Source organism: Colossoma macropomum, unplaced genomic scaffold (assembly GCF_904425465.1).
Source record: "Colossoma macropomum unplaced genomic scaffold, Colossoma_macropomum, whole genome shotgun sequence".
Lineage (NCBI taxonomy): Eukaryota > Metazoa > Chordata > Actinopteri > Characiformes > Serrasalmidae > Colossoma > Colossoma macropomum.
The window spans coordinates 31,036,153-31,324,510 of NW_023494785.1; the positions used below are offsets into that span (position 1 = coordinate 31,036,153).

Sequence of the window (288,358 nt, forward strand, 5' to 3'; positions counted from 1 at the left end):
AAAACATTCCCATCTCCTCTTCGGAGTCTCTCCAGACTGAGTGCTGCATCCTTCTCCTCTGCACAGCGGAACTCCTCGCAGCTCGCAGTGTCAGTTCTTACACTAAGGGGGCAGTGACAACAGCAGCAATGCTCCCTCGGCCACACTCCCTTTCCTCTGACGTGCATCGTACCATAGACAACAATGTTGGTGCTGCTCATGTGTCCAGGAGACCCAACTCTCAGTCTTGGACATCCATGCCACAGGTCCTTGCCGGCTGCCATCCTCTGGCCGGGCTCCGCTACACGGCTTCTGTCATCTTCGCTGCCCATCTTGGCCGTGCTGCTTCTTCTTCTGTAGTCCTCAGCCAGGCTCAGTTTTATGCGCTGTTTACCTTGAGTTTGTGAAACCACCCTTCCTCTCAAGTCCGCTGGGGGGCGCTATCCCCCTTTGACCAAATGGCCGTGACAGCAGGCAGGTTACTTCTAGCTATGCACTTTCTCCTGCTGACACTAACAAATGTACACATCTTTAAGCTTACCACAACAACTTATGTAAACATTAAAGTCTCTCCTGCTGCGGGCGTAGCACTTCCCAAGAGCCTCCTCACGTGGCCGCTTTGCATGGCCATGCCTCCCATGGTAATGCAGACCAATAGCGGTACACTACAATATGTTGGGTTTGAATACTGATATGCAGGTTAAGCAGCATGACCATGATGGGTGACCAGCTAAACCAGCACCAGTCGAGGTTCGTAGGATGTACATTTTCAATTCAAATGAAGATGCTGCCAAAATGCAAATCATGCTTTTATAAGCACCAGGAAAAAAAAAAAGAAGAAGAACAGCAAAAGCACAGAAGACAGTATCACCCAGTTTTTTAGAGGTAAGACTGGGTTATGAAGATGTGCTGGAGCTGTTAGGAAGCTTATGCAATAACTGCAGTTGTCAAATGGAAATAATGCAACAAGCTGTTTGGAAAACCTATCATATCCTACTGCAAATTTTCAGTGTTTTCAAGTCTTTCCCTCATAATTCAGCTTTGATAAAGTACGAATTAAAACCAGAGTATCTCCATTATTCCACCACCAAAGTTATAATCTACAGTTGGATAAATAAGTATGTTTGTGGAGATTTTAGTGGGTTTAGTGGGGAATGATGTGTCTGTCCTATACTAGACAAAAACAACTCATTATGGAGTTTTGCTTTGCTTTTGAGAATAACATTACAATTTTGGCAAGCTGAATACAGTATTGTGGCTTCAGTGTAGAAGGAGATGTCAGGAGAGGCCATTATTACTGCCTCAAGAAGTGCTTTTTTATGTACGCAAGCAGAAAAGCACATGTAAACACAGCCGGGGAGCTGGAAGGTCACTTCTAGCCATACATTTCCTGGTAATGCTAGATACACCAACCTTCTATCTCACCCAAGCCCAAAACAAAATAACACAATCAGCACATACCACTATTAAATTAAATAACCACACAAAAACAACAATAACAGCAACAACTGTCTCTGTTAAGGGGGGCTGCAAAGCATGCAGCGCAGCCCCTTGAGGAGCATGTGGTAGACGCCACATGCCTCCCCCAAAACGTCAGCTGCCCCAGCAACCTGTATGGTCCGGACCAAGTTCTTAGGGCACGCAGAAGCTCGCTTGCTCCTCAGCAGCAAGAGCACCAGGTCCTCGCACCGGGCTGCTTCCTTGCCAACACGTCTCCTCTGTGCACCCTGCTCTGGGTGTCGTCCTCTTCTGACCCTGGTGGGCAGCCAAACTGCAGCTATCTGGGCATCCTCTCCATTGGTATGCTGGAAAAAAGAGACAAGATAACTCGGTGTCCTCCTCCTGAGCAGGGCGGGACTCCTTGCAGCTCACCACATCAAGTTCAGTGCTACTGGTTAAGACGACAGCAGCAACGGCACTCCTCTGCCGGCCATCTTATGCACTGTTGACGCTGGTGAGAGTGCTGCTTGTGAATGTTGCCCCAACTCTCTGCTTTGGATGTGCCACTAGCCGACGTGATTTGCTTCCTGAGATTGAGCAAGGCCTCAGCCACCACTAAGCCGAGTATGCACGTATCCCATATAAGTGCGAGTCAAAACTCATGTACTCGGCTCAGAGCCCAAACAGCGGCCGATAGCTGCTTTTTCCCCCCAGGTGGACCTGGCCACCGGTGACTGACCTGAGCTGGATGTTGGTCGCCTCCCAGTCATCTGATGTGCTTCTCTCGGTGTGTAAGAGCATGCTTGGTCATAGCAAGGACATTAACAAGCCCATGTTGATAAGTATTGATCTGTCTGCCGTTTATGCTACACTTCACTCAAAGCCCACTGTGACCATTGATTCTCCCGGCTGGCTTCTGTTTCCCTACTGGCTCAGGTTTGTGAGCACACCAATTGCGGCGCCGCCGCTGTTCACTCAGTGACCATGTGGCACGTATGCTCCTCCTAAAGCTCCTCCACCAGCTACTGTAGCGCGGTAGGTGGTGGTACGCCATCTCTCTCTCACCAGGCCTCATCCAGGCTCCGTCTCTGGCTGCCGTGCCATGCCGTCTTCTGCCACCGGACCGTCCACCGGCTTCTCTTTCAGCATCTTTTTCTTTGCAATCCACCTGTAAGTTCACTGAAGTGCCTTTCCACCTTTTGTCACTTGGAGGTGCTGTCCCACTTCTGACACCACTGTGGCATTGGCATAGAAGGAGGTGAGGGAGAGACCATTACTTTTGCCACAAGAACTGCTCTTTTATTTACAAAAGTAGAAAATGCACATACAAACACAGCCAGAGAGCGGGCAAGTCACTTCTAGCCATACGCTAAACCCCACTATCTTATCCAAGCCCAACTAACTAAACAACGACAATAACTGCAACCATTGACCCTTTCATCAAGGTGGGGGTATTGGATTGTAGGGTGTAGCCTTGCATACCACGCCTCTAAAGCCCCTTTTGAAATGTGAAGCGTGTGGCAGCACAGTATATTGATATGCTATCTAAATGCTAGTATTCATGACTTGTTGCATGCTAAAGACGACAGCTGGGAGAAAGTAAGAGTTTATACTATGGAGTTATAACAAAATAAGGTTTTTAGGAAAATTTGAGCCCTTTTAATGTTGTGGCGGGTTCCGTTAAGGCAAAGCAGGTGAGGCAAGGGGCCCAAAATTACTACTGGCCCAGTAGTACATGCAGGAGGGCCGAAGCATTGGCCTGTAATTATGTTTATCCTTTACTTCTGTGTTTCCAATTGCCGTCCTTGCATCTCTTTTAGAGTTTACCTGCTCTAACACACCTGACTCAAATAATCAGCTCTTTCCCAAACCAATAATTAGGTTAAAAGAGCAGAAAACTTTAAAAACATGCTGAGCATGGGGCTCCAGGAGAACTGAGACACTGCTGAAGTTATGGGTGATTAGAGACTAGTGAACTGAACAAGGCTATACATAATAATAAATGAATTATACTGAACTCTGAACACTGATACTTGTTCTGTTTTCTTCCAGTATGAAACATCATGAATATATGAGTAATTTGTTTGCATGTAAAGACACAATCTAAACTTAATCCATGTCATTTTCTGCAGATTTCTGTGAAATTGTAACTTCATTGGCACAAAGAGACAATGTAATATTATACCGTTGGACTAAATCTCTTTAGATCTTGGCGCCCCCTGGCGGTGCAATTCAGCATGTACAGGGTTGAAGTTGCTCCACTAGTCAAAACAATCCAGAAGGCAGCAGTGGTGGGAACAAATACAGTTTCTATTGCATTTTCTCTCCTACAGGCAAATATGCTGAAAAAGATAATGTTTTGCTCACAAATAGTTGCCTCAGAGTGAATTCATGCATTGCATTTTTTATTTGCTGGCCATCTCATCAATATTGCAGGTTTGTTAGTAAAAGCATAATTACAATAATTAAAAGGTCAGAATTCAATTTGATCGACTCCTTAAAATCCCAGGCTTACTGTATACTAAGGCATATTATTCAGTAACTACAGAGAGTTCAATGCAAACTATTGGAGCTATTATTAGGTTAAAGAAGTGTATGATAAAATTTTGGGCCTGCTGGTGGGCCCTGGCCATTTAAGGGGTTATAGAGGTTGCACAAGCAGTTTTATTCTAAATGTAGCTTTCTTTATTGCAGGTTATACCCAATTCATGATGAATACAGTGGATAATTATTTTCTTAGTGTAGAAGCAACTAGAAAATCCCTGGTTAAAACCAACCATATAATATGAATTACACATCACTAACTATTATTTAACCATTTAGCCCTTTTGCTTTTATTTTCAGTTCTTAAGTTGATTTAAGATTAGATGGACCTACTTTTATGCTTTCACTGTTATTTGTTTGGCATTTTTCTATCAGTATCTTCTATTAGTATCTACTGTACACTGTATAAAAACTCAAGTACACACACACACACACACACACATATATATATATATATATATATATATATATATATACACACACACACACATATATATACATATGTAGGTATATTTGTGGGCCACAGTCCGATTTATATTACCATTCCCTACCACAAGATGGTGCCATTTTACTACAACATGTAAACAATACAACTGAAGACCTTCCTGTATTTATTTTTAACAGTGTTTCTCAGTCCTGGTTCTAGTGTCTTGCTGCACCAGCACCAACATCTGTACCATCATGAAGGGATCTGGTAATGAGCTGATGAGTTGAATCAGGTGTGTTGTAGCAGGATAAACATTACAAAGCCCGTCTTACTACTCAGTCAATACAGCTGATATATGGAAATCATGCAACCTGTTTTGAATTCATTGTTTCTGTGATGCTGTGAGAACCAACTTGTTTGCATATATCCACATTTTCAGCCTACAGCAGTTTAGATCCACCCATTCACACTGATGTTCTAAGGAGTGTTTCAGCTCTGAGTGCTCTTTGAATGAGGTGCAATACTGGGCAGCCAATCAGAACAGAGCTCATTTACATATATTACACATATATCAGTCATAGACAAAAACATGCTGTTAAATTATAAGGTATGAAGAGAGGTTGGAAAACGGTGATGAAAAAAGGAAAACGCAAGAAAAATCTAAGATATGGACCCTTTAAATGTGCTGCAGGACAGGACAGGAAAACACACAGATTTAGAATGCAGTGAAAAGAAATTCTGGGATACACTAGATTGGTTAGGGCACAAGTCCCCTACGTTATGAGGTGCACTGTGTGTCATTTGTCTTATGATTAAGAATGAAATTCATAGCTCAGTGTTTCCCACCTTAGTAATTTCCATAAATTCTATAAAAATGATTTCCTCATTACATCCCGACAATATTGTGCCTCTGTAAATGGGTTTTAATTAAAGTGGGACTAAAGTAATTGGCTATTTAGCACAATGAGACCTCTTTTTTTTTTACAGGTGTAGCAGCAGCAATCAAATACAGCACGAGTGCACTCTGCCGATTTTTTAAACCTTCTTCATAATTAAATGATTAAGATGTGAAACAAAGTCTTCCTGAATGGCTTGATGTGAAATGCTCTGTCACATGGAAACTTAAGTCAGAATTGTTCACAGTGGTGGTGGTAGGAACCAGACGTCTGAATAGTTTAAAGCCTCTTAAAAGCTCCCTCACAGAAAGTTATTACTTGAAATGGTTATGAATATGCTGCCTTATGCCAGAGACATCATTTTACTAGTTTTGAGGTTTTGGCCTTTTTTAAAGCATTCATGATGAAGTGGTACATGCAGAGTGTTGAAAGGCAAAAAAGTCCCAAAAGAAAACCTGTTTTTCCATAATCAGCATTACATATAAAGACTCAGAAGACACGTGTAGGTTTACTAGTCATTTTGGATAGTTAATAAAATGCCTATATTTGTGTTGTAGACATTGTGACTCCGGGTTCCTATCAGCCCGCTTTAAAGAAATCTAAGTTTGTAAGTTTCTCTACAGTGAACCATTTCATATCAAACTACTCTGAAGGACTTACATCTCATTAAATTATGCAGAAATTTTGAAAATTTGGAATTCCTCTTTAATATTGCAACAAAGATTGGCCAAAATAATAATAAAATAATAATAAATACAATTGACCAGTATACATGTACAAACTATATCCCATGAATTCCCAGTCCTGTGCCTTTCCAAGCCATTACTTACCTGCCCCTGTTCCTGTGCTAGTAATGGGGAAAGTGATTAAGTCCTGTCTTGATCCTGGTCCCTGTACCAGTCTCTGTCTTTATACCACTTCAGTCATTAACCCAGTCCCTTGGTTCTTAAGTCCCTGCCCAGTAGGCATGCAACAGTACAATGGGCCCACGATTCGTTATGTATCACAGTTTTCGGGCCACGGTAATGGTACGGTTTCGGGATCTTTAGCGAAAACCATATATTTCAGAAAAAAAAACAAAAAAAACACATCGACCCTTTGAACAATAAACTCTTTGTCTATAAACATAGAGTACACTTACATAGCGCCTTTCACAAAAATGCTTCTTGGCTTTAACAATCTGTTGGTGTTTTGCTCTCTCTATTTTAAATTATTAAAGAGCTAGATATGGAGTGTGTCTGTATGTGTCTGTGTGTGTGTCAATTTGTGATGTTTCATAGAATTCGAGAATTAATTTCCTGCTGAAATGTGTGCGGGAAGGAACACTGTAAAGGCCACCGTGCACCAGACAGCCACATCATACAGTGTAGCGCCACGTGGCAGAGCGCTGCTATAGAACGCCAGCAGGGAGAGCTGATAACATCCAGGTTCAGATCATTTTTACACTGTACTCATCTAACTTAAATAAAACAAAGCGTTTTGCAACACTCATCATGCTTCGCATCTGTTTACAACCTCTATACAAACTCGCTGAAAGATACGAGCAGAAAAGGCTAGTAGCATTAACTGAGGTAACTTATCAGTAGCTGTTTACCTAAAAGACTGGCTTTGGACACTGCACAACACGATGCAGTGCGTCCGGTGTGCAGTGGCTATAACTTCTCTCTGTTTTGCTAGCGCTTGCCGTTGATACATTGGAGCCAAGGGATTAGTTTTTAGTTCCCCCTTTCTTCTCCGGCTCCTATTTGCATACAGAAAGCTGATTGGCTCAAATGAATTTCTGACTGGCTCCAGAGATGTTCTGTGGATCTGAACGTAAAACATGCGTGTAATCTGCAGCGTGATAAGAAGTTCTGGAAATCATAGGAAATTAAAAGGCATATCGTACACGTTCACGTGTGTGTTTTGAACAGTAGGGGGTGTACTGAACATTTCGATAATATACCGTGTACTGCTGCATCCCTACTGCCCAGTCATCTGTCCTGTCTCCCATCCAGCCATCTGTCCAGTGTAGTTTCCCTTCTTCTGTTCCATTCCATGTCCAATCTCCTATTTGTTCAGTCTTGTCCCCTGTCCAGTTGTTGGTCCAGTTACATGTCATGTCTCCTGTTCAGGCTCCTGTTCCCTCTCTCTAGTCTCCTGTTTGTCCTGTCCAGTCACCAGTTCCCTCTGTCTAGTTTCCTGTTTGTACTGTCCAGTTCCCTCTATCGTTTGTCCAGTCACCTGTCCAATTTTATGCCCATGTCCCTGTTCAGTCACTTGTCTTCTCATCTGTCTAGTGTCCTGTCCAGTCATTAGTCCAGTCACCAGTTCAGAGTCCTGTCCTGTTGTTATTCCAGTCCTCAGCACAGTCGCTGGTCTAGTCCCTTGTCCGGCCTCCTTTCCTGTTCTCTGTCCATTGTCTTGTCTGGTCATTTCTCCAATCCTTGTCGTTAGTCAATTTCCCGGCCTTTTCTCCACCCAGCTCTGCCCACTCATCACAACTCTCACCCGGTTTCAGTTTATAGACCTGTTTGTAAACATTCCCAGCTGTTCTTTGTGTGTGTATCTTCCCACCTTTGCCGATCCTTGCCCTTTGTTGTGTATTGTGTTTGTTCATCCTTGTTTGACTTCCTGTTTCTAGCTTATTCCGTGTTTGATTTTCCAAGTAAGTCTCTTGCTTATTTGTTAACTTGGGTCCCAGTTCTATCTGTTCTAGTCATTTTGCTTTTAATTTGTTTTTCTGTTTTTTTTTTTATTGTAATCTGTGGAGATCTCCAACTTTCTTGCCACAGCGTCACAATTGGTTACAGCGGTCAACTTGGACTTGAACAATGAAAACTGGTTACAGAATGCATGACCCCTAATTGATCTAGTGAGTTTAGTGGTGGAGTGGCAGAAGATCATTGAGCCAGAGAAAGCCAGATTGCAGGACGGTGCTCTGTTCCAGCAATAGCACAAAGCCCTCCTGCCAATTGGCTACACAGACATTAACAGTTCTCCTGATGTTGTTACTCATCGTGGCCAATGATGCTCCTGTCATCCCAGCCTCCACTGCTGCCTCCAGCCTCCACCACTATCCAGGGCTCAGTTCAAGGCCCTGCCACTGAGGTCGTCAAAGGAGGTGCATAATGGTGCAGCCCTGATGCCTCCCAGTGCCCTGGACAGCACTAGTGAGCCAGTGCCAGGTCCCACAGTGCCTCCTAGTGCCACAAACAGATCGCTTTTGAGCTCCACAGCACTGCCTTTTGTCCTGGAGTGTACCAACATGCCAGCACTGAGCTATGGAGTGCTGAGTGCTGTCCAGTGCTCTGGAGACCAAGACACGCAGCTCAGTGCCCTGCCAGGGGCCCAACATATGGCCGTTACCCTTCCAGCGGCCCAGAATGCGGCTTTGCTTGCTGCCCAGGAAATGGCAGCTGACCCATCAGCTGCCCAGTCTCAGGCTCAGCTGACCATCCGGTCACCTGAGTCAACTGTGCAGTGTCCTGTCTAGGTTCCCTCTGTACAGTCTCCTGTTTGTCCTGTCCAGTTACCTGTCCAATGTCTTGCCCAGGTCCCTGTCCAGTCACCTGTCTTGTCATCTGTCTAGTGTCTTGTCCATTCACCTTTCTAATCCTCAGCAGTCATTGGTCTAATTCCTTGTCCAGCCTCCTTTCCTGTTCTCTGTCCGTTGTCTTGTCATTAGTCAATTTCCTGGCCTCTTCTCCATCCTGGCTCCTGTAGTGAGATCTTTTTCGCACCTCAGGTGCTGCACTTTCGGAGGAGGGCCTCCTGTAATGCCCCCCCCCGATTCTTCATCTCCTTGTTCTTCTCCTTTTGTTTCTGTTTTCCTAGCTGGTTACTCCTTCCATGTCTTTTTCTTCTTCGCTCCTCCCTGTCTCCACCCACTCACCACACCCCTCACCTGGTTTCATGACTTTTGAGGAGACGAAAAAAACATTCTTAACTGTGAATGGAAAAACATGCTTTTTCTAAGTAATTTTGTATCAATTATACTGGTCCATTTATCCTTAAATTTTAACGAAATACGAAAAGCAACTGGCAATTTCAAATTCCCGACAGCGACAATATATAGAGCCATGCCCAGACGTTTGTGATATTTCTATCTTGATTTTTTTCATTGAAACTTTAATGCAACACTCAATTTTAGTATTTTACACTGTGTCCCCAGGGATTTCAGGGCCTAGTTTTCACGTGCATTTCACGTATGACGCAGTGTCTTAAGATGTCAACCTCCACTCCAATCAAGATGAATCGTGCCAGTAGTAATGAAAGCTCCCAGGACACTTTCATTAGCTCTTTAGCGCTCATTGAGAAGACACACACTGAAAGCCAAACAGGCTATTAGCGTATTAGCTTTAGTGAATTAGCTGCCTTTTGGGACTATGAGAGCAGCATATCATTTAAATCATGGAAACCTGCATAAATGTATGACAGGGTGTGACTATGCAACATCATTCACAATCTGCCTCACCCGCACTGCATGTATTCATATGTGCTGCAAGGTCTGGAGCCCTAGCACATGTACATGGTGTAATTGGTTGGGGCTGAACTGGAAATAATTGAATCACAGGCCACAGGAGACTCTGAATATGCAGGGACAGAACAGTACAGGTCAGGAAAACAGCAGCATTCTGTACAAGCCAATGACTGCTTATGTTTCTCACCATCCAATGTATTGCAACATATGTCCACTCTCTGACCATTTTATGAGCTCCACCTACCTTGGGTTATACACAATATGGACAAAAGTATTGGGACACCTACACATTACCCCTACAGGAGATTTTATGACACCCCATTCTAAATCCATAGGCATTAATATGGAGTTAGTTTCCCCTTTGCAGCTATAACAGCTTCCACTCTTCTGGGAAGCTTTCTACCAGATTTTCATGTTAGATGGGGTTGAGGGCAGGACTCTGTGTGGGCCAGTCAAGTCCTTCCACACCAAACTCACCCAGTCGTGCCTTTATGGACCTTGCTTTATACACTGGGGCTCAGTCATGCTGGAACAAAAAAGGGTCTTCTCCAAACTGTTCCCACGAAGATAGAAGCATAGAATTGTCCAAAATGTCTTGGTATGCTGAAAAATTCAGATTTCCCTTCACTGGAACTAAGGGTTCTAGGACAACATCTGAAAAACAACCCCATAGCATTATCCTTCCTCCACCAAACTCTACACTTGGCACAACGCAGTCAGGCAGGTAATGTTCTCCAAACCCAGACTCGTCCATCAGACTGCCAGATAGTGAAGAGAGTCCAGTGGCGGTGTGCTTTACACCACTCCCAGTGCCTGTTAGCTACGGGTGTGACTGAAACACCTGAAGTCAATAATTCAGAGTGGTGTCCCAATACTTTTGTCCATATAGTGTACGTCCACCCTCTGGCCATTTTATGAGCTCCACCTTCCTTAGGTTACATGTCTATATGATCGCTATCAGTTTGTTAATGTAAACGCTGAATCATCTGTCCTCGCAAAAGTAAAGTATGGTGTTCCACAAGACTCTCTTTTAGGACCTATATTATTCACAATATATATGCTACCACAGGGCACCATTATCAGTAAACACGGCATAAATTTGCACTGCTATGCTGATGACACTCAGTTATATATATCAAGCGAACTGGATGATAAAATTGAACTTAGCAAGATTGAGAACTCTATAAAAGACATAAAAGACTGAATGTTGAGTAACTTTCTCCTACTTAACTCTGATAAAACAGAAGTTCTGTTTCTTGGTCCAAAAGCTGCTAGAAACAAACTGTCTAATTTAACACTTAAACTTAACAATTTCTCAGTTGCAACAGGTTCATCTGTAAAAAACCTTGGTGTCACGATAGATCCCGATCTGTCCTTCGACACACATATAACAAATATTCTCAGTACCTGGGTGAACTTCTCTCATACTATGAACCATCACGCCTACTTAGATCACAAGGTGCCGGCTTACTATTAGTACCTAGAATTAATAAAGATACACCAGGGGGGAGAGCCTCCTCATACAAAGCCCCCCAGCTTTGGAATAATTTTCCAGTCAGTGTTCGGGACACAGACACAGCCTTCAAGTCTAGGCTAAAAACTTACTTGTTTAGTCAAGCCTTTGGTTAATAGTTCTCCTTGTTAGATAAAAGGTGCAGATCTGGGGGTTCATGGTCATAGAGTATTATGGTAAACTGGGAGTGCTGGTGCTGTCATCTCGCTGCTCATGCGTTCACTCAAGTTTGCTGACGGTGGAGCGGAGGGGTGCCGACATCTCAGGGAGCTTCATGTCTCTGTTACCTTCTGGTTTCTCCCTTTTAGTAAAAGGCTGTAATAACTACACCTGCCGGAGTCTCTGCTGCTCTGTTAACACTGTAATCTGTGATCAGTCACTCTTTACAGAACTAAGTCTCTGTGGGTTTTCTTTTCTTTGCCGAGTTGAACAGCTGCCCATCCTGTGCGTCTGAAGCTTCTTCTGCCTTGATCGGATGCCCACTGCTCGCAAGCCTTCTGGACCGGCTTGACCACCATTGAGCTTCATGCTGTACAACACTGTGTAAACCTCACCCTCATGAACTGACCCTCCTGATGATGCTGCTGCTGCTGCATAAACTAAAACTAATCCAATGAACTATTGCTCCACCTGTTTTCCCCATTTTGTACTATAACACTTTATACTAACACTGTTTGCTATCCAGTGTCGACCAGAGGAGGATGGGTTCCCCTTTTTGAGTCTTGGTTCCTTTCAAAGTTTCTTCCTCTTGCTCTTAGGGAGTTTTTCCTTGCCACTGTCGCCATTGTCTTGCTCATGGGGGCTTGGACCTCGATTTTTCTGTAAAGCTGCTTTGTGACAACACCTGTTGTTTGCGCTATATAAATAAACTTTGCTTGCTTGCTTGCTTGCTATATATGTCTATAGTTATGGACTGTACACTAGAAAGGCTAACAATGTTGGTGTTCCATGGTAGATAAAAGGGGTTTGCAAGGTAGGTGTTTCTAATGAAGTGGCCGATGAGTGTAGATCAGCGCTCTATACCAGGCCGTGGTATAAGCCTTCACTTAGGAGCATTGAGTAACAAGGAACGCCCAAAACATGTAGTTTTTCTTTTTTTTTTTTATAGCATTTGTCAGTCATGATATTGGCAGAAATATACAGTGGGGCCCAAAAGTCTGAGAACAATTTTTGGTTATGTGTAATCTTTGAATTTTAATGACTTTTGTCTGCCTCTAAAACATCTCCCTTATATACTTGGACATATTTGGTATCAGGGAGGGTCTCTGAGCCAGCTGAGCATTTTCTCTCAATGATAGGTGGAAGTAGTGGGAGGTGAAACATTATATTACTGGTTACTATGATTCTTCCCTGCGTGCTGGTGCGTGGTTATGTCATCAAAACTCAGAAAAGGCACTTCAATGAAAGGACAAAATTTGGTCCCAGATTTCTCCAGGTATCACATAGATTTGTTAATCCACCACTGGCACATTTAATTTAATGAAGTATTGATAAGCCAGACCAGGTATTTATGATAACTACAATTACTGGGCTGCCTTGAAGAAAGATTTTGAAATGGTGAAAGGAACACATTACCATACATAAACCACTACTTATTGTACTGTTATGTGGAATTATCCTAATATTAGTGTTTTTCTGAGCAGATAAACTCTAACCGCCTAGATCAACAGCTTTTTATTTTTTTTCAGACCTTTGTACAAAAAGGTCTGGTTTTCTAAGTTTACTTTTCCATTTAAGCTCATGTTCAGACGACACTTATCTACAGGGTGTCCCAAAAAAATTGACATAATTTCATAGTCTAATAACAGCCAATTCTCCCTCAAATGATCCCAAATTTTAACAAAATGTGTAAAAACTAACCAAGTTTAATTTTGAAGGTTTTTTCAGGTTGAAGAATGGCGTTCACTAGAAATGAAAAAGCATTTTGTGTTAGAATATGCTCAAACACAGTCAAACGAGAGTGTGCAGCGTGCATTTTCGAGAAAATTCAATAAAAATGCACCAACTGGAAAGCAGATTTGGACATGGCACAAAAAATTCAAAGAGGAAGGCTGTCTGTGCAGGACAAAGGGATCTGGACGATTACCAGTATCGGAAGATATTACATTTGTGAAGCTTTGTGAAATCAGTTATAAAATCTACATCCCTCTGAATTTCTTTTTCAAATTTTGATAAATAAATCTTGTATTGTTCAACATGAAGCCTATTTAATTTCTTTGCCAGGACATGTAGTTACTCAGATAGTCACATCTCAAATGATGTCAATTTTTCTGGGACACCCTGCACTCATCAGAAGCTTCTGCACAAACTTGTGGAGTTCATGCCAGCTCAAGTACATGCCGTCATCAAACCAAAAAGGGGGCCTTCCAAATACTAAGAAACTCTGAAATTCATGTAAATATTTCAAACATTCAGAAACACAAGTTTCACCCAAATTGTTAGGCTGCTTATATGACTTATTACTAAAAATGTATTAAATTAGCAAAGAATACAAAATGGAAGCATTTTCACTAGTGATCCCACTGGATGCACTGCTGGTATGATTGCTTCAGTTGTGTGTCCTGTAATATGTACATCTATGTTTTTTCCAGTTCCATTTCAGGCTGTTCTGTTCCACAATGAAAAAAGAAAAAAGTCTCTTCTAGGTTTTTTAGATTTACATCTGAAAAGGTCATGTTATGGAAAGTGACTGTTATGTGTCAGAAGTATAAGGTGGCATGGCTTTTATGCATATTTTATGTGATTCTACCTGCTTCATAGCTAATTTACATTCCTTAATCTTAGTAAGACTTACTATGCAATTATAAAGTCTATGCTTGTATAAAGTCTGTGCATGTAATATACATAAAATATACATACAGGATGATTAAAAAAGATGCCATATTATCTGATTTCAAAGTGCCATATTATTACAATCGTGAGGCACCTAGGAACCAAATCACACACCAACTGAAAGAGGGGGTCATAGAGTTTCTGACTGTCTCCAGAAGATGGCTTCCTTCAGTCTGCGAGGAGATGGAGACCCCTGAGCAGAAAGCGTTTTGCGTTCTCCACATCAATAAGAGTGAATCCATCATAACCGTGCAATGTGATTTTCGTCAACAGCATGTAAAGACTTACTCTAAAGAAGAACCAGAAAAACTGATTTCTTTACACTGATAAATCACTGTGATGAGACAGTTATTCATCTCAGCATTAACCAACTCTTTTGAGGGATGACTGAACTGAGTAGTGGATGTTCATAAGTGATAAGCTTAGCTTTGGTATTGTACTGTGCCTGCATTCTGTAGCAAGTTACATATCATCACCTGAAAATCACATAACTACCCATGTTATTATCATATTTGTGAGATTTTGTTATTGGCATTTGGTGAATTGTTGGCTTAGGGCATGAAATGGCAGTGGGATTATGGAGCAGCTGGACTGAAGCAGGTGATCAGAGTCAAAATAATGTTGAGAAGTTTGTATTCATTTCTGTATTCAATTGACTAATTGAATTTTTCATGAAACATATTATCATATCACATACAAGAACAAAACTGCCCATCAATAACAGTAAGAAACAGCGTGAAATAAACAAAAATTCAAAGTTTTTCCCAATGGACTTTATCAATATGTACTCTAAACATATTCTTAATGGATTCTAAATAATATTTTTTTTTATTATTTTAATGGAATACTTTACTGAATGTACACTATATTGCCAAAAGTATTCACTCACCCATCCAAATCATTGGATTCAGGTGTTCCAATCACTTCCATGGCCACAGGTGTATAAAACCAAGCACCTAGGCATGCGGACTGCTTCTACAAACATTTGTGAAAGAATGGGTCACTCTCAGGAGCTCAGTGAATTCCAGCATGGTACCGTGATAGGATACCACTTGTGCAACAAGTCCAGTCGTGAAATTTCCTCGCTACTAAATATTCCACAGTCAACTGTCAGTGGTATTGTAGCAAAGTGGAATCGATTGGGAACGACAGCAACTCAGTGGTAGGCCACGTAAAATGACAGAGCGGGGTCAGCGGATGCTGAGGCGCATAGTGCACAGAGGTCGCCAACTTTCTGCAGAGTCAATCGCTACAGACCTCCAAACTTCATGTGGCCTTCAGAATAACTCAAGAACAGCATAGAGAGCTTCATGAAATGGGTTTCCATGGCCGAGCAGCTGCATCCAAGCCTTACATCACCAAGCGCAATGCGAAGTGTCGAATGCAGTGGTGTAAAGCGCCCCCACTGGACTCTGGAGCAGTGGAGACGTGTTCTCTGGAGTGACGAATCACGCTTCTCCATCTGGCAATCCGATGGACGAGTCTGGGTTTGGTGGTTGCCAGGAGAACAGTACTTGTTTGACTGCATTGTGCCAAGTGTAAAGTTTGGTGGAGGAGGATTATAGTGTGGGGTTGTTTTTTAGGAGTTGGGCTCGGCCCCTTAGTTCCAGTGAATGGAACTCTTAATGCTTCAGCAGACCAAGAGATTTTGGACAATTTCATGCTCCCAACTTTGTGGGAACAGTTTGGGGACGGCCCCTTCCTGTTCCAACATGATTGCACACCAATGCACAAAGCAAGGTCCATAAAGACATGGATGAGCGAGTTTGGTGTGAAAGAACTTGACTGTCCTGACCTCAACCCGATAGAACGCCTTTGAGATGAATTAGAGCGGAGACTGCGAGCCAGGCCTTCTCGTCCAACATCAATGTCTGACCTCACAAATGCGCTTCTGGAAGAATGGTCAAAAATTCCCCTAAACACACTTCTAAACCTTGTGGAAAGCCTTCCCTGAAGAGTTGAAGCTGTTATAGCTGCAAAGGGTGGGCCGACATCATATTAAACCCTATGGATTAAGAATGTGATGTCACTCAACTTCATATGCGTGTGAAGGCAGATGAGCGAATACCTTTGGCAATGTAGTGTATTAAGGACAGTGTTCAGTCACTTTTTCAAAGTATTTTGCCCAACACTGATCATGACTTAGTATCACGTAACTGTGACCTAGCATATCATAATTATGACACAGTGTCTCATAATTATGACTTATTTTCCCATAATTTGGACTAGCTTATTATATATATATATATATATATATATATATATATATATATATATATATATATACATATAATCTTATTATAGTGACTTACTACATCATAATCACGACTTACTATCTATTATGATCATCATTTAGCATCTCGTAATAGTGACTTACTATGACATAGTATCTCATAATTATGACTTTTCATCTCATAATTATGACTTATTATGACATAGTATCTCATGATTATGAACTAACATCTCATAATTTTGACTTATTATGACAGTATCTCATAATAGTGACATGACATCTCATGAGAACGACTTAGCGTCTCATAATTATGAGAAAATGTTCTTATTATTATGAGATAGTAAGTCATTATTATGACATACTACATGGCCCCTTTTTCCAAGTGGCAGAAACAGGCTTTCAGGTGAGTCAGAAAAAAAATCTCATCAGTTAAATCTTCTTCTGCTGCAAAAGTTTCAGTGGTCTTTTGCGTGGGCTGCAAGCTGCAAAAGGTTGGGAACCCCGGAGATACAGTATGTAATTGAACACCTGAAAAGTGGACCTAAAATCTAGGTGCAGCTCATAAAGTGGCCTGTCAGTGGAAGTACAGGGTAGGTGTTTCTAGGGTCAGAACTCTTAAAGTTCAGATTTTGCCTTTTTGATCTACATCAAATTACACAGACACATGGGAGCTGAATCTGAATCAGTATGTTGATCTCAACACTGAGCCACTAGTTTCTCTGCTAATATGAAATGAGGAGATAAACAAGCACTTGACTGACCAGAAAAAAATGGACACCTATGCATATTGATATCATAGTTCCACTCCACAAACATGTCAGCAGATCATGTCGAGGCCGAAAATAGAACACCACAGCGGATTCAGAGAAGCAATTCGTCTCGTACAGTAGATTTCCAGCCCAATCTCTGAGCAGAATTGGCTTCACCTCTCCCTCCTGCAGATATATTGGGGTGCAAATTGCAAATTGGAAACCAATCTGTTGTTTCAATTCCCTCCAAAGTTTGCGAAGATGCCTGCTGATTCAAAAATTCAATCAGGCACCGTTTTCCCAGAGAGAGGATAAGTTATGTCGTCTGTTTCTGCCTTTTCCACCCTGCCTGAACAAGCCCACCTTCACCACACGCTCACCTGCTGCCTTTCTCATTTAGACAGTACGTCCATCCATTACAATCTCTGGACAGGTTTCTATGGATACGAAACCTTAGAACGCTGAGTCACAAAAGTACTTTTCTTTCTTCTCCGTCCTTCGCATTCTTTTTTTTTCTCTGGCATGGACATTCATCCATGCTTCTATTAAAGAACAGCATGATATTACTGTGAGTGTTAACAGGATGAACATGAGAACGTTACATCATGGGCAAAATTAAACTCCTCGCTGGGTAATTTTGTTGATAATGTATCAACAAGTAAGTGATGATTCATTCAGGTCGCTGCCTTATCAATATTAATAAGCCTGGAACATGTGGAACAAAACGAAAAGCACAAACAGCCTCTTCACACGCATACAAACACCAGTATTACAGAGAAAACACCTGGGACACGACTAGGCCGTGACTCCATGCTCTAAACAAACACAGTGCTGTGTATTCCTGTCCTTGTGGGGTGTTTCTGTGTTCTGTATTTAACTGCTGTTGCACTACACCTAACCCAACCCCAACAATAAAGGGGAATTCCACCCATTTTTTTTTCAAATATTCTGGACAATTAAATGGTTGAGATGTTAACAAAGTCATTCAGAGTGGTTTGCCTTAAAATGTATTTTTTCAAATTCTTCAGTGATGGAGAGGTACCTGCAAGGTGTTGTCAGGCAAAACAGTACCCAATGAAAACATATGTTGTCAGATTTACCACTATTTTACCATCAACATTACATATAAAAACATATGATAAAATAGAAGACTAGTGTTATATTTGGGCTGCAGACATTTCAACCCCTGTAAAAAAAATCCAAGTCGACAGGTTTTGCTACATTGAGAATTTTAGTGAATAAATATTTTATCGGTGTCTAAAATGTTGTGAAAACCTCTTTGAAAACATTTTTTTATTTATTTATGTAGTGTTGTGACAGACTTCCCTTGTGTGCCTTATACAAAAAAACACAAACAGCATGGTGGAGAGGTGGACTGAGGAGGGGACGAGAGTCGCCTTAAAATGAATGCTGCACTTTACAGTACTTACAAACAGATATGTCCAGAAAAGGCTACAGGCTTTCTAAATAAAAGTGCCCAAACTGCCCTATACAGTACAGTTATGGGGACGTTAGGAAGGCCAAAGGTACACGAGTTGCGACATATATGAAGTTCAAGATGGAAAGATGTCAAATCTACGTTTTTTTTTATCGATAAACCAAACCCTCCTTTTTTTGCAATGACTTTACAAAAAGCATTGTTATCTCCAGAACTCTGTGGATGAAAAGCTGAAACACAGTTTTTTTAAAGCACATTTCCATTTTATCCCTTGCAATTTGCACAGAAAGTAGATAAAAACATAGCTAATGATCCATTTCACACCAAAACTCTCTGAATGAATTTTAACATCTCAGCAATTAAAGGTCCCATATCATGGAAAACCAAACGTCCCTATTTATTTATTTTTTTTTAAGTGTGTTAAGTAAAGTGTAATAGTCAAAGTTTCAAAACATACAATTCACTCTCCAGTTCATACAGTCCATATATGGAAACTAAGCTGCAAAAAAGCTTGTTCTGAATTCATTGTTTCTGTGATGTCACAACAATTAACTCATTTACATGTATCCACCTAATCAGCGTACAGCAGTTTAGCCTTGCCTATTCATATTAAAGCGTTAGGTAGTGTTTCAGCTCTGAGTACTTTTTGAAGTAGGCATAAAACAGGACAGCCAATCAGAGTTCATTTATCTTATATCTGTCTTAAGGGCACAGTAACAGCCTGTTTAAAGGTAAAAGAGAGGTTGGAAAATGGTCATGTAAAAATGAATTATGACCATTTTTGGTATAATACACTTCACAAATGTTATAAGTGGACTGCAAAGAAAAAATAAAATACAAGAAAAATGTATGATATTGGCTTTTTAAGTTCTGGAGAAATTTTGAACAATTGGTGGATTTCCCCTTTAAATCTAGCAAACAAAAGCTTTATTTTCTTTCCTTTTTAGTACTGAAAGCTGCCTTTTTTTATAAAGTGGCTGCCAAATGTTTTATGTTCATGTTCTTCATCATCCTGCAGACATTTGGTCTCCACAAAGTGCTTGACACGAACATACACACGCACACGTGCACACACACACACACACACACACACACACACACACACACACACACAAGATGGTCTTGCTTTGTGTATCTGTTTGCCTTGGGGCAGGTGCTCCACTATATGAGCACTAAAGGCCACAGAAAGACACTGTAAACAACCCCACAGACACAAAACGCTTCTTTTGTCAGTCTGACAGGTGGTGCGGAGCGGCTTACACACACTCACACCAACACCCCCATTAGGTGCGTGGGTGTATCCTATCAGTAATGCACGGTTTCCCCGTCTCTCTTAGCTAATATGCACTAATATGCTGCGGTTTCCAGGCACTGGAGGAAAGACAACACATCATTAGAGGGAAAGCCCGGCTCTGTGGCGTGTTTTTCTCCGTTGCTGGTTTGCGCTGAGGCACCATGGAGGCTGGAAAGTTCTTTAGGTCAGCTTTGTAATTCAATCTTTTACTTACAAGACACTGTGTGCTGCATCCAGCTGGATTTAAAACAGTCACCTTAAACCAGTGTTTGCATCTTTAATCCACACACACATCACTATATCAAAATCACGTCAAAACAGGGTCACATGCAGAAAATCAGATGCGTTCACATAACCTACATTGTGAAAATATGAAGTACCAATCCATGGTTACACTCAGTCATTCAGGAGATTTATTACAGGCTTCTAAATTTTCAGGCATATGATAAAGGAATAGTTTATTATGGGAATAGTGAAAAATCAGGCTTACACAATTTCCCTTTACCATAAATGTATCAATCAGCCAAGACATGTTTACTGTTTGAAGATTGCTCTTTTCATTTTGGAATGGAGCTACGAGAATAATAAAGCTAACAGGTAATCGGAGCTCATACCTCACTCAATAGCATGTTGCCTAGCTAAAACAGTCATAGCAGTAAACTCAAAGGCTGAATTGTGACTATTTTTGTCTATTTTTAAGGCAGGTGTGACCATGTAGGGGTTCCTGAGTGGCGCATATGTCTAAGTGTTGGTCCTGTCATTGGGAGACTGAGTTTGATTCTCGGTCATGCCACAACCATCCATGGCCAGGACTTCAAGAGCACATCATAATAAAGCAGATATCTTTTGGCCGATGCCAAGAAGTTAGCATTCTCCTCCAAGCGTGTTGAGCTGGCCAGTGCCGTTACATTAGTGACAGCTGGCTTCACCCTCAAAGTTTGGTAGTAAAGTGTGATAGGTGAACAGTGAGTAGAACTGGACATGAGTAAACTAAGCATTAAATTAAATTTAAAAAGTAAGAATTAAGGCGTGTATGATGCTAAATGGGTGGGGTATAAACTTCCATCTCATGCAGGTGTGGTCTGCACTAGGCAAAGGTAGGCAGCTGCCTAGGGCCCTAATGAGCCAGGGGGCTCATCGCAATACAAATTAGCTGTCTGTGTCAATGTTAAATAACCAATTCTGAGATATATATGCACATTATAAACAGCTGTTGCATTTGTAGCAGTTTTTATCAGTAATTTCAGCTACAATCATGGTTAGAATGGACTTTGAAAATTTAACCTGTTGAAATTTGCAGGCAAAAATGTAGGTCACTTATAGCCTTCATGACTTCTGCACGGTTTAAACCACAGACATGATGCACGTGTCAGGACATTCAGCAGACCCAGCCCAAACTAGCTTGTGTCATCAAGCTGCTTTTAGCCTTCATATTGTAAACAAAGGGTCAAAACAGCACCATGATTCACACATCAGATCACTCATCAGTTTCTGCCCTCACCATCCAGAGTGATTTCATTCACAGAGTAATTTCATCACCCAAAACCCACTCGCTCTGTTATATTACATCTCTGCTTTTAGCGACATGATTTACAAGCCAGAACACTCAGAGGAACCTGCCATCTCTAGTCAGAGTGAGAGAAACCAGCTCTAACATCCCAAAACCCAGAAATATAGCACAAAGACACAGCCAGATCATGGTAAAAACCTGCTGTCAGCTCTCTGCTTTAGCCTTCATACGGCAACAAAAGGGTTAAGCGATAATCTACATTATGGGTGTGCTGAGTGCTGGCTCAGCAGATTGTACCTAATGCTAGTGTTAATGTTAGTATAGATTAGCTCCAGTGTTTGAGGGAATTACTCAAAAAAGTAATCCAATTCAAGCTGCTTCTCTCAAACTGTGATGATTGTTACTCCCTGGAAAAAGTAACCTCACTACTTGTTACTTTACTTCCACACTACTCAGTAACAAAGCTCTCTAAATTGGGAGATCATTTTGCTTCTTTCAAGCATATTTCCTCAAAACAAGCAAAATTATCTGCCAAGATAGTGAAATGATTTCACTTAATAAACTTACATAAGTCAAAAAAATCTAAAAATACGTTAGTCTTATAATACTCTTACAACATTCTCAAAATGAGAAACATTAGATATATTGATTACATTTAAGATGACTTAATTAGACAACGTATTTTTTTTGGCTGTGTAGATGGTAGCTCAGAGCCGCAGCTAATTTAAAAAGGTGCCTCTAGGTGGCTCCATTCCTGTCTTTTGCACAGAGCCCGAGAATCACTAAATCCATCCCTGATCCCATGTTGGCTACATTAGCCTCAAAGCTCCAGGGCAAAACTAATGAAGCAAACCTCAGATATCAAACATGTCTCGGCTGATTGGGTACATTTCGGGTGAGAGGAAAATTGTGTAAATTTGATTTTTTTGCCAAAGTATGGCTTCAAGCCTAACCAATCTGAATCATACAGACTAAATCCTTTCTGTTTTGAACAGTCGTGAGCAAAAGTTTGAACACCCCTGGTCAAAAGACATTGATTTTCTAAGTGAAAATCAGTTTACACATCAACACAGAACACACTTCTGCACATTCGAATACACAATCACTGTTATTTGCAGATTTTTACTTATTGGGGGACAAAATAAAACATAAAATGTGGCCTGTGCAAAAGTTATGGCACCAGTTATACTGTATATTTTATTTTTTGCCAATATGTTAAATTAATGGAAAATGTGCAGTAAAATTTGAAAAGAATTTTCCTTGTAGACGACATGTTAACTTATTTTCACTCAGAAAATAAACAAATCGTGCAATTGGACTGGGGGTGTTGATATTTTTGCTTACAAGTGTACATTAGTCTGCTATGTCATATCCCAAACCTATGCTACAACTACATAGTGATTCATATAGCAGTGTCTATATACATTAGATTGCAAACATTCATGTCCATGTACCACCACATGCGATATCTCTACACATGCAGTATGAATCTGTAAGTGGACTGAAGCTAGGGCTTCATCCCTAAACAAAGGGCCAGCTCATTCTTCTGGATCTTTCCATCTTTATTTATGTCGCAGTGGCGCAACAGCAGAACACGGAACTGATCCAGCTCCGATCCACTGATGCTGGGCTGTAAGAGAGAGAGGGGGTGGGAAAGAGAGAGGGGGGCAGGAAGGAGTTAAATGAAAAGCTAAATTAAATTCAGGTGGAGCACCTGTACTACTGTTCAGCATTCACAAGCTCACTCTATTAGCATGACTGGAGGATTAGTGTGATTGTACTCGACCTACACTGGCTTATCTGATATCAGCACTATAATGATTAACGCACTGTTAGACTCAAACATGTGGTAGCGTGTCCACTCACCCTGACCAGCTCCATCATGTCTTTGACAAAGCCGTCCACCTCTGGTCCCTCAAGAGCTCCCGTCTTACTCTGGAAGAGAAATGATAAAGCAATACAGTGTAAACAGTTTAACCTTTACAAGTCACAGATATCAATGACGACAAAAAAGCACATTGTAATGTGTATTTAATGTGTAATGGGTAGCTCACTGAAACAGTGGGGATGGCACGATACCACTCTGATATTTCTTTTTAAAAACGTTTTTAAAGCTTTAAGATGCGTTTAAGATGAGTTATTTTACTTCACTTAAAGCAGAAGATTCAACCTAATGAAATGACAATGACATCTGAAGAATTAAGACCCGTAAAGGCTCTCTTACAGAGAGATATTACATGAAATGGTTCTGAATACGCTGCCTGATGCTGGAACACTGTTTTACGATTTTGGTCGTAAACATATTGTTTAAAATCTATTCAATGTGGAGTGGTACATGCAGGGTGTTGTAAGGCAAAATAGTCTATTTTATTATGATCAACACTGCATATAAAAACTCAGAAGACGTGTATGTTCACTGGTTATTTTGGATAGTAAATAAAAAATGGCTACATTTGCATTGTAGACATTGTGACTCCTGGTTCCTATCGCCACCACTGTAAAGAAATTAGTCAATAAGTTTCTCTACAGTGAACCATTTCACATCAAACCACTCAGAATGTCTTTGTTTACATCAAATTTTGAAAAATAAGTGGAATTACCCTTTAAGATGATCATCTAAAGGTAGGCTATCATAATCAAACTACTCAAACACTCAACGACTGCACAGGAAGAAATAGGAGATGTTTTATTATAATTTGCATTTGAGGAAAAGTTATTGTTGCGTCTACACAATCAGAGAGTAAATCGTTCTTTATGTTTTTGCCACATTTTTGTTTTAGCATTTTTCTTGTTTTTTGTTTTTGTTGGAGATTTAAAGTGCAGTAACCTGAACTGAACAGTAACAAAAATATTTAATTCATTCTGTAATTATGTAAATATTATCACTCAATATTAACCTTTGTGTTAATTGTTATGCATATAGGAAAGAAAAAAATCTTTACTTTTCTTTTTTCTTGCCATTTTCTGTCATTGAAAAATGGCAGAAGTGCAGAATCAAGCAAAATTGACAATAACAGTAATTCAGCGCTAACTATATAATTCATTTTGCAACTGCATTTTAATAATTGTGTAATGTACATTAAATGTACACCCTTTAAAAAAGACCCACAAAGTGTTCTTTGAACAATGCCGTAGAAGAACCACTTTTGGTTCCCTAAAGAACCATGTAGATATATGAAATGTGTGAATTTGAAGAACGCTTTAAGGATTTAAACCTTCATATATGATGAAAAGGCCCTATATATTTAAGCCTTCTTCCTAGAACCTCTACATTATGTGGATGTTCATTAAACACATCTTATTTACGAAAAATGCTTCTCGAAAGAACAATCCATTGAAAGTTCCTTAGGTAAGGTTCTTCTATGGCATTGTGCACCTCTGTTTCTATTTTCAACTGTTTTCTACCCTCTCTTTATCTCGTAATATGGGTCCTTTAAGAAGTTAAACACCCTCCCAAGTCGCTCTTTTCATTTTGAATGTGGCTTTTCACATAAAAAAAAAAACACACTGGCATATCACTTCTAGCCTCACCCGCAGTCACGCAATAGAGACTGTCTGCGCTGAATGTGTTCAAAATCAACGAGAGAGGAAGCGTCTCCGCTGTGAAGAAAACATAAAGGGCTCTGATTAGGCAACCCGCAACATCTCTGTACTTACCACATCGTAGTGTGTGAATATTTTCTTGAAGTCGCGCCTTCTTTCTTCCAGACTGTTCGCCTGGGGGACACAGAGGACACTTTCTGAGATGAGCGCATTTGTCAAATTAGACAATCTCTGAGATGTGCACTGCACATGATATCAAACAGATACTGACATCTATCTTGAACTGCAACAGGAAGTTCTCCTGCAGGGCCAGGATTCTATTGGAGAAGGAACACCATAACCAAGTTAATGTCATTCAACCTAAAAAATATATGAACACAAGCATCAGGCCAAGAGTCCACTAACAAAATCAGGGGCTGGTCAGCTAAATTGAATAATGCTCTATCACAATAAAACAGACCTCAATGCTCTTCTTACATTACCTGAAAAAAGAAGAGCAATCAATTTAGGAATTAAACTTAGTCAACCACTTTTATTGATTTGGGTATGTTTCATATCTATCTAATGGATCTTGATTGATCTTAATGGACTGGACATGATGTTTATGTAGCACAGAACCTTCCTCATCTTTTTTTGTGGTCACTCCACTGATTGTTTCTACATCTCACAAGAAGGGGAAGCAACTCTTAACACTGTCACAATGCCAACCACAAAACTCTTCCAGTAAGAAAAAGCACAGAGAAATTCTGTTGAAAGTGTGTATGAGAGCCTTGATGAGCTCGTAATGCGTCGAAGTTGACATCCTATTTAGATTTGCATCTTACCACTTGTGCTTTCCTTGTGAGACACAGGATTTAAAGGAGATGGCAACTTATTTCATTACTCTGTTTATGCTTTTAGCTATAGGGTTGAGATGTAACAGAACACTAGTGTTGGCAGTGGAGGCAGAATCTGTAAAAGTAGCAGGTGCTGAACACGTTACCTCGCCAAGTCGTTTAGATCCAACCGGCCGTCTTTGTTCTTGTCAAATATATTCATCTGAAAATAAATAAACATAGCAAACATGTTAGACAACCAACATACTCTTTCATTAAAATCTTGAGGCCTTGCCTTCTTATGAAATTTGAATTTTCTCACTGTTATTTTGTAAATTACTATCACTTTATAACAGGAAGCAGGTATTGTATATTATGTATTATGTATTATTACTAATACACATATATTCTGCAACACAGTTCATTTTCATCAAACTGTCTTCCTTAGTATGAAGGGTAGGTTTTGCCTAAATTATGTTTTAACAATTTTCTTTTCCAAACTATTGTTCAAAGCACATACTGAAAATCTTTTGGCACAAATGTGGGTTAAACCGCTGAAAGTTTTGGTGCTGCCATCACAACAAAGGGATAAAACTCTATCTATTCACATTTTAAATTCATAACTTTTTAAGACACAGAGAAATGGATTGGGATAACTGTAGCTCCATTTACTAAGGCAATGTTATATGTCCCAAATCTATAATTGTGCACTCATACTGCACTCAAGCATAATGTTATAAACCAGTGTTTCTTAACCTGGAATCATGAGAAGGCCTGTTTTTACATATTCCTCAGAATGACTTAAGGCAAAAATGCAGCTCTTAGCCAAGCAGCTAAGCCAGCAGCTCACCTTCTGAATCTGAATCAATAGCATTTAGAACCCCTTGTCCTGGGCTGAAATGAACTAGGAGCCACAGCAGAGGCCCTAAGTTTTGAATCAACATTCAGTGAATATTTGAATTCACATTCAAATACATTACATCATTTAATTTTGACATCCCTGGTGTACTACTGTTTTCCTCGAAATGAACCTGGTGAGTCTTTAATAGGTCACAATAATGCAAACAATAAACAAGCAAATAAAACATGCTAATTTTTATTAAAGACAGCTTAAATAGCCAGATGTAGGCTAACCAAACATCTAATGGGCAGTGGATCAGTCAAATCCATCTAGTCTTCTTGCCTAGCATCAGTGAGCAGGGACCACTCGAGAGTGAGGGGTAGTAATTGTGAGTTTGAGGCCTGGGTGAAGGGCAGATTGTGTATTAAGTGGCTGTCTGTGTACGCTGGCTCTGGGGGATGGAGCCGGGCGCCGGCTGTTGGGCTCTGGAGATGAGTGATCAGGTGCTGTCAGCTGCCGCCCAATCTAACCCTGCTCTGCCTGCGCCATCCCAGCCAAGATTGAGCCATCTCCAGCTAAACAGGGTCATGGGCAAAACACTCAAGCCAGACGCCAAACACTGAGGGTTTCATGTCCGCATACACACGCAAGCAGTCATTTCGGGGTGAGGCAGACTGTCAGTTAACTGGAAAGTAAAACAACTGCTGTTGTCATGGTTCTGTACTCCAGCACATTGAATTTAAAATGAAACAATGACTGTGATGTTAAAGGTACAGTTTATTATTTGTCATGTTATGCAGTATTCCTCACCCTAATCAGTTTGACAGAACTTATACTTTTATACTGGTTTTATGTCTTTGTGCAGCAAAGTTCTCTCACTACACTAATCCGCATGCATTAAGTAAGATTCCACTGGGAATCCCTACGGTGTCAACCAATTCTAACCTCTACCCTATAGACCAATTTGGAGTTGACGTCACGGATACATCACTGGCAGTTGTGTGTGCCTTGAGGTGGCAGAAAAACAGCAGAAATAAGTGGACAGAACAAGTGAGATCCATGGAATAATGACCAAAAATGTCTTGTTGGATGCCAAAAAAGGCCTGGGAAAACAAATGACCTTCATTTTCATAGAATACCACCATCAAATACGCCCTTTGAGGCAAAATGCAGACGTTTATGGTTGTCCCTGATGTGCGTGCACCGTCTGCCCTTTCCACCCTGAATACAGCTCAACCTTAAAAAGCAGTGCAGCTGCATGGCATGACTAGCCTACATTAGAGCATGAATTTGATGGATACAGTAGATCTAGATAATATTCAATTATGCAGTTCATAAAGGGCAAACTGTATTAGCCCTACATTAGCCTTACAGCATGAAATAGTATTTAGATCTATAACTAGAAATAACATTTTCCTGTAAGCATAGATAATGGTAGCAGCAGTAGTTCCAGTGATTTATGTTGTTCTAACATACATTAAACAATGAAAAAAAGTCATGCAAGTGCAGTTTGCTGTCAGTATATAGTTGTTTGACTTGTTTATAATAGCCCATATCTTTTTTTATAGCTGTGTTTTATGTCCTTGTCACTGGCTAGATAGTACGTTGGTCCATAATACACAAAAACCATTCAACAATTCTCGGTATTCAAGGTCCTGGACATGACCGCTAAGTATGAAATTGTATGCATCAAGAGATTTGTATGTCTTAAATTTTTCCTTTGTGTAGGTGCTGGGTTTTACCACAAGGTATATAAAAATGCCTGGCCACTGTAAATCTGGCCATTTAGTTGGATTCTTGACCCTTGACCCAACATCGAGTACAGGTCAGAAAATCTAATTGTATTGCTAAGGGTTAGCTCATTAGTGTATGCCAACCTGTCTTCTGCTGGAAACCCCTAAAAGAACTGGAGAAGGTGTCCGCATGACCCATATTCCTAATTCCTACACCTGACACCGCTGTCACTTTCTGACACCAGTTAAGCCCCGCCCACACAACACATCATCTCTGTTAACAAACACGAAAAATGGTCAATAGCTACTGATCTATAGGCCCAGTACAACCTAGCATTAGTGTAACTTACCTCAGCTGTCCCTCAAAATCATAAGGAAAACAGTGATGCTATCTTTGTTCTGCACAAAATGGACACCAGAGACAAGTTTTACCCTTTCAGATGGAGAAAAGGAGCCAAGGTAAAGAAATATAGATAGCTAGGTAGCTACTTTGCTAACTGTAGCTTTTAGCTTGTTGTAGTCACGATTTGACGAGGCATTACTGTCGTTTGAGCAATCCAATCTCTCTTTTGGAATAATGTTTTAAAGATCGAGACTACAGTTTTACAGCTGCATACATATTTGGCTTCATAGCAGTAACGTTAGCTATCTGCCTTCCTTCTGAATTTGCTAGCTAAAAGGGAAAACAATGACTCAGAACAGAAATCCATACCAAAAATTGTTTCAAAATCAGTTGCAATTTTTCAAAAGTTCCTCCTTCATGATACATCAACACTTCCAAGTCTTTAAAACTGGAAAATTTCACTCTAGAGATACTGTGGCTTGGCAAAGTAGCCATGTTTCCCTTTAAAGCACAGAATTTAGAGTAGATGGTAGACGTGCCTTTGCATCTACAGCCTGTTGCTATTGTCTCTCAACATGAGAACTAAAGAAGTGTCAAAGGCATCATGATGCTAGAAAATCAGAATGAATTAATGTGATACAGAGCCAAATTGGTACATAGTTAAGAACCAAGAGTGCACTGGGAGGTTTAACACTGGAAAAAGCTCTGCAGTGTTTTCATCAGGATAAAGGAATGTTTTGCGTGGTGTGTTTTTGATTTGATGATTTAACTATAGACTTTATAGTAGTAGATTTTTTAATGTTAATGGATCAGTCAAAGTGCAATTATAGCACATAGAGAACAATGCAAGCTCAAATTCAAACTCATCTCAGGATAAGTTGTACTATGTACTCACATAGTTTTCATACAAATTTTGTGAACATCATTTAGTGAGTTTATCACGTTTGGTATCAGTTAACTCTTCAAAATTGTTGTTTTCCATCTTAAAGAAATGAGATGAAATGCTGAGGGGGAAAAAGATGATTAGCACTCCAGATTAATTGCTTACTCTGTGTAAATTTCAAATCACATGTGACCTGCTATGGCATTTTGTGGTTCGGGTCTGTATTTAATTTAATGCATTAAAAGATGATGAGTGGTGCTCAGAGACAGTGAGCAGCACTTTCATTAAAAACTTCCATGCTTCTTTAAAAACAATGGTTTGGGGTTTTTTTGAATGCAACATGTCGTCAAGTGTGCCTTAATGTAAGCCGGGCCTGGCAAATACCGAAGCGCATAGGAAAAAATAGTAAAAATGGCCTATTCTCCATTGCATCCCTCACTACAAAATTCCAAACTGTCTCTGAAAGCAACATCAGCACAGGATCTGTGTACTGGGAGCTTCATCAAATGGGTTTCCATGGCCGAGCAGCTGCACACAAGCCTAAGATCACTATGCGCAATGCCAAGCATCGGCTGGAGTGCTGTAAAGCATTGTACCACTGGATTCTGGATCAGTGGAAAGGTTTTCTGTGAAGTGACAAATCATGTTTCACTATCTGGCAGTCTGATGAATGAACCTGGGTTTGGTGGAAGCCGGGATAACGATACATACCGGGATGCGTAGTGCCAACAGTCTAGGGCTGTTTTTCAGGGTTTGGGCTCAGCCCTTTAGTTCCAGTGAAGGATAATGTTATGCTACAACATACAAAGACATATTACACAATTATATGCCTCCAACTTTGTGGCAACAGCTTGGGGTAGGCCCTATCCTGTTCCAGCGTGATTGTACCCCGTGCACAAAATAAGGGCCATGGTTTAATGACTTTGTTGTGGAGGACCTCCAGGGGAGTCCTGACCTCAAACCCCACTGAACACCTCCAACATCAGTGCCTAACATCACAAGTGCTCTTTTGACTGCATGCCCCCACCCCTGCACCTCTTTATATTTGTACTGAAAAATTGCAACCATAACAGCCATATGTAAAGCACCCCATTTAAATGTTTCAGCAATCCTGTAAAAACAAATCTGGCACCACCTCTGGCACCAACCTTATTGGTTCCCTGAAAATGGGAGACTATAAATAAAAAGGCTATATGGACCTATGTGGTCCATCCAATATAGATGTAATTACCCTGTAATTAACGTCATAATCATTGTTTCACATTGTGTCTATGTCTGGTTACTTACTGACCGAAGTGTATGTTCTTTATCATATGTCGTGAGCTGCTCGGAAAGAGTAGCCAAAGCTGACAGTTTAATGACTGAAATAAGCGGCTGGCCTTTGAGCAAGTCTCCTGTAGTGAATTAGAAAAGGCTACAGGCTGATGTGACTCATAAGTGTGTTCAAGTACCTATCCAATAGTTCAAGTACATATTCAATACTTGTAAATGGCAGAACAAAATGTAAATGTTCCACAATCAATAGACACAAATGTCAATCACCAAGCAGCATCTGGGGTACGTAATTTCTACTTTACCTCTTCCTGCAAATGCAGGAACATTTCAGTTGAAATGCTTTACTTCCGTTAATAATTAGTAGTAAATAGTAATTTTTTTAGTAGTAAATAGTAATTTTCTGCAGGAAGAGGCTCTGAGAATGTGTTTTTAAAAGCCTGACGTTCATGGAAGTTGGATTTATCCTGCTTTATTTACGAATTTGAAACTCCTTTTTGTTAATCCTCTGATAACATCAGGCAGGAGAGATGCTCTCCAACGCAAATCTTATCTCACTGATTAGTTTTAAGAGCTTGATTTCCTGGAGTCCATCGATAAATGACTCACGTAGAAACAATTAAAGAAATGTTACCATGGCATCTGTGTATTCGTCCAGCTTGTCGGAGGACACGTCTTTTTTGTGGTGTTTAAACAGATCATGGAGGAAACCCTGTAAGAGAAGGCAGGAAAGAAGCCAGAAAGTCAGGAGAATCAAACAACATTTTTTAGTACATAAGAGAAGTTAGACATCTCTACTTTAGAAAGGCCTCGCATTGGTTAAGAAAATCTGTGAAGTTAAAGTCATTTCTTACACTTTAAATGAACTATGCTTGACCACTGTGGTGACTGAACACAATCAAACCCATAAAAATCCCCATCGCTTAAGCAGAACAGTCATTCAAAGTGTATTAAAATGAACAATGAAGCAGCCTAAAGGAGAATCCGCCTGAATAAGAAGAATGGAAGGCTTAAAGCAGTCTGTTACAGCTGAGATGAGATACGCTGAGAATTGGCAGAAGAATCAGTGTTCAACCTCTAAGGCAGTAGGAGATAAAAACAGCCTCAAAGGGCCTTGACTGACTTCACTCGCACAACCCACATTGTGTATTTTTCTTGTGAGTACATGTACAGGATCAAAAGGCATCAGGCTGTGACTAAGCGTCCCTTGGAAAGATGTGGCGCGGCATAACTTACTAGAGGGTAACTAAAATGAATAGCCAGAGTACCACAGCACAGAGTGTTCCCACCTGTTCAGTGAACAGATAACTGACTTGGTGCTATAAACTCCTTTTGAGGGCAGCTGTGAGTAATGTTTTTCTGATTGAGAGTATGTAATGTCCTCACACTGCCATGCAGCACACTTTTGAAGAAGATGGACGAAATAGTTGTCTGTCTTAGTGCCTTTGTTAAGGTGTATCATTGTAGCGTTCTCTCAAAAAGTGTCTGTTGTCAGTTGGGACCTACTAAGTATCAACAATTAGAAGCAATTTGGCCAATTTAGGCTTGTACTTTAATAAATGCATGCAGTTCATGAAAAAGACAAGTTGTTAATTATTTATCTGGCAATTAGGTAAAATGATCGTGACAGGCCTAAGTGTTATTATAAAAAATGAAATATTGACAATGTTGTATACACAGAATGGTCATTACTTAACTATTTTTAGTAGCATAATTCACCTACTACATAGTTACTATGTCTTGTTTTGTTTGTTTTTGCTAAATGTTTTGTCCTTCCTGTCCTTATTCTTGTAAATTTCCACATAATGGTTTTGAAAGCCCATCCCCCTTTTAGCACTTTATGCTACAGAGCGGCATGGTAGTGTATGTGGTGCTTAGGCCTGTCATGATCATGAAATTTTAGATGACGATTAATTACTATACAAACAATTGCAATGTACAATGTAATTGTCATCTTGTTCACCATAAGCAACTATTAAAGCAGAAGCCTGAAGTGGACAAACTGGCTGATGAGCTATTTTGCTTTCTGGTTGTTTATACTTAGTAGCTCCTGGAAGAAAACAGGAACAGCTTGAGCGCAAATAAACATTATTCACAGCAACTTTGGTTGTGTCCCGATAAAAGTGTTTGCCACGCAAACATTCAAAACTGTTTCAAATAACTGCAATTGGATCAACTAGTTGCGATTAGGCAGTTGTGTAACTGCCTGGACTGGTACGAGTGTACTAGGTTTTGTTGGTAAAGATTGGTCCACCACGCTAAATATCTAGTCTTTGTGTTGTCAGAAACAACAGATGACCGGTCTCAAATTACACAGTACAAGATATGGGTTTCTAATAAAGTGGCCAGAAATTTTGTTGTGAAGTCTCATCTGTATTAATTCATTAACTGCTGCTGTGCTACCTTCAGCTCTGCTGCTGATATGTATCCACTGCTGTCCGCATCGTACTTCCTCCAGATCTGCATAGAGAAAGAGGAAACAACTTCACCCACATGCTGTACCAATCTAACAGACAGCACCACGCAGACCTCAAAGGGAGAGAAGCTCTTATCAGCTCTTTTTACACGCTAGTTTCAGTGTACGCTAGGGTTAGCATTAGCATTGCTAATAAGAACAGGTAAGAAGAAAAAGGATAAGGTGAAGGATGATGTGATGGTGCGGGACCTCACCTTCATAAACTCCACACTGTTGTCCAGCGGAGCCTCACGGCGGAATATCAACAGGAAGTTCTCATCCTCTGGCAGGATCATATTAGCGAGCTAGCAGACACACCATAAACACACAAAGGAAACAATATGAAGAGCAATAAGGTCACAATAGCACACGACTGCCTGGTTAGCTTCAATGAAATCGATTCAAGTTCCAGCCTTGAGGCCCCATGGTTTCTTTGAGTGGTCTTCTGGCTAGCGTTGTACATGCCAGATGATTTCTACTTAGATTAAAAAAGCCTCTTAATAGTCCAACAGCAAGTCATGCACTGCTCTATTCTTCCCAAAGGACATTTCAGTAATTTAACAAAAGACGGCCACATGGCAGGAATCCATTCCCCCAAAGTTTGATATATGCAATGCAACAAATACATTTGAAAGAAAAGGCCCAAGATACACTACACTCAAACATCTTTGCATCTCACATGCTCATACTTTCAAGTGGCTTGGCACCAACACTTCAGTAATAGGCCACTAACCCTGAAATATCCACCACCTTCTACCACCTGCGTCTCTTCTTTAGATTGCTCTCCTACACGATGACTCACTCCTTGCTTATCAAACTATATAGCTTTATCCTCTTTTGCGTCAAGGACAATATGGAAATGGATTTTTGTAGCTGCCTGATGGCTTGGCATGAAACTCAGAGAGAGAGAGAGAACTTGAGGCCTCCAGAATCCACCGCCCCTAATTACATTGCTTTCCATTAGACTTGGACCGTGATCAACACTCCTGTTAACAAGGTGCCAGCAGATACAGGCCGTAAATCATAAGCACAGCAAAGTCCACAATACGGCATGAATACATAACGACTACTCTCTAGAACGTCCCCTGAATCCTCCCTTTAGATTCTTCGATAATATCTGGACGCTCCTAAAACCACTTTAAAACCTTTCTTTCAGCAAACATAGGCCAATGAGCAGTCGCATGGCAGTCACAGATTATTTATAATATTAATAAGCATTGCTGGGATGATTACTTAAAGAGCTAATCTGTTATTTTTTTCAAACTGTAATGGGATTACTCACAGGAACGTGGAAAGTGATATCAGGATTGTTTAATTACAACTGCTAAAAGTAATAAAACAACAAAACTATAATATAATTTGAGCATAGTAAAGACCTACATGCTCATTTTGTACAATTAAGTTTGTATTCATAAGTTTTATTCATGTATTTTTTTTAAATCTGCAGTAGCCGTGCACTGTTTAATACTGCTTTTTCATTGCAGTGACTCAAACTATGTGCATGACAATCAATGACTGTCACATATCAACAATCAGATTGGTCATAGCTCAGCTCATTTGCATAAAGTTTCTCAGAATAAGCCAGAACAGGGCTTGCATCAGCAGTTTCTGTGCTGGGTATATATGTAGAGCTACACTGTCCTCATTATAGCATATTATGGCACATTCTGGTTGATTAAATTCTGAAAACTATTAAAATGAAAAAAAAGGCACAGCATTGATGTACACACTGTGTATCACTGTGTGTATATTCTGCTTAAATTTCAGAAACACCCCCCACAAACACCTTCCATTGTTTCTCTTTACTGATTACTTTCTGGAAAAATGACCGCACTACTCATTACTTTACGTCTAAGTTACTCTCTAAAATCCACACACCTCTGAGAAAAACACATTCTCCATCGATCTGAAGAATGCTTTCACACTGCAAAGAACCTTTTAATCATGCAAAGGGTTCTTTCAGTGTTCATGGTTCTATATAGAGCCATTTTCTTTACTAAACAACCCTTGAAGAACCATTCTTTTTAAGTGTGTACTAATTATTCGAAAGCTGTTAAGTTGTACAGGGCTAACATATTACAATCATTTTATAGACTTGTCTGCAACCAAATTGGTTTTGTATTACTGAAAACATTGATTTCACACTTCTCAGATTTCTCAGAGGATCTGGTATCAGGCATCTTTAAGAAAATAAAGACCCACCATTTTTATGATGCGCTTAGATGTAAATCACAAAGCTGCTCTTAGCTAGATACGTTTCAGTGGTGGACCACGCCCAAACTAGCAGTGATACTGATGTGTACAAAAACTCCAGAAACATCCATGCCAGCACCACACACAATGCCATACCACTACCATGTCACATGTTGAGAATGGTCCACTGCCAAAATAATAGCAGTCATGTGGTCAGAAATGGACCAATGATCGATGGGGTAGAGGGGTGTCCATGTCAACAGATGGGCTAAACCACATCTATATAGTGGACCTACAAGGTAGGTGGATCTTAAAAGTCACCAAGAGAGTTTTAATAAAGTGGATGGTATTACTTTGGTGGGCTTTGGGAAGGTGTAACTGCTGTGTCTTTTGGTGCTTATGGTTAAATATCATTAATAATGTGTTAGTGGTACATCATCTGGTTCAAGCCTGCTGTTTATAAGACATTTGGAATGGAAGAAACTAGGTTAATTAGGATGCTGCGACAAAAGCCTGTAATGCTCAATCCGAAGCTAGAGGTGCTTCCGTGCTGGTTGCCACTGATCACAGCCACAGAGTGTAGGGGATTGATTTTTCCTTCTGTAGAATCTTTCAAGAGACTTTCAAAGCTGCCCAGATAAATGATTCCATGTTGCGTTCTTTTAGCACGTAATTCACATAATGCCATTTCTTAGAAATGTGGTTTCAAATGTGCAGCTTTTTAAACTGTACATATAAAATCAGACCATTTTTCTGTTTGCAACTTTCAGCACATCAGAGTGCTTAGTGTGGTTGAGGGAAGTACCATGGTGATGCTAATCTTCTCATCTAGTCATAGTGCCAGCAAATTATCAGCTAACTCAGCGGCATTAAAACCTTTAACTTTCTTTAAAACCTTTACCCTTCATAGCCACCAGAACCTTCATTTCTGGTAGAGCTGAATGATATTTGGAGGGGAGTCACATTGTGATATTGTGATAAATAATGAGATTTTTAAAAGAAAAAAAAAACTGTTCTCATATAAGCTGCATGCTATCACCATACCTGTTCAGCTTGTATGCTGAGCATATAAAAAGAGAAGAAGGACTGAAGGAAGATGATCCAAGATTCAAAATCGGTGGAAGAAACATCAATAACCTTTGATACAGGGATGACATGACACCAGAAAGTCTAGAAGACCTAATAGTTTCTTATAAGGAAAGCTATAGAAGCGCTGAAAAGATTTTGGCTCAATATGAAGAACACAAAGGTTACATTGCAGTATTTTCAAACTGCATTGTGCCTTCTACTATACTGAAAACACATTAGGGAACCGTTGATGTGACACAGTTAAGAATTGGCCTCCATTATTATTGACCAACATTGTTGATTCACATGTTTACTGCTCAACATATTGTGCACTCTTGATTTCGTCAAGATGCTCACAGCACACAATAAAAACATTTTCAGCGACTGGTTAGAGGCTTCTTTGCATTGCGCAGCCTTATGCAATATTAGCCGATATTGTGAGGCCTGATGTCTCAACAATGATTAACAAATGACATACTGTGACGCTCTAGATGATGTGAGTGTGGGACTCAGCACTGAGCAGAACTTTTGAGGTATATTTTGGCTTAAATGTAACTAAAGCACTGTTCAGAAGATGGAGAGAATGTAAAAAGGGGGGGTACCTCCTGAATTTGCAGGCGGCCATCAGCGGTGACATCATAGGCAGACATAAACCTCGTCTTCAGCTGCTGGACTTTCTCCTCAGTTATGTTGTCCTGAAGAACCAAGGACAGTAAGGCTGTTACCATGACCACTCTAAATCTGTTTACCCAGCCCTCCCTCCCACTCACACACAAATACATTAAGGTACGTGAACATGCGCATCAACGTGGCTTTCCTTACAGGAAAAGTTCAACAATTCTCCTCAAAAAAACTGGTTTTTGGCCCAAACTTTTATTTTTATTGCTTCTAAAGTAAATATAGTGCAAAAATGAGCTTCCACAGGGCACAGAACTACATCCTGTTTCAGGCTCAAAAAATGATGTGCAGGTATTATTATGTGAATAATGAAAATAAAAGTAAAGGTACCACAAAGTGTTCTTTGAACGATGCTACAGAAGGAGAACTTTTGGTTCCCCAGAGAACCATGTTAGAAAAACGTATTTGTGAGTGTGAACAATAAGAGCTTTCAAATATATACTGGATAAAAAATAACATTACGTAAATGTGCTATACCAATTTAAGGTTTCTTCCTAGAAACTTTGCATTATGTGGAGTTTCTTTAAACTTTAAAACTCGTGCATCTCACTAACAAACATGGTACTCTAGAGAACCGTTTCTTTATGCTGTTGCTTCTACAGAATTGTAAATGTAAATGTGCTATACCAATTTAAGGTTTCTTCCTAGAAACTTTGCATTATGTGGAGTTTCTTTAAACTTTAAAACTCGTGCATCTCACTAACAAACATGGTACTCTAGAGAACCGTTTCTTTATGCTGTTTGCTTCTACAGAATTGTACAAAGAACCTTTATTTTTAAGAGTATAATTCAACATACTCAGCTATTTCAGCAAAGTGCTGTTTCCTTATTAGTTTGATAACTAGTATTGTAGCTGTAGTAGCTTCAGTTAGCTGTGTTCCTCCAAAAGTGGAAAGTGGGGAGCGATGCCGTACAGAGACACAGCACTACTTACAATATTCAAACCACTCCAGAGCAGTAAGATAGTCCCGGGTCATTAAGATACTGTACGTTAAAAGATTGCAACAATACTATTGCGTCACCACATTAATGGTTCATGAGAGTTTTCATTTCTCTATGTTATTCTATATTAGCCCATTTCACCAAAAGCTGCACTACAATCTTCTCCAGCATGCACTGCAGCATAATGTGCACTCCCACCCCTCCCCCAACAACAATCTATGGGACAGAGATTACACCACATCACATACGGCCACATCAGTCATACCACCGAACACACTAGCTGCGTTTCAGCTGCAGTTCCACCAACATAAACACTATAAACACTTAGGCAGCTCAGAAACTGATATTGATGAACTTGCAGCAAAGAAAAGATGTCAGGTGACTAGTTCAAGGAAATAGGTAGGTTTAAAAGACTCACTTCCTGTGGACATTTAAAGAGGTTTAACAGCTAGCTAATGTAGCCTATAGATACATATATACAGATATTACAGATAACCATTAAACCTCTTCAAATGTCCACAGGAAGTGGGTTTTTTTAACCTACCCATTTGCTTAAACTAGTCATCTAGCATCTTTTTCTTGGCTGCAAGTTCATTAAGTCTTGATATATACACAATTTTTAAAAAAGATTTTGAATAAACACTGGCCAGTTTGAGTTATAGCAAAATGTTATATAAAATGAAACAAGAACGTAGGCATTCTCTGACCCATAGATTCGTTGAGCTTTTTTAATACGGCCCTTTTAGCGGTTGAGTTCGACATCCTTTCTCTAGTCCTTCACCAGTGGGCACAGGATGCTGGGCACAGGATGTTTTTGGCTTGATATTTTTGGTTGGTGGACAATTCTCAGTCCAGCAGCGACACTGAGGTGTTTAAAAACTCCAGCAGCACTGCTGTGGAGTTAACACTAACACACCACCACCACCATGTCAGTGTCACTGCAGTGCTGAGAATGATCCACCACCCAAATAATACCTGCTCTGTGGTGGTCCTGTGGGGGTCCTGACCACTGAAGAACAGGATAAAAGGGGGTTAACAAGGTATGCAGAGAAACAGATGGACTACAGTCTGTAATTGTAACTATAAAATGCACCTATATGGTAAGTGGAGCTGATAAAATGAACAATGAGTGTAGATACAAGGAGGTACTTAATGAAGTGGCTGGTTGGTGTATATGTATTACCATAAATAAGCACAAGCACACAGCCCAGCTATAAAGAACGTGGGCCAACACGCAAGTGTGATTGGTATCGTTCAATACGCTTAACCTCAGCTTCCTGAAGACCTACAGTGTGATTTCCTGTGAAGATGCATGTTTAAGTGATGCGTAGTTTTCAGTGCTCTGCCATGCAGCAAGGCCGGCTATAAGAGGCTCAGAGATGTACATCTCTGCATCTCTCCAACAGAGCTCTATAAATGTCTGCTATTATAATGCAGTTTAACTCGTCAGCCCAGGATTCATAGCCAAAGGGAGAGCAAACAGATGTTAAAATGAGACAAAACAGCTGCAGTATTTTACGGGAAAGAGAACTTTTATCAAAACAGTATCCCTGTTACATTAGACATGACTTCATGCAGGACTGCACCTGTGCACTAAGAAAGGTTCTGCATTTGAAAATACGTCATCATCCAGTTAACCAATATCTTTTGTGATCAACTTATCTGCTCTTCCTGCCTCTGTGCCAACCTGCCCCATGTCCTTAACTGGCAGCAAATAATAAAAATATGATTCAAGAAGTACTTTTCAAACCTATCTCTATATTTTCTTCTGTAAGTTGAACTTAGGAAAAACTGTTGACTCAAAAGACACTTTTAATAGAAGTCAAATGAGCTGAAAAGACTTCCCGTTGGCTTCTACGATAAACAGGTTTTCTACTTTTCTAACCACATTAAGAAATGCCGGGCAGCACGGTGGCGCAGTGGGTAGTGCTGTTGCCTCACAGCAAGAATGGCCTGGGTTCAATTCCCAGCTGGGTGACCAAGGTCATGTCTGTGTGGAGTTTGCCTGTTCTCCCCGTGTCTGCGTGGGTTTCCTCCCACAGTCCAAAGACATGCAGTCAGGCTGATTGGACATGCTAAAATTGCCCCTAGGTGTGAATGTGTATGTCTGTCTATGTCTGTTTGTCTGCCCTGCGATGGACTGGCGACCTGTCCAGGGTGTATCCTGCCTTCTGCCCAATGACAGCTGGGATAGGCTCCAGCACCCCACTGCGACCCTGAAGGATAAGCGGTTTAGATGATGTATGTATGTATTAAGAAATGCCTGTCTCTGGTAAAGGAGAAATTAGGTTAAAGAAATGCTTGAATGCTCCTTTCAAGAGCCCATATCGTGGAAAACCAAATTTTCCTTGCTTTTTTGGAGTAAACAAGTTTGATGTAGAATGTAAACACTGTTACAGTTTCAAAAATACCATTCATACTGCCATCCACACAGTCCATATATGGGAACTTCATGAAAAAACAAATAATTTCCATTTATCCACCTATTCAGCCTATAGCAGTTTAGCTGCGCCCCTTCATGCTGAAGTTATCACAACAGAGCTCATTGTCTTTAAGGAATAGTAACAAAAACAACCTGTTTAATTCTAAAAGAGGTGGGAAAATAATTAAGAAAAAATTAATTATGACTTTTTTTGGTACATAAAATCACACAAATGTCAAAAGTGGAGCTCAGCGAAAGAATAAAATGCAAGAAAAATAACTATTAGTCTGCATGTCTCATACCGCGGGTCCCAGTTTGGTCATCATGTGACGAAAAAAGGCGTCCAGCTCTTTTCCCTCGATGTAGCCATTATCTGAAACACAGTTTCAAAGCATTTCTCAAGTGCCGGCATGTATCACACAGTACACACACTACACCTTCACAAGCAGTGAAGACACACTTAACTATCTTGTTTAAATGACACTTCTCAGCTGAATAAAGCAAACAGAACCAAACTGCTGCATGAATGTCATGAACACTCACCGTCTGCATCAAAGTGTTGCCAAATCTGCAGAAATCCTGCCGCGTCCAGGTTGTCCAGAGCACAGTCCATTGCAGCAGGTTAGAAAGAGCTGATACTCTAATAGACAGAAAGGTGTGCTGAACAGAGCTAATAGTGAACACAGAGTCAGAGTAACGCAGCAGCTGTGCAGCAGCTTCACTGAGAGACTGTGTGGAAGTGCCTGACTGACTGCTGCTGCTGCTGCACGATGGCAACCAAAACTCCTCCTCTTTTTTTCTTTTTCTCTTTTTTTTCTTTCACAGCAGGATCTGGCTGACAGTTCCCTGATCAAAGTAGTAACCCATGAACAGTTACCATAATTGATTATTATTTTTACCTTATTTTGTTATTTTAATGCTATTTTCTCCTAAATGTATTATATTTTTACTACACACTTCCATTCAGAATGTGATGTCCTACTAAACTATTAACCAAAACCTTAGTAGCACTTTAAACTATTATTTAATTGGTTAATATAAAGTACTTCCAAGTCATTTTTTCACTTTGTGTGTATAGACTGTAAAAATGGTTAAAAAAAAAAAAAAACACTTCATGTGGTAACAAGCACTTTGCTGCTGCCGTAACAAAACCTTGTATCTCCATTTTTCAGTTTTTGACATAATTTGAAAATGCCAGTTGCTCTTTATACAGGGTGTCCCAAAAAATTGACATCATTTCGTAGTCTAATAACGTAGCCAATTCTCCCTCAAATGATCTCAAATTTTAACAAAATGTGTAAAAACTAACCAAGTTTAATTTTGAAGGTTTTTTCAGGTTGAAGAATGGCGTTCACTAGAAATGAAAAGGCACTTTTGTGTGTTAGAATATGCTCAAACACAGTCAAACAAGAGTGTGCAGTGTGCATTTTCGAGAAAATTCAATAAAAATGCACCAACTGGAAAGCAGATTTGGACATGGCACAAACAATTCAAAGAGGAAGGCTGTCTGTGCAGGACAAAGGGATCTGGACGATTACCAGTATCGGAAGATATTACATTTGTGAAGTTTTGTGAAATCGGCTATAAAATCTACATCCCTCTGAATTTCTTATTTGAATTCTGAGAAATAAATCTTGTATTGTTCAACATGAAGCCTATTTAATTTCATTTGCCAGGACATGTAGTTACTCAGATATTCACATCTCAAATGATGTCAGTTTTTTGGGACACCCTGTACTGTGTGTAAATTTCATGACAAATGAAATTTCATGATAAATATTTAGTAATACTTAGTGGTACTTTGCAAGTTCAATATGCAAGTACTGAGTAACTCATGCGACAAAGCAGATATATTTCATCATTAATGCTAAGAAGTTACAAAATAGTAATAAGTACTATAAACTGCTTCAGTAAATACATGCAAATACATGCTTTAGGTCACTGTGGATTCAGCTGTTCACTGAAGATTCTGTAGATTCAGATTAACTTTTTTCTCCACAGAATGGGATGAACAGAACTGCTCCCCTACCAAAACACTGATCATAGTTCAGACACACGTTGCTGCCACTTTCTCCAGTTCGCAGAAAGGTCTTCAAAGGCAGTGTACGCAAAACTGCGCTCCACTCGTGTTAGGGTTGATCGTCTACCCTAGAGAGGAAGTACAGGGCCCATGGTGACCTCACCTCCCATTGTCTCAGCTTATTTTGTGCATTTTCTGCTTGATTTCAATAAAAGAGCACTTATTCATAGCAGAAACAACGGCCTCTCCTGCGTCCCCTTCTACACCATAATGTATCTATTATTAAATTAAACTGCACAATCAGAAATGCAACAACAATAACAGAAACTGGCTAAAGTGGCTTTTAGGTCGCTAGGGGTCACTTGCTTTCAGCTTTCTTTCAGTTTCTCAAAGAAATCCGCAGATTTTTTTTTTCCACGCTTCTTGTAAACACCCTCAAAGATCAGTCTTAGACACCGGCTGCATTTTCCTTTCATAATCCAATTATTCCAAATTACAAATTTAGTCTAATCAGTCCAAAAAACCTTAATGCAGTTTCACTGTTCTACACAAATACTCTTCTTTTTGTCTGTTTCCTTTTCTCAGTAACAGCTTCTTGAGAGCTACACATCTATATCTATATATATATATCTATATATATATATATATATATATATATATATATATATATATATATATATATATAGTGAGAGTGTGCGTGTGTGTGTGTGTGCGTGTGCGTGTGTGTGTGTGTGAGAGAGAGAGAGAGAGAGAGAGAGAGAGAGAGAGAGAGAGAGAGAGAGAGAGAGAGAGAGAGAGAGTTTAGGTTTATTTTAATGTACTACTGGCTGTGACATGACTGCCATCTTGTGGTGAAATATGGAATTTGAACACAGAAACTGTTGTTCTCACACAAACCAGAGAACGCTTCAGTAAATATCATGTTATTAGATAATGCCCAGAATAACTTGAACAAATACATTAGATCCCAGTTATCTGTATCACACCAGTCAGACAACTAGACAACCGTAGGAAAGGACTTGACGTTTCCTGCAGGTATGACTGTAGAGTCTGAAATGAACTGAAACAGACCAGGCTTAATAAACGTGTAAAATCAGTTTTAATCAGCTTGGTAGAAATATACCCAAAAAGATGTCCACAGTCTACAGAACACATGAGTGAAAGATGTTAGAGTTTGATTATCACCAAAACCAGATTCAAAATACTGCATGATGAAAACACGATGAGCAAATCAAACACGCCTGCAGCTTTTAAAATAATACAAAATCTCATTATATATTAACACTGAAGTACCACACTCATTTTACACAGATGCCTTTCTCCTCCGAGAATAAAAATAACACTAAATCATTGTGCCAAGCAGTGTGCAATAACAAAATTAATAGAAATTCTTTTTGCACCGTATCCACAAAATGTACATCCTAAGTAAAGAGGAAGAGCCAGTTGTATTGGATTAAAAAAAGCACCAACCACCATTTATCCATCTTAATAAATTATGTAGCTGTACAACTCCCAGTCTGTCTTTTTTCCCTTTTTTAGTGTGCTTAGTACCTTATCAGTATACGATCTGTGTACACATACGTATGTGTGCATATATATTACGTGTTAATATTTGAAGCCTGTATATATTAAACGTATGCATATATACACACATACATGTATGAAAGCACATTACTTATATACACAAGTGGACATCACATGCATGTGGGACAGGGACTGTCCGTTTAGGAGCTGACGTAAAGTTTTACTGCAAAAACGGAAAAAACAATGTTGGGCATCAGAAGAGGAAAAAGCCAGCTGCTTAAGTTACGCTAAACAGAGAAAGAGAATGGACAAGAAGAGGCTGGACTGTGCTCAGAAAGAAGTCCAGTGCTGAGGAATCTGCTCTCTGATCACTGCTGTTCTTCATGAACACAAACCCTGATGATTTAGACAGGCAGGGAAATAACAGGTACACATCTCCTGCATTCAAATACATTTGGACTTGTACAAGTGGCATGAACAGATGAAGTCTGATCTCTCCTGCATTAAAGGAATACGCCAACATTTCTCAACCTCTGTTTGCTGCATCTGTATCATACAGCTGATTACCACAGCCAGTAATTTGACAAGAACAGAAAAACTTACAATGTAAGCAAACTGGCAGGTGCTGAATTTGGTCAGTAAATGTTTATGAAAAACATTTTTGTACTTCTATGAATTCTTCCATTTAAAAATATCAGATTTTTTTTCTATGTGATTTTAACCAACATTTTTCCTCTGCTTCAGTTGTACCCAATTCCCACCTAGAGAGGTCTTCCCTTAAAAATGACGCTACCAAGCTACGAGGTTGAGGTGACCACATGCATCCTCTGAGAATCATATTGGCAGGTGCTGAAATCTGTCAGTAAATGTTTATGAGAAACACATATTTTTGTGGTTAAAAATTCTACCAAATTTTTCACTCCAATTTAGATGTAGCTGATTCCCACCTTCTACATAGGCATTTAACATAATGCTACCAAGCTGGGAGATTGAATGTGAGCACATGCTTCCTTCGAAGCCTGTAAAGTCAGTCACTGCATCTTCTTAAACTGCCGTTAATGCAGTGTGAATGGACAGCTCAACACGCCTGAAGGAGAATGCTAACTGCCATTTCTGTTACATCAGGTAACAGACATCTGCCTTGGCTAAGATCATGCTGAGGGATAGGGGGAGAGAGAGGACCATCCTACCCACCCAGATAGAGTGAGGCCCATTATGCTCTCTTGGACGGGTGGCTATGGCATCGCCAAAGATCGAGCTCATGATCTCCGGATGATAGGACTAACGCTTAGGCGGCTGCGCTACTTGAAAACCCCCGAGATATTTGTGAACAAAGCGGTAAATCTTTATCATTTGTTCTTTCAGAGACTGCACGAGTTTTCCTGAGGGAAGAATTTTTGGTAATATGTTACCAGCATAGTGGTGAGAGTGGAGTTTTCACACGCCCCTGTGTGATCGCATATGGACACCTGAAAACCTTGGAAAAAGCAAAAGTAACCGGAACTACTTTTTTTTTTTTTTTCAACACTGCACTGCTACAGTGTTGGAAAGTTGGATAAAACTTTCCAACAAAGATAAAAGAACAGCCTTGGCAAGACATTCCCTCACCTGTTAGAATGTAATGGTAGCTTCATGTTTGCGTTATACAGTGACCTTTCAAACAGAACTGCCCAACGGGCTTTTATTGTGAGTCAGGAGCTTTTCAGTTCTTTTCTAATTACAGGGAAGCATGCTGAAAATTATTATCCATGTTAACTGACAATTGACACACATGCAGCAGACAGAGATGAGGTTGAAGAACGCAGGAGTATTCTTTTGAGTCTGATCTCACACATGAGATGTCTAATCACAGCTATTTGAAGTCTGATCTTAGATATGTGGTCCATCCATTACTGATTATAAACTGTCTCTAAAAATGTGACATTGACAAATCTGACGTGCACACTAAAGAAATCCTTCCCCGTATCTTTTGTTTAAATGCATACATGGGGGTTGTACAGTCAACCAACATACGTACACACATACAGTGTCTAAGACGCCATCAGTGTCCTGCTTTGAGTGGTCACAGTACAGTAGTAGAGTGGAGCTCTAAGGCACAAGGGCAGACAGTGACACGTCCTGGTTACACTTTACTGCAGGGCAGTGTTCATCAGGCTACCTGACACCTACAGAAGCTTGTCATGGCAACTGAACTGAACCTACAAACATTAACAAAGGCTTATTTCAAAAGGCGTCGTCTGTCATAAAAATGCTTTTGTCAAATTTGATGTGAAGTTGACTTCATAATGTCAGGCGGCATCAGTTTCTTCTGACACTGGGTTGTCATGATACTTTTTTGGGTTACATGACATAGCATGTTATAACAACTGAGTTTGGTGTTTATTACAGGGACATAAAACTAATGATGTTTCCTAGCTTAAATCTTATAAATAGTATAATAAGACTCACTTTATCTAGGAGCCACAGAAAACACTCACATCTCTTCAACCAGCCAGACATGGCAAGCCGTGTCGGAACATCAGCATTATATCACTGTGACAAGCACAAAGCTACAAAGTCAGTCATTTCACCCCAGAAAGTGTCATGAAGCAAGAAATGTCCAGAAAAACAGGAGCCCTTATTCAACAAAGTTGTGCAAAAATAGCACAGATTTCACCTCATTTACATATCCCTGTCATAAAGAAACTCCATTTCATGCAGATGTTTTGGTAGGGCGCCAATAAAATGACAGCATTCAGCAGCTTGGGTGCCAATGACCATGCTTGTAGGTGGAGTTTGAGGTCGAGCAGTAAATGCACTGCTCCCCCTACTGACCAAACGTGAGAATGCTAAAATGATCATAACTGGAAAGAATAAAATATGAAATAAACAAAACATCTTAGTTTTTTTGGATGGTAGAACGATGTGATTTTGTTAAACTATTGTGCTCAAATATTTTTACACACTCCTACCAGAAGTGAGTTTGATCGTACAGATATGGCAAAGATAAAATTGCTAAATCACAAAACTGATCTGTCGCATTTGCATGTGCTCAATTTGACGGTACACAACTTTCATAAGATCCTATGTCACCTAACACAGATGTTATATCAACTTGCAACTGAAAAATGCAACTTTTATTAAAAACTGTGTGATAAGTGTTTAAAAATGTTTACGTAGGTCTTTGTTCTTTGTCATGAAGGGCTTATGCAGGTTTAATAAAGCCTCATGAACACTGACCTACAGTGAAGTGTTACCCACTTCCTCTAGTGTCAGTGCATCCCCTGCTTTCAGAGAGTGAGTGTGGTTTTGCTACGGTGAGAAAACACCCACCTTATTTGGACATTTTTTTAACAGTGCTTTAGCCCTAGTTATACAAATGAGGATATTAAAATTTCATAAAGCAAGACACTTCATACAGCGCATACACATGCATTCTGTGTCAGAGAGACAGAATCAGACACACACCACAGGAAACATGCATGTAGTAACGACACACATACGTGCAATCGCACAAACACACACACACACACACACACACACACACACACACACTATATGTGTATTCTGTGTTGTTGGAAATGCAGCATTACGTCTAACAGTCTTGGGGAAGATTCCTGAAACAGGTTGAAATGAACACAAAGTGATCCGGTCTCTCTCTCTCACTCTCTCTCTCTCTCTCTCTCTCTCTCTCTCTCTCTCTCTCTCTCTCCCTTTCTCTTCCCGCAATTATATAAAAATAAAATCTTTATCCGTCTCTTCCCCAGAGTCAGCCGACTTGCTGCCCTGGCTCGAGTCCTTATCTTTCTCGCCATTGGCTGCTTTGTCCTTGGCCCTCGAGCCGTTCTCGTCCGAGTTCTGCTGGTTCGCGCTCGAGCGCTGAGGGCCGTCCGATGAAGAGGACGTCCTCGCTGTAGAAGAGAGCGCAAACAAGTAAAGAAATAAGTCAACGTACTTTAAAAGAGCGCCCCCTATTTCTCTCCTCTATTACCACAAAAGAAACTTCACAGCCTTTTCAAAACATCTGCATTATTAAACAGATACAATGTAAACAAAGTCATTCAGAGTGGTTTCATGTGAAATGCTCTGCTCTACAGAAACTCAATAAGTCAGAATTATTCTGGTGATAGGAACCAGATGTCTAATGGCTGTAAAAGCTCCCTCACAGAAAGTTATTGCATGAAACAGTTACGAATTCACTGCCTGATGTCTGAGGTCTATTTTTAAAATGCACTCCAGCAAAGAGTTACATTCAGGGTGAACATAAGAAAAAATAGTCCCCATGGAAAACTTATTTTTTCAGATATTCCACTGTGTTACCATCATCAACATTACATATAAAAACTCCGATCATTCAGAAGGTCATTTTGCATCATAAATTAAATGGCTATATTTGTGCTGCACACCACTGTCTCCTACCAAAACCACCACGCAAGAAATTAGAGTACGTTTCTGTACAGTGACCATTTCCAATCAAACCAATCTGAATGACTGTTTACATCCAAACGACCGAATTTTGATAAAGACGAAAGAGTGAAGGCTAAATGACAGCCACTCTCCAGCTGCTGCCACTGAACCAATCATTCAAAATGTCAGCACTATTTGTAGCAAGGAATTCGGGATGAGGACCAAATAAGAGCCTTTTGTGTTGGTTTTGTTAGTGGTTCAACAGCACAGAGTTACCGTGGCAACATCCCCCATTGAGGATAACAAAAGTTGGTGCTTATTCGTTGTTTATTAAATGATTTATTTCATGCAAGCCAGAGCAAGACATTAGTAATCTAACACAGAAACATAACTGAACTTTTAAACATGTTGTATGATGTCATATCCTGCATTAAGGCCATTTTCAGTGTGCCTAGCTTAGAAGATTATTATAGGAGAGTATTCATTTGCATGTAAAATGTGTGTATACACTATTGCATGCATCCTTCAAATTTAAAGTCAGTCCACATAGCTTGCTTTGTCGCACTGTACCATTAAAGCCCACCAGCCAAAAATGGCATTTGAATGGTTATACTTAAAGCAATTTATGGCATATTTATGAGTAAAATAGCAAATACATCAGAAAAAATGTGCAGTTTGTATGAGTGATATGACATTTAGTGTTTTATTAATACCATTATTATTATCATTATTATTATTATTATTGTTGTTATTACTATTTACAATTACTTACTGTTTCTCCAAGGACAACTCAAATTTATGTTTTTAGTGTTTTTTTTTCACATCAAAAATTAAGATTAACATTAATGGTGGTGTAACTGTTCAGCAGTCATGCTTATGGAGAAAAGGCAGGCACTCTGTGCTGTGGTGCAGACATAACTGCGGCTATACATTCTCATCTAGCTGTTCTTTTGTTACTGTTGAGGTCTTCTTACTCTTTTTTTTATTTATTCTTAACAAATTCTTATTAAAACCTGACTGCTCTGTTGAGTACCTGATAAGTACCACAACAATGTTCAGAAGCAAAATCATTTAGTAAGACTTTTAAACTTTGGCTCTGGTAACAAGACGTCACAGTGAAAGAATGTGCGGTTATTGTTGCGATGGCAGATGTAGTGCGTTTTCAAAGATGTGTGTATACTGCAGGCTCATATGCTGAAGGTATGCACTTCTTTAATGGTTGAATAGTATGTACTGGATCAAATTTAGAACAGACTGTTTAAAGTATGCCATTTTGGACGCAACCAATGTTCTAGAAACATGACTGTTGAGCTGCACTGGTTGAACATGCTTGGGGGATGGGGCAGTGTAAAGCAGATAACATCCCTAAACAAAAAGCTGCCTATGGTAGCATGTACATTTTAGGACATTCCTTAGATCACAGTGTCAGGTTTCAGACATCAGACAAAACAGTCTTGGGAAAAACAGTGGTGTCAGCGTTCATACAACTGGATATCAGTAGGAATGGCCTCAAGCCATCAAGCGGCCAAATTTAAGACAACAAAAAACTAACCACAGCTTTTACTAAATTTAACTAAAATTAAGCTTAAACCTACATGTTGTATCTCCTAAAAATAAAAACAAAAACCCCATCCCCAATTTTCAATGGAGCAATCAAACATTAGCACATGGAGCACATACAGACAAAAAAAAGAATAAAATAAAATTCAGAGAATAGAAATGTAGACATTTACCAGCCAACACTGAGGCCAGTGATCTCACATGACTATTTTCGATTAAAGTGGGCTTTTGAATTGCACCAAATGTTTATTATATTTCAATTTGATCTAGTTCGAGTGAGTAAATAGCCATGGGGCAAACCACTGTCCTCTGTGTTGGAAAACGGCCAGAAGAAGCATGATTAACCATTGCAATGCTTTTGTGCAAACTGCACTGATAAATCAGACTTCGCTCTGGCCTGTAATGAGCAATGAGCTGCACGATGAGGAAGAACTGAAAGCTGATTGGTGAGATGTGTGAGTGTGAGGTCTGACCAGGCCGTGCGAGAGAGGTCTTGGGCTCTTGCTCGCCCTCCTCCTCCTCGGAGCGCTGTGGAGAGCCTTGCACTTTGGAGGGTGCTGCTGGTCTATCCAGCTCAGGGTCGGCTTTAAAAACGCATGAGTCTCCTGCCGCGTCCGCTGCAGAGAGGAGCAGCACGCTCTTTAGCTGGACTTCAGGCTGATTTGTTTGCATGCAAGCCTCATGTTGTGCTGCTCCTTCTTGTGGTGGTGTGAAGGGGGGGCAATTTTTAACCCACATGTAGTCAGATCAGTCAAGACATTTCTGTTGTCTGAAGTTTGCTTCTTTAGTTTTGCACTCAAGCCACGAGGCTAACGTAGCTAACACGCTTATACCTCAGCAATTGGCACCGCTCAAACTGTGTGCCTAAAACACTTGTTTCAAACCACGTTGCATAAAGGAGACATATTTTATTCTTTTTTAAAGACATATATTTCGCTGTGCTATCTGAACAACAACTGTGAACAATGTAAACCAATGAACACCTTCAATCAGCCTTTATACGTTTGTGTTTTATCACATTGTGCCATGTTGGAGGGCTGCAGCAGAACACAGAATAGGGACGATACACATTTGACTTTTTAAGCTCATGTTGAGAGCCAGTTGTGTTGTGCCAAGAAGTCATGCCATTACACAGCAGTGTTTAATGTACAAACCCCTGTAATTTGCTTTCTTTGTAGCTTCTGCCACCTCTAACTTAACGCTCATTTGTGCTAGTCTGCTAATGGGGTTTTCAATGCTATGTTAGCACCAATCTAATGGTGATGAAATGAAAATTTTAAAACAGCTTTGTGCTATAATGGCTGTGAGTGAAACTGCAGCTCTGACAGTGAAAGTATGAAGGCTGGGTAAGTGGTAGTGTTAATTCGAGTAAGAGGGGACTCTTGTTTGACGTGATGCAGCATTGAGCAACAAAACCTAACAGCCTGTAAAATGCAATTTCTGCCTGGTTTTTGGGGCGTTCCTCAGTTGAAAAATGCATTTTTTTTCCTTCAATATCATGAAATATTTTTCGAAGAAGGCAAACCCTGAATTTTTATCTTTGTAGGTGAGCAAGCAATGTGTTTTTATTTTCTTGCTATTTTTGAAGAAAAAAAAAACCACGAAAGCTTGAGCTGTGCTGTCTGATTTATTTCACCACAGCCGTCTTTTGGAGAAGTGTGAAGTGTTTTCACTGCAGGTGGTTCTCTCTCCTCCCCCTTCACCCTTTATTGCTCACTAGCAGCTCAACATAGTGAACCAACAGCATCCTAGTTAATGTGATGACAGAGCTGTGGGGGGAAATAGTTTATCTGATTACATTAATTCAAAATATACAAATAGGGCTGGGCGATAAAGCGTTAATGATAATTATCATGATATAACTTTCCTCGACAGAAATATAAGAAATGTTTGATAAATGTTCGATATATTAGACTTTTCTCACACTTCCACATTCTAGTGACAGCCCTGGTGGCGTTTTCTAGTGCAAAGAAAGCAACACTACTCTGCTGTCGCCACAGGAGGGCACACTTCCGCCAAATACACTTTAGCAACGCCAAAAACATGGAGTTTTTTATATTCCCTGTTTGAGAGAACGCTAGCTTCCCAGGCTAGTTGTTTTTAGCAGCTGGCTAACTTGAAGCAGCGCTCTGTTACTTGCGCAGCTCGATCAAACTGATGTTACTGTAGCTCAAACAGGACAAACCAGCACTGATTTCGGTTTAAATGTATCTAAAAGGAAGACTCTGTTTCTCTGGGAGAGAATCACACTGCAGTTAATGCTTTTACACAGCGAGCGCCAGATACTTTAAACTGCTATGATAGAACCTAGAAACCCAGATGTCTGCCAGCTTGTGTTTGAATACTGTGATATAACGTTACTCTGACATGGATGTGGTAGGAGTGATGGCAGTAAGGCGGTGTGTTCCATCATTGATGTACTGAGTCAGCTAATGTTTGCGGTTCGTACTAAGCTGATGTTGTTAAGAAACTAAACAGTTTAGCTCTTGTAACCAGGCAGCCTAGGACTCGTCACCAGACAGCTAAAAATAATAATCTGTTTTCTTTCTTTAATTATGACTATTACAAAAATTGCAGCTATGTTTTTCAGCTGGTAAAAACAGCTAACCAGAAACTTTCTTCCACCGTCCCATGACAGATTTGTGAAATGTTCCACTGTTTAGCGAGTGTGTGTCATGTTCTGACCATAAAGGATAGTTTAAAACAGCAATTAAGCACTCAGCAGCAAAAATCAGCCTTCAAACTTTTATAGCGATATGTATCGATATTGACTGATATGATTTTTTTTATCATGGTAACACTTTTGGTCACATCGCCCAGCCCTATATACAAATTGATTTCCATTCTGCTGGTGGAACGGCCACTAGGGGGCCTGCAGAAAGAGAAAAGATGTCTCCTTTAAGCAATCTGAAATAGTCTTGCTTATGTGGTTTCTAACACTGTGTGAAAAATGTTATCTATAAGAATCAACGGCAGTATGTTGCATACCTAAACAAAACAGTAGTAGCAGCCATACTGAAGCCTGAATTTGGCCCTACAGGATTAAAGCTTCTATTACTTGTTAGCTACATTAGCCTCGTAGCACCAAAATAAAACTATTAAAGTGAAGTTTACCAAACATATTCCATTGCCCACATGTGGGTAAGAGGACAATTGTATAAATCTGATTTCCATTAAACTGTTCCTTTGAGGTGGTTCCAATTTTGGGACTACTGCGATTCACTGGGGATTAAAATGCTCCAAGGATGCTGTGGCTATTCTTAAAGGGACATTCTGTAGTGCGAAAACACTGAGTCATGGCTTTAAACTAGATCAACATGAACATCACTGATACAAAAGGACAGGAAGTAAATGAGTTGTGACCTCATTCTGTCCCCCAGTGATTGGCCAAACCCCATATGGGGTGACTAGAGCAGAGGAATCTAAGCCTAATAGGTGTCTGCATGGCACACAGGGAATGGATGGAGGCAACAATCAGCATTGTGAAGATGGAGAAAAAACTAAAACACACACCAACACACAGGAGCAGGCAAACAACATGACAATTCTTTTGGCAAAACATTTCCAAAAGAAATTGCATGAGACTGACAACATACAAGCTTTAAATGACATGACATGACATGACATGACTAGACAAACATTTTTCTTCTCAGGGCCCTACTAGAACAATAAAAAACAGGTATACAGAAATGAATAGTCATACAAAACCGCTTGATACCAAAGCTCAACCATACAATCACGGCTGATTCCTAAAACTGCCTTGCATGTGTAGAAAAGTACCTTGTTGGGAGCCTACCTTCCTGAGCGGAGTTCTTGGTGGCTGAGCTGCTCTGTAGAGGACTGGGTGTTCCCTCCTTGTCTGTGGGAGCTTTCCTCAGTGTTGATACCAGGCCTGGAGTCTTGGGACCTCCAACAGGGGAATCTGAGCTCTCCTCTGGGGAAAGAACACAGCGAGAAAGAATATACAGTCACAGGCCACATCTACCTTGTGATGTACAGGGCTGAGCAAAATACCACAGTGTGATTACATTGCTAGACACTGCATGTGATATGATTTACAAACACACTGGTGAAGCCTTGATAGAGTAAACACCTACAGAGACATTCATCAGGAAGGCCTGGGCTTGGTCAGGATGCATACAGCACACAACAAAATACTGAGAATTATATTGCATGCTTATTGCAGCCTTCTGCAATATCAATACTGCAAAAATCAATATTGCAATAAAGGTTTACAACTGATATCAGGGAGGCCTGGGTAGAGACTGTAGCTCATCTTTAGCACAATTTGTGTTAGCCATCCTACAGCCTTTCATCAGTACTCAGTTTCTGACCACAGATCCACTCTTGGATGGATACTTTCAGATGGTGGACCACTTATCAAGCTCAAGATCTTCCAACAACGCTGTACCTAATACAGCTGTACAAGTTCAACACACACTACTACACCACCACCACCACCATGTCAGTGTCACTGCTGTGCTGAGAATGGTTCAACAGTGGTCAGAAAGTAGGGTAAAAGGTGACTAAATCTGAAGGACAACAGGAAGGCTACAGTCTGTAACAGTACAAGTGGATAGTACTGTTAATGGTAGATGAATCAATATTCATTTCTTTACTCATCCTTTCATTTATTACTATCCATTTTCCTCATTGTAATCTAAATAAGAAAACATGTTTTCTTTCAGTAACAATTGAAACATGTTAATAACATGTGATGCCAAATGAGCCCTTGCAACAAAAACCAGTATATGAGACAGTTTTTGTAAAAATCATATAAGCATAGTATGGCATTATTTGATGCCCTGTATTTAAAATAAAGGGGGCCCTAAACATAAATAAAACATAGTTTTATTTAAATTATATTTAAAACAATCAATAAAAGGGGTGAATGGTAACATTGGAGAGGCTTAAGTATTACGAGCCCATAGTCAGCATATGCTTATATTGCGGCTACTGCAGTACCCTACCTATACTGCGGCTACTGCTGGTACGGGGCTTCTGTGGGATGGCAGGACGAGCAGCCAGGGTGGGCTTGGTGCCCTGCGGAGGGGGTTTGGGGCTTGTAGGCGTTGGGCCAGAACCTCTAGGTTTGGGCGCTGTCTCCGGTTTGCCTTCACTGCCGGCACGCAACACTCTTTCTGGGGAACTCACACTGCTGCTGACCTCAGGCTTGGTCAGCCCTAGAGAGAGAGAGAGAGAGAGAGAGAGAGAGAGAGAGAGAGAGAGAGAGACAGAGACAGAGACAGAGAGACATGTAAGGTTTTGTACTGAGAGTGATGATGCAGTTCAGTCAAACAGAGCAGAAGCACAGTACTTTTTACAAGTCTGTACCAGAGCTTCACTGCTAGAATGATTTTAGGGATCTGTGGGAAAAGGGACGCTTACTAAGAACTTCATTTTTTCATGTACTGGGTGACTTTTGTCTCACATATAATGAAATAGGTTTGCCAATAGATGGTTTGCACACTGCATGTGACACTCAGCCTCAGCGCTGGAAAGGTCTGGATAATCTACAGAGCAGAGCACTCTTACCTGATGGAGGTAAGTCTGGCTTATCTGGACTAGATGAAGAGTCTGATATCTGCAAGAGATCACCACAGTTAATTAGCCGCACAATCAGCAATCAAGTCTTAAAAACAAGCCAGGTAAGGCAAGGCAAGTTTATTTATAGAGCACCTTTCATACACTGCGCTCATTCAAAGTGCTTTACAAATGATGAAATACAAAGATAATTCAAATTATAACTTAAAAAGTAACAAAGAAAAGGAAAATAGAAATTAAAAACACAAAACATGATTTAAACAACAGTTTTTAAAAGAATCACTAAAATTAAAAATCAAAATAAAAATGAAATTGGAATAATAAACTGCCATTACAGGAGAGAAGTGCAGTAGAGCTAAGAGTGTTTTAGACTGAGCTGAAAGCTGCTCAAATAGGAACAATTTCAGCCTGGATTCAAAAGTGTGTTGGGACTCTTCTAATGCTTTCTATCAACTGGTGTCATCTTAAAGGGCTTTCTAGGAATTCTAATGCTTCTGATGATGAATAAAAGCACACAGGAATCAGGACATGCTATCTGCTTTCCATAAACCTGTTTACTGGTCATTACTGTGTTCCAGAAATGCTGTATTTTTCAGAGTCTACAAGATGAATTATAGGGTGGGCCAGTGATGCTCAATCCTTGTCCTGGAGATCTACCTGGAGTTCATCTCAACCCTTAATACCAGGTAATGATCCAGTTAACGAAGGCCTTCATGGGCATCTGAATATTAAAGCCAGGTGTGTTGGTTCAAAACACTCCAGGGTGGTAGATCTCAAAGGCCAGGGTTGGGAATTCTAGGGCTCGGCTACAATATAATATATAATTATAATATATAACAATTGGTGCAATAAAAGGATGCAGGGCATTAGCTCCCTATAAGAGTACACTTATTTTTTTGCTGACTGAAACTAACCAATGATGAATGGTGTACAGAGTGACAAATTGTGAATCACAACAGATGGGCTCCAGTTTATAATCGTACACCAATACAGTGGACTGACCGGATAGGTGGAGCTCATAAAATGTCCAGTGGATGGTGGGTGTTTCTAATAAAGTGGCCAATTAGTGGAAGTGCACAGTAAGATCTCCTAATAAAGTAGGTGAATGTAAACCTAGAATTACTACCAAATAACAAACACCTGGGAATGAAATAAGACCAATAAACCACTCAAACCCACTTGGTAATGCATGGGCAATGTGCACCACAGCCAAGCCAGTCAGGGAACTAGGCCAAACTGTGGGATCTTAATGGCAGCTATAAAAGAGAACACAGGCAGAAGGAGAGAAGCTCTTTCAGCAGCCCGTTATGCGCCTCATTCCACCTCAAAACAGAAAATGCCAATGCAGTATGTTAACGCTAACAGCCTAACAGGCTGAACAGGGCCGAACAGCTACCACTTTCAATAAAGCTCCAGTGCCGTCATGCCTAATATGAATCATTCATGTTTCATTACAACGTGTCAGTCATTGATCAAGGTACACTGAGCAAGACCGAGTGAAATATGTTGACTGGACTTCCAAAGACAAAGGCCAGTATAGATATGTGACCAGTAGGGTCACTCTAGAGTTCACTCATATTTATACAGAACTTTTTTAACAGACATTGGCTCTTATTCATCAGTTGCGAACGGTCAAATCTGAACATGAACTCAGCGCTTGGAAATTTCACTGACAGTTTTATTATTCAACACAAATGCTGGCGTTTTATTGGCTCCCTATTGAAACATCTACATGACCTTGGACTCACTTTAAATAAATGATATGTAAATGAGGTGCTGGTAGGCTAGCGTCTGATTTCACGCACTGAATCTGATTCATTATTTGGTGCATTTTTTCCATGTTGTACGAAGCTTTCATGAATCAGACACAGAGTAGTTTGTATGCCCTTAAAGGTGGTTAAATTAGCACTCTTTTTATGCAACTCGATAAATAAGGGCCATCATCCCAAAGAACTTTTACAGAAATGTGGGTTTGGACCCCTAAAGATCCAGCCGAGGAAGACAGCGTCAGATAAAAGTCCTTGAAAGAACGAGGAAGAAATAGTGAAAGGAACCCATCCTCCTCCGGACTGCACTGGACAGTGAAGTTATGTGAGAAGTAAACAAGTTTACAAGGAAGATGGCACTGAAAAACAAGGATCATTCAACAGAAAGAGACATGAGATCAACCACTGATGATGTAAAAATGTCTCTAAGAACAATCCACTGACAAACAACAGACACGACACATGGCAATACACGAAAACAACACCCTGTTGTCTGTTTGCCAAAGTTTACTTTCGATGGAACATCCTGGACCATCATAACTATGTGTCAGCCAATACGGGACGCAGGGCATCACTCATGCCAGTGACAAAGAGAAACAGAGAAAGACAGTGGAGAAACACATTGCTTCCAATTCTTTCTTCTGTGAAGAAGAACATCAACAGCCAGCAGGACTTACTTACAAGCATTCATATGTAATGAGTTTCCTGCTCACATGGTTCTTGGTCACATACCAAAATGTCCTTGTGAATGTAGCCTATGTTTACAACTCCAAGAGACATGGGCCAGAGGAGACATGAGATTAGCATGGTTTAGTCTCAGTGTGACACAGATTTAGCTAAACTGGCCAGTTCAGGGGCTTAATGTGCACCTGGGCATTAACTTAAACCTGATACCTGCTAAAACTTTTAAATTCTTCTGTTAAACTACTTTGGTGAAGACTTGTCTGTTATGATTAATATTAGTAATAAACTAAAAAAAACTTTTTTGAACGTTGTATTTTTTAATTGTAGAGCCTACAATATTTTGTCATCATTATATAAAAGTAATAACCCAATTGCTCCATGTACAGCAGTGACTTTCAAACAGTTAATGACTGTCAGGAAAAATGTGAAGTGGAGGTCCATATGCTGTCTTGGATAATGCACGGCCTTCTGTGGTTTATTGCTTTGATAAATCTTAAAATAATACCAAGAAATAAAGTAAGCTGTGAGATTTTCAGAAAATAGGAAGTAATTTATATTATTCTCTGCATGATACAGGGACTATGAGTTCTTTTCATTTCCCTTATACTTTGTATAAAGTGTATACGTGTAGATCTGTGTCACTTCAAATTGTAACATTCAGAGTGTCGGTGATTAAAGTATGAAAAGTTATATTGACGCATCAATTTAAGAGACTCCTGCCTAGTAGCATTAGTAAAAGTACAGGGGTAAACCTCACAAAAATATACTGTGAAAACAGGATGCATCAATGCATAGGTCACCTCAGAGTCGGTCCACCAGCAGACTTTCCCCAAGACCTCTGCCACAATTCAAACCCTGCTTCTGTGTCATTTTTCCACACTATATTAATGGTGAATTGCCACAGCCCACAGCCATTTTTAAAACAAATGAATCACTAACCAAACAGCTCATTAATTCCACTGTAAACACTTTAAGATCCTTTTATATGCACACAGCAGCCAAACAAGAGCTAGCTTGCTGTGGATAGGGAGCAACCATTTTTTCCGACCTCAAACAGCTGAAGTTGCATGAATGCTTTTAGGTGGGAATTAGGAGGTTCCCAGTTGGAAAATTCCAAGCGTCCAGTTGTCATAAACACAACATGAGAACCCATGTGGCTCATTCAGGTTTAAACTCTGCTAAACTCTAAACTGCAGCTGGGCTAAATACAGTGCAATTAGCCCTAGAGGCTTCCACTGCTGACAATGCACGATAACTCCTTTAGCTTTAATATTAGCACCAATATTTACTGTTAACACAAACTAATACCATCACGTTTAATATATAAAAAACAATAATACAGAATGGCGGCCCAACCCTGTTCCTGGGGAACTACTGTCTGACTATTAGAACCAGCTGTGAAACTGTGTGCACACACCTTTCATAAAGACCCCTTTAACGCAGTGCTGGGAAGCAATAAAGGTGAGATCGTTTTTGCACAGTAGATGTGAGGAAGTTGAGTTTAACCGCGTATCGATCACATTTCACATCTCGCTCCTGCTGTTCTCCTGTCCACAGCTCAGAGAGCAGCGTACCCCTGACAGGCGCAAACACCCTGAGATTTCCACAGAATCTGAGACGCCGCATACAAATGATGCACATTATCCCCGGAGCAGTGACTAATCATGTTGAACAGGTTCCATTATCAACTGCGTTCCCACAAGCTGATAACTGTGTTCAGCGTCAGTGAGCATGTAACGACCGCTGCACTCAGATCAACAATACAGTTCCACCGGTAAGCAGTAGAGCTCATATTTTGACACTGATCTGCCTGGAAGGTATGAAAATAGCCTGTTTTTCTTCTCTCTGAGGGTGACGAGAAACTAGTAGGTAAAAAGTGGTGGTGGGGTCATTTACACAGATTTACTAACGTTCTAGGGAGGACACTGTTTCTGACACTGTACTGACATACTCTGATGTCTAGAACCCAGCACAGGTGCTTTTTAAGTTTCATTATATAAAGATTTCTGCAAACTACTTCATACATTTCACCTTCCAATCTTCCTGAGCGTGCTACTAAAACAAGTGTTGTACACTTTCCATTTTCTCTCTCAACTATTTCCACGTCACGCATGCAGTCGCACCGCAGTTCATTTGAAACTAGCCAGTTACAATATCAGTGCACTCATTTACATTGGCATACAAGTGGTTCAGTCTTCTAGGCGTGGTGACCTGGAAAACATTTACAACGTGCTATTACATTTGAAACAGCCCATTAATGTACATGAACAGGGACACTTCATTCTGATATAGTCAGTGAAAATGCATTTGAGACCCATGGAAAGGCCAGGTATAGACACCTATGCCTCTCAATGACCACGTGATCAGATCACTTGTGTTAATACTAGGTATAAGCAGGGCCTGTAATTCATGTAGTACGGCGTCTAAGACCCTTTTTACACCTAGTGCTTTCATGCGTCTTGAGTATCAGGAATAAAGATTATTCACATAGAAACACAGGTGTAAACGCACCAAAGACACATTTAAAATGGATTCAAATCTAAACACTCACACCACTTCTGGAGGTGGTGAGATGCATTTTAGCCACATGATATACAAGTGCAAACACATCCGTTCAGCACTTAATATGAGCACTTTCCACAGTTGTTAGATTGCTGCACCTAACAAAATGTGAGTTGGGAATGTAGGGCTGAGGTAAACATATATAAATAAATAAATAAAAAAGTTTATTAATTGACACAGTTCATAGTGCGCATGGAAAAAAGTTCTCATTTTGTTGTAACATGTTTAGAGGGCAGCAGGAGTAATGTTTATTTATTTGTTAGCTATGGAGCTAATTCTAAGATTTGTAGCATATATGATGGCAGATATATTTGGCTTATATTTGGCTTATATTTTCTCTCTCCTATGTGTAATGTCAATTACTTGACTCACATTACACATACTTTTGTGTAACTGTAGACATTTGTGAGAGTGTGCATGTACAACAGTGCGGGCGCAGCATTGCTAAACAAACAAAGCTAGCAGGTAATTAGCCATTTATTTAATTTGGCCACTTTAGGTTAGTTTTTAAATAGTTGCAAACAAAAAGCAAGAAGAGACCATTAAATCAGTAACTACAATTTTCTACGTGACAATTATTAGCTAAAATGTCATGATTGTGGCTGCCCTGTCTCTGAGTTTAACTCGGTAGCCTTTAGCGGGCTGAGCTACTTAGTGTTAGTTTGGTTGATCTTCACTTCACCCTGTCGTTATTTACCAGTGTAAGAAAATGAATGATGGCATGAAAAACTGATTTCTAAGGGGGTAACCTTCTTTCTGAATACAACAGGAAAGACAACTAACAACACAGGCAACCGTTTGTTGTATATGAGTTGATTTGCATATTGTAAACCATTAAGCAATCGGACTTCAATCTGACTGGAGACGCAATTGGTTATCAAGTGTAAATGCATGTGGTTAAACTCTTACCAGGTTACAATCCTGATATACATCACATTAAATGACCAGGTGTAAACGGAGACTACGACTGTCAAATAAAGTGTAATTCCAAAAAGGTGGCTAGGGGGCAGTAGAAAAATGTTATCATTCTTTAGACACCAGGTGCTGTGCTCAAACAAAAGTATGCAGATAATCAGATTTGCTACTGAGTTAAGATTTTGAGTAAGAGAGGAAAATGCTTAGTTGGGCCTTTGACAGTGGACAAAAGTACAATGTACAGGAGTTTTCATTAGACATCATGACACCCTTTGTCTGGACATTTTTCTGTTTTACACATATTCAGTGTGCCTTAAAGTGCAGGCTGCTGCTGAGGAGGGAGAGGTCTTCCTAGCACTGCTATATAAAGGCTCCTCTTTAGTTCTCACTCATGCACATTCGAGATGGCCTGAGCAGACTGTAACCACGTCAGTGCTTACTAATGTAACATAACTTGCTTAAATCTGGACCCACAGCATCGCGCCATTCATGCTGCATACATCAGTATCTTTCAGCATAATTTTGTCTAAAATGAAGGATGCATTTCTCTGCCGCATATGAAGGATCCTCCAGCATTCAGTGACATGAGAAATGCAGTGTCAAACAATAGAGCCCCATTAAGTAAGAACCACATATTAAACATTCTATCAGCTATTTTGTTGTGTTTTTTTTTCTACAGCCTTTTATGTATATTAAAAAAATATACATACACACACACACACACACATATATATATATATATATATATATATATACTTTGTGTTTTAGTGGCTCCTTTATTTTAACATTTTTACAGGGCATCAAACAATGCCGTACCATGCTTAAAAGATTTTAGGTCCATTAGCCTCTAGTTTTGGTTGAAAGACTACATTTGGGGTAAAAGAAAAAATATGCAAATTTGGTTTTTTTTTGCCAATTTTTTGTACTAAAAAAAAACAAACAAAAAACAAACAAAAAAACTAGAATGGTGAAAGCCAGCAGGGGGCAGTGAGTGCTAATCGCTCCTCATCTGGTCCCCAATGTTTTTCAGTCACTGTTAGCAATAGCAAGAGCATCTGTGGGTAAAGTAACCAATCACAAACAAACAGAACAGCACACACGCATATGACAGATAGAAGAAAGGAGCAGACTACAACCACCACGCTCCCAGGTTTCAGAAAAGTTATCCACAGCATAATGGCTCAGCAACCCCCAACACAGGCAAGTTTCTACAAAGGTCATTCGTTCAAATTTGGCCAGAGTGTAAAAATCCCAAATGGGCTTCTGAAATGCTGCCAAATCAAAATGGAGAGTTTTAGTTGAGCTATGTGAAATACTTTAGCTGATTCAGGCCAGTTGGCTAGTCTTACTGCCTTAAATTTACTGCCAGACATTGATTTTTATATTAAATACATCTTTAATTTCTCAAAAGTGCTTAGGTGTTATGAGGCTTTAAGGGGCTTTTCCAGTTTCTCTGAAACAGCTTTAGCAATGAGCCAACGTGGTATATGATGACTAAGGCATACCCCGTGTCTAATTTGATTTGGCGTCCAGAATAAGAGAATCCTATGTTATTAAATGGGATAGGATTAAACTGCTGAGAAGGATAGACTGCACTGTCACACAATGACCACTTGATGGCAACATTTTATCACCATTGTCATGCTCTCAGTTGACTGAATACTCTAAAAACCACCACACTAGCTTGTAAGTTTCAGTACCAGTCAATAGTTTGGACAAAACTAATTAAATGTATGTTTTTTCCTTTTATAATCTTAAAGACAATTTGATCTAAACGTTTGTGTGGAAATGCTTCAAATGTGTTTCTCAGATGAATATTCAGTTAAAGAACATTAAGCACAACAGCAGAAAACAGAGAAGAGTGAAAATCATAATGATAATAACTAACTATGCGCACCTTATGCGTCCCGAATGTGGCTCTCTTCTCCTGTTTGGCCTTCATCTCGGCCAGCAGGCCACATCCCATCACCTGGACACCGTAGCGGCGGCTACCCTGAGGGCTTCCTTCCGAGGGCTCTGAGTCCACCGAGTCCGGGGTCTTCAGCTCTTCTGAGCGGTCAGAGCTGCTACTGCGCTCTGTGGGCATAGACTGGGACTTGGCTTTAGCTTCAGCCGCAGGACTGCGCACAGACGCCTTGGGGGATGACGGATCCTCTGAGGCCTGTGGGGTGGCCTGGGCTGGGACAGGGGAGGGGGACAGGGTGGAAGTCTGGAGCTTCTCTTTCTCCTCTTCTCTTTTTCCCTCTCTTTCTCTCTCTTTCTCCTTCTCCCTCTCCTTCTCCTTCTCCCTCTCCTTCTCCTTCTCCCTCTCCTTCTCCTTCTCCCTTTCTTTCTCCCTCTCCTTCTCCCTCTCTCTCTCCTTCTCTTTATCTTTGTCAGACTTGTTGGAGCGAGACTTTATGAGGTTGAGGAAGCCGCCCTTGCGGGAGTCGCGCTTCTTCTCGCCATCCTGAGAGTCGGAGCTCTTCAGGGACGGCCGTCTGACGGAAGGATAGAGAAAGAAGTGACAAATAGAAATCAGAACAGAGCTTCCAGGCAGTTTGTGTATTTGACAGCACTGAACTGCAGGCAGACTACATACCAAACAAAACAAGAGCTTCAGGCTTGAAATTGTTAAACCTCATTTTCTGACACTGAGGAGCACTGAACACATATTAAGCCTCTCATGTCCTCCATGACATTTATATATTAACAGGCTAATTTTACATTTATTTACATTTTTTACTCGTAAATCATTGAAACACGGGAACAGTCTATAAAAAGTGCAGATGAAAACATTTTTTTCCAGAAAATAAACCCACTCTTTACATTTTGCAAGTTTTTTTTTTTTTAAACATCAAAACTAGTCAGAGACTTGAAATCTGTTGTTACAGAATTTAAACTAAATGTAAATATAACTAATTACATAATTAATTGCATAGTTCATGGTATAATTGCATATGAACAATGCCCTGAAAGCATAGCACAGCAAAATGACAACAATAACTCTAAGGGTTAATAACATCACTCAACCATGCTGATAGGATAAGCAGACGCTTGGACTCACTTGTCATCAATTTTGGTGACTTTCTTGGAGAAGAACTCATCCACGCCCTCATCCACCCTTCCCATGAGGCCATTCTGCTCTCCGTCTTGAGAGGGCACACTGCTGATCTGCTGTAAGAGCACATTAGAGTGTGCAAGGCAAACAATAGGAAAACAATAGTGTTTACATAATGTCCACATAATTAAATGGTTAAGATGACAAAGTCATTCAGAGTGGTTTGGTGTGAAATGCTCCATTTTAGAGAAACATACTGAGTCAGAACTGTTCCAGTGGTGGTGACAGGAATCAGACGTCTGAAGAGTTTAATGGACATGCTACTATTTTTCCTGCATCAACACTGCATTTAAACACTCAGAAGACATGTGCAGGCAATTTTTGTTAATAAATAAAAAGGCTATATTTGTGCCACTCTGAATGGCTTTGTTTACACCACAACCACTGAACTGTGCAGAAATTTTGACATTCCTGACATTTTGGAAATTCTTCACAGTTCCCTCTTTGTCTTGATGCAGCCTTGCAGTCTCTGATATTCTCTCAAGCAGCTTCATAAGGAAAGCCAATTTTTCTAAGCAAAGATTTTCTAACTGAAGGAGACAGTAGAAGCTGAGCCCTTGCTGACGCCTTTTTGCTCTATCTATAGCCATTTTTTTTTCTTTTTTTTGGGGATTTTAACCCAATTATCTCCCCAATTCAGTCGTCGCCAGTGCCACCCGCTAGTTAGGACTCCCCCGATCACACGATACTATCAACGCTAGGAGGGCGAGGCTAACACAGGCTTCCTCCGAGACCTGTGAAGCGCCACCGCTTCTTTTCGAACTGCTCCCTCACGCAACGTCATTGGACAGCTGACATTAACAGCCATTTTTAATTTATATATACAAATATGCAGAGGCAGTGGCCTTATTCATCAAAGTTGTGTTAAAAAGGGCACATTTGACCACCATTAATGATGTACAAACTACTCTGCGTCTGATTCATGAACCTTTCGTATGATGTGGAAACGAAGGGGAGATTTGAATGCAAATGATGAATCAGCTTCAGTGTGTGAAATCAAATGTCAGCCTATCAGCACCTCATTTACATATCATTGACATAAGGCACGCTTTAATTCATGCAGACGTTTTGGTAGGGAGTCAATAAAACAACCACAGTCAGCGGCTCATAAGCCAACGGCTACACTTGTAGGGCAGTCATGTCAAGCTGGGGATCTTCCAGGCCAAAGTGCTACTAGACATTAGTATTTACCATCATCTAACACTCTGAATTCAGTTCATGAAGTCCTTGCTAATTAGCTGATGAGCTGAATCAGGTGTGTTTATTGAGGCAGTGTGCTGAAGTCTGCAGTGTTTTGGCCCGCGAGGACTGGAGCCTGACATGTATTGTAGGGAGTGAGTGCACTACTTGACCAAACTTTTCAGTGTTAAAATTACAACTACTAAAAAGAATAAAATGTGAAATAAACAAACGCATCTCGGTTTTTAAGACAGCAGAATGATGTGATTCTGTGATTATTACCCAAAAACAACCGATTTAAATGCTGTTCTACTGCAGTGTATATAATATGTCTACACTAGCTGTGTTTTGTGTTGTTTGTGTTGTTGGGTGGTGTCAGTAGTATAAAACAAAAGAACAGTGTAATATTTCTTTAAATGGAACAAAGAATAGTTGCAGCATGTGTTTTGCAAAAATGTGCATGTAAAATAAGTACAACCCCTTTAAACTGGATTGCCACGTGCATAAATGATTAGTATTATTGTTATTTTCTATGTTTATTATTGGTGTGACAGATGATACTGACAATACTTTTGGTTAATTAACCGCAAATCAAGCATTTTTTTCAGGTTGTTGAACTATTACACTCAAATTCACAAACAAAAAATGAATAATAAAACTGTGTGAAATTCGCATGCGCTCATTTTATGATCAGATTTCACTGTACGCAACTGATGAATAATGGCCATAAAAAATCAATAATAAAATTGTGTGAAATCTGCATGCAATCACATTTGACCGTACACAAAATTGACGAATAATGGCCAATAAGACCCCTTCCTGAGACCCACAAAGTCTTCAAAAAAGGCCTTAAGTCCTTAAGTTTTCAATATACTTTATTATACGCTCGGAAATGTGAAGTGTTAAATAACATACTTTACCCATTTAACACTTTTTGTGTCATAATGTTATCTAATTTAAAACATTCAGTGTTAAAAGTAACAAAATGTGTTGTCTTCAACTGAACACACTGATATGAAGTTTCAATGCTGAAGCTTTGAGCACTGTGACTGTGTGAAAAACCAAAGAAAATCAACGGATGTGGCTTCCTGGCTGTGTGTCACGAGCCCCAGTTTGAAAACCGCTGCTATACAAGACTATTAACATACAACATAAAACTCTGGACACTTACAGGGACTCTGCTGGAGTGGGTCTTCTTGTTCCTCTTGGGCCGCAGTTTGGTGTAATGCTGAAGTTTCTTGGCCTCTTCAGACGGTAGCTCACCCATGCCTCCTGATGCCTTCTTCTCCAGTTTAGGAGGAGGTGTAGGGTCCTCCACGTGGATGGGTACATCCTCTAGAGCCCTATCCAGGTCAAACTCCATCTCTGATGCACAGGAAAACCAGTCAGGAACATGAGCAACCAGTCAAACTGATGGGTAAGACTGACCAGTTTCTCCAAACACAGATAAGACGATCCATGTTCTTTTTAGTCATTCTATTTTCAGAATTCTTCATTTCAGAAACAGAAATTAAATGAAATAGAAATGGATTTGATTCTCATCAAATATCATATCATTTGATTCTCAAATATCATAAAGAATATCAAGCGTGGTGGTCCTGCTCACCAAAAGCTCTGGAAACAGGCCTCAGCATCCGGCTGTGAATGCTCTTCCTTTTGGACTTTGGGTGTCATCTACAAAAAAATGATCAAAACATGAATGATCAGTGGTCATTAATCCTACATGTTCTGCATATGCTCATAAGGCTACATCACACCTGCATAAGCGCTTCATGATAACCACCACCGACCCGTATCAATATTCATAAACATGTATTCTAAAAGACTGCATATGTTGTGTGGTGACAAGCAGACATGACATCTGTGTCAGGTGATTTTTTCCTGATATTAGGTTGTTACATTACACTTTCATGAAATGACAGACTTTGTAGCTGCGTGCTTGTCACGCTGATATAATGCTGATATGACATGGCTTGCCAAGTCAGACTGGTTGAACGAAACTGAACATTTTCTGTGGCTTGTAGGTAAAGTGAGTCTCATTTTACTATTTATAAGATTTAAGCTAGGACACATCAGCATCATGTCACTATGATAAACACTGAGCTACAAAGTCAGCTGTTATAATGCGCTGTCATTTCACCCAACAAATGTCATGACAACCCAGTGTCAGAAGCCACCTGACACTAGTGTATGTCAGCTTGACCTCAATATTGACAAAAGCAGCCTTTATGACAGATGACATGTACTGGAATAAGCCATTATAAATGTTTAATGTCTAAATCAATTGCCATAATGAACTCATGTAGGTGTCGTGCCTTGTGAATACAGCCCTGCAGTGAAGTGCTACTGATTATTCTTAGAAAGGACCTTATTTTCCATGACCTTCCACACAGAAACGATCGCACTGTTCGAAATATCTACCACCGTCAACCTCACTCTGAAATCACTCTTACCCACTTTAGTCTTCTGCACTGTTTGAGTGTCCAGTATTAGTTGCCACTATTACATTTACAGTTCCTCATTATAAGCAGCATGTTCCTTCATTGTTCCCCAACAACCATATACTGTAAGTACATTCCACATCAGTGAAAGGTCTGCACTGACCTAAGACAGCTTCAGACACAGCTCTAGCTGTAACAATAACAAAATTCTAACAATTATACAGTGCTTTTCCTGAGCTCAAGGTCATAAAATCTTTTCCTTTGCTTTTTTGCTACTGAAGCACAATACCTCTGACTTCATCACACACAGACACACATAAAGAACTGTACCTTAGCAAGGATTCAAAAGTTCTCTTTCAGACTGTTAGAAGCCTTTCTGAATCGATACACCTTAGATCACATTTCAAACACCCACCAGTGAACATAACAAGGAAACACTGAATCCTAAACGCAGCAGCTGCTGAATGAATAGAAGAAAGAGTACTGAGTCTGGCTGCACTCAAAATCTGGACAATTTTCGCTTCAAACAACTCTTTATTTATATCTGGGGTCATCAACTGGTAAACCGTGGTCCGGATGTGGATCCAGCAAAGTATTACAGGGGACCAAACCAAGGACGTAAAAAAATTTATATTTGTAAATAAATGGTCGTATTTCAGTGACGTACATGAACATGAACCAGTGTGGCTTCTGCAGCCGTCCTGAGTTACAGTCTGTCCAATCACATACAATTTTTGTAAATAACTTTAGCTGAAGCAGCTCATTAGAACAGAGGCTAGCTGTAAGACGAGATATCAGTTCAGCAAATGGTGTCACATGTTTTTATGGGGTTTTTTCATAGATTTTATTGATTTCTGGTTTGAGTGGTGAAGCGACAGCATGACTTGTGATGAAGTAATGAAAATGTGTTTAAATACAAATAAACCGAGAACTCTCCCCATTTTTCTCTCCGTTTCAAATTCAAAATTGATGTGTCTCATCTGTTTAGAGTCTGTAGTACTGGTCAAAATTGGAAATATTAAGTGTCAGCACCAGTGCAAAAGACATCTTAAATAAACCCAAAGCTCCACATTAAAGATTCACCAGAGTGCCTGGTCCCTGCAAGAGTGTAAAATGTTTATTATGAACAGCGTTTATTATTATTTATTGCTAAATTAATTTAAAAATTTTTTTCTTTCAAGAAGTTTTCCACTATTTTTTTTTTCATTTCTGTTGTAGTGCCAAACTATTAAACTAATGGTGATGTGTCCACACTGGGCTTGATATCGCTGAACAAGCTCAACTGACTCATCTGGTATATCAGATAGCATCCGTGCATCTGTTAGGAAGTGTCTATCTCAACAGCTGCGTAACAGGACCCCCCTTGTTATGCAGCCGATTAAGCAGATCATTGTTGTTCTGTGTTATTCTTTCTAATTCAGTTACATATGATCAGCTCTGGGTATGTAGAATGTAATTTACATTAACCTGTAGTGTATCAAGTGGAAAAGCTACTTTAATTTTTGGGTGAAAGAAAACAGTGTCACATATAGACAAACAGATGCTGGTATGAGCCTCGACAGTGCTACAGTCAGTCAAAAGCCACACACATCGACTAAAGGCAGCAAAACTGTTCCGCCTCAGGACCCCCACTATCTCCCGTATCGACAGGCAGAGATGAAGACTGCCACATTGAGTCAGAAGATGTGAAGTGAAATCATCTCTCCATTTTCATCGATGAAGAAGAGAGATAAGCCCTGAGCGCTTAGACTCACACTGAGCCTCATAATCACCACTCATCAGGCAGAGGGAGACAGAGAGGGAGGGAGAGGGAGGGAGAGGGAGAGAGAGAGAAAGAAGGACAGAGAGAGAAAGTGAGAGAGATGTGAATGTGTGATAGTGTGGGGGGCTGAACAACAGTGCTCTTTGTCCAAGTGTTTATGCACAGGGTAGCAGAGAAAAGAGAAGAGAGAGCAAGAAAGAAAGGGAGAGAGACAGATAGACAGATAGAAAGACAGACTAAAACAGCCTGTACTTACACTGGTGCAGCACAGAGTCTCCATGAAGCAAATGATGGGAAAAAGAGGGGGAAAAGGAAGAAGAAAAGGAAGAAAGAGAAGAAAGATAAGAAGCTCAGTGGTTCCAGAAACGAGAAGAAAAAGCGAGAGAAGGAGAGAAAAGAAACAAAGTAGAAAAGAAGCAAAGCAGAACGAAGAGAGAGCAGGTCATGCACACCAGCTCAACCAGGAGGTCATTGAAAACGAACGTTCCTTTTCAATGACTTGCACTTCCCTGTATGTCAATTCATGAACTCAGACAAAGAAACAGACACCAATGTACATACTGGGCTATACACGACACATTAACATTACAATGAACTCTTCATACAATGGATATACAATTATACATTGGCAGCCTGAAACTCCACTAATGAATAGCAGCCATCTCTTATAGAGAGCTGCAGAACAAGCAGAGCATTGTACACTTCCATCCAAAGGTCTTACAGCACATGGCACGTCACTTAAAGACCAAAACCTGCAGAGAGAGTGAACCTGATGCTTCAGGAATGATACAAAACCCAGGCTTAAATCCTCGCTGTGGGCCTGCAGTCTAAAAAACTGTCCTGGTTATTTTCCCCCACTGTCAGGCCTGATAACCACTACCTCCTTCACCGTGTTAAAATTCCAGCCAGATGCTAAAACTCAAACTGGTTAAGGGCACACTCATTTTTCCAGTGTAGAAAAACATTATAGGAAGGTTAAAAACAGCTAAGTTTCATCTGAGTGTATATTAGCATGCTAGCTCTGCCGCCTCAGGCTTTTGCCAGTTAGTGCTTGGTTGTTGTGATCGTGTTATCAAACGTCATGAGTTGGCTAAAATGAACTAATCAACCTAGCTATGTGGAGTTTTCTCTGAACAGTTAGCTACAGCTATGAGGATCGAGTGGTGCTGATTTGTAACTAGCTAGCTACATGGCCAACAGTCTTCACTAAGGCTTCCACACAGACACTCAAGTTTGCCTGCACACCCCTGTATTCACGGGGAATGTGAGATATTCTGCTGTCACTTTCTATATAGCATGTTTAAAACCCCCAGCTGGTCCTCGTTTTTGCTCTAAAGCAGCTCTAGTTCATAATTGTAATCAAATATAACTGTTTTGACTGTTTTGTTAAATGATATATAGTTAAAGTTATAGCTGAATTAAAGTTTAAAGTTTAGAGTAGTAAGACTATGGTATACGGTATACCCATACGGTATACCCACTACTATTTGAGAGAAGTAATTTTTAATTTATACTAGATTTATCTTTTCAAGTAACTTGAAGATGACAAGGATATGAAATGAAAACAAAGCTGAGCTGTGGGAGATATAGCCAATGTGCTCCCAACAGACTACGACATGAACCAATCGAATGTCAACATGCAGAAAGAACATACAATAATCACGGTGCAGGTTTGATCTCAGAGCGTCAAAAACCCAAAATCATGAGTCTCACGCCAAAACCGTAAGAGTTGGCAACCCTGCAAATTGGCTACAATCAAACTACACTGTCAGTACCAAAACATACCCACCTGAAGGAGGTGACAAAGGAGAATCAGGGACTTGCCCAGCCCTTGTTAGACAACAAAGTAAATTAAGCTATTGTTAGCTCTTCAAATTTGCTTGCTAAAGTCAAATATAATTCGTTTTGTACTCTTTATTTTTGCCAGATGTCCTTCTCTGTCTTGGTGCTTTGAATTGCGATTATTGTATGGAATAGACTTCATCGATTCCAGCCACTTGGAATTGGAATTGGAGTTGACTACAAAACTTCTGAAATCGAACAGCCAGAGTCTCCACAAATATAAACGTTTGTCAAACACTGTTTGGACACTGAGGTGAAAAGGTGATCAAATGCTGGAGGAACTGTCTACACAGGAACCAGCTACACAGCTCTCCAAGTTGATGGTCTCGGTTAGCTGTTTTTCAGTTTGCCTGTCTACACAGCAGAGGGGAGCATGGCAGCTCAATAGGTACTCAAACACATCTAATGTGTCTTAACAGAAACAAAGTTATGAGCCACCCAACACATATGGGTCTTTAAGACAAAATACAGTTGCACCCTCTAAACAGTTTTACAGCAAGTAGCGACCGTTGTATCCACACTGTACTGTGGCAATGTAACTGCGTGAAAAGTGTAATTTTAACTAAATGTGAATGGTGCAGGGAATGGCAAGTAGGCATGAGTAAGTGCAACTGTTTGTAGGGGCAGAAACACTGAGGTGGGTTAATACTACCATAGATTTGTAGATCTAAATACCAAGAAATACCGTCTGAATCCCATAAAGAGGCAAAAAGTCCACTGGGCCAAGCACTCTATGAATCTATTAAATGTACACCAGTCACTGGAGAGAGACAAGCCAACACTAACACTGACTCTGTTTCCCCTCAGGCCTGTCAGCGTATCTCATCTCTAATCAGTAGTACAAGAACATATCACACGCAAAACTTGTGGACCTTCACCAAAAGCGTTAATCTAGGAAAATTGAATGAATCTAGGTTGCCTTTAGAGATTGTGTAGAGTATATTCAGAAAGATAACTACTACAAGCCTATATACACATTTGTGATTTTCACTGTGTGCAGTCAGTTACATACTCAGTTCAGGAACTGATCAAGTCAAGACTTCTCAAAGAACTCAACAAACGTCAGTAATCGCTTCACTGAATTAAAACAGTCCCCTGATGGTATCAGATGAGCAGCGGCTCACCATGCAGGTCTCCAGGTCGTCCAGCCTCTCACCCTCCAGCAGCTCCATGGTTCCCCGTTTGGGAGCTCTCACCTCCGGGACGTCCAAATCCAGAGACTCCTGCTGCACCAGGGGGCGCCCTTTACTCACCAAGTGCTCCGCCTGGGGCCAAACAGACAATTGACAGAAATCTATGTTATTTAATACGACATATCAGGGCTGAACAATATTATTGTTTGCATAGAAATACTGATACATGAGCATGTGTCATTAATACCACAAGAGACTGTGATATGGGCACTAACAACGTTCATGTTTTCATGTTCCTTTTTTTGTTACTGCTTATGAGAAGACAGTTTGTTTGAATTATTTCATATGATTACAGTCATGTGCATCGATATTTAGATGTTGACAAAGTTATTTAAACTTTAAGCTTTAATTTGAAAGGTGTACGAATTACAACCATTTTTATACACAGCCTTCCATTTTTAGGGGCTCAAAAGTAATTGGACATTTGGCTGGTACTTGATTTCAGGTGTGGCATTTGCTTTTGGAAACTATTGTTGTTAAAAATGAAAACAAACCCGTAAGAGAGATAAAAAAACATTCAGTGTGGCCAGACCAACTATTTGGTACATTCTTAAAGACCTGAATGTACTGGTGAGCTCAGAAGCATCAAAAGGCCTGGAAGACCATGGAAAACAACTTTGGTGGATGACAGATGAATTCTTTCCCTAGAATAGAAAATCCCCTTCACAACAGTCGGCCAGATCAAGAGCCCCCTCCAAGAGGTCAACATATCAGTCTCACAGTGAGCAAGCAAAAGATAACTTGGACTAGAATGATGGGAAGAGAAATGTATGGAGAAGAGAAAGAACTGCTCAAGATGCAAAGCACACCACCTCATCTGTTAAGCATGGTGGAGGTAGTGTTAAGGCATTGGCATGTATGGCTGCCAATGGAAATGGTTCCCTTTTATTTACTGAGGAGGATTGCTGACAAAAGCAACAGGATGTATTCTGAAGTGTATACGGCTATATTATTTGCTCAAATTCAGCCAAATGCTTCAAAACTCAATGGATGGCGCCTCACAGTGCAAGTGGATGATGACCCACAGCATAATGCAAAAGCAACTCAAGACTTTTTTTAGGCAAAGTCTTGATCACCTGACCTCAAACCAACTGAGCATGTATTTCACATAATGGGGGCAAAACTAAAGATAAAACGCTCTAACAACAAGGAGGAACTGAAGACAGCTGCAGTAAAGGCCTGGTAGAGCATCACCAGGGAAAAACCCAGTGTCTGGTATGTCTATGGGTTTCATACTTCAGACAGTTATTAAGTATTTTTTGCAAAGGATTTGCAACAAAATACTTAAAATTACAATTACATTTATGATTGTTAGATAGATTGTGCTCCTTTTGAACCACTAAAAATGACAGATTGTAATTGCTACACCGTTCACCTACTGTGAATGTAAACACCCTCAAATTAAATCTAAAATTCTGCTCTCTGAGCTCATATTCATTATTGCATTTCAAATTCAATATGCTGTAGGACCTAAAATGACTATAACTTTGCTGATGTCCAAGTATTTATGAACCTAACTGTACATTACTATCTTACTATTGCATAATTGCATTACAAGCACTAAATAAAATATGCAGGTAAAATAATGTGTGTCCAAAAATTTCATGTCACAAAAGCACATTTGGCAATAATATCAAAACATTAACATTTTGGATTACATAAGAATGAAACACAATTACAAAAGGACTAATTTATATATATATGTATGTATGTCTGTATGTATGTATGTATGTATGTATGTGTATATATATATATATATATATATATATATATATATATATATATTTCTTGTGTCACAAGCTGAACACTAATTGAAGTATATCGGGTTAGCCAGGCCTGCATTTACACCCTGTTGGATTCAGATGAGTGTCTTGTCAGAGAGGGCTTTCATGTCTTGTCAGGCTTGAATAATAGGTCACGGATGGATCTTTGTAAGCAGACAATACAAATCAAACTCCCATAAACACTGATGCTTTATAGTTGAATATAGTGCTTGGGAATGGCTGTTGCCATTCAGACACGTCTCTTTGTTTTAGATATTAAGCAATTTTAGTTTATAAATATTTACAAAACAAGAAAAACAAGAACAAGAGAAGACTCACCAGTGTATTCTGTGAGCTTGAAAGTGCTTCCAAAATCTCATCGACTATTCGATCGGAGAGGAAGGAGGCTAGACTCAACTTTACTTCACTAGAGGAAGAAAACAGAAGATAGAAAGATGGAAAAACAGATGGAGGTGGGAGTGAGTGAATAGTTCTTCTCTTGTAGCAAGATCACCACAATAAAAAAAAACACACAGCTCCAGACATCAAGCATCAGAAGAGAAACAGATAAACAGGTCATCAGTGAGCACCAGAGGGAAGCTTCTATCAGTCCTCTATCCACAAGGCAGGTAGCGTAAGCCCCCTGCAGCGAGCAGAATGGCTCACTTCCCTGTGGACTGAAGCCAGAGATGAGAGAAAAAGCACAAAGGTGTGAGCCTGAGGTTTACTGCTGTGTTGTTAACTCGTAAAAATGAACCATGGTGGGCAACAAAAGCCCATGGCTATCTTAAAATGAGCTTAATTTCTGTATCACTCTGTATCATTCCTCTATTCCTGGTCAGTTACTGTAAGGATGATGGCAGCCCAGAGGCCAGACGACATGACTCTTGAAGTTATTACTGAGGCCACTGATGCTGTGCTCTTGAGTACCCCTGTACATTCAGGCAAGCTGATTTCAACTGTGACTGTAAATAATGTAAACCATTAGACTGTGTTCAGACTAGGCCTGTCACAATTATTACATAATCGCATAATCACAATTATTTCAGTTAATCTCAATTACTCAAGCTGGCTGCAATCATTTTCACAGCTATTAGATCTCATAAACATATTAAGTTGCAACAAACAAATGGGTGCCCTGAGTTGAGGTAAATAAATATACGTTAAAGAAAGCAGTAATTGCATGCATGCAATTTTTTGCTTGAGATTTCCTCTCAGAAAAAGTACAAGCTTTGCTTGACTCCACCTGATTCTGTGCATGACTAGTTGAGACAGGTAAAACTGGCCCAGATCCGATTCTGATGTTGATTCTGAAAATCTGATGTTGTATAGTAGTTCACTAGGGTGGATGGTATAACGATAATAAGATATACCGCAGTATTTAAAAATAATGCCGGTATTTAAAAAATTAAGGGCGTAATTCAAGATTATGACAAACGTCTACTCTATGTCCACCCTTTTATATCTTAGAGTTCACTTGGTGAACTCTCGCTGATGGAAAGAGGGAAAAAATCAGAGCCAGGAAAAATCTCTGAAAAACTAAGCACAAAAGTAGCTCAGTGAGGGCTTAGAGCTACACACCACAGACCATGTTCGATGACTTTCACTCTCCAGTCACTTAACGTTGCACTCTCAGTTGTCCTCTAAATAGGTGCAGTTTTAGCATCAGTTACAGCTGGAACAAAGCCAGCGCTGCGTGGCAGGTTTGGCCTGCTAACTAAGCTCAGGTTAGCTTAGCCAAAAACTCTACAGTCCCAGTCACAGAACACACTTTGTCACTCCAACACCAATCACTCCACTCTGCGCTTGCAGAGTATTGGTTAGTCAAAATCAAACCTGTATTGTATTGTGTAGCACTGTTTGTGTATGTAGCCTCCTCGCTAAGCTAACATTAAGTTAGCTGATCAGGCCAAATATCCAAACAGCACTGAACAGGTTTAATTTTACCGTTCTTTGGTGCGCAGAGCTGTTATCATGCTAGCTAAGCTAATGCTCACCAGCTCCTATCTGCTATTAACAGCACTGTTTTACATTAATCAATTGTTAGATGGTTTGACATTTACTGAACAATGTTTTTAAGGTACTGAAAAAAGGGACACCGCCCAACCTTATGGTTCACATTATATTTTTAATGTGACCTATATGTGGCCCAAGACTGCCCAGAGATAGAACGCAAACATAGAGACCTTAAACTCAGCGCCAAAACAGGAACATAACTAATACCACATAAAGACATTTGATATGTGTGCTCAAGTTAACAAATTAGTCAACACGTCCTAGATGTTGGCCATGGAAGTGACCTGTCAGCAACATGTTTCTATGACACCTTTAGTCATTCTGACAGACAGCAATTCACTACATGAACTGTTGAGGGCAATACAACTTCTATTGTTTCACTGCACCATAAAAGAAGAGGTGCAAAATGAGAGTAAACAGCAGAAGGCAAAATGCTTCCATTAGTCTATTAACTGACCAGTAGTTCATAGATCAATCAGTTCCAATAATAATCATTAGCTGCAGTCCTAATAAACAATAAAAGAAACACAGAGGCTGGTATCTGGACACCAGTAATACGGCAGTCATTAAGATATTTTAAAGACTTTTTTAAGGAATTCTAGAGAGAGAGAGTGTTTAACCTGATCTTGTTGATGATGTCGACGCCGGACTGCTCGAGCAGTGTGTTCTTCACGAAGCTGCGTGGGACAACCACTTTGCCCATGCTGGCCTTGATCAGGTCCTGCCTCAGGTTGCTCTTCCGCATCACGTGAGGACAGAGATTCTCCGCTGCGTCCACCATTGACTCCAGCAGCGTCTATAAGACAAGACAGAAAAGAATACTTTATAAGTGTAGACAGTCTACTAGCACAAGACCTGAAACCTTCTCTTTACACTCATGATGAAGCACATTTTTAAGATCAAAAGTCAAGCAAAGGTTTCGACATATCAACTCATTACTACAAATAAAAAAGTTGGCATTTTTCGAACTAGTTAATTGGCTAAAACACACACTACACTCATTAACTTTTATGAGGTAACACACAGTAACTAGGATGATATTAGAATTGTGGTCCAACTTGCAATTTCACAAATCATCTAAATGCTACCAACTTCTAGGTCTTGGGGGACAGAATTTATTCTGATATGTCATCTGGATAAGCGCATTCCTGGAATTCACTGACCCAACAACTTTTTAGTGTCTGTTGATTTTTTTTTAATAAAATATAGATTTATTTATTTTTATAAACACTATATGACACATAATTACTGAGTTCAGGTGTTTCAGGGACTCCTAAAAACCATCAAGCACATAGCCATGCAATCTCCATAGAAAAACAGTGGCAGTAGAATGGCTCATACTGAAGAGCTCATGACTTCAAACATGGTATGCACAGGGCATAGGATGCCGCCTCTGCCACAAGTCAGTTTGTGAAATTTCTGCCTTGCTAGACCTGCCCCGGTCAACTGTAAGTGCTTTTATTGTGAAATGGTCTAGGAGTGTCTAGGAGCAAAATTAGTTCAGCAACAAAGCAGCAGACCAAGAAAACTCACAGAGCAGGGCTACTGACTGCGGAAGCACTTGTGAACTTGTGTGTAGAAATTATGTTTTTTTGCCTCACTCACTGCAAAAATCCAAACTGCCTCTGGAAGCAACATCAGCACAGGAACTGTGTGTCCGGAACTTCATGGAAAGGCTTTCCATGGCCGAGCAGCTGCATACTAAACAGGTAAGTGCTTCCAATTTTGGGGCAACAGTTTGGGGAAGGTCTTTTCCTGTTCCAGCATGACTGTGCCTCAGTGCACAAAGCGAGCTCCTTAAAGACATGGTTTGTTTGGTTTGGTGTGGAGGAACTCCAGTAGCCAGTAGAAAGCCTTCCTGAAAGAGTGGACGCTGGATTTGGAATGGGATGTCCTACTAGCTTGTTTAGGTGTAATGGTCAAGTGTCTGCACACTTTTGGCCATATAGCGTATATGTGATCTTATTAGGAGGGGGTGGCAATACATTTTGTATTATTACCCCAAAAATTATTGAGTTTGATTTTCATCAGAAAGCTATAAAGCTGTTCACTGGAGTTTCACTGGCTATCTAGCATTAGCAGATATTTGTCTTTTATCATAGCTTATTACAATGAAGTGGAATAAATAACACAAATTGATGAGGCTTCAATTTCACTTCAAGATATAATATTTTTAGTGTTGTACTTTGATAAATAACTTTTTGGCAAGTGGGGCAAGACGTACTTTTACAAGATTTCTTTGTCTGCTTTTCCAGTTTATTTCCTTTAACTGTTTGTACGTTTATTTACCATCATCCTGTACATGATAACCTCAGGTATAGATATCGTTCAGCCTGTAGCCTGAACAGGCAGTGCTTGTACTGAGTTGTGTAGCTGTGGGTCTTCTTGAGCCAAACTGCTTGTACAGCAGGAGATCTTACAGTTCAAAGCCAGTTCTGTGCAGAATAAGGAGGGAGTTTCTTTAAAAAAACATTAAATCCACTAATATGATTTATGTTCTCGTATCAGGTGCAGATCTTTTATAGACTAATATGGCTCAGGATCTTTTCAGTTCCAAGTTGGAGAGCAGCCGGCAAATGATCACAAGCCAGCACACAAATAAATCCAGACTAAACTCTAAAAATGGACATGAAACACAGTCTGCAGTGGCTGACCAGTCGTACGACAGAGACCAAACAAAGCTAAACACAGCACGGTGTGCTTTCATATCAGCCTCTGATAAGGACTAAATATATCAGTGTGGGTCACTCACACACAAAGTTCAGTGTCCACTGACCACAAACAGTTAGTCAAATGCTCAAACAGGAAAACAAAAGAGGGCAGAGAAATTTCCTCAGCATGACTAAGATGTTATACAACGTCCTGAACCACGGAAAGACGACTGAGTCATTTATTAGATCAGCGTAGACTGGACAGAGAAAACATCATGAGTATACTGAACATATACATTCTCTATATATGGACCATTCTACTGAAATAGTTTGAACTGTAGTCTCACAGTAAAAAATCAATTGTATTAAAAAGTAAGTATTCAGACGTTTTTATGTTGCTTTTTAAAGATCTTTTTGATTTCTTTTAAAGTTGAACAATTTTGATTTATCATCAGTTTAATTACAAAAACGTAAAAAATGCAGTCCCACATTTTCACATTCACTGAAACACAGAGTTTTAGCCTTATTTTAGCCGCACCCCTGCATTTTAGACCAGGAAGTGAGACTGCATCCCTGTCCCTCATGGCCACATGGTGAGTAGTTCGATCTCACTGGAATGGTCACTACTGAAACATGTATTTTCTTCAATTATGTAAACTTTTGTGTTTAAATGGAAAATATTATGATGTTATGTATGTGTGTTTGCAAGTCATGTGCTGGATAGCATTGTTGAATTCTGCATTAAATTAGCTAAAATTGTCACTACTGAAACAGTCACTACTGAAACAGTCACTACTGAAACATTTGGTAACCTTTCGGTAGTGTAAGATTGGTTTGTTAGCGATAAAATGGAATGTTCAATCATTTGCTTTAATAAAATAAACATTAAGGTATAAGGTCACTCAAGGTGAAATCATCTACTTTGTCTATGTACGAGCCATTTTATGAAGTCAACCTACCTTATAGGTTCACTACATACAGTGGGCCCAAAAAGTATTTGGACATTTGCACCATATGTAAATTTGTATTAAGATCCTTGGGACCATTCCAACACATCCAAGATGTCATTTTCTTTCAGAAACTTGCAAATAGATACAATGATTTTTATTTAATGTTCTTCATGCTTCAGTGCACTAAATTCAGCTAAACGGGACTAATTATATTCTCTTTGTAATGAAACTCATTGGTCAATGTCTTTACTGAGGATATCCACAATACGCTTAAAAACACACACTGTGGCAGCATTTATTATGATTGTTTCATTTTTTTATTTCGAAAGGTAATTTTTGTGGGGTAGTGGGATGGTTTGCAAAAAAAAAATTACATAGCTTACATTATTTATATTATATTATATATTATACATTATATTACATAATATTTTCCATTAAAATTCCCACACAAGTCATATTGTGCACACAACAAGTTGTCCCAAAAGAGTTTCAGTTTGTAGTACAACTAAACTAAGATACACAGGTAACCTAACAGCTAACTTTACTACCTTTTATTTGTATCAACACTATGCATGTCCTGTAACTACTAACAATGCTATCTAATATCTAATACAAAGGATTAGTTATCATGAATACAGTAAATCAGTGTTCTCTGTTTACCTAATACTATGTATGAAATTTGTAACTTCTATGAGGCTGTATGTATGCTACAGCCTCTCAACGCTGGTCCCCCCCAAACTTCAAGATCAAATTCGCACCCCCGACGATAACAAAAGAATATTGTCATATTTCCCAGCCTTAATTCATGATCCAGTCAGACTTTCTCCACATGAAGAGCCTACCATTAGTTTAATGTTGTGCTAAAAGAGTTTTTCTCCGAAACAAACACTTTGTTCATTAAGTGCACCAACGGTTAGTGTCCAAATATTTGTGGGGCCACTGTAGGTGTACAATTACAGACTGCAGCCTGAATCTGCTGTCACATACAATTTATTATTCACCTTCTACCTCATTCATTACTGTTCAGTTTCTTATCAGATACTATTTTCATTCTCAGCACTGCAGTGACACTAATATGGTAATGCGTGCGCTGCTGGCGGTGTTGCTGGCATTTTTACACACGTCAGTGTCACTGCAAGGTTGAGATTGGACCACCCCTTAAAAATATCCAGCCAAGAGCAGCTCTATTCTCAGAAACTTTCCACTGATGAAGGATTAGAGGATGTCTAACACAAATTTTGCATCAAAACATGAGCCACAGCCTCTTGGGTTACATGCATATCACAAGCCTAATTACTCAATTCTGATGCTTTGGCTCAGATCCAGTGTTTCTGTATTCATGGTTCTCATTTATGTGGGCAAGTGACTCAAATCTGTCATCAAGGTGAAGGAAACTGCGTCCCGAAACGACCCGTATGTGCACAACCAACTCAATCCAAATTCAACTCGTGAATGAACCATGTGCCATGAACAATGAACCAACTAACTAGTAGAACAAGCAAAGTTAATTAGCCTCAAACAGCTCTCAGTTGTTCATTACTACATCAAGACAAAGGCAAAAAGGGCAGATGCTTTGCTTTTGCAGCTTTACTGGCACTGACTTCAGGTTCGGCATGATTGCCAGTGAAAGAAAACACATGAATTCCAATCTGGCCATTCTCATTCAGGTCACAAGGCCACGAATTAGATATTAATCAGATACAGGACCACATATGAAAGTGGCTCAGATCTGATCTGAAAGAAATAAGGGTTCAGTCAAAAACTAGAAAACATTTTTTTTGGTGACTGTTGTGCCTTGGAATGCCCTGCATGTTCCACTCCACCATGAATGTATTTAATAAAATGTATTTGTGTAAAAATCAAATTTAGACCGATAACCTGTCCTAAAACAATCATAGAACTATTTCAGACATCAGGCAGCGTATCTGTAGCCATTTCATGTCATTTCTGTGAGGGAGCATTTAGAGGCATTCAACTCTTCAGACGTCTGGTTCCCACCACTGTGATTCTCTGTCAGTTTCTCTACTCAGTTTCTTTTTAATATTTTAGGATATGTGTGTATGTATTTGGCATTTATATAGCACTTCAAAGTCCTATCTGTCATCTATTTATATTTATGTGTGTGTGTGTCATATTAATTGCTCCTGCTACTTAGCTCTGCCGCAAACTTTCCTCTTCAGCGGAGTCTCCTTAATGAAAGACCTCTTGTGTGGTCAGCTAGACCAGCCAGACCTTACACACAGTAGCCTGTTTGTATTCAGTGCAGGCCTGTGGTGTCAGTGCAGTAAATAAGCTGAAAATGAGACTGGAAAAGCCCCGCTCAGTCCACTCTGTCGCTTTGGAGTCTGCCTGACCACTCTTACTTCCTCAGACGCAAGATTAACAGAAACTTGATGAAAGATGACAGCCTCTCAGCCTTCACAGCAACAGCCCGGCCAAGTAGCATGCCTCTGACTCATGACTATTTACTAGCCGTGTTGGAGGTCCATGCTTGACAGCACACCCTGAGACTTCCTGAAAAGACTTCAAACCATATGATGCAGTGTGGGAGGGAATATGTACATATAAAACAGCAAACTGGCAGAAATAAAAGGGGACAAACATCTAGTATTAGTCAAATCCTACGCTACACTAAAATTATGGGGGGCTGTTTAATGTCCTTTTTTGTACTTTATTTTTTCAGCATTTCAAGCTTAACAAAAAAACTATGTGGTGATAAACACAAGGTCTCGCTTGGTATGAGCGTTCAGAGACAAGTAGACAGGTACACAGGGGTTTCAGCATTAATGTCTAATGTAAGAGAGAAAGGGGGGGTACCCTGATCTGCATCTGTTTCCTGAATGTAACAGTCTCATTTCTTAGAGTATTTTCTCCTTGTCTTTCTGTAGATGAACGGTGTAAGTCGTCTTTTACATAAAGCGTATATAATTGGAAATTCTTATAAATAATTCCAGAGTGGGGGGAACTCCTCTGAAGCCAGCATTTGGTGAAAATCTTCAGTAGGTAGGCATGACTTTTACATAAACCTTTAGAAGTAACTGAAAGATAATATTAAGGCCCAGAATCCTAGACATTAAATGTCAACCTTTTCCTCAAAAAAGCTGAATGGGCCTGTTTAGTGTCTTGAGAGAACATGGGCATTTAGGGTAAAGCTAGTGATGCCATAAATACTCCAGATCAGAGGTTTTCAAACCTCAGCCTTAGATAAGACCTGAAAACAATCTGCCAATTGGATTCTACTGCAAATGCGTGTCAAATCAAAAGGTTTTCTATTTCTTTAGAAGTACAGGGAAACGTGCCAAAATAACTGTTCTTAGCACTCAGCCGCACACTACAGATGCAAGAGATTAGGATGAACAACTGGGGAACTGGTCGTGTTACGCAGTGTTCCACAGCGCAGCATTATACCTCTCAGCCACACCGGTTTTTACTTTTCATATTTTCATTCGTCCATGTTCTCTTACTACAATACCCAGCATGCATCAGGCAGATACGTCATAAAACCACTGGGAATCAGTTTTACAGATTTAGCCTACAAGCAACAATAAATGATTTTTATGGACATATTAATGAAATCATCAGTGAGATGAGGTTACCTGGAGCTGCTCGTCCATGACCTGAGCCACTTCTCCAGCCATGGAGTCCAGCTTCTCCTGGATGGGGCCAACAGATGAGCCATTCAGCTCCTCACGGGATGCAGCTCCCAGGTGGTACAGGTTGGGCAAGAGCTGTGGACGGAGCACAGAGTGTTAGAAGTGGCAACATCCTTCACATAACTTTGATGCTGAATGAAATTCTTTTACTTTTTATATTAATAAAACTGTACCAGAAGTACTGGCCAGTGGTTTGTAAGCATTTAAGTAAGAGACAATACACAAGGACTGCACAAAGGAAGACACAGAAATCCTAAATTTGTGATAGTATAGATCTTAACCCTACATGTCTAGAGTTACTACTGCAGTTCTGCCAACATTAACGTTTCAAGGCATTCGTATTATCATAAATAGGGCTGTTGTGTTACAATGAGGATTCCAAGACAAGCCCAGCACAGACAGCAAGTCAAGACTGAGACGGAGTCAAGAGTCCAAATGAGAGCAAGACCAAGTCTAGGTTTAAAACAATCTAGCTCTAAATCAAGCCTTGACTTGGCTTTAACTGCTTCCAGTCCACATTTCTTGATCTTTTCTTCACATTTCTTGACTGTTTGGTGAGTCACTTGATTCATATGGGACTCAAATAATCTTTAGAATTAGACCTCATGAAATTATATAATTCCATAACTAATTACATAATTATTACAATAAATTATGTATGCACTTAATTTACATTCTGTAAAGAGTTTCAAGACAGCACGTTTCCACTTGCTTCAGTGCCAGAATTTGGCATAAAAGTCAAGGAATGTTTTCTTTACACAAAGCAAGACTACACACAATAATTTTTCATCAAATTCAAATCACATGAAAACATTTCTTTAATTAACAAATGTGGTATAGATTGAAAATTTAGATAACGGCTCCAACAATGCATTTCTACATGTAATCAGAGGTGAGGAAGATTCTCAGTTTTTCAGAAGACTATAGTGCATCTTGACCTGCACAAGATTGGACTCGGATGCAACAGCAGTGATAATAAAACTTCCACTAACAAAGAAGAATGTATTGATTGAAAGTTTAGAATCTGCACTTTGAACAGAATTTCTCTGCTCGTTTTAATGTCCTATGAATGAGAAATTATTAATATTACAATAATATTACAACTTTGAAAGGCCCATATCCTACATTTTTGTAGTCACTTATGACATTGGTGCATTAATATACATTTTTACCATTTTACATTTTTTTCTCTTCATCCTTTAAAATTAAACAGGCTGTTTTTGTTACTGTGCCTTTAAGACCAATGCATGTAAATGAGCTCTGTTCTGATAAGCTGCCCTTTATTTTTAACAAGCAGCCTGGGCTGAAACATTGTATATAACTTTAATGTGAATGGGCGGAGCTAACCTGCTCTAGGCTGAACAGGCAGATTTATGTAAGTGTTTGTTGTGACATCACAAAAACAGTGAATTCAAAACAGGCTGCTTTGCAGTGCAGTTTCCATGTATGGACTAAATGGACTGGGGTTTGAACGGTATGGTTTGATTAGCCAATGTTTATGTATTGCATCAAACTCATTTTAAAAAGTGGTGAAAATATAGTTTTCCACAATATGGACCCTTTAAAATAAGCTTAATTTCAGGACCACTATGCCTGTCCACTGCTGTTTTATTATATCAGAGGAGGACAGCAGCTGGAGAACATGGTTTAATAAAAACAGAAGGTAAAATACATATGAACTATGTATGCATTTTCAGATTTACATGATGGGTCATGTGGAAAAGTTTTGATACTGTTTTGATAGTTTTGGCTGGTCCTGAAGGGTCAGTGCTTTCTCCCTCAAACTCAGCAACTGGACCTGGCCATTAAATGAGTTGAATCAGGTGTGCTTGTGCAGGGAAATCACCAAACTGAGCTGAAAGCTGTTCCCCCAGGACCAGAGTCGAACACCCTTTTTTCTTTATTGCATTCTTTTACCGTTTTGGAGTTTCTCGCGTCCTTTATGAGGTTCTCAGCTTTTTTGACATCTTCCAGGATGGCGTCTTTCTCAGAGTTCTTCAGAGAGTTGAGGTGGTCCTGGACTTTCACACATATTCGGTCGATCATCTGGAGAGGGAGAGGCGTGATTACACAGTCAGCTGGGCCCGCTCTCCCTGAGCAGGCCTCTTAACGAGAAGAAACCGCTTCAAAATCACATTTTCCATCCGCTTAGGGATCATAAGCCAGCATAAATTGTGCAGCTGGACTTCAAAGAGGAACGGAAAAAACTACTTATTAAACCAAGAGAAATCTTGACTTCACAGCTCCAGCAGTGACACGAGGGGTTTATTCCTCCAATTATTCATTAGCATTTGTAATCGCCCATTAGCCAACAAGTGCATCATCATCCCTTTACATCTCTGTTTTAGACATGCTAATACAACTATTCATGAAAAACAAGCAGATATTAGCTGCAGATAAGACTGTAGATAGAGCCCAGAAGACTAGAAGACTCCAGATATTTTAAAATCTGACCAAGGCAAGCAGGAGAGACTTTTCTGTGTATTATATAGTATCTGTGGTTGATATACTGTCTCTAACAAAAAATCTGCCAAATGAAAAGCCAACTTTAGCCTTGTAGAAAGTCATATGTGACACACTGTTAATGTTATATTATAAAATATTTATGTACTGTGATATATACCGAATGCATCAAAATTTTTATGATACCATCATATAAATTTGTGGCCATACTGCCCACTGCTATCATTTACAGTCAGGTTCATAAGTATTTAGAGAGTGACACAACTGTCATTTTGCCTCTATATACCACTGCAATGGATCTGAAATGAAGCCGTCAAGATCTGACTGAAGTGTAGATGTTCAGCTTTAATTCAAGGGGTTTAACAAAACTACTGCATTAACTGTAAGAATTAGTCATTTTTTACACAGTCCCTCCATTTTCACAGAAGCAAAATGACAAATATCACTGTCCAAATACTTGTGCACCCGACTGCAGGTCTGTTTGTTACTTATTATTATATCGCCCCTTGCAATTCTGATATTGCAGAAGGCTGCAAAATGCAAATAAGGTCTATAAACAACCATTTAATTGTGGACATCCTGACACACCCCCAGACAATCCATATGTAGGTGCTTGGATAATTTAAGGCGCATGATACAACAAACATAAACCACTCTGATCAAACATAATGTGGGCCAGTCTTTAACTATGTCACAATTTCCCAAGTTTGAAAAATTTACCTCATTTAACGAATGTCCATGTCATGCATGTCTAGTATGAAACTGCAGAGATAAACGTTCTCACCTGCTGTGTGGTGGTGGTGACGATGCCCTGCTGAAGCCGGTACGCCTGCTCCTGCACATACTTGCGGGTTTCGTGGTTCCTAAACAGGTAGTTCTCCATCTGGAAGGAAAAAAAGAGAAACTCAGCGAGCTCATCTCTCAGCCTACTGTTGTGTGCAAAAGTTTGGGTACCCCATCCAAATTTGAGATGAAAAACAGTAATCACAACCTCTTTAGCAAATTACTTTAAAAAATAACATTTTTTTGCTGATGTTACTGCACAGTTACTTTATATTTGATTAACTTACAGGTGCCAGAATGTAACTGCTGCTCCATTTATAGTGAAACAGAAATATTTCTAGTACAGCTATTCACATGAAGTTTAGACCATACACAGCCATTAACCCAACACTGCACAGCTAATGAAACAGACACTCACTGAGCTCTTTATTAGGTACACTTACCTTGTATCTACCCTCATTGTCCATTTTATCAGCTCTGCTTACCATATAGGTGGACTTTGTAGTTCTACAATTACAGACTGTAGTCCATCTGTTTCTCTGCATACTTTGTTAACCCCCTTTTACCCTGTTCTTCAGTGGTCAGGACCCCCACAAGGCCACCAAAGAGCAGGTATTATTTGGGTGGTGGATCATTCTCAGTACTGCAGTAACACTGATGTGGTTGTGGTGTGTTAGTGTGTGTTGTGCTGGTACAAGTGGATCAGATACAGGAGTGCCGCTTTTTAAACACTGTCCACTCACTTTCTTCTCTATTAGACACACCTACCTTGTTGGTCCACCTTGTAGATGTAAAGTCAGAGACAGTAGCTGATCTGTTGCTGCACAGTTTGTGTTGGTCATCCTCTAGCTCTACATCAGTGGTCACAGAATGCTGCCCACAGGACGCTGTTGGCTGGATATTTTTGGTTGGTGGACTATTGTCAGAACAGCAGTGACACTCAGGTGTTTAAAAACTCCAGCTGCACTGCTGTGTCTGATCCACTCAGACCAGCGTAACACACACTAACACACCACCACCACATCAGTGTTACTGCAGTGCTGAGAATGATCCACCACCCAAATAGTACCTGCTCTTTGGTGGCCCTGTGTGAGTGCTGACCATTGAATAACAGGGTAAAAGGGGGCTAACAGAAAACAGATGGACTACAGTCTGTAATTGTAGGACTACAAAGTGCACCTGTATGGTAAGTGGAGCTGATAAAATGGACAAAGAGTGTAGATACAAGGTGGGTGTACCTAATAAAGAGCTCAGTGAGTGACTTTTTCATTAAAAAAAAACAAAACAAAACAAAACAGTAGACATGTTGAATACGTATTTCCCCCACCATATATACCACAATATTTTATGTTTAATTATACCGTGATATAAATTTTTGGCCATACCAACCACTACTGCGTGAATGTATACTGATGATAGGACTCATAATTAAGTTAATTAGTTCACTAATACATATAGCAGTAAACTTAGGATCTGTATGAGATTTCATTAGGTTGCCAACATTTTCCAACCCAACACAATAAACATTTAACTTGTGGACTGGTTACAGTGATTACATCTTAAATGGCCCACAGATTTACACGCGTTCTCACCCTCAGCAAGGCGTCCTCAGTTTTCTCTGGACTGGCTTTCAGCGCCTGCGATGCATCTATTATGGGGATGGGCATGAAGCGGATGGTGAAGTTCCTGAAGGAAAAAATTGAGAGTTAACACAAACACAAACACACACACACACACACACACACACACACAAACACACACACACACACAGGGATGTGAATATTTAAACAGTCACAGGCTACTCCTCATTTCATCCAGCCAAAACATCCAATTAAGGTGTAACCAAGGAGAAAATAGGTGAGAATTAAAGGCCTGAAAACACAAATGACTAAAGAAAACACACCTGCGCTCATGTGGCTCTGCTCCGCTATTAGAAAGGGGTTTGCAAGGATTCATGACAAGCTATTTGAGAAGGAATCAAAAATACACACCTAAAATATCCTGAAAGGAACAATAAGGCCTGTTAAACAACAATATGCACTTCAGGAGGGATTTATATACAGATGGCTGGTTCCCAACCCACGTGGAGAGGCTGTCTAGCTAAGCCAAACACTTTCTTTAAAAATGTCTATGACGGGGAGCAGATTAGTCATTCAGTGCCAAACAGCCCAGAGAACAAAAGCACATGACGACAGATCAGCCTCTGAAAAGGCTAATTGATTGAGACTTGACATCATTACTGAGGTTACTGATCCTGTCGAAATGGCGGAATAGACCCTCAGACAGGCACAGACCATCAATATTCATGAGCCAGGAGTTGAGGGGAGAGAAAGAGAGAGAGAGATTTGAGCTCACTCCTATACAGGCACACTAACACAACATCACCAGAAGGTAAAATTCACCCTAATTACATTGTTGGATGTCTAGACTTGTTACTATCATTCTACTGTAGGATTTAAATGTATATCTCATTTCTGTCATTCTTAAAAAAATTCTCTTACCCTAGAGGCTGAGACCTGAGCTCAGACATGCATGGTGTCCATATTTAGTTTTTTTAGTTTAGCACTGGGACTACGAGGCTAATATCTCTGAAAGACCCTGATTCTCATTACAAATGACTTCAATACACCAAGTAATGATTTTGTGCATGTCAATGTTTTAAAATCTCTCCTATTTTAAAATCTCTCCTCAGTGGTAGCCCAGTATTAATTGTAGTTACCATCCAATACCTTGCTTGGCTCAATAAATGCTTCATTAAGATAAATCAAGTGTGTTATTGAGCGTCCTTGGAATTAAACTTTGTTCTTCAAACTAGCTCACAAGATATCAACTATGTTTTTAAAAACAACAAATTATTGTTACTTTTACTGTTCATATTTATTGATTTATGTTTATTTGCATTTATTCTAATAATATACAATGTTTTTTACAAGCATTCTAATGGCCAAGATAAATGGCTTTAAATAATACACTTAGTTTTTTTTTGCACAGTACTGTATTTACGGAAAAGATTTGGGTGACTATTGACTTCTATTGTTTGTTAGCAACGTTAGCCTTGTAGCTCCAGTTCTCCACTAAAGAAGCAACATTTAGAGGCCAAACATATCTTGAGTAATCAGCTACATCTGGAGTCTGTGGAAAATTGTGTAATTTTGAATTATCAACAACTCCTTTAAATAAAAGTATGTTTTTTTTGTTGTTGTGTTTTTTTTTTAATGAAGCTCAAGCTACCTGATGGGACAAAGTTTCAGTCATAATAAGAATTGAGGATCAGGGCACCAGGTCTCATCAGCTCCCTTAGAAAATGTTGAACGGTGGCCTTGAGGGACCAGACCTGGCACAATGATCTACACACACTCTCTCTCTGTGTAACACTCTCAGTGGTGATGAGGGGGAGGGGCGTGCTTTCACCAGCGCTTTGATCCCAGCTACAGTCAATCTGGGGGAAATTATGCACAATTACATGGGCAAACAGTGCAGAGGGGGAGGCTGTTTTAGAGTGGAGAGTGAGGATTCTAGCAGTCCATCAAAGGTCTGAGTGACCGTGGATTGTGTGTGTGTGTGTGTGTGTGTGTATGCATGTGGTGGGGTAAATATGTGTTATCTAAAAAACGCAAACCTTCTTCCTCTGTCGGCTCCTAGCTTCACTGAACAGCTGTTCAGGTCAAGGTCAGGTCAGTCGGACACACACAGCCACAACATCGCAGCACACACAATAGGCTATTAGACCCACATTCACGGATTTAACCTGACACTGCTGAGTTATCTACAAAGCCAGGCTAGAGTCCTCTTACTGGGACAGTCTAAGGGTCCTGACGAATGAGGGTCCCCTGATGTGCAATGGAAAATGATGACATTTGCCAAATTATGATTCATATAAACATCACACAAAGCACTGGACCACTTTCATATTAGAGTGCAGTGTAGGAGGGGTCTTAAAGGAACAGTCAGGTAAAAAAAAACAAAAACAAAAATAAAACATGCACGCACTTTTCCCCTCATCCCAAATATAATCAATCAGCGAAGATATGATTAGTGTCCAAAGCATTGTTTCTGACAGTATGATATACATTCCTCTATAACAATGGACAAAAAAACAGACAGAATTCAGCTGTCCAGGTGGCCGACACTACTGTTTTTTTTTAGCTATGAAACATATTTTTCTCCATACGGTCATTAAGCTCAGCTTCCCTAATTGAACACTGAATTTAATGTTTATTAATATTGTAAACAGCTGCAAAGCTATTTAGGTTTAAACATGTGTCATAAACATAGGTTTTAAAGGGGCCGGTTTGGTCTTCTAGGTTAACCATTCAAAGTGGTTTGAGGCAAGTGTCTGACCATTTAGACATGCAGTTAATGCTAATTAGTGGGTGTAAGCTTCCATTTCTCGCTAGCGACATCTCGTAGCTACCCAAACTAAATTCTTATACCAAACGTCTTGGCTGATCCACTCCATTTGGGTTAAGGGGACAATAGTGCAGACATGATTTTTCACCAAACTATTCCTTTAAATCAAGAATTCAGGAGGGTTTCAGAGACAGAAGCCCAAGATGATCCCTCTTTCTGCCAAAGGAAACCCCACCCCCATCCCCAATTTCTTCATCTTCTGCCTTTTCTCTCATCCATCCTCTCCTGCGTTTGCCACCGCGGGCGAGCTTGCTAGCCACTGCCAAATCGTGTCTCAGAGGAGTGCCGTTTGGCGGGAAGTAGGCAGCCAATACCAGTGCTCTGGTGGTCATTATGCAAATGATATTCAAATGAGGATGATGCAAGGAGAGAGATGCCAGCCCATAACATGAAGCCATCGCATGCTTATACCCAGATATAGTATTAAATAACTTACACACATTCCTTTGAAAGCACTCCAAACTCTGCTTCCCATACCTCTCTCTCTCTCTCTCTCTCTCCCTCTCACATCAGTGTAGAAAGGAAAGGAGACATGAAAGGGCTAGACGAAAGGTCTGGATTCCCAGAGGAGAGGAGGTGCAGCACAAGACTTCATTATTTTATCGTCTCTCTCTCTCTGTCTGTCTCTCTCTCTCTCTCTCTCTCTCTCTCCAACTAGGGTCTGTCAGTATATCAGTTGGCAGAGAAAACGGCTTGATAGTATGGCTCCACATATTCATCAGATTTAGATTTAGAGCAAAGTCACTTATTTCTTTAAAATCTTCTCATTGATGGCTCTTTTGATGTTATTTTCAGCTACTCCAGAGTTGTGAATCACTGTACATCGAGTCTGAAGCAACATTTAAAAGCAAAACACAGTGCTGATGCAGCAATATCAGGAAGATGCCTCCTGCAGATTACACTCACGGGACAACTATGAGTAAATCAACAGCCCACAGATTAGCAAAGCAATAGCATAGTGAAATATAATGTCACGGTATGAAAGCAGGAGGGTTACAATAATGGTGGAGTTGGAACATGCAGCTACTGCTGCTCTCACTGGATGTCAATATGCATTCACCTTATTTTCCCATTTACCCTGCGGCCACTTTGTTTATTTTTGTTAATATTAATTATTAAGAGTAATAAGTACATTTTGATGAAGCTAATTTAGTCCACTTATGTGGCTACAACAATGCAAAAAAATCTCCATTTAGGGTGAAATTTGAGCAACTAAGTCAAATATGGTTCATCACAATTAACTGCACTGACAAATGCGACAAATCATGATTAATTACTTTAAACGTTTGACAGCCCAATAAATATTATTGTTTGGAAAGGTGATTTTGAGAATGAGTATATGGGTGGTCTGGAAGCCTGGAGAATGCTGTTCAGGTCAGCACTACTAAAACTACTGGGGTTTTGTTTCATTTTTGACCATATTAAATAATACCAGCCAATATTATGAGTTAATGGAATTTGTAGTTCCTTAATAACAATATCAGTGACATCATTTTCTTCTTGGTTCAACTGGTTGAGCTCTAATACAAACACCTTAATGTTGGATGCAGCATCTGTAATGCCCACACTAGAACTTTCTCTCACACACACACACACACACACACACACACACACACAACACACACACACACACACACACACACACACACACACACAGATTAATAGTCATACATACTTCTCCAGTGCTGCTGCTACGTCCTGAAGACCTTGTGGGCTAACATTGTTTCTGTCCCAGATGACCGTCCTGGAGAAACGAACAGACATTCAGCCAGAAAAGAAAAGAGCAGATGAAGCAACCGCACACATTACAGATCAATAAAATAACTCCCTCTCTTTCTTTCTCTCACACACATACAAACACACAGAGACAGCCCCATAGACATAAACACAGCCAGAGAGCAGGTGCTGAAGGCCACAATAAACACCTCAGTCCAATAATGACCTGTACACTTCATGAAAATGTTTCACAATGAACATTTTGATTTTGATTATCTTTAAAGGGGCCCATATTCTACATGTTTTGTATTTTAGTTTTCCCATAAGTACATTTATGATATTTGAACTGCTTTATATACATTAATTTGTTTTTACATGACCAGTATGCTTCTGTTACTGTGTGATTAACACTTATATATGTAAATGGACTCTGTTCTGATTGGCTGCCCTGTATTATGCCTCAATCACTATACAGTTCGGGCCCTGTAACTAACTTATTTCACATTATTTCACATTTTATTTTTCAGTTTTAAAACTAATCTCTTCCCTAAAATGCACTCATCAAGGGTATAGAATTCTGACATCACAACCCCACACCACTATGCTCTTCTCACAGTGGACCGTGAACTATGACACTTTGCTGGTCCTGATCTCTCACCTCAGCTTGCTGTTGATCTGCAGGGCTTTGGCCAGCATCTTGGCCCCCATATCTCCCATACCGTTACCACTGATGTCCACTCGGGTCAGAGAGCTGTTACTGCCTAGAGCGTTCAGGACGATGGTCAGATCACCCTTCAGCTTGGAATCCGCCAAAGAGAGAGACGTCAGCGGCTGAAGGAAGAAGAGAAAAAGGCTGCGTCTCAGTACCCAGTGAGATTTTTACATCAGCAACATTCAGCCTAGACAAGCCACTCCTAATTCTTCAATGATCATTAAACATGCGGCAGACTAAAGCATCAAGGAGGGTCTCTGAGCTCTGTTTTCTCTCAGGTGGGAGTTGTACTTTTAATGTAAATTTATGCAACAACATTTTATTTCAGTGACGTCTGAAGCATTTCCATTTGTTCATTCATGTTCACACAGTGTAAAAGACAGCTGATGTACACAAATGATGTAGAAAAATAAATAAAAATAGAAAAAAATGGCAACACAGCATCAATATGTTGATATCCATCTACCGGCCTGAATGAATGAACAGCAAGTTTGACGAGCAAGCAGCGAAGTAAAACACAAAGCCATTTTAAAAGCCATTTTAAAGCCATTTTAACCACCGCATGGTCATTTACTTTTTTTTGTCGCAAAATTGTAAAAACAACATTATTTGCATTTATTTATCACAATGCTTGTAAATTCTACTTTTATCTTTAAACTTAAAGACATGATTTGTTACTATTAGAACAAAAGCAAACCCTTTGAAACAGCTGAGAAGTTGTTTATTCCTGCTGACAAATTCTATATTCAAAAGGAGATATTTTTACATTAAAATATAGATGAACCAGCTCTGTCCCTCTGTATTATTTCAAATGGCCAGGTAGCTATACAATTCCAAACAGCTAGCCTTAGTGCCTTAGCAGTACCTTAGCTAGCTAGAGCCAGGTTGCTATAATCCTGTTGCCAAATATTACAAGCTAGGTAAGCTGTTTTACAGTACTCAACCTCTCAAGAAGAGCACATACAGCTACCTCAAGTAAAGAAAAATGCCTTAAATTTCGTAAAAAAAGGGGTCTCAATCTTAAATTACAGGAGGGCCACTAGCCAGCTAGTCTCATAAAAGTGTCCCATATGTAACATACGCACCATTTAAGTGCATCCGAGTCAATGCTTATTACTACTATTACTAATATAATTATTGTATTACTTTTATTATCAGTCTTTTTAGTATTAAAAAACTAAAAGGTGACTAATGAATATTTTAATGTTCAATTAAAGCAAGTAAACTAATATTTAACAGTCGATTATGTGGGACTCTTACTGCAATATTTGTGTTTTGCCCAATGCGGGTGAAGCTGTGAGTGAAGTGGCAGTAAAGTGGTTAATTCTGTGTTCTCTGTGGATTTCTCTTATAATTCCACTCATTCCTTAATTCTAACCTCCTGTATCTACTGCTATGAGAATGAAACTATAAATGTAGATTTAAATCAACTACAGGTCTAACTTAGAGTAATAGTTATGTCAATTAACTAAACTTAACAGCTAAATTAAAGGCATGCACGCTCAGTGTACAGCATTCATGCTAAGACAGGTTTTCTTTTGAATGGTTCATTTTTGGCGTTTTTCAGTTTTTGACAGAGTTTGAAAACGCCTGTGGTCCTTTATGATGTGTGTAAATTTCATGAAGAATGGACCAACAGAAACAGCCTAAAATGATGTGGAAAAAAAGTCTGGTTACATTGACTTACATTAAAAGTAAAGTAGGTTTTTTGCTTCTTCTGTAAAGTTACCATTTTGCAGATACAAGGTTTTCTTCCGCCAACAGCGATATATATATATACATATATATATATATTTACATATATATATATACATATATATATATAGTCAAAAAAGAATGAAGAATGAAAATGGCCAGTCATGACTGTGGTAGCTGTCTTACACTCAGCCTCTACAGGAACCAACCCAGCAGGCTGGACAGTTTATTAGCTGCACAGTTACTATTCATATTGAAATGAATAGATCTTTTTGAAACAGCCATCATTGCTTGTTATTCCAATCCTGCATGACGCTGATTCCTCTGCCTCTCAGGAGCATTCACATGCTTCTCTATAGCACTGCATTTATCAAAGAAACTCAGCACTTCACAATAAAAGCCTTAATCTGATGTAATGGACCAACAGCAGGGGTCCACAACAAACCATCACAAAGACTTTAACCTATTAAAAGGTTTTACTATTCATCTCCTGTTTAGCCTTTAACGACTGCAACCTGCTCCTTGGATCACATCACTCAAAACCTCTCTCTCTCTCTCTCTCTCTCTCTCACTCTTTCTCTCTCTCTCTCTCTGATAGGATTATTTTTGTCAAGCATTTGACATAACGGGGCTTTTCTGGATATCAGAAAATGACTGCTGCTTCACAGTCAGAAGAGTGCAGAAGTCGATCAGTTAAAGAGTGTGGAGATTATTTTTGGTGGGGGAGAGAGCGTAAGAGGGATGAGGATTCAGTAGATTTGGAGAAGTCTGTTAAAGCGGGAGGAAATACAAGGCTTGACCTGAGGATTAGTCTGTCTCGAAGTGGCAAAAAATTCCACCACCAGCCGGCCAGAGCAGTTTAACCCAAAGAAGGTGAAAGAGTTACTTCCTTTTACACGGCCTTCAGATACACTGACAAGTGAATGGTCATAACAGGCTTTGTTAAATTAGGGTCATCAGGCCCATCAGGGTTATAAAGCCTGAAAAGTCTAGACTTACTATTGTCATTTTGCCATTTAAATGGAATATACACGATGAATTACAGAGTGAGCTACATTTACATTTGATTTACATTCTGTACTGACAGGTACAGAGTCTGCACTTATAACTTTTTTTCATAAAAAACAGGGAAGAAATGTAAAGGATGACTTTTCTTTCTGGACCATAAAATAATACCGTCATCAAATTCAAATAATAAGAAAAAAATCTCCTTCTCAACTTATGAAGGCACATGTGGCATGTTTAGAATCTGCTCTTTTAACAGAATTTCTCTGCTCGTCTCGGTTAGCTATGATTTTATAAATAATTAATATAAAATTACAGGAGCCTCGTTTGTCATTATCATGGCCATTCACGAATATTCACCTGTTAAAAAGAAAAATAGTTTTACAAGGTAAAAGTGCAGAGGTTTTTTCAGAAACTGAACAATGCGGTTCAACAGCTTCAAAGGAGAGACAAAATCCAGAGACTATGCCTGATCGAGTCATGGCGAACTGGAATGCAGACTCTATGTGTGTCTACTACTGCCGCCATTACAACCACCCACAGAGAGAGAGAGAGAGAGAGAGAGAGAGAGAGAGAGAGAGAGACACCCACTCTTTTCTCATGGGGAGACTCAGACAGAAACCCAGACTTTAGGACAAAGGGTCAGCACACAATATTTCCAGATATTTTCATAACAACTGACACACATCCTGAAATACTATGCATTTTTCACTAGATATGAGTTAAATCAGTGGACACAGGCCACTGTCCTACGTGAAGACACTGAAATGGGCTGTAATTAACTGTAGTGCCACTGAATTTGTGATGACCAGTTAAAATGTTTGTACTGGCAACTCAGTGTGTTGATGCTACAGGAATAAATGGTGTGCTTTTATCATCTCAAACATTCTGAATAATAAAAAATGTACAAAACAACAAGAATTCTGATTTATCCTGCTCATTTGAATAAGACGCACCATGTACAATTACCACCATGCATTAAAATGCAAACAGTGATTTGCTCTAAGATGTTTTCATTTCTACATAATTAGATTATTAAGACGTTTACAAAAATGAATAAAGTCATTAAGGGTGGTTCAAAGTGAAATGCTCCGTTCTAGAGAAACTGAGTGAGAGTGGACAGTGGAGACATTGTTTTACTGTAGCTTTACAATCAGTTTTTGACCTCTTTTAAAATACATTCATGACAAAAAGATACATGCAATGTGTACCAGCCCTGAAGGTATTTATTTATTTAAATATATATAGGATTTACCACCATTAAAAACTCAGATAATGTGGTTCACTGGCAGTTTTGAAAAAGTAAATAAAATGGCTACATTTATGTTGTAGACATCATGACCTCTGGTTCCCATCACCAGCACTGTAAAGAAATATGAATCAGCACATTTCTCTACAATGAACCACTTCACATCAAACCACTCTGAATAACAATTAATCTCAACCACTGAATTATGCAGAATTTTTGAAAAATGGGAGGAATTCCCCTTTTATGTATTGAGTTACTAATATACAATAATATACTGAGAATCAGTTATTATTAAAATTTCTTGTTATGGGCCACTTGTGACGGTGGCTAATAGAATAGCTTCTGTATAAATTATATACTATTATAAGTAAACCTTCTCTTGTTGTTCAGAGAGTCTGACTCTCCGTCTCAGCTGCCCTGTGAGAGTTAAGCTTGCAGTGGAGATATCGGCCTGGCTTTTGCTTTAAGAAACGCATTCACCCATCTATCTCTATCTCTCTCGCTCTTGCCTGCCGACTGATTTCTTTGCTCTAATCTGTGCGTTGGAACTGTGCCTCACCACATAATAGGACAAGCTAAATTCTGTGGCTGAAGCTTCTGCACTAGGGCTGTGCAGTGGACACACAGACGGCCAGGGGTCAGGGCTAAGAGCACCGGCCCTGTCTGCAGGTTTAAAACTATTTTATACACATTATAGCCATGTGATTTTTCACAGCATCAAGCAAAATGATGACTGTGTCCATGTTCTTGCACAATCTGTTAACGGTACTAGAGCTGGAAGGCAGGAGCAGCGCTGGAGTCAGTGGAGCCCAATACACTTCCTACAGACTAGACTGCTAATGCTAGCATGTTTTTGAGAATAAGTGAGAATGAACGAGAGTGTGCAGTCTAGCTAGCCGTTCAGAGCTGTAGGAAAATTACGCAGACTGCTCTGGGTGATAAAGCAGATGGGGCTGTGTTTAGCACATGCTCTGGGGTACGGTCATTTTGAACAGCCTTAAAAAAAAATCATCACTTTGATAAGAGCTGACCAAAAAGTTCTTTTCAGTTTAATGTGATGGTTAAAAAGATGCTGTTTCCTCCACTTTCTTGCAGTGATCACTGCTGCTCAAATAGACAATCCTTGTCAAGGTTGCCAGATAGGGTAGGATCCCTGGTTTACAATTTTAATGCAATGTGATATAAACATATTTATATATCAGTGATGTTTTCCTTTATCTTTTAGTACTAGGATGAATTATTGAACAACAAATTAAATAAATATATTGGCCAATAATAATAATAATAATAGAATTAATAATATTTAAAAAATAGTAATAAAAAAACAACAGCAATAATTATACTGTTCTATCCAGTTATTAAAGTGAAACATATACTGAGCTTTTTCCAATTTTCACAGAAAATTCATTTGATATAATATTCAAAAGAATATGTGAAAATGAAAACATTGTATAGTTGCAGGCCTCCTATTTTCATTATATTCAAACAGTAATTTCAGTATTTTAATACTGGCATCTGAAATTGATAACAGAGTACCTGTCCACACACCCAGTTTAGGAGTCTCGTCATGTTTCATTGCAAAAACTGAAGAAGCAACTAATAGCAGCACTAGAGATTAACAGATCCTTTACAGAGAACAATGTGCTACAAAATACACACACAAACACAAGCACAAGCTCAGGGTCCCATCCTTATTGGTCCATCAGCTACAAGCAGAGAGATCTGCTATTACGGAAAGCAAAGAAATCCCTCCAGCAGACTAACGGCTCACTCACACACGCACGCGCGCACCACACACCATGCAGGCCTCCCAATCCCTCCTGAACTTTAAAGAGCTGCAGTGCTCTTATCACAGTGGTTCCACAATCAGCTCATCTGTCTTCCTTCTACAGGATGGCTAAGCCACACAAACACACACACACACACACACCTCAAATCCCCGACAGACTGAAGCCCCTGAATCTGGGGTGAGAAAGAGTGTGACTAAGATTGCTGTATGTGAAAGACTGACAATCAGAAAGCTGTAGAACTGTAGAACTGAACTGTAGTTACTAAAAATCATTTTCACACAGTTTATAACAGCTAACATGATTAAAAACCTCCACATCTGCCTGATTTCAGTCCCATCACTAACTTTTTATGGACCCTGCCTCTGAACTGTGACAACATAAGCTATATCAATCCTGTGTAAACTGACATTGTTGGTGAACATTCCACCATATCCTTAAAAAAAGATTTATTTCTAATCCATAAAGCCCAAATCAAGCTGGTAAGTACAGGCCTGAATCGTATGCGGGCCAGGTGAAGTATGGAATATTTGCGATATATTTACAATTATTTGCTGGAGTTACAAAATTAGGCAACACTGAATACTGCAGTTATCTTTTCACACATTTTATGCATGCAGCTGAGTTTCCTGAAGACTGCAGCAGTCCTGCAATTCCTCTTTGTCTCACAAGTATGAGTTCTTTAGTCTCATGAGCAAAATGAAACAAGCAATAATATAATGCATGTAAAGTGGTCAGATAGTGGGGTGTATAACACGGCCAACCTGCACACTGGACAGCAGCGTTTAGATCCCCATTCAGGTGGGAATACAGGCAGGACTCCTATCGCTGCATTTGTCTCCCTCATTAAGCTGCTCTAAATAAGAATGTCTGCTAAAAGCATACTGAGAGAGGTACGGACTGGGTAAAGATTTAGTACCAAAATCCCTCTTTCACTACCTCAAATATCACTGCTCTGATATAGTGACAAACAAAATCTTAGTTGTTGGTAACACTTTATTTGGAGCGGTCCTTTGTAGATGATTAATAAACTCTTAACAGAGTATCAGTAACACATTAACAACATATCAGTGAAGTAGCAGTAGTGAAGCATCTGAATACATTGAAGTAAATATCTTGTAGATGTACTATTGATACATTACTTACATTTAGTAGATATACTGTTAATATGTTACTTCCATTATGCAAAACATTACCCAACCTAACCCAAACCCAAAACCTAATCCTAAATATGTTTTTGACATGTTACTAAGAGTCTATTTAAGAATCTACTTGGTAACAATTTGCTGACTTGGATGTCTCATTAAATTTAACACAGTCTGTTTATTCCAATTTAGCATTCTTTAAACAAACTGGCCACTTTTTTTAGGTACTTGTATCTACACTCATTGTCCATTTTATCAGGTCCCATAATAATAGTATCATAGATGAAGTGACTTTTACTGCCACGTTTTGCAAAATAAAATGGAAGGAATAGTCATTCATCTGCAAAGGTGAAGTCTTTCCATGTATTTTCACCGCTCTACATTCAAACATATAGGGACTTGTTGAATCTCAGTACTACTGCAGCCATTGCTCACCGATTCTTCCTCCTGGATCATGTGGACCAGGTTATCCAGGACAGGAGCCAAGTTTCTGCGAAAACACGATAAAACAACATGGTCCTTTCAGAATACCACAACACACTGCATTTTAAATCAGCCTTCATCAAAGACTCGTCTCAAAGCACAGTAGAAAGAGCAGTGGACGTGCGTCCAGCTACGGCAGGCTGAAAAACAAAGCACGTCAACGTTCAAAAATACTTAAAAACAAAGGTAAACATACGCTCAGATATCAGACACATTAATATTTTACGGTGCAGTGCATTCAGAAACAAACATCAAAACCACCTCTCATCTGAACCTTCTCTCCACACGCTCCCCATCTCTCCCGCCCTCCAGTACTCACTTTGATTTGATGTTGTTGAAGTTCTTCCCCAGGGAAAGGTGACGGATGGAGCGGTTCTTGGCCAGCCACACCAGCAGAGTGCTCATGTCCGAGTCCAGACCTGAACAGAAGATGACAGAAAATGTCTGACCCTTGAAATAACCTAACATGGACACCAACCTGCTTTTGTTTCCTCCCACACCGACTCCCTCGGTCAGCTGCAGCAAGTGAAAAGGCAGTTAGAGACTGTAGTCCACATACTGATGAAGAACTGTTAACCATTCTCCAGTCCAGTGGCTATCAAAAGCCTCCTCCTGGAGGGTTACTACTGGTTAGTCTAAATACTTCTGTCTAGTGAAGGGCTTATATTCATTGTCAATTCTTTACTCTTTATTCATATTGCTCTTGATTTATTATTGTTTTGCTATATAATGTCATCTAGAAGATGATGGGTTCCCCTCTTGTGTCCTGTTTCATCTCAAAGTTTCTTCCTCTTGCTATTAGGTAGCTTTCCTTGCCACTGTGGAGGAGGATTGGATTCAGTTTTCTGCAAAGCTGCTTTGTGACAATGTCGTTGTAAAAATAGCGATTTAGATCAAATCTTAAACTGAATCTTGAGACATGTGGTTGGTTTAGCGCAGACAGAAAGGGGATCGATTTCTCACCCAGACAAGCCCACCACACTACACCAATAAGAGTTGGTGGACAAGACTTACAACACAAAATTTGCCAAATGCCATGAATGTAAATGTGCTTTTCTGCAGTGTTTAATTCTGACCTGCATTCATAATGCTGCTCCTCCTCCCCCTTACCCAACTCTAATGTATTTGATCCAGCCAATCAGCGACTTCTGAAGAAGTCAATTTGCTGGAACAGGTGTGACAGACTCTGGCTGGAACTACACGTCGCATGAAGATAGATCTCCAGGACCTGGGCTGGTGACCATTGCTCAAGTCCTTATTCAGTGTTCAGTTTATACCAACAAAGACACACCTGGTTGCAAAATTTTCATCGGTGGATGTCTCCTTAAAAACAAAAGCACTCTATAATAATCTTATGATAGAGAGTCACTGCAACGGGAAGTGTAATGGGACAATATGGCTTCTTTTGTTGCATTTCAGTATGACAGAAGAAACAACAGAACTTTGGCTGTGACCAAAACAGACCCCTACCTATGTTTAAGGGGACTATTATGTGTCTTGTTCTGTGTCCTAATTCCAGAGTGTTTTTCAGGGCATTACAATCTCCCATAGTGCTTGAAATATAATGCTACTTGTAACCAACAACACAGATCACTATACAAGCTAAATGTATACCACATTATGACTTACTAAGCAGTGGAAAGAGGAACAATAGCTAATGTTAACAGTGGCTGCTGAGCTCTTGAAAATTAAAACAGACTCTCGCGACTCTCTGGAGAAGCATTGTAAAAAACAGCAGCTCTGTGCAGCTAAAAACAAAGACTCTGTCTGGTGTCAAGTCAACCTAGTCTTTGTGAATGGGGTTCAGGGTGGATGACAAATTGCAAATCAACAGATAAGCTACAGTCTGTAATTGTACAACTATACAGTAGAACCATTAGGCAGGTGGAGCTCATGAAGCGGTCAGTGAGCGGAAGAGAAGTCTTTACTGAGTGCAGATCTAAGGTTCTAGAGCAATCAAGAGCTTTTCTTACGATGTCATATGAAATTATTAAAATAACAGCTTTTCTTCTACCACACATTTACATTTGATAGCTGCACAATTCATATTTTAAGTCTACTATATGAAATATTGCATATCAAAATATCAAAATATTGCAACAGAAACTGTCAATCAGCAGATTAATTAGAACCAGGCGGCTTATCGAGAGGTTTAAATCTGTGAGTAACAGCTGAAATCTGTGAGCGGAGTCCACAGGGGAGAACCCAATCTCTCCAGCTCGCAGAGTTTGACATGATGGGCAGAGGAATCCTCTCAAAACAAAGGATGGCGATGATTCACAGCCTAACAGCATCTTCTTATCTTCAACCGCAGTAATGAAACGGTGGATTACAAGCACAATGAGAAAATGCAAATTAGAACAGCTGACTCCCACCACACACTGAATCACATTACAGCGTAATGTGACCATCACAAAGAAAGTTATTTAGGCAGACAGTAACTTAAGCAAGTATTTGTGGATGTGGATGCCAATCATTCGGTTATTAGTTAAAGAAACAATTTAGTGAAAAATTTAATTCACACATTTTACCCCTTACCCCAAATATAACCAGCCATGTTTGGTATGAAGTTTGCTTCTTTAGTTATGCATTGGAGCCGTGAGGCTAATGTGGCTAACAAATACTGAAAGCCTAAACCCCTGCCTTCCTAAATCATGACACATTCAACCTGCATCAAGCTGTTAAGAAATCTCAAATACACTTGCTTATGAGGTTTCTGACACTGTGTGATACTGTTATCTATAAACATAGATAAAAGTATGGACTAAATTCAGGTTTTAAGATGGCTGCTGCCACTGTTCTTAGCTATGTGATGTACTTTTGTCCATTTTTACAACCTGATGCAGACTGAGGAAAGTGTGTGAATGTGTTAATGTGGGTAATGAAAATATTCAGCAAAAAGCTGGCAAACTGAGAGACAATCTGAGTCTTTAGCAACGACAGCCTTTTAGCCCAAAGTACTCCTTTAAAGAGGAACTCATCACTACATTTACAATAAACATGTTTACTCGCCTCCTGCACTGCTGCAGCAGTCTCTAAAATGATTTTCCTGGTATAAAGACTAGCATTATCGCCTACTGATGCATCTTGAAGGTAGAAGGAGTTTTGAAATAAGTGGTTTGGGGTGGATTTTTGGGAGTGGGCTGGTAGATTTTTTCTCTAGCTGGTGAGTGCAGAAGAAAGCCATTTTTACACCAACTCGACTCGACTCTACTCGCTTTTTTAGGTTTTTCATTCAGCAAACCTGGTACCTGGTACTATTTTTGGTATCACCTCTGTCGAGGTTCCAAGCGAGCTCCGGCCAATACCAAAGGGTGACGTGAAAAAGTGCAGACTACCAGGTTAGCGCACCCTCTTGTGTCGCCTTTGAGCAACCAGAGTCGTCTAATCCGAACTGTAGCATTTCCAAACTCTCCTGTTTTTTTTTACGGCTGTTTTACGTAGCATCGCTATGTTGACCAGCTACATTGAACGGGTGCTGTATCTGCAGTGGAACAGAAGTAGTTGGTACCAAAACAGAGTAGAGGCTAGTAGAGTCGAGTTGAGCTGTACCATATGGTGGATAAGCACCAAACTTTTACTGCTTAGAAGCCAAATATCTAATTGCAGCCACATGACTGTTGTAACAGTCTTAAAATCTCTACTACAATGGAGAGAATAGATTACTCAAACGGCACAAATGATTCATCAGATGAAGAGGACAACAAACTAAGAGCTAAAGCTAATGATGAGGCAGCAACCTGGCTATCTAGATACCCCTCCGTCAGTTTGGCTTCTTTTCTCTGGCTGAAAGGGTAAAAAAAACCTGTCTCTGGTGTCCAGTTTGCGCTGAACTGCAACTGAATTCATGCTGGGTACTGCAGTGAAAGAACTTTGGTGAACGAAAACATAAAAACAATACAAAACTATGAAATCTGTCAAAACGATGAGACTGACAGATGATACAATCATACAAAGTACTGCAATAATGGGACAAGTAACACATTAAACTCAAGTTTAAGTCCAGAATGCCCATTTAACTCACCGTTGTCAGAGATGTCTAGGCTGGAAATGTTGGGGATCTCTGCGATGCAGCCCTCCAGAATCTGCGAGCCTCCAGACCGTAGCTGAAGGAGAGATGGAAGGAAGAAATGCAAGAACAATGCTACTATAAATGTAGCCTTCTTTCTGATATTCTGACAAGGACAGTTGTATGACATGAGTTACTATGCATGCATGAAGTCTACTATCTACGAAATGTGGTAAAATGGTGAGAGGTTTAGTGGCGTTATGAAATGGAGCGTGTGTCTATTAGGGCTGTCAAATGAGTAATTGCATTATTTTGTGTAGTAAATTGTGATTAATCACATTTCTTATTTTATATGATTATTTGCCCTAAAGAAAGATTTCTTTCCGTTTAAAAAGAGTGCATTTTGTAATAGCTGTAACAGCATACATGTCAGCAGCTGGACTTCAGCTTGCAGGACTACAGGTTTGAAAGGTCAGTCTAGGAAAATGCATTAATAACATTAAAAAAAACTGTGCTGTTAATAATTTATCGCTTTAATGTGTTATAAACAAGATAATGTGTTAACATTGACAGTGCTTATATATCTGAGTGTAGAGTGAGAAATGTTCAGTGAGTGATGGTGAATGACATGCAGACAGCAGCAGCAGCAGCAGCAGCAGCAAAGAGTGGTTAGTGGTAGCTGTACTTACACAGTGGCCAAGCTAAGGGGTGCATTAGGGGAAAGGGAGGGGGTATATATTAGTGGCTTGTAAATGCTTTTTTTATTGTGCAACATAAAAGTAAATTAAAGAAAAAGCATCATGCCAGGAGGAGAGTGCAAAAATAAGCAGCCAAGCTCATAAGTGCACTTACATTAATTAATCAATCAACAAATAAATGTCAATAATGCACTGGTACACCCAACAATGAGAATCTAATTGTTATACATTACAGGCCAAAAGTCTGGAAGTAACACTTTTATAGCCATTTTATTTTCTTTTAAATATAAAGGATCTAGAAGATCTGGGGGGATCTAAGGGAAATAAATGTTTATTAACACAGTACTAAAAGATTTGACTAAGTGTTTGCAGCAACGGTGTCCTATAGGGTTACATGATTAATTATATTTTATTCTTACTGTGTTATGAGTTTCTGTAATGAATGCAACATCAATGGTTGCAATAAAACGGAACAAATCAGAATCAGCCTGAGGGAAAGGTAGTTTTAGGAGCAGAGTCTAATATTAGAGGTGTGCTTTGCTGAGCTGGGAGTTGAACCCTGCTCTCCCACATGCGAGTGACTTAACCACTCTGCTATCTACTACTAACAAAGCACTCACACATGCACAGCTTAAAAGCTAATTAATCCTTAACTACTAGCCTGTAAAAACAGTTCAATTGCGATGACTATACTCACTTCCAGAGTTGTGTGTAAAATGTGTAAAGCAGTAATGGCTACTGTTACAACAAACCTGCATCACCATAAGGAGCATTTTAAGGAATTAGATATATATTCATTCATTTTTGTAGGCCTATATAGAAAAAAAGCTTAATATAATTATATATATATAATAGCTTAATTAGAATATAGAAAATACTGACTGTTTTTCTAAGAGCCTTACAAAAATCTGCTTGCAGTTGTTTTGTAAGTAGCTGTATGCCCAATAACAAATGATGCTTTGGTGCTTTAGTGACTATTTTTTGCAGTTGACTAAATTGTATGGTTAGATTTCTGTTTAATTACACAGCAAAAGAAGTATCTATAATCAGAGTCGCACTACATTAATCATAATTATAAAATATCATTTCTCATGACATCACTGCAATATCCAACTTTATCGCGCATTGCATTTTATGTCCAGATCTCGCAGCCCTAATTTACAACTAACTGATTGTTAATTTGGTTTGCTCCTGGTGGTTATCCTGCAGAGTTTTATTGCAGCTATAATTATTCACACATTTAGCTGCTCCTGAAGGTTGATGAGCTGAATCAGGTTTGTTAAATGAGACGTTTTTGTATATAATGAAAAACTGTGCAATGTAAAGGGGTATTATCAACAAAGGAAAGGCTTTTTCTGTATAATATGCTATAGTAAGGGTGCATCACTGCAAAGCAAAACATTATTTTGGAAAAGAAAAGCATCTTTAGTCAACCTAGATGTCAATAAATGTGTTTTGTTGGCTATTAATGTAATTGTAATTTTTTTAAAACACCCCATCTGCTTCCATATTTTTGGCCAATAGTACAAACTGGTATATCTGCTAGGCCTGTCATGATCATGAAATTTGAGCTGACAATAAAGTGCCATATAAGTAACTGGAATAAACATTTCATTGTTCATTGTAAGCAACCATTAAATTACAAAGCTAAAATGACCAAATTGGCTGACCATCTTCGATATTCGATTTCGATATTCAGAACCTCCTGACTGATATCACAAACAGCTCAAGCTCAAATAAGCAAATATTACTCACTGCTGCTTTGACTGAAGCTTTGACTTTGTCTTTTATTGTTTCAATAAATGTGTTTTTTGCTGTCTTTATACATTTACGTCAACCATTGCACCTAATCCAGTCTGCTGCAACGTAAATATTCAATTGTGAAAGCTAACAACTGTAGAAAGTTACTTTGATCAGCTCAAATAACTGCAATCAAGTGATTACGTAACAATCGTGACAGGCCTAGTATCTACATCAGGGGTCTCTGGAAAGCTCCCTTCCTGCAGAGCCTAGTTCTAACCACAATTTGCCAAACCTCCTCCAACCTCTTCCCAAGTCCCTGATTAGCTGGATCAGATGTATCAGATTGAGTAAGGAGCAGAGCAGCTTATTGGATACATGTTCAAACCCTTCTCTGCTGGAAGGCAGATCTCCAGACCAGAGTTCACTGATCTACATATACAGCCACACTACATACAGACACACACAGAAACAAAACCCCAAAACAGGTACATACTAAATCAAGAGGCATCAACTCTGAGCTTAACTCTAAAACCAAATGCCCACCAAGTGTGCTCAGTCAAACCCGAGAGTGAGATCTTATCACCAGCGCCTTAATTAGGTTTCCTGACCCTGCTTGTGGACATGCATTATCTTTAGCACCTCAGAATGGAATCTGCTCCGAGCCAGGGCCATCAGAAAGCATGTGCATGTGTGCATGTGCCCATACACATTAGCGAGGCTGTGTCTGTTTGTTTATATGCTCGAACACGCACAGTCCAACACTCACACAAACCCATTATTAGCATTGTAAATGCCATTTCTCTCTGCTGCTTCTGTCCACCATCACATTATGCAGATATCTGCAGAGGAACGTCTGACATGTACTGTGAAGGAGTGAGAATTTAGCGCTGAGGGTTTGTGGAATGCTCTGCTTGCGGCCACAGTGCTGTTTAGTAAAGTATGTGCTCAGCTTCTCATCAACAGAACTACTGCATCTAACAGCCGAACCCCAAAGCACAGTTTTTAAAGGAACATTTCAGCAAAAAAATCTCATTTAAATAGTCTTCCTCTTACCCCAAACTGTAGTTTATCAGCCTAGACTTGTTTATGTGCTTTCAGACAGTGTATGACACACCAGCTCAGTTTCTAGTCGTGTATTTTTTATAATAATTTCGACACTTCTGCTAAAAAAGCCTGATAGGAAAGGAAAATATTGAGTAAAATGGGCATAAAAGTTTGCACACTGACATAAAAAGAGTACATTTTTTTGGCCATAAAATGGAAAATAAATACCTTAAATAATAAAGAAAATGCAAATAAAGTCATGTAAGTGCTCAACTGTTTACATATCTTATCAAAGAACAAACATGAAGGTGATATTAGACAGTAAGCAGACATATAATGTATTTTTGTCTGTTTTTGTATAGATTACCGTATCATAGTGTCAGAAACCGTATTTCAGATGACTATGTAAGATTCTTTTGTTAAAATCGGAAGAAGCAGTGCTGCTGAATCAGGAAAAAAAACACTAAAATATGGTGTGCGTGCTGTTGCTGTTCATTTCTCTGTAAGGCCTGAAATAATATTTTACAAGTCAGAGGTGTCACGGGAGTTTTTCGGACCAAGTCACACTTACTGGCTCAAAAAGAAGCTCCGGCTCGATGTTTAGGTTTCAAATGCAAAATAAACATTATACTGATGAAGAAAGTATGAAATTAGTACATCATTCACTTGCATATTTGGAAAACGCATTCTTCACCAAGTTTTGTTCTCCTTAAATAATCTCAACGCACTCAAAATCATCCAAGGAACTGCCAGTGTTCTTCTGCATGTTAGGTGAAACTACACATTACCACCAGAAAGGAGGACTTTTCTGGTGGAAATTTTAACTACTCGGAGCCCAGGAATGATGAATGAAGCAAACTTCAGACATCAAACATTCCTTGGCTGAATGACTACATTCGGGGTAATGGGAAATTGTGTACCTTTGAATTTTGCTAAAGTATTGCTTTAACACTCCATTTCCTCCACAGTGATTTGGATAACATCTATTTCACATTTAACAATAAATACAAAAATATTAATTTTAATGTCCCAATGATAAAAAATGATGATAAGAAATCCAAAGTATTGCCTAAGCATTAACTTCAGACTCAGCCTCTGCTCAGCTCTAATGGAGGATGATTAACTCTGACTGAAGCTCATTTGGCAGCTGAGCCTGGAACGTTTCCTCCATTCATTGAGAAAGAGAGACAGGCAGGACGTGAGCGGCTGCAGCATTGCTATGCAGAGCCACAGTCTCAGAACTGGCACATGGTTTCAATCTGAGTGAAATGAATATTGGGGTCTGACTGACAGTGGGGGACTCAGTGGTACAGAACAAGCTGGCTGCCATATGGTACTTAATCTCATCAATTCCACACTGACTGAATGTCATCAGGCTCAAGAACAATCAAGAACTCCAATGCCAAAACAGTACTTAGAGCTTGATTCACACACTCGCCACTTTATTAGAAACCCCTACCTTATCGTTTCACCTTAGAGTTAGAAACTGTAGCTCATCTGTTGATGCTAGATGTCCTCTAGTGCTACATCAATGGTCAGTTTCGGACCACAGAACTGCTCTGGGCTGGGCCTTTCTGGGTCACTGTCATGTTAAGAATGGACCACCACCCAAATAATATCTGGTCAACAGTCCTGTGGTCAGAAACTAGCTAATCTAGCTCATACACCTACAGTGGCAAGAAAAAGTATGTGAACCCTTTGGAATTACCTACATTTATGTAAGCTGTCTTACAGTGATCATCATTAAAGTTACGAGAAAGAAAAAACACAATCTGTTTCAAATGATAACACAAAAAATCTATTGCTCTTGTCCATATTGATCACATCATTGCAATATTTACAGTGTAGGTTGGAAAAAGTATGTGAACCTCTAGGCTAATGACCCCAACAAAAGCTAAGTGCAGTGAGGAGTTGGAGTCCAATCAATGAGACTGGAGGTGTGGGTTACTCTGACTTATAAAAACCACTCAAATATTCTGAGAAGCATCTGCTGATGTTAACAATGCCTCGCAAAAAAGAGATCTCAGAAGACCTACAATCAATAATTGTTGACTTGCTTCAGGCTTGAAAGGATTACAAAGTAATCTAAAAGAGTTGAGGTATTCATCAGTCTACAGTTAGACAAACTGCTTACAAATGGAGATGATTGACTACTGTGTCTACTCTCTGTTCAGTGTCTAAAAAACACTGAACAGGCATGGTGTTCTTGGCACCAAGGAGCACCTTGACACTCCAGAACACCTCTGGGAAAATGTTTTGTGGATTAACTAAGGCTGAGTGGAAGTACATCTACTACACAGAATGGCTTCAAACCAATAAAATCCGCCTTTTGGAGTAGCCCGGTTAGAGCCCAGACCTCAACCCAATAAAGATGCCGTGGGATGACCTCAAGAGAGCCATTCACACCAGACATCTGAAGAATATGGCTGAGCTGAAGCAGTTCTGTAAGGAGGAACGGTCCAGTATTCCTCTTTAATGTGTGCTTACTTGAGGTCATTGCTGTCAAAGGAGGTTCAATCAGTTCTTAAAGCCAAGGGTTCACTTACTTTTGCACTGTGAACATTTAATCAGTGTGCACAGAGAAGACACACACATCACATACTATTTCTTGCCACTGTATAGTATATAGCACCAAAAAGGCTTTGCTATATAGTTACTAAGGATGGTGGAGCTCAAAGTGAGTGTGTATAAAAGGCAGGAGTTTCTAATAAAGTGGACAGTGTATGTACAACCAGGCTTGTCAAAACAAACAAAAAAAAACAAAGATGCAACCTGTTTGAAAGGAAGATGAACAAACTGAGCCACTACTTTTGTTATCAAGGTTTCATATTGCAAGCTCACCTTCACAGCAGGTGTCTTACCTCACAGCAGCTGAGGTCCAGCGCCACCTCTTTGAGGCTGGGGTTACTGGCCAGACCAAGCAGAAGGGCTCTAAAAGAGAAACAAATGTGATGTTGTAGTTGTTTAAATTGCTGACCTCACCACAATTTGCTTTGTTTACAATTCTTTAGGATATTCAGATTCAGTGCACATGAAAAATCAAATTTATCCACAATTCAATTCTTTCGGTACAATTCAGAATTATTATTATAATATACTGAATACACAGATATAACTGAAATGAGTGCATACTTGTTTCAGTTTTATTACAATCGACCATACACTCCATTTGATTCTCCATGTTGACTTCACGATTCGGTATTCACATGATACTTTGGATAAAGTTCAAATAAAGAAAAATGATGATGATAATCATGCTGTTGCACAACTTCGACTTCTATGTCTAACTACAGCTGAGAAGTAGGAGCTGTTGATTAATTAAATGTGACTAACTTTGGTGTTCAAACAATGCAAATGCATTAGATGGTATAATTAATATTCTAATATTGTGCTGTAATATCAATGTCATAATGCATTACACTCGTATAGTCAATTATAAGACATCTATATGCATACATCTATACTTACAGCCTTATGACTGTTTATACTATGTACACTGACGTATTAGATACGCCCAGATGGCACAATAGGTTCAGTATCTGGTGATTTTGCTGGAAAAGGCCAGAAACAGTAACTGGCAATCATTGAGCAATCAAATGTGACTGAAAGACTATGTGAGAAAGAGAGAGAAAGAGAGAAAGCGAAAGAGAGAGAGAGAGAGAGTAAGAGACAAAGAGAGAGAAAGACAGACAGACAAAGAGGAAAGAGAAAACAGAGAAGAGAGAAAAATGAAGAGAATAAGAGCAAAAGTATCTTACTTCAAAGCTTCAGGCGGCAGTTTGGTTCCTGACACGTTGATGGTGTTGAGGACCATAGCGCTGCTGAAGAAATGCTTGAATGCAGGAGGAATATCTTTACTTTTCCTGCATGCATACACACACACACACACACACACACACATACACACACACACACACACACAATAAGAAGTAGCAGTTAGTTACTAACACACATTCTCACATACCTGCAAAGTCTTAAGCGTTTCATCTTTGAAAAATATATTCTCTCCATAAAAAAGGTGAATATATATATATATGTAAATCAACTGTGCTAAAAATAAATTAGTTCTATTACAATAATATTAATACAGTCAGGAACTAAAGGGGTACACAAGTCTTGTAAAAATTCCATGTACAAATGCAAAATAAAAAAGACAGGCTGGAAAATAGTTTTATTCAGATGTTACACAAAAGAGCGATCAGTGGCGACTTCATATTAGAACTTTAATAAAAATATGACTCGATATCAAATATTAGCTTTCCATTTACAGAAAGTACTAACATATGTGTCATATGAAACCAAACTTTAGTGCAGCTCAAGCTCACATGAAATAAAAACACTACAGTGATTAAAGGGATGAAAAAAATGTTGGTTTGTGTTTACACTCATACACAAAAGTTGAACTCCCCCTGTCGAACGACGTTTTTAAAGTGAAAACAAGTGAACACAACCTCTACAGAGAACATACTTAAATTTAGCATTTTCTGCTAATCTTATAATAAATAATAATAAAATGCACATGAATTCTATCAACGTAACATTTAACGTATCGAGAAAAAAAACAAAAAATAAAATGTGGCGTAACTTTTGGATAGGTTATATTTTTCCCCCAATATATTAAACTCAGCAAATAATCGGCAGAAGTGTGTTCTCTGTAGAGCAGGCATGTCAAACTGGGGACCTTCTGGGCCAAAGTGCTGTGGAGATTAGCGTTTACCCTCATCTAACACTCTGAATTCAGTTCATAAAGGCCTTGCTAATTAGCTGATGAGCTGAATCAGGTGTGTTCAATGAGGTAGCGTACTGAAATCTGTAGTGTTTTGGCCTGTGAGGACTGGAGCCTGACACATGTGCTGCAGAGGATGTGTAAACTTACTTTCACTTACAAAACCAACTAAACGTCATTTGACCAGGGGCACCCAAACTTTTGCTTGTGACTAGGCGCTCACTGGCATTTGGAATTGACCTACTTCATCCCTGGGCAGCACTTAATTGGCAACTAACACACTCATTTTAGTACAAATCTTGCTGTTAAGTCTGTCCAGCTTTAAATGCAAAAATAGCATTTAATCCAATCAAAACAGCCCAGACATTATCACTTCTGATTTTTTCTTACAGCAGCACCATTTTTGAGAATGATCACATTTAAGTCCCCTTTAAACATGCTACAGCAGAGAGCAATAACACAATAATTGCAGTGATTTGCCTAAACCAAGTGCATCGTTTTAGTCATTTAGACATGAACAAGAGTCACTTGAAGCAGATTCACAAACACTTGTTGAGTTGTTAAGCCATCTTGCTCAGTGAGAAGTGTTGATGGGGTCTTGCGGGACCCTGTGGAGAGACGTTTTACTCTCACATCTATGCTAATCTTCATGTTCTTGACATAATTGCTCCCTTCTTCTTTTGGCAGCAGCCTGCTAGCTGCTGATTGTATTCGTAATCCAACACCAAGAAGCACACTGAACTGGCTTCAATTGCTCCCAGCTAATTACATCAGACTTCAAGCCCTGCTGTTGAAAATTAGCCAGTTGGCTAACACTGGAACATTTACCTGACTGATTAAAGTGCACTGTCCCATGTATAGAAATGAATAAAAGGATTAAAAGATTAACTAGCATGCATCTCCGCAATACAACAGAGGCTGTGTAGACACTGTCTAGTCATCTGAAAGAGTGTACAGCCTTCCTGTCCCAGCCTGAAAGTGAAATGGAGCTGAAACACGACTGATCACTCAATGTTGAACTGATAATACTCTTTCACTTTACATGAATGAGCTGCAGGAATGACTTTCAGTCTACTCAGCAGACACAATGTGAGTCTGAAGCCAACTCTGAATAGTGTACTGGGTCCCACTTCCTTGGTGTCTTAAAAACCTTTCATCTGTATAAGCTAACGACGCTAACAATGAACGAAGATGGTTGAAGAACAAGATGGTACTTGAAGGGTTTTTCAGTAAAGGTAACAGTTGTATTTAGAACCATTGTATATGGTTCTATGTAGGACCTTTTTGAAAATGGTTCTATATAGCACCAACAAGGCTTTGCTATTGTAACAATACAATACCCTTTTTTGGTGCTACACAGAACCATTTTCAAAAAGGTTTTATATAGAACCAAAAACATGAATCTGAAGAACCATTTCACCATGCTAAAAATGATTTTAACATAAAAAGGTTCTATATAGAAATCATGGTTCTAAATAGAACCTTTCCTTTTACTTAAGAACTCTTGAAAAAACATTCTGTCAAGAGAGCAGTTAAGACTGATTAACATGATCTCACTGGCTCCCACTAGCTTTTATTGAGCATTAGCAAGACTGGATGAAATGTTCCAGAATTCCGATTCCAATTTGAAGTCAGTGGAACTGACTTCAAAGCTTTGCAGTAGACTGTCGATTCCAGGTATTAGGGAATCGAGAGTCTACTGTAAATTGATTCTTTTTGGGATTGACTCCCAGCGCTAGAAAATGGATAAAGCCTACATTAACCAAATACACTCAATCATCGTCTAAGCTGCCCTATCCTCCTGGGTTGCTGGGGTGCACCAGGCTATCCCATCTGTCATTGGGCACAAAACAAGAAACACACTGGACAACTGGACAGTTTTCACTTTTCATCACTGACGTCCAGTGAGTGCAACAATATCTGCATGTCCAACTCCTCCATGATTGTAGCCCTCTCACTCTTATACTGCTTAGGTCTTGTGTCTTGGGACAACTGTAGCTTTCCACTTTGCTGTTGCTTTTGTTAGTTTGCTGCTTGTTGATTTTTATGTTTTGTTTGTAAATGATATTTAAGGCTTGACACACTTCGGTGCTAAACAAACTGCAGTAGCTGGAAATACCTTTGATTTTTATCAGGAGAGCCATCAACACCCCATTTTTTTGATCGGGAGGGCTACAGTTGCAGTCAAAGCAACATACAGCCAAAGATCATACATATGGTAAACCAAGTGCATGCCTATTCAAGGCAATGAGACGAAAAGTGCTACAGTTCCTATCTGCATAAGTGAGTGTACCACCTTGCATCACCCCCTCCTCCCCTGTCACCCAGGGCAACAACCTGGAAGATAACTGAACGGACCCCAAACAACAGTGTATATTCTTAAAATCAGCTCATTAGAAAATGCATGTAAATGCATGTAATCAATGAGAAAGGAAGATTAATTGCTAACGGGCAGAATTTCCAGCTGGGTGTGACTGGAACTCAGGTTTCCGTTGTCTGCATAAAGGAAAGTTTATTTTATTTTAAAGGGCGAATGACTTCTCACCAAAATCATGGTGCATATCAAACTAGGATAATGCACTAATAGCGTTAAAATTTAGTTGTATAAATCATTTATCGTGTTAACTTTGACCCCACTAATCATGAGGCAAGACTGAAAGTTGGGGGTGTATTTAGATGCTCAGGGGGGTTAGTGTGTGTTGTAAGCTGAGTGTGTGTGGTATGCGACTCCAGATGGTCTCCTGAGGGAGAACAGGCTGCCATTCAATCATCATAAACCTCCTGAGACTTCGAATCAATTTCTCTCACTCTGTACTCAGAACCATCTGAATATAATAACAGTAACCAGTTGTAACCAGTAGTAACAAATGTCTCTGCTTGTGGTTGACGGATGAATGAGGACCTATGACTAGAAAGGGCAACATGGCAAAAATATATAATTTTCACAATATTAAAAAATTTAACATTTTTATGATACATGATACATGATATTTTGCACTTCTATGATTTGACAAGTTGGAAACGAAAGCCATATTTAAACCATACTATCAAAAACTACAACATTCCACACACTAAATGCAAATAAAGGACTAGTTATGCTCCCGTTGTAATAAAAATGTAGTTGGTTACTTAAGTACAGACAATATTCATGACATGCTCATGAATACAGAACTACAATATTCATGAAAACAGAACTGTGCTGTCATTGATCACGACGACAATAAAATATTGTCATATTGCTCACCTCGACCTATAACTGAGCTTGCGAGTCTGTTATTGTGTGTGTGTGTGTGTGTATGTGTGAGTGTGTGTGTGTGTGTGTGTGTGTGTGTGTGTGTGTGTGTATATATGTGTGAGAGTGTGTGTTCCCTACAGACACCGTTCTTCTCTCTCCATATGCTCCAGTCTGTAGTTGAGCTGAACAGGGAGCTCTACATGGCCAACTCAGTAGCAGCTTCTGCCAGTGTGGGCAGTGTTGTATTACTACAACAGACTCAACAGTGTCTTGTTTGATCATAAAGCTGCAACAATCACTGCAACACAGCAACAGAGTGATAGTAGCATGCTGAATACTGAATGTTGGGTACATTAAGTCATAACCAAACACAAAAAGAAATAAAGAAAAAGGCACAGCATAGTGGCATACAAACTAAAAGTGTAAATGAAAAAAAACTAAAGTCTAAAGTAACATCATACAAAACTAAGTCCAGCTTGTCTGAGTCAAATCTGTGTAAGGTTGCACATGCAGGCTAGTTCTTTGAAATGCCGGTGACAATAGGTGTATAATTGTTTTCAACAGTTTAAAGCCTGTAATTATCTCCCACTCAATGTGTATTAGAGTCTTGAATCTTCTCAGCGCTTCTATTAGTGTGTACTTTGAATATGGGTGTTGCAGTAGGGTTGATGCAGCAGCACTGCGATTAGGTAAGGATGCAGAGTGTTACCACCATGATAGACAATACTACTGCAAAAGCACACAGGGTGGGTGGCTGCTGGATGGTTGCTGAGGTGGCAGTAGTCTAGGCTAGTGGTTCCCCATTTCAGTCATGGGGACCCCCTGACCTGCACAGTTTCAATTAGACAGCCCCAACACACCTAATCCAGCCCGTGAAGGGGCTGATAATCAGCTGATGAGCTGGATCAACTGGGGCACAGAATATTTGAAACTGTGCAGTTAGGGAGTCCTCAGGACTGGAGCTCAGATACACTGGTTCATGCTCAGCCTCAGACACTCCACCCACAGAGGTATCTCTAAGCAGGCCACAATTAATAGGAATTTGTTGGTTGCATTCTGATTGTTATCTACATGTCCATGTGTACTTCCTACAACACTTTTTATCTTAACGTGGGGTCCTGATCTGGTTTCAGGGGAGCCGAAATAGTGGTGGTATAAACATAAATATACACCTGATAAAACAGAGAAAATCATTTTGATGAGCGGCCATGTAACTTAAATGGGAAAGAATGAGAGGACATGAAAAATGAATTTGCTTCCTTCAGCGTTAAATTTCACTTTACCGAGGTGAACTTTAACCCTGCGAGTTCGCCAACCTCTGAAGTGTTAGCTAATTGAAAGCAAAAGGGCGAGCTGCGGCAACTTCTTTCTGAAAAAGGCTTAGTACTTTGGAACCTCACAGCCCCTAGTCTTGGATAAAGAAATGCAATGAGATGAAATAAAAGTTCATATACCAGCCTACAGTGTTTACCTGTGGGCAAAGACGCTCTTAGACACGTTGAGGACGGCGAGATGCTGGACAGATCCTCTAAGAAGTGCAGAGCAAAGCTGGAACACACACACACACACACATACACATACACATACACATACACATACACACACACACACACATACACACACACCACTATTAAAAATGTACAAAAGGATTCTAAATCATTTTTACATACCCATGATTTAAAGCATATTAGAGGTTACTCAATTATTCATGTTCATGAGGCATAAAATAAATGGAGGTGCTGAATTAATATATTCATCAACCAGCTAATTTAACCTACATTCTATTAATCAAATTCAGTCAAGAGTCAGAGGCCCACAAAAGAAGGCAATTCAGATGCTGGACTCACCAAGTCCAGCGAGCAGTCGGTATTGGACAGGTCCAGGGTGCTCAGGCTGTTTGGCTGGCTGAGGAAATTGTAAAAATTCTGCAGGAAGAAGGTGACAAAGAGGTTTGATTGTGCAGAAAGAGCATGTTAAACATTAATACTGTTTTACATAAACTCATGATTATGATTGCAAATGGGAACAGATCTCCATACTGCAAACTGTTGCATCAGCCATGACCAAATCAATGTAATCTGATCCAAAGTGGACAAGAATTGATGAGGTTATCAGAGAAAAAGCTGCTTGTGTCAGCTGATCTGGAATCAGTCTCACCTGATTTAAATACCAACTAACCTTCACATTAAGCCTCCTCAGATCCTCACCAACTTCTATAGATGCACCATAGAGAGCATCCTCACAGGCTGCATCACTGTCTGGTACAGCAGCTGCACCGCCTGCAACCGCAAGGCCCTTAAAGGAGTGGTGAGGACAGCAGAAGCCATCATAGGCAACAACCTACCAGCCTTACAGGACATCTATCAGTCCCGCTGCCTCAGGAAAATCAAAAAGATCCAGCCAGACAGCGTCACCCAGCACACGGCCTGTTCACCATCCTGCCACCAGGCAGGAGATTTCGCAGCATACAGGCTAGAACAACCCAGTCAATGAACAGTTTCTACCCACAGGCTGTCAGGCTTCTGAACAAGCTGTGAAGCTGTGGGTCCTTCCCCAACTACTATTTCACTCAGTCACTTTGTCAGCATTATTATGTCACTTTAAAGAACACTAAGTCACTTAAATAACTTAATGACTTGTATTTATATAGTCTCTACATTCTGTGTATATTTTGTGTATATTTAATATATTTCAGTTTGTTTTTCTTGTATTTTTATTTTTATTTATTTACTTTCTGTAGAGTGATTAGCTGAGCCTCACCACAAGCATTTCAATGCATAAATGTCCTGACGTTGTGCAAATGACAAATAAACTTGAAACTTGAAAATAAACATCGAGAGAAAGGGATGTACAGGCAGTGCAAAGCACTGCATCCAGGATGGTTAGTGGCTTATTGCCTTTTACTTGGGAACCACTGACCTTAAATTTGATCATTATAGCCTGACATTTCACCTAGATTTAGAGTGTGGAGTATCTGAAAATGCTGACTAAAAACTTTTTTTTAAAACATGTCTCAGAAAATCTCAGAAAAATGAAATACGATATGTATATCGTATTGTAAAAATGTGTTCATGTATTGTGATATTATATTGTTGGAATATCATCAAACCTTTTACTGGTATACAACTACAGACTTCAGCCCATCTATTGTTTGTATACATATATTTTCTGACCACAGGACCATTGTTGACCAGCACAGCTGTGGCTCTGACATGGTGGCAATATGTGGCAGTGTGTGTGGTGCTAGAGTTTTTACATGTCAGCGAGATTGGTCCACCTCCCAAAACATCCATTAGCAGCTTTATGGCCAGAAACTGACTATTAATGAAGGCCCAGAGGATGTCCAAGTCAAACTGTGCATCAAGAGACTGTTTATTGTCTAAACTTACACACTAGCAAGGTGGAGCTACGAGCCAGTGTTTCCAATAAAGTGGCCAGGGACATTCATTGAATGAATGACTGACCAGATCAGACAGAACGATGACTCTACCTCCTCTGAAACTGAACATGCTTGCAAACTTATTAAGACCTATGAGATACATTTACCCTAATTATGGCATTTTAGTGTAAAACAAATGTTCTTAAATGTTTTTGGGTTGAATGTTTAATTTTGGGAAAAAATCCTGAACAGGTTAGAACCTTTACATTTTGAGTAAAAATGCATAAAAATGTTCTTCAAACAAACCATCTACTGAAAGGTTTTATTAGGGAACCAAATTTTCTTTATCATCACTCTTTTTATATTCTTTTTGATTACTTTTGGCTTTTTAGCTGTATTTTTTGTGTACATTTATTTATTTTTGTTTCCCACTAGCTCCGCCCAGGTCACGCAAAGCGTCATCCGTTTCAGACTGCCACTAACACGTCGTTGGACATCTCAACACGCTTGGAGGAGAACACTAACTGTTTATTCTATTACATCAGCTAACAAACGTCTGCATTGCCTAGCATCTTACTGAGTGGTGGGGGAGATGGAGAAGCAACCTACCCACCCAGAGAGAGGGAGACTAATTATACTTTCTTGGACCACGAATGGTTGTGGAATCACTGAAGATGAAACTTGCGATCTCCTGACGATACGGCCAACACAAGACGCCTGCACTTTCATTTTTAAGAGTGTATGCGGCAACATTAACTAACCATTCAAATTCAGGGCATGATCATCAGTCAAAGCTCACAGCTCTGCTGTCACTGACCTTTCCTGGAGTATTAACACTATGACTGATGCACTACACTACAATCCCTGTCATGTTCCCTCACTGAGAGGAGCTTGGCAGACCTACACCCCCCCAGCGTGAATGCTACACTGATTTACCTCCCCTCTGACTCCAAACAGCCCCACAAAAACATGCCTGTCAATATCCCAGCTTGCACGAGGAGCAGATCAATCAGCTGTTATTGATATGAGCATTAGCAGAGAACAGGAGACAGAATGTAATGAGAAGAAAGAGAAAGAGAGAGAGAGAGAGAGAGAGAGAGAGAGAGAGAGAGAGCGAGAGAGAGCGAGAGAGAGCGGGAGAGGGAGAGAGAGAGAGAGGGAGAGAGGGAGAGAGGGAGAGAGAGAGACACACTGCCAACAGGCTTTGTGCACAGAGCATGTCCAGAAACAAAATCCCTACACTGGCCCAAACCACCCGAGGATTCAGAGGATCAAGTCCCAGCTCTTGCCTCATTGGGCAATCCCCAGTCCAACCCCCAACACTGCCCTGACCACCTCCTTCCCTCCAGCAGGGGGCAGCACTTACCGGCAGGTCATCCCCACGCAGAATGTTCCCTGAGAGGTCCAAGTGGCTGAGGGTGCTGGGGATAGACTGGTTGGCACTCAGTGACTGGGCAAGGCTGTTCACCCCTTTGACACAAACAGAAAGAGGGCAGTAGGTTAGAAAATACTTCAAGTTATGCAGAACTCAAGATGCCGAGTGATGGTGGGACTTTGTGATGTTGTATTTGCATTGAAATTGGAACATGGATTTCTATAGTGCGTCTACAATAACTAGAAATCAGGAACGGTGAGATTACATGAGGTGCCTTTAGGTAGGCCTGAGTGCAGTAGAGTGTTTAAGTAGCTTGAGAATGATAGCCTCCTTTTAGGTATTGTGCCATCTGTATTGATAATGCATGTAAAATGCACTGTTGTTAAAATGATGCTGCCATTCTGGTCCTTAATCCATAAAGGCTTAAACTTTGAACAAATGCCACTTCGCTACATTAGGTGCACAAGACATGGAAGGAGTCTAGCCATTCACTCATAACAGCACAAGCCAGTGTGGCAGGAGAGTTAACTGACAAATTAGCTGTTTTCTGCTTATAAAAATGTTGCATGTTGACTGTTGAAGGAAAATGCAATGTCCTCAAAAATAGGTGAAATAGGATTGAAATGTCATTTGATTTCTCAATAATTATCAAATTTAATTGATAAGAAAAATATATAGTGATAACATTTGGTCACAATGAACTCTCTCTAACTACTTCAAGCTACACCAACAGATCAGTACTGCAAAGACATATCAGTTGGCCGCCTACAGTTTGGCAAAAGTTGACTAGTTTGCACACAACTCTGACTCACGAAAAGTCACAGTGACTGAGTCACTGAAGCTCGGAAGGTCAGGTGACCCTGCCAGAGTTTAATTAAATGGTAAAGTCTCCCCGTAGCTGCCGACATTTCAAATGATGGCCTTTAGATCACTTTTTCTCTAATTAGTTCTCTGAGTACACAAACCAATCACACACTGGGTTATTCCAGAAAATGACGAGCATGTGGCAAATACCACATCAAGCTCTCAACATATTCAATTATGGATTACTGTCAGAATCCAGGTTACACATCATAAATGCACTGTAGGAAAGGCTTCCTACTGGACACAGGGCTGATTATAAGACAGTGTAACTGCCACCCAAAAATACACCAATCAAAAACACAGCTTGATGAATGAATTTATTAACACAAAATTTAAACGTAATTTTATATCATATTATTTTAGATTTTTATTTTTTAATGCCCACTTTTATAGTCGCTGTGCGGTAATTTACCTGTCCTGGGCTCTCAGGTTTTATTTGGCACTTTGGGTGGTGATGGGCCAGTTCAGGTCAGTTTTGGAGAGAATTTTGTTGTACTCAGGTCATTTTCTGATCACATCTTGATGATGAAAAGAAAAAAGACCTTTATTATGCTGTTTTATTCTACGTAAGACTGTAAGTGTTGATGTGAGGCTTGCTGTGGGAGGTCTATGCTGCTAAAAATTTGGCAGTGATAGTCGCACTGCCCCTCATGCCCCTTCCCACTCTGATTCCCACAGCGCTCCGCCTGTCAGCCAGGACGAGAGCACAGGGGCCATCAGCTGTCGAGCAGAGCGGGACAGCAAGACGTTTTTTAGCTGTTCGCTTTTTTTTCCAGTACATGAACAACCCCTGGCAGCAGAGGCAGAGCTACAGAACAAGCAAACAAAGCAACTGCTTAGGCCCCCCTGGAACGGACATCAAGCTGAGAATGTTGTTTAAAATTCATCTGCATAGCCTTCATTACCAGACAAAACCTCACTGAAGTTATAGTGCTTATACTTCCAACAGGATTTTAAAGTTACGTTTAATGTCATGTGTTCTGTATGTCTTTACCAAAACTGCTGCATGTAAAATGCATTCATTCTTTGGAAGCCCATTCCTGCTATATGGAGGGGAATGCCTATGGCTGCTTTTTTCACTATCTCTGTTTCTTAAAGTTATGACTTATTTTCTCAATTTTGACATAATACCTGAAAAATATACTTATAATTCCAAAATAATTACTTACTCATTTGAGATTTGTCATTATTAAAGTTATTATTAGCTATTTCAACATACTGAGTCAAAAACTTGTGAAAACAAGTCATTGTTTTGACATAGTAAGTGAAAACTCAGTAAATTAATATTTCAATGAAATAAATCAATATTTCATTACAGTAAACCAAAATCTCGAAAGCATAATTTCGGGCAATGTTTTGGCTTCTACCAGGCGAGAATGGGTTTCCATACAAATGTGACCTACAAACTACACTAATAAACTCATCAGACCAGAGCGAAGGGAACAGTAGTTTAATTAGTTAGCTGTCTAAATTAGTCAAATAGCCTACAGAAAAGTGATTCAGGTTTACCGTCATAAAATAGATAAAAGTAGGAAGGTGATTTAAAAAACCCTCAAAAGAGCTTAAAAAGTACTAAGATACCCCCCAGAGAGCAGCAGGTCAGTCAGAAAAAACATCAGGCACCTGGTTATATAACCACTTTGAGAAACATAGCTGTGTACTGCTGCACTCTGCTGTATTCCTCTGTTAAAAGGCATCAGATGAATCCACCTCTACAGACTGCAGCTGAAATAGCTGGCCATAAGTTAAACGCAGAGGTTATTTACGTGCCACTCCGTGGCTCATTGTCACTCATTTCCTGACTGACTGCAGTCCTGACTGATTATGAGTCGAGGAAAATTACACAAGACTGTAAGTCTCCTCAAACACTGAGCGACAGATGTTTCCACAAGCAGCTGAGATCGACTCCTCTGTAAATAACCAGCGATGAAATGCTTTGTGGAAAAAAAACTGAACAAAAGTTATTTATGAGCAGCAAGTCACTGTGATCCGGAAACATAAGGAGCTACACAAGACAAGAGAAATCAATAGTCAGAGAGAGAGAGAGAGAGAGAGAGAAAAATAAAGAGAAAGACAGAGAGAAGAGAAACAGAGAGAGAACGAGAGATAAAGAGAGAAATAGAGACAGAGAAAGAGAAAGACTGAAAAAAGAGAATTAGAGAGAGAAAAATAAAAAGAGGAGTCAGAGAGAGAACAAGAGAGACAGATAGAAAAACAGAGAAATAAAGACAGAAAGAGACAGCGAAAGAGAGAGCGTGAGAGAGAGACACGTACAATGTGTAAGCCCACTTATAATGTAAACAAAACCAAACTTTTAAAACTTAATAATAAATAAAAATAATAAAAATAATAATAATAGAAATTAATTACAGCACTAGACCAGTATTACTGGCACTCTTTCTAAAGACCATTTTCTGGTTTATTATCATTGTATACTCACTGAATATCACTATTGACTAAAATGCTACTGTCTCATATTTTCAGTGATCAAAGCTGACCAATAACATTTTTCAAAGCCTTTCTTTGCTCATATTTGCCAAGGGTGCCAATAATTCTAGAAGGTCCTGTACAGGGTAGATATATATTTTAGGGGATTCACTCTTCATAGAAAACTGACAAACAGCGTCTTACAGTAAAAAGTTGTACTGTAAAACACAATTAGTGAGTAAAACGAGCTGTTATAATTCTTCAGATTCCAGTTAAGATCTCCTCAGATGTGCTGCTGCCTCTGATGTACACCTGTGTTGCGTGAATCTGCAGTTTTGCTGTACGTAAACGATGTGAGTGATCACTGGAGGGTTAGCGCTCTGTCTCAGAGAGCGTAAGGCGCTGCTCATTAGTGTCTTATTACACACACAGGGCCAGCTGGTGTGAAGTGTCTCATTTAAAGTGCGAGCTCGGAAAATGTCGAGCCAATTTCCACTCGAAAACATCCAATTCTAGCAAATGAAATATGAATTTCAGAGCTCAGCGCAGAGCACAAGGGAGAGCATGCTTCAATAGAAGAAAAGCAGCAATTATGCACAACCCTTTATGCCCTTTATTTGACTTAGCAGAGTCCCATTTACAGCGGAGCTACTTTTTCAGGAAAGAGAGCTCTATTAAAGTCAGAGCAGGGCAACTGGGTACATTTAATGTTTTAACAAGATATTAAGGTATTATCATACTGAGTTAAATGTAACAGGTATTAAGGCTAATGAGATTTCTTTTAATTCATTTTTTTATTACATTTTATCTATCTATTTATTTATTTTTAGTCTGGTTCTTGGAAATTATTTCTTTTTTCTGTTGCTTATTTCCGTACACCATAGCATACAGACCACAACTAACCTGGGAATTTCACTCAATACTCTCAATAGTTAGCAATACTAAAGTTAATCCATTTGCATTAATAAAGTTAATAAGTTAGCGTTAATAAAGTTAATGAGCCCATTCTTCCTGAGTACTGGTACTTCCTGCTTTAAGAATGATTTGCGAACCTGACATAGCTTGTTTTCATTGGACTGTTTTGTTTTTGCTCTTAAAATGACACCAAAAGGAAGCTTACAGAGCACTGTAAGACAAAAATCAGACAGAAACCACATTTCTCGATAGGAACGTGACTATTTATTTGTTTTTTATGCATTTCAAGCGGTTCTTCCAGAACAATCTGAAGTGCTAAGCAAATGATACATATAACTAAGTTTTGGTCATATGTTAATACCACTACAACTAAAAAAATCAATATCAACTGTTACAGATGATTTATCACCCAGCCCTAGACAGAAGGTTGTGACTATTGCTGCAAAGGTGCTGTGGTTACCTTTGGGTGACAATGAGGTTCTGGAGAAGTTGAGGTGTTTGAGGCCTTTACGGAGTTTGGCAAACTGAGCACCCAAAGAGGCGATTCCTGCAAAACACAATCACTTAACAGTGAAACAGGGTTGAAACATGCAGCTACTTATGCAGTGTTTGCAATGGTTGGTGACATTATTTAGAACTGAGTGACATTTTTATAAGGGGTACTTCAACACAATATGGTCCAACATCTCTCTCTCCATTTCTTTCACTCCCCCCCTCTTCCTGTCCATCACTCATGGTTCCCTGTCTTTCTTTCTTTGTCTTCCTGTTGTTCCACTGCTCTTGGTGTATTAGGTGCAGGCAGAAAGCAGACAGGCAGACTGCACTTACTGGCCGTCCACCTTCAAGACTCCCACATTTTACACAAGGACAAACAAAAGCCTGCACTAAGCTCTGGCTCCATGTTTAATTAATAGCCCAGAAAGAAAAGTTCAACTCTCCAGGGTGTTATGAAATATTAAACCTCTAACTTTGGCTGAGCAGCCTGAAAACATCCTCTTTATGGGTTGCACGGGCTGACCTGCAGTTTTGCGTGACAAATGCTTTTAATTACAAAGGGTGAGCTCAGCCGAGCGTCAAGGTCCAGCGTGAACAGAGGTTACGCAAGAGCCATAGATCACCAGAATTATTATCAGTAATGACTTTACACAATGCTACAGTGCTCGAGGGCACTTCACTCTGCATAGTTATCTCTGCTGGAACAGGAACAGGTGTGTTAGAGCAGGAAAAAATGAGATTCTGCAAAGCAGGACAGGACTGGGACTGGAACACTGACCTGTGTTATCATGACCTCAATTACAGTTAAATACTCAACAGTTAATTCATTTTTTACAGCCCACACTCGTCAGCACGCTGACCTACTAACTTGCAACCTCAGCTAAAATATCGGCATGACTTTTCTATCATATTGTCTACCTAATCAGATGCTTAATATCCTAAACAGCTGTCTAATTTCAATCCAAATTTACTGTAATCCCTTCATCACCGTTCCTCAAGATAATATGCATAAGATCACATCGATTACTGCTTCCAATTAAGATTAAGCACCCTTCATTTGCAACTAACATCCAATGAACATGTAGGCTTAATTTGCTAATAACAATTAAGAGTTTTAATACTTATATATCACTGCTTTTGGAACAAAACCTCATATTTCCAAAATGAGAACTTTGCAGGAGAAGGAAAAAACATACTTTACTTTCAATGTAAGTCAGTGTAACCAGACTTTTTTCCAAGTTATTTTTGGCCAGTTTTTTTGGTCCATTCACCATGATATTTATACACAGTGTAAACGGCAACAGGTATTTTATATATAATAATAATAATAATAATAATAATAATAATAATACACACACACACACACACAGAGCGTGTCTGAGAGACTGCAGTAAGAACAAGAACCAAATATATGTTAATTAATATACATACATACACACACATATATATATATATATATATATATATATATATATATATAGATAGATAGATAGATATAGATATATATAGATATATAGATAGATAGATATGAATACGTAAACATCTGAAATGTCGTATAGGTCTGCTCTCTGTAGTGGATGTGTTCACTTATTTTCTCTTAAAAAAAGTCAACAAAACATGTCATTTGACCAGGGGTGCCCAAACTTTTGCACATGTGTATATGCATACAGCATACATTTAGAATTTATAAATACATATGTTTATTTATAATATACAAGTTACTTTAATACGTTTGCTTTCAGTTTTTTTTTCCCAGTAACTCCCTAATCCATCAGTCTGTATTTGGAGAGGATGTGAGTAGAGTTCATTTTCCACTGGAACACAGCCCACACCATATGCACTCACCTCTGTCCTCGAGAGGGTTGTTGGCAAGGTTTAAAGAGTGCAGTCCTGAGTTGGGGTTGTGGGCGAGGGCGTTCGCCAGCTTCTGTGCAAAGTCCCTAAGGAACCACAACAAAGACAACATTGAGGCTTGGCTGTGGTGCGTGATCCATCAAGGCAACAGGTGTCTGTTTCAACCTTACACCATGATTTTTACTAATCTGGTTATCGTCTTTATTAGCTGACTTGTGACATGAGGGACTGTTGTGCTGGGCCTGAACAAATGCTTACAGACACCGCATTCCACAAATAATCACGCTGAGCAACCAGACGCTACATAAACCTCCCCATGTTACACTGTAGATCTACAATGTATAGTATTCAGCCATTATCACATGACCGGTTATGTGACTGTGAATCTGAATACTAGGAATATATGTTGAAATAAAAGAAGTAAGGACTAAATTGATGTAAATCCTGAGTGGATGATGATGCTGGTTTACCTGCTCTTGAAGAGAAGACAGATAATACTCATGAATGAGATCTGATGCCTTTTGACCGCTTCTGACGGGATGTAGTGGTACGATGTGTATTCAAGGAATAAGACAGATGTTCCAGTAATCTCTGTCTGATCTCTGCTTACTAACTAAACATACTAAATCCTTTGATGTGTATTCTGTCTGTATGGGCTTTAGCACCAATTTCAGCATGGTCACATCTATAATAGCAGAGATTTGAGATCAGCTCTGAGAACAGGTGTGTGTGAGTTTCACCATAGGGAAACTACAACTTCAGAACCAACACAAAGTGCTGTTTACAAAATCTACAGATTTCATTTTATAAAACAAGACAAAACATTTTTATCAAGGTAAAACATTTCTTTCTGGTTACAGAGGTTAGGATTAAGGTCAGATTTAGAAAATATTTCTTTCATACACAGTACTGTGCGAAAGTCCGGGCACCTAAACAGACTGTTTAAAACCATCCTCTCTCTTATCTCGAGAGTAAGAGTGCTTTTTCCAATGAAAATGTAACATTAGAATAAATGCAAATAAACACAAATACAGTAAAAATTAAGACGATTTTCTTGTTTTCAAAAAAAAGTGGCTGATAATAATTGCATTTTCCCCCTGATCTGGTAACTGACATATTAGAGTGATGTCTTAAGAAATGAGTTAGCATATTTGTGTTATTAGCCTAATTTTAACACAATGTAAGGATAACTGGAGTTTTCAAATGATGTGAAAAAGTAATAAATGACAAGCATGGAGATACAAGGTTTTTGCGTGACCTCAATGGTACACAAATGTGTGTGTTTGATACATTTCTTACGTTTTGAGTCCTGCGTTGTCCAGGACCAGCTCCTCCAGACGACTGGAGCGGGCTACAACTCGGAGAATCTGATCACACACATCTGCAGGCTTTAGACACACACATACACACACACACACACACACACACACACACACACACACACACACACACACACACAGACATTCAGAAAAACAGACACACACAGAAAGAGAGAGAGAAATAGAACGAACGTCAGTAAGTGCTAAACATTAAACAAACATCCACTTTTGATAAGAACTGGCTTTATTCTTTTGAGTTTACCTGATTTTTTAGTCAACAAACTTAGCGACAGAGCCAAACAACCCTCAGAATCCAGACAAAAACCTGGATATAAAAACAAAACTAAGAGCAGCAGCAATAAGAACTACTCACTTAAATGACCTCTAAGTGGACAAATATAAGCATAGCAATCATCAGTCATGACACTGATCACATACAGTACCAGTACAAAGTTTGGATGTACTGAACTGCACAGAAGCCTTAGCACTCTATTTTTTTTGTCTGTTAAAACTCTACATTACCAAACGCAACAGAATAAATACCAACATATATACAGTAAAACATGGCAAGAATATTTTGTTTTTCAAAAGTTATTAATATGCTAGTTAGAAGAACACAGGTTTGGGTCCTGACTTCTCGCTGCAATCTAGCCACTGTGTGGATTTGTCAGTTCCATCAGCAGCACCTGATTTAATTTAATGAAGGACTGATTAGCTGAAGCAGGCATTGGATGGTAAGGGTAAAAACTGGACTTCCTTAAGGAGAGATTTGGAAATGGTTAATCTAACAGTGACAGACGCACAATCACAAATGCTTACTGCCCAGATAAACAGCTTTAATAGAATGTTACATAATTTTATATAATAGAACTTTTACAGTTTCCTGTAATGAACCTTTTTTGGGACGATGGGATAAATTTTGAGGACTTCACATCAACATTTCAAGTACTAAGTTCTACATGGAAAATATTTGTTTGGGGGATATTTAGAAACTTTTACTCATTTATTTATTTTGTTTTATCTTTGTTTTTCAAATTTTCAGAAAGTTTACTATTCTTGTCTTTGGACTAAATGTCAAGCATGTAAGCATGAACTTTTAGATCAAAATGTCTTAAGAATATGAAAAGTGTACATTCAGTCCAGCGTGCCTTTTAAGCGATACTGTATAAACAGGGATGTGCACTGCTACTCGAGTACTCGGTTAAACACTTGAGGTGCCAGTATTTGAGTACTGAAATCAGTGGTGGTTTCATTCAGGTACTCATTCCATTTCAACATGGGAAGATATGAAGAAAAGAAAATATAGAGACTAACAATTCAATAAAAATCTCACTTTTATGTTGTAACAGGACAGTTTAATGTTTTGTTCACACTTGTGAATAAGTATGTATTTTACACTCCAAGGTCTGCCAAGGTCGCGTTGTTAAGGACGTGACTGAGACAGCAGATGTATATATGTACACACACACACACATTTTTTAAAAATATTTTTTTAAATATATTTTTATTTAATATATTTTGTTGTGCTTTTGTTCAAAGTGTTATTTTTGACGATAAACAAATTTATTTTTAAACTGCATTGTGTTATCTTGGTGAAGACTCTTAAATAACTCCACATAGCAAATGTTAGGAATCTGTGTTTAATATCTTTGTATGTCTAAAAATCTTTGTTATGTTATATTTCTGAAGGAAAAAAATATCAGCCAATATACCAGATATTCCAGATCTTTATATCCCCAAATACTGAAATTGGTATCAGTCCTGTATCAGTCAGGTTCTACTCCTTAGTATAAATGTCTATATACGGTCATGACCTGTAGGTGAATGAATGAAAACCCAGAATGATTGACAGTTCCTTTTTAAAGCACTGCAGACCAAACTGTCCATGTTGACTTGCTTTCAGCACATCACACTCACACACACACAAACACACACACAGCAACCAGCTCCTCACAGCCCTCAAAGCGACACCTAAATTTCGCCTCTTGGTTGGTTTCAGATCCCATCCTTTCAAAGCAGAGCACAAAGAGGCCTTTATGTTCAGAGACATGGTGCAGGTTTCACAGAAGAAATGCTCTGGGAGAGACAGCCTCCTGGTTAACACTACACCAGACATCTCTGAGTCTGTGCAGCAACAGCAGCCCACTCTGCCCTCTCTCCTACAGATGAAACTACGTTTGGGCTGGAATAAAAATTTTAGCTCGACTGAGAGCTGACCCACTTCCACCAGCCGCCCCCAGACAGCACAGGATCTTCTGAAGCCACGGGGCAAAAAAATATTGCTCATATTCCACCAAACGACTGCAGAGAGGAGGCACTCCACACTCCGAATAACTCCTGTGGCAGATTTCTTTATCACAGACTAACACTGGTTCATGTGAGGCTCCCTGTTGGTTGTTAATAGGGAAACAGTGGGTTGTAAAGGAGGTGTGCACTGATTCGCAGGATTGCTGGTGTGTGCAAGTGGTGAGGAATGTTATAGTAGAGCCCATGGCAGAGCTGCGCCACTGAGACCATTGGACACAAGCAGTTAAGTCACAACATCCTGCAGTGGATAAGAGTGATCATGCAATTATACACTCACTGTCCACTTGAGCTCTATCGACTTTTCAGGTCCACTACACAGGCCTCCGCAATTACAGATTCACACAAATTTAACCAATACCTGCAATATCTGCAGCTTTGTCCAATCACTGCGAGTTTTCTGCATTAAACATGTAAATTGTAGGTGTCTTCACAGCTATTGTAAGCCTACAGCTTTTGTGCTTCATTGCGGAAACTCATGGAAAATACAGTGATCGCATTTGACTATTAATATTTCAGCTAAGGTATTCTGCTTTGGTGTCACATTGCCACATATATGCTGCTAAGAATTTCAGCACCTCCAGCTTAAAACTCCTGCATCTCTGTACACATTTACTTTGCAGCAGCTGCACAGTCCAGTCATTTCCATATTGCACATCATTCCTGCACAAAGCATCCCACATCTTGTAATCCACACCCAGACGAACGCATGCAGTTCCAAAGGCTAAAGGAGGCACAACACTAAATATACTGAATGTGTACCTAATAAACTGGCAACTCAATAAAGGACTGCAATTACAGACTGCAGCCAAACACTCTCTACCTCATCACTGGTCAGTTTCTGCCCACATGACCTCTGCTGATCAGATACTATTGAGATGGTGAATCATTCTCAACACTGCGGTGATATCTTCACGTGATGGAACGTCATTTGTGGGTTGAACATAAAACAAACACATATTCAAGTACGTCTTCTCTCTCTGTCTGTCACTCATTCTAAAATCCAGAAGCACATCTGCTCCAAAACACAGCATTAGGCATCTTCTACCATCCTAAATGAAAAACAAACCACTATCTCAACTTAACATACAGCCAGAGAGTCAGCGTGAATACAAGAGAGGCACAGTGAGAGAGAGAAAGAGGAAGAGCAAGTGAAAGAGAGAAAGAGCGGGAGCGGGTCTGAGGATCACTGTCAGCTCCCTCGTTGCTATTTAATCTCTTGTCTGTGCTGGAGCATTCCAATTCCCCAATTCATCTCACATACGCACTAGATAAAGCAATTAGCAGTGTAATTTCGGACCTCTCTCTCCTTCTCTCCCTCTCTCTCTCTCCTTCTCTCCCTCTTTCTCTCTTTCTGTGTTCTCCCTTTCTTTCCTCACTCCTGTCTTCCTTTCCTTCTCTCTGACTTCATAACCCTTTTCCACTGTTTCCCCTGCTCTTCTGTGACAGAACATAAACATAGAGACAAAATTCAGGCTTTAAGACAACTACTAGTGTAGTCAAGACCACTAGAGAAGAGTCTGAGCCAAGACCAAGACCTGAAGTGACCGAGACAGAAACAAGACAGAGACCAGATTAAGACTTTTCTCAGAACATAAAATCACACAAATAAAACACAAAATACTGAAATTCATTGGTGGTACATTGTACATTCATTCTGTGTGTAAATTTCATGATGAATGGCCCAGAATTACGTGGAAAGATGTCTGGTTCCATTGACTTGCATTGAAAGTAAAGTATGTTTTCTCCTTGTCCTGTAAAGTTATCATTTTGGAGATACGAGGTTTTGGTCCGACAACAGCGATATTTTAAAACATAACGTTAAATACTATATAGCCTAAAAATAATCTTAATTATTATTATATTTTAGTCCTGGTCTAACTTAGTCCAATTGATTCAACTACATTATCTAATGTCAACTGAATAAACCAAACAACAACGTTCCCATCTGCCCTCAGAGGATGGTTGAATTTTATGGAATGATCATCATCATGGAAAGATCAATGAGATTCTCAACCAGTGGCGAAAAGATTTTATTTAAACATTTAGAGAAAGGACTGTTTTGTTTGAAGGTTCTATTGATATATAATAACAATAGAAAAAAAAACAGTTTCCAGGTATCTCAGACAGAGGCATCGCACTCGACTGGTCATGAGAACAATTTCCGAGTTCACTTTAGCCCAAGAAGTCCAAATAAGGTTGAGACCAAGACGAGACCAAGACGAGACCAAGACAGTTAAAATGCGCTCTTGAGCCAGGTCTAGAGGCTGAGGCAGGACTCAAGTACTACAGCACGGATAAGTACTACAGATTTTAACTATGTATGTGCTTTAGTCCATGTTTATAGATAAGAAGATGTTATACAGTGTCAGAAAGCACACAGACCTAAGCAAGTCTTCCAGATTATGTGTGAAAAGCCTTCATTACTTATTAGCTACCTTAGCCTTGTAGCTCCAGTATTGGCTAATGAACTCCATCTGGGTTGTCTCTGTAAACTGTGTAAATCTCATTTGCTTTAACATCTCTCCTCTTGCTCTTTATCTCCGGCAAAAAAACACATCATTCACCTATAGCAGGCGCTCATTTTTCATCTGTGAGACGTCCCCAGCGGTGCTGGACCTTCGGTTATTGTCCCAAGCGTGAGGTTTTGGCATAAAGCCATTAAGCGTAACCATGGAGATGGAGTGCCCCACAGACAAAGGAAACCAGCCCCATTACAGAACATGGATCTGTCCCAATCACACCCACAAAGGCTTTAATACCATGTAAAGAAATTAGCTAAAGAGGAAAAACCTGGACAAACCTCAGCAAGGGAGCTGCCAATTGTCTCTTTATACCAACAGCAGAGCACTTCTGATTCAATTACAAATCAGATTTACTTGTTTAGAGATTTTTATTACATTGTCCCACAGCAGCTTTCCAGAAACGTGTGTGCAGACCCCCTAACGATGAAGCTGAGGGAGACAGTGTCAGGAGAAACTGCCTAAGAGAATCAGGAAGAAACAGGGAGAGGAACTAGGACTCAGAAGAGCAACCCTCCTCCTCTGGACTAAACCGTACGCTATAATACACGTAGACCAAATTTTAAGGGAAGATTAAAGGAGAATGTCCAATGATTTTCAAAACAGATGCAAACAGTCATTCAGAGTGGTCTGACGTGCAATGCTCCGTTCTAGAGATACTTAATGAGCCAAAATTTTTCTGATCGTTCACAGTGGTGGTAATAGGAACCAGACGTCTGAAGAGTTTAATTCACAGAAAGTTACTACAAGAAACGGTTATGAATATGCTGCCTGATGCCTGAGACAAAGTGTGTTTACATGCACTTAATAATCCGATAGCTGCAGAAAATCAGATTTTGTCAGTAATCGGATCAACATGATTACATGCAGTTGAGTAATCAGATAATGGGGAAACTCCAAGTTTACACGCAGCAATCAGATTTCTGCTTTGCAACCAGGCAATAAACTCACAGAAGAAAACATGACGTAAATGTAATGTAAAACTCAAATGTTTTGTTGCTGTTTTTTTTTTTTAAACACCACAACACTTTACCTGAAAATATGAACATACATCATCTAGAAGATGAAGAATATTTAAATCCTTCATTTCGTCAAGCATGTAGTCGGTTTCAGCGTTGCTCCAAAAGTGTTTTGCTGCCATCTCGCAGCAACACTGCTCGCTTATTTCCAGTACTGCGGTCTGTTTCGCACATGCGCAGACTGAGAAATCCAAAAGAAATCCGAGTAAGAGTATACAGGCACTGAGAAATCTGATTACTGAGCTAAAATCCAGCTCTCTTTATCGGATTACTTATTTGGGATTCTAAACCTTACTCGGATCTAAAAATTGGAGTACGCTGTTCATATGACCATTTGTATAAGCAGACAACTGCAGAAATCCGATTATGATCGGATAGAAACGCAATCACTGAGGTATCTCGTACTGAGGTATCAGGTCCTGCGACTGCAGATACGTTGAACAGACGTTGCTGGGATGGTGAATGGATGACCTGAAGAAGCAGTCGTTACCCGACAGGCCACGTGTCGCGTCTGCTGGGATATGACTGCAGTTTAACTCACCAGTTTATAATCCTTTGTGGAGAGCTTGGTGAACCACTGGTTGAACTCCAGCACTGCAATTATCGCTACCAAATCCCTGCCAAAGAAAGAGACAGACACACACAGTGAGACACGTCCTTCTAAATGAAGATGGATAAAGTCTGAGCTGCTTAGAGCTGCTTCACTTCAGATACTTTAACCACCCAACCACAGGCATATTATTCCGCTGTAAGACTGTATTATTCAGTAAGTTCTATGAATTATTCAGTAACTACTACAAAACTGGTCTTTAAGTTATTGCTGCTGTCATATCAAACCCCATAACCCCATGATCTGGAATAACATCTCTTTACATACATTTAAATTAAAGGGGAATTCCAGTTTTATAAAAATCTGTGTAAACACCAGCTGTCCTTTACATTGTGTGAAATTTTCATTAGGAATGGACCAATAGAAATGGCCCAAAACTGCTTAATTTTTTTTTTCACATTACATTAAAAGGTAACACTGTTTTTTTTTCCCTCCTTACACTTTTGGATATGGGAGGTTTTGCTTTGACAGTGATAATTTATGAGCCAGTACTATGAGATTAAAATCTCATGTTTGATTAGAAAGCAGGGCTGCACAATACGCACAAAACATCATGCTGGGATCAAACCAGACTGGCGATTACTGATGATTAAACATCTCATAGATCACTGTCTAGTTTGTAGGTTTTACATAGTGTTTTATTAGTTTGCAGTAGTCCTGAACACCTGCTACCACATGTTTTTGGACAATCTGACATTGAATTCAAGTCTGATTTTGGTTCTTATCATTTGAATCACGTAAATCTTCATTCATCCAGACACCTACAGAATCTTATATGGGACATGTGAAAGCTGGTCACGATGCTCACAGCACACAAAACATTCAGTGATTAGTCTGTGGGTTTATTTACATGGCGAGGTAACAATACAGCATATCATGTTGTATCATACTGTATTGCTGTGTTGTGACTGGCATAGCCTACGGCTACTGAGCTAGCTTGGGGCAAATATAAGATTGTGTTGAGAGCACTACATTGGGGCAATATAAAGCCGAACTTTCATTTCATGTTCTAATTTTTGAATGTTGAATGATTTAATAAACTGAAAAAAAGTGTATCGAAGTTTGATACCACTGTGAATTTTGTATCATTACACCTCATTCATAAAATTACTATTCACCCAATAAAACCTCCCAATAAAATTACTATTTCAAAGGCCAATGTTGAGATAACCATAAACAAACTATATATTGCGCAGCTCTAGAATTAGAAACTCATTAAAGGCTATCAGAGAGAAAGAGTTGGGCTACCTGTTCTCCAGGTGGCTGAAGTCCTGTAGATTCAACTCTCGTGTGTCCTGCGTCAGATAGATCGTGTCCACATCCTGACGAGAGGGACATAAAACAGTCAAACCATGCTTGTGTAAAATAACATGGCCATATAAACATGAAAATAAAAAAGCTTATAAGAGGTCATTCAACAGAAGTGGTTGAAAACACTCTTCCTCCCTAAAAACATTTCCAAAGCTGGATAAACAGAAAATGTAAACATGTTCACACACATCACAGTTAATGCAATCCTTGTTAATTTCAACTTTGCTTCCAGACTTTTCTTTGGCACTGCAGCCTCGCTCTCCTACATTTGCTCATTTCTTTAGAAATCTCTTCAGACATGGAGAAGTTTGGATAAGTGTCTTCCAATTTTGTTTGTACAGAAACATCACCCCAAATGTTTATGAGGTCTCAGAGGCACAAAATTATGAACTTCGAGTTGGACTGATGTAAAAGTTGCTTGATTTCCGATCTTGCTGTTCAGACTGAGTCGCATTGCTGCATATCGGATACATATCGGATTCAGCACTACATATGAAAGTGTTCCAAATCGGAATTGAAAATGTCAGATTCCGTGTTTCCACACCACCACACTGTTCATACTGCCACACAGATAACACAGCTGTGTCACACATGAAGAAAAAGATCAGTTTCAGGCCACTTTTACCTGCTGTGTGAACAAAGCCTTAGACAACAATGTCTAAAGTTTACTGACCACTCTGTATGAAAATTCAGCGGAATGGCTTATAGATACAAGATGGCCTGTTGTGGAGCTTTAAAGGTAAAAGAAATGTGCTTTCAAATGAAACAGCTTTTCTTGCAGTGTGTGAGTGTGTGTATGTGTGTGTGTGTACATACTGACCCACTGAACCTCTTCTCTGTACGGAAATCCAAGCCAGTCACACACACACCTGTACTGCTGAGAAAAGCCCCCTAAGGAAACACAGAGAATCACACTTCATATGAGTCATGATCACATTACAAACACTCATGCACAGACACACAAACACACACAAACACAGGGGGAGGAAGTGTCTGAGAGGGAAGAGAAAAATGAGAACAAGTCAATCAAGCAGTCAGTCAATCTCCAGTACAGTGTACAAGTAAGAGTGTTGTACACACACAGGTTTGTTTTTATACGATATCAGGATGTGAGGTCTTTCATATCCTAGTCTCAGCCTCAGACACTCCACCCACACAGACATGGACTGTCTGATATCTCATACATGTCAAGCTGGCAACAACTTTCAGATTTATTGTCAGCTGCATTATGATTGGCTATCTACTCGTTCTGCACACTGTGATGAGTCTTTCTGAGAAAGATATACCAGCTAAGCTGAAAGCCATTCAACGGTTTTCTGTGAAGCGTTTAGTAGCTCTTAAAGGAGATATCCTTGTGTTCTCTGCCTAAGCATGCTGAATAACTTTCAGTGATGTAGCTTTTACCACCACCACTGTGAGCAATTCTAACTCATTGACTTTCACTAGAATAACACATTTCACATTAAATCACTTTGAATTGCTTTGTTTACATTGTAATGACTGAGTTGTGCAAAAAACAGAGGAATTCCCCTTGAGTGATAGTCAGAAGTCTGGCTTGTGAGTCTTTATGTGTCTCATATGAATTACATACAGTGGTGCTTGAAAGTTTGTGAACCCTTTTAGAATTTTCTATATTTCTGCAAAAATTTGATCTCAAACTTCATCAGATACTTTTGCCACTCACAGATATGTAATATTGGATCATTTTCCTCTATAAATAAATGACCAAGTCTAATACTCTTGTCTTATGTGTTTAATCTGGTTCTCTTTATCTACTAATAGGACTTGTGCAAAAATCTGATGAAGTTTTAGGTCAAATTTATGCAGAAATATAGAAAATTCTAAAGGGTCGACAACATTTCAAGCACCACTGCATACTGTCACATTCTCCTTTTTTCTTTTGTATTTGTCTATTTATTTATTTATGTGCAAAATGTAAATAAAAACAAAATGCAATGATATGCAAATCATTTAAAACCTTTATTTCAAGGAAACACTTTCTTAGCTTTAATACACTTTCATTTCTGTTTGTTCATCATGAAGTGTTCACACAGTGTAAATGGCTATAGTGTTTTCAAAATGGGTAAAAATAAATAAATAAATACAACCCCATTTCCAAAAATGCTGGGACGCTATGCAGAATGTAAATATAATGCAATGATGTGCAAATCATTTAAACCCTATATTTAAATGAAAATAGTACAAAGACAACCTTTCAAATGTTGAAAGTGATTTTTGTTTTTTTTGTTTTTTGAAAAACATATGCCCATTTTGAATTTGATGCCAACAACACGTTCCAAAAAAGTTGGGAGGGGGGCAACAAAGGGCTGGTAAAGTTGTGTAAAGTTGTTAATTGCCCACAGGTCAGTAACATGATTGGGTATAAAATCCCAGATCCCAGAGAGGCTAAATCTTTCAGAAGTAAAGATGAGGGGGGGCTCTGTGGAAGACTGCATGATCAAATAGTGCAACAATTCAAGAATAACATCTCTCAACATAAAAGAGCAAAGAACTTTTGCTTTTCATCATCTACAGTACATAATAACATTAAATGATTCAGAGAATCTGGAGAAATCTCTGTATGCAAGGGACAAGGCCAAAAAACAGTACTTGCTGGCCGTGTTCTTTGCGCACTCAGGTGGAACTGCATTAAAAACAGACATGATTCTGCAGTAGAAATCACTGCACGGGTTAGAGCTCTAAAACACAAAGAAGAAACCATATATAAACAGGATCCAGAAACGCCACCACCTTCTCTGGGTCCGATCTAATTTAAGATGGACTGAGGCGACCGTGGTCCGACAAATCAAAATTTGAAATTCTTTTTGGAAATCATGGACACTGTGTCCTCCGGGTTAAAGTCCACTCAGCTTTTATCAGTGAATAGTTCAAAAGCCAGTATTCATGATGGTATAGGGGTGAATTAGTGCGCATGGCATGGTTGACATGCACATCTGTGAAGGCACCATTAATGCTGAAGAATAGATACATGTTTTGGCAACATATGCTGCCATCCAGGCGACGTCTTTTTCAGGGAAGGCCTTGATTATTTCAGCAAGATATTGCCAAACCACATTCTGTATGTATTACAAAATTATGGCTCCATATTAAAAGAGTCTGGGTGCTAAACTGGCCTGCCTGCAGTCCAGACCTGTCACCCACTGAAAATATTTGGCGCATTATGAAATGAAAAATACGACAAAGGAGACCCCGAACTGTTGAGCAGCTGAAATCCTATATCAAACAACTTTCAAACCTACAACAGTTGGTCTCCTCAGTTCCCAAACTCCTACAGAGTGTTGTTAAAAGAAGAGGTGATGAAACACAGTGGTAAACATTCCCCTGTCCCAACTTTTTTGGAACATATCGTTGGCATCAAATTCAAAATGGGCATATATTTTACAAAAAACAATACAATTTCTCAATTCCAACATTCGATATGTTGTCTTTGTACTATTTTCATTTAAATATGGGGTTTAAATGATTTGCCCATCATTGCATTATACTTACATGCGGCATAGCGTCCCAACATTTTTGGGAATGGGGTTGTATTTATTTATTTATTTTTACCCATTTTGAAAACACTAGTAGCCATTTACACCTGTGTGAACATTTCAGGATGAACAGACAAACAGAAATGAAAGTGTATTAAAGCTAAGAAAGTGTTTCCTTCTCATGAAACTATATGTAATATTTTTTTAAGCCTAACACTAAAACTAACTGCAGTAAGCAAAAAAATGGATTTGGCCTGTTAGACTTAAAAAGTGTAAAAAGACTTTGTAAAAAGTCAGAACGATTTTTCAGAATGATTTTGTCGATGCTGATGCTGATGCTGAAGGTTACGCTGTTTTTCTGTTTTATGTACAAAATCAAGAATTTTTTGTCTTTAAATGTACAAACAAGCATACACAGTGCGTATATTTACCACAGGGTCCTGGCTCTGCTGAGCTTTGACTGTCCCACACACTCTGGAGAGCACTGATCCTCTCTGGAGGCTCCATCGACAACTTCTTTATCACCTTACTACGAGAGAGAGACAGAAAGAGAGACAGAGAGCTTGACCTAACTCAATCATTCAGATTGGAGTAGTGTATGAGGGGGACGTGTGATAATGTTATGTGTTATGTGTGATAAAATTCACACGGTCAGCAATATAATGTCTAAAAGAGACACAAGTTTTGGGCTGTAATTTCCACAAACCAGGATCACACCTAGTCAAATGATCACACTCTATTAGCATGAGAAGTTGATGATACTGCAATGCTTTGAAGAAATAATGCTTGGATGAGACTGTATAGTGGCATGTAAACATAAAGTGCTTTACACATGTCGTCCCCTTTAATCAGCCTGTGAGATCTGGCTTCTCTCTTTTTTGTTTCTCCCACTGCTGATGCTCTCTCAGCGTAGAGAGGATGGAGATGAAGTTCTATCACTCAGATCAAGTATATTAGGTTGAATAACTTCCAAGGCATCCACTGTTCGCACCTGGGAAAATATTTAATGGAGGAACCGGACGAAAATTAAACCACTGAGGACCTGTAGAGGAGGATATTACCCCACAACCCCATGTAAATGTAATCCTGTCCGAATAAGGATACTGTATTATCACTTTACTCCATTCATTCACTCATTCTCTCTTACACAGGAGACAGGCCGGGGATGATTCTCTGCAGGCAGCTGCCGATGTGAGCCACCAACTCATTCACCTCCTCAACAGACGTTAACTTGAGCGAGATCTGCCCCCTCTCATACTCCAGCACAAACTGAGAGAGAGAGAGAGAGAGAGAGAGAGGGAGGGAGAGAAAATGTGAGTAATATTCAGCACTGTTCTTTAGTCCACTCCGCCCACTTGCATGCCAACAACTGATGTAATGTCTGCAATTTGAAGAGACTTTCAGAGAAACGGAAGTGTTTATATACAAAAAGGAAACACATGATTACACTCAAATGTGAAACTAATACACGTCTGAGTGACCTCAGAACAGCTTTGATCACTTTTGCTTTTGGGAAAGCAGTCATGAGACTCTTACATGAATAATTCAGTGAAAAATCACATCAACTCAATTCTCCCCCAGTCCCACACTCTTAAAAATCCATACTGAGTGCATTTGCATGCACATATATGCTCTTGAGTCATCAGATGACTCCGGGTCTACATGAGTCAGGCAGTAATCGGATTTCTGCTTTGCAAACAACCAATAAACTCACAGAATAAGACGTGACGTAAACGTAACGTAAAACTTAAACTTTATGCCGCGACTTTTTTTAAACATTGAGCCACTTTACCTGAAAATATGAACATACATCATCTAGAAGATGAATTTAAATCCTTCATTTTGTCAAGTTGGTTTCAGCATGCTGTTTATATGTCCATTTGAATAATCGGATAATCCGACTATGATCAGATTATTGAGTGCATGTAAACGCACTCACTGATGCAGATATGTAAACCTTAAAAATGTTCAAACAAAGACTGCAGCAATTATGACTAAATCTATCTAGATTGGCATTGCAGAGGAATAGAACATACAATATATACAAATATCAATTTGAAATATTGGTTAGATATTTTGAGCCTTGGCCTGCCTGATAAGCTGCAGGCTTATATCAAATGTGCTTTATTGTGTGCAATTCCTACACACAGCACCAACGCCTCAGTCACTAAGGGACCATCCACATAGGACATTACACATGTCCATGTGTTCACCTAAAATAAGGCAAAATCACATTAAATCACTTAAAGAGACTAGCTTCCACTACAAACCCCAGTTAGTGGAAGCTACTCTCTTTACTACAAGTGAAGTGATGTTGCCTTCTTTAAACTAAATACATAAAAAAAAAAATCTAAATAATGAAATTTAGAAAGGCGTCCATATCATGCACTCTTTAGAAGCCTCCAGTAAAATGTTGGTGTGGCAGCGGGGGCATAGCCAAGCGCTGTCTGCTGGGGACGTGGCCTGACTGGCAAACACTTACACCTGTGGGTAATTGTCTCTTACAAGCTTCTTTCCCCAGTAGAGAGAGAGACCTGGGAGACAGAAACATTTGGGCAGAGAGAAGAACGAAACTTGAAGCTCCAGAGGGAGAGTAACAACTCTAAAGGCTGCAGTAGTGTCAAGCTGTCCGCTCAAGCCTGGCGTTTTTTGTTTTTGTTCATTTTTTTGGGAGAAAGAATAAAAGATCTCTGCCTACTGACACCGCCTCCTCTGCACGCCTTCTGCCTACACCCTCCAGGGCATCACAGTCGGTGTTCTGCGTTTCTGAACCATTATGTTCAGAGAACTTTGATGATGAACATTTTTGAAATATATTTGGTTGTAAAACGTAGATTTGGTCATTTTTTGACATTTATTCCAAGAGAAACCAACAGAAGTCATGTTCTGTTTTTGTATGTGGTAAAGTAGGAATGTATTAACGGTAAATCACAGTATAGTTGTGAAACAAATGTGCTGTTCTCACAAACACTTCCAACCAGAGGGTTCCGTCATATAGTGAGTGTATAGTACTGGATTTGAGCTGAAGGTACAGCAAACCTGTACAGTCTTTAAAAAATCGCCTGAAAAACAGCATCCAGCATCTAACAAACCAGTGGGCTGTATAATCCTGGACATCATCTTCAAAGTAGGTTCTGACAGTAAACCTGGCCTGCAGGCCCTAAAGAGCAGGACGATAAGTAAAGCCCCAATAAATGGAGATTCATTAATCTTAACAACCGTGCATCCATCACCACTCAGCAGTCAACATGAGTCTTGATAAGAGGGTCAGCTGGTGATGTCCTATCAGTGGATGATGTGATGAGGGTTCACGTTTAGAGACAGTTTCCCAGTTCATTAACAGCAGAGCTTTTACGCATCGTAAACTGTATAATCAATTGCACCAAAGGCCCTGCTGTATTGTCCACCTGCACGGTCATCTAGAGAATCAAGTTGAATTTGCCAATTTGGGCAGAACTGACTGAATGTATGCTTTTCAGAAGGCTTATGCTTAAGTGCTTGAAATGGGCTGATATCTGTGAATTTATTTCCAAAACAAGTATTTAAATATATTAAAGGCTTCTCATAAACAAGTAGTTAGTTTCCACATATTGAGTGTACGGACTGGGGAGTGAATGGTACGTACTGGAACACTGACAAATGTTTAAATACTACTTCAAACTACTTTATTTAAAAAAAAGTGAGTTACATTCAGTTTTTCACGATATGCATCTTTTAACACATTTAAAACACCTGTTGGTCGCTGCACAATGGCATTTGTTTACTTTCATATTTTTGATGTCTCCACGATCATTAAAAAAAATGTGAAAAAGATAAAAATGAAATAGATTAAAGCTTTCTATGAGTAAGTGTGTCCAAACTTTTGACTGGTAGTGCACCTGTCTGCTTTAGAAACCTAATCTACTGGCTCTGGTTGGTAAAACCCAGTGACAGGACAGGAATAATGCAGCATCAGCTCCGCACGGGCAGGCTGAGCCTGTCAGAAGGTTTTGAGAAGACGTGATTTATTACCTGTGTGGGTTTGTTGCACGTGATGCCCTGAATCTCCAAATAACTGAACGTCTGTTCCACCTGAAATAGACACAACATGAATAAATCATGACATCAGATTTTTATCAGAATCAGCAGCCACTGAGTTCCTACACAGAAAGTGACTATTAATAGAGACAGAAAAACAGCGCAAACAGACAGTAACAGTCTGACTATGCAGAGTTAGAGTTATTTCACTGTCTCTCTGTGTTTGAGGAATTCTAACAGGACTGGAGATCAGCAGATACTGTCAGTGACAGAATAAACAAATAAACTGAGCTGGGTGGGTTTGACATGTGGAGCAGTTTAACTCTGATCGCCAAAGACCTCAATAATGACCCACACATTAAACCCCTTACAACACAGAACAAGAGAGAACGACAGAGAGAATAAAGAGAAAGAGACGAAGAGAGAAGAAAGAAAGAAGAAGAGAAGAGAGAGAAAGAGAGATAGAGATAGATAGATGACTAACAAAGAGAGGAAATTAGTAGTAAATGATACAATGGAAAAACAGAGATAGATCCAACAGCAGCAAACACACACGCACACAAACACACACACACATAAACACACACACACATAAACACACACACACATAAACACACACACTCAAATACAGAGTGTCTCACTCCTTAACATTTTGACTATGTTTCAGTCTTTTTTTTTTGTTTGGTTTTGGGGTTTTTTGACATTTAAATGAACAGAAAGTGTCAGTAACACATTCTCGAACCTGTGGATACGGAATGATGACTATAAATGTAATTTATTACATGACCAACTATAACAAATGACAATAACCCTCCACTTCAATGGTATAATGTGGTTAACATGGTATGAGGAGTGATGATGAGTTTAATTTTTAAATTAAAATCAGCTGAATGATGATCTCATGATGATGGACAACACTGAGAAACAAGACAAAAAAAGCAATTCACTGAGTTAATTTCCTCTGTTTAATATACTCTGTGAGTCAGTTGAGGTTACTAAGCTTTGTTTGGCCAACACATACCAACACTTGCCCACAACTGTATTACAATCTTTATGGAGATTTTCCACCTAATTATACATATTATAGTGTAGAACTGTTACACCCAAACCTCAAAACCAACTCTACACTGGACCTTCGTTTCTAACTGTAAACTGTGTATCTCCTGTTACTATAAACCAGCCACTTTATTAGAAACCCCAGCCTTGTAGCTCCACCTCGCCGGTGTACAGTTGGGACTGTACCAGGGATGTCCTGATCTGATCCAGATGTATATTAATAGATAAGATGTCGGCTACATTAAGTCTGATCCTCTTGCATTCCTTTGCCTATTTTTGCATGAGGCTCATTTTCAGAAGTTAAGAAAATGGTGTACACAAAATACACTCCCACCACATTTTTCACTTGCGAGTCATATCTGGGTAAAAATGAAAGTATCTTGTATATATTTGATTACATTGCAGAACTTTTAAAGTGACCGGTAGCTGAGTAATCAGAGAGGTCAGTCAAACTGGACCATAAGCCAGTATTAAACAAAAAGGGCTTCTACTTTTTTTTTTTTTTTATAGGCCAAACACAAGCATATCCATCAAGAAGGTCACACTGTGCACAGAGCATTAATTCTAACAGCTGAGAATATCTTACGTGACTAGCGTGGCTGTATAATCTATGAAACCTCAAAGATCGGATGAGTATCGGCCAACGTTACAATACTCAGATCGGGGGGCCAAAAAAATGTCAAAAACAGGCCATTAATGAAGGACTTGAGGATGGCTGACACAAACTGTACATTAACAGAGCTACAGTCTCTAACTGCTTACCAGCAAGGTGGAGCTACAATGTAGGAGTTTATAGTGGGGCTGCATGATCGTGACACACCTTGTAATATATTAACATTGCATGGGTGATCCCAGATATGGTGTAGTTAAAAACCAGCCTGCACTACTTTGACCAAAATGATTCTGGTTGTTCAACAATGTGAATGCCTTAATTAATCCAGATGCAGAACAGAAACGCGTATAATTAGTTGTTGTGTGATTATGTTAAAATGTAGTACATATTCAAAATAGTCATCTCTCAATTTCAAAGGCCAGTATTGCAATAATGCTTAACAAATGATGCATTGTACAGTATTAGTGGTTGATGGCTGACAGTAATATAAGACTGAGACACACAGCGCAACACAGCGAAACACAACTCTGCTGTGGGAAATCTGCCAATCACCTCAGAGCTAATCAAACATGAGCACAAGCACACACATACACACACATACACACCCAGATCAGCACACTCACACAAAGGCATACACTCTCACAAACACACTGACACAGCACAGCTAACCAAACCATGCCAACCTCTGCCTGGAGTATCACTGTAAAACAAGCAGAGAACAAAAAGAGTCCAGAGACCAAACAGAGTCAATGATTATAGACCGTCAGAGAGACAGAGAGACAGAGAGAGAGAGAGAGAGAGAGAGAGAGAAAGAGAGAGAGAGAGAGAGAGAGAATCTGTCAGATTGCCTCAAGATGGGTTCAAATGTAAAGAAAAAAAGAAAACAAATCAATATTTGAAGAGATGTGTGTGTGTGTGTATATATGTGTGTGTGTGTGTGTGTGTGTGTGTGTGTGTGTGTGTGTGTGTGTGTGTGCGCGCGTGGTCTCTGTGCGCATGTTGCTCTCCGGCAGCAAATCTGCAGCACCGAGGCTGGACTGAACCCAACGTCTACATTCAATAAACCTCTACTGCATAAAGCTCACAGGAATAACAGGTTCATATTCTCACACTATTACAAACACAGGTCTATATATTCAATATATTCGCTGTGGGAACAAATTTTTACTTATTTATTTCTTTTATATACAATAAACTACATTTAAAAAGCTATTTCAGTTAATAAGCACTTATTTTCTCAGAATATTGCACATTTTATACTACAATTAACAAATACCTATCAATACACTGAGGAGTACATTTATGTGCGTCAATGGCCGGGTTTCCATTCAAACATTTCACAAATTATATCATTTGATATGATAATTTAAAAAATGCAAATTAGGCTGTGTTTCCATCCACTGCAGTTATGCAAAGAACCTTTATGTGACGTAAGTGACCATGATGAGGGGCTGCATCGAAACGAGCAACACTGACAGATTTAACTCGGTTTTTGCTTTAAGTAGAATTAACTTTACAGCCATTTGCCATCTTTTTTATAGCTGTGTTGTTTGCAGTTAGGAGAAGCCAGACAGGACAAGCACTGGCCCATCTAATGAGGAATGGAACCTCCGTGCCACCCTGACTATATCCACCTTGCATCTGGGAACACAAACACACCAGATAATTCTGGAAGCACACTGTCCAGAGTCATTTTTCAAACGAGCTTTGGATTTGACATTTCAGAATGTCGAAAGCACCCTTGTTCAGGCTATGTGCCACAATCGGACCATCTGTAGGAGCCACGGAATCATGTGACTTACAGCTTGATACATCACCGTTTATTATTTATACTACACACATTACAGCAGTATGAAATTGCAGTGTCTCCATAACACAATAAAACGGCTATTTAAAAAACAGTTTGTTTATAATTGATTATGCTGCAGAATTTTAACAGAAACTGTGTGTTTTTTGAATTTCGGGCTTCTTCTATTCAGGTTTTTGTCTGCACATTTTCAAAATTCGCAACCAGTGGATGAAACACCTCTCCTCATGGCCTCCCAGTATTAATTGTATTTGGTTTGACTAATCAGTGCTTCATTATGTTAAAATAGATGTGCTGGAGTTTAACAAATCTATGAGATGGCTGGAGGCATTAAGGACCAAATTTTATTCTTCAGACTAGCTCACAAGACATTAGCTAGAAAACTGAGTTCATTCAAAGGAGTCGATTCTTCAAATGATTCACTAAAACCATTCAGTAATCCAGTTGATCGGCTTACAGCTCGGACACACAGCCCCACTGTGAGCAGACTTTTAGGCTCATCTGAGATACTAATTGGGCTCAGCTCAAGAGGTCAGAAGTCAAGGGTGGTCGGTAGGTGTCTCAGAGCGGTCAGACTTTAACTAGGGCTTTAATCCTCAGGAGCAGAGAGAGGACAAGACACACACGAGAAACACTGTGAGCCACGGCTGCTCATTTAGTCCTGGTTTCAGTCTGGAGAATAAACTGTAAAACTCATTTTATTTATAACCGAGTTAAACATTTACAGCTGTTCATTTAGGAGACTCCTCTCCACAGTGACTTACGACATGTGGAAACTGTAGTAATAAAATCAATACAAACAACTATTCAGACATAGTTTAAATTTATGAGCAAGACAAGAGATGCTGGCACAGCTTGACCTAATAAAATAAACACAACAGTACAAACTGAGGACAAATTACAGCCTGAGTGCACATCTGCTTATCAATATGTCCACTAATATTATGACTAGAGATGTTCCTTTCAGCTGATTTTGTTACTGGAGTATCCACAAGTGGTGATGAGTGGATAATCGGTTAACTGCAGGCTTACTTTCACTGATATCGATAAAACCGCAGGTCGTCATCATCAGCCTATATTGTCAGTAAACTGATACATCAGTCAGGCCCTAATTAGGATGATGGTAACAATAATAACTCCACTAAATCTATCTTTCCATGCATTGTAAATGTCCAAAGCAAAGGTTATTACAAATTGCATAATTGCAATAATTGTTTTATTGATTTTTTAAGTGAAAATAAGTTACACATCCTCTAGAGAGAACACACTTCTGCACAGTATAATACATTTGAATACACAATTTCTAGATCTCTGCTGAATTTAATAGATTTCAAATATGTTAAACACAGTAAATAAACAGAAACTGTACCGTAAAATTGACAGAAAATGTCATATTTAAGTGTGTTCTCTGTAAAGGATGTGTTAACTTTTTCACTCAGAAAATCAACACAATGTAATGTGACTGGATTTTCAAACGTCTACATAAGACTTTAACACACATTGACACAAAAAGGAGAACAGAAGGACCACATCTGTAATCAGCTGACATCATGTGCAGCACCCGAGAGAGAGAGACGGAGAGGGAGAGGGAGAGGGGAGAGAGAGAGAGAGAGAGAGACGGAGGGAGAGAGAGAGAGAAAGTGAATTTACCTTGGCTGGGATTCGTGCAGTAAGGAGGTATCCGCGATGTGATGCCAGTGCCTGCAGAAAAGAGACACACATCAGTACACACACAAACACAAACATGAGTGCAACACACAGAAGTAATTGCCTGTCAAGGAGGAATGCACTGGAAATTTGGCAACAATAAAAAAGGTGAAAATGGTGAAAATGAGAAGTAGTGATTAAAAATGCTGTTCTTTGTCTGCAAAGACACATTCAAACAGCTTGAGCAGCAGCAGATCAACAATGAAAATGTGTGGATGTATTTCAGGCTTTCTGTGAGGGACACTAGACAAACCCTTTATAATCTCTGTTCATGCAAAAACCAACACGCAAGAACTTCTTCATTACAGGTTTAACACCACCTGAAAACATGACCTCCCTCTCGATACACACAATACAGCATAACAACAGCAGAAAGGAAAGTCCATCTGCAGCCACGAAAAATATCACAAAAATATTACTGTGCAGGCAAAAAAGTTCATTACAGAGGATGGCCAACCGTTCTCAGCTGTCGAGAACTCTGGCTTTAATGGCACATACTGTAGCCTATGTAACTATTTATATTTTATATACGTTTATGTAAACTGCATTGTTTGTCCATTTTTTTAAATTTTCCGTTTCTGTTTTTCATCCAGCGTGTTCGGAATTTTAGTTTTGGCCAAGAATTTTCATTTCTGATGAATGAAAAGTAAAAGTACTTTAAGTTATTATATCTTACATAATATTATTTTGATGAACAAGTTCTATGAAAGAGGCCTGTGTGACTGCAAACATGGAAACTGTTGTTGAGTGCAGCCACACAGCTCTACTTACTAAAATTCATTCATCGAAATATTCTTATAACTCAAAATCCTTTTACTTCTGATATTTAAATAGACATTTCACAAGTAATTGTGTACTTTTATTGAAGTAGAAATATAGATGGAATACTTGCGCTTATACACAAGTAGTGATTTACCAATTTTACATCTGCTTTCACTTCTTTTAAAGCAGCTTTTTGTGAGAACTGGTATTTTATGCTCTTGGGCTCCCCCTACAGTTGCAGAGTGTATTTCACTGTTATAACACTGTTGTAAATACAAGTCACGCTTTGAGGGCAGCTGTACAAGTGCATTTGTTGACAAGCTGAATGATACAGAATCTTACACATCTCTGCATGCACGAGCGTCACGCAGGCATATGGATGCTACAGATTACACTCACGATTTGGGTGCTTTTGTGTGCAAATAACTGAAAACTGAAACAGAATTTATTATACAGAATTTTATTACAAGATGTTGCAAACTTTCAAGGCTTATTTCAAATGAGACTGACAAAGTCTGACCAAACTTTCTGGCGTGAGATGAACTTATTTCTTTGCATGCCTACTAAGCCTGAAACGGGACTGAGGTTAGATGACTTTTGGCATCCGGAAAAACGATAAAACTCTGCGAGACAGGGATGATACAGATAAGGTTACAGCCCACATCACAGCCTTTCATAAATAACACTGGGATGAACACTCCACTGAGGGACTTTCACTGTTTTTTCCGTTAGCCGTGAGTCTTGTATCCTTTTAGCTCTTGCAAATGAGTAAAATCCAGCTCAAGATCTACTCTTGTCCAGTCTCTTACTCGTTCTTTTCTCTTTTTCTGTTCCTCGCTTCCTCTGACAACATCTTCTTCGGTCATTCGGCAGCCGCTGCCATGACGTCCATACTAAGAATACTGAGCTACTTCTTACAGCTGGCTGAGCTGTTGTTGTGTGACGAGGTGTCATGTTACATTACACAGTTACGTGAGAGGTCTTATGCCCGCTCCTCCAAAGTTACATAGCGCTATAGCAGGCAATCCAAGCCTGCCAATGATGGAGATGTCCAAGTGGCAATGATGGAGATGTCACTCTCCCTATTCATTGTACTGTAAGGTAAAATTATTACATAATGTTGCTTTAATACTTTATGTGTCCAGGAGAGCAAGAATGTGAGATATTGATTTGGTCTCCATGGGAATTTTGAGTCATACTTTTCCAGCAGGGGTGTGACCTGTGATCTATCCTGAAAGGGTCTGGTTTAAAGCCTTAAGGGGGCAGAGCTAGTGAATGATTTAAAACGAAACCATCCGAAAACAAGGGCACAGACCAGACGGTTTATTTTGGCTGAGTGACCTGCAGAGTGAGCTCACAGCGGTTTTTGGGTGGAGAGAAACTAAGTGGGGGATTATTTGTGTGTGTGTGTGTGTGTGTGTGTGTGTGTGTGTGTGTGTGTGAGTGAGAGAAAAAGAAAGAGAGAATTGTCCAGCTCAGAGGTCCAGCTGTCCTTGACATGCCTCTGCAAGACAGTACGTGACAGACAAAACAGTGGTACTGTGTCAAAACAGTGGCTGATTTTGTGCAACAATGATTACAAAACGTTACAAAAAGATTAATAACGGCAGAAAATCAGCACTTCTGAAACCCAGAAGAAAACAAATCAGCTTTTTCTCGCCCCATTGATTCTCCACACCCTCACAATGTCTCCTTCCTCCATCTGTCTGATCCGATAACCTCTAGCAAAACTGCTCCTTCCACACTGATCTGATAAAACAACGACCGATCGATGCAGTGGAAAAAGCAAACCTGAAAGAATGAGTTAAGAGTCAACAAAGCTTTCGTTCACCCTCAGCAGTCACAGTTATCACCAGAGCATGTTGCAAATAGTCACTTGTAGCTTATTAAAACAAGCAGAGAAATTCTGTTGAAAGTGTTGATTCTACTCTTTCAATCAATACCACATTCGTGTTTATGAAATTTGATCAAATGTTATTGTTGTTTCTGAGGAATGGAAGAAAAAAAAAAAACATTCTTTTTTAGCATCAAAACAGAGAAAAGGTATAAATACAGACTCAAACTGGTCCATACTGAATGTAAATCAAAAGTAAATGTAACTGAAGTAACTCGGCATGTACCGATTAAGGATAACAAGATTTTGAGTAGTGGTGAGAGTAAAGCTTAAATAAGTTGACCTAACTGCCCTGTAATTCAGTATTAGCTTAAAAGGAGTGGAAATACTTAATTAACTATTTAAGTATTATTTTGGAAGATTTGTACTTTACTCAAGTATTGAGTGAAGTACAAATGAACTGAAACTGAAAACTTGTACTCGATTACATTTCCAACAGAAAAAGCTAACTTTTCACTCCTTAGTTAATTAGCTGCACATTTTAGTTTATTGTAGTTTACCCCTCACACTTTTAAAAATATATAATCACCCCCAACCAAATTATCTGTACTTCATTAAAGCATTTATATTTTTGAGACTTTAACTTTAAGCCCAGTACATTTAAAAGATCATTTGTTTTAAAAACATCAGTTTAGGACAAATACTGTAACTACGAATTGATTATTCTTAATAATTTCAGCTCCAGACCAGCACGTCCTCCTTTTTTGGCTTCAGGTTCAAGCGCTGGTGCTGGTCATTTGTGGATATGTTGTCATTTACACAATATGTGGGTGTTTGGCTACTTCTGATTGGACTAACTCGTCGACAGGCAGTTCACAAGCTCCATGTTATTAGGTGAAAAATAAAGTCTTAAAACTTGTAAGCTATGATTAAAACTGCAGCACTCTTAAATTGCACTTTTGATATAAAAATGATGAATCTTACAGACCTACTATTTATCCTTTTGGAAAATTGATGTCCACAGAACCATAAAAGCCCAATGTAGTGTCTAACAGTGGAGCAGTTTTTAATGTCCAACACATGCGAGCTGTAGCAGCCACACTGCCATATCACATGCCAGACTGTTCATTTCTAATTTTGAGTAAAACCAGACCCCCAACATTAAAGTACCCCAGTGGTGCTGATAGGAACCAGGGGTCCTCATGTCTACAACACAACAAAGACATTTTATTTACTATTCAAATTATTTGTCAACCTACATGTGACTTCGGAGTTTTTATATCTAATATTGATCAGATATCCCTGCATGTCTCTCTAGGCCATCAATGGATTTTAGGCCAAAATCCTTTCAAAACTATCATAAAATAAAGTTGTATTCATAACCATTTCAAGTAATAAATTTCTGTGAGGAAGGTTTTAGAGGTATGAAACACTTTGGACATCTGGTTTCTGTCACCACCACTGTGAACAATTCTGACTCATTTCACACCAAACCGCTCTGAATGACTTTGTGTTCATCTTAACAGTTTAAAAGTCAAGTGAACTCCCCTTTAAGTGCAGTGTGCTTTTTTCAAACCCATGTAGATCAACAAGTGTTTTGGGCCGGGGTCACTGGAGGCCATCAGGATTCCCCTGGCTGGTTTTGAACTGATTTGAAGAATGTAACGAGGCCGAGAATCATTACGCTCAACTCCAATGAGGTCGTCCAGCTGAATCGGAACGTTCCGGATTTAGCTCCTGCCGAGGGGCCTGAGTGAGACACGTTCGTGTGAAGTCGCTCCACAGAGAGAGAGAGAGAGAGAGAGAGATTTAAAAGCTAGTGAAAGACAGAAATAAATCACAGGGGAGATTCATTTTGATGAGAGAGAGAGAGAGAGAGAGAGAGAGAGAGAGAGAGAGAGAGAGAGAGAGAGAGATGAAAAAGCCTGTAGAAACCCTGAGCTCAGGTACTGTAACGATGTGTATCAGGACCCAATTCTCCACTGCACTTAATTCTAATACATCAACCTCTCAGAAAACGGACTGTGCATGACAGAGTGCAGCACGTATGACTCACTAATCATCATTTTCCAAAGAGGAAGACAAAAGGCTACAGAACGAGAGAAAGAGGAAGTGAGTGAATGCAGGGATGAGTAAAGTGGAGAACTCAGTGGGAATCGTTTACAGGTGGTGTGTCGGCCTCTGGGGGGAGTGGAGGAGATGAGCTTCATCTCTCAAATGGCACAAGGGGCAACCATCAAGAGACTGATATCGTCACGGTCTAATGATCCTTTTCTTGTTGTATTAAAGGAATAGTACAGAAAAAAATAACTATGTTTACACTATTTTAGCCCAAATGTGGTCAATCAGCTAAAACATGTTTGTAAACTGAAGTTTGCTTCTTTACTTTCTCAATACAGCCATGAGCCTAATGTAGCTAACAAGTAATGGAAGCTTTTGCTCACTAATCAGCACTGTGCAAACCACACGCCTAAACTCCCAAGCTGTTAAAGAGGAATTCCATTGTTTTTTCAAAATTTGTGCATAATTCAATCATTAAGATGCAAGTGATTCAGAGTGGTTTGGTGTGAAATATTCTAGTTCTACAGAAACTTGTCAGAATTGTTCACAGTGTATAGGAACCAGACATCTAAAGAGTTAGGGCCTCTAAAAGCTCCTTCCTAGAAAGTTATTACATAAAATAACTATGAATACACTAACGTCTCTCGCCTGAGACACTGAACGCTTACATGCACTCCATTATCCGATCATAATCGGATTTCTGCAGTTATCTGATCATTCAAAAGATCATGTAAACAGCATACTCCGATTTCTTAGACTGGAGTAAGGTCTAGAAATCCGATTAAGAAAGCTGATAAAGAGAGCTGGATTTTAGCTCAGTAATCAGATTTGTGCATGTATACTCTTACTCTGATTTCTTTCGGATTTCTCAGGCTGCGCATGTGCAAAAACAGACAGTGGCACCAGAAATAAGCAAGCAGCATCATGTCTTCTGTGAGTTTACTGGCTGGTTGCAAAGCAGAAATCCGATTACTGTCTGACTCATGTAGACCTGGAGTTTCCCATTATCTGATTACTCAAGTGCATGTAAATGCGTTGATTGGATTACTGACAAAATCTGCAACACAGGCTTCAGGATGGCCGCTACTACTGTTTTTAGCCATGTAACATACTTTTGTCCATTTTTATACACAACAGTACATCATACAGCGTCAGAAAGTATTCTTATTAACCTCACTGATCAGTGTTCTGCTGGGAGACGTTAGCTCACTCTCTGTGGGTGTCTAACATCCTGAAACAAAAGTTACAAATCCTGTACTGTTAAACCTAAAAGCATTTCCAAGCAAAACGTCCAACAGCCTCACAATGTGCTGCAGTTACAGTAACGCTTACAGTAACGAGGTTATTCACGTTCCTCTGAGTGAGTGTCATAGTCTGATGACTGGAAGTAAAGATGTGTCACATATTTCTCTGATTATGTGTGGAGGCGTGTCGCATGCCCCTCCCCCTGCTGTACTTTCTCAGCCAATCATCTGTCAGCGTCCACAGATGGTACTACTGGAGCCTGAAGTAAGATAGACAGGTCCTGTCTGACAGCAGCCACAGGGCAGGCAGAACACACACACTCCCAACATGCAGCACTAATGGAAACACACAACGGTTTCGCTCTCGAACATTCAAGTGTGCTGAACACTGATGAGTGTGAGAGCACGTGTGTTTATTTTAGAACATCAGTTCAGAAAGCAGTGTGTGTGTGTGTGTGTGTGTGTGTGTGTGTGTGTGTGGTGTGTGTGTTGCTCTCCACACAGCGACAGATTATCCTCACTGTCAAACTCGCACTCTCAGCCCTACACCCCTCTCCCACACCAACCACCGTTTCCATGGTTACAGCCCTGTCTTGGACACGGAACTTTTAGCTGGTGGCATTAAAACCACGCCAAGGTCTCTGCTCACCAGCGGGGTGCACATGTACACAAAACGACTGGAGAAAAAGAGAATGATAAATAAATAAATAAATAAATAAATAAATAAATAAATAAATACAGCTTCAGTCTCATCAGAATCACAATTATTTGTAATTTCTGGTAACTGAATTAGAATCTTACATTTCTGTTTTGCAGTTTTTTTTATACAAAAAGCAGTCATTATTCCATTTTACATGATTATTTTCCAACCTCTCTTTATTCTTTATTCCTTAGAATTAAACAGGCTGTTTACTGTGCCTTCAAGACTGTTATGCAAAACTTTGAACAGCCCCAGTCAGAGAACGCACTTAAATTTGGCAGTTTTCTCCAAATAAACAATTTCAATTGATTTCCTGAGTTTAACATTTTGAAAAAAATACGACTTAAAATGTCAAATGTGTGTGACTTTTGCACAGATCACATTTTATATTATATTTTTTATGTTAAATTCAGTAAATAGAAGTGTGTACAGAAATGTCCTGACTTTAACCATGTTTACATTCCACATTAAACTCTTGCTCTGCCAGTTCACTATAAAAACATCACAAAAACTAAAGATAACAGAAGAAAATCATTAAAATGAGTATACAGAAGCTTTAAGAATGTTACCAATGTTACCATTTTGGAGAGTCGAGAAAACAACAAAATGTTATGTGGTCACACGCGGCCCTGACCACCTCCAAAGGAGGTTTGAGTGATCAGATTATAATATATTTTCAAGGCACATCAAGACCCTGTTTACATGTGTACTTAGCATTTTCCACTTCTGATCACGTCACCCAGGACTTAAGTGTGTTTTAATTCCAGGTGTGAATGGGACAAAATGGACAAAGGCATGGCCGAAATTCAGGCTTCAAGATGGCTATTACTGTTTTTAACCATTAACATACTTTTGTTCAAATGTGTCTCGGCTGACTGACTACATTTTTGATGAGTCTTTTTGTGCTATTGCTTTAAGGATGACCAATAGAACGGGTAATGCTCTGGCATGTTGGTTCTCGCTGAAGCGTACTGTTAGTTGCGTCTCATCTGCTGGCTCAGACTCCCGACAGGAGAGGAAACCACGGGCACGGGTGGTTTGATCCACATTCAACGATGATCAAAAGCATCAGCACCAACAGTCCAACAGACTCTGAGTCACAAAGCCTGGAAAAGCTAAAGAGGCTGCTTTGTCATTTGTAACATCTAAGATCAATCATATTTGTCTCTATTAGCTATTGCTGCACGGATTACCCATCAGGAACGGATTAACAGTCATTTTTGTTGACAAACCACAAGCAAACAAAAGCCTGCTGAAGTTACTGGGGCGTGAATCCAGCCATGCTGTTCAGCCTGAGCATTTTGGCAAAATCCAGCATGACTGGCTTACTGGGGCATGGGCTGAAATATGCTGTCCAGCTTTCTGTGGGCCGCTCACTCGGTGCTTCCCCCCAACACACACACACACACACACACACACACACACACACACACACAGACACACCAACAGACACACCAACAGACACACCAACAGACGCGTAGGCCTGCAGGCTAGATGATGCACCATCGGACCAACAGCTAGCCCAGCTAAGCCACGGCGCAGGAGACGGGCATGTATATTCAGGAACCTCAACCACTTGGGTTTCTGTTTGAGCGTGTGTGCTTGTGTGTCTCAGTGCCTCCTGGCTCCTCCACATTAACCTACTTCCACCGAAAGCATGGCTGAGGAGGCGGCTCACGCAGACATGACTAATTCCACACATGAAGAAGCTCGGCAGGATCCCGAAAAACCTCCTTCTTTCTTTGTCTGAAGAAGCTCAGTAAAACCTGCTTCATCCGTTCCTCCGAGGAATTCTTGGTTCCATGTTTTGAAATAAATAGGCGGCAAGACAGAGAAGCACCCGACAGCAAATATAGTCTCATGACTGATACCGAAACCAATTCCTATAATTATATCAGCGAATTATTTTAATATTTATTTTTAGATTTTAATTTTACATTGCACTTATTTTTCAGTTCTCAACTGTCCCACTTTTTAAAGGGGAACTCCTCCAATTTCTTCACAATTCTGCATAATTAAATGGTTAAGATGTAAACAAAGTCAATCAGAGTGGTTTGATGTGAAATGCTGTGTTCTACAGAGACTTAGAGACAGAATTGTTGACAGTGGTGACAATAGGAACCAGACATGTTTAAATGCATTTAATGTCTCTAAAAACTACCTTACAGAAAGCTGTTACATAAAATGCCTAAGGATACACAGTCTGATGTCTGAGAAACAATTTTCCGATCATTTTGAGATGAGTATTTGGAAAAAAAGGAATTTTGTAATCCATTACTGGCAGAAAGGTACATGAAAAAGAAGGAAATCATTAGTTTGAACTCTACTTTGCCATTATCAGCATTATATCTAAAAACAAAGACACGTGTGGGTTCACTTGTGGTTTTGGATAGTAAATAAAGTGGCTAATTGTGTTGTAGTCTTTGTGAACCCTGGTTCCTATCACCATCACTGTAAAGAAATCTGAAGCAAAGGTTTCTCTACAATGAACCATTTCACATCAAACCACTCTGAATGACTTTTACACCTAATCCACTGAATTACACAGAAGGTTTGAAAAATCAGTGCAGTTATAATAGAGTACTATAATAGAGTACTAACCCCTTAAATGGTCAGGGCCCACCGGAGGACCCCAAGTTTTATTACACTGCCACTTGTTTATGCACCCAGGCATATTGCACAACTATTTACATATGTTATTGGTTACATTCGTCCATTCATTTACTGGACGTGACATGCACCATTGCATTGTCACCTGCATAGTCTTTATGTGATTTTACTTACTTATTTTATTATATATGACTTTCCCTCTGGGATTAATGAAGTGATTTATTTATCTATACAGTAATAGGGGTGGGCAAATTATGTCACAAGTTTTCTGAGTATATCGTTGATATCGTCAGTCCTTAAAGAACACTTACTAACTGCATGTTTTATTACAAAGTGAGCATATTTAGGCCTGTTTAATTGAATTCATTGCAGTGCAGTTTGTAAAGCTTGGGATAGAAATCACTGTAGTTGCACTATTATTATTATTATTATTATTATTATTATTATTATTATTATATATGACACTACAGGCTCTATATTGTCTGTTTAAACTTATTAAATTTTAGAAAAACTAAATATTGTGATGCATGCAGTGTGTTGTTAAAAAATCTTTTTTTTTAAACTTACTTATTTCATTTTTTATGGCTTCTGAACTGTTCTTTGAAAACAATCTGATATACATTACAGTTAACTCAAATTTTATTAACCATCATTGCTGCTTGGCGTGATATCAATATCGATATACTGGTATAAAAGGTATCATCCAGCACTGCCACAGAAGGTGCTTTTTTTCAGCACTCAGGAATGAATTTCAGTGCAAATAGTGTTCAGCTCTAGTAGTCTGAAGAGGGCAAGAGTGTTTTGCCGCACCATCTACATGAATAATTCCCATTCATCATAAAAGAAGACACCAGCACTGCCTATAAACCATATGCTACACCAGCCCTGCCTGTGTTTTCTTCTCTCAGTCTTTATCGGTGAATAACCACAAATGATGTAATGCACAGTAATGCACAGACAAGGAGCCTCCAGGCAATGCTGAACACGCCACAGACGAGACAATAAAAAAACGCAGGATCTCGAAGGGAGGACTATAAGTCCACACGTGAAGAGAACTACAGCATCTCCCTACAGGAATAATATAGATAGCATCTATCATCAGCATTGTGAGGTTGTGAACACATCTGTTTGTAGCCGCTGGCTGAGACTGCATGTGAGATTGAGAGCTTATATCACTGAATCAGGATGTGATGCTTTTCTTTTTCAACAGAATGTATAAATACTCAATGAAGGACAAAATACTGTATTACAGTCATATTGCTACAATATTGACCTGGACTACATACAGACCTTGGTGCCTGCATGGACTCTAACCAGAACTATTCAATCTTAGACAGGTTCACCTGCCTCACACTATACAGAGACCTTTACTTATTCATGCTAACACTTTGCCACGACAGGCTTCCAACAGTAGTCACTGTGGGTGTCACGATACACAGCTTAACATTCACTTTTATTTTATACAGGGGTCACACAAGCACTGTGCAATCTGATGAAGTGCTGAAGATATTGATTCAACCCTTTAACAAGTATTATTACACACTTCTATAACCTAAGAATAGCTCCACTGGTTTGCATACCTGTCGCTACTGAATAACAAACCTTTGTATGTAATAAGCCTGAATTGTTAAGGGGTTAAAAGCTATTAAAATCTGTCCTGAGGGCTGCAACTTCGGCTTCAGCCTGGACTAATACAAATTAGTCAAACTTTTTTGATGGCCTTATTTAATTCATTGTGGTAACGCACTGCCAACACATTACTAGAATATTACTAATGCACTACTAATGTACTGCTTACATGTTATTAATCCATTACTAGTTAACACATTATTAATGCCTTATTAACATGTTACTAACATGTTATTCACACATTATTAATGTATTAACTGATAGGCTTAATTAAAACAGCCACAAAAAGTCATGATCTGGGGCAACTGTGACGGTCAGTATGTAGACAAAAAATTAGCCATCTAAGAACTCATTTTGCATCTTTCGGTGACCTCAATATTGAAAAGTAGCGATTAGAATCTGCCATGATGTGAATCAGAACAAGCTCAGAACTGACAGGCGTTTGCTCTAAACATTAATAATAATAAGCCAATTTACTGTTTTAATTTTGGCAGATCTGTGTTACAACTTTATGACATAAGTAATGTTAGGTGCTATATTTGAATGCTGCTGCTACACCTATACCAAAATGTCATAGCATTATTATGCAAGATTCTTTGTGCTAAATAGTCAGCTGCCTATTACTATTTATTGGAATCTTGGATTAAAGGTGTTGTGCTGTAATACTGTTTATATTGCAAGTCTGGCTAATAAAAAGTGCTGGAAAAAAAGCTAATAAAAATCAGACATAAAATCTTGCATATTGCAAGGGTCAATACTGTGGTAACAACAAACAATATAATGTGTAAGCCTAATAAACATCAGTGTCCTACTGTCAGCCCAGAAATAACTCAAAGAAAGAGAAAATATATCAAGCTATTTAGCTGTAAAAGCATCTGCCTGCATTTAGTTGTTAACTCTGCTTCTTTCACACATCTTACGTGTTTTATTTTTCCCACTGAGTCCCATCAACAATATAATACCAAGAATCCAAATATGCTAAGATTCCATTACAGACTTTAATTGCTTAATTCTAATTCACCAAATGACTGTCAGTAATTTGTCTCAATGCATGAATCTCACCAGGGACAGAACACCGATTCTGATTTAATCTGTTGAGGGGAGACTTCCACACATCTGCAGAGGGAAACTGAAGAGATCAATCCCTGTGATGCCGGAGAGAACCTGCTGACTGGGCGACTGTTGCACGTCACCCTGCAGTATCCTACTGCGGCTGCTTATCGAGATGGAGGGACGACAAGGTCAGCCCACTAAACGACATCAGCGCATTGTCCCTGCTTCACTGCTAGCTGTGGTAACATGATTCATTTACACAATACTACGCGCTGAGGCAAGACGTCCAACAGCTGTTCACCAGACAAAGCACACTTCAACGCTGGCTGTACTGTGTGCTTCGGAACACCCGCCCACTATTCTTAGAAAAAAGGAACATTCTTCCCGTCTTTTGCCAGAGGTGCAATGCACTGAACAGTTTAGTGTTCTCCGCAACCTAACACACCAGACTGAACACATCAGTTCAGCCTAGCACACCAGAATGAGCCCATTAGCTAATTTCCAAGGCCTTAATGAGCTGAATCATCATGCAAAGACACGGCCCTCCAGGGCAGAGAGGAAAGAACACTGCCACATGCAGCAGGAGCCAGTTGATGCAAGACAGTGTTGACCAACATCATGAGTGCTGAGTTCTGTGTCTGCTGATTTTCTTCACGAGGCTGAAGCTGGCTTCCTATTCACCAGCTCCTAATTCTGATTTAGTGTTCCACATTAAATGAAGCAGCAGTTACTTTCTGGCGCCTGTACAAGTGATGTTTTTTAGTGATGTGTTCACAAATGAATTAGCAAAGATACAAGAACAGATAATTTCACACTCATGTTCACCAGTGTCAGCACACTGTCACCTGATCTACCACTCTTCGCCCATCATTACTGACTGGGAAACCGAGGTGTTCCCAAATGGGATGATTTAGCTTGTTCCAAGTGGAGTCTGCTCTCTCTGCTCACCATTTTCAACAGCTTGGCCAATCAACTATCCAAGATAGTCTAACCAAAGTACAGTATTGTGTTTTTACAGTTTTGATAACTGCACAATGGAGCTTTTTTTTTTTTTACATTTGTGGTCATCATTTTTATGAATATCGTGAATATCATTCCCACATTTGATTCACAGTGCATATCGCCTTGCAATCCTCATATTGGAAAAAATTAATATTCACATGTCTATCGTGACACCCCTAGTTTCTATGCATATCCTGACACACTGAATAAAAATGACTTGATATACAACCCCATTTCCAAAAAAGTTGGGATGCTGTGCAAAACGTAAATAAAAACAAAATGCAATGATGGGCAAATAATTTAAACCCTATATTTAATTGAAAATAGTACAAAGACAACATATTCAATGTCAAAACTGAGAAATTTTATTGTTTTTTGAAAAATATATGCCCATTTTGAATTTGATGCCAACCATACGGTCCCAAAAAAACACCTGGCGGTACATCATAACATTAAAAGATTCAGAGAATCTGGAAAAATCTCTGTATGCAAGGGACAAGGCGAAAAAACAGTATTTGCTGGCCATGATCGTTGGACCCTCAGGTGGCACGATTCCTCAGGTATACATGATTCTATAGTGGATATCACTGCATGGGTGAGAACAGTTCGTCGCTGCATCCACGAGTGCAAGTTAAAACCCTAAAACTCAAGAAGAAACCATCTTCTCTGGGCCCGAGCTCATTTAAAATGGACTGAGGAGAACTGGAAAAGTGTCCTGTGGGCCAACAAATGAAAATTTGAAATTCCTTTTGGAAATCATGGACACTGTGTCCTCCAGGTTAAAGACCACTCAGCTTGCTATCAGTGCACAGTTCAAAAGCCAGTATTCATGATGGTATGGGGGGGCATTAGTGCACATGGCATGGTTGATGTGCACATCTGTGAAGGCACCATTAATGCTGAATGATATATACAGGTTTTGGCAACATATGCTGCCATCCAGACTACGTCTTTTTCAGAGAAGGCCTTGATTATTTCAGCAAGATGATGTAAAACCACATTCTGCATGTATTACAGCAGCATTGCTCCGTATTAAAAGAGTCTGGGTGCTAAACTGGCCTACCTGCAGTCCAGACCTGTCGCCACTGAAAATATTTGACGCGTTATTAAATGAAAAATACAACAAAAGCAATCCTGAACTGTTGAGCAGCTGAAATCCTATATCAAACAAGAATGGGAAAACATTTCAGTTTCAAAACTACAGCAATTGGTCTCCTCAGTTCCCAAACGCTTACAGAGTGTTGTTAAAAGAAGAGTTGATGAAACACAGTGGTAAACATGTCCCCGTCGATACCTTTTTTGGAACGTGTTGTCGGCATCAAATTCAAAATGAGCATATATTTTTCAAGAAACAATAAAATTTCTCAGTTTCAACATTTGATATGCTGTCTTTGTAATATTTTTCTTTAAAAATATGGTTCACATGATTTTCATATCATTGCATCCAGTTTTTATTTTCATTCTGCACAGCGTCCCAACGTTTTTGGAAATAGGGTTGTAAATGGCATCTCTCGAATAAAATCTCCAAAATTCATTTGGAAGTTTGCACACTAGCTTAAGGACATATTTTTGCAGATAAAAGAAAATGTCTCGTATATTACAAAGGAAACATTCTGTTATGTCTGGCCAGTGCAAGACAACATGGCTAGACAGAAGGCAGCAGTGGACTTAAGAAGAAATTAAAATGTATGTATATCTTATAAAAAAAAGGAATCCACCCATAAGACATAAGATGCCAGCAGCTGATCTTGAGCCACTTTATCACTACAGTGCGCTCTTACGATGTGAGGTATTACCTTAAAATGAAAGGAAACAGCAAAACAAAGCTGCCCAGCTATAAAGATTTCTCTGTAGACTTGCTCATATTTCTCAGAAGTGTTTTTATGAACGTGTCAAAGAGTTATGCCCTCTTGCACAGAGCTAAAGGAAATCCATCCTAATTCACATAATTAGTTTGGGACATTTCAGTTATTTGCTTGAATTTCTTTCAACAGCTGGATGGAAACCTGGCCATTGACTGTACTGGATCAAATACACAACAGATGAAGTCAATGTGTGCCATCAGATTAGCTTGTATATTCAAGTAAGCTCCAGTAAAGTTCTCCCCTTTCAGTCTTTGACCAGGTTGACCAGGTGACGACGTTCCACAGTGTGGCTTTATAAAAGGTGCTGCTGGTTATTCTCGGTGGACCCCTTTTGTCGTTGAGCAAAGTGCTCCAATTACACATCCTGAAAGCAGGAGCGAGTCTCATTGTCCCTCGCTTCAGACAGGCCGAGCCTTTTTCTATCATTTTCCATTGTAAGGAAGGATTACGCAGGCACAAGTGCCCACCTCTTCTCCCTGCCTCTCCTCACTGACAATAGGGCTTTTTGAATACACCATGCCCAACACAGCCACACAGACATCCCTTTGTTAGAGCTCTGCCAATGGAAAAAAACAGAATCAGTCCAAGTTACTGATCCCCAGCCAGTTTAGTGATATCCTTACAGTGCTGTGCGAAACTCAGAGATCATCCTGGATTCATTTCCTTTCCAGTTAATAAGGTCATCAAGTACAACACATTCATTCTGCAGCGTCAAGAAAAGCAGAAAACACATTTAACAGCCTCAACAACTAAATATACAGCTTTTCAGTACTTTCTGTGTCCACTCTTTGCCTTTATAGTAGCTTCCATTCTTTTCAGGAGACTGACTTTCAGTTTTTCAAAGAAATGTGCAGGGATATCTTTCCACTTCCAAAGTTCAGTCTTAGAAGTTGGTTGCATTTTCTGCTTCTCATTAGTTCTGTCACAATTATTATATTAATCGCCAAACTGCAATTATTTGAGATGATCGCCATTATTTCAGCTGACTGCAATCATTTTCCACAGTCATTAGATTTTACAGTAATACTTCAGCAATCATAAAGTGAATTGGATGAGCTTGGTTGAAGCAAGTAAATGTAAATAAAAGAAAGCAGTGAATGTGTTTATTGAGAAATCATGGGAATTTTTAACACAATGCTCCAATATGTCAAGAGCGCAGCATAACGCTGTTCTCAGAGCAAAACCTCATTTCTCCATTTTTGTCATTTTCAGTTTTTGTCATAATTTGAAAATGCCTGTTGCCCTTTACATTGTGTGTAAACTTATAAATGGACCAAAAGAAATGGCCAAAAATTACTTGGGAAGAAGGTCTGGTTCCATTGACTGACATTTAAAGGAAAGCGTGTTTTTCCTTCTCCTGTAAAGTTACCATTTTACAGGTACAAGGTTTTGTTCCGACAGCAGCGATAAGTAACACTTGCTTATTTGTTAGCTATGTAGCTAATTCTAACATATTTGCCATGCATGCTAGCAGAACACTGCTATGTTTTCTATTTACACTTTCACTCTCAAGAACAAATCACTGTTGTCAGAAGAATCTCATATCTCCAAAATTACACCTTTACAAGAAAAGGAAAAAAAACTACTTTAATTTTAATGTAAGTCAATGGAACCAGACTTTTTTCCAAGTCATTTTGGGCCATTTCTTTTGGTCCATTCATCATGAAATTTACACACAATGCAAAGGGCAACAGGTATTTTTAAATTATGCCATTAACTGAAAAATGACAAAAATGGAGATACAAGGTTTTCTTCCAACAGCAGCGAAATGTAAGTTTGCTAGAAAGCAAGATTTCCAACTATAAAACACACTACCTGACACCAACCACCTCTCTGCTCGTCCACATTAGCTTGGTCAAAAAGGGACTGGCCTGCTTCCAGGTCCAGCAGGGGTGCCAGGAGACTGGACCACCGCCAGCAGTGCCACTATTGACAACTAGGAGGAATTTCCTCCTTCAGTTTCCACTGACACGTTCATTCCCTGCCCTTGACAGGAACATAACAAGAAACAAGCTGATATGGAACTTGATAGGTGGCGTCATTTCCTGTCTAGCTAGTGCCGTTTGTAATAGCGCCAAATTGGCCAGTGACAAGTCTTTGAAAGCAAACACTAATCTGATTGCAGGCAGTGTTTACATGAATCACACTTCAGATCCAGAAAGCAGAGACAGACGTACAGCATGTGGCCTGGCGTTTGGTGCTGATTAAGTCATTTGGGTTTGAGATGACTGTCCTGCTGTAGATGGGACCACACTGACATTTTAGTTTCTAATGCTTATTGTCAAAGTTATGCTGTAATCACTATAGGAAATTAACATAAACATAGGAATTACAGGTTTGCTGCACACTTTTTAACATCAAACCCTTTTAAAGAGCCCAAAGGAGCTAAAATAATACCATCTGAACTGCACAGAGCACACAAACTCAAACATGGCACATATTAATGTTCACTTGATTCAAAGCAACTGGCTGTAAAAGCATGGATTTATGCTTTGAGACTGCATGATCCTTACACAGTCTTCTACCTGTGTTTGACTTTGTCAGCTAAGCCAACCTCAAGCCCTTCATCAGCGGTCAGTTTCTGACCACAGGACTGCTGGCAGCTAGTTTTGGCTGACTGTTTTGAATTAGTTTAATATATAAAAAGACCTTGAGTCCTTTAACATGGAGTATCAGCTGATGTTTAGATTAATCCACTCATTGTGTTTTCATTGGTAATATGAAACATAACAGCTGCACAATTGAGGTGAGACTGCCAGTGAATACAGAATGTGACACTGTGGATACATTATACATATTTTTATATTATACGTTTGATTTACTTTGTAAGACTTTTTGGCTTTCAATCTATTTTGATCCAGTTTTATTGACCTCCCTGATAATGTAGCTCCTGGTTACTTTAAATGCAGTCAAAGTCCCTGTCAAAATGGTGTCAAACGTTTACATTTTGGTTTTAATAGCAAAGAAATGCCATATATATATATATTAAATATATATATTTATTAGTAGACAAGCGCTCCAGAAAGTCCGAGTTGCTTTCTGCTCTGAACTGTGTGGGTGTGTCTGTTTATGGTGCCTCTACAACACCAGTGTAAATGGAAGATAAAAACAAAAAGACTTAGAACAGGATCAGGCTGATTTTAACCGATACCTGATCCATTAAATTTAAGACCTGCAAATAGTAATAAATAAAACATTTTCAGACATTTTATGATCTTCTAGTTTTCATATCTAATTTAGGACTTTCAGGATTTGCAGGAACCCTGAACTAGCTGTTATCAAATTCTCCCATCAGACAGATGTAATCGAAAGTAATCTAACAGCCATATAAACAGTGTGAAAGTCCAGCACAGCTGACAATAACGACTCATTTATCAGTCAAAGTCCTCGAAAAGTAAACAGGCAATCAGTACCGTCAAATAAGGAAGTGAGAAGCTAGCTCAGTGTGCTAAATTACAGGCCACTTGAAAGACTGGAAGGGGAAAAAAAGCATGGAATTGCCAAAGGTTCAATCTGATGAGGTGATATCACCCACCGCTGTAAACGGGCACGTTTCCCAAATCCGACAACAATCATCCAACAAACACACTCTTTCATCAGCAGAGCGGCTTTCTGGACCTCACCCTCAATGCTTTCCATCTCACCGCACAACTTCAAACAGGCACCAAGTCGGAGCCCTAAACTGATCCAAACGAACTGCTGGATAAGGAAAATGACCCTTGCTTGGCCTCTCTGTGGGTTCATGAACTCGAAATGAGTTTTCCCACATCCAGGAACAAAACATCACACTGACTTATCTTGAACTTCTCAAGATCTGAAACTAGGATCTTAACTAGCGGAGCTACTGAATCATGTGACCAACTCGATTAGTTTCACCTGACAAACATCTGGAGATGCAACTTCTACTGAATATTAAATCTTTAATATTCAAATATTCCATAAGAATACATTTACCTTAAAAAAAAAACCTTACTGGATAATAATAATAATAATAATAATAATAATAATAATAATAAGTTGTTCTCGTTGTTACTGTTATTATCCTTTAATGAGACCTGAAATACTACAATTAATGTATGTATATATATATGTATGTATGTATGTATGTATGTATATATATATATATATATATATATATGTATATGTATATATATATATATATATATATATATACACACACACACACACACACACACACACACACACATGCTATTTGCTATTCCTAAAGATTCTGCCCAATCTGGCAACCCTTACCTGGTTGCTGGGACTGTTTGAATGCATCAGTGTTGAGTAGAGCAGGACAGCTAAGGAAACAGCGTCTTTATTGAACTGTAACTACTTCAAACCATTTAAGCCATTTAAGGTGGAACGACAATGTGAATGAGAAGCTGCTGAATAGGACTAGAACTTCACCCTTATTATTATGGCCTTAAATTAGAGCACTAATACAGACGGTTAAAAGTCTCGACAGCCTGACCTCTGACTACTGCTGAGATATTACCCTGGCTTTGACAGGAGTGACCATTTGATGATTACCATTTGCCGTTTTTGTGTAATATGCAGGTTAATGATCTTGTTCTCTTCAGATGCACTGCTACTGGTAGCCATCTGGCTAACAAAAGCTGATGCACTGATGAGCATGTCTTCATAAAAATAAGTAAACACACAGCTATTAGAATTGCATTTTCGTTTTCAAACATTTTAATCATCAAATTTATCAAAGGTACAGAATTCGTGGCAGCTCTACAAATATCAGACTGAGCAGGCCATTCAAAACATGGTTTGTGTGCAGCTGTTGAGACAGTATTTCTTACTCAGCCTGTCTTAAGCTCCATCTAACAATGGTGTTGAAAGCCTAGAGTGGGTCTGTCCAGGGCACAAACCGCAGAAAGGCCAGTGCAGAAACACAGCGTGCTGGGGTTTGAATTCTTCCCCTGGTCTGGTATATCTGCCAGGGCCTGTCCTGCAAACCGGGGCAGAAAATGAGCTGCTGTTTCCTGCAGCTAGTCATGTTGGCAGCCTTCTCTGGCACTAGAAAACATGGGGCAGGTGTCTCCCTGTGGGCAGTAGCAGCCGGTTCAGAGCAGCCTGGCATCCACTACCCATGAAACCACTATGACTGCGAGAGAGAGAGGACTGTGCGATTTGAATATCTTGATTTTCCTTAAAATTGTACATTAAGAAATTAAAGTGTTCCAATTTTTACTAAAGTGCTCTGACACAGAAATGTTCATTCACATTCTCTACTTCAGACATATTCCAATATCTATACCGGTTATAAACAAGTGCTAAGATTCCTCTGGCAGCCATCAGCAGGACTGGGCACAGACAGTAACTTCATGACATGCATGATGATAAATGTACAACAACTATTTTTGCACCAAAAATGTATTTTTAAAATGGCATAAATAATAAAGAATAAATAAATAGTGCTGGAAAAACTTGAGATTTGGTTCATCTAACCATTTGTTTACAACCAACAATAAAGTTGGGGATGCTTCTGAGAAACTAATTATAGGTGTGGTTCACTCTGAGGTGTTGATCAGAGCTAAAGTATGAGGGAGAGGAGTGATCATCTGTAAACCCAAAGGCAGCAGCACAGGCAGTAGTCAGTAATGGGCGTGTGAAAACATGTGACTGTAAAATTAATAGTGATCAATAAAATGTTCATGAACATAAGCCACAGCTTGCATATACCACCCTCATTATCCTTTTAGCATTTAACAGAGCTACATGATGATGCAGCTCTATAAGGAAGTAAGCAAAATGCTCATAATAAGTGAGGTGCTGAAAACTCATAACACATTACTGCTACTGCCGATTAAACTCTGACTGTGAAAGTGAAACTTGAGAAAATGACAGTCTAGTACTTAAATTATATTATTCATTTCTTTCACACAAAACAAACTGAATTTGCTTAATTCTGTGCTCAGTTTCTCTTAAATGCATGATGTGCAGAACCGTAATAGAACATTTTCAGTATCTTACCAACACATCTGTTATGCAAAAAATCAGAAATAAAGAATAAAACTGTACTCTTCCATCACTGTATGGATTAGAGCCCAACCACAATATATACCAACCTGTGGATATTATCAGTATGGGCTGATAATTTCGCCAATAACACAACAATAACCAGCTCCTTTTGTTTGGATGCAGCTCCAACGGGATTCAAGCCTGCATTTCTTGATGAAGGTAAAACCTTTGACAATTATTCCATAAAAACATGAAAATAGCAAAAAAAAGAGATGATAAACAGAAACCAAAAGCACAAAGTATTCTCGATAGCTGTGCCCCTAGGGCTGTATTATAATATTTATGTAGCATGTGTTTAGGAAGTGTGGTAATTAAGAATTGACAATCATAGCATAGCAATTTCAGCTAAAATAAAAGTTTTGGAGTATAAAATTAAAATGTAAAAATGAACAAAAAAACATAATTGTACATAAAATATAATATTACATCATCAATTTTAGCTCTTTAAAATTGGTACTGGTACCAGTCACAAAACTATATTTGGTACAGGCTGCTTCCCCAATTTGCTGGCCAACATATCAGCCAATGATTTTTAGCCCCCTAAAATCAGTATCGGACACAAAGTTTCATATCGGTCAGACCTTAGTATTGATACATGTACCAACATCTGCTCATCAATAATATGTTGCTGTATCGATATTTGGAACACAGCCCTAGTTAGCAGAAACACGATTGCTCGAAACTGACTCCAACAAGAGCCCAAGGGTTTCACATTTAACATGGAAACATTTTCACTTCTGCTACGGCTCCAAATAGAGCTTTTATAAGACACTCAGAGAAATAGATTACATACAAGGGTGATTTATAACTGATCTACTGTAATCAAGTAAGCGACCCAGTTTCAGGACACACACTTAGCACACCTACTACCATTTAACTTTATAGCAGCCAAATACAGCTGAGGTGTTTTCACTGTTTGTGTCAAAGCAGACCTGACTGAGGTCAGTGGCCTTGGTGAATATCTACCAACACCAGACATACTGGTCTCTGACCAAACAACAGGAGAGTGTAAAGAGCTCTAAGGAGGCTTCACAAAGGCAAAGGTAAATCAGGTCCCGTCCCACTTCCCTCTGCCCCTCCTGCTCTGTAAACACAGGGCAGCCATAAACAAACTTCTGTTGGAGCACAATAATGGTTACGGCCTTTTTTCTTCCTCTGGTCAAGAGGGTGAAAAGAAAGTGAAAAAATAAAGCATAGGCAACATTTTATTAGGTGGACAATTGCAAAGCAGAGAACCGACCACTGATGGGATTTTCTTATGTTTATACCATCAGCTTCATAATGTGCAGGCCCATAACGTAAAGTCATCACTGCACGCCGAAAAGACTGAAGCAACCTTCTGTTATTACACACAGAACTCTTCAGCTATTAATGTTTAACACATTTTATTTTTTTTTTTATTAATAATTTGAGTTTTGCTTTCGGTTTCATTAAGTGATATGTTCTTGTGTGTTATTTTGTTTTTTTTCTACTCTGCTTCATTTCCAGCTTTACTGTTTTATTTGCATACAATGTGAATCCCTTGACCTGCATTGTAATTCACACAGGGTGCCACATAAACAAACTTTTCATCATTACGATTATGACATTCATATTATTATAAAGGTCAAAGAGGAACAAGGTATCAACTGAATTAAATGCCAATTTGTACATGATGATAGTAGCTGCATGTCACTAACGAGAGAAGGCCTGCAGGGAACACAAACTACAGACGAGGCCGTCGGCAAATCAAATCAATTTAACAGCAAGACCCTCTTAAAAGACCAAAACAAGAATACGGAGATGGAAACAGGAAACCTTTTTACTCAGCAGCCCTCCCTCATCCCACATAAAGGTCAGTTTCTTCTGTGAGGAGTGCTCTGTGTACACAGCCGACAAGACATATGAGTCACTACAATGCATACCTGTAAAGTTCAGCGGAAGAGACTGACGCAACTGCAGACCTCCCCTCCGGTTCACAGAGCTCTGCTTGAAAGCAGAAGGTTGTGTGTTGTGTACACTTTGCTCACTGGGTTCAGCCACTGGCATTTTATCTCAGAACAAGATACTGTAAATAGATAATTAAACAGGTGAACACACTACAAAAGGATGTGGACACCACTCACAATTAGTGGGTTTGGCTATCTTAGCCATATCCATTGCTTCATTTTGGGATAACAGTTGACACATGCAAAAAATCGAGCACACAGTCATGCAATCTTCATAGACAAAGAGCTCAGTGACTTTCAGTGTGCACAGTCAGAGGACAGCACCTTTCCAATAAGTCAGTTCTTAAAACTCCCCTGCTAGAGATGGCCTAGTCAACTGTAAGAGCTGTTTCTGTGAATTGGAAAGAGCAAGAACAGCTCATTCCTGAAGCGGCAGGATCCACAAGCGCATTGCTCGGGTTGTTCAGGTGTCCACATACAGTCACATAACAGTCTGTACAGTTTGAATACCCCTGGTCAAATGACACGTTTTGTTGAAATAGGTTAACTTCTACACTTAAATATGACTTTTTTCTGCAAATTTTACTGCACATATGCTATTTATTTGACAAGTTTAGCAAAAATGGGAACAAAAAACATTTACGAAATATTAAATATACTTTACAAGGCAAAACATGTGCCATAACGTTTGCACAAGCCTCATTTTTTCCAATATATAAATAAAATAAACAGTAACTGTGCATTAAAATGTGCATATGTGTGCTCTCTGTAGAGGATGTGTTCACTTATTAGCACTCAACAAAACATCATTTGACGAGGTGTGCCCAAACGTTTGCGTGCGACCGTATAGTGTCAATAGAAAGGTGGATTTTCACGCTCTCGGATAGGGTGTATTTTAAGTAGACAAAGAAGAATTCTAATTATTATTAATAATAATAGAAACATTATTTGTAATGACTGTGTAAATTGTATTGTCTTGCATTCTACTTAATTTTTAAACTATTATGATATTAACTGATGAAGAAATGCTTGCTTGAGAAATACCGTGCTGCTATATCTTTATTTCTTTCTTCCTTAGATTTGACATCCATCCGACTGTTCATTTCTTGCTTCAAAAGAAATCATATTTTTTTAGGTGAAAAATTCATGTTATAATTCATAATTCAAATTCATACCATATCCAGATGATTCCAGATAGCTGTTCACAGTTTTAAGGATCGAGCCTTTTTTCCATGGGCTCAATATTTTTGGTCATGTTTCTCTTTCTTATCATATTTCTATTTTTAGCCAAACATTTTTGGTGGAGGAAATTTCAGTGCACCTCAAATAATAATGAAAACTGCACACTTATCACTGCTGATTCATGGAGAAGGTACATTTGAATCAATTACCTTTTTTAACTGAGTAATCAAGGTTAATCATCTAATAGTGACAGCTCTTTATACTAGACTATCGGTTTTCGCAAACTGAAAGTGTATTGCTTTTATAATGTGCTGCTGTGGCTGCGGAGGAGCAGCGGTGTGTGACCAAGCAAAAGCAGTCTGAAGTAATGAAAACGTTCACACAGAACGCTTAACCCCCCCTGCCACACACACACACACACACACACACACACACACACACACACTCCCTGTAACCTAATTAGACAAAGCAAGTCTCTGCCTCCCCCAAGCACCTCTCACGTCCCTGAGACTCAGCCGTGGCCGGGAAGCACCGCTTCTCTCCTCTGAATTACGATGAGAGGCACGTACAGACGGAGGGGAAAAACCCACTGACTGGCTCCTCCACGATGAAGGATGCTCAAATGGGGAATTCTGTTTTGATGGTATCTCACTCATCGTATAACCATTTTCACCCAGAATAAAGACGAGATTCTTTGCCTTGTCCACGAGGAAATGGCTTATTCATAACAGTAGTTTTCCACGGCTGAATAAATGTCAGTTTATCAGCTTTTTGAAGCAGCCAAAAGAGGCATAGGGAGCTCAGCGTATAGGGACCGATTTCCAGACGCGCATTAAGCCTTGGCAAAATGGCTCTTTTAATCTGGTTTAATAAGCACTGCCTTTCTTAAACATGGTCTAAAACAGGCTTAATCTTTCTTAAACCAAAATCAGAAGCAATCCACAAGCGCTTGAACATAAAATTTTAATTTAGAGAAGGTCTGGTTTAACGGCTGATCAGCAACTCGCCAAACGTGCAAATGAACGGGCCCGCTTCCCGGACCCAGATAACTCCTGAGTCTAGACTAAAAAGGGTTTCCGGCGGTGAATCATCACTGGCACTGTGATTTAGTTCAAGTCTAAAGCTTAATCCGCGTCCGGGAATACAGCCCAGTGAGTGTAAGCTACCGCCAGTAAGAGCTTAACGGTTTCTGGTTGTGGAAACAAAATCTGCTCTGCATTGTACCAGAGGGTCCTCAGTGGGGTCCAAAGTGCTCCTCTGAGCTTCTGGTCTTGACTGTATCAGGTCTAAACAGGTCAGGACTGGGATTGTGTCTGATCTGTACAGGTTTTATGGGTGTAAGACTGCAGCAATCTGACCTAAAGGAGCGATTCAACTGCATTAGTCTGGGAGAGTTTGAACAGATTATAATAATCTACAATAACATGAGCCCAAAATAAAATTCTCAGCTTGTTTTCCAATATAAAACATATAAAATCTATAACACACACACACACACACACACACACACACACACACATTTCTATTCAGCGTGAAATGTGAGGTTTGTTGGTGCACTAAACTGTTTCTTTAAAAAAACTGTTAACCGAACCAAACTGTTGTGATGTCTACACAGATATATATTGAATTCAGATGATGATGTCACAGTGTGCAAAAGTTTGGGCACCCCATGTTTTGTGAAGTGAAAATAAGACACATCCTCTATAGCAGTGGTCACTAACCCTGGTCCTGGAGTCTAGTTCCAACCACAGTCTGCCACACCTGCTCCAGCTAAGTAACTTCCTCAAGTCCTAGATTGGCTGGATCAGATTCACTGAAATTATTTAAAGGGGAGGGGCATCATGTTAGATGCAGGGTGGAACTAAACTCTGCAGGAAAGCAGATCTCCAGGAGGAGGGTTGGTGACCACCGCTCTACAGAGAATACATTTCTGCACATTATAATGCACAACTAAACTAAAACCCAAAATATGGCAGGAAAGTGATTTATTTAAGTATTAACTTAATTCAAGAAACGTAATCCGGGGGTGTTCAAACTAGGGCAGCGTGACTAGACGATTTTATATTGAAATCACAATCCAAACTGAGTGCAATTTTCAAATTGCAAGAGCTTCACGTTTTAATTATGTCCTACACTATTATTAAAAGCCCTGGAGCCCAATTTAATGAAAATAATCGCATTTAAATTGGTAAAAGAAAATTTACAATTAGATATTTTTTCTACAACTCCACCATCATTCAAATTTCACATACAACTGTAGACTGGCTGGATAATAATTATACCAGTTACAATCATAAACATTATTATTATTACATAATCGCCTGATTGCAATTATCATGACAAGCTCTGATTTTCTGACTGTTAACAGTGTGCTATAACACAATTAGGGGAATGTGTGTTGGTTAAATTGATAGCTAGAATAGCTAAGGCTAATTTTTGCATGAATGTTTGCAGTACAAGTGTTTTTCACAGTCTCAGAAGAAAATGCAAGTTTTGGTTGGCTCTGAAAGCAAGATAGATAATCAGCCAATTTAGCTGCCTCAGACTTGTACACTATTTGTTGCATAAAATGAACGAACCCGACAATTAAACTGTTAATTGCAATTATTTATATAACAATTATCAGCTAAAATTTCATGATTGTGACAGGCCTATTAATAATATTGATTACTGTCAGCTCTACCCTTATGTTTATCTGAGTTTTGAGGTCTATATGATGTCCCTACACCCTTAAAAAGGTTTTCAAGGGTTCTTTAGCAAAGACAATGGTTCTATCTTCCAGTTTTATCTCAGTTTAAGAAATGTATAGCATTAGCCTGCGGGATACCAGTTCATAACGGTTCATAATGGTTCATCTGGTATTCCGCTTGACATTCTTCCTCAGGTATGTCACACAGATAATATGACGCACAAGCAGTGCAAAACACACTAATGTTAGCTTTAGCTGAGTAGCCTAGGGCTGTTAGTCACACTTCAACTGGAAATGAAAATGCAGCACAACCCATCTGAAGCACACTGCATCTGAAGTAGTCCACATTTTTGAGGCACTGAACATAAAGGAACAGCCAATCTTTTAGGGTTAGCCTTAGCCTAACATGGACACCACACATAATGGAATCAGTCAGGCTTTAGTTTTCTAACCTGTAAATGTTCTATTAGTTGTCTGCACACATGCTTGCACCTGTGTATCCCACCCTCTCCCCCTATGAGACAAACACAGCAGAGTTATGCTGAGCTGTGGGAGAGGCTGACAGACAGACCAGCAGAGAGATAATATATCTGATCCTCAAAAGACATCAGCATCTGTCTCACGCCAGCTCAGAATGAGATTAAAGTCAGCCTAACAGGTGCATATAAGAAAGGCAGAGGGGGGGAGGAAGGCATACTCTTCGTATACGAAAGAGGAAAGAGGGACAGGAATTTAAAGCTGGATCTGGTTTTCCCAGGAAACAATCATTTAGATCGAGTCTTCAGAAGCTTCACATCCAATATCCTATATGGAGAGCTAAACTGACATCATACTGTGCAGCTCCATGCAGTCGTTTGGCAGATCTGTTCTACGCACGGGGTGACAAATGAGCTTTTTAGTGCCGCTGCCACTGTGTCTTGTGGATAGAGTGCAATCGATACACTCAGCCCATGATTTGATTCAGTTTTCAATACTAGGTTATTACTCAGTGTTCTCACAATGCTAACAGTTCAAAGAAAAATAAGGACTATAATCATGGGGTCGCACAACTTCCTAACAACACTACAGCTGGGAGGCAGGAGGAGGGCTGCAGTGAGCTGTTGATAAGTGTTAAATGTTTACAAACTTTGGGGTTCAAACAATGCAGATGCATTGGAGGGCATTATTAATGAAACGTCCACTCTGCGGTCACATCTCCCAGAAACACTTCTACTACCACCACAACCACGCTCAAGTTCATTAAGCTACCTTACATAGTAACCGCTTATTACTGAAGGGTGTTAAGACCCCTTTGCATGATTAAAGGGTTCTCTGCATTGGGAAGTGGTTCTTCAGACTGATGGAGAATGTGCTGTAGATGGTTCTATATGGAGCCTTTTTGAAAAGGGTTCTATATAGCACCATAAAGGTTTCCACTATTACAATGTGAGGTTTATTACAATAGAAGAACCCTTTTGGTGCTATATAGTTTTCACAATGCAAAGAACCCTTTAATCATGCAAAGGGTTCTTTCAGTGTTCATGGTTCTATATAGAACCATTTTCTTTACTAAAGAACCCTTGAAGAACCGTTTTTAAGAGTGTATAGAAACACTGTTAAGTCTCAAAATGTACTGGTCACTCTCCAGTCCACACCGTCTGTACGACCCATTTTGAATGAACTGTTTCTGTGATGTCAAGCCATTTACATTTATTGGCCTACTCAGCCTACAGCAGTTTAGCCCCGCCCACTTAGACTGATGTTATAAGGAGTCTTTCAGCCCAGCTTTTTAAAAGAGGTACAATGCAGGCAGCATATCAGAACAGAGGTCATTAACATAAAATAGTTTTAAAGGCACAGCTGCTTAACTCTAAGTGATACAGAAAGTGGGGGAAATGGTCATTTAAAAATGCAGTTCTGTTTTTGGTACATTAACCCACACCAGAGGTCGGCAACCCAAATGTTAAGAAGAGCACTTTTGTCCTTTCCATGAAAATCAAACCACCTTGGGAGCCACAACATTTTATTTTACCATCTTGGCTGTAAGTATGTCTCAGTATGTGATGTCTTAGTACAGGCTAAAAATATAATATAGATGCCAACTAAGACTTACTTTGCTCTGCTTTAAGCTTTAGCTCAGCTATAGGCGCTTCTCTCACATCTCCAGCAGGAAACTTTTCCTCAAAAGTAGAATAGCCTTTTTTAAAATCTCTCTCAATGATCAGCTTTTTACGAGGCTGAAGTCAGCTTCTCATTCGCCGGCTTCATGTTGGAATTTTCCCGTTCGACCCTAAATGGTGCTGGAGGAGCCAGAATGTAATTGCTGCACCATTTAATGTGGAACGGGTAAAATTTGAATGAGAATCTGACTTCAGCTTTGCGACTTTTAAGTATTTGTTATTTAGTTTCTCGTGGCAGATTAAACGTATCAGAAAACCAGGTGACTGCTTATAAAGGCAAATAAGTTAATTCGTCTCCAACTTATCGCTGTTCGTCTTAAATCCTTCACTTCACCTGTTCATTAGCTACTAACTAGGCGAGACTGTTATCTGTGTGACTAGTAGTCTGCGCACCAACATTCAGGGTTAAAGGCTGAATTAGTAGTTATACATTAACTCCAGCGTTTAAGACCATTTATTGTTTAAACTGTTAGCGGTTAAAACGATTAGCAGAACTTTATTTTACTGCAAAGGAGAATTATTTTATTTTTACTTAAACTATTCTGCTGTGGAGCCGCAACAAGACAGCAAAAGAGCCTCACGTTTCCAAGCTCTGACCCACACAAACCTTATGAGTGGACCTTTTGGAAAAAGACCACACACAAAATTGTGGGATATGGGCCCTTTAATAGAGGACTCTGACTTGTGTTTGTAGTGATAGTAGTAGTGATGTCAGTGCCATTCCAGGCATAGTTTAATGGACTGTTATGGACTGGGTTTTGGCTTTGTCAAGCCCGAGCCAACAACCTGACATCATCCACAGCTTGCAGAAGTTTCAAGACTTACACCATTACGTACACATGAAAACAAAGTGATTAAGCCGGTCAATGAAATTCAATCAAAAGTCATTATTACTGTAGTATTAATAGGCAGTCTTGCATATTTTATCTAGTAGCTGTATTGTTTATGAAAAATATTGCATCAGCTGATTTTAATAGACAAAATAGTTCATATAGTTTCTGACACTGCATGACGTTTTCTATAAAAACAGACAAAATTATGATGCACAGCTAAAAAGAGCAATGGCAGCCTGAATTTTGTCCATATATTTGTGCATTATTATAAATAGCAATACCTATACAGAGTCAGATGAGACAATTGTATAAAGAAGAAGCAGAAGAAGAAGGAGGAAGGTTGTCCCACTCAAACTCAGAGCCTGATCTTACTGTAATCTATATGTGGTAACCTAACAAAGCAGCTCTACAGGGCTGTTGATGTAATTACTCAGAGATGGAAGCGTCCAGTCTGAGCTGGATTTAGAGGAACTAATGAAATCACATAACCATATTCATTTCCTTACAGCCTAAAACCATAAAGCCAGAGCTCTTAAAACAGACAGTGACGGGTTCAGTTTACCATAAAGGTGAGACGAGTGCTGATAGTCTGACTGCACAAACAGGCAGCAGATAAAGAGTGGAGGGGCTCGGTCACTTCCCCTCAGGACTCGTTAGAGGTGAACAGGAGTCTACGGCTCACGCAGAGGAGGATAAAGTGTGCGGGGGTGTGTGAGGGAGTAAGCAGCAGCTCTAATACTGAGTGCTGGCCATCTGATTACACTGAGGCATTCACTTTCAGCCAGACAGCAAGAAAGAGACATTTTCTGCATATAAAGCTAATTAGATACCATCTCATACTTTATAAAAGGTTATATTTGGTATTTTTCAACTCAGTTAAAACAAATGTTCAGCATATTTTTACTAATCCACTTTGCATTTTGCACTTTGACTTCAATTTAACTGCTAAATGAACACAGCTTGAGTCAGGAGAGGAGAAGAGAGAGAGAGAGAGAGAGAGAGAGAGAGAGAGAGAGAGAGAGAGAGAGAGAGAGAGAATGAAGGAGATGGCACAAAAGCAAATGAGACTGCAGGATAGCAAAAGAAACAATGAGAGATTGAAGGAGATAGCGAGACAATACAGGAGATAAAGAGAGACTGAAGGAGACAGTGGGAGAGTGAATGAGACAGCAAGAGAATAACGGAGAAAATGAGAGACTGAAGGAGACAGTGGGAGAATAAAGAAGACAATAAGAGACTGAAAGAGACAGCAGAGAATAAAAAAGACAATGAGAGACTGAAAGAGAATGAAGGAGATGGCAGGAGAATAAATGAGAAGGTGGAGGAGTGAAGGAGACAGCGGGTGAGTGAAAGATACAGCAGTGGAGGCTGAAGGAGACCACTGGAGACTGAAGAAGCCCACAGAAGCCTAAAGGAGATGGTGTACTAATGAGCTAATGAGTTGGCGGGAGAATGAAGGAGACTGCGGGATAGACTGAAGGAGACAACAGCAAAGTGAAGGAGATAGTGGGAGAGACTGAAGGAAAGAACAGGAGAGTGAAGAAGACCGAGGGAAACAAAAGAGAGAGCGGGAGAGACTGAAGGTGACTGCTGGAGAGACTGAAGGAGACAGTGGGGGACTGAAGGAAACGGAGACAGAAACTGAAGGAGGTGGTGGGAGAGACTGAAGGAGACTGTAAGAGAGCAAAGGAGACGGTGGGTGAATGAAGGAGACTCAGTGAGACTGTGGGACTCAAAAATCAAATGTTAGAAAATATCAAGAGGCCTCTGATCACTCCACAGCTTTAGTGGAGGGCTAAAGATTCACTCATTTTGCCCCTCACACCACCAGATCAAAAATGGAACATAGGCCTGCCTTAACGCGTAAGAAATGGCTGTGATATACACACTTTAAAATAAGCACCTCTGATAGGCTGCAACGTGTCCTACCAGAGTCAAAAGGCTCAAAATTGTATCTTAATCATCATCGTCCTTTACAGCACTAACAAAGATTTAAGATAAAAATGAAGAGATATATCAAATGGCACCAGATGGCAGGTCAGACCCTGAGTTTTATACAGTATATACACACACACATAGATACACATACATACATACACACACACACACATCCATTATATTATAAATCACTATAATTCCGTAATGATTCAACTGATATGATCACAGCCTCAGTGGAACTACATAAAAGCACCATTACACAATGATACAGTCACAGCTACAGACCAATAGGCTAATATTCAGCAATTCCTTATTAACACACAAAAATTACCCTTCATTATAATTAATTCAGCATTTTTATTACACTGTTTTCTTTTTTTTATTAAAATGCTGTGCACAGTAACATGGCTGGTGTGCAGAGCAGAGGGGCACTACGACCCTGAGTCTGCGCTAACTGTCACGCTACTCTGTAATCTTCGCTGTCATGTTAAGACAAGCAGAGAGGAAGAGACCCTCACACAGATGTGGAATTTAGCAGGACGCCCACCGCGCTGCACCATGTACACACACATATACACATGACTTTGTAGAGTCCAGACTAGACTCTGTGTGTGCGCTCACAGTAGGACTGCATGAACATATATAAGTGATGGTTTACCTTGATTGGAATTGTCCTACTGGGACTTCTTACAGTAATACACAGCATGATAACATTTTTTAAATATATTTTAATGATTTTTTTAAGTACAAATAAACTTAAAACATGGCTTTTTTTCTCCAAATTTCAGTGCCTATATTGTAAAAAATATAAAACATGATACATATTTTGAATCATAAAAGGCTCTTGGACCAACCAGGCCAAGCTTCTGACCAATCAGGGAGAGCCTTCTGGAGGAGGCTGACCCCTCTGGCCTTTTTCATAACACTTTTTTTTTGCACAAATTGCTACAAGTCAGTCATCAGTGATTTGTTTTAAAGAACACATTAGCAAAACATTCGAAAGAATTGCATAGCAACCACCTGGCTACCTCTTTGAGATTTTTGCCATCAACTGTGTGAAAAATATTGGTTTTCAGTAGAGGAAATAAATCATACATACATAAATATCAAGAATATAAATCAATTATTACTCCAATAAGCACGACGCTGTGGCATTATATAAGCTTTACTTTTTATATATTTATACAGTATTATTTCTTTTTCCTTATTAGAAAAATAATCTGCTCTACAACTTCTCACGTTCTATATCATTGGCTGTTCATCAGAAATCTAACACTACAATTTGGTTTTATAATGCACTTTATTATTGAAACTCATAGCCATGCTGTTTCTGTGTTTGTGTGCAGATCTTAGTGCAGTTCTAAGGAATGCTATGTCAGCGCTGATGTCTAAGCAACTCACATAATTAAATAATTAATAATTAAATATTTCCCAGCAATTAAACAAGACTTCTACAGTTTAGAACCTTTAGCCGAGCCACCTAACAGCTCTTCTAGAAGGTTCACACAGTCACCGTTTAACCCAATGACCACACACGCTTTGTTTACACTGGAGGAAGTGGATACTTCTTATTTTTCATTACTCAGAGCTCTCCTTTTTAGGACTAGACATGTTTCAGAAAGCAGGAACACACATTAAGCCTCTGATGTATCAAAGTAACGGTCAAAAAAAAAGTTACTGTTACTGCTGCAGTGTTCGGATGCCTTACCGCCGCAGTATGGGATACTACCACCAGAAAATACCTTTAACACTGCTGAATATCCCAGTATTAAAAAGAATATGATCACTATTGCACAAAAACCTTCACTGAAGGTTTCTCTCTCTATTTTTGCTTTTTTACTTTTACATTTTACATTATTTTTACTTTTTTTTATTTTTCATGATCCATGATCAAGCTTCCCCAGTGGTGCAATGTCTAAGGCTCCTATGTCAAGCTCCAGTCCTGGAGGACCAAAATACTGCAGATTTCAGCACACTATCTCATTAATCACACCTGATTCAGCTCATCAGCTAATTTACAAGGCCTTTATGAACTGAATTCAGAGTGTTAGATGAGGGTAAACACTAATCTCTGCAGCACTTTGGCCTGAAAGGTCCCCCATTTGACATGCCTAGTCTAAGGACTGGCCCCATCATCAGGAGATCGCAAGTTCAAGCCCTGGTAATGCTACAGCCATCCCTGGCCAGGAGTCCAAGACAGCACAGTTGGCCTCGCTCTCTCTGGGAGGATAAGATGGCCCCCCGTCTCCCCTCATCACCCAGAGTGATGCTAGTTGGCTGTTAGCTGACGTAACAGAACAGGCGGTTGGCGCTTTCCTCCTATCGCATTCAGCTATCCAGTAATGCTGCGTTAGTCGCAGTTCGAAAAAATGCACAAGTCTGTGCTGGCTTTCGCCCTACTTGCGCTGGTGGTATCATGTGACTGGGGGAGTCCTAACTAGTGGGTGGAATTGGATACATCTAAAAATTGGGGAGAAAATAAAAAAAGAAAAATTCATGATCAACCTGCGGAAAAGCTCCAAAATTACTTGGAAGGTAGGGGGTACTAAAGGGTAATTTCACAGTAGAGTTTGTTTCCAGACCCAGGACCGTTTGCTCTGCAAGTTCGGTACATTTAGTCCAGTGTGAAAGCTGTTTTTGGGCCTGGGAGGGGTCCAAAGAGTCGATGTCTAATTCTTCTGAAATCGGTAGTCTGAAGTTTATTCCAGCAAACTCTGGTGTGGTCTGCTGCATATGTGGACGCTTTTGATCCACAGTTCAGATGGAATTTTTATGTGTGAAGCAAACCAGCAATAATGAGCCCCTCCCCAAAAAACAAGCCCAGAACTGGTCCTGGGTGCAAACCTCAGTATTTGGGTTTCACAAGTGGGAAAATGCCTGAAGTTCAGTTAGAAGGTAGAATGCTTTTCCTTCTTCTGTATTGCTACCATTCTGGAAATACGAGGCAGTGACAATATGCCAATATCTTTGCCTTAGACTAACGTGGTTCTCCTAAGAACAGCATGCTTAATGCCAATGTGCCTTGTTTAACTGTGGTTAGCCTACCATCCACTGTTCATCGCTGAAGACAAAATATCAACAGTAGACATTAGTCTGTTAAGCTAGGTATATGCCAAAAGTGCTGCTGCACAGCAAAACTGAACATTACAACAAAGCTTTTGTTTAAATTACACAGCAGTCACAAGTGAAGAACACTGCGGGGATATGTTGTATATGCCTCTTGGGGCACACCATTCACAGCTAGTGGCAAAAAATTTGACTCAAAGCTTAAAACTGCACTTCATGCACACGTAACCACTACTGCTACATGTAGTGCATGGCTGGTATAAAAAGCTACACTGATTAACACAGGAGTGCACTGCAAGCATCAGCAGTGCACTGTAGAAACGTTGTGGTTCCCACTTCTGGCTAAAAATGTGCTTTGCATAGCTGCACTCAAATTAAAAAACAGAAAAAGCTAACTGTATGGCAGTGAATTGCCCTACACATGGAAGTTTTTACTTACATTTATGAAAGAAAAAAAAAATCATGTCATTAATCATAAACAGAGCCTCATTTTCTCAACATCCACTGTATTCTGCCTCGACGCACCACAGGCACATTCATTCTCTGCTTTATTTGAACTTTGTCTGAACTGTTCTGCAGCGCTACAGATAATTAACTCAAAAGTGCAAAAACAGCAAAAACAGTGTGCTTTTTTTTTTTAAATAAGAGCTAATCGGTTGCCAGCTCCATTTAAAATCCTCCAAGCCAAACCCTTAGAGCATGGATAAAATACAATGCTATTTCTGTGTTAAGAGCATTATTGTAATGTCCACTCTGAAAAGCCAGTCGAACCCCAGCTTTCTGACTGACTGATCCAAGCCACACAGGGAAAAGGACGCCAACTAGAGTGAGAGCGGTCAGTAAGCTGGCCGACTGAAGCTAATAGGTCCATGGGGCTCACAGATAACAGAGACTTGTGATCTCGCACTCTCTAGAAGAAACTCGTGGATTGGGGCTGTACTTGCTTAAGCAGGTAATGCTGTGAAATGAGAATTCGGGGAGGCCAGACTAGAGCAGAATTTAGGGTTGGGAAACAGGGGCTGATAGCTGAAGACAAAGCAGCAGTATAGGGGCAGAAAGCTGAGGCCTGGGGCACTGCAGTGTTATGAAAAGCTTTCTGTGCGAGAGCTTCATTGTTTGAAGCTTGGTCTCTTTCCCTCTCCCTCCCTCCTTCCTCTACTGCTGTGGATAATCCATTGGGATTTACCTTTTGATGGAGTGATATTATTAAAACACCTGCTTGCTCTCTTCTTGTGCCCCCAGGAGCCTTTATGCAGGGAAAATCCCATACATCATGCCCTTACACCCAAACGACAGCGTGATTCAGTTAGACCAAGAGTGGGGTTTTGATTTAGTGCTCACAGCGCGCAATATGAAGCGCATGCATTTTTATTAAAAAGCACTTCATGATGCTTCTGAGCCTTAACGAAGCCATCTAGCACTTCATGGATGGTTAATATATACGAGGAACTGCTTTTAAAGGGTTGTAATTATGCTACGTGAGGATGACTTATGGTAATGTTCTTGTTGTTTCTGACCTGCTGATTATGGTATTTGCACAGCTAGTCTTGGACTAAACAGCAACGGCAATGTTGAATAACAATTAAAATTCTTTGTAGTCTAGAATTAGGCATACAATAATTATGCTACGTGTCCAAAAGTTTGTAGACACCCACTCGTCCAATGTTTCTTACAAAATCAAGGATATCAATAGACCCCACCCCCGGGGGTTAATGGGGTTAATGCAAGCCTGTTGCCTGTGGCAGAACCGTAAATTAGCTGAATTAGCAGAAAGGGTGTCTAGATACTTTTGGATATACAGTGTATATACACTGCACACAAAAAATTAAATCTGCATGATGTCAAAAACAGAAGCATCATCCATCTTAAAACTAGGGCTGGACAATATTTATTGTTATTGTGATAAAATACATCATAACGTGTCACAATATGCTTTTCTGAGGATATTGTGGACATCGTCAGTACTTCCTGACTTCTTATTTGATGAAAAAGAGAGTAGAATTAGTCCGGTTAGTGTGTGAAATGTTTAATATAAATAATTGGATTGGATAATAATTGAAGATTTATGTATCGTGATATTACACTTTTGCCATATTGCCCAGCTCTGCTTAAAACCTGAATTGTGTAGGTATTTGTAACAATCTTTATACATAAGTACAATTTTTTATACATATATACAAATATGCTATGCAGTGTCAGAAACCACATAAGCAAGACTATTTTAGATGACTTAACAGCACAACACTGTCTGAGAAGAGCATGGAATGATGTAGACATTCGGTTTGTGCAAAGCTAAATGGTGGTAATAAACTTTGATTACTTGTTTGCTATACCACTCACACAGCAGTGAAAAACTACAGATGTAAACTTCAGGCAACAAACACATCTTTGCTTACAGACTACATTTAAAGTGAAGGGAGAAATGTGCAAATCTGTGTTTAGTGCAGTGTTTTCACATATATCTACACTAGGAACCCCCTCAGAGCCGGTCCACAGAGAAGGTCACCAAAACATCCAGCAGCATGCTGGGAGTCGTGGGCAAGACTATAAAAGTGGGCCTGGCTGTTTGTTTTTGTTTTCTGCCACTTCCGCCCAATGGTTATCTGGGTCCTGAGCCGACAGTTACTGCAATGGGGCATTTATTTGCTCAGTAATTTTTAACAGGGCAGCGGGAGAGTCAGCGTTTTATTCTCATGGTTCAGGAACCACCATGGAATTTAGAGTGAACTCCAGGGAAATTCCAGCAATGTTTTTTTTTCCTCTTACTCTGTTTCTCTCACACACTCACTTCCACACTATTTATCATAGTCCGTGAACACAAGTCCCAGCATGACACTGATCTGTGTGCGTGGGAAGATTTACCGGTTTGATGTGCCACAATAAAGTCCAGTACCATCAGACAGACAGACAGACAGATAAGTGGATGGACAGACGGAGCTAGAACTTTCCATAAATATAAAACTTCACATTACAGTAAAGGGATGGGTACTGTAATCATTTTAAGGATGGGTGTTTATTGCCGTCCACCACACCTTTAACTAACAGAACAGTTGTCTAATATATCACTTGTGGATAAACCTGTGTGGTTTATCATTGTCCTTCCAAAAAGTGTCTTCCCTCTATATTTAGCTGTGCATTTCATTTTTAGTAGACCTATACAGTGGGGCCAGTTGCCTATTATGCCCTCATGCATGCAATATAAAAGCGTTCTTCAACTTGAATGATAAACCTGCCTTTTTAACTGATAGAATTCCACTAATGTCTCATCATTTATGCATAATTCTGCCATTAAGTCTTAAACGAAGTCAATCAGAGTGGTTTGATGTGAAATGTTCTATAGAATATACTGGTGTAGGTTTGTGTAGGTTCACTGGTGGTTTTGGATAATAAATAAAACGGTTATATTTGGGTTGTAGACATTGTGACCATCACCACCACTGTAAAGAAACACAAACCAGTACATTTCTCAAATTCATCATTTCACATCAAAGCACTCAGACTTTGTTTACTCTCAAAGACCAGAAATGCCCTTTAAAATGAGTCTGGAGATCCATAAATACAATAACCATGTCTACCCCTAAAGTGAACACAAGCATAATTAACAAGTTAATGCCCCCCAAACTGCCTAAACACAAAGCCAAGAATCTGTTCAAACTGTGCATAACACCTATCACCAGTGGAAAACCATGACTGTTAGAGCTAGGCCTTTAATTTGGGCCATAAATATCAAAAAACATCTGTATGATAATGTTAATTTCTGCTAGCTATCATCATAAATTCTAGTAGTGTGTCTGCACTAAGCAAAGGGCCATGCACATAAACACTTTTTAGCTGCTCTAGATTCAACACTGACAATTAAAGCTAAAGACATTCCATGTTTTATTTGAAGAGACATTACATTTATTTTAACTTGTATGTTGTTGTATCACAGGGACCCCTTCAGTAAGTCCTGACACAGAGCCTCTGTATTCCATTTCCAAATGCGTTGGTTAAGCTAGTTTTTACTGACATATTTGGCCCCACCCACTGAGACTCTAAATATGGTCACTTTTTAATTATGTTACTGGTTAATCTGTTGTGTTAGGCCTTCAATTCAGCTCCTAACCAATGGGAGAGGTAGCATGGCTGTATCTACCTAGAAACCATATGGGGGAAAAAAATCTGATTGGATAATTTTCTAAAATGTAACAATGAAATAAAAGTATTTCTACAGCACTCGCAGAGTTAAAACACAGCATGATGATTCTGTTGCATAAAATTAATCAAAACTTCACAGTTTTTTTTTAGAAATCATTAGGCCTTCACGCCCTGAGGTTTCCCCTCTGCCAATCACCAATGCTGACCTGACTCTAGAAACCCAAGCTCTAATTAAAGAGATCTTTATTAGGTTCTGCTTACAGAGTACCCCACAACCTTCCACTGTAGCCTCTCTGTCTGAGTTAAGGCACTGCTCCCACACTGACGCAGCACTGTAGGCAACGCTGCACCACAATGTGGACTCAGCTGAGCTCCAGATCTATTAATAACACTAAAGAGGCTTGAGGTCCGGCTGCTTTCCAATCACATCACTGAACAGTCCTCCACCATAACCTCAGGACTGAGACCCTGACCCACTAATGGTGAGAGTGGAAAAGCCAGGATTTTTGTGTTATTTTTATCCTTGTTATTGTCATCCTTCCAAATCCCCTCTAATACTGACAGTACCCAAAAGCAGCACTGGCTCATTACAAGCACATTCACTACATCAACCATATGTCACACATACTGACAGCACCTACATTCACAGGACCCAGCGGAGCTCTGATATAACCACTCAACAGAGCCCCAAAATGCTTCTGACAGCTACCTGACAGGCCTTCAAGCGGAAAATCCAGCCACATCGCTACTAGCAGGCAAAGCACTGCCAATAGCTCCTCAGCGCTGAGCTTTTTCGGACGTTTCTTCCAGCTGAGACACCTGCTTCTGTTAAACGAGCTCGCACAGGTGATAATGCGCTACAGGAGAGCACCCAAACCAAGCAGCTATCACTCCAGCTCAGCCTGAGAATCCTGCCAGTGGGAATTCCCAAGAGCAGCTTCACATAGCACTGGTGCAAGTCAGGTGAAACATCGAATTCACACAATTCTGTAGTTAATCAGCCAAGACATGCTTGGTGTTCAAACTTTGTTTCCTTAGTTTTGCTCTGGAGTTTTGAGCAGCTAACTAGTAATGGAAGCTCATACCTCAGCAATTAGTGCAAACTGCATGCCTAAACATTCACATGCTTACCTCAAACTGTGTCAATCATTAAGTAACCTCAAATAGTCTCCAAGACTTGCTTACTTATGTAACTTCTGACAGGATACGACATACTATTAAAATCTCATATCATCGAAAACCAATTTTTCTCTGCTTTTTTTAATAAAAGTTTAACGTAGTATGTACACATTGTTAAAATATTAAAATATACTAATCACACCTCAGTATATGCCGTCCAAATATGAAAATCAACTGCAACCTGCAAAAACTGCCTGTTTTGAACTGCTTGTTAATGTTACAGAAACCAACTCATTTACATATGTCCACCAATTCAGCCCACAGAAGTTTAGTCCCGCCCACTGACACTGAAGTTATAAGGAGTGTTTCCAATGTGTACTGTTTTTCGAACGAGGCACAATACAGAGCAGCCAATCAGAACACAGGTTATTTACATATGCAATATCTTAAAGACATAGTAACAAATACAGCTTGTCCAATTCTAAGAGACACTGGAAACTACTTGTGTGTCACGATGAAAAGCTGTCTTTGGTACATAAACGTCACATGTGGACTACGGGGTGAAAAAATAAAAATCCATAAAAATGTAAATGGCTTGTTTTATAAAAATAACAGTATTAAAATGCACCAGTGCAATAAGATATTGGGCGCAGCCATCTTAATGCCTGAATTTTGCCTATACTTTTGACCTTTTTTTTTATAAATCATAAACAGTACATCACTCAGTGTCAGAAATCACATAAACAAGTTGATTTTAGATCAATGAACAACTCCATGCAGTTTGATGTGTGTGATGATTTATGCATGCAGTCTGCACAGGGCTAACCTTCTATTATCTATATTAGCCTATTATCTATATTTAACTAAAGACGCAAACATGTCTTGGCTGATCAAATAAAATTAGGCCAAGTTTGATGTTTCACCCAATTACTCTTTTAAGGACCACTCAAAACAAGGGAGAGTCTGTGTGTAAGTATTGGAGTGAGAAACATAGATCCTGAAAACATGCCGGAAATCAAATGCAAGAGAGTGTAAGAGAGGAAGGGGCATGTAAGTACTGTTTTGCATTCTCGCAACAGAATAGAAAGAAAGGAAAAGAGGAGGGAGAGAGGGGGATATTAAAATGCAGACAGGAGGACGGGGTCCGCATAACTCACCAGGATTCTGTTCTCCACCTTGTCCCCTTTGATCTCCAGTTTAACTCTCTTCTTAACCGCCAGCTTGATCTTCCTCCCCACAGCATCCCTGACGCTCTCTGCAGCGAGAACAGAAAATGAAGAGACTTACAGTGCGTCCGGATGGGATAAGCAGCCGTAGCCTGACTCAACCAGAGCACTCAAAAGTGTAGAAGTTAAGATTTTTCCACTGAGACATCACGATACGGGCATGACAGATCAAAAGCAGTTGGAAAATGTTGCAGCATTGAGGGAACTTTAGCGTACGCCACAATGTCTCAGAAAACAGCATCTCGTATAGTGGAGCTGGTAAATCCACAGCACTGTTTGGAAATCAAACACTGCCAACTGTTCTGTTTTTACCAAAAGACCTCATTATACTCAAGAAATACTGCCTCAAAACAACTGATTTATCTCAAGAACGTCTATATTAAAATACCTCATTAAATGCAAGAAATACTGCATCAAACACCTCATTTATCCCAATGAAGTTCTGCTTAAAATAGCCTATTAAACTCAAGACATTCTGCCTCAAAATGCCTCACAGGCCTGTCAAAAAATTCCATAATCACCTGATCGCAATTATTATCATAATTATTTAAGCTGCTCGCAATTACTTTTCACAATTGTTAGCATTCACAATTGTATGTTTACATCACAGCAAACAGAATGTGAACCAGGTGCATCTTATTAGAAAGCAATATAGCTAATCAGCTATTTTGCATGCTTTAGGTTTGTACCTTGATAGATGCAATGAACGAAAAAGACAATCACAATCCTTTTTTTATATGGCAATTAGGGGTGGGCAATATGAAGATATTTTATTATTATCATGATAGATTATGTCACAGTGTCCTTTTCTGAGTATAGTTTGTACTGAAAGAACGCTGACTAACCATATGTCTCATTACAAAGAGAGCATATTTGGGCCTGTTTAATTGGATTTAGTGCAGCACAGTTTATAAAACATAAAATAAAAATCATTGTAGTTGTAGGTTTATTACTACTATCTTTATTATATATAGGTTCCATTTTGAAAAATTAAATTTTATGATCATATTGTGTGTCGTGAAAATATCTTTAAGTATCGTGATTTGTTTTGTCATATCACCCACATTTCGTTTATAGTTAAGCTACGGATTCATTAAAGTGTGCTACAATAGGAAAAGCACTCAACTAAGCAGTGCTGTACCCTTCACGAATTGAAGTCTGATAATATAAGAAACAAGCAAACAGGAAATGACGTTTGAGAGGTAAAACAGATTCTGTCTTTGTCAACTTGTCGTAAAACAAACCTTCCATAACAACATTTGCCTTAGCTTTCCTCCACCCCCTCTTCAGCCTGGCAATACGGAGACCCTCCACAGCAGTCAGAGTTACTCCACTGTTCTGCTCAAATTGATTCTCCACACCCTCACTGAGCTGCTTCCATCCATGAGAAGGGGCTTATGGGAGAAGTGGGTCATGTGCGCCTTCATGCTGCAGTTCCGACTTCGGAAGTCCATTAGCGAAAAGGCTTTCAGAAGTGGTACTTTTGGTGAGTGTCATTTTTGGGTGGCATCAGACGCATAATTGCAAATTGTCCAGCCGAAGAACAGGGCAGAAAGTCAGCCACCAGAGCCGAGAGGACAAAAAATATGAGAAAGGTTTTGAAAACTAAAGGCTGCTCCACACCGAACCCAAGACAAATGAACAACACAAAAATGCAGAATATTCTGACATGATTTTTTCACCATTAAAACAATATACACGAAAGAAACATGATTATATGTTAGTTGGGTTTTCTTTTGCTGATGTAAAATCAACAGTTCTTACAAACAGCCTTTAAGTCACAAGAAATATGCTTTGCTCCTCTAAAAAGTGGGTACATGGTGACACTGGACAGGCTACTTTTCATTCTGGAAAAGCTAAAACAGCAAGGAATGTTCTACCCCCTCATTTAGGAGCCGAAAATTTATGAGTGCTTTCACAAATAGCTCTGATGTCCGTAACTCAGTTTTGGGAGCTTTTGAAGATGTTTACACCATACGTGATGAAGCAGAGGACAAAGGAATCATTTTGACAGTCGTCAAAAAGTTCCAGTTGTTGGAACACAGCCGATTGGTCATCTTGGTTGTTGCCATGCCAGTGTTAGAAAAAACAGTGACTGGTCAAACAAATTCATGTTGCCTGAAAATGTTGCAAAAAAAAAAAAATCACTCAGTTGGTGAATAAAAAAATGTTGCATTTTTGCAGAAAATCACGCTTGCTGTGCAAGACGTCATCAGTTACACGCATCCAAATTCATTTACTGACGTCTGAAAATTCCCACTAATAAAACTCTTTTGGTGTGTAATGACCATTAATCAATACATCTCTACTGAGTCAAGAACAAAAAAGACTGTAATAGGTTTTTTTTGTGCTTTGTGAATTTTAAATGCTTCATATATATATATATATATATATGATAATGTATTTACTGTCTTCTGGAAGAGCTGAACGTTTAAGCAACGTTGGGCTACTGTGCTAAAACGGCTGCGTTTTATACAGTATTTCTAACTCTACAGAATGAAACGTTCTATTTCTCTGTAATGCTAATCCAGGTGGATTTAGTCCCACTTTCTTCATTTTATAAATGTTTATGTACCAACATCGGCAGGTACATACTAGAGATGTGCATTCTGACTAATTTTGATATACAAGTATCCATAACAATTCACGAACCGTAAATCACAGAGAAAGAAAAAACAATGGTTAAAAAAACATTACTGATTACAGCTGATATTAATGTAGACCTGTGGCTTACCATTTTAGCTGACAGCACTGATACTGCACAAACATTTTGCATCATGCGAAGACATACATTTCGGAATAGGCAAGGAAAACTGGTAGGTTTTTTGTGTCGGATAAGTAACGTAACAGAGACTGCCTCAGATGAGCTATTGAGCTAAAACTACAGCTAACTACTACAACACTTATGGCTAAACGATTTGGAAAAATATTTAATTGGCAATATTGTGATTGTGATTTAAAATGCTACAACCCCATGTCTAAATAAAGTGGGCACGCTGTGCAAAATGTAAATAAAACCAAAATGCAATGATGTACAAATCATTTAAACCCTATATTTAATTGAAAATAGTACAAAGACAACATATTTTATTGTTTTTTGAGAAATATTTGCCCATTTTGAATTTGATGCCAACGACACGCTCCAAAAAAGTTGGGACGGGGGCAATAAAAACAGACATGATTCTATAGTGAAAAATCACTGCATGGGCTCAGAAACACTTCTAAAAAAAACTGTCTGTGAAAACAGTTCATCGCTGCTTCCACAAATGCAAGTTGAAACTCTAAAACGCAAAGAAAACACCAGATATAAACAGGATCCAGAAATGCTGCCTTCTTCTCCGGGCCCAAGCACATTTAAAATGGACTGAGGAGAACTGGAAAAGTGTTCTGTGGTCCGACAAATCAAAATTTGAAATTTTTTTTGGAAATCATGGACACTGTGTCCTCTGGGCTAAAGACCACTCAGCTTGTTATCAGTGCACAGTTCAAAAGCCAGTATTCATGACGTTATAGGAATGCATTAGTGCACATGGTGTGGGTGACGTGCACATCTGTGAAGGCACCATTAATGCCGAACGATATATACATGTTTTGGCAACATATGCTGCCATTCAGATGACATCTTTTTCAGAGAAGGCCTTGATTATTTCAGCAAGATGATGTAAAACCACATTCTGCATGTATTACAACAGCATTGCTCTGTATTAAAAGAGTCACCCACTGAAAACATTGGGCACATTATGAAATGAAAAATACAACAAAGGAGACCCCGAACTGTTGAGCAGCTGAAATCCTATATCAAACAAGAATGGGAAAACATTTCAGTTTCAAATCTACAGCAGTTGGTCTCCTCAGTTCCCAAACGCTTACAGAGTGTTGTTAAAAGAAGAGGTGATGAAACACAGTGGTAAACATGTCCCCTTCCCGACTTTTTTGGAACGTGTTGTCGGCATCAAATTCAAAATGGGCATATATTTTACAAAAAACAATAAAATTTTGAAACTCAGTTTCAACATTTGATATGTTGTCTTTGTAGTATTTCCCTTTAAAAACGGTTTACATGATTTGCACATCATTGCATCCTATATTTACTTACATTCTGCACAACGTCCCAACTTTTTTGAAAATATATTATTTTTTATAAAATATAGTTAAGGCCTGAAGAACACCAGCAAATCCAGTTCTTCTCGCTTGAAGCTTGAATGCTGAATGCAGTGCCCTAAACAGGCAGCTAGCTTAGAGACATCACATTTGGTTGCTTTCTATCGGTCTGACTCCATCTAAAGGCAGATTACAAGCTCCATGTTATTAGGTTAAATTTCCCCACAACAATTGTTAAGACAATACAGTTGATCATATAAGAATATAATTAAAATAACAAAATGATAATAATAATAAAAAAAGATTCATCTTTCAGCCCCAAAAACACTGGATGCTGATGGAGACTCATTGCATTTAATAGATTTTTCTCCTCTTCAGTGAACATGCCAACACGTTAGTTTGTAAGAGGAATATATTTGAACGGTACCCAGCTGTTGAACGATATTTATATTTATATTTAGCGATAAAGCCGCGCTGTCTCATGCTAAGTTGCATCCTTGGCAACATTACATTAAGGTACTTGAATTTCAAAGTAGCAAAGTACAGCATAACGTACTTACTTGCAAAAACAAGCAAAATTTTCACATTTTTTCACAAATTCAGATTTTCACTGAAAGGCCTGTATATTTTTACTGTTTTTATGTGGAGTGTAAGAAACACTGAACAGTATTTCAGCATTCAAATACTGGCACCATGAATGGCTAACTAAGTCCTCGAGTACACACACACACCCTTAATACAATACAGAATACAGATACAGAATACAGAATATCAGAATGGGCTTAAAATTCCTGTACAGGTATATTCCTGATTTTAAATCTTTTTGTACACATCTGCACTCTAAGTAATGTTTCTGTTTTGTTTTTTTTTAAGAATTTAACTGAATTATAATTTTAAAAAAAGCCTGTTGTTGGCTAGGTACTTCTTCTTGTAGGGTTATAAAGTGTCAATGAAAACACTTAAGTGAAGTGCTTCATTTAAAATTAGCCCATTTAAACAGTTTTAACCGTTTTTATAGAACTGTGCCATCTCTACTATTAGAAATTGGGCTGAACTTGGAGGTTCGCATCCCAAAAAGCTCTCTCACACAAACACACCAGGTGACAGCTCCCGCCACATCCTCTGTACTGAGGGAGAACAATGCTCCTCTCTCCTCTTGGCGCTGTCGGCCGCTTGTGTTCGGCCAGTCAAACAATGCAGCTGCTTTCTCTTCCTCGTTAAGCCGAGGACTAATTACCCATTGTTTCACACACTGCCAAAGAGATCCTCTTTCGACAGTCATTCTCTGTGCATTTGTCTTGCTCTTTCCCACTGTGTCTTATCTGACACACTGCAACAACAACAACAGTCGGCAGGAACGGCATTACAAGATAGGACTGGATGGATGGATGGATGGACGGGAGGTTGGATGATTGGATTGAGCTGTGCTCTGTATGCTGAGTGCCTCTCCTCTCAATCTGTATGCCTTCCTGCAAGTGATCGATTGAAGCAATGCACAAACAAGACACATGAATATGCACTCTGTACGCCTCGCAACAAGAGAAATGCAGGACCTTTAACTTGGTAGAATTTCTATTAGTTACGTCTTTTCTGCAGCTTCTCTGTTTTGGAAGGGTTCTCCAATAACACCATTCATTCACCATTCGCTCCAGGTTTTTCATTCTGTCCAGATAATACATTACTGGGTTTAACAGGTAAAAGGGAATTCCACAAAATGTCCACATTATTCAACAGTTAAGATGTAAAAAGTACATTCAGAGTAGTTTGATCTGAAATACTTAATGCTACAGAAATATACTGAATCAGAATTTTTCACAGTGGTGGTGATAGGAACCAGACATCTGAAGTGTTAAATATCTCTAAAAGCTACACCACAAAAAGTCATTACAGGAACTGGTTACAGATACGCTGCCTGAGACATTGTTTTACATTAGTTTTAAAATAAATGTTTGGTTTTGGACTAAAATTTATTTCTTAAAATCCACTGACGGCAGGTATAATAAGGTAAAATATTCCCCCAGAAAGACTTATTTTTTATTATATTTACCCTTATTTTAACATTATCAACATTACATATTAAAGCTCAGCAGACAGGATTGTTTGAAATAGTAAATAAAACGGGCTATATTTCCATTCTAAACACTGCGATGTCTGGTTGTTATCATCGCTGTAAAGAAATCTGAGTCAGTAAGTTTCTTTCTAACGAACCATTTCACATCAGACCACTCTGAGTAATGTTTACATCTCTGCAATTGAATTATGCAGAAAAATTGGTGGGATTCCCCTTTAACATTATTTACTGCTAGACTAGGTTTTAGACCGGCTGACTGGAGTTCACTACCTTGAGGTTCTGAATGAATGGATGGATGGATGGACGGATGGACAGACACTGAGAGTCATAACACTGAAAGAGGACACTGAAGTCTCTTACTAAAGCGTTTTAGTAGAGATCACACAGTCATGAAAATGTTCAAAGCTTGAGTTGTTCCTCTGTGTTACTGTATTGCTGTGAGTTTAGGTCGCACTTCTGAACGACCCTCATCAGTTCTCACTATGACTAATCACAGTCACTAATGACTGTGTGCAGCTAAGATGAGGATTTTCTTAACTGCTCTCAACAGACGTGTTACACTGGAATCACACTTTCAGTCTGTAAAGAGGAAACCTGTCCACACGGTTTGTTCAGAGACACCTGTAATCATCACCTCCAGCTTCAGAATCTACAGAGTCACAGTTTGACTCAAATATGCAGCACCTACAGCAGAGAAGAGGAAAACTAAACACTGCTATTAAAGATGATGATCGCAAGGAGGAGATGACAAGACAAAAATGGAGAACAAGACAATGAAGGAGAAGAGGAAGAAGGAGAAGAATAAGATCAAGCAAATGAGAAAAAAGTTGAAGAAGGGGTGAGAAGAAGAACAAGACAGGATGGTCAATTGAATAAAAATATAAGAAGGAGGAGAAGGCAGAGGACGAGAAGATAAAGAGGAAGAAGAAGAAGAAGAAGAAGAAGAAGAAGAAGAAGAAGAAGAAGAAGAAGAAGAAGAAGAAGATGATGATGATGATGATAAGAAAGATGATAAAAAAGAAGAAGAACGCAGAGGACGAGAAAAATCAGAAGGTAGCAGAGGACAAGATAAAGAAGAAGCAAGCAGCAGTGCTGAACATAAGTGGGCGAGAAGATAAAGGAGAAGGATTCAGACGAGAAGGTGATTTAAAGAAGAAAGACAAAGAGACGACTGATGATGAGAGGGTGATAAGGAGAAGAAGGAAGATGAGAAGAGGAAATATCAGAAGAAGCCTTCAGATCTCAGCATTTTCCGCAGATCCCCTGCACTTCAGTCCCAAACCAGACAAACTACGAGATGATGAACCTGTTCAGATCTGACTGGCTCAGCTGTGCTTTACAGCGGTGATGTAAGGACTGTAATAACTCCTCAACTCCTCACTCCTCGATAACGACACAGGACCCACATTCAACCACATCACACACACACTACACGCCGTGGGCAGAACCCACCCTTCCCTCCCTGTCCAGCCCTTCAGCGACTCACCATCCACCCTACTACCAACACACCGCCATCCAGATCAGCAGATCAGCACTGCACACCACAATGAACCCCCCTCAGCCTGCACAGCATCGGCCACACAGCTCACGATCACCGCTAAGCTGCACAGAAGATAATCAGTGCGTTCATTTTCACAGCTCTAATCGAACTAATGTTAAAAACAATCGTGCACTTGACCAGGCTGGTATAATCCACACTGACCACACTGACCGCACTGATCACACTGATTACAGAGAGAACCGGTTTGCTCGCTTGCTGCTAAGAGCGCGTGCAGCCCTTACCCAGCACTTCTTTGGGCACGTGAGACGCCTCCTCGCTCATTTTGCCGATCCTGCTTTTGTTTTGTTTTCCTCCTCTTGATGTTGGACGCTATTCGTGAGCGATGAAGAGTCCGGACAAACGGAACAGGCGAGCTCGAGACCAGGTGCAGCCGTAGATCCGGGACATCGCGCGCCTCCGAGCCGTCCTCGCCCGCGATGGTACGATCTTCTCGGTGAGATCCCGGTTTAACCGGAGAGGCTTCGCGTACGACGCCTCGCGGAGAACGAGCTGCTATTTTCTTTACTACACCGAGCGAGCGGCTGGCCCCGCCTCGCCCCCAATCACGGAGGACGGTGAGAGCGGCAGGAGAGGCGCAGCGGCGACATCTGCTGGAGGAAAAGAGAACTGCAGCCACGCCGAGTCAACCAGCCGTCCAGTCAGGTCCGTTATACTAGGACCATTATACTGAACTGACTCTCATTCAGACCTTAGGCCACATGTGTCAGGATCCAGTCCTAACGGGCCAAAACACTGCAGACTTCTGCACGCTGTCTCATTAAACATACCTGATTCAGCTCATCAGCTCATTAGCAAGGACTTCATGAACTGAATTCAGAGCGTTAGATGAGGGTAAACACTAATCTCCACAGCGCTTTGGCCCAGAAGGTCCTCAGTTTGACATGTCTGCCTTAAGCTAAAATCATTTTGCTTTAAGTGGCTTTAATTATGTTTATTTTATTTAAATAAATTCTCGAATATTCCATTTTGTCACTACCAAAACAATCACAGCACTACCGAAACTTATATATTATAAGTATGAAAATATTACAGTCGGGACTGTAATAAATGACTAGCAAACACAGCTTTGAGCAGTTATACACATATAAAATAATCATGTCTTCATCTTCAAACACAAAAAGTTCACTTTGATCTGTCATGATGTTTTATGTTCAGGTTTATCAGTTCAGCGTGGAGCTATGGATGCTAACAGACCGGCAAATATACATTAAGCCAGGGTTTCTCAACCAGTGGGCCGTAAAGCACCCTCTAGTGGTCCGCGAGCCGTAAAACAGCAGCGAAGCTCTGTTTGGCTGAGCATCAGTAATCTGAGTAGTTTAACTCAAATTGATAAACTAATGACGAAGAAGCAGATATGAAGTAAGGTTAATCATTGTTGTTGATTGTGGTGACACCAATCCAATCTGCAAAATTTGGCTTCTGTGACTGAAGTGAAATGGATGCTCTAAGCTTTTTCAGGCCCTAATTCAGAGGTTTTCAGTGAAAGCAATTAAGAAAAAAAGAAAACTATTTAAAATAAGTTGATTTTAGTTTGTCTGTGAGCCGCTATGCTTTATAGTTATAAACAGATGGGCCTTGGGCCACAAATGGTTGAGAACCCTTGCATTAAGCTATTAGAGTCATCAGAAATGGGTGATTCTTGTCTTATCTAGGCCATTTATTCTTTACTGTTCAGGAAAACAGTCCATGTAATGTAATGGAGTTGTTTTAATTGATGCTCATATGTTACACAGGGGTGAGTATTTGATTGGAAGGCAGAACTTGAAAAAGTAGATCACTGCCAGCTCAGTGGAACCTATTTATAATTACTGGGCTGTTAACCTTATTTGCTGCAGAAGTGTGGATCACTGAAAATTAGAAAGCCACTATAACTCAAACAAAACTCAAGCATAGTTATTAAGCTTGAACCTGTTTAGTAACTTTACTTTTTTGAGGCAATAAGTTTGCATGATTTTTCAAAGTCAACTAATTTAAGTTTACAGTCTACTAATGGTAAATTAGCACATACCAGTGTTAGAGTAGTTAGTAATAGGATGACCATACTGAATTGAATATATACGACTGTATGGATTAATTTACAGTGCATAAAGTGGGAGACATGGTTTTTCTCTACATTTGAGATGCATTATAGGACATGCAGTCAAGCAGGTTGGCTGTGAATCATCTCGCATAAAACCAATGTAATTCAAGAGTGCAACAGGCCTAGTCCAGGGGTCGGCAACCCAAATGTTAAGAAGAGCCATTTTGCCCTTTCAAGAAAAATTAAACCACATTGAGAGCCACAACATTTTATGTCTGTTTTACCATCTTGGCTGTAAATATGTTTCGGTATGTGCTGATGTGCTAGTACAGGCTAAAAAATATAATATAAATCAAAATGCAGACTTATTTTGCTCTGCTTTAAGCTTTAGCTCAGCTATAGCTGCTTTTTTTGCGTCCCCAGCAGGAAACTTTTCCACAAAAGTGGAACAGTTTCTTGTATAACATCTCTCAACGTTTGATGTTTTACGAGGCTGAAGTCGCCTTTCATTTGGCAGGTTCTTGTTCAAATTTTCCCATTTCACCTTAAATGGTGCCTGAGGCGCCAGAGTATAACTGCTGCACCATTTAAGGTGGAACGGGAAAATTCAAACAAGAAGCCGGCGATCAAAAATCTGACTTCAGCTTTGCGACTTTTTTAGTGTTTGACAGTTTCTCGTTGCAGATTAAATGTTTTAGGAAACCAGAGTGATTATACATGTCCATTCATCTCCAAATTATCAATGTTCATCTTAAATCTTTCTCTTTGTCTTTTTGTTATGTACTAGCTAGGAGAGACTGTTTTGTTATGTACTAGCTAGGAGAGACTGTCTGCGTTGCTATAGTGACCAGAAGTCCACACGCGGGTCAATTAACGTTATCAGTTATACATTATACAAGTCCAGTGTTTAAGACCTCTTATTGTTAAAACTGTGTTTGAACGATCAGCAGAGCTTTATTTTACTGCAAAGGAGAATTATTTTAGTTTTCCCACAACGTTAGCAGTTTGTGTTGGTTATCCTCTAGCCCTTCATCAGTGGTCACAGGACGCTGCCCACAGGACGCAATTGGCTGGATATTTTTGGTTGGTGGACTATTCTCAGTCCAGCAGTGAAAAACTCCAGAAGCACTGCTGTGTCTGATCCACTCAGACCAGCGCAACACACACTAACACACCACCACCACGGCGGTGTTACTGCAGTGCTGAGAATGATCCACCACCCAAATAGTAGCTGCTCTGTGAGGGTCTATAGGGGTCCTGACCACTGAAGAACAGGGTAAAAGGGGGCTAACAAAGTATGCAGAGAAACAGATGGACTACAATCTGTAATTGTAGAACTACAAAGTGCACCTATATAGTAAGTGGAGCTGATAAAATGGACAATGAGTGTAGAAACAAGGAGGTGGTCATTATGTTATGCCTGATTGGTGTATATGTCTAAGGTTTACATAAATGGGAATAAAATTCAATGCCATGACACTTCGTGAGTATATCATAATTAAGTTGCCATTAAATATTATCATCACTGAAGAAAATGTTTCCTGAGTGCTGGTGCTCTTCACTAAAAGAATGTCTTACGAACCAGACAGTTTGTTTTTATTGGCTGTTCTGTTAAAATGACATCAAAGGAAGCCTGACACAGTGTTGGAAACATTACCCAGACACAAACCACATTTAAGAAAAGGAAACTTACTATTTGTTTAGTTTTAATGGATTTTAAATTGTTCTTTCAAAACATTCTGAAGGATTCAGTAAATGACACACATTTAAATGTCAGCTGTCGGAGCCTGGAAAGCATAAGTGAAGTGCACAAAGCAGAATTAAAGAACAAAAACAGAACACTGGGCAACAGGGACATTGCTATTTAATAGGCATTATGTCATAAATGTGTGCTCATATGCTTTACCAGTATAGATATAGATACATCACTTCTTACACACAAATAAATTTGAAGAGCTGATGAGATGAGTGAAAATTATATGTGGGCCAATTCTGATGCCAACTCATTTAAGAATTTACTCATTCATCTATATTTGCATTTTATTCGTCTGTTATATTAAATGTATGTCATCCTAACGATGAGAGTTTTGCTCTGTTTTACCCTATCACTATAATTCAGGGAGGTCCATGTTTGCTGCCTTTAAAGACACTAGAGGGCAGAACAGACTCATTTTCAGGGTGAGCACTTTCCCTAGCACTTCATGGTTAATTGACCTTCTCAGGGAATGGATGGCAAGAGCATCTTTTAAATGTCCATTATTCCATATGAAGTCTGAGTTCACTGTGTTCAGAAATCTGTCTGATTTGCACTGCAACCTGTGGAAAACCCGATACGACTGTGATGAAATGAGAATCATACTATATCTTTGTCTGAATCTAGTGATGATATTGTTTAAACACTTCATCATTTTATATTCTGCACTCAGGAAACAGCTCCAGAAGGTGTCCCATGTAGAGCAGCATGCAGGTGTTCAGGAGTCCCTGCAAACTCATCTGTCTGAATCCCACTGAGTTATACAGAAAAAGAACACTGTATTAACTTTATAAACTCCTATTGTTATCACAGTTTATTTACTCACATATTAATAATGGCATCTTGTTTGAAGTTATGTACCACTTTATTTAAATCCAGCGTTGATTGCGAGCCATCCCTGCTAAAAAAATAGAAACGTTTTAAAGGTTCTATTGTTTCCTGATGGTGTCCAATCAGGTTTTAATCCTAATGATTCTAGTAGCCTTTGTTCATCATGGATAACATTTGTCGGCTATAGGGCCTTGGATGTTTAACTTACTAGCAGCATTTTAAAATTACTGCTAGTTAGCAATTTACTAATAGCTGTGCTGGATTTTTAACATGCTGCTAATTAGTAATTTATTGTCAGCATTGAAATATTTCTAATTTCCGCTAGTTAGCTGTTTCATGTCAGCATTTAAGTATTTCTGTTTGCTGCTAGTTAGTGATTTACTTTTAGCATTGAAGCTTTTTAAATTGTGGCTAGTAGTTAGCAATGTGCTAGCAGTATTGTGGAGTGCTTAAATGAGGTCCCTTTCTTCTTCTGTTACACCAGCCATCATGGTGGTCTACTTAACCTATGAATATTGCATTATTGAACCCCACCCTCCACCCCCAAGTCAACTTTATCATCTCTTCCATGCAATGAGATTTGGTCAGAGTGAGTTTGGGGGCAGCCCATCCAATTCTTATTCATCCCATTGTTATACCTAAAATGTTGCTGCAAAACTAAATGGCACAGGCTGTCACTATAACCACAACAGTGGCAAAGTGAAACACAATAGCCTAAACTAAATTAAATGACTCACCTTTTTTTAACCACGCAGGCGAATCCAAAGCTGACATTCTTATTTATTTGTTTTTGCCCCAGAAAGTGGGTAGAAAAAACATTCTCCTCTCTCTTAACCTATTGGGTTTACCCCAGAGCACATCACCATTTCTGGAGTTTCAAGCTCAAAACACATCTGCAGGAAATGCTGGCATGCTGATAAAGAATTGAAGTTTGACAGAGGCAGGCCTTGAAATCAGAAGCAGAGGCGATTATTACATTGATAATATACAAAGCAGAGGCATTTCACAGTTTTGTATGGGCATAGGCTACCATGCATGTCCAGACACTACGGCACTGTTTTGACTGATAATGCAAATGCTTATACCATCTTCAGTTTGCTGACTGTCTGGTACTATTGTTACCATATCTACACTCTTTTGACTCCACAGTCAAATTCCACATTTGGCTAATATGGGTGTTAATTGCTGCTAATAGCTCCAGATTTGAATGATACTCTTTATGATGATGCCTTCAGAACACTGTGGCGTGAGGACAGTGAGATGGACTAAGTTTGGTATTGCATTCTGCTGTTATGAGTCTTAGATAACTGATCTTAGGATGTACATACCACAGGCATTGCATGCACTGGTCATACCCGGTACAGTAGCAGTCTCTGAACTGGTTGCACATTGTCATAGGGCTGGAGAAGGGCTACCCTGTATTTATAATGTACAGGGTTAGTCTTTCAGAAGATTATGAAAGACTAGAGCTTCAGACTCAATGAATTGATGGTCTGTTTAGTCCAGAAATCCGAGCGTTGTGCGAGTTCAGTGTTTTGTTTTGTTTGGTTTTGCACATCACTTATAAACTCTCTACGGAGTAAATTGCCTCCAGAACCTTCAGACTTTGACCTAGCATCTGAGATACGAATGCCCTACTATCCACGCCCACCCACAGAAATGTCCTGTCCTAACAACTGTTATAAGGTTGGACAAGCAATGTTGGACAGAACGTTGATGACTATTCAATTCAATTTTAATTTGTCAATTCAACTACTTAATGGTGCACCAACTGCTGAAACAGATGTGCACACATAGCTCCATAGAAAAGCATTGCAGTCCTAAGGTCATTAAGTCCAATGCCAATCATCAGTTAAAGGGGTGTAACGCCCCCCAGCATTGGGCTGTGGAGCGGTGCAACTGTGTTCTCTGGAGTGATGGAGCTTCATCCAATACCTTTGGGATGAGTTGAAGTATGTGGTCCAGAACTGACCTCACTGATGGTTTTGTGGCTAATTGCAATCCTAACAGCAATGTATAGCCTTTCCAGAAGATTAGAAGCCATCACCCTTGACTTTGTAAGAACTAGATGAGCAGGTGTCTACAAACTTTTTGGACATATAGTGCAGGTTTACAGTGAGGGGAAACTACAGTTCAGACATTATGTGGATTTATTTAATGTACTTCTAATGCATATATTCACTTCAAATTTACACACATAATGTCTCTTGACTTTGTATACTTATAAATATGAAAAAAATGTATGTATTCATAAGCATTTGCCTAAAAACATTTGATAAGGAAAATGTATTCAGACACCAAAGATTTTGACAATAACTGCTTTGAAAAGATTTTGTTGAGATGTAGTTAAATTCTGGCACATTCCTCTTGGCAAACCATCGTCAAGCCATCCCTCTGATGGACAATTCAAAAACCTCCATATATTTTCCGTAGGATTCAGTTCAGGAGACTGGCTAGGAGCTCTTTCACTGTTTTAGAAAGCAGTCTTGAGTTATTTTGGCTACTTGTTTGAGTTTGTTCTCTGGATGAAACGTCCATCTTCTCCCAAGATTCAGTTTCTTGGCCAATGAGATGAAATGTTCCTCAAATATCTCCCAGTGCATCTCTCCGTTCATGTTTTTTTTTACGACAAGTTCTAACCCAGGACCGTTTGCAGAGAAGCAGCCCCATATCATGATCACAAAGATATAACTTCCAGATCCGCTGGCGAAAGGTACCCATTGTTGTGAACTGCAACTGGGCCTAAGAAGTCTGCATATAAAACCTAACCTCGGAGTATAATCATAAGTGATGTCTGCACTGTAAAATTTTATATCATTTGCACTCACAAAGCAAGCATTCACATTAGTTCAGTGGAGTAGCCAAGAGTGTTGGGCCAAAACCATCCATAAGTTTGTCCTTGAACATGTCACTTCTTCTTATAAACTGAGAAAATAAAGCACAGGAACACTGACTGTCCATTAGGTGTGTTGGTAGGACCAAGGCCAGCGCGCATGGCAAGCCTCGATGTCTGAGTCTAGAGTTCCACCTCAAAAGAACTGGACCATCTAGAAAAATGGCTCCTCTTTAAAGTGGGTGGATGATGAATCTGCCATAGCTGATGTTTGTATAGATGTGCACAGTCTTAGTGCCATCTTCCTGTCTGGGGGATTTTACTGTGCTTCTGAAAAACCACGACTTTTCAACAGTGTTTCCAGACATTTCCTCACACGATTAGTGGCAAAAGTTGACAAAAGTTGGAAAAATTGGACAAAACAACCTAATTGTCACATATCTCAGACAAAGAGTACAAACCGAGTTTATAAGCGCGGCACACACATCAACCTTGTGGTAGAGAATCTGAATAGTTGCTGATGTTCTTTCCAGTGGCTCAGACACCGGGGTCACTTTGGCTTCCATGGACAACAAAACAATAACTTTCTGATTATCATCCACATGTCTGAATGCCCAGTGAGAAAGCAAGAGGGGAATTTTAAATTTGCTGAAATTGGACACTTAATGCAATGTGGGAAGAAAGATGAGAAAGAATGAAGTTCATGCGCCAGTATTAAACACACGATCCAAAACTAACTTGAAATACACTACTGCTAATTTAAAAATAATTCTAATATGCTGGTCCTGAGCAACTTCCTCGGTTTGAAATAACTAGCAGGAAAAAAGAAATTTTTTTTTTTGGCCAAAATCCTGAACATAGCTGTACACAATGCACTAAAAAGGTTGCATTCACTTGACATGTGACATGTTTATTTGATTTTATATACAATGATGACTTTCACAATGCAAATTTAAATATTAGAAATTATTTCAGGAGTTTTGTGAACAAAAGTGAATAAAATTATCAAAAATATTCTGTAATTATCTATTTAGATTTATTTTGTGTCAATTCATCTGCCTTTTTATTTGATTTCTACGTTTAAAGTATGATCAGCTCTGGAGATTAATTTTATTATGATGTAATTCCCAGTTGTGGTCTCAGTTATTTTAGAATCTTTTATCTTGTAATGTCCTACTAATTATCTGAAAAAAATACAGGACTAATATATTAGAATCATTTTATACATTTATATACAATCAAATTGGTTTTATATCGTTGCAAAGATTGATTCCAAACTTTTGAACGGAGCTGTAAATAACTGTAAAATGACTGAATAAGCTGTATAACATCAAGAATGAAGTTCTAATAAAATTCAAATATAAAATGCTTTGTATTTCAAGAGTGCTGATAACAATTCTTGACAACAACCCAATGTATTATAAAGTCTACTCTGTAGGTCTGAAAGTTATCACTGTATGTAAATAAAACCTATAAAATTAACCTATAAAATTATCAAACTGAACCCTGACTTAAAACTTGTCCAATAGAGGTACAATACTACTAAAATATGACACAGAAAGCATATAAAAAGGTTTTGTTTATCATAAAAATACATGACAATACATAAAATCCCTCTACTGGTAGGTCACTATTGTCACACTTCGATGATGTCATATGATTGCACTGGACTCAGCCCTGTGGAAAATGAGACAATCAAGAACACTTTCTGCTGGGTAATGTCACGCTCCAGATACAGCTGGAAAGACTGAAAGATATATGGACCATTCTACGAATTTAGTTCAAACTGCCTCACAGTAAAAACTATTTAAAAAACAAAGAAGAACTCAAAGCTTAGGTCTTTACAAGGATTATTATGTTATGATCTATTTAAACCCAAGGCATTAATAAAGATAGTAATAAGCTAAGTATATACAAAATCATCATTTATCATCATCATTTACTTTCCATTGGGAGGTGTCTGTCCCAAACTCTGATCCCTAAATTTCAACTTCTTTCATTTTTTTGTATTTTTTAATGCTGTTTTTAAAGATCTTTTTGACTTCTTTTAAAGTGAAGTTGGAAGACTGTCACTGTGAGTTGAATTTTTTTAAATAAACAAAACTCTATTCATTCATGTCACTACAGAAACCCAAAAGCTGCATCCAAAGCCAGACACTACTATACTGCTACTGTACTGCATACTATTCTAATGATTGGACCTCTAATGATGACAAACTATTTTGACATGCTATATATTATGGTAGCAAGTGGCTTTGGATGAGTTTAATCTATAGGCAGAGACTTATTGAAGCCACACCCCTGTATTTTAGAGCAGGAAGTGAGACTGCATCCCTGTCCCTCATGACCACATGGTGAGCATTTAGACCCCATAGTTTTGAAGTGTGTCCCAAAGTCTTAAAATCAGTGTGTAACCTTAAAAATTATGATTAGTCACTATCAAAAAGCATATTTTCTGCAAGTAAAATTTTTGTGTTTTAACAAAAAAATAGTGTAGCGTTTACCGCTATGAAAGAAGACACAACTTATGCACAAGTCGTTGTGCTTCATGAAAGAGCTATAGTTGGCCACAGCTACGCCGTACACAAAGAGCTGGCTAACAGTTTTGGCTGAGCGTCAGCATCCTGAGTGGTTAAACTCAAATTGATAAACCAATCCTAAAAAAGCATGTATCAAGTAAGGTTTGTTATTGTTGATTGTGACGACGCTAATCCAAAAGCCCGGTGAGTGGAGTGCGGTTTGGCTGTTTCAAAAGAATCACAAAAACCCTCACAACTACAGAGACATCTCCAGACCAAAGACTGTGGAGTATTTTCAGTGAACGCGATGTAGTGCCACACTGATCACAGTCCACATCCACCTCATGCATTTCTATTCTTTTTACTTTTTCCCCTTTTTTAAATATCTCTGCAAATATGTTTAACGCTATGTTTTTTAACATTGCTGCAAATTTTGGTTTCTGTGATTCAGCCGAGAAGGATGATCTGATCTTTTTCAGGCCACTATGCTTTGTGTTTATAAACAGGTGGGCCTTGGGATGAAAAAGCTTGAGAACCCCTGTCCTAGCTAACTTAGCTCAGCTAATGAGATCCAAACACCCAAGTACAGATTCGATTTGACTAACTGATGATCTGCTATCAGAAGTATAGATGACAAAACACTTAAAACAGTGAGAGCAAGGTCGACTGATTGGTGTTGAAAACCAAAATCAAATCTTTTTTGTAGTGTTTTAAGCTGTAGCCTGCTAGGCTAAGCTAACACGAGTGTGTCTCCCACAGCAGTACAGACTTGGTTCCACTAAATTGATGCTTAAAAATACCAATTTAGAGGATTAAGACTCAGACCTGAGAGTGCAAATTCAAATGACTGTCATTGAAGTAACAGAAATATAAAAATATACATTGTTCTGTGGTGCTTTGAGCTGGACCCTGCTGGGCAACGCTAATGCTAGTTTAGTCAGCCGGCTACAGGTGATACCCACCACAGCACAGGCTCAGTTTCAGTAACTGATGCTCAAATAACACCCATTTAGAAGATGAATCTAAGAACACGACGAGAGACTGGTTTTGGAGTGACAGAGGGAATGTGGTGGGTGGTGTGTGTGTGTAGCTATTAGCCTGTTAGCCACTACTTAGTGTAGTTTTCTTTAGTATTTCCTGACTCTGATTTAGTGGCCCAGCAGATGGAAAAAAAAACTGTAACCGTTCCACACTAGTGAGGAATGGCACAGTAAGAACCATAGGACCCTAAGAACCATTCGGCCCGACAGTGGAAAAGAGGCCTATCAGCACTCAGCATCGACTGACCCAGTCCCTGTCTCCTCTGACACACATCCCCCCTGAAGGCGAACTTGTCCCGCCTTCACATTAAAAGTCTTTATCAGAATAAACCCAGAGAATAACTGCAGGAGAACAATACCCAGAATACTTAGATCAGCACCAGATCAGTTAAAAACATACGAATATTTTATGTATTTTTGTTCCGACAATTCTGGTTTGGATGTTTCAAAAGACTTTTAAAGTTTTACATAAAATTTCTTTTGAATTGTTTAAATGCTGGAACAATGATTTGTTGACAAAATGTTAATGTTTATAGGTACTGCCAAATACAGTTGTGAACTATGGCTATTAGGGCTTGGCCTGAAATAATTAAAAAACCCACCTCTCCAATAATGCTAACTTCTGCTAACATGCTGATGTGATTCTAGTAGATAGTGCTAAGCTAAAAGAGATTTACTTGAACATATTTTGGTCCTTCTAGATTAAACACAGATTATTAAAGCTTCTAAAAAACCTTCCATGTTTTATTTGAAACTTGTGACAGACGTATTACCATATATTTTACCTTGTAGCAGTTCCACAGTGACTCTTTCAGTAGAGAGGCCTATTACAGAGCTGCTGCTGTTTCCCATTTCTAACAACCCATTGATGAGACTGCCAGTTAGAGAATTACTGGCTTATCGTATTCACAGTCAGTGATGACTTCCAGAAGGACCAGAGTGACATTTTTTTCTCACTAAATTGGTAAATATGCTGAGTGTTAATCTAACACATTAGGCCTTCTCTTCAGCTCTTGAAGTCCTAACCAATAGGAACGCTCACTTAGCTATATCTGAAAAGCAGTTCCTAATTGACCAACTTTCCGCTCATTTCCACTGCATTTCAAATATTTAACCCTTTGTTTCCATCCAAAACTTAACAGTGAAACAAAAGCAGTACTGTAATACTAATGTGCATTAGAAACTAACGCACAGTTTAAATACGAGAATGATTCTATTAAGGAACTAAAAATTACAGACATGGATTTTTAGTTCCAAGAAATCATTAGGCTGTCTGTGAAGCCCCTGAGGGTTCCCCTCCAGCCAGACAGAAGTTTTTGGTCATGTTTGGGCAAATTATAAGCAAAATTAAAATGTCTGCTAAATGTGTATTTGCATTTTAAAAATACATATTTGAGATGCTCTGTGTCTATACAATGCAAAATGCAGTAAATATGATCATTCATATTGTTTTTTTAAATGAACATATTTATATATGAGTCATATGTAAATTCATCGTAAACTATTGGCTACTGGGTAGCATTACTTTTACAGTTCTGTAAAAATACAGGAGAACGCTGTATTTTAATTACAGCTTATTACTGTAAGTTTACATGAAAATACAGCTGCATCACTGTACTCTTGTGCTCCAGGTGAATGTGGAGTCACAGTATGAAGTTATTTTACTGTGATTTATTGTTAATTTGCTGTAAAGTAATGCAACTAGTAGTCAGTAATGTTACATTACAGTGTGTATAAGAGAGGAATCATATAGAGATCACAGATCTGCAATCCTACTCTGAGAAGCTTTGTGAAGACAGGCCCAGGCTTTTAATTAATCACAGCTCTCACTCTCTGTTTTTTCTCTCTTTCCCATCACTGTGTAGCCTGTATGTGGGACAGTATCAGTTTTCGCTGGTTCTCCTGGGTTCGAATGCTTTGTTTGTCATGCGAAGCTCTGAGAACACAGGGAGTACTGTTGGACTTCCCCGCTCGCTCGGGGCAACATGTCTGCAGACAGATAGCATATCAGCCTGCATCATCAGGGACCCGTAAGGCAGGCAGAAGACACTTACCTGCACTTGTGCAAACATTTAGCAGACACGTCGGTGTTTGTGGAGGTTCTGGGGGGACATGCTCCCGTAACTTTCCAGGCATTAGGAAGAAAAGAAAATAAATGTCCCCGGAGCGCTGGGTGAATCATATTGTGTGGAGCAGCCAGCAGTGTCTTTCAGCTGTCTGGTGCAGGCCGGTGAGGGGTGAGTGATGAAAACATCAGTGGCTATTTTGGAAAGCAGCTTGGCACGGCTGCCTCTGGCCTGAAGCCCGCTGACCCCATCCAGCCAGAGCCAGCGAGTTCAACTTCCTGGGGAAATTCCTCCCACGAAAAATAAGACTTTCACTTGTTCCTCCACTCTTCTTTTGAGAAGAGGCCTCAGGCCTCAGAGAAGGCTTCTGCAGAAAAGACTTTCTTATTCCAATGGGCAATAAAAAAAAGTTTGCTGGGAACACGGACTTCCCCTCATTTAAACTAACAATGGCGTTAGTGGCTTTAGGAGCGTGAGCTGAGTGCTGAATAATGGAGAGAGAGAAAGTAGGTTTAAACTGAAATAATCCCAAAAGGCATCTTGAAATGACAACGCAACCACGTCCATGTAATTCCCCTTTAGCTGTATATATAATTTCCCGTTAAAATACCCGATGTGCTTTCGCCTTCGTTTGTGGTTGGAGTGCTGCTTGGCCTCTCTGTAATGACTTCTGCACTTGCTTGGCAGGGCCTCAGATGAGTGGCATGGGAAGTGGCTCACAATGAGCCTTTACTGAACCTTCAGCCTGTGGATATCATCAGCTCATGACACATAACCAAGACCATTTTAGCCTTCATTATTAACCACAGATATTTACAAAGGCTGTACCCTCCAAATCTCTTGCTCTTTCTTCTCTCTCCCCTCTGTATGTATGTGGTTCGCTGAAAATAAAGTGCATAAAGTGACTCGTTTTGTCTCCATTGCATCCGTTACTGAGAAACCCAAAGGAATCTGGACTGGAATTATTACACTCTGTGCTGCTGTTGCAATGCTACAGTTGTGCCACAAGTCTAACTCAGACCACCTACTGAGTCACAGTCAACCAATTCCATATATTTCCCCTGCTGGATACCCGATCATCAGCTAGCTGTGTAAAATGATTTCTGTGGAAATTTGTGTTTGTCAGTAGCAGCCTGATGACTGATACACAACTGTAAATTCAGTGTGTTCAGCTGCTGTTTCCTCACCCGAGTGTTTCTTGGAAAAACCCAACACCATGAATGATGCCATATTTAGCCACTGCTTCAGACAGCGCTGCAAAGTCCCCCGTCACAAGCTCCACACGCAAAAACATTTGCAATGTAAATCACCAGACAGTGACGCTTTTAGCTATTTTACTCCAAAAAAGGTGCTAACAATGAGAGCAACACTCTGCCTCGTACTCTTATCGATAGCAATGCAAATTCAACAAGGGAGATACAACTTTTTGGGGGAGCTGTGTTTCCTGAAACTCATTAAAATTGACCTTTGATTGTAGCCTATTTATCTAAACTACTACTAGATACCCACCAGTCAGCCATAACAAACCATGAAAACAACCTCCTTGTTTCTACACTGTCTGTCCATTTTATCAGCTTCACTCATCATACCGGTGCACGTTGCAGTTCTACAGTTACAGACTGTAGTCCATCTGTTTCTCTGCATACTTTGTTAGCCCCCTTTTACCCTGTTCTTCACTTGTTAGGACCCCCACAGGACCACCACAGAGCTGGTATGATTTGGGTGGTGGATCATTCTCAGCACTGCAGTGATACTGATATGGTGGTGGCATGTTAGCATGCTGCGCTGGCACGAGTGGATCAGATACAGCAGTCCTATTATTACTAACATCATTATTATTATTATTATTATTATTATTATTATTTTAATAATAATAACATAGTTGCTGCTGTTCTAAAGCTAATGTGATCACCATAAAACTAAGGACATTAGACAGGAATATTTTTAAGAGGGAACCTCAAAGCAGTACTGTCATTTTTATTGCACCTTTGTATCCACTTACAGGGGAATTCAACCATTTCTTCTAATTCCATGGTTAAGATGCAAACAGAATCGTTCAGAATTGTGAATCTGAAGCATTTGATACATTTAATACCTCTCATAGAAAGTTAATACATGAAACAGTTGTAAGTATGTTGTGATCCCTGAGACATTGTTTTATCATAGCTTTGAAAAGGTTTTCGGCCTAAACCATTTTTTTGTAACCTATTAATGACAGAGAGGTACATGCAAGGTGTTGCGAGGCAAAATAGTCACTAAACAAACATTTTTTTTTAGATTTACCAACTTTTACCATCATTAACACTACATATTAAAACTCAGAAGACACATGTAGGTTCACTGTTGGTTTTGGATACAGTCACTTTCTCTACATGGACCACTTCATATCAAAAACACTTTATTTACAACTCAGCCATTTAATGTTCTTACTTAACAATTATGCAGAAAGTTTGAAAATTTGCCGAAATTCACCTTTAACTTACAGCTCACAGTAATTGTCAGCTTAATTACAAAATGGTATCCAATTTAGAAAAAGGAAATATTTTATATTTATATATAAAATTTATATAAAATATTTATTTTATATTTATATTTATTTTATACCTTATACCTATTTTTATTTGTATACCTTTCTGTCTGGCTTTATGTGTCTTTACATGCAGTGCATCTGTAGAAATGACCACTCACACTCAAAAACATAATACATAACATCAGTGCAGTCGAAGTGTTGAGCTGAGAATCACCAGGGGGGAATTTAGTGATTCTGGGGCTCTAGGCAAAAGACAGGAATAAGGTTCCCTGGATTCTCTACACTTAAAGTAGTTCCGGGCTCCCGAGTGCTGCAACCATGCAAAAATGATATGTTGACAAGTGAAATCATCTTATATTGAAATAGCCTATACACCTAATATTTCTCCTTTTTATACTATTGCAAGAATGTTATGTAAAGGGCACTAAATTTTTTATGACGTCCACTTATAACACTTATTGTATTTTATAACAAAAACAGTCATAATTCATTTTTACATGACTATTTTTCAACCTCTATTTTCCCCAACCTATATATATATATCCCCTATATATATATATGTGTGTGTCTGTGTATGTGTGTGTGTGTGTGTGTGCAAAATGTATATATATTTCAGAATAGGTTATTTAATATCAACTCAAAAACTTTACATAATTTGCATTTCTATGGGGCTCTTGGATCATGGGGGCCCTAGGTGGCTGCCCACCGTTGTCTAGTGCCACCCCTGGTAATCACATGCTGAGGAAAGTGCTAAAGGCTTTATCAAGGCTTCTTCACACAGACCTTTACACAGCCTCCTTATCCACCCAAAATTTAGAAAATCTACCTATTGTGTGCTTTTTGAACGACAGAGGTTGAACATTTGAACTTGCGTAATAAAAATAATAAAAAGAAGAAGAAGATGAAGATGAACATGAACATGAAGAAGAAGAAGATGACTACAGATTTTTATTTCTGTTGTGCCTTTCCCAAACCCAAGATCTCTTCAAAACAGTAATGAATACACAGCAACCCAGAGATCAGCAGTAGGCAAAACGTAATACATGAAAAAAAAACTTTTTTATGCACTTGTTTATTGTTACAGTAGAAATGCCTCCAGTGCTTTATTACCTGTATGCATGAATGAAATGTAATGACCTTTATATGTTCATAAAAAAATTATACACCATTTATAGTAAGTAATTCACTAACACAGTGACTAACCTGACTTTTCTACATCTTTGTCAGTACAATATGAGGGATCCTGAAAATCTTTTAACATCTTCCTCAGTTTCTTTGCGATGTTGTGGAGCTGCAAATTTTCCAGCATCTCTGGTAGCTTCCAAAGCTGATGGTCCTGAGCTCTTTGAGTCCATTCATTCAAGCGATACAGCAGATCTTGTTTGCTGGAGCCAGACCTCCACTGCCTCTTCTGCGTTTCAAGCAAACGGACAAACCTTTTCAGTTTGCCATTTCTCAGCTTTTGAGTGAAGAACGTGGGCAAAATGCCTTGGAGTAAAGCTATGCCTCCTAGATAAAAGCAGAAAGAGGTGATGAAAGTTCTGACACATAGCACAACCTAATAACAAGCAGGTTAAAGCAGGGGTGTTAAACCTCTAAAGGGACACAGGACTGCAGAGATCAGTGCTTTTCCTCTTCTAACACAGTGGTTATGCCTCAGCAATTAACGAGAGCAGCATTAATGATTAAATAGAGGAAAATAAACCCAAAATCAGAGCCGTCGAGATGGAATCTTGAATTACATCATTACATCTTCAAGGGTTGACATCACAGTTTTAGGCTCAAAGGAAGGTTGGATATTAAAGCAGTTTACATTGCTAGTATGACTGACAGATGGTGTTATCCTCAATGCTATAAATCATCCAGAACATGGATGAATGAAGGTTTGATCCCCTGTTCAGACAGGAACACTGCTGCTATTCCAAAAGGAGTCCTTTTATATCAGCTCCTAATACTGTGAAACAGCAACCCTAGTTGCTGTTGCCCAGTTGTATCTCCAGCACTTTAGTCAATCTCAAACAAGCTCCTACGTTGAGCACTACAAAAGGCTTGAAACAATGTGGACTACACTGTGAAAGAATTTGGGGTTTACGATCAAACTTGAGTGAATTGAACTTCTAATAGTATGTCAACAGTGCAAGAATCTATGTTTTACACTCTGTTAACTCATCATTTAAAGCTCGATTACCTCAAAATTGTAAGGCAGTCAGGGGCTGTAACTAATTTTTTAAGTTAAAATACCATATTTTCTTTACAGTGTGCATATCCAGTGAAGAACAGTCTGGCATTCAGTTTTGGTTTTCAATTGTTAGGGTAAAGTTCTAACAGGCCAAATCACACGTCCTCACAGGGCAACTTTGGCCCATGGGCCACACTTTGAACAGCCTTGCTCTAAAAGAAAATTGCTCAGAGGTTTCCAAAGTGACAAAACACACGAGACCTCACACACACCCCTGGGTTTGTCACGTGACAGCATGTAATGAAACATCACTGATGATGAGGGGGTTGCATGACTCAGCCTACCTCCGTCTCTGAGCTGACTGCAGGACACACACACATCATCGTGCCAGCTGGTGCCCCGAAAGACCTTGAACAGTGAGCCACTGCAGCCCGTGTGCGGCTTGCACTTGGCATACTCTGAGTTCCCCTCAGAGAACGTCCCTTGCGGGCATCTTTCACACTCTGTGTCTGTGTGTGTGGTGCCTGCAGGGGGGGACAAAATCACAACAATGACTAACAACTAACACACTTAGGGTTCAAGTTAAGTGAGACATCAGGTAAAGTGGAATACCTAAACTTTGTAGCTCTGAGCATTACTGAACAAGAGATATGATGTTGCTGCATATGTCCTTAATATGAATAAACATTGTTTAGATGTTGCTGCATGTGCTGAATGTAAATATTTTATGACAGGTCACCTTTTCCCAGCTAAAGCCACCTCCTTGTTTCTACACGTATTATTCATTTTTTCAGCTCCACTATACAATACAGTACAGGATATACTATATAGGAGCACTTTGTAGTTCTACAATTACAGTCTGTCTGTTTCTCTGCATACTATGTTAACCCCCTGTTACCCTGTTCTTCAAAGGTCAGGACCAGCACAGAGCAGGTACTATTTGGGTGGTGGATCATTCTCAGAACTGCAGTGACGCTGACGTGGTGTGTTAGTGCGTGTTGCGCTGGTCTGAGTGGATCAGACACAGCAGTGCTGCTGGAGTTTTTAAACACCTCAATGTCACTGCTGGACTGAGAATAGTCCACCAACCAAAAGAACAGGGTAAAAGGGGGCTAACAAAGTATGCAGAGCAAAAGATGGACTACAGTCTGTGATTGCAGAACTACAAAGTGCACTTATATGATAAGTAGAGCTGATAAAATGGACAATGAGTGCAGATACCAGGAGGTACTTAATGAAGTGGGTGGTGTATATCATCATATACATAAGCATCTAAATTACTAGTGGAATATTTTATGTCTGCGTTCAATAACTGACAAATTATTATTAAGAGATTATTAAAAGCTGATAATATAATCAGACTGTTAGGGTAGGGGACAGTGGGGATGGTTGGCACAGTTTTCACTCTCTAAAATATAGCTGGATGCCATTTTTACTAACTAAAATGAATATGTTTTCAAAACATTTATATAATTACTCTATATATTACTATGTATTGCTCAGGAAGACTTGTTTCGTTTGTTCTGTGTTTGTTTTATTCATTTTGGCTTTAATGAAAAAACGTTATTTCCCACCTTAACAGATTGTAACGTTCAGAGCTTTTGACAAAAGTGGTGAATGTTGGTCAGTAGGCCAGTCATTTTATCTTACATTTTTGTGAGAGCGCCCCCTGCTGACCTAGAAATTAACACTGTGCCAACCAACCCCGTTCTCCCCCATAGTGTGTAGACACAGGTTCATCATTAGATTATTAAATGTATCTTAGGTGATGTTATTATTATTATGGTTATTGTTATTATCGTTGTTGTTGCTGTTATCATTAGTCTAAATGTATTTTACCGGTCCGTATGGCGCCAAACCCCGGGCTGCAGCGCGTGTGCCTCGCGCACCGATCCGCGCGCCAGTGGTAGCCGGGCACGCACTCGCACTCTCGGTCTGTGGTGGGCGTGCACTCGTGCCGCTCGCGCTGGTTGTGGTCGCAGGGCGCGCGGCAGGGCAGGCAGCGGTGCAGGTAGTTCCAGTACTGAGTGTATTGGCCACTCGGACACGGGAGGCACTCTGTGGGCCTGCTGCGCGTGCACGGCGCTCTCATGTGCGTGCCCGGAGGGCAGAGCGTGCACCTGAGCGGGTGCCCGAAGTCCTCGTAGCTGAACGTGGGTGGAGGGTCCGGGGTTTCAGCAGCGGAGGTGGGCAGCACCACCAGCATCACGACCACCAGCATCTGCAGAAACAAAACACGCGCGCTCAAACTCTTTTACATTACACATTAAAGAGGCGCTTTGAGAGAGAGAGGGAGAGCGAGAGAGAGAGGGAGAGCGAGAGAGAGAGGTTAGACTAGAGCGGCCCTGCCTGCTTACCATGCTGCTCTCTGCTGCTCTCAGAGCGTGGCGATCAGTGCCGCTGAGCTCACTGCGCGCTGTAGGTGTGTGGCTGCGTGTGTGTATGTGTGGGTGCGTGCAGTGAACGCGTGGGTGGAGGGTGCGTCATTAATACTTCACTTTTTTAACTTTTGTGGATGCTTTATGTGCTCTGAGGCTATTTGTAGCAGTGCATCACTGATAAAACACTTTCTGAGAACAACATTTAATAATTACGTCCCATTTATTCATCTGCTAATAAATTAATCAATAATTAGTACGTATTAATCTGCAATCTTAAAAAAGATGCTTCTTCAAGGGTTCTTTAGTAAAGGCAGTAGTTCCATATAGAATCACGAACACTCAAAGAACCATTTAGATGTTTAAACTGTTCTTCGCATGATTGATGGAGACAGTTGTGTATGGTTCTGAATAGTAGCAAAAAGGGTTCTTTTATCATTAGGATGTCAAGCTTGTAACAAAAGAACAAGCTTTATCTCCTTGTGAAATATTAAACATATACATACAATATTCTACGAATAATTCAGATGGTTAATAACATACAATCTATATCTATAATCGACATGTACTGTCTTTGTCAACACCTATGTTTAATGACCTCTAATGACATACACACTTAAAAAGATTCTTGAGGGGTTCTTTAGTCAAGAAAGTGGTGATGAACATTTTCTTCACTAAAAAACCCTTTGAAGAACCATAAATTAATAAGTGTGTATCATTCATAATCTGGACTAATCTACTAATAATCTGTCTAAATTTCCAATCTATGCAAAATATGTTAGTATTCTGTGTCTAATAATCTATGCTGATCTATGCTGAAATATTCCGATATTTATTTTCCCAACAAACGGTCACTGTGGAAAAGTGACCTAATGTAAAAGATTCATGTTCAGCCCACTTAAATGCAGTGTCAGTGTGGGCAATAGAGAACACTGATACCATGAAGTAATTTCTGATGTGCCAAAAGAACAAAAATTCTCATTGCAAAACCTGTAAAGCCAGTATTTTTGGGGTGACGTCCAACATTTCTAGCACCTTTGGTTAAGATGAAGAACAAAGTACAGATAAAGAGACAAGGGAATACAGAAGATATGTGACCTAGAGTCTTAGAATTAAGGGATGGAAGAACAAAAGAAAGAAAAACATTGTGTGTTTGAGTCTTTGAACTCGTCTTCATCAATAACTTTACTGATTCCAGTGCTAAATATAAAATAAGCACCAAACACTCACCTGTCCACATGAGAACAAACACACCAAAATGTAATGATACGAAAGCCACTGCTCTTTATTAAAGGGGAATTCCACTGATTTCTCCAAATAGCTGCATAATTAAATAGTTAAGATGTAAACAGTCATTCAGAGAGGTTTGGTGTAAAATGCTGTTCTAGAGAAATTTACAGAGTCAGAACTGTTCACACGTCTGATGAGCTTATTGGCCTTAAAAGTTCTAAAACCACAGAAAGCTATTACACAAAATGGTTATGAATATGCTGTTGTTTTACATTGGTTTTGAGATGAGGTTCTGGCCTAAAACATTAAAAAAAACATTAATGATGAGAAGTCCAGAAAACCTGATACTGTTCTTTTATCATTACCAGAATTACATGTAACAACTTAGAATACATGTATAGGTCCTCTGTCTCTGTTTTTTTCCTCTCTTTTTCTGTTTTAAACTTTTCTATAAACAACCCGACTTGTCTCAAATGTGAAATAATCCCACATCACCAGTATGACTGTTTCAGTTATGGTCCATTGACTGGTGTCATCAGAAACTGCTTCATGGCATGGGTATTCTCTATTGTCAATACCAGTACTGTATTTAAGTGCCAGAATCTGCACCAGAGCAACACTACTGTCAACATCAGATAAACAGTACTTAAAGCGTTCATCTCTGAGATATGAGAGATAGATGACGTTCCACACTTGCTTCAGATCTGAAAAAAAACCCCGCAGGTGTTTCTGTCAATCCTTCCTCTGCGAGAAGACAACTCCACCCTATGAGTCTGAAAGGATGAGTGGCTGTCAAGAAGCTGTTACTGTGAAAAGAAAATAGAAAAAGTCCAGAAGCTATAATAAAACTAAAAAGTGGACACTAAATACTGGAAAAAGGAAATATAGTTGTTGAGATTTCTTTGTAATTTTCTGTTAAATATGTTTTCTGTTTTTCCTTTTGCTGAAAAATGAACTTGTACTTAATGGATGTTTTGACTGGAAATTAAATAAATGAATAGTGATCTCTGACTTCTGCTGAATTAGGAACTATTACCAGAAACTTGTGGTTGTGGCTCAGTCTTTTTCTCAGGACATTTTTAGTTTTCAGCGCGTAGCTCACAGATATTTAGACCATTACTCATAATTCAGCTGACCATATACAAACGTGTACATGCACACACCTGCGTCTACACAGACAGGCAAATTTAAAGGTCAACTTCACTTCCTAATGATAGGGGTGGAACAAAAAGATTTCTGTAATGATAGGGACAGCAAGGGACTTCCTTAGAGTCAGTGTACTGCACTATCAAGATCACATAATGGAAAACCAGCTTCAAAAGGAAAACCAGCTCCAAAAGGTCACTTCAGGCATGACTACTGTAAAACAACTGTATGACTACAATCATGTTTCAGCTTCTCAGCTTCTGTTACACTTTTCCTTTCACAATGACTAACACCAAGTTCCCCAAAACCAAGTCCTAACTGTATACCATTACAGGAGAAATAGCAAGGCTGCTGCAACGTGAGCACCGACGGCACAGTCCCGCCAGTGCTTTCTATGCTGCTGAGATTTCCGAGTTTGGAGAAGTCCTTTTCTTAGAGCGCCGACGGAGGCGTAGCTCTCTGATCTACGGCCAGGTCCACTCATGCTGGTTTCAGCAACAGCAAACAAAAATCCAGGCATGGAGGCTGTGCGGAAGCCAACAAGTAGAACCAGGGCTGAAGCAATATTTACCTAAGGTGCACAGAGAGAGCACGCGTGAACGCAAAGACCTGTCATTATGTCCAGCACGTGAGACTCACCTAATGACTAAAATTATAGTGGGAAAATTCTGCTAGACAATACGTTCCTGTTTACGGTTACTTAAAAAGAGCACACAGGGAGGAGACATTCAGTAAACTCTGCGCTGGTCCTGGGAAAAGGGAATCAGAGAGTGAGCTGGACACATTTTCGTGGCTTTCAAGGTGTGGAAAAGTGCGGTCAGGGCATCTAAATGTTAGGATTCAAGAAAACTGGCACAGTAGGTTTGAGCTTTCTCATGGAAGAAAACCCACAGCTCAGATAACCACCTCACATTGTGTAGTTTAACTACTAGAAAAATTTCTAGTCACAACCAGCTTTGAGCTTCAAAAAAACTTCAAACCTCCCTGTTCCGACAGCAAACGGTCGTCTGTGCTGCGTCAACCCAGCGTGGGGGATCTCCTACAGAGTCTGTCTCCCAGCTGACCCTTGTGGGCTTTTTGTGATTTAAAACAACAAATCATTCCATGAATTACTCACTTTGAATCCCAGCCTCTGCTTGAACCGCCTTAAAACAGAAACTAGTCTTTTACACAGGTGGTGAGTCAGCGCACTCACACTTCTGCTTTACAAGCCGAAGCATGAGTCAGCCAGTCACTAATCCTGGCTCTTCCAGTGGAAGTAACCCATCGGTCCCAATTCCCAAACCAGCTTCCTCTTTCTAAATATCACTCTTGGTCATGATGCGAGGAAGCCTGGTTTCAGATGGATAGCAAAGAGCTACATCTACTAGCATATGACCGGGTGAGAAGGATGTTCCCTTTTCAAACAGTCACATGGAGCCACTTTCAGTCATATTAGGACATGCTGGTTTGAACAGCACGTAAGCGAAAGTAGAAAGAAGTTCCTTCTTCCAGTGGCTAGCACCATGTGACATTCAAAATGATGTACCTTTGAGACAGGAAAGGTGTGCACACAGAGAATTGATTCATACAAAATTTTCAATGCAAAAAATATATAGTTAAATATTTACACAAAGGGATTTCAAAAGTACACTCAAAACATACAGCGAAGAAAGAAACGCAGGACAAAGGCTGCAAAGAGGAGTGTCAGGGAGTTCCCCAGTTCTCTGAAATACGAGCAAATTCCCAACTTAACTGTGAGCAAAAATAGCATCAGAGGAAATTTAATCCCATTATGAATAAAGAAAATAGTATGTAATATGCAGCCCAACATGCAATATAAAAAACATGAAGACAGCTTTGACACAGAACTGTATATTTAAGTTAGGCTGTGGAAATATTTACCTTGTGTATCTTGACATACGTATGGCACTAATACGATCTTTATATTTAGCCACATGTTTACAGTGCACATCTAGTTCAACATGTTGCTTGTCACTGCCACCTTATTATGAAGTAAACTATTCATATAAAATAAAACTGTTAATGTAAAAAAGCCACAAAAATAAAATAAAATAAACAAATAAAATTTGCTTTCAAATATGAAATGTAGCTTCAGATTCCAGTTTTCTGACAAATTGATAAATAGAAAAATGTTTAGAGCAAATTTGGATAAACATAAACCTTAAACACACCATTACTTAAATAAAACACAATTGCACTCCATTGTACTGTACATTCATATCCGACATTCTTTTGTTTAGAGCTTTAGTAAAAGCAGTCCAACAAGAGATGAGAAAAGCAGGCCACAAAAATATTTTTGTCCCTTATTGCCTCTACTGAAAACACCAAAACGGAACCCCACTCACCCCTTCTGTCCCACTTTTTATCCAAAAGTGAAATTATATACACCTCTTTCTGCAATTAAATAATTCTTCACCTCAGCCGTCCTTCCTACGCTTCCAGGATATTAGTCATTGTAGGGTTTGGATTTGAAGCATGAACTGTCCTGGAGCATGTTGACAATCATTTTTTCATACACGCGGTGCACGGACGAGGTGCTGATGACACGGATGATCCGTTTCAGAGACCGCAGCAGGGGCCGTGGGGCTCCACGTGGGCGCAGCTTGCGCAGGCTGTGGGACAGAGCCTTGACCAGGTCCTGACCACCATTCTGGCTCTTCCACAGGTGAAGCAGCTGCACAATGTAGCGGTGTGAAGGGCAAGAGAGAGCCAATGCCTGCACAGCCTCCTCGCTCACCTTCTCTCCAGGGAGGCTGTCCATGAGCTCCAGCAGGTCTCCCAGTGTCACGTTCTTCAGGCTAGTGCAGCGAGACACCTTCCTTTCACAGTGGCTCACACCTGGAGCAGAATATAGCAGAGGGGTGAGCTACGGACAGAAGTGACCCTCATTCAGTTAAGCCAAGAGAAAACCTGCAGCCCACTAGTAAACTCTATTATTATAGCAGATATAGGTCCAGATGTACATACGAGTGCAGGTACAGTGCAAAATGTGCCTTGATGCGACTATATGCGGCTACAGTGGACCTGAATTTGACGTTCAGCTTACTAAGACCCCCTTTACACCTGGTTGTTTAATGCGCCTTGAGCATCAGGATTATATCTGCATAGAGATTATCCCCAAAAAACACAGGTGTAAACGCACCGAAGACAGAACAGTGCTTTGCTGTCTCGCCATGACATAACAGCCATCTTCTTGTAAACATTGATGTAAAGCCTGTAACTTTTAAAGCGGCGACCATCTTTTTGCCTTATTTATAAAACATACCTGAATTTCATGAGAAATGCACTCTTAAGAATAGTTCTTAGCATTTGCATGCAAAAGATTTATAAAATGAATGTACGTTTTAAAAATATGTTATTTATAAATCATAAACTGTAGTAAAAATGAGCACGTGAACAAGCTTTCCAACTTCACCCATCTTTTAATTGATGTACTTAGATTGAGTGTAGCTTCAGTACTTAATGAACCATAAATGCTTAAACAGCATTTGGCAAACTTAACTTGACCTTTTCATAAAATGCTTTTTTTATGTTGCATAAATGTCTCTCTGCCACATCCCCTTTCCAAAAAAAGCCTTTCTTGGGATTCCAGACTGTTACAAAATCTTTCGTGGGAGGATGTTTGTACATCCTTCATGACTACCTTTAATGACTTTTTAAACTGGCTCTGGGTTCTGAGGTTTCTTTCCCACTCAAACTATTCTTATTTATTTCTTGTATATATCATGCCTCAATTCAAACATCTTTTTAGTTTAGCTGTTTTCACTAATGCTTCAAGACTGAAATTAAATATGACCCTCAGGTTTTATGGCTGTTTATTTTAAATCAGTACACACACAGCCTATATAATGCTATCCAAAACCATGTATAAAAGACAGTTTGCATGCAATACCCCATCGTTTAAAATTTCTAAAATTCAATCAACTTTGTTAAGCTGAAATAAAACAGCATTACCCTGAATGATTCTGAAGACGTCCCAGAGGAAAAAAATCAAAAATAAATCTCTGTAGTTCGTCCTAGACTTTAATGAGATCAGATGGAAAGAAAAAGGAGACTTTTGCTGAAGTCTTCTGCTTCTCAGACGTTTGCTCTAAACAAAAGACCCAGTAATCTTGCATGTTTCTCCTCATTAGTTTCAGTGGAGATCTCAGCAAGTGACACATTGTGCTCAGATTTGCCGAGATCCTAACATTCTTCTTTATATATACACACACTTAGAAAAAATAGCACATATACGGTGCACTCAATAGAGTAGTAGGTAAAGTACAGAAGTGTGTGGTTTGGGATGCGGCATTAGAACAGCCAGTGAGACACGTTCAACAGTCAAGGAGTTGCAGTGGCTATTATAGCTCTGCTGTGGTGCTCGTTAGCTGCTAATGAAACATTTCCAAATTAATGTTTAAGGTATTTCCTGATTAAAGATACATTTATTGAGGTAAATTAATGCATTTATTGATGTAAGCTGATGTTGGCTTCTTATTTGCCAGCTTCTTGTTTGAAATTCGTTCTTTGTTTAAGGCACCTCAATGTAACTGCTGCACCATTTAAGGTGGGATAGATGATTCAAATAAGATCTGGTGAATAAGAAGCTAACTTTACATGAGAGCAGAGCTTTAATAACCACTGGAGCTGCTGGACTATGGAATGCATCTCACAGGCTGGCGCGTCCCAAACCACACACTTCTATACTTTACCTACTACACTAATGAGTGCACTTTGAACAGTATATGCGCTTTTTCTTTTAACTGTATATGTGCTATTTTTTTGCATACTGTTTAGGGCGCTAGTATGTGGTTTGGGGCACGAAAATAATAACACGGCATGAAATCTCAGCTGTTTAGATTTTAACTTTCATTTGCTATCGCTACAGCAACAAATCAAATATCACTTAATATAGAACACTCAAATATTTCAGTTAATTTGCTTTAAAAACTGAATGTTCCAAAACCTTTACTGGATCAGCTATGGCTTTGTTATCTCATAACAGACTGCCACCGCACTCCCTAGTGAACAAGCTGCCTATCAAAATGGTGGCAGCGCAATTGTGTGACTGCTTTGGAATACTATGAACTGGCAAACTAAACTCTCATCTCACCTTTACCTCTCCTGTATGTCATGCCTCTTTCTCCGACTATATCTCCTAAAGAATTTTAGAAGAGTCACAATCAAGTATACTGAGCCATCAAAGAGCAACATTTGATTAATGACGTTTTCCTCTGGGGAAAAGGCCCTAATGGAACATCTGAATGAATCTGTTTTAACTGAGAATATCTCGGGGCTATCTGAGGTCTATCGTGAGGTTATCAGAAGTGAGTCACAGCGGAAACTTCAGCTGGCCAAAAACTGTCCATGTGCACTGTTCTGTGAAGCATAAGCTGTCCTAGAGCACTTTCACAAGTATGCAAATGAGCTGCTACACCAAATTTAAGGCAAGGAAAAGGAAATGCAAATTTGTCATCCTAAGTTACAAAAAAGCAAGTAACCCCTAATTACTTAGGAAAATAACCGGCATTTTTCAGAATTCACACTGTCTGACATTCACGAGCAGTGTGACGGAGTTATCCGCTCACTAGGATATGTCTCAAATAACGATTACTTCTTTTTTCATCAATATTTTGTTGTCTTGTTTTAATATGAAGTCTATTTCAAAACACGCACATATGCAGTTTAAGTCACTGCAATGATTGGACGATGATAAGAACCTGAGTCGACCAATGCCCAGTCTATGTCCCTGTCAGAAAAATACATTCTCACGTATGCAACATGCTTTACTAGATTAGGCACAAAGGCCTGGGAGAAGTCCCTGGCAGCCAGATCCTCTAACCTTGGATGATGCTGTACAGTTTGTCTTGGTCTTTATTCTTCTCCCGCCATAGACGCAGCAGATGCAAGGCCTGCTGGTGGGGGCTGCAGTTCTTCTTCAGCCGTTCCACACTCTTCCATTCCACCTTACGTCCGGGCAGGCTCTCCAGCAAGCGCTCTACTGGTACAGAAGCTAGTGGTGGAGACGACATGAACTGGAATATGACCTCCTCACACAGGGTGATGTCTGGGTGGAGGGACAGAAAGAATCAAGAAGGAGTGTAGGATTACGAAATGGAGAGAGATTGAAAGGACAGGAAAAAGAGGGGGGCGGAGGTTCAAGAGCACACAACAGACAAGTGAAACATGAACCTAAGAATTCCATTACCAGCTATACTCAAAAGTCAAAAGTATGATGTGACTAGCTTGGCAGAACATTTGCTGGCATGACATCATAAGATTTCAAAATGTGGGATACCCAGGCATGACTACTGACAGACCTGTTGAATCTAAACACCACTTAAATAGAATGTGTCTGGCCATGTGAAGCAGGCTAGAAGGTCTCAAAAAGTAGCATGATGCCATGTTCTAAAGTGATTTAAAGACAGATGCAAAACAAAGTCACTCAAGTGTACCAGTCTGGAAAGGTTTACAAAGCCATTGCTAAGGCTCTGGGACTCCAGCGAACCACAGTGAGAGCCATTATCCACATATAGAGAAAACTGGGAACAGTGTTGAACTTTTCCAGGAGTGGCCGGCCTACCAAAATTTCACCAAGAGTGCATCCACGACTCACAGAAGTCACTAAAGAACTCAAAAGAACATCTAAATAACTGCAGGCCTCACTTGCCTCAGTTAAGGCTAACATACAAGATTCCCCAATAAGAAAGACACTGGACAAAAATGGCATCCATGGGAGAGTTGCAAGGTGCAAACCACTGCTGACCAAACAGGACACAGGCTCATCTCACAATTGCCAAAACACATCTAGATAACCCCCAAGACTTTTGGGATAATATTTTGTGGACTGATGAGTCAAAGGTGGAACGTTTTGGAAGACATGAGACATACTATATCTAGCGTAAAGCTAACACCGCATTCCACCATAAGAACAACAAACCAACAACCAAACATGGTGGTGGTAGTGTGATGATCTGGGGCTGCTTTGCTTCTGCAGGACCTGGGCAATGAGTCATAACTGATGGAACCATAAACTCTGCTCTCTTTCAGAAAATCCTGAAGGAGAGTGTCTGTCTGTCACTTTGTAACCTAAAGCTCAAGCACGGTTGGGTTATGCAGCAGGACAATGATCTCAAGCACACAATCAAGTCTACCTCTGAATGGCCTCTGAAAAGGAAGGTTTTGGAGTAGCTGAGTTGAAGTCCTGACTTAAATGCCATTGAGATGCTGTGGAAAGACCTTAAATGAACAGTTCATGCTTGAAAACCCTCCAACATAGCCAAATTAACACAATTCTGTAAAGAAGAGTGGGCCAAAATTCCTCCACAGTGATGTTAAAGACTCATCGCAAATTAGCGCAAACGCGAGGGGGGTGCAACCAGTTACTAGCTTTAGGGAGCGATTACTTTTTCACATGAGTGATACAGGTTTTGGATAAATCTTTATCTTCAATAAATGTAATGATTACTTAAAAGCTGCATTTTTGTTTATTGTTGTCTTTATCTCATATTAAAATTAGTCAGATGATCTGAAACATTTAAATGTGACAAATTTGCAAAAATAGAAAAAATAAGGTGAGGGGCAAATACTTTTTCAGAGCACTGTACTCTCTCTGAGTGGGTAGGATGGCCCTCCCTGTGCCCTGTCACTTAGCACAGTGAGAATCAGCAAAAACTAAACTGGGAGGGGTGGTGTTGGGCATTTGGACTGGGATTCTGAGAATATGAAGCTGGTCTTGAAAACCAGCCCCTCCTGTCAGTTTTCCAAGTTCTTCATTTTAAGTTAAAATATGCAATCTATTTTTGTTTTTGTAAGTCAACACAAACCAAGAAATTATTATTGTGACACTAGTAGTAACTATAAGTAGTAATTTGAGGCATAGTGATAACACAGCAAATTTGACTGTGTACTTCCAGGGAAGACATTCCATGCAAAATCAAATTTCTTTTGGACAGTGTGGTTTCATAAACTGTTAAAATGAAAATACCCAATTTGCAAATCTCAGCATATAATCTGGAAAAAGCTAAGACTGCATAACTGTAAAGTAAAGAATCTCAGACTGAATAGCCGAGAAGGAGCTGAGCATAAAATGGAAAGATAAACTTTGACATCCTCCCAGGATGAAGAATATCCTTGAAACGATCCTGTCCTCTGACTCAGCTTCCTTCTTAAATTGTCAAGGATATGACATCACTCTATAATCGATTCCTCATGGCACCAGCAAAACCCAAATGCAAGTGCTAAATAAACTTGAATACTTGTCATCATTAACTGACAGTCTTGTATAGTCAATATATATACTTTTAAGTAAATTCATGTATAAAGTACATTTTTGAATAAATACATATATCTAAAAAAAGAAACAGAACATTTCTCACAAATTGTATTAGAACATTAGAACAATTTTTTTTAAAAAAGACATAACATTTTACTCCTCAGCTGCCACAGATTTTGAATTCGCATGATTTGTAGCCACATGATTAGCTATTGATGTGTTAAATGCAAAATGTATGCTAATGTGTTATCAAATTGACCAAATGGTCAATTAACTGGGATGGAGAATTGGTCTGAAACTAAATGACAGTGGGCAGTTTTGTAAAGGAAGCATGACATGTCTAAAGAACACAAAAGAAACATCTGAAAGGAATAATGATTTATGAAATTAGGCTACTAGTGTATCAGTTTGCCTGATATACATTTTCTGAAGATAAACAAATCCACAGTGATGTTAAGATGAGAGAGACTCTTTGTCTAGTCTAGGAAAGTGAGGCCACCCGGCTTGTATATCCGGGCACCCGACTTTATAAATTGGCCTCCGAGAAATGAAAGAACGCACCTAATCTGAAGTCATATATCTGTCAGGCAGCAATAAGTGTCAAAGAGAATGTAAGTCTGCTCCATGTGGTCAGCCGACATTATGTTAACATAATACTAAGCACTGTGTTAACATTATGCTTTCAATTAGGACCCTGCACTTACACCTTAACCACTAACAAATGACAGCCCCTATTCAAACAGTATAAGTATATGTCAAGGCCATGGCTGTGCTCACCATTGTTGCACTCTGCAAGCTGACGGGAGCAGTCGAAAGTGTGCTCACTCTCGCATATCGCATCCTGGGTGGCTGTACCCTGCCTTAGGGTCTTCAGGCCCAGCTGGGAGCACCCCCGGTGAGGCTGGCAGGGCTCTGTGGCTGAGTCCACACTGGAGAAAAAGCCCTGGGGACACTTCTCACACACAGTGTCACTGTCAGGCGTGCCTACAAAATAAACACATGCATAAAAAAGCATAAAAGAATGCCTAAGCATTTAGCTGCACTGTTTTATTTTTTATAAGGGCTTTGTTTAAGAGACAATGTATATGGTTATTGCTTTTAATCCAAAACATCAAAGGCTAAATCGATCTGCTAGGGAAACTTCTAGTCCATTACTGACAATCTGGGGTCTAAAATGCAAATATCTGCAGCGTGAGTTATCTCAACCGTTCAGGAGCAGCAGGTGGACACAGCACACAAGTTCCTCTTTTTAACTAAATAAAAGACGAAACGGGCATCTCCCATGTTTAGTCAGACTCCTCACCATGACTCACATATGTTAAAATGTTTCTGGGAAAGAAACAGTGGGTGTTTAACACCTGTCTCTGCTAATGCAAAAAAGGTCTGAGGTGCAACACAGAAAGAAACAACTTTCTTTTAAAAGGCAGCGAAGCAGCTATAATATAAATACTACATTAATTCATTATTTATTTCTTCATTTTTACCACTTTGGAATACCTTTAGCTCTTCTCATGCTTACGTGAAAATGTGAATAAGTAGAGGATACAGATTTTAACAGAAGCTCAAAATAGATGTTAACCACTTAAAATCGCAGGCTTACTACATACTAAGGCTTATCACTCACTAACTACAGGGACTTCAATGCAAACTGGCCAAGCTATTCTTCGGTTATAGAAGTGTGCAATAAAACTTTGGGCCTGTCAGTAGGCCCTGGCCATTTAATATAGGATATAATAATACAGGATATATGTAACAGGTCCTGAGTTCCTAGCTGAATGTGTCAGGGTCCCTTTGAAGGTGTTAGGGCTCCTGGTAAATTACCAAAAAAGTAAAACAAAACTCTGAATCACACTGACCAGCTCTATATCTGATAATGATGACCCCTTAATATACAGTGTCACTGTATGATAAACGTGAATGAAATCTATTTAAGTGCTTGTGCTTTACAAGGTGTGTAGTAAGTCAAAGCAAAGACACGCACAGAAATTAGAAACCGTTCCTTATTTGCTGAACAGTTCTGCATTCAAAAGATCTCTGTCGCCATCTTATGGAACAAAATTTCTTTGCCACAACAAACTCCAGTGTAAAACCAAGTTCTGACAATAAGCAAAAAAGAGACAACACTGTCTGTGATGTGCAAACCATATATTGTCCAAGTCTAAGGAAACTGTTCCACTTCCAATTATGCATGATAATCCTAGCTCACATCACTCCTTTTTGCAATAAATCATTCTTCTTCAGACAGACAGAGTGTTTGTTTGGCCAGAGAAATCTGTTCCCTAGGGTGCAGACTCCTTAAACTAGAGATTTGAAGCACAAAGACAGAAAGATAAGGAAGACCCTGATTAGTAGAATCTCCAACAGTGTACAAAGATTTAAAAGGAAGTCATGGATGTACGTGGGGAAGCCAATACGTTAACAGTGGCCCATGCTGCTCTATCTAATGAACAGACATGTCACTCAGAGGTGAAGCTGTTGCCAGGGGAGCATGGGCTTACTTTTACCTGCTGTCCTTCTATCGCAACTGCATCCGTTGAAACAACAAATACTCTGATTAACATTGGCCCAAGCAAACACAAATGCACCGCCAAGCGACTCACCGCCTGCCAGGCAAAACAAAGGAGAGACATTTGCAGATTGTTACAGAAGATACACTCCCCCCTTCGTTTTCTTAATGCTGACACAGGTTATTAAAGGTGGAAAATGGGAGTCAGCAAGGCGAGAGTATATCCAACCTCAGGCTCTGCTCACAAGATGACTGACTGTGAAGGCTGTTTTGAGGTCTAGGCCTCCAGGCTGTTTCTAGAATGGAGCGGGAAATGAGACGAAGTGAACTGATTTTGGGAAGCAGAGAAGCACTCTTACACTGCGCAAGACCAGCAGGTAAAGCTTTTGAACATGAACTATGAGAAAGCACTGAAAGAGCTGGACTTGGCCAGGAGACGGACATGTTTCTTTTAGAATATTTTATAGCAAAGAATAATACGGGATCGCTGTCAAAAAAAGTTCTTACCCAGCACGGAGACACCTGAGCCTGGCGGACAGGCAGTGTGTGGGACGCAGAATTCCACCACCAGGTGGTAGCCAGCTATGCATTCACAAATACGATCGTGTGTACTGTTGCACTCCCTCCGGACAAGCTGTCTCTCCTTGCAGACTGAAGTACAGTGCTGGCAGCTGTCTCCCCAGTGCCACTGCTCTGCGAAGCGCCTCTCAGGGCAGGGGGAGCAGATGGTGGGCTTGCTGGAAGTGCAGTGGTGCTCCACAGCTGTGCCCGGTGGGCACTGGTCACACAGCAGCATCTCAGAGGTGATGGGATCACGATGCAAGTACTTGGGCGTCTCATGGTAGGCCCAGGCAAAGGACATGAAGGACATGACGAAAAGCTACAGAAAGGGAGAAGACAATGGAAATAAGAGGTTTGTATGCACGTTCTGTATGTTGTATCATGTTCAGAATCAACAAGATACATTTGGATTTATGTGTGTGTGCGTGTGTGTGTGTGTGTGTGTGTGTGTGTTGGGGTTGTGCATGTTGGGGCAGGCTATTATCCGATATTGCCAGAGAACCAGAAGACAAACGATTAAGACCGTATGTGGTCCAGATGTCCTGAGCGCAGCATCATCACTGAGCAATTTTACACTGCGGACTTCCCCGTCACCCATCTGCCATGAACAACAATATGCGGCAGATCCTGCTATGGCCGTAGTGCGACTGCGCTTGGCTTCAGTTCAAATGAGCAAGACCCACAAGAAGGGGAGAGCAGGCGAGCTAGCCATAAACCTCGCTCTGCGGTGTCTCCAGACCAAACATTGTGTTCTCCACAGCAGGTGGTGGGGCTCAGCGAGGAAATCATTAAGTCCTCAAGCTCATTTTTTAGCATGGGGGAATGCCACACGTATGGCAATCAAACAGTGGAAAAGCCAATGAACTTTTAGCCTTTCGCTGCTGTGATGAAGGCTGCCATTTGACGACGTAGGGTACAGAATTGTAAACCAAAATTACACGCTAGTATAGGACTTCTGACGACTATAATTACACCATTTGAATGATCTGAAGGAACCTCACAAAAGATGAGTCTTATGGCCTATAGCCAACTTCAGATTCAAACATCTGATTTCAAGGTATGTAGCTTTTAACTCAGCCAGACTCAGCACGCTGTTCCACAGCAAAGCTCCTCAGTTTTAAGACTGCAACTGGGGAACCGTGAAACAGAGTCATGTTCAGAGAGGAGGTTCAGATCTCATGCTGCATGAGCCAAAAGTAATGCAAGGCGATGACCCAGACCATTGACCCTGAGAACCAGTACGGCATATCTCCCTTCTCTTGCCTTATAGAATCTAATAATTTGGAGTTTGCAGACTGTCATTCCTCTTCCAAAAAATCCTACAGCACTGGAAAGCTGTCACAGCCTTTTCCTCTGAGTAAGGCCCTGTTGAACTGGAAAGAACAATAGTGTAAGATACTCCTCAGGTGGTATAATAGGACGCAAAGCATTCACAAGGTCCTTTGAATGACCTCATGCAGACCTACATCAGCGCCGAACTCTGGCAGCAAAGCTCCCTCATTTTGGCCCCTGCAGAAGCTTCGCTTACTGCTTGGGAGGCCTGGCATCAAACGAGCATGTGGCTCCCCAACATGCCCATCACAAAGTCATCAACCTCACACACGACACACAGATGAGAGAAGATTAAAAAATGCTCACTTTCATATACACAAGCCACAGAACCAGAGGCAGGATTACACAAGTTAACAAGCTATCAACAACCCTACCATGACATCAGCTGCCATGTTTGATCCATTCTAAGTAAGAGGAGACACCACAACATGAAAATGGAAACAAACAAGTTACAGGCACAATCAATCAGTCCAATTATCTAGACTGATTTCCTGATTAAAGAGTTTCTCCAAGGCACACTGTACACTGTACCGTGGGCACACTGTATTTTAGTTTTGAACCTATGACCAAACATTAATCTTTCAAGAATAATTCTGAGGACATCAACACTAGCCCTTAAACAAACCCTCGCAAAAAACTTCCACTTGTTGATTATATCCATGTGACATTTAAGAAATCTGAAATATGAAGAAGAAAAAGAAAAAATACAGTAATTCAAAATGTTATACATAAGTTATTTGTCACGTTACTGTTTTAAATTTCTACACTGTCTTCATTTTTACTCTGCACTGCATATCCACCTACTTATAAAGCTGTAAACTTTGACTCATAAATTGTTAACAGTTCAGCTCTGGTAATGGCTTAAAGCAGTAAACAGGGGAGTGGGTGTAATATTTTTATTATTACACATACTGTTTGCTCTTATCTTTATCTGTGGTCTTTGTAGACAATCTGATATTTTGTCTGCATAACTTAAAAACAAGAACGTTAGCAACTCTCAGCCGTTTGTCATCTGGCAGGCTATCATACAAGTGGCACTTCAAAAAGACAACAATGACCTTCAGAGACCATACTACCAGTTCTGATCCAAAAGAGGAACTTCTTGCTCTGTACTTCCTTTCATGATTATTTGTTCCTATTTGAATAAACGTTGTAGGCTCATATCTTGTTTAATGTCACCCTAATCACTGTATTAAAAAAAAGATGTTAATTTAGTGGGGCTACCTTTTATTCTTTGTCAAGACAGATAGGTATAACAGTGTTGTGGAGGGTGGGGTAGGGGGTTGAGAGAGAGAGAGAGAGAGAGAGAGAGAGAGAGAGAGAGAGAGAGAGAGAGAGAGAGAGAGAAAGACAAACACAGACCACATAGAATGAGGGAAACAGTAAGAGAAAACAGAAAGAGATAAGGAGACACAAAAAAAGAGAGACAGAGAGCAAGAGAGAGAGAGAGAGAGAGAGAGAGAGAGAGAGAGAGAGAGAGAGAGAGATTGACAGAGAGAGAGACTGAAATCCATACAATGACAGGTAAAGGAGAGACAGAGTGACAGACAGTGAGATATAGATAAAGACAGGGAGAGAGAGACAGTGAGAGAGAGAGAGAGAGAGAGAGAGAGAGAGAGAGAGAGACTGACAGCTGACAGACAGAGACAGAGAGACAGGTAGATATAGGGAGAGGGAGACAGAAATAGAGACAAGAGACAAATTGACAGGAAGAAATAAGTAAGGGTAAACAGACAGAGAGAGATAGACAGATAAAGGTAGGAAGACAGAGAGAGCGAGAGACTGACAGACAGAGAAATAGGTCAAAGTAGAGAGACAGACAGACAGAGAGATAAACAGGTGAAGGTAGAGAGAGAGAGAGGGAGAGAGACAGTCAGACAGACAGACAGACAGACAGACAGAAAAATAAATCCAGATACAGGCAGGCAGGCAGAGAGAGATAGACAGATAAAGGCAGAGAGAGAGAGAGGTAGAGAGGTAAAGGTAGGGAGACAGAGAGAGAGAGAGACAGATAAAGGTAGGGAGACAGAGAGAGACAGATAGAGAGGGACTGACTGACAGAGAGAGAGACAGTTAAAGGTAGGATGAACAGAAAGAGATAAACAGGTAAATGTAGTAAGACAGAGAGAGAGTTTATTTTTCACCTGCTCCTTATCACAACTAGCTAACACTTCTGCTGTCACATTCCACCCCAACACATCTCCAAATCCTCATGGTCTCTCCACAGGGACTCACATGGCCTAAAGCAGACTAAAAGTTCCACATAAAGGCCCCATATGGAGAGGCCATGTTCACAGGTCCTAGTGGACCTGGATTATTTCTGTTATCTGATACACATCGAAACAAGGATACATGCAAATCACACTGCAGGACCATGTACGGCCAACATGCAAAACACATGAAATAAGTGCCACAGTCACGAAAGCAATCACTATGTGTGTACACCGAAACCACTGAAAGTGTTGTCATAACTGCTCCATATTATCAATCCATATCATAAAAATGATCAATGTTTCATCATGCCACTCCATGTTATCCCCAAGAGGGGGTTTCCAACCCAGTGCAGTCTTTTCTATTCTTGTATTGAAACTGCGCAGGCAGTGCAGAATTCCCATCAAAAGTCCATCTTAGGTTAGGACTAGGTTTAATCTGTGAGTGCTAAATCACTCCATAGACTAAATCAGTAGATCACAGACAACAGACTGATTTAACTTCAACTATAATATTAACAGTCAGCTACAAAATGTGCATGAGAGATCATTTTTAATCCTAAAAACGGACCAGAATAAAGATGAAACGTTATTATTAATAGATTTAGGGTCATTAGATGGTATTATGTACAATAACACACAAAAAAATATTAACCCACAGGGCATAAATACATTTTTTGTCTAAAATTTGCCTACTACTGGAGTAAACACGTTGGAGAAGTATAATATGACAGCAGAGGAGAGCAGTGCAGTATATTTTTTCAGCTAACTTAGAGGACGATATGACATAACACATGTTCGTCTAGTTTAGCCTTCTAACTGTTTAACTGTGGAAAAAAAATGTAATAAAAAACCGTAAAAGCTCGTTGGGAAAAGCTTATAAGTCACAGGTGGATAGAGAACTAACTTAGCTTGCTCAGCTAATTTACAATGAGTCTTTTTCCACCTCACAGAGCAGTGAAGCTCATTCTTACTAAGCACCACTGACACGCTGTTAGCACTCTTGTCTCAGACGTTCAACAAAACATTCTCGCTATAAGAGGAAAATGATGGTTTCTTAAACAGCTTTGTCTCGGTGTTTAACCTGCATAAGCAGTGAACAGCTCCTCGCGGAGTAAAGCATTTAAACCCGTACAGATTTCACTGCAGTTACACAGCTGAGTTAAACCGTTAGAAACCCGTTAGATTTAACTGCCACTTCGCAACGGCCTTCACGTGCCGGCACACTCAAATATGAAAAAATAAATAAATAAAATAACGCTGGCTCAGTGCGAGAGACAGACAGGGAGGCTAACGTTAAAGAATCTGCTCGACCCTCAAAGAGAGTTAAAGTTTCTTGATTTTCTTACCATGTGTACTTTCATCGCTGTCCGCAGCGGCATATCTCCTCGGATAAGTGTGAACCACTCGCTCCATTACTTTTATAGTAAAGGATAAGGGAGCTGCGCCCACCCACTTTATGTCATTTATTTTTATTTTTTTTCCTACCCGTATTCCGACAGACTCCGCCTTCCTGCACTAGGATTGGCTGTATATGCGAGCTTGTTTGTGTGTATGAAATACTAGCCAATCCTTGCGAAGGAAGGCGGGACTAAGTTCGGAGTACGTTTGGAGGAAAAAAGCTTCACGCTTCTCTGAAAAACACGCACAGTGACTGTAACTGTTGTACAGAGATTTTTTTAGATCGGGAAAAGCGCGTGTACAGACTTTGCTGTTACGAAGCAAAATGCCGCTGGACATCATTCCCACAAAGGTCCCCACGGAGCCGCCAGTTTGTTAGGTTCACCTACTTTGTCTCTACACTGGCCATTTTACCAGATCTACCTTGCCCTGCTGAAAACTCATACCAACCATTAAGAGTTTCTGTTGGTTTCTGGCGGTGTCCAATAGTCCGTAATGGTACTTCGGTTTTCATGAAGGGTTGATAGGCAATGTAAAGGATTCTGATTGTTTAACAGGTGTCCTGGGACTGATTCCAGATGCATTTGATGGTTTCCTATTGAGATCTAAATGTGTCCTACAGGAAAGTAGTGGTCTCTCATCTAAATTAAGCCAGTTCCTATTAGAAAGCATCAAGTTTTAATCCTAATTGTTCAAGTGATCTTCGGCAATGTAGGTATACAAATAATGACTTCATCCATCTGTTGCTATTCACAATTTGTTAGCCACCATCTCTCCCTGTTTATCAACTGAAAGGGACCACCACTGACCACTATTTGGGAGAAGGACCATTCTCAGCACAGCAGTTACACCAAGGTGGGTGTCGCTCTGGTATTAATGTCTCAGACGCTGGCGTTTTTAAACACCTGGGTACAAAATAATCAGCAAACAAAAACAGCTTGTTAAGAGAGTATCATTTAAAAAACAGGGGGTCTTCAAGGGTTCCTTATGTATAGGGTTATACATAGACCTGTGCACACTCAAAGAATCTGAATGCATTAATGGTTCTTTGCGTGGTTAAATGGTTCCTCCAATGCTGAAAGAAATTGTATGGTTCTTAAACTATGGTTCTATGTAGCACCAAAAAGGGTTTCACTATCATTATATGTCATAAAAGACAATTTCTGGTACTATACAGAACCAAAAAGCTACAAAGTAGGGGTGGCAGTAAGTGTAAAATATGTAAAATCTCCAGCAACACCACTATTTCTAACTACTGTGCTGAGAATGGACCACTACCCACGATTAGAAGGGGCCTTATGGTGGTCCCTTCCTACTGATGAATGGGTTACAGCGTGGCTGGGAAATTGTTCAAAGCAGCAGTGGAGCTAGTCAGTAACTGTAAACACACAAAAGTGCTATATTCCTATATGTTAGGTGGGTCTGATAAAATGTCATTGAGTGTACATACATGGTGGGTGAAGAAAGTATGTTATTAAATACATTGAATACACTGGCAGTTTAGTGTTTTTTATTTTATTGAAAAAGTCATTTTTTGTCTTCTTTTGTGTTTTTATTCTAAGCTAGGGTATAGGACTCTTTTCCAAATGGGGAGTAGCTTTAAAACTGAAAATGACATCCAGTAGCATTTTGGATTTAGACAGCCAGACCAAAATGGTCTTTAACATACTATAAGATGTTGACAGCATATTTTAAGGCCTGTTTTATGACAAATGTATTATAATGATCATTATTATTGTTGTTTTTTGTAAGCTTATTTTGACAGCTGGTACACCAATTCCATTTTTCTTTCTTGCATCTGTTACTATTTCTAGGGCTCTTTTCTCTAAGTGCTCTAGTGATCTAACTGCAAAGCGAGTGTGTGGTTAGAGGACACCAGGACTAGCAGAGAGCTGCCGGGCAATGTACGTCAGGTCACAGGGGACTACAGGGACTCCAGCTGCAACTAAAATACTTCAATGGTCCCGACTTAACGACACAGCCACAAAGTATGTCTGTGATGTTGGTGTGGTCCCCGAGTGTCCCTGCCCAAAGATAGTACAGCCATGACGTCTTCAAGGCCTCTCCTCGTTCCCAGCAGGTCACGCCTTCTTCTGATTGACACAGTGCTTATGCCTTCAAATCTTAAAACGTTGAAGGAAGAACTTATTATACCAGTGGTATTCAGCTAAAGTTCTGAAAAAAATGTTACTGTTGTCTAAATTGTCATTTTAATCTTGAATGCGTTGTTTACACAGAGAAGTACATGTTACTGAATACATTTAACAAGAATCCAAACCAAGTGGGATTTGAACTTACGACCTGCCACAACATAATTGCCAACCAAGCCAAAGCTAACACAGCCTCTGCTCTCTAGTGTCTCTCTAATCTGGCCTCTCAGGAATGTCTTTCACAATGGCCTACATGCCAGCTTTGCTCCACATCATATACGCCAGACTCTGACTAACGCACACGTTTCTGAGAGACGTCTCCACAGTTTTTCTGTGCTATTAGGTGACGTACTGGACACTCCACTGCTTAGACAGTGGGGGAAACAAAGGCCACATCTCCACGAACCATGTTGGAAGACAATACTGTGACGCTAAAGCAAGTTTAGGCAAACGTGGACCTCAATGCCACCAGTGACGTGTGGCTTGGCGACCTGTGGTAAAGCCTAGCAGATTTCTCCAGTTCTGCTGACACCAGTGTGTGCGCAGACAAGATGTGGGTGTTAAGAGGTCAACCATCGATGTTGCCATGTGGCTACTTCGCTGACCAATTCAAAGACTGTGCCCACACATTCATCACAAAAGGCAATGCTTTGGTGCTGCTGAAGGATGCTCTCTTTCCACATGCCTACTGTTTATCCAGGAGTAGGCCATAAGCCCAGGGGACAGAATAAACACACCGTCAACACGTCTGTCACTCTCTATAAACCTCACTGTGTAGTTGTGTAGTGAAAAACTTCATGTATGCTTCATTACACTATTTTCAGGCTATGTTAATTTCTTGGCATGCTACATCACCTGACAACAAGCTTATTCAAATGAATTAAGTATGGTAAAACTGTAAATTCTAGAAGTGCACCAGTATATTAAAAAAACATGCATATTTCAAACATAATTCCCAAGATTTTTAGTCTCTGTTAAACATCTCCCTTCATCTATAAAAGCAAAATCCAAGTTGTTTTGGTTGCTGGGTTTGCTCGGAGGTGTCTTTATGTTATTTGTGACTGTAAGGGATTTGAGTGGCATATTCATACAGGATAAAGTATCTGTGTAATTTCCATAAATTACCCTAGATACCCTCCATAGGATCGAAACCTCATTAAGATTGAAATTAAATACGCCCAAACAAACAAGCAAACAAAACAATAATAATTTCAGTTAATGTCAGATGAAACAGCATTAAGCTAGCAAAGTAGACTCATTCAATTTAACAAATGCCACCCAACAAGACAAAAATTACAAGTACTTCAAGATATTTAATTTACCTTCATTTTAGAAGTTATCCTTGTCTCCTGTTCACCAAAAAAAGGTGTTGTTGTCTATTACCGGGTTTTAATATTACATTATCGTCAGGTCGATTTGACTACTATTAAAGAGAGAGCACCAGGTTTGGCAATTATGGGAAATAATTAGCTCCAGAACTGTGAAAATTACAAACATTGCATACTGGATTAAATAAAACTAATCCAGTTTAAACAGGACTTCAGTTGCATACTTGCGTTAATTAATTCAATCTAAGCACCTACTTGAAGACAACACAAATTCCTTAAATCATTTTTTATACTAACATAGAGTATGTTTTTATATAAGCCCAATAACAGTATGTATGTCTACCATTACTCACATGCAAAGCTCTTGTCAAAGCCTTCATTATAATCATGGATTGATTTAGCAAGGCATTCCCATGTTCAAACACATTTGGAGCAAGAGGATTAAGGCTATACAGGGCAGTTGTAAGACCATAAAGCTGAGACATTTGCATGGGTTGTAGATTGGTACTACTGTACTCCCTGCCCCCATCTATTGTGTGAACACTGTGATAACAGACTCGGTCCACAAAACACAATCAATTTCCATAACAGATCTCGCAAATGAAAAGAACAGGAACTTTAACTGAAAGCTGGCTGGCAACAGCATGCCGTTGTGTTTGGGAGAGGCCAAGACCAGGATTCCTGGGATGAAGTCCAAACTGTAAGGATAATAACATTAATCCAATGGTCATATTACCCTTTCATGGATGTATAATAACACATCCGTTATTTAGTTTTTCTTCTCCCTCAAATCTTCACCCAAAGAGCACAGTATATTTCATTATAAAACATACCTACATGATTGTATTGGCTGAATTGGGCACAGAAAGGACATCTATACCAAACAGTATTCAATCTAAGGTGAGAATGGACTGATGAGACATGATTGTACTTTAATTTGACAAAGGTAATCTAAGCCAACATATTAAAAGTCCTGCTAAATTTTGGAGGTTTGCACAATATAGATAAAGTTTAAATGGCAGGCTCCACTAGAGTGATTCGACTGTCTTTTGTATGGCAGAGATGAGGCTGGCCAAAGCGATGGCTTGATAGGAGAACAAAGGTTCCACTAGATACTGCGGGTGACCAGACCTCTGTTGGCCAGGCCATAGGAGATCTACGATGAGGTATGTGACCTTCTCAAGTTCTCCCCAGAGACGTGCGGTCTTACCCCAGATGTCTCATTTGGCCATGTTTTTTATCTCTTTCATTTTTTGGCTTTTGTGAACATAAATCAACTGGACAATACTTTATTTATTCACAAAAACAGAATGTTACGAATATCACTGAGATAAATCAATAGAAAGAACGTTGCTGCGCACAAAAGGCTTCCGGGCCTCCTGACCAACTTCTCAACCTCAGCCAGTAAAAACAGCATGTCAAATGACATATTGTATGGATAAAACACAGAACCCTTCAACATGCTCACTGTAAAGGATTTAGATCCCCTTCCCTCTTATAACTAAGGACCTATAATTTGAGGTACTCCACACAACAGTAACTTAAAAAAGGGGCACAAAAATGATGTATTTACAAACGCATGTTCTTATTTGAAGCTTCCTTGAGACAAATGGTCATGTTTATATACTTGATCATTTAATGTTGGGTAGAAATGTAATATTATACCGTCATGAGATGATTTTCCATTAAAATGCAATGGGAACGCAAAACCGTGAATTTCACAGTTCATTAGAGAGACTGGTTTTCAGTGGCCTCCAACAATGTCTTCTATAACCACTTTGGTCATTTAAGCTGTAACGGGAGCGTTTACAATCTATGGCATCTAGACTGAATACAAAATGGCTCCCAGACGATTCTTGCCGGGAAATCACCAATATGCATTTCAAACAAACTCCAAGTTAAATCACGGCTCCCATTTTATGTGTTTAAGAGTTTGTCGCCAGGAGCAAAAACTTATGGTTAAGGAAAGTAAACAAGTGTAGGCAACTGCTTGTTTTCTGTTTGTTTTATTCCTTTCATGGGCATCTTAGTGAATGTATGTTTTGTGCATGGTGTTTGCCGTCCAAAACGAGAGTGTGGTCAGGCAGTTCCCTCTGCTTAGCCACAGTCGTCCTGTACGCAATGTGACGTTGCCCTCTGCTTCAGGAAACGACTCCTCCAGAGCAAAATTACTCCATGAAGAGTACGCTTTCTTGGTAATTCAAGTGTGTGTCTGTGTGTATGTGGCTAAGAGCCTGCGCCAACTGTGAGAAGTCTGTAAGAGTATTCTAACCTCTTACCCAATACATTTTTGACCCATAAAAAGGACTGCCCTGAAGTAATTGTTAAGCAGTTTTGGGTGTTCCTACAAGAAATGAAATGCTGTCGTAATAATCAGACTTCCAGGAGAGCACAGGCCCACTTTTCCTGCAGACGGTAACACCCGAGAAAGAGAAGCAGACTGCTAAATCAAGACTGATGAAGTTTCCACATGGCCCTCACAGACTTTTCCTGCTTTGTTTTCTTTTCCGACACTATCTTTGTAAGCATTTTCCATATAGTAAATCTCCAGCTGCTCTCTGCGTTACCTCAAAAATTGACAAACAGCTTTTGGCACAGTGAAAAATCAGCAAACTTCTTTCAAACGCACTCAGAGGTCGTTCATGGATTCTCTTATTTTAGAAATTCCTGCATTTTGAGTCCAAATAAGGCTCCGCCTGACCTGTATCAGAACTGTGCATTAAGTATTACGTACATCATTAGCCTGAACTTTCATATGCCAGGAAAAGCTAAAAAGGGAAAACTGTTCCCTTTAGGTATGTCTGTACCATGACTGCAGTCTTAATATCAGGCAAACGGAATTTTTGTCCAGCCATCAGCAGTATATTATTCATATGTTTATAGCATGCATTTCATCTTTCCTAGTACTATGCTTTTTTCTTCCAAAATGTCCTCAACTCATCCACTGAACCTGTTGAATCTGAAATTTATTTTTAAATACCTAATAATAAATTTCATAATACACACAAATAATAGTTTGTGGTGGAACAAAAAAAAAAAACATGCTAAATTACACCAGCACAGCTGAATGTCACTCAGCAACTGCAAAAATGAAAAAAAGAAGAGACAACTACAACGTAATATTACAACTACAACTGCAAACCTGACATGACTGAAAAAAGCTTTTTTTTTCAGTTTCTTTGGAAGAAAAATAATGTGCTCTAGGGATCAGACTTTAGCTCATGAAACATTTCCAAGCCGAAAATTTAATTTACCATCTTTGGCTTACATTAGAAAAAAATATGATGATTCGAGTCGGATTTCCTTGTAGCAATTTAGAGATGTTTTCTGATGGATGAGTCATCAGCAGATGCTAATTTTAGTGATGAGCCATAACTTACACAGAGCACAGATTTCATCAGGCTGAAAGTTAGACAGACAGCTGCTTTGACTGACCTAAAATGCCAAACAAGGAGAACTAAATAAAATGAATTCATTGCCAGTAAAAGGGCGTTGAAATCTATATTTGTCAGCCGAGGTTTTGTAACTGGAAGGAGAACAGAGGAAACTGTTTAATCCTCCCGTAGAAATTGATAGGTGCAGAATGGAAATAAGCCTCTCATTCAAAAAAAGAAAACGGGATCCAGTTTCGAAAGGGGAAAAAAAACAAATATCAATCAATGTGCTCCTTGGGTCTTGGGTTTTTTCTTTTGCCATGCCATATTTGTTTAAGGGGTTGTCAAAAGCATTTCCTTAAACTTCTCCATCTCGGGCAGCTTTCAGTGAGATCTCCCTGTAACCACAGTCGTGGTACACTGACGGTCACTCTGTGGCCACATTATGGGCCAGTTCATCTTTCTTGGAAGTCAGAGTTGACCACATGAAGGGCTTTGGGCAAAGCAAGTGCTCTGAAGCCATTTGAAAAGGGCTCCAGTGATGATGACGTTTAGGGGAGAACCTGGGCATCTCCACTCCAGGCTTGGCATGGTGGAGTATGAATGACCTCTTCTTCAAGTCAGGTCACATGGAAACAATAAAAAGTTCATGGAAATATATCACGAGAAGGCTTTTCCTTACCCTTAAGTCTGAGCTGAAATTGAAGTTTGAACTAAATTACAGACCACAGATAATATGACAGGTGTTCCAAACAGGCATTGTACACTCCTCAAGTTGTACACAGTGACTGAATTTGAAGCATTTTGAAGATGCTACAAGGAACATATGCACAATGACTTTCTTAATACACTCACGATCACTCATGTTTGCCTGTAGCAGTGCATTTGTGGCATCATCTTAAGAACCAGTTAGCTCTTGATATCACTTTAGTGTGTTCTGGTATTATTAGACTTACTCTGTTCACGATTCAGGTCAGATAACATGACTATGACCTTGAAACATTCATTAGAAAATGCAAGGTAAAAATTAGGCCTATGTTACCAGAATGTCAGAATGCTCAAATAATATTGCAAGTCATATAGAAACATTAGAGTAAATTATAGAACTAAAAGGTTTCTGCATTTAAACATTGCTATGTAGTGACATGCATGAGCAGCACATGCTCATAATTTTAGGACTGTATATAGTTCTTTGGGTAGGTAAAATTCATAAAAAAGTTCATGAAACGAGTGAAATGATACTTGGTTTAAGTTCAAACAAACTGTTTCTGGCTACAATTAAAGAGTTTCATTCCAAAATGCTGTATATATATATCCATTTGTATATCATGTGTAGTACATTATTCTTTGTGTATACCAGCATGCCTGTCATGGTTATCTGTGTACTATGGATTTTGTATTTTCGTTGCAAGGGTAAAAAAGTAATAATAAAAAAAATAATGTACAGCCATACACTGCTAACATGCTGTTAAAAGGCTATAGTACAGTTACCATTGTGTTATGGCCTTAAATTAGCTGAAGGGGACTTGAGTGTGAAGAGAATTACTTGTTACTTGCAACTTAGTGACTTGTCCCCACCTCTGCTAGCTAGCTGCTCTAGGGTAATACTCACTTTACCCTGGTTGTTTTACTGCAGTGAGTCACACTGAAGCAAACTGAAGTTCCAAAAGTATGCTGACATTTATTTTCGGTTTCATGCACTCAAACCAAACATAACGCAAAGCAAAATAAGTATAAGAGGGGGAGAGGTGTGGAGTAAGTAAAGCAAAATAGGTATAAGGGGGAAGAGTTGTGGAGTAAGTAAAGCTAGCATTATAGTAAGCGCAGAGAGAACCAACATGCAGGCTCTTAATAAACTCTCTCTCTCTAAAACAGCAAAAAAAAAACAACATAAAACTGACTACTGGGGTGCATGCCCACACATTTCTTAAAGAAACTAACTTCCCAACACAACCCCTACTCTGGATAGTGTATAACACGAAACACCAATCCAGCACATATACAATTCAACACAGAGTTGCTTGTTTTTTTCTCTTTTTTTCCCCAAACAGAAGCACTTAGAGTTCACTTTCTTTAGTTTCTTTAGTCTCCTGGGAATACTCTAGTCTTGTTTTCCTTATTTTCTGAAAAAGCATTTTCCTTTCTTGGGGGGAGCCAGTGTAATGTTAGGTAGCTATGGCGGTTTATTACACCAAAGAACCCCAGCTTCACTTGAAGGGCTAACTCCTAACATTCAACAAATTTCCTTCTCTTATGTATTTGCTCTCCACAGAGCAAAAATTACTCTAACCAACTGCATTTCACAGAAGGACCATCTTTTACCAATGACAAAGTACAAAGGGACATAAAAGCTTAGCAATGCCATAGTGTTCTTTAGGAATTTCTTTTTTCTCTCTCTTCTTTAACAAATGATATCAATTGGATAACACATAAAAAATTTAGCAACAGATCTTAATGATTTTTGATAAGTCCAAGGTCCAGTTAGTAAAATCACCCATTTGCCACACTTATCTGGAACCTTTCTGCTCCTTCTGGTTCACCCTATGGGCGTGTAGATTGCAGGGTATTTAATGGCAGTCCACCTTGACTCTAGTTGCATTGCGCTACTCCACTATCAAGAATTCCAGCACTGCCAGGAGGAGGTTTAGGCATGTTTGATGCTGTAGCGTAAGAGTTAACAGAAGTCTAAGACATGACCTGAAGAAGAGACACCCAAGCACTTTCCAGGCAATTTGTTGAGCTAGCTCCAGTGATGGAGGTGTGTGACATACTGAGTTTTGGCATTTGTGACAATACTGAGTTTTGGTCCTTAGCCTGTTGGCAAGCCTGCTATGAGATTGATGGGCTCAGTTATTTCCCATTCAAAGAGCATCATGTAAGATGTGAAATCAGCAGAGCTGTGTTTTGTTGCTCGGTAAGCCATTACCGCATACAGAGACATCCCAGTCCCAAAGTTAGTGTTCAGCTGTAGTAGCATTCAACTTGCCCGTCAGGCTGAGGTCTGAAGGGCATGGTGTGCATCTTTTCAATTCCCAACAAATCACACATTTTCTGAAATACTTCAGACTCAAAACTAGAGCCCTGATCATTGTGCAAGGTATGAGGAGCCCCTTAGCAGCATACCCACTCAGCAAGTATGTGTGCCACCATCACAGCTTGCTCATCTGGCAGGGGATAGGCCGTAACCTATTTTGTAAAATAAGCTTGTACAACCAAGATGTAGTGATTATACCTCTCAATCTCATTCAATTGTGCCCATTAATTCAATGGAAATTCTGTCCATGGGTGATCCAACATGGATGGTACCCACTGGTGTTTGAAGTGTCATTGAGGATCAGGCCTCAGCTGCATGCTTAGTGTAAGTTTGGACCCAAAGAGTGACATCCTACTTCCTCTGATACCAGTAGTATTGAGTCTGCAGACAGGTCAGAGTTCTATCTATCCCAAAATGGCCCTATCATCTATCTGGCTCATCACATCAGTGTTGTGGGCAGGTGGCAGCAAAATTTGTGGATAGAATATGGTATTTTCTGTGCTGTAGAAGCATTTGAACAGAATGTCTTCTTCAAAGTATAACCTGTTCCACTGGCTCCAGTATGCTCTAGTGGCTGGAGTGCAGGATGATACTTCTTTCCAGATAGGATGTTCCTTCCCTTCCTCCAGTCACCTTCACATTGGCATGATGTTAATGTCCAGGTTGGCTTTCTGTGCCTCACACAGCTGTTCTGCAGTCCAACCTTGGAATAGGGTTATTTCACCTGTTCCAGTGAGGCAAATTCATTCCACCATATTAACAGTCTGTCCTCCATATCTGCTGTTCACTCTTCCCTCCGTCAGCTGTAGAAGCTTTTGAATCTCCCTCTACATTGTAACTTAAGTAACACTGCACTGCGTGGCTATGGGAGCAATCATTGCCCAAGGATGGATCTGGTACCATGCAGAGACAGGATTTTCGACAGGGTTGCTGGAGAGCACATTAGCATTACAGTGTTGGGTGCCTTGGAAGTTATACTTGCCAGGTTTCTCTAACCATCTAGCCAACTGCCTCTTGGGTTCCTTCATATGCATGAGCCAGCACAGACTACTGTGGTCTGTTCATATAGTGATGGTACTACCCAGAAGGTACTGGCAGAAATGGGAAATAAATTCTACAACAGCTAATGGATTATGCCTTTAGGTGCCATAATTTGCTCTTCTTGGGACAGCCTATGGCTCCCCTGGACCAGGACACATTCTTCATTTCTTCATTGTTCTTCCTTTGCCATAGAACGATCCCGATTCCATCTAGGGGGTAGCCCAGGTCATCAGGTCCCATTGAAAAGACGACTCCATAGGCGTTAAAGAGCTGGGCTAGTCTGGTTCTTTCCTCTGCACTCAACATGGAAGCATTTTCAGCATATAAACTCTGTAGGTGGTCTGGAATAGCAGACATGGAAAAAAACAGTGAGTTGGGGCTTAGTGGTTACAGTAGAGTGGGTTTGTACTATCTCTGCAGTCTGGAGAACCCCTGTCACTGCACCCTTCTTTACTGCAACAGCTTCTTTGCTGTAGTTCCAGGGTTGTACATTCTAATGGGGATATGGTTAATTGACTGCAGTTCTCACAACGACTCTTGCCACTAGCACCCGGTTCTCACTGAACCCCTTGATAGGGCTTAAAACCACCTCTCCCCCTTCTCAGGCCCTCAGAAGTGAGCGTTTCCCGGCACAATGTATTCACATCCTGATTCCAATGTGGTTCTGCATACGATGGACACTTTCTCACAAATGTCAGGTCTAAGTGCATGTAATCAGTTCAATAGACACTGCAGCTGCATGCTCTGATGCTGGCCCATGAGCAGCCTCCACTTCCTGGATTATCCATCTGTAGCCCCATTGTGTGGACCTTGGATTTTTGTGAATTAATCATTCCAGCAGCCCCTACCAGACAAAACTTGATGTGAACAGCAATTGTATTGTCTGTCCAGTGGTTAGCTCTTGCACAGCTTACAAAGTACAGAATGAAGAAGAGTACTCAATCTGCCTTGGGCATAATAATAGGGACCTTTCTCATTGACTGTTGTGCTCATCACCACTGCTATCAGGAGAACTATAACCATGTACATAACTGAGTGGTTTGTTATATGAGGTGGGCCAAGCATGACTATGGGAACTACATTTACACCAACCTGTACAGCATGTCATGTTCCAATCCTCGTGGGCCAAAACACTTCAGCACACTGCCTCATTAAACATACCTGATTCAGCTCATCAGCTAATTAGCAAGGACTTCATGAACTGTATTCAGAGTGTTAGATAAGGGTAAAGACTAATCACTGTAGCATTTTGGCCCAGAAGGTCCCCAGCTTCATATGCCTGCTGTACAGTATTACAGGCTTGAGGTGGATGAGCATGGTATTGTGGACAACTGGGTTGTCAGGTGACAGGTGATTGCATAATGGTTTTTAATACCTAACGACTCAGTGTAAGGCAAAACTGGAGACCTAATGCAACTATGCACATGCTTTCAGTATTTACATTTGTGCAGTGCGGGAGTAAAAAGGTTAATTCCTGGGGTGCATGGCATTGTCACAGCCTGGATGTGTTTGCAGCTCAAATATTCCATTTTAGTGATAGTACTTTGCCCCAATGGAGCCACAATTTTGTGTGAATTTTCTTTCACTGATTCATCATACATTCATCTTTGTACTGCTGATTTGTTTTAAGAGCGCCAACTTCTTGTAGCTTCATTCGACAAGCTGCATGTAACTCATCGGTTGAAGCCGGACTGATCCTGGACGACAAGCCCCCCAGTGTCTGGTGGTTTTACTGGCGAGACACACAGCGAGACACACTGAAGCAAACGGAAGTTCCACAGCACATTGTCATTTATTTTCTGTATAAAAAAATAAGTATAAGAAGGGAAAGGGCCGTGGAGTAAGTAAAGCTAGCATTACAGTGAGTAGCAGAGAGAACCAACAGGCAAGCTAACAAACCCTCTGTCTTCAAAATAGCAAAAAAAAACCTGACTATTGGAGCATGTGCCCACATGCTTCTTAAAGGACCATGAACCCCAATTTCAGAACACTATTAACAGAATCAGATAAAATTTCATGACTGGAAGAAGAGTACCATGCACATCTACTTTATCAGTCTCTCGCTGTGTTTATTGTTAGACAAAAAAAATAAATAAATGTAAGGGCTGTTACAGCAGTTTAGATTGCATGGATTACTAAAGCAACTTTAAAAAAACAAGAGAGGAAAAGATTAAATATACAGCTTTTTTGTGGTCATATGTGTCCCTGAGCTTTTTGGAGAAGCCACACGTACTACAGTGGTGTCAGTAAGTGGCCAAAAACTGGTGATAAGAGGTCAGTCCGAGCCACGTTGCGCATTTCTGGTGGAGCGCCAGATAGGGCCCTGACGTGACTCTGTGAACACGGTAGTCGAAGCCACCCGTACAACTCCAATGCATCTGCCTGAAGAAGCTGGGCCTGGTGGGAGCAGACTGCAGTGACAGTGAGCGCGAGGATGAGATAACATGCTACAGGGCCCCCAAGCAAGTGGTGGCTGAGTAACTGGTGTGCTGGCACTGCAGGGAGAGGGGACAACACAGTAGACAGTTGGCTCCCTACCACGAACTCTGGATAGAGTGCAGCATGACTGACAAACAACTCACTGGCTCAACAACACAGGCTCATCAATATCCCTGCTGTGACCAGGTGTGCTCCTACACACTGAAAGAGGCACATGCCTTGAAGGCGACCAACATCCAGCTCAGGTCAGTCACCAGTGTCTGGGTCCACCTGAGGGGTAGGAAGTTTCAGTCAGAGGACAGAATCAGGGTCCTAAATCTGCGCTGCGAGGATTGCGGCCCTGTGTTCTGTTCAGTTTGAAGGATTTATTATGTCCTGTTCTAGCAAGTCATGATTGCTGAGTTTAGCGTATTAAGTTCATTAGAAACCCCTTATGCTCAGTTTTTTGCATAGACTCTTAACTTAAATGGCAGGCTAGGCTCTATGGGCTTCTGTAGCAAGCTTCAGGGAGCCTAACAGTAAACAGTGTAGGCTTAGCAGCTAGCAGGAAGCAGCCGTGAACTAACTTAAGGCAGAGCACCATATTTCCCTCTTGTATTCTGTTTGCCATGCCAAGTTCTAAGTAAAGCTACATGCTACAGTACTGGCTCTTTTCTTTACAATGGTGGTGGTAGAAAACAGGGGTCTCCATGTCTACAGTACAAATTATTATAAATTATTAGAATTATTTTACTGATTATCCAAAACAGCATGTGTTTTTTGCCCTACAACACCCTGTATGTATGTTCACCATGAATGGATTTAAAAAAACACATTTTAGGCCAAATCCTTCTATCGTACAAAACAACATCTGACACATTAGGCAGCATTCGTAATCATTACATGTAATAACTTCCTGCAAGGTAGCTTTTAGAGGTATTTAATTCTTCAGACATCTGGTTCCCATCATTGCCACTATGAACAATTCTGACTTGGTAAGTTTCTCTAGAACAAAGCATTTCACATCAAATTGCTCAGAATGACTTTGTTGATATGTTAACAATTTAATTATACAGACATTTTGAAAAGTCAGTGAATTGCCCCCTTCAACACTATCTGTGCCTGTGGCTCCATAGATCAACAGTAAAACTTGTTATTTTTACTTAAAAGCAATTTGCAAAGGAAAATCCACCCTCATCAGACTCAGTGGAACACTGGTCAGCTTAGGATGCTTCAACCTGCTGTGGGAAACCAAAAGGCAAGAGGTCAACATCATTTGCAGAGCCTTCCCCAGTGCAGTGAAGCAGGATTGGTAAGTCATAATTTTAAGCCTGCCCTGCTAAAGGAAACCTAGTGACACCGCCACCACTGTGTGTTTGAATGTGGACTAGTAAGAACGAGTGCCAAAACCACAGCAGGCCTTAAATTCACACATGCCACAGGGTAGCTTGTGCTGTAGATTGAGAAGAAATTCTGTGGTTCCGTGAGGCACACCTATTATTGAGTCATGCCTTTGGGTGCGCTAGGCTGGCCCATGAGTGCAGGTAACAAGTGAGTCACGACGTGACTATCACATTGTGAACCTTAAATTGATATTGGGCATTTTGAATGTGAAATTCTAGGTTGAATCAAATTGTATTGTGTAAAAAGACATCACAAATAGATCTAAACAGATTCCATTTTCTTGAGGTCATACATTAATTGCATCCTTTGGTTATTACTTTGCCTCAGCCTCTAAGACCTGATATACTTCAAAAACTGGGCATAACATCTGGTCCTTGATGGCAACTTCAGAGCACAATGTGTGGTTAGTGGTGACTAACCAGGGCATAAATGAAACTCAAAAACTTCTCCAAATCTAGTTTGTTTCAAAGGCTCCCTGGGGTTAGAGTGAATTCCCCTATGCCGTGGTCACTTCCCATCAACGCAAAATTGTAGTCCACGAGGCACAGCAACGCCAGCTCTCTCAATTATAGGTCCTTGTCATAGTGAAATTAAAGAGCTCATCTACCAAACTGATCAAAGAATTTAAAGAAAGGTGATGCTGATTTTATTGATGAAATCAAATGAAGTTGTAAGAAATCTGCAATTTCTTAATCTGTCCCTAGCCTTAACATTTTATAATAGTTTAGTTTATAATAGTTTTTCAACTAAAAGAACTTGTATCAAAAATACTGTCAAGATGTAAACACGTGTTGATATACCACCATGTCCAGCTGCTAAATAAAGGTAAAACATCAAGAAATCTTTAACTTGTGGCTTAATATTGCATTTAAAGTTAAATAATACGCTCTAAATTACTGAATTCTTTTCTCATTATCTTCCATCAAAAATTAAAAATAAAAAAAAATCTTGGCTTATACTGACAAGTATGCAGAAAATTTCAAGGATATCTGGCCTATACTTCTACTTATACACATACTTTATATATACATATACTTATGCAAATAGTTGTGTATAGTTGTGGCCTGTACTTGCAATTGCACTGTAGCGTTCTGCTACCAGCTGGTGCTGACATGTGAGACTCTGGAGGTGTGGCAATGCAGATGGTCACACGCAAAGGCTGAAGCACGACTACCCCTGTGTCTTCTTCTTCTATGCTGACACCACACTGGTGTCAGATGTGAGATAGTGAAAGCGACAGTGAAACCACTGAAGACTTCAGCACAGGAGTGCCGCAGCTAGAAGCAGAGCTATTGGTGAGTCAGCGCTGCAGTAGAGAAGACAATGTCCTGGGCTGAGCCATGAGCCTGTGCTGAAGGGTAGACAGATGCAGGCCGAGGAGGTACAGCGGCGACCGTGGGTGGTGGGTCAAGCGTGGCATGGACTACAGGCAGAACCGTGCAACTGCGTGCTGTGGGGAGTTCTTCAATACACCAGAGGTGCTGTGGCGGTGGGGGCGTGGCCCAGGGTGAGGACTGGGGGTATGCGCTGCTGAGGGAGTGCAACTTAGAGTTTGTTCTTGCCGAGACTGTGCATGTTAGTTTAAGTTATGTGTATGTGTTTATTGTGTTATTTATTGTGGAAAGGACACGTCATGCCCTACTAACCTGTGGAGGCTGGCTTCATTACAGAATTTTAAAGTCGGATTTTTAAGTCTTGTTCCAAAGCATTCTCTTCTCCTGTGGTTTTACTAATGACATCATTAGCGATTAGTCTACCTCGACTCGCCTTTCATCACATAACTGTCAACTTGTGTAACCCCTAGTTCACAGTACATTTGCAGTACAAAATAAAATTTAGATGCAAACTAGTTGTGTACTCAAAGTTTACTACTCTTACAACTAAAAGTGTATACTTAAAAGTAAATTTTTGTAAACTACAAAATGGGCCAATTTAGTCCTAAGAACTATTGAAATAGTACACTTACATGTATATTACTAGTACACTCATAATAGCATACTTACTATATAAAGTATACTTCAGAAATATGCTGGAATGTTACTTAAGTCTACTTAATGAAATGAACTTTAAGCATACTCTTTTTTGTAAGGGTCTCCTTCCCGTTCCACCAACCCCCTCATCAACTGAAATGCTGAGCTAGCCCAGAGACACTTCCTAATACTGTGTTTCACTTGGACAAATGGCAAAGCATGAAAGTAAAATGTGTTGAGATTTCTGATTAATATAGACTTTAAATATCGTTAGTGAAAAAACAGGCCTTCAAGGATCAGGTCATACTACAGTTCTTCACAGTTCTTTTAATCACTAATATTTCTGTGGAGAGAGCACTTAAGATTCAGAGCTTTCTTTAGACTTGGTAAAGTTAGTACACCCTCTTTCTGTCCTGATGACCCATTTCTCAAATGTCAAGATCTTATCCTTGCAAACCTCAGGTGAGTGGTGTGCAGCTGGTCAGATTAGGCCCCACTGCCTGAGAATTGAACCTCTATGCTTGCTGTAAAAAGAGCGCAGGACAACAGAGGATTCCCTCTAAATTAAGAATGGGCTTTCCAGAAAAGCCTCATGTCAAAGTGGCCACAGCCACACCCTGCATCAGCCTGCAGCTTCACAGATGGGCCATTGCGAAAGAGATGCTTCAAGTAGTGCCGAGCCTTTGTTTTTCCAATGGGTCCATCTACTACAGCTGAATCCATGGTCGTTCTGTGGCTACACATTGTTCCAATTTCCTTTTTTCTGCAGTTTCACAAAGCGGTCGCCAAATTAAACGTCTGAAGTGTGTGTGAAATCATACTACTGGTTTGTAATGGGGGATGTCTTGGACAGCAGCATTTATGGGAAATTGAAGGGAATGTGACACCACACAGTAAAAATAAATAGCTAAGGTAAAGGTGTGGAAACCTTGGTTGCCTTCTAAATGAGGGCTGCATAGCATGTGGTCACTGATGTGGAATGATCTCATAAATATATGGCAATGAGTGATGATGAACATAAGGCTCCCGTGTTGGATTATTAATGGCTGGAGCAAACTGTAATCAGGCAATGTTAAACTGACTCTCCTCCAGTCACAACACAGCTCCCATAGAGACACAGTCTGACTCCATTTCGACTAATCAATTGGCACTGAATTATCCAGCTGACAGAAAGGCTTAAAAATTATTAGTATGCCCGAGTTAATTCTCACACCCAGTCCCACTTAGGCTGGTTGGATGCAGTTTGTTGTTGCCAAACCTACAGATAGACATCATAAGCTTATTAACTGCACTGAGATTTTCCAGTCAGCTTCATTGCCAAACATATGTGTAAAGATCAAGGTCTTGGTCCTCTGTTCATTTACACCATGAGCTTTCTACAAACTGTTTAAGTGAAAGCAAGATAAACAGAAGAATGAGTCACTGCCTTTACCTTGTGCTTTTCTAGGCACCCCCAGAGTGAAGGTGATGTAGGGTGCAAACAGAAAAGATGGCAGATACTCCATCTGAACAGCTCTCAGCATCAAATCTGTTGGATCAAATCTACTAATTGAATCTGGCTGTTATGGCTTGCCCTTTAGTAGATTTACCAGAACGTTCTGCAAAACACAAAAACCAACTGTACCAACTACATCAGTTTCCCCTCAGGCAGATAATTAGGACCTGGTTCAGTTCTGAAGCTGTCACAGTCTATAAATCACTCCATCCACCTGTGCTAGTCATGTGGAATTATTCTACTTGCTCTCAAACCTAATTAACATTGCACTTAAGAAAACTGACTGAAAGGAATATCAGATATTCAAAGTCTAATCAAATTCAGGTTCATTATAACATTAATATATTTGTTATCCTTTAAATAATGTACTATTTAATAAATACTTTCAAATAATAAATAAATGACACAAGATTGCGCATATTTTGTTACACAAGAGAGAAAGAGAGAGAGCAAGAGATGTCCAAGCACATACAACAGTCAAGACTGTTTTGACATTCAAGGCCAAACTGCAGAGCTGGCTATGACCTGGGATTTTCCACACCTCTGCTACACTGCATGAATAGATTCTTTGTGCACTGCAACCTAATGTTAGTATTAACGTTAGCCCACCTTTTATCTCTACAATGCAAAACCCTCTCACTCCGATGTTATCATACAAGTAACACTCCTGGTCTGCATATATACCCTCTTAAACAAGCGCCTATTATCTCTTGTATTACTATTAATTTCACTGAGCGTATGGCAACTTTGTGGTTTGAGAACATTCAGCATGGGATAAACATGGCACAAAAGTGCCCTGTACAAATCTACTGAAGCTCTGACAGTTGATATGTATCAGCAACCAAATAGGACACAAATACAAGCAAATGTTCTGTTTGGTGACTCCCACTCCACTACCACTTGCTATTTCTGATCATGGGCCATATTGTTTCTTCATACACGGGACATTTTTGAGCTATATATCACGTCGCCACAAATGTGAGTCAGCTCAACCAAGCCCTCCAAAACATGTTTTAAGGGCCAGAATCATAATCTCAAAAGGAATATGACAAATATGGCATGAAAATATCACAGGCCTCATAAAGAATGCTGTTATTTTGAATACTGGGCAAACTTTTCTTACTCTGTTTTGGAGGGACAGTTTAAAACCCAGGGGAAAGCCAGTGCATCTGGAAGTGAGGCACAGTTTCAGTGGAAAAGGGAGGTCTTTTCCTGGTACGGACACAGGAAATCAGTAAGGAGCAAGGCAGTAGTCTGCATGGCAACCACTGTTTTCCAAGAGACAGCAGCACGGAGCCAGACCCACGTCTGTTCTTTTCATCTCACAAGCGAGACGGGGACAAAACTAATATGTCCTTATTTACCTTTACCTATTTGACAAAAGCTGATGACTATAGCCTTTTCTCTGGTTTTGAGTCTGGGCCTAAGCTCATGTCCATGCATGAATGCTTCAGAAAAGGCTGTGTCACATCCATGGCTAGGGTCTTTATAACCCCAAACCTGAATCTAAACAAGCCAACAATGAATGTAGCCGTTTTGTTGTGCAATGAAACCTTTTAAAAACACACAGCCATTTGGCAATCAAACCAAGTGACATAATGAATCCTTCACTGGCAGGCATTAAAGGAACACTGTTTAGAGATTTAAGGCCTTTAAAGAAGAGTGAGCAGACTTGGCCTTAGTCTCTATTTGTTCATACAAATCTAAAAAATATGTACAAGGGTTTGTACAAAGTCAGACTATCGAGATGTAATAAATTCTATTGAAATATATCTATTAAAACTGTAACAAACTGTGTACAGGCTTTGTTTTCTTCTTACTCTAAATAGTGCAATATGGATAAGACTGAATCTTGGCCACATTTCAAGCCTAGGATTTTCCTTTCATTTGATGTGTTAATTAGACCCAATTAAAGTTTCTCCCCTATTTGTTCACTAAAATCCTACATATACAAGCATTAATGCTACAGGGATTAATTCTCTGAGTTTCCACAACAAACACAGGATACTGGTGCCAGCGGAATCAGTGTCCACTGTGTTCAGCTGTGTGACTGTTACAATACATTTACAATACGTTTTGAACAATTTTACTGTGTTAAAGGTTTAGGGTAAAGCATTATTGTTACACAGCATTGCCAAAGTAATAATTAAAAGCAGTTGGCCAAACAGAAGAGATGATGCTGATTTTTAGCCAGAAACAAAGTAATGGCTATTGAAACTGTAATATTTAATCTATAATGCTACAGACACACAGAACACCCATATAGAGTAATAGAAAGTGACACCATGTATGTCTCAGTTTAAGAATTATGAAACAAGATCCATGAAAGACCTCTAAGCTAATAACTGTCTGAATGAAATTTTGCCTTGTGTTTTGCTATGAACTCTACAAGTGGTGATTTGAATCACAGCTCCACCCTCAGACAAATGTACAACAAAGAAAAGATTTATAGCTGACAGCAAGATTGCATGCCTCTGATCATACAAATGTGTATAACATATAGTACTACAGACTAAGACAGCACACAACTAATCATTTATTGTAATGCTCCATGCACTCTGTCATTTATGCATGTGGTACTGCCCTCATTCAGCATGTTTTGTAGCCATATGGACTGGTGTGGGTGGATTTATTTCATTACTTTAAGATTCCCTACCCAGTTAAATAAAGAAAAACATGTGCAATGAAATCCTGCGATGCTTAAAGGAACCCAGGTCAGTTCTGAGCCTTTCTAAGTCACAGGCTAGTCCCATATTTCAAAGAGACCCTGAAACCACACATCAAGGTATGGTTTCACACAGTTTACTTCTCACTTATGCTGGCCCAACCTGCCTAAATCAACACGACTCGCTCCAAGTTCGGCCAGAGTCCGTCAAAGCAGCTCCAAATGTCTTTAGTTGATTCATAAATCAAATACCACAAATTAAGTTTTACCCAAGATTTATACTGCTTCTCAGGTCCAGTATCTTGAAAACAAGTGAAAGCAAACTCTCTAGCCTCAAGAGGCAGAACCAAGAATACTCAATGCAACAAAATAAATGTCAAAAAATATTCAATTGTGCATGTAATTATAAGATTAGAATTCATGATTCATAAATCCAAGGAAAGAGTGGATATTAAACAGCTGACACTGAGCACAAACTGTAAGCAAATCATCATACTGTTTTTCTTCTCAGATATTCAGAGGATCTTGACTTGTACATGTGGTTTTATTTGTTTTTTTGTTTATAGTTTCCCCACTAAAGCTCCCCTCCAGTTCAGGCCATGGACATTGATGAGCTGCCATGTAAGATGGAATGTAGCAAAGTTGATCCATGGGTACAGCCCATAAACAGCTTTGCACTGCCAAAGAAGCAAAGCAAGCGGGAACTGGAGTTTCACAATGCACTGTAGTAGGTGGGGAATTTTCTTTTAATTCATTTGGCCACAATGACTGAACTCTAAAAAAAAATTAAAATATAATAAGATTTTTTTGCTTTTTTTACAAGTTCTCTGACAGTAAACGCCTGTATGAAGTGACTATAAGACTCAGTGGGGCAGTGTCATAGTAATTAGTGACTTCAAGTAAGACCTGTGGAGGAGTTCACAAATACCCCAGAAATCTTTGAATTATCTTGAAATTTAATCTGTTGAACAATCAAAAAGTTGGGTGGAACACCAATCAAGAGGTGGACTCCACCAAAACTCTAAACGCAACTTTAAAGATGTGTGTAAAGTTTAAAATCCTCTGACTCACATTGACTTATGTCTGCAAATCCCATGTTTCAACAACGGTGAAGAAAATCGCAGGGATCAGCCTGCATAATGGCATTCTATCCCAAAACCTAAGTCTCTGTAGTCCATTCCAGAGCCTCCTAAAAACCACTGTTTAACGACTGTGAGACTGCTGAAATGTCTAATGTTTAAGTGATGTCATTTAACATTATATCGATAGTCTGTCCGGATTAAGGCAGCTTCGCAGGAGACGGAGTGACGGCATGTTGAAAAAGGCTTTAGCCTTCATTCAAGCATGTTTCCCAACACATAATTTACTAACAGCTTTAAAATATCACCAGGTGATGAGCCAAATTAACATCTCTTAACACATCTATGGCGATCTGTCAATAAACCAAGTGGTCGATGACAAACTGCAACTAAGATTTAGTGACATTTCTTTACAGGCTGAAAGCTCTTGCCAATGTATCTGTGCCAAATTCAGAAAGCTTTGGCATGAGGTTCAGGGGTCAGAAGACATCACTGAGCACACAGGTACAGGTTCTAATCCTTGACTAAATGCATAATTATATTCAAAATTCTCCTATACTCTGTCACGTTATCCTTTAAACTGTGATGAAAAGGTGGTATAAAAAGTCTCAGTCTCAGTGAAGGGTTTAAAGAATTTCATGTAAGACCATGCGGTAATGTTTCTTTATTTGTCCTACCAGACACAATGGTTTTTAGGCACTGCTCAGTAGAACTGTATGTTTATCCACTGTCTGCGTGATTCAAATTTAAACTCAACATTGTTTTTGTGCATGCTGCAGTAAGCTGTGATTTCTGCATTACTGACAGGGTGCTTGAACTTACACATCACATTCCATGTTTTGTTATATGTGTGGCTGAACATCTCAAAAAATGCAAATAAATGCTAACTGTGCATTACCATTTGCAGAATTAATTAAGATGTGTATCATGCAGAGGCTACGTTTACATCGTAGTACTTTTCCTAAAGCTGATGCCTGGTTAGAGGCCACATAGGCTGCTAAACATTTGCCTACAACAGCATAGTTAATCAGATTTGCAGTATATGACCACAATTTTGTAATATCTGATATACGTTAAATCTGACTTATGAGATATTTTTGCATTTTAATATGAACTGCCGTGTTTATCATACTGCTGTACTGCTGAGAGTCAGACTATTAGGGCCTGTTTGAAATGTGGGAATTAAACTTTAGGAGAACAGCTCTCACTCCTCTGTGCAGTAACAGGGTCTCCACCCTGTTCCCCGTCTGCTGACTCAAGACAGATGCGCAAACACTGGAATGCGGAGATGATAGATAGCACTTGCACTAATCCAGCATACTTCAGTGATGCTGTCGAGCCACGTGCGATGGCACATCACGCCAAGTCATTGCCCATTACCAGAGGGGACTAAACGGATAGAACTACATTAAAGGAATTGGAAAAGGAAACTTTAAGCCTTAACAAATTAGCTTTTCAGTCCAGGCAAGTCACAAACAAAAAGTAATACGATCAGGCTTATACTGCAGTGATTCTATGTTCTTTTGCAAAACATCCTCCAATGCAATTTTGCAGTTCTTAAAAAATCATATTTTTATCTCTTTTTGCAAAAGATAAAAGAAGAGCTGCTTCAGATCCAGGACAAGACACTTAATAAGTAATAAGGACAACAGAGGTGGTGGAAACTGTTCTCAGATAGCATGAAGAAGGAACAGGACTCAAAAAGAGACCCATCTTCCTCTGAACAGAACTGAATAATAAATAAATAAATAAATGAATCCCTGCTGTCTAAAATCTACAAGAGTGGTTCTAAGGTCCTGTTTACCTTAAATAATTTGTTCCCAGGAGAAAGATACATATTCATACTTTTTCATAATCTACTACTTTAAACCAAAACTATAAAATAAAAAGTCTGCAGACAGGAGAGGGTGCGAGGAGTACAGCTTAAAAAAATAACTGCAAAGGATTATGGTACAATTATATATCCTAATTAAAAGTACTGAGAACATACTCTTGAGGATACCACACCAGTGACAAGAGGGATACTGCCCCAGTGACAGTTTAGTACCTTTTTGCTGAATATAATGTTTATATGTGTATAATGTTTAACGTGTGAAAGCAAAACTACACCAGTTTTACCAAGTAATGAACCAAACAGCTGGTTACTAAGGCAAGAATCAAGTGCTGAGAAATTGTGCCATGACTTTTTTTATTTTTTTTTTTTTATTGAGGAACTGATAATGTAACTGATAAGAGGTAATTTGGGAATTACTGTATGCAAAGTGAAAAGAGAATGACTGGAGGCAATCTGAAATTCTGGATGTGACTTTACTTCAAAATGCCCTATGGCTTTTTTGCACTGCAGCATAAACAAATATATGGGGAGGGTGTTTGTTTACTATGTGATACAGTATTCTCGTAGAGCAAAAGAACAAAAATAGACAAAAATTACTCTTATGGCTTGTACTTTCCCACAATAACAATCAAACTGTCTCGTCTCAATGACCTCCACAGTCACAATAAACACAGTGTGAGAGGGCAACATGAGAACATTTCACAGACAGTGAAATCATAAAGTAAGGGGAGCACAGCCCTGATTAGCCCTGCAGGCCACCTTCAAGGGGTTCTCTCTCACACACCATTCTCAGACGTTTTCAGATGCATCGTAAAGCCGCTCCGTGTCCTGCAAGCAATTTGTGGCATGACATTACTTCCAGGCCTATAAATGTCTTCGCTCTTGCGGTGTGAATCACACTGGAGCTCACCAGTGAAATGAAAGGACGACCATTAAACCACATGTAAACAATTAGTCCCAACAATAATAGTTCTGCACAGAGTCAGACTCATACTGTATGCAGGGCCAGCCACAAGCCCGAAGGGTGCCACTCACTAAGTCTGTCAGAATGAAACTCCAGGGAACCAGGGGATGGTTGGAATGTCAATGGCCTGCTTGACAACAAAACGAGAATGACAATGAGACGACAATAACGATGGCCTACTAAACAACAAGAGCCTTTATAGAGTGTTTATGTAGGGTGATCCCGAGATCAGTTGCCGAGACCTAACCACATTTTCCATCGATGAGCAGTGAAAGGATTGAACAGTAAGATACAATTTATGAAGAAACTGTGCTAGGCCAAACCATGCACAGCAGAGGATTTTTCTAACAATGACTCTCAAAAACAACTTTAACTTTTGAATTTTTCATCACATGAAGTGAAACGGACGTAATTACATAAGAGGTTTTCCAAAGGGTCACTAGAGACTGTCGATTGGGGCCAAGACAGCAAACCACAAGGGTCAGTTTCACACAAAGCACAGCTAGCAATTCCACTTGTGATTCATTATAACAGGCCGCAAGAAGAGCAATGGACTGAATAGCAGGTTATGCAAAATCAGACACAAAATATGCATATCGTCGCTGTCCAAAAGAAACCAAGTATCAAATATTTTCATTTTACTCCATCTTTTGAGCACAGGGACTGCTCTTGGCGTTGTGTGAAAATGCCATGATGAATGGACCAACAGAAATGCTCCAAATTTCCTTGGAATAAGATCTTTTTAGATTAACACACATTAAGTTACAGAATGTTTTTCCTTCTTCCATAAAGTTGGCATTGTGGATTTTTGGACAGCGACAATAAGTAGGATCTTTAGTATTAATGGATAATTCAACTACAAACCCATTTCCAAAAAAGCTGAGACAGTATGTGAAATGCTATTAAAAACAGATACCAGTGATTAGTAAATTGTTTAACCTGCATTTAATTGAAAACCACAATTAAACCAATTGACCACAGCCAAAAAAGCACAAAACTGACAGAACCAGAACCAGTTTCAAGAGAGATGGAAAGCCAATGAGTCAAGAGACTGTAAGGAATATACTATCAAAAGACAAGATGAACTGCATGGACATTACGATAAATATTCAGGGACAAGAGGGAGAATATTAAAGGTGCCACAGAATGCATTTATTCAGTACCTTAAATTGTTCTTTGATGTCTACATAGAAGGTATGTGATAAAAAATGTCCAGATGCAGTTTTACATGCCCATTTACAACCCTTTGATTTGGCTCTAGATTGAAACAAGCTGTTTTCCCTTTTTTGGTGGGTGCATGAATAATTTGTTGAGCTCTGCTCAGATTTACTGGTTTACAGTGAGGTACCACAATGGCTCACACAGAAGCAACATGTTGATCTAGACACAGGCAAGAAAATAAAATGAATTTCTGTCTAAATAGGTTGTTATACTATTTAGTTAACAATGTGGTTACTTGGAGCTTGCTAGTAGCTAACGTTACCTACACTTGCTACTTTTTTTCGATCTTGACAACACAAAATAAAGTTGTTAGCTCACTATGAAACTTTCAATTTAAGATGATCTGCTTTCAACTGTCAAAAACTGGATGAAATCACACAGCTTGGCTAGGTACTCACAGGTTGCGGTTGGGATTGTGACACAAAGTTGAAACTTAATATTGTCCAAGGTTCGAGAAACCTTCCAGAGTGGAATGTGCAGAGCAAACCAACAACTTTGAATTAAAGTTGTCTGAGATCCTGCTAAAGATGTGGGAGCTGAAGTTGGCGTTCTATTTGCCAGCTTATTTAACAAATTTTCTGTTCCACCTTAAATGGTTCTGGAGTTACATTCTGGCACCTGTACAAGCTGTAGCACCTAAGGTGAAATTGAACATTCGTTTAAGAAGCTGGCAATTAGGATACAAACTTCAACCTTGTTTAAAAATGAACAGCAGCCATAACCGTTGACAGTTCGGTTCTTTAGGAAGGGTATGAAAAACGCTGACATCCCCTTCACTGTCTGGAACAGTACATTTCTGCACATAGTCTGCCATTTTCATTGCTGTTGCTCCACTGTCACTGTTTCATTATTCACAATACCTGCTGGGCTAGAACGTAGGCTGGCGTATCTAAATTTTGGGGGCTTAAATATTAATGAATCAATATTATTATGTAACAGTTTAGGATTTTGAAACAAGTCTATTTTACCAGCCTCTTTTGCAAATGAGGATATGCATTTGAAGGAGGAGACAGCAGTGTACTCTCACAGTATGTCAGTTCCATGTACCAAACTCTTCTTATTCAACTATGCAATTATATATAACTTTTTACCAGAACAAATTCAACAGTTCAATAAAAAGCTCATCAGAAAAATTTAGTTTGCATGCATCTTTTATTTTCTAATATTTGGTCACATGACCCCTTGCATTAATAACAGCATCAATCCTGTCAGGTAAAAATTATAGCAGTTTCTTGACATTTCATGACGTTTCTTGAACCAGTCATGTACAGACATCCAACAGTTATCATCATTAAATGTGGGAATGTTATGGTCTGCTGGGACATTAAGCGCAAAGCCTGTGGGAAAAATGGCTTAAAATGGACAGAAAGAGACCGGTGTAAGAGACCTCAAGAGATTGGTGGTCCTTACCACAGAGAATTGATGCTGTTATTAAGGCAACTATTAACCAAATATTAAAAAATGTGTGGGGAGCTTATTCATTGATCTAAACATTTGTGTTCTTCTTATTTCGAAGTCCATTTCTGAACTGAAAAAAACACTAACTCTTAAAATAACTCAACATAACTAACGCAACCCGACCGATCAGACACATGCGGTTAAAAAAGACTTCACTGGGGTCCAAGAAAGGCACAGTCGAAAAACAGGCCAAGGTCAAAACCAGAAAAAAACATAAACAGAGATAATCCAAGCAATATCCGAAATAATCCAAAAGGGCAAAGACAAAAAGACAGAGTTTAAAAATACTGAAAACATGTACGGTACACAGATAGAACAAAACAAGAAATAACACTCAGTAGCTATCTTGAAAGATGCGAAGAACTAAGCTAAAAGCCCAGGCTTATATACTAACTACACAGGTAACAATAATCAGACACAGGTGCTACACATCAATACTCGGGCGCGGAAGAACGTTGATTGCTTGGCACTGGTGGTGAGACTGTCAGGTGATTTCCCAGGTAGTCCTGGGAGACTGAGTCCTTGGAGGAGTGAGGTGTGCCAGTCACATGATCCCCAAAGGATTCTGGGATCCTTAGTGAGAGCAGGGTCAGAAGGATGTGTGATACCATGAAATTCTGATTTGTTTTTAAGAGATGATGGTCAAGAATAACGTTTCTCAACGTAAAATAGCAAAGAACTTGGAGATTTCATTGTCCACAGTACATAATATCATGAGAAGATTCAGAGAATCTGGAGACATCTCTGTATGCAAGGGACGAGGCCAAAAAACAGTATTTGCTGGCCGTGATCTTTGGGCCCTTAGATGGCACTGCATTAAAAAACAGACATGATTCTGTAGAGGAAATCACTGCATGGGCTCAGAAACACTTCATAAAACCACTGTCTGTGAACACAGTTCATCGCTGCATCCACAAGTGCAAGTTCAAACTCTAAAACGCAAAGTACAAATCACATATAAACAGGATCCATGAATGCTGTCACCTTCTCTGGGCCGAAGCACATTTAAAATGGACCGAGCGGAAGTGGAAAAGCATCCTGTGGTCCAACGAATCAACATTTGAAATTCTTTTTGGAAATCATGGACACTGTGTCCTCCAGGCTAAAGACCACTTAGCTTGCAATCAGTGCACAGTTCAAAAGCCAGTATTCATGATGGTATGGGGGGGCATTAATGCGCATGGCATGGTTGACGTGCACATCTGTGGAGGCTCCATTAATGCTGAACGATATATACAGGTTTTGCCATTCAGATGACGTCTTTTTCAGAAAAGGCCTTGATTATTTCAGCAAGACAATGTAAAACCACATTCTGCATGTATTACAACAGCATTGCTCTGTATTAAAAGAGTCTGGGTGTAAACTGGCCTGCCTGCAGCCCAGACCTATCACTGAAAACATTTTGCGCATTATGAAATGAAAAATACAACAAAAGAGATCCTGAACTGTTGAGCAGCTGAAATCCTACATCAAACAAGAATGGGAAAACATATCACTTTCAAAATTACAGCAGTTGGTCTCCTCATTTCCCAAACGCTTACAGAGTGTTGTTAAAAGAAGAGGTGATGAAACACAGTGGTAAACATACCCCCGTCTCAACTTTTTTGGAACGCGTCGTTGGCATCAAATTCAAAATGGGCATATATTTTACAAAAAACAAAAAAAAATTCAGTTTCAATATTTGATTTGTTGTCTTTGTACTAATTTCAATGAAATATAGGGTTTAAATGATTTGCACATCATTGCATTTTGTTTTTATTTACATTTTGCACAGCATCCCAATGTTTTTGGAAATGGGGTTGTACAATTTTCTTGTATTTTTCCCCCTAAGGTCCAGTTATGATGTTTGTTTGGGTTCATGCACCACAAACAGTCATTTTCATTTCATTTTTACATGATAATTTTCCAACCTCTCTTCACCCTTTAAAATTAATCAGGCTGTTTTTTTTACTGTGCCTTTAAAACAAATATATACTTTATGCTCTGTTCTTACTGGCTGCCTTGTTTTTGGCTCATTCAAATCTCGAATTTTGATTTTGAGACATTCAGGGGGTCTCTAGTTATGGGGTCCTGGACTCCCCAGTACCCCCTGTATTTCACACCTTACACCTATATAAAGCAGAACTGATAAAATGGACAATGAGTGTAGAAACAAAGAGGTGGAAACGAATTTGCTCCCAGCAGCATTTATTTGTAGCTTTTAGCGTTACATTTCACTTCGCGCCGAGGTGAACCCCCATGAATTGGCAAATCTCGGAAGCGTCAGTCAACAGAAAAAAGAGGGAGAGCTGTGGCATCCTCTTTCTGAAAAAAACTAAACAGAGAAACTGCTCCTCAGTCAACACATCTACAAAAAAACAAAATAGTTAAGCAGCTAACATTAACCATTCACTGAACTAGACATTCTCTCCAAAACCACCCAGTCGATTGACTTCACCTGCTCAGTTTTGAGTCTTTATGCTATAAACTTGACCCACAGCTGCTTGAGTGAACCAGAATTGCTGATGGTGTGTGAAGCTGTTTCAGCTAAGATGACATTAGACTCTGGTGCTGTAATAATAATGGAGTATAATGAACAGCAGCTTAGATAACAACACTACGCACAAAAGTGTAGGCTTACCTGCTCAGATTTGAGCCTTTATTCTTTAAACTTGTGTCAGTGGAGCTTCAAAGAGTTGATCGTCTCTGGTGGTGTGTAAAGCTATTTTAGTCGTCTTGCTAAGCTCACACTAGCTTCCACTTGTACACAAGTACAAAACCAAGTGGCTATGCATTGCCCCACAAATCACCGCTTTTGCTAAAGTACCGTAAAATTCTGTGTTGTCCACTGAAGAATGTGAACTTTATAATATGTTACAATATTTCACACAAATATCTACCCATTTTATCATAATAAGCCACCCAAGAGAAATTAAACATTTAAAATCCACATTGCAGGGAGTCCTACAGTGCCCACTCATGAAAGGTGAGCTCTAAAATTTCAGTAAAACTGCGCTTTGGTTTTATCAAGTTTCTTTGATAGAGCAGTTCCTTTATTTTATTTGATTTCCCCTTCTTCTACTGACAATGAATGTCAGATATACTGCCAGATGGAGTGAGCAAGAAAAATAACTTGCTAGTGAAGTTCTTGCTCTAGTAATTTAGCCAACAAATTATAATGCTGCTTGAATTTGTGATGTGCATGATGTGTTGGTCTACTCACGTATCCTTGGTATGATCGAGATATTTTTAATATGTGGAATCAAACTGGCAGCCCCCTTTACGTTACAATGCTTTTTTGTGCCTTCTGAGAATGATCAATGCAGTACACAAGTGTCATTGTGTACTGATGGTATACTGCACGCAAAGCTGGTCACTGTGGTTTGCATAATAGGCAAAAAACTGGAGAAAATATGCATCAATGGTTTGTGATGACCTTTACTGAAATTCTCCAGCTGTGGATTTGTACCCAAATTGCAAACTTGTCAGTGACAATATAGCCGTGTAAACTTTCAACAAAAAATTAAAAATGTCTACAAGCTTCCTACTTAAAAGAGAACATGTTCAATACAGTGCACAACTTGCTAATTTATTCAGCAATGGCTGTGGCTAATTTCTTTTGATGTTATTTGTTGTACAGAATTGTTCTAATCAGTGTAAAGTCATATGGATGGATACAACTCATCTTCTCCCAAAAAATAATTCTGCTTATAAAGAGTAAATGGAATGTGTGGGTTCTGGACAGTGTTGTTTGACAGCTGGATAGGGATGTGATAAGGTTTGGTAAACACATGCAGAGAAGAGGTTTCACTCTGTCCACTTGACCACAGTGTTGCAGTCTTCAATTAAAGACATGGGTGGAAGAAATTTCAGGAAAAGTATACTACTGCTTCTGGCTCTCTACAACATATCATCAGTTTTTGCCATAGAGGTCTGTTCCAACACTATCCTACCTGGATCAAAAGGTATTCATTTGTTGTTTTATGTTTTTTTTATTAAGTTTTATAGTTAAAGGAAATACGTAAGTTTTGAGATCTGTCTCAGAAGTATGCTAGAGACCGCAAACACTGTCTTATGAAGATTATGAAGATGTGTTAGGAAGATTTGAAGTTTGAAACATCTGGTGTAATACTTCATGCAGATTGTGTCTCTGTAAGAAAAAAGTTCCAAATGAAAAGGTGAGGCAAACAGTAGCACATTTTGGTGTCAAACTAAGCAAACTAAGCTCTTCTAAAAAAACCCAGTGGGTAACCTGTTTGGCACTAATTGAACTGACCCTAGTTTTAAACTGAAATAGTTTAAAACAAACAAAAAACTATGTAAGTTGTCTTGAAAGAGTCTCGTACGCAATTTTCACATTAGTTTGAGACAACTACAAGGGGGGAGGGGCACAGTGTATTTTGTTTTTTGCCAAACAATGTTAAAATTATTTATGGGACATTTATATTATCAATACAACCTACACTCGTAAAGCCACTAAAGAACCCTTTTTGGTTCCCCACAGAACCTTTCAAGGGATTTTCAAGAAGTTTGGGTGTGAAGAACCTTAATGTAAAACAAATATATTGTAAAAGTTCCAGGTAGAACCCTAAAACTAGTGAAGAATCTTTACAGTTTATGAAAGTTTTTTATACCTTTAATTGTTTCTTCACACTCACACATATCATTTAGAAACATGATTTTTAGAGAACTAAAATGGTTCCTCTATGGTATCGCTAAAAACCTTTGGTGGCACACAAGAGACAGCACACATCTCTGCAAGAAATGAAAACACAAACTGTGTTTCCAGCACCTAGTGTTTATTAATTATTCAGTTAAAAGCCGAGTGAGTGTTAATGTTATGCTTTGTCCCATAGGCGGGTTTAACTGCAACAGACCAAGGCGTGGGTTTTAACAGTCACTAAAGTGTCTAGTAAAATAATGCAAAACACAATTAATTCAATGGGCAAAATTAAATGTGCTTCTTGAACCAGATCTTTTCAATCTAAATACATAATATTATTTTTTCAAAATACATATGATTTGTGAAAATAGCTAATATCAGCACAATAAAATAGGAACATACATCTATGGTACATTTTTGATGAAACTGTGCAGAAAAATTGACTGTTAGGAATTTACATAGAGGGGTATGGACTTCCACTTTCTTATTTGAGGTGATTACTTGTATCACTGCATGAAAACAAACCGTAATGTCAGGACACTGTGATTGAGCCTGGGTAGATCTCACTGTATGTTATTTACTTTAAAATAGTGTTATGCTACAGCCATCAAGAGTTGCAATCATTGAGCTTCTGTCTTTGGTCTTCTTAACTAACTAGAGATGCAGCACTGGTCTGCCTCTGGGTGGTGCTGTAGCAAATTACTGCACCCAACTGGTCCTTCATAGCCTAGCAACTGTAATGTGATACCTTGCCCACGAAAAACTGTATATGTGATATTTTTTGTATATATATATTTTGCATATCATGTAAGCAGTAAGCATAGTATGGCACTGTTTTTAAAATAAACTGTCATCTGTTCAAAATAAAGAGATCATTAAATGTAAATGTAAGTGTTAATGTAAAAAGTTGTACAAGATCAAACAGAAAACAAAATAACTGATAAATCGAAAAAGTTTAGAAGAAATGGTTAATATGTTTTTCACTGAAGGGACTTAACATTGTTAAACAAGCATTTTGTTGCCATCAAGAGTGATTATAGTAAAATAGGTCTGAATTCTGTGACTTACACACACAACTCAGTGATCAAAAAGCGCTTATGATGAAAAAAGTTACTTTTATGGTATAAAAACAGTCTGGAAATCTGGAATAAACAACGTTGTTGTGACGAGAACATGACTGAAAGCACATTCTACTCGTGCCTGTTTAACTACCTAAAATATTGGGGCTGGCACACTCAAGTAGTCGTTTGTTATGATGTTTCCGTAGTCAGTTTAGTTGGTTTATTAAATAGATAGCCAAGTTCATATTCTACTGCTAACTTAAGCGTTCCATGTTCAGATTCCGTCCCAAGTAAAATAACTTCGACAGGCGAACATAAATTTCATAAATCTTGCTTCAGTTGCTCAAAGAAAAAGGAGTGGTTGCAAAAGCATGTGGGGGATGTTTAGTCTTTAGGTAACTTTACATGGGTATGACATGATTTCTTACAGAATTATTTTGGCCAGTTTGAGTTAGAGCACACATCTGTATCTCAGCATCTTTAGTACATCTATTGTAAAAAGGGATGTATAGATATGTCAAAAACTGGAATATTTTGATTGCAATGCAAACTATATAAAAGAACATGCATATATACATAAGATTAATTCTAAGAAATATTACTGAACGAATATTTGAGTACTCATTCTGAGATACCAAGGAGTACTTAAAGCCTGTAAAACAGCTAGTAGCTAGGACTACCAATGGGCAATGGACCTTTAAATAAGGGCCATTACATGTAGCAAAGCACTTATGGTTAATGATGACAATGCCCCTAAAAAGTCATTAAAATTACTTAAAAATGCTGTGAAGCTAGTTGCCAAGCTGGGACATTTTATCTACAGCATAAAATACCACAGCCATTGTTGTAAGGCTGTTTAGGCTTTCTTTATTAAAAGAGTTGGTGTTGAATTTAAGGGGGTTGATAACTTGTGGCCTGCTCCGTTACTCCACTCTCGGTCTGCTGTGTACACGGTAGATAGAATCTCGCTTCTTAGTGCTACTGTAGCTGCTCGTATAACAGCTACCCTGCTGGCACATCTCAATAGTCTGCCTGTGTTAGAGTGCCATTCTGTCATTTATAGCTTAGCAGTCTCAGCAAAAGCAATCGTTTGAAACACTAACTCAAGGTTTATGCGGTGAGGCTATTATTCCATTACTTGGAAACGTCACCACCCATGCCAGTTTTGGGGCCTTTACTTTTTCTTTAGCTGCATGGTAGCAGAGCTTGTGTTCAGGCTTCTTGTGGGAACACAAAGGTAATAACCAAACTGATAGAAGGGATCAACTGAAATGGCTTTCCCCTTTGCTCATGCATTTGCTAATGCCTATGAACACAGCATTCTACAAATAGAATAACTGTCTATATTAAACAGCTTTATCTGTTTATATCTGCTTTATAAGCTTGTGGCTCCAGTTGCAGACTTTCCACCTCTTTTCCTGACAGGCGACCAAGGTGAAGTGGGAGATGAAGGCGACGTGGGAAGACTGGGGAAAACCGGGCCCCCTGGACACAGAGGTCCCTGTTACTTTGTTGGTTTGGTTATTAAACCAAGTAAATCATTGAGAGATTAAAGGGAAGCTGGTTCAAGCCAGCTCTGTCTACAAGCTGCCCAAAGTATGCAGCAAAATGAAAAAATCTTTTGATTTGAAAGTCTCGCAGACTAGCCTAATGCATCTAATATATTTACACTGGATTAGAAGTGGCCATGGACTTGGAATAACAGTAGGTACAACATTCAAAATAAAAACCTTAATTTTACATAAATGTCATGTAGAGCCCAAGCTCAGGCTTAATTCCAGTAATTGAGCATTATTATTTGAAATTGTACCATATCATTTTCATTAATTGTGTGAGATATATAATTTTCTTTAACAACATTTATTTGTCCAAAATAATTATTACATAACACCACAAAAAAATGAAAAATGCTTCGCGACAGTGCTAAAATGCTCACGGCCTCTCTCAAATGTTTCTCTTGAATGTACTGACTGAGGTCTGTTGAAAGAGGAAAAAAAAGAAGCTATATACACTAGCCTCCTCTGTGCTTGTCATCTGAGGAAACAGCACTGCTGTGTAGAGCCTGGGCCTGACCTAGAGTCAGTCATTTGATGTGCCTTTGCCCACAGCTTGGGCATCACAGTGAGGTGGATGTCAGGTCACAGTGTGCCAAACCCACTTCTTCCAAAGAGCGAAGTCACGTCAGAGGCAGACAGACGTGTTAATTGCGGCCAAGGGGCCGTGGTGTCGCCATGCCCTCAGGGGTGAAAGTGTTGGCTGCTCTGCGACTGCAGTCTAAAGCAGCAGGCAAACGAAAGACTCCCCCCTCTCTCCTGAACACACCCATATATCGTCAGAGAAAACGTGTAGGGGGGGGGAAACTAAATGCCGGGAAGGGCCCGAAGACGAAATAGAGGAACAGTCGCCTGGTTTTTCACTTACAACCACAGAGAATTAAGGTTCGGCATGCCTGCGTTCAATTTTAAAGTTATTTCTAGTGACGTACCTAAACATGCACATGCAGAAAACAACAGTCATTTCTTTACAGTAAATTTCATTTATGAATCAGCAAACATTTAAAGAGTTTGGCAGAACCAATATGGAATGGAGAGTTCTATATTTCAACTTGAAATAAACCATATAAAATAAACTATGCTGGCTCATTTGTGCAATACATCATAGATTCAAACAGACAAGAGAACAAAAATATAAATGAACGTGATTCCTTAGCATTTGTAATGGTAGCGGTTATTTGTAATAACCATTGAAAACCTGGAACCGCAACTGACGGTTTATCTGGAAAGAAGCAAGGAGAGCAGTTTGGGTTTAAGGTGGTTAACCCATGGGAGAACTCACATTAATCAGCCTTAAACGAGCTCAGGAAATGTTTATCCAGCCCCAAATATGAGTGTTCTTTCCCTTGCCACACAGTTAAAGCAGGAAATGAAATAAGAAATAAACAAAAAAGAGAGAAGTGCTAAAAGCTTTTTCAGTGGGGTGTTTGAAGTCAAATACCTCTCTAAATGTTCAGCTGGTGTCTGAGGTTTTCCCACTGAAGTTTGCCTAGTAATTGAAATATCTGAATGACTGGAGCTACTAGACAGCATCAGGGGACCCTTTATTTTGGAAGAGTGCACATGGAGGAGCATAACAAATAAAAGTGAATCAGGGGTTGCTTTATTTTGGAAAGGTTCACATGGAGGTACTTAACAAATAAATGTGAATCATCACACTATTTACTCAATGTGAATAAATCACAAAATCAACATTGGACAAGGGATACCAAGATTAAGATTGAGTCCTGTCATTCTTTAGACAAAGCACTGAAATGCTCATTACAGACTTCCAGCTGGATATCTGCTTAGGAAATTTGGTCTGAGAGCCTTTTGAACTGTTTTAAAAGCGAAAAACCCAAACCCCTTTACGATTTGGAAAATACTATTGAGTCAGATTTATGCTCCAGACTACTGACACAAAATTATGCAGCTACACACAAAATACAGCAATAAAAAAAATTAAAAATGTCTTGAATTATTGTGCTTTGACAGCGTGCTCCCGTGTACATTGGGACCGTTGTGAGATATTTTTCTGTGGCTTGGACAGGGGTCAGGTTCCTGATAACCCTGTTTTCTCATTTTGCAGGCCTGCCAGGAGAAAATGGAGAGAAGGGGGAGCCTGGCCGGATGGGAAAGATGGGCCCTGCAGGAGAGAGAGGTAAATAAACCGCAATCTGAGGCTGTCCTAATGTGGAATACTGCTCCAGCCTTGGGCGTATTGTTTATGCATCCCTCATTTAGTTTAAGATGCTCCTTCCAGAGCAAAATTACCAATTCTTGATGTTTGTTATAAAAATTCCGATCAAAGACATTTACTTTCCCTGAGTTATCTCTTTTGAGCCAAGATTATCCTCTTCCGTTACATCAGTGGGCAATCTTATCTGGAAAAGGCTATGGGTCTAAGCTTTCCTTCCAGGCAAGGCATAACATACCTGATTTTTGTGAAATAAAGCCTTAGTTGATGACTGATTACTTGGGGTGCTGAGTAAGGCATGTTGGCTTTCTGGCTGGAAGAAAAAGTTAGGCCTAAGTGGGCCTTAATGAAAAGGCTTTGTTTCATCCTCATCAGAGCGACCTAATTAGCCTTGGACAGAGAAGTTTTTTAAAATGTGCTGAGCATATGTTTCATCCAACCAGAGGTCCTTTCATAGATAAACAATCGAATCAAATCGCTTTACCTCATGTCTGATCCAACCTCTGCTCTGTTGGTGAAATCAGACTTGCCCAGAAATACCCATATACAATGCTGCCATCTTGTGGGCATTTCTCATTATGACAAGCCATTCAAACAAAACCAGTAAACTATGAACAATCAGCAACAGGTGTTCTATTAATTCATGCACTCTCCCATGCAATGACTCTTCAGCTGAACATTTTTATTATTGCTGAGAAAGTCAGGCAATCCAGTGAATAATGAGCAAAAATGCTAAATTTACAGGGGAAAAAGGAGCACGAGGAATTGATGGACCTTCAGGCCTAAAGGGCAAAGCAGGTAAATCATTCGGAATGCTACATCTTTCTGATGATCACTCTTTTTCACACACTATGTAACTATTACTACTGTCTGTCTGTATCCTCAAATAATGCTTCATTTTTGTCTGTAAATTACACCCGACATTAATCAGTATTTAAATGCATTCACAAATCACAAATCTGTATTCCTTAGGATTTTTGTTCCTTCCAGCTTTCTTCTTTAGCTTTTAGATGGCATCATTTAAAAAATAATCATACAAAAACAGATTTGAATGTGTTTCCTTGTACTTTCTTACATGCTATCAGCAACCTTTCTTGGTAATTTCTTCCTCAGCTGTATTCACTCATGAGGCCGGAGTCACTGATGACTGCTAGTTATATACTAATATTACAACAACAACATCCTCACTTATCATAAAGTTATACTTCATCCTTGACGTACGACAAAGTGCAGTTACAGATGTTTCTGTTTTAGTTTCAATGAAGCGTTATTCCTTATGCTTTGACCGAAACAGGGACTACCTGCGACTGCGGGAGGTACAGGAAGGTCGTTGGACAGATGGACATCAACATTAGCAGACTGAAAAATGCTGTCAAGTTTGTGAAAAATGGTAAGGCTCCACTGATGATTCTGCATTAATACCAAAGCAGGGCAGGATTTTGCCTCCTTTGATGACATTCTTGCTGTGTAAATGGTAGTAAGCAATGCAAAACACAACTCAGAATAATAATGAACTTCCTGTCCTCAAATGCAGTTTGGTTTCCTCATATATTCACCCTCTACTTTATTAGAAACACCTACTTTGTACTTGTAAACACCCACCAAGCACTCATTGACCATTTAGGGTCAACATACATTATAGGTCCTTTATATAAATTTAGCTTGTTTTCATGTACAATTTGTCAGCCACCTCATTCATCACTAGCCAGTTTGTTTCTGACCAAAACGCCACTGCTGACCACATATTACTTGAACAGTGGATCATTCTCAACACAGAAGTGACACCAACATGGCAGAGAAACACTGCTGGTGTTTTCACATAACAAGCCTTACTTTCTCAAAGGCTGATACAATGACTTCTTAAGCAATTCACGTACAACGATTTCTTAAGCAATTCATTATTATTTTCATGCAGTCATTCTGGGCATTAAGGAGACAGAAGAGAAGTTATATCTGCTAGTGAAGGAGGCACGGAAGTACCGTGACGCTCTCATGAACTGCAAGCTGCGAGGTGGGACATTGGCTATGCCCAAAAGCATGGACACCAACACACTGCTGACCAGCTATGTCAGCGAGGCCGGCCTAACTCATGTGTTCATCGGCCTGCAGCCAGCAGAGGCTGGTGGAGGATATGCATATGCTGATGGCAGCCCCCTAAGAAACTCCTCAGTGTGGGGTCTGGAGGTGCCATCAGAGTTCAGCAGCAACAGCTGTGTGCAGATGGGATCCAATGGGGCTTGGAGTCAAGTGGAGTGTGATATCGCCAAGTATTTCATATGCGAGTTTTCAAAAAAATAAGAAGGTACCTACAAAAAAGGTTTGGAGATGTATATACTTGCAAGCTGGATGTTGTATACGCTTTCAAGCTCTTGCTTTTACAGTGGAATCGCTACCAAGGTGATACAGCAGAATTGCTACAGATTTACTTCTGAGTTTATATGAACGTAATATTACTGCAAACCTTATTGAGAAGTTTGTGCCATATCTGCATTTCTAAATTTAATTAAAAATTGTCATTCCCAGAGATGGGTTCCATGTACCAAGGTCTATGTACGTATACTTTTAAGTATTTTAAGTAGTATTTTTTCGCTCACAGACTTTTCACATGCAGTTCTCAATTTGTTTTTGTGTTTCAGTTTCTATGCCGATATATGTACAAAGAAATTTTACTTTATCCACCTGTGAAGATGCCATGAGCTGTGCTGCTGAGTGATAGATGCCCACAAAAGTGAAAATTTAAAAGATCATGTACATATACACATACGTTTCTCTTTTTATTGATCTAAACAAAAATAAAATGACCAACATGAATGGCCGTGATTTACATTTGAAGTATAAAGTCAAAAAATGTCTCTCTTACTCTTGGGTGGTCATATGGTGGTCATAGCTCCTTTCTGAATAATTTTGATGACAGAATAGTAAAAGACTGCAGTTTCTTACGGTGTTTACCTTCTTGGAAAATGGAAGGCCATTTTAGAATTGGCTGTCCTCTTGGCCATGTGGTTCTCTCTTTACAACGGAGAAAATATTGAATAATAGCTTTCACAACACATTCATTCAGTCATTTGGTTTATCTGTACTCTATAGATCTATCTAAAATATCTTAGTTGGGCCAAATGTTAATGGTCCTACTGCTTTTGCACTACGGTTTTATTTTTTTCAGGGATCTGAGAGACATTTTTGTTATAAACACAACATCTTTGATGAGGTTATATTAGAGCTGGATCAAAGTGGACAGGTAAATGACTTACTGTTTTAATTCATTTACTAGTTCACTTATTTGTTCCCTCATTTATATTCATTCATTCGTCAGAGTCTAAATGTCTGTCTTGATAAGATCAGGGCTGATAAAGTTCTTCCTCAAGGACTTCATATCAAATGAACAAAGTGTATTTCTGCCAACAATGTTGCAGCATGTATATATATATCTGTATATTTATATATATATATATATATATATATATATATATATATATATGTATATATGTATGTATGTATGTATCCACACACACACACACACACACACCTGTCTGTGTGTGTGTGTGTGTGTGTGTGTGTGTGTATGTGTGTTGTGCAAAGGGTCACTGACACATGGGTAAGTTAAACCCCACATCTAGGCAATCATTAATGACCCTACACTGCCACTGGCAAATATCCAAATTTTCTTAACCTCAGTGTTCTCACCTATGTTCTACATGCTATCACCTCCTATAGCTATCAATGCCCATAGTTCCTCAAAATCCCTTAAACTGAGAGAATCATTAGTGTATAATTCACCGACTCACTTAGACTACAGATTTACTAGTGTAGTGTAGATCCCTCAGTTAACCATTACATATTAAACATTACAATTCAAAACCTCTGCATACACTAGGCCTAGTAGGCTAAGCAGAGCTTAAAGAAACAACCTTCATCACCAACAGGGACTTCAATATAACTTCAATCCATTCTTTATCTCCTTGGAATGCCTTAATCTAATATTTACTCAGGACCAGTTGGCCAGAGACTTCTTAGTTAATTATTAACTTGTGGCGACAGAGCTAGGCTGCTGGTTAAAAAACAAAAGGAAAAAAATAAAAGAAACAAAAGAACACAGAGAAATCAGACTTTTAGTGAGCAAAAAGTGCAAGTCTAAGAAAGAAAGCAACAAAGACACACCGCAGATCGCTGCTCTGAGATGGCGGTTTGTCCTCTACAGTGTTTGACTCTGAATGGGAGTGGCCGCACACCTGTCAGACCGGTTCGCGACACATGAATCCCAGGGACTTCTCCTACACTTTTGTTCTTTGTTAAGCTACTGAACCGCAAAGAGATGGCAGAAGCAACAAATCCAGACGCTACCTCTATCCCAGCGCCGACTATATCCTTACCACTTGGGCTGGACATTCTAAGAACATACTCGGGTGCTCTGATTTCCCTGGAAATTGTAAGTGCGTATTAACATTCCCTCATGCTTGCAGGTTAATATATAATGTATGATGTCTTACTAAACATTGGATATTGCCTGAAAAGAATAAAAGTGCTGGAAAAGTTTTCTTTCTAACATGTAAATGTTGCTTGGTGTGAGGAGGAAACGCAAGAAAAAGCAATCATCTTTCAGTTGCATCTATTCTAAATTCCAAATAAGCCCAGGTATAAAAATACCACCATACTGAACGTTTTTGTGTTCAGCATTTTACTAGGGTCATTTTCAGGCAGAAGACGTCTAAACATCTCAAAATTCACAGCATTCTTTCTTGATGAATGGGCGGCCGATCAGAATACTAATAGGCCATTTTGTGCTTCTTCTGTTCTGTCCCGTTAGGTTTTCGGGGGGTTAGTATGGATCCTAGTGGCATCATCTAACGTGCCCGTGCCGTTGCTGCAGGGCTGGGTGATGTTTGTGTCTGTAACCATGTTTGTCTGCTCCTCCACATACCTCGCCCTGTTTCTGCTGGGCTTTGCGGATAAAATCAACACTGACTGGAATTTCATGGTGAGTATTTTGAACTTCCTTTTACATGAGTGTCCATCTCCCATTGCTAAGGTTGCACACTGGCAATAATTCCCTTAATGGGAACGTGGAGTTCTATAGGCCTCAGAAGGGAACTTCTAAATGGAGTTTCAAGGAAAATACCAGTCCAATAACATTGTGATGAATGCTCATGAAGGCAGTGGCACAGTTACTTGGAACAGATTCAACACTGAGTGAAGACTGGCTCTCGGGATCCTATTCAACCAGCGTACTGTTGGCTGAGTTCCTTAAACCTGACATAGAGCTCTGTACACAGTGAAACTACAGTGGCAGTGTCCAAAAGGCGTGCCTGTCCTCATTTCTGGCCCTGGTCCCAGCCCTGCTGCTGAGTAATGTCTGCTTTATGAGCATGATTAATGTGCATGGCTTAACAGTTCCACGCGTATTAGTGCCATGTCCATCTTATGTCCATATTCCTTAATGATTAATTACTTGAGAGGCAAAGTAGCCTTGAGGACATGCAATTATGTTCTGTTTGACAACATTAAATAAATAAAGTCCTACAATTAACAACAAAACACATGGTTTCTTACACCACATACACTGCCTACTTCCAAATTTCTGTATTTTTATGCTTTTGCTGTAACTCTGAACAAATGTGTGTTGTGTTTATTTCAGGATATGATGTATCACTTCATTGCATTGCTCTTCTATTTCGCTGCATTTGTACTTGAGGCTGCCACTACATCTGCATATGCAGGACAAGTGGGAAACACAACTTGCATATCCAGGCCAAGTACAAATATCATTACATTCCTGGATTTTCGACAATACAGTATTAATGTGGTAGCGACGGTAAGTTGACATCTATTTTGTTCTTTTAATCTTTTTGTTCTCTCTAATCTTTCATCTCTAAACTGTTTAAGAAATATCTTTATAACTGTTTCTATAAGCATACAGTAACAGTTTTATAGTAATAAGACAGGAACCACCGAATAGTATCAAGCAATAAGCATGAACATTTTAGCTTGAGACTGAGGTGGTATGCTTGCAGGCATTGGGTAGTGGGCAAACCTCTGGACAACGCATTGTTTAGAATATTGCAACCAAGGATGGAAGATTTTTATGCACTATGCGCTTAAGCACTGGGCGGTCCTGTTCTGTGAGCTTGTGTGGCCTACTGCTTTCTGGCTGAGCTGTGGTGTCTCATTTCCACTTTATACTAACAGCAGACATGGTTGGCCAGGCCAGATCTAGCAGGGCAGAAATTTGACAAGCTGACTTGTTGGAAAAGTTGCATCCTGTGACAGTGAGATGTTGAAAGTTACTGAGATCTTCAGTATTACTGATTCTACTGCCAATGTTTGTGTATGGTGCTTGCGTGACAGCGTTCTTGATTTTATGCACCTGTTAGCAATTATAATACATCCAGTCAGAGCAACTAGGTTTCACTCTTATGTTTAACAGCTCATAATTGTCTTTATAAGAGAACTCACATGTCTCCTGCACAACGCAACCCGGCAGATGATCTTGACTAAGACACCAAAGCTGTCTACCCTGTGCCAGTATCAGATTATCCTACAAAAAATACTTTCACTGTGTGCATGTGGAAGACGTAGGCCATCATGATGAAGAAAAGTCATCCTGCCTTACATAAACAAGAGAAACTGTTTAGTGCATTATGTCAGCATGGAAGACTGCCAGGCCAAAATGACAAAGATTTGACTGTGATGTTTTCATTTAGGTTTCATTTCCATATAAATTTCATAGTGTGCTAGGACTAGTCACACATTTTATCATTTTAATATCCTGTGTAATAATACAATAATAGTTGCTCCTTTGTGTATGGCTAAACATCCACACCCTGAGTTTCAGTAAGTGACTCGCTAAGTGAAGAACCAGTTTTTTTGAAGATCACTACTTTGAGTTTGTGCAGGAGCAAATTTTGTATGTGCCTATACATTTTACAACAATGCCAAGAGGAGAGGTGTATGCATCCATACATGCTATGCCCTGTTTGGAACAATACCTAACTGTAAAACAATATGATATTGTCTGACCTTGGCCTACACTTAGGTTGATTCTGAAGGGTTGTAGTAGTTTCCTAGGAACAGCATTCTGCTGTTTTAGCCTTTCTTAAGTAATCATTGAGTTTCCAAGTGGCTCACAAATGACCAATTTACTGTTAATTGGGGGGTGTCTGCGTTAACCATTGCCTAAAGCAGTGAGCAGCAGAAACCTGAGCATCTCAAATTAAAATCTGTTTTAAAACTGACTTTAAAAAATGAGATTTCATTGCATTAACATTATTACTATTGCTATACAGAACTCTTGAACTATATATTGTGCTAGTAGTTAGGGTCAAAATGTGATGTCTGACTATACATTTGTCTGCCACTAATGACAAATGAAAATTAAAAACAGTAAAACTATTGATAGCCACCAAGGCTGGATTCAAGGTGAAATACCTAGCGCCTTTCTTTACTTTGTATCTGTAGCTTAGGACACCAAAGTTATGACTCATCCATGTTTGTTATATGGAACTAACACTGCAGTGTGTTATATTTATTATGTAAACATATTGGCTTCCAAAAAACTGGGCTGGCTAGTATGAACCAGCATTCAGACTGTAGTTCCTTTTGAAAAATGAGTCATGGAATACACTCACCATCCACATTACTAGAAAAACCTTTTTGTACTTCCACCGGACTGCTTTATGAGGTCCACCTACATTAAGTGTACAAGTACAGACTGCAGCTCATCTGTAGTCATACTGATGAAAGGGTCAGCCACCCTCTAGCCCACGCATTACTGGTCAGTTTCTGCCCATCGGATATTATTTGAGGGGGGATCATTCTCAACACATCAGTGTCACTGCTGAGTGTCATCCACCAACCAAAAGTGTCCATTCAATTGTATTTTTGTGGAAAGAAACTGATTAGAGAAAAACTAGAGTATGGCTAACGGATATTGAACCATGAGTTCTATATAGAACCATTTCATGCTTAAATGGTTCTTTGCATGGTAAAACAGTCATTCAGATTGATGGAATGTCAGTGAGTATATAGTCTAAATACTGTAGACTGTGATATGAGTCTCTAACTATGCGATGACTTGGCCTAAGTAACTGTGTGGTGTGTTTTTCTTCACAGATATTTGCATTTATAGTAACTGTTTGCTACGGCTGCAGCATGTTCATGGGTTTCAAAAGGTGGAGAAAATGATGTATAGAGATAGGAAGAGAGAAGCAGAGCAATAATTTCCACCATCACTTCAAGCATCAGCAGTACTGTCACGGGCAACACAAAGGCTTGATGACGTTTACACCATTTCCTATCCTGTCATTGTTTTTATGATCAGGACCCAAAACAGCCCTTATTATTTTTTTAGTGTTATTAGTATTTGGTTATCTGAGATAAAGACATGTCTGTATATCCTTAAAATGAGTTTCAACTTACACAAACAGGTAATCTTGTACTGCATTTGACTTTATAAAGTTAGATGTTCAATGTTGTCTTTCCTTTGTCAATAATACCTTATTTGAACTCTAATATTTAAATATTCAAATAATTCAAATATTCAAATATTTTGAAGACATTTTGTTACGACAGCAAACATTTTTTTTTTCCACAGCATTATGTTTTGTTTTAAAGAATATTTGCAACTCATCAGATGGGCATACTAGTATTATATGTTATTGTATTTCTCTTGCACCATAGAGAGAGAGTAAATCTTTTGGTCTGTCTAGTATATTTAGAACGTGTATTTCCCCTCTTTAAATCATGACACTACATTTAAGTATTTTTTCCACTTACATGCTATAATCTGTCATTGAATGACTCATTTTGTATGACCTGAATAAACAGACATTTTTCATCAACCTGCCAATATTGTTTTGGTTTTCCTTCAATCTTCAAATAATGACAAAAAATAAAGCTATAAAACACCTTTTACTTGAAAGCTAGGGCAAGTTTGTGACATTCCAATACTTTAGGCCAACGTGGGTGGTTTCCATGCCTATGCAGCAATGATGACAACAATATTTATGTGCATAGAAATCCATATAACAATTTGTGGCAGTGGTATAGTGATAAATCATTTCTTATTTCTGAGTTACCAGTTTAGTTTGGGAACACCGCCACACAGACTGCTCTACTTTTGATCTAAAGTCTTACACTTAAGTGCTTGCAATTTGTTTAGCCAACAATGGCTCAGCTTTTTCAAGACTGTTGGAAAATCACCATAGGTGGCTCCTCAAGAAGCTGCTTGAGAGACTGCTAAGAGTGTGTAAAGCTGCAACAAGGCAAATCCTACTTTGGAAAATGTGAAATGAAAGACAAGTTTGATTTGTTTAACACTTTTTTGGTCCGTGTAGAATTCCATATGCATTTTTTCATAATTTTGATATCTTTATTGTTCTTCTAACAACAAGAAAAAAAAACCCTCTGATTGATGTGTCCAAACTGGTTTTAAATTAAGCCGCTCAGCGAAAGTGGCTCTGTGTAATAGACTGCATTTGGATTTTACCAAGGTAACACTGTTTAAAAAGCTCAGAAATTGCAAACCTTTGTTGAAGACGTTATTATTTCATCCTTAAGTTGAGCACTGCTTATCTCTGAATTAAGCAGCCCTTTCCATGTAATACAGGTGCGAAGGCTTACCAGTAGAGGGTAAACTTTGATAAGGGACAAAAGGCCTTCATTAATCAAACCGAACAGATATTTATTCATCTGAGGGTTTAAAACATTTGCCTAGCTTTATACCGTTAACTGTAACAGTTGATGCACTTCAGCAATGTTGTTAAAATCTTTTAAATGCACATTTTTATATCCAAAATTACATATTCATGTAACAACAAACTAAGAATTATGCAGTTAAAGGTTCTGCTGACCATCTCATCTGGCAGATTGTGTGGCTCCGGTGCCTCAAATATTCCACCCAGGACACAGAACTGACTGCTTTCCCCAGCTCTCCAAATATGAAAATCAGAAAATGCAAATGGGACCCATCACTGCCAAGTAACATCAGTACAGCTACAAGCGACATAATTATCGTTTCGTGCTGTGGTTACATTTCCTTTATACAAATCCATCAAATCATTCATTGATTTTGGCCTGGAGCTCTCCATTTCAGCAGGGAGCCTCCACCAAAACAAAGACGGGCCACCATTTTGTGTGTCTTTGCAAATCAGGCGGAATGGCCAAGAACATCAGAGGCTTTTCTGGGCTGGGTTGATTTATGTACAATGCGGCACCAGAACATTCTCAGAATAGCACCAATAAATCTAAGGGCCACCTCTCCCTTTTTTCACCACGCCAGTAAACTGAGTAAACAGTAAAAAAGAGAGCACTATAAATTGTGACCCTCCAAACCACACTTCCACTGTGCGTAGAAACGTTTTTGAGCCTCTCCTTGGAGAAAGACACATTCCAGTTTTATTCATGTGGAAGAAAATGACTTTAACAACTGTGACCATTCCCATCGTTCAGGTGCAACATTCTATGTACTGGTGTTATTGCTCATTACAGTCCAGCTACGTCCAAAGATCCAGGATGTACATTCACAAAACTCTCCTGAATGGTATGGCATATTTAGGACCAGTTTTCCAACTTTCTGCTCTCATCATCATCACTATGCCCTCACTATGCCTTTATGGCCCAAACATTATGGTGCCTTGAAATGGAAATGCCTTTAAAATAAGCGATGGACAATGAGTGTCACTACACTAAGTTGCTCATTGCAGGTTTACTGCACTGGAGAGAAGGCCTAATCTCCAAGACCAAAGGACATAAATAATATGAAGAGTTTTGTTCCAAAATGCATTAGAGACCACTTTCAAGAAATTTCTTTTTTATATACATGGTTGGGAGTGGGCTTTACACATACAAGAAATATTAAGGCTACAGTGCCCTCCATAATGTTTGGGAAGGCATTTTTTTTTCATTTGCTTCTGTACATCACAGTTTTACATTTGTTCTCAAACAATTCACATGGGATGAAACTGCACATACCAAGGTTTTAAAAAAGTTTAGTTTTGTCATGTAGAAATTATAGCACTTTTTATACATAGCCCTCAACCCATCTCAAGGCACCATAATGTTTGGGACATAGCTGTGGTACTTACAGTAAATTAGTCATGTTAAATACTTTATTGCATATCCTTCGCATGCTATGATTGCTTGAAGACAGACACCAGATGTTGAGGGTCTTCTCTAGTGATGTTCTGACAGGCTTGTACTGCAACCAGTGTAATTTTGTTGTCCTGGCAGTATGTCCGTCTTGCTGTAGGATGAAGTGCCGTCCAGTTTGGAGGCATTTTCCTTAAACTGATAAGATGATTCTATACACTTCAGAATTTCTTTTTCCTACTGCCATCAGCAACTATATCATAAAGGAAGCTATAGCCATATAGGCTGAGGCCATAATACCCCCACCACCACGGTTTACAGATAAGGTGGTATGCTTTGGAACTTGGACAGTTCCTTTTTGCTTCCATATTTCGCTCCTGCCATCGCTCTGATCTAAGTTAATCTTGGTCTCATCTGTCCACTAGACCTACTTCACAGAACTCTGTAGGCTGTTTTAAGTACTTTTTTAGCAAACTGTAACCTGGCCATCTTTTTTATGGCTAAATAGTGGTGTGCATCTTGTGCAGCCTCTGCATTTCTGCTCATGAAGTCTTCTGCAGACAGTAGTCACCGACAAATCCACAGTTGCCTCCTGAGAGCTTATGGTTATTAAGCTCACCAGTTCTCACGTTCTTCTTAAGAATGTTTCTAAACAGTTGATTTTGGTATGCCTAAGCACTGGCAATTGTCTGATACTGTTTTATTCTTGTTTCTCAGCCTTACAATGGCTTCCTTGACTTTCATTGGCAAAATTATGGTCCTAATGTTGACAAACAGCAAAAAACAGACTCCAGAGGTGATTAAAATAATCAAGACCAGATGCTGAAGGCTCTCTTACACCAATGAAGCAATTAAACTGACACCTAAGTTAATTACACAGTTTGTATTGGTCATCCTCTAGCTCTTCATCAGTGATCACAGGACACTGCTGGCTGGATTTTTGGTTGGTGGACTATTCTCAGTCCAGCAGCGACACTGAGGTGTTCAAAAACTCCAGCAGCACTGCTGTGTCTGATCCACTCAGACCAGCACAACACACACTAACACACCACCACCACATCAGTGTCATGGCAGTGCTGAGAATGATCCACCACCCAAATAATATCTGTTCTGTGGTGGTCCATGGGGGTCCTGACCATTGAAAAACAGGGTGAAAGGAGGCTGACAAAGTATGCAGAGAAACAGATGGGCTACAGTCTGTAATTGTAGAACTACAAAGTGCACCTATACAGTAAGTGGAGCTAATAACATGGACAATGAGCATAGAAACAAGGAGGTACTTAATGAAGTGGCCGCTCCATTGCATTTAGTCCTGTATTTATAGTTACTATACAATACCTACTTCATTCAATTAAATCAGGTGTGCTCGTGATGGAATTTAACAAATTCATGCACTGGCTGGAGTACATCAAGAAACAAGAAATTCTTCTTTTTATGTTTCATTTTGTTTATTGTAATGTTATGTAGCATTTTTCATGGCTCGACTGATGCACATGAACAACACATTCAGTAAAGTAAATGATGCGTAAACTCAGAGGAGACTCAATAGCTACATGATCCAACCTTCCATTTACAAAACTATCCATTGCTTTGTAAGAATATTTAAGTGAATACACACACAACAAAATAAATGCAATGAGTAGGTTTACAGAGGCTTAGCAGACTAAAAATGCTAGAGTTAGTCCCGAGTTATAGGCATAAAGTGCATAAAATTAATCATTTTTCTGAAACAAAACAATGAATCTGCAAATCAGAAACTATTTAAGCCCAGTCCTTACTTTTCATCTTCTTTTTATTTCATTATTTAAAAAAATACATAAATCATCAAAACTTGCTTGATCACAAAGAAAGATTAATCTTTCATTTTGTTTCACTAAGAACATCTAAGCTTTTCCTCTATAATCTGCACTCTGTTGAACAAAAGTGTAAACCAATACTGACATCAATAGCACACATTAAATATTCCTGTTGTATTATAGACACCAATAAAAGAACCATTGTATTCCTCAGAGAACATCAGAAACTCTTGCATGGGCCCTCCAAAACAGCTCATGCTCATGACATACAGGTGTTAAATATTGAACTAGATTTAAAACAGTACAGGGAAAATGTATGTCTGCTAATGTGTTATCAAATATAATCAATATCTGTCATCAATGAGAGGTGAAGGAGGGGGGCTGGACAGAGCTCTGAGGATACAAAAGCCTTCTTTTCAGAAAAACAGTACAACAGAGAGCTGTTCAAACAGAAATAAAGTAGGGCACCTCCTGAACAAAAATGTTGGAATGTGAGTCACACCTTTGTGATGCAAACAACGCACAGTCTGATCTGAATCCCACTTATCTAAGGTAACAGGGTACAGAGGAGCCTGGTTGGAAATGAATGTGGAGCAAATTCCAGAGCACTGCTCTTTAGTCTTGAGGGGCAGCCATGCCAGCATGTAAAAGGAAGAATGTGAACCTAGGAAACAGAGTTGTCTGTTGTTCCACAAGAGCAAACACTCTGCAGGCAGGACACTAGCCCAAGTGCAGAGCAAAGAGAGAAAGAGGGTGCTGCTAGGAACCAGGCCTCTAACATAATAGGATATGCAAGACCAGCAATAGCAACATGGCTGCAATTTATCCAAATATTTCTGCATTGCTTTTCTAAACTCCAAGTCTGTTCCAAGACTTCATTAGGAAACCTTAATAGGTTAGCAACTTCACCCATAAGCCAGAAGAGCAGCTCTAAATGCACAAAAAGATGTTTGCATATCACACTGCCTCTGCATTATTGACAAGAGGGGCTGCATAACACACATT

At 39.5% G+C, this 288,358-nt stretch overlaps 6 protein-coding genes across 7 annotated transcripts; 2 read left to right on the forward strand and 4 right to left on the reverse strand.

Moving 5' to 3' along the window:
- Positions 1-20,070: 20,070 nt before the first annotated feature.
- Positions 20,071-41,257, reverse strand: scgn (secretagogin, EF-hand calcium binding protein). The gene is made up of 11 exons (XM_036590467.1): positions 41,049-41,257; positions 40,808-40,878; positions 37,066-37,158; positions 33,418-33,507; positions 33,151-33,207; positions 31,382-31,459; positions 25,843-25,898; positions 25,132-25,177; positions 24,975-25,034; positions 23,184-23,252; positions 20,071-22,947 (listed from the first exon to the last, which is right to left on the reverse strand). The coding sequence occupies exons 1-11, from the start codon at positions 41,116-41,118 to the stop codon at positions 22,825-22,827; spliced, it is 813 nt and encodes a 270-aa protein (XP_036446360.1). The 5' UTR covers positions 41,119-41,257; the 3' UTR covers positions 20,071-22,824.
- A 2,348-nt stretch (positions 41,258-43,605) lies between these two features.
- On the reverse strand, positions 43,606-199,310 carry LOC118821746 (F-actin-uncapping protein LRRC16A-like). Its single transcript, XM_036590478.1, has 38 exons — positions 199,035-199,310; positions 191,012-191,109; positions 149,951-150,001; positions 144,819-144,878; positions 141,955-142,076; positions 141,239-141,336; positions 138,134-138,204; positions 137,251-137,324; positions 135,934-136,009; positions 129,528-129,616; positions 128,220-128,314; positions 126,340-126,426; positions 121,665-121,768; positions 118,767-118,844; positions 118,391-118,467; positions 112,717-112,821; positions 111,820-111,889; positions 105,489-105,570; positions 101,784-101,883; positions 101,417-101,471; positions 94,047-94,219; positions 93,348-93,416; positions 88,855-88,948; positions 87,264-87,362; positions 85,934-86,062; positions 83,960-84,091; positions 77,383-77,558; positions 75,086-75,173; positions 72,910-73,055; positions 67,352-67,413; positions 66,917-67,110; positions 64,513-64,619; positions 63,364-63,946; positions 55,531-55,579; positions 54,966-55,178; positions 53,792-53,929; positions 50,469-50,612; positions 43,606-47,939 (listed from the first exon to the last, which is right to left on the reverse strand). Exons 1-38 carry the CDS (start codon positions 199,072-199,074, stop codon positions 47,758-47,760), a joined length of 4,410 nt encoding a protein of 1,469 aa, XP_036446371.1. The 5' UTR covers positions 199,075-199,310; the 3' UTR covers positions 43,606-47,757.
- Positions 199,311-215,336: 16,026 nt separating this feature from the next.
- On the reverse strand, positions 215,337-219,005 carry LOC118813993 (tumor necrosis factor receptor superfamily member 6B-like). The gene is made up of 4 exons (XM_036579656.1): positions 218,942-219,005; positions 218,424-218,805; positions 216,929-217,108; positions 215,337-215,914 (listed from the first exon to the last, which is right to left on the reverse strand). Exons 1-4 carry the CDS (start codon positions 218,942-218,944, stop codon positions 215,604-215,606), a joined length of 876 nt encoding a protein of 291 aa, XP_036435549.1. The 5' UTR covers positions 218,945-219,005; the 3' UTR covers positions 215,337-215,603.
- A 3,228-nt stretch (positions 219,006-222,233) lies between these two features.
- Positions 222,234-237,664, reverse strand: LOC118821755 (tumor necrosis factor receptor superfamily member 11B-like). The gene is made up of 5 exons (XM_036590487.1): positions 237,557-237,664; positions 232,612-232,984; positions 230,376-230,582; positions 227,166-227,390; positions 222,234-224,179 (listed from the first exon to the last, which is right to left on the reverse strand). The coding sequence occupies exons 1-5, from the start codon at positions 237,587-237,589 to the stop codon at positions 223,788-223,790; spliced, it is 1,230 nt and encodes a 409-aa protein (XP_036446380.1). The 5' UTR covers positions 237,590-237,664; the 3' UTR covers positions 222,234-223,787.
- A 31,143-nt stretch (positions 237,665-268,807) lies between these two features.
- On the forward strand, positions 268,808-277,307 carry colec10 (collectin sub-family member 10 (C-type lectin)). Of its 2 annotated transcripts, XM_036590496.1 has the most exons (6): positions 268,817-268,987; positions 272,172-272,243; positions 274,368-274,439; positions 275,220-275,273; positions 275,770-275,865; positions 276,391-277,307. In XM_036590496.1, exons 1-6 carry the CDS (start codon positions 268,876-268,878, stop codon positions 276,771-276,773), a joined length of 789 nt encoding a protein of 262 aa, XP_036446389.1. In that variant the 5' UTR covers positions 268,817-268,875; the 3' UTR covers positions 276,774-277,307. The 2 variants fall into 2 exon arrangements, with proteins under 2 accessions (XP_036446396.1, XP_036446389.1); XM_036590503.1 differs by lacking the exon at positions 272,172-272,243 and having other exon boundaries at positions 268,808-268,987.
- Positions 277,308-278,495: 1,188 nt separating this feature from the next.
- Positions 278,496-283,317, forward strand: mal2 (mal, T cell differentiation protein 2). Its single transcript, XM_036590514.1, has 4 exons — positions 278,496-278,901; positions 279,280-279,450; positions 280,108-280,284; positions 282,582-283,317. The coding sequence occupies exons 1-4, from the start codon at positions 278,788-278,790 to the stop codon at positions 282,651-282,653; spliced, it is 534 nt and encodes a 177-aa protein (XP_036446407.1). The 5' UTR covers positions 278,496-278,787; the 3' UTR covers positions 282,654-283,317.
- The last annotated feature ends 5,041 nt before the right edge of the window (positions 283,318-288,358 follow it).

Excerpts from the sequence above, each read along its gene's own strand:
- scgn (XM_036590467.1), bottom strand. The coding sequence starts at position 41,118 with ATGGACTGTGCTCTGGACAACCTGGACGCGGCAGGATTTCTGCAGATT. Across the intron at positions 40,879-41,048 it reads GCAACACTTTGATGCAGACG|ATAATGGCTACATCGAGGGA; the intron begins GTGAGTGTTCAT and ends ACTGTGTTTCAG. Across the intron at positions 25,899-31,381 it reads ACGAATACACAGATGCCATG|ATGAATATATTTGACAAGAA; the intron begins GTAACATTTCTT and ends ATTTATTTTCAG.
- LOC118813993 (XM_036579656.1), bottom strand. Across the intron at positions 217,109-218,423 it reads GTTTGGCGCCATACGGACCG|GCACCACACACACAGACACA; the intron begins GTAAAATACATT and ends CCCCCCCTGCAG. Across the intron at positions 215,915-216,928 it reads CAGTCAGCTCAGAGACGGAG|GAGGCATAGCTTTACTCCAA; the intron begins GTAGGCTGAGTC and ends GCTTTTATCTAG.
- mal2 (XM_036590514.1), top strand. The coding sequence starts at position 278,788 with ATGGCAGAAGCAACAAATCCAGACGCTACCTCTATCCCAGCGCCGACT. Across the intron at positions 278,902-279,279 it reads CTCTGATTTCCCTGGAAATT|GTTTTCGGGGGGTTAGTATG; the intron begins GTAAGTGCGTAT and ends CTGTCCCGTTAG. Across the intron at positions 280,285-282,581 it reads GTATTAATGTGGTAGCGACG|ATATTTGCATTTATAGTAAC; the intron begins GTAAGTTGACAT and ends TTTTCTTCACAG.
- LOC118821746 (XM_036590478.1), bottom strand. The coding sequence starts at position 199,074 with ATGAGCGAGGAGGCGTCTCACGTGCCCAAAGAAGTGCTGG. Across the intron at positions 101,884-105,488 it reads CCTAGACATCTCTGACAACG|GTCTGGACTCGGACATGAGC; the intron begins GTGAGTTAAATG and ends TCTTCTGTTCAG. Across the intron at positions 101,472-101,783 it reads TTCAACAACATCAAATCAAA|AAACTTGGCTCCTGTCCTGG; the intron begins GTGAGTACTGGA and ends GTGTTTTCGCAG.
- LOC118821755 (XM_036590487.1), bottom strand. The coding sequence starts at position 237,589 with ATGCCGCTGCGGACAGCGATGAAAGTACACATG. Across the intron at positions 232,985-237,556 it reads CAGCGATGAAAGTACACATG|CTTTTCGTCATGTCCTTCAT; the intron begins GTAAGAAAATCA and ends CCCTTTCTGTAG. Across the intron at positions 230,583-232,611 it reads CTCAGGTGTCTCCGTGCTGG|GCACGCCTGACAGTGACACT; the intron begins GTAAGAACTTTT and ends TTTATTTTGTAG.
- colec10 (XM_036590496.1), top strand. The coding sequence starts at position 268,876 with ATGGGTGGAAGAAATTTCAGGAAAAGTATACTACTGCTTCTGGCTCTC. Across the intron at positions 268,988-272,171 it reads TATCCTACCTGGATCAAAAG|GCGACCAAGGTGAAGTGGGA; the intron begins GTATTCATTTGT and ends TTTTCCTGACAG. Across the intron at positions 275,866-276,390 it reads TGTCAAGTTTGTGAAAAATG|TCATTCTGGGCATTAAGGAG; the intron begins GTAAGGCTCCAC and ends ATTTTCATGCAG.